Raw genomic sequence first — 231,072 nt, forward strand, 5'->3', positions numbered from 1 at the left:
GTCTTTATGGGTTAATATACAAAAAAAAAAGGAGAACAGCCAAAAAACACTAAAAAAAACTGCACAGATACAAGGGTCTGACCTGTTTCGACTGGAAAACAGTCATTTACAGTTCCAAATTTGTCCTTAGAAATAAAAAATTCAGTAAGAACATAAGCTTTTTGGTTCAGGAAAACAAAGGCGTATTCACTGAATACAAATGATAGCTTTGTTTAGTTCATTACGATGTTTTCCAAGAAATATCAGATTATCTTTAAGATTAAACTGTCCCAAACCATAACTGATCGTATGAAGAATCCACTGGTTTGATTCTACTGATCAATGGCCTTAAAGAGAGTCAGGGATTAATGTTAAATTTTAAGTTACAGATAATTGTAAACTAGATTACACTAAAATGATGTCCTTTTTGGGTAGTTCAGTCAAACCAAGACCAAGATTCAATCTGATCACATCAGACTTCAAGAAATCAGTTGGAAAAAGTAAAAAAAAGAAAGAAAAAATTGCAAAAAAAAAATCCAGAAACAACAATTCAGCCATTGAACTGTGCACTGCTCCTATCCTGGTGGCAAAGAAAATATGGGTCAAATTTGAAAAGAATCGGGTGAATAGTCTTTGAGAAATTAGTTGGACAAAAATGTCAGACAGATGGAATTCCTGGCATTACTTTTTATTTTTTACTTTATAGTGTAAACAACCTATGGGTAATAATGTCCACACTTCTGTTTCCCTTTTTTTTGCATATTGAACAGATGACCTGACTTTGACATGCAAATATTAATATTAGAAATCAGTCTTTTGCTAAGCAGTTGGCAAATGAAAACCAATCAAAAAAGAAAAAATGTAAAAAAAAAAAAAAAAACTAATACAGAAAAGAAAAGACTTCAAACAGTTCACAATTTAATGCCACTGAAAATTTATTGTGATATCTGATAGTTTACATTAGAGTGAAAACAGACATGTGACATGGTTTTACTAAGACAGAATGCAAAGCAATGTAGTCAAATAAAAAGCATATAATATTTTTGTTTTAAATTTAGGAAAAAAAATAATAAAACAGGCACGACATATAGCCATTATAAATACAACATGCTTTAGACCTTAAACTGCGTTGAACAGTCATAAGAAAAGAACTTGTACAGTCTTTTCCCCGTGTACCCATCTGGCCTTTGATCAACATCCTTTCAGGTACGTTTTCTTGACAGTAACAGCTCAAAAAGTAGGTAGCCAGTGTCACGAAAAAACAAAAATAACAATAAAAAGTAAACAGTTTTCAGCAGCAAATATCTACATTTTTCATCCAGGCTGCTTTGACACTGTTAAGTTCAGAGAATCAAAACATTCTAGAGAAAGACAATGTCACAGTTGACAGGATTCCAGCTCCTCCTCCTCCTCTTTAGTTTTGGTATGAGCAGTTGAATCTCCAGGAGACACTGGATCATGATTCACTGGCTTCCTTCCTGCCCCGACACATGACACTGATGCATTCAATAGAACCTGGTTCTTATTTGGTACAAACCGACGGGGACACTGGCAACTGCTTTTTAATTATTCAACTGATCGAAGACAGAGTATAGAGGGTCTGCAGTTGGGGAACTAGTCTCCCAGAAACCACTGGTGGTGCGATCTTAGAGGCCCCCCTTGCTTCAACAACTGGCAAAAGTAAAGGGAAATGCAAAAAAAAAAAAAAATAAATAAATAAATAAAAAAAAAGCTTCTCTAGGTCATTTTGGTCGGCTGTGATAAGGTCATTTTTGTCTAATTATCTACCAGTTGCTGGTCTTTACAACCCTGTTTAAATTCTCAAACAGCTGGCGTTGGCAGCCAAATATGTTATTCCGACCAAGTAGTGAAGGCTGGGCACATAAAAGAGAGTTAAACAACAGAGCTGTAACCTTTGAAGAATGCATTCCTTGTATTAAAAAAAAAAAAAGTCAGTCAAAGCTCCTGAAAGATGAGCTGATTCTCAAATGACGCTGAAACCAACTGAAACAAACGGTGCATTTGGCACTCGGTGTCTAGGGACTGTCAAAGTCAGTCGAGTTCACCACATGGAAAGAAAACCTGTTAACCACGAAATGTTGCACGTTTACCAGGAATTAATGATTGACTGAGTGACGGAAGGTACGTGGTAAGTTCATTGAGGTCATACGATATTTCCAAACTTTACAAACCGTAAAAGACCAGTGGAATATACAGTAAAAATTAACTTTAGGTCAAAATTAGCCAAATAATAGCCTAAAATTACGCTTAAAAGTAGTTCATCAGTCACATTTCCACTCTACGTGTCGTTTGGTTCTGACCCTCTTCAGCTTCTTCTTCCCATGAGTACATCACTACATGATTAGGTTTTGACTTGGTTAGGGTTAGGATGTTGGAATAGAGACAACTTTTAGTTTGAAAGGGGTCGAATTGTATGACGACGATGGTGGAGGCAGTAAAGTTAGGGAGGGAGGGAGGGTTAGATTTTGGCACAACACCGGAACTGTTGTAGCAAAACATTCATTCATATGGTTGGATGTTGGTTTAAACTTACAAAGATTAGCAAATTAAATCTACGGAAGCACGAACAAGCCCTTTTGTTTAGATGTTAGTTTTTGGATGTGATTATACAGATAACATCTGGACTTGTCACTATGTAAACTCCAAAGTAAAAAGTGTTGAAAATCAAGAACTGCTTCAGCTTTTTGGAAAGGGAGGTCAAAATTTAAATACTGTCCTAACAGGTCAAAAGAGTTTTTCAAATATCAGGAAGAAGTAATTTCTGAACATGACGATGTTTTGGGGGAGTAATATGCCAGACTTTGGTCCTCCATAGGTTTGTAATTTCTGGAAAAGGTTGTTTTGATTGAAATGTGGCTCCTGATGGTTGTGGTGGAAACTGGCCAACTCTTACATGAGTCTTTATCACTGCAGCCAGTTAAGACCGACATCAGCCAAAGTCAGAGTTCCTCCTGCTGTTAGGTTCCATTTTTAATGACAGGTGCCCAGTACAGGATGAAATGTGCAAACTGAGGTACAAAAGGCAGCATTTCTAGCACCCTGTGAAATAATGCATACCTTCTTTGACTTTCTAAAGCACATTTTCTCAAGAAATGCATTCATCAAAGGATGCGGCTCCAGAACTCTGGTTAACCTGCCGTTCAACAAGCATAACTAGTCTGAATGCAAAATATCAAATCAGTTCTACCCCATTTCCACATAAAACAAACATGATGCCAGTTCTGGGCTGGTGCTAGTGATGGTCTGAAGTTGGAACTATGTGCACACCTTGTAAGAACTAGCAAGAGAGACGCCACAGAACCACCAGAAAGGGTCTAGATAGTGGACTATTATCAACATGCTGCTTTGCTCATTTGGATCAGGAACAGTAGACGTTACTTGAGCTCTGTCACAGTCTTAGCTAACCTGTTTGATCATTTTAACCCCGCCTCCAGCTTGTTATGCAAGTGGTTCTCAGTTACCTATCGTTACATCAAGCTTAATTTTGGAAAGCTTCCTGTTGGATCCCGGATGAGCCCCCAGTATTACGTTACGGCTGGCTCGTGAACCGTATATAATAATAGACACAAATAGAAATAGACAAAGCAAAGTGTTGGTGTTGCTCTGGAATCAGTATTCCAGGTCTGATAGTTTGTTCTTTGGCCGTTAAGGCGCAAAGAACTGGTTGGAGATAAAGCACCAGCCCCAGAACTGCCTCGATGGTAAAGGGGTATTAGAGATGTAACCGCTACTTTCCAGTGAAGACCAGCGAAGAAATATACTGTATACATTGTCAAATGTTGGCCTGAGATGGTGAAAATAAGTCTCCAAACACAATTACAGCCGGTATTAAGAGTTTGTGAGCTTGGCTCTGGCCACCAGTGGATGTGTTTAATCACCTGAAAGCCCTCTATACAGGACAGACTGACTGTGGTGGTGAAAGGGTCTTGGTAAAGGCTCTCCCTGCGACGTGGTGGGAGATTCCAGCTCGCCCTCAACATCTACATGGCTCAGCAGAGACCTAAACATGGGCCCTCCAATGGGCTCTCACCACACAAGCTAAATAAACACGCTAACAAAAAAAACAAACAAAAGAACATTAACGGGGATATCTCACTCTAAAACAACAAAAAAAAAAAAAAAAGAAAAAAAAGAAAAAAGAAAAACACTGGCTCTTGGCCTTGCAGATCACCGGGAGAGACAGCGAAACCAAACAGCTGCGAAAGAAAAACAGGACAACTAAAACACTTCAAAAGAAAGAGAGGGAAATCAAGAAATAAAACTGTCTGTGGAAAAGAAACTAAACATTCACCTGCATGTGGATGCAAACACGCATGAAGACGACCACGCGTGCATGCACACACACATGTATACAAACACACACATCAGAGGTACAGTGAACAAAAGTGCTTCAAGTTGGGGAAGTAAAAGAACTAACCCAGTAGAAATACGTATAAAACCTTAAATATGTTACTTTATGTACAAAAAGTGTAACACGGGCCAATATCTCAGCTGTTTATGTTTTCAAGTAAGTATCACTGCTAACTATTCAGGGTTTGCATTGTCATTGTTTTAAGATAAAGGTGGTGTGATCTGACTGACCTTGCCGGCAAAGTAATCAATCACTGCTGATTTTTAAATCTGTCCCCTCCCACCCTGCCCCCACCTTAACCTCCTGCTATCTTTATGTCCATCCAATCAAAAGTCAAACAACCAGCCCTGGGCGTCCTGCATATTCCACACCGCTTCCTCTTTTTTACTCTGACAAATAATATACTAAATGTCCATCTGTTTTTTGAAAAATAGAAAATATGTGTTTATGTATATCATTCAGGTTTGAAAAAGTCTCTGTTGTCCAGAAAAACAGGGCAGAGTTCGACAAGGATTTGGTGAGGAACGTTATTTTTGAGGGCCTCTTTGAACCAGAAGGGGGAAGACACATCGGTTCACATGAAGGTTTTTTTTTTCTTTTTTTCTTCTTTTTTTGGAGTTATGCACTGCACAACAGAAAAAAGGGAGGCTGTTCATGTTTTGAAGAGGCACAAGATTCATACAGCTTAGAGGCAAATCACTGGTGACGTCCACAAAGAGCTGGTTCACAAAGCCCAGAGTCGGAGTAAGAGAAGCATAAAGTGCAAAAGACCTACAGGAGCGGGAAGAACTGACCGGGTATCTACCACATAGCAGCGAAGTATCGGAAACTACCGTTTACTGTCCAGAAGGGCTTAGATTTAGCAACAAAAACAAAGGACAAGCCAACATCGTCAATGAGCTTTGCAACAAAATGTAACCACATTATCTAACAGACAGCTGCTACACAATGCAGTTCTAAAAAAAAAAAAAAAACCCCTCAGTGTCCAGCTCAAACTTTCCTTCTGTCTCCAACAACCCATCTGTGAAAAGGCCATTAAAATGCTGAATCCACAAACTTTTTTTTGCCTCCAAACTGAAATGAATCAAAGGCCTCTACAAAGTGCAAATGAAGTAGCGTCGTTCAAGTATGCAACTGTGTAATGCATGACCACACACACGCAATGCATATATACACACATCATATGCATATATACATATGTGCATGACAGCAATATATATATATATATATATATATATATATATATATATATATATATATATATATATATATTCCATGTTCCAATATCTATGTACTACAAACATTTTTCATAGTATTTGTGGATATGTAGCCATAGTTTGTGTTAGATATTCATATGTAGTTGTGTCTCTCATTGTTTCTTTACCAGACAATGGAATAATACATAATACAATCTGCCATAATGTTTTATGACGTGGACACTGATATCAGGTTCCCCAGTCTAGAAACCATTTCTGCGCCTTTTCATGTCTTCACTTATGGTACTGCTGCAAAATGGGACCAGCCACAATCGCATTTAGCCAAACACTACAAATATTTATATATCTATATATTTATATATGTATATTTATGTATAGGTATTTATATATGTATATATATCCATTTATGTCAAACAAATACTAGTTGCTGCTTTCAATGCTTTTTGGGTGCTGAACAGTACCAGAAGGGGAAGAAGTAAAGAAAATTCACGATAAAGAAAAAGAAAAATACAGAAAAATGTATCAGGTATAAAATATCACACTACTGCAATCCCATCCTTCACCATTTCTTTAAAAAAAAAAAAAAGCAAAATGCTGCTACATATTTGTAACTCTAATAAAGTCCCTTTCCCCTCTGCTCCTCACCCATCCCTGATTGCTCATTTGGACATTAGCAAAGAAAAGCATGCTCAGCTATCGGCAGAGATAAAAGCCAGACACAAACAAAAAAACAACATGACAGACTTGACAGGAAAATAAAATGCTAACCAGTAACATCCATCTGCCATCAAACTGAAATCTTACCAAACCCCAAAAGTTAAAACTAGTTCAAATAACATTATCAGAACCAAAGTCGTCCATGTCGCTGGACCGGCAAAATAAAGAAAACAAAGACAAATATCCTCTTAGTGAAGTCCGTCTCCTTTCCCATAGTGGTCACCATTATCACCACAATCATTTGTAAGCGTGGTTTGGTGAGGGGGGGGCGGGGTGACAGTGAGTGGGCGGGGTCAAACCCTAAAGCTCCATAGCTGAAAAGGAGAACACACGATCACCATAATAACGACAGGACTCCCGTGAAGTGAGTTTTCAACAGTTGCTCCTTGTTGTAGTCATTATTAGTTCTGTTCAGGTGATGAGCAGGTGGGTGTGTGCACGTGAAGGACACCGAGGTGGAGGGTTTTTTCTTCTGAACGGTGGAGAAGGTGGGGGGCTGTTAGGGGGAAGAGGGGGGGTGATAGTTGCCGCTCCACGCAGTTCAATAAAGAGCATTCCAAGGTCAGACGAAGACAGGGCATCACTCCCATCCGTTGTCCTTGATCATGTGAGCCAGCTCGATGATGAATTTTCCCTCTTTGTACTTTTGACTACTCTCAAACGCATGCTCCTGGAAAAAAGAAGAGACGCAAAAACTATTAAGATGCACTCAAATTAAGCCATGAATACACATGAATAATATAAATATCTAAGAACAGTACCCGAGGAAAAGAAAATACCCAATGACAAGCCAAAGTCGTGGGTTCAATCATTCGCTGTTTTTATTTCTGTGTATGTGTTGAGGGTCACAACAGAACGCATGCTTTTTGGCTGCAATTAAAAGAGGCCAAAAACAAAGGAATGATTTGTTGAATGTAATTTAAATAAACACACACATACATACTACCAATAAATAGCAACAATAGTCGCTTTTCCATTGACCCTCAAATTGCGCAAATATAACTTCCGCATAAAAATTTACTGAATGGAAAAATGACAATTTCGCCCAAACTCTTGTTTTTCGATTAAAAGTTTTTGCGCTGGCAAGAGGTGGTTTTTTGGGCGTAGTGCAAATGGTATATCGTGCAAAACTGCAATGGAAAAACCTTTTTTTTGCAACTAGAGTCAGGTGAATTAAAAAAACAGACGTCGACGTATGTTACAACAAGTGAAGAAGAAGAAGAAACATGTTGCGGTATGTGTGGACACACCAGGAAACCCGATCATTTTTTAATTTAATATGAGACAGGAGGGTAATATATAACAATAATAATGAATATATCTGTAAATCAACACCATATTTACGTTCGTTGCCATGTTTATGGAATGACTTCTCGTGTCATCTCGTGATAATAAACAAACAAATCATCGCATTTGTGACTTAATGGAAAAACCTACATTACACACTTCTGTTTTTTCGACATTTAGTAAATATCGGTAAAGTTTTGCGCAGATGTCCGATGGAAAAGCGACCATTGACAAAAAGCACTACTTGTGAAGTTGTTCATGTGCGTTATCTAAAACCCCATGACGTTCCAGATTAAGCAGTAGTCTCTGTTTTCCTATAAACACATTTTTTTAATCACTATTCGAAAACAAATATCTGATTAATTGAAATAATTCACTGCCTTGCACAGCTCCACAAACCAAAAGTGACAGTGATGGACATCTGTCACCGAGCTAATGCTATTAACATCTTACTAAATATGTACCTGTTTTTTTGTTTTTTTGTTTTTTACCCGAGGCAATTTCAGTGGAAATGCTCTGAGGTTTTTCAAAGTTCCTGGTAAAATTCCTGCAGTGGAAAAGGGGCTAAAGTGTTCCAACTCTGAACACCATAGAAAATACAGACGTTTTTTTTTTAAAAGTAAGAGTTTCAGGTGCTTAAACTCCAGACAGAAAAATACATAACTGCCAAACAGGCATTCATCATATAAAAAAGGCACAAAATGATGTTATTTTTACTCAAACCTTTCTAAAAATAAGTATCAGGCCAACCACTTATTCCTCATTATTCTGAGAAATACAATATTTTTTTAAACAGATGCACACACAAACCAAATGCTTTTAATAACTCCAGTTTCCTGAAATGACCAAACCTGCCTTTCCAAATATCCACTTTGCAGTTTGACAGTACATGTGTGCTGTCTGATTCCTTCGTACGTCACAGGTTCGTCTGAACTTCATTAGAATCTCGACAGTGACTGTGCCTTTCATTATTTGCTCAGTCTGCTTTGCCTTGTAAAACAGCTCTTCTTTGTCTTGCTCATGGGGCCTCAGTGAAAATCCTTGTTTTTGTCACAGAAGGAGCGACTTTAAGTGAATCCCCATCTTACACTTTGTTCAGTTATTTTACACCCTTCTATAGTCTCTTCAGACAATTACCAGGACAAGCCTCTTCAAAATGGCCTGACATTTAATCACTGTAAACTCTCAGAGGTACCAGTCTGGCTGCCAACCTTCGGCACTGTAATTATCTTTCACACTAGGAGATCACAGAGTCCTCAGACTATGAACATAAATACCAACCTGTAGCAAAAGAAAAAAAAAAGTTCCGATGGCTTTAACACGCTATGCTTTGATGAGAGGAACCTTGTTCACCTGACCTGGGTTAAAATAACGTATCCTACTGGAAGTCCAGTCAGCAAACGGCAACGCCTCAAAAGCCATTAACCCTTTATCGGGCAAGTGACTATTTTTGGTAGTTTCCGCATGCATTACAAGACAGTGACAGCAACAGTTACAGTGAGCACCGATCCGACTTTTTCAGTTTTGATGCCGATACCGATGCTGGGGCCTTGCGTATCGGTCGATACCCGATACCAATCCGATACTATTGTTGATTTAGAGCAGAGGTTCTCAACTGGGGGGGGACACTCTCCCGGGGGAGCGAGCACATGGGGGGGGGGTCGTGAGTGACATCGTCGTGCATGTGTGCGTGCATTGACGACTACTGTTGTACATCACAACAGTATAAATCACTTAGCACATAGTCTCATATATCATCTGCCACACTGTCCCCCCCGGTCGCAAATTTGTTTTTTGGGGGGCAGCAGGTAGTTAATGATAAGGTGAAGGGAGCTTTATCTACAGACCTACATAACCCACCATGTCCTCCACATACAGGTCGGTCACGTTACTTTTAGAACGTGATTGACGGCATGCATGACGTAGCCCATGTCGCAAAAATTTAAAGGGGAAGGATCGGTCTTACGGAACGGTTGCCTTTACTGATCCCCGATCCAGCTAAAATGTTGATTTCAGGGCCAATATCCGATCCTAATATCGGATCAGTGCAATCTTACTGAGGATAGTGAGTCAACAGTCTCAGGTCCAATGCGGTCTACAGGGTCTGTAAGGTCCACCTCTGCGTGAACAGTGAGTGTACCTGCTTTGTTAGGTACCATGAAGTAATGGTACTAATGTAAGTAATGATGTTCAAAGGGATAATGTGGATGTGGACAGGGGTCTGGATCCGCACTTATGTTGGTCTAATGTTCCAAAAGTGATGTTCTAATGTTCTAAAATACATGTTCCTTTCACTTTACATGTGTTTTCCTTGTATTTCTATATATTGTTTTTGGGTTTTTTGTTGTTGTTTTTTTGACACTTCTGGGTAAGGAATCAAATATGGTAACTTCATTAACCTTGATTTTCTACATAACAAAAAAAAATAAAAAATTTGAACATTTTTACAAAAGTAATAAAGTCTTGTTATGCCCTCCAATAACACACTAAGAATCCACAGGTTAAAAGTCAAAGTTTAGGGAGATTTAAGGACTTACATATTTCCAACCCAGGGTGGTTTTACAGTTTTCACAGTAGATGTCAGCCACAGCATGTAAACCTGTGAGGAGAACCCGCTCCTCAGCTGGACCACAGCCGACATTCACCCTGTGGACAAGACAGGAAGTGGACAATACATCACAGAGGTCACGAACCACGAGGACAACCAAGTAGAAACTATCAGAGTTCTGATGTCTAAGCATATGGACGGCACAGAGACATTTAATTTGGATTTTCCATCTGTCATTTTGCTCATACATCCTCTTCCCTATAACTTGTTTATCAAGTGAAAAAGTAGGCGGAGCCTAGTAATACTCCCACCCCTCCTGCTCACATTAATCCCTTCCTAGTCAGGGATTAATGCTGAATTTTAAATAACAGATAATTGTAAACTAGATTAAGCTAAATTCATGTCCTTTTTGGGTAGTTCAGTCAAACCATGACAAAACATTATTCTGCCCAAGTCTTAACTTTCAATCTGATCCCACTTTGTCTGATGAATTGCGTGAATAGTCTGACCTGCGAGAAATTGGTTGGACAAATTTTCTGAGTTAAAATTTTCAAAAAAAAAAAAATCCAAAAAGCCATTAAACTGTGGACTGTATGTCACCTGGTAGTAAAGAAAATGTGTGTCAAATTTGAAAAGAATGGGTGAATAGTCTTCAAGAAAGTTGGACAAAAAAAAAAAAAAAGACAGAATTCCTGGTATTAGCTACTATTTATTTTTATTTTATTTGTCACATACTCATTGAAATGTTGCTTGAGTTGGAGACTTAAGTGTAGCTGTTTAAGAGCTCAGCGTCTTTATTTTAACGTATTCACTGGGTATGCAGAATGACCATTTCTAGAAAATAGCATTACACTCTAGAGCATCTTCTACTCACTTTAATTAGTGAGAACAATGTAATCTGATCTCAGGTGAGTAAAGCAGGTGCACTACGGCAGCCAGAAATGTTTCAGACCTCTTGGGGGGGAAGGGGGCCTCTGTGTGGTTCATTACAGGGAGCCAAGTCCCAAAAACCAACCAACCAAGAAATCAAACTGGGTTTAAAGAAAGAAATGGTTCTTGGGTTTAAAGAGATTGACGTTAACAAGCATCGTCTGCAGAGCCAGAGTTGAACCTGAAAGGAGCACAAGTCCATCGCACTCAGTTTGTAGTGATCAGTAATTTGACATATGGAAGTTTTCTTTTTAAATTAAGTATGAGTTAAATATTAAATTAATGTATTTTAATATTTTGTTCAGATGCAATTTGAGATAAAATATATAAACATTTAAATTTTGCTTAAACATTATTCTATAATCTTGATTTCAGTCAGATGAGAACCTTTGTCTGATGCCTTTTTCCACCAACACCAGCCTGGTTCGGCTGGAACTGGGTCATCTTGAAAACCTTCTTGGACCCAGTTTACTTTCCCAGCAGAAATAGAACTACTTCATAATGCTCATCATACTGGGCTGTTTGTCTGTGAGTCAGTGGTGACATTAGAAGAAACATGCCAACGTTAACTAGTGTTAAACAGCTCTGAACATTAAAAGGAAGCTTTTCCTTCCACTGTCACCAAGTGTTTGGTCCTGCAGGATTCTGGTGGGTGTCTGAATTGTGGCTTAATGAGCGTCTGCTTTAGATCAGCTCTAGATGTAAAGTGTCATGAGATGACTTTTGGTTTGATAAGTTCTGATGTGGCACTATATCAGTGTTTCTCAAACTGTGGGGTGGGCTAGCCAGGGGGGCATGGGATCACTCCTGGGTGTTTTTTTTTCCATAGCAGGTGAAACTAATGTTTTAGCGTTGGAGCACACTGAACTCATTTTAGGGATGTACAACAAACAAATTTACTGCCATGGTGATCTGTGACTAGACAAAGAGTTTAGGTTTAGAGAATGGACAAGGATTGGACTGAAAAAGAAAAATGTGCAATGTTTCTGTTTTTGCACAATTTGCACTTTAATGTTCTGAGATGTGCAACATAAATGGGCTCACTGCAGCCACTGATATTGTTAAAATGTTTATCTTTGTGACCAAAATGTGTTTGTTGTTCTAAAAAACAAGTAACTTTATTGTCATAGTTGTAAGATAATTGCGCATTTCCTATTTTTATTTGGAAAAATATTATCTTAGGGAGCAGACTTGTTGAGTTTATTTGTATTATTCAAGCAAAAAAGTTATTTTTCATTTGTACAACAAATTATTCAAGGAAAAGCAAAAAGTATTGTTACAATATTGATGTTTCTTTCAATAAAAGTTATAACTGCACCACTGTTACAATGTTGTTGGGGTTGAGGGGGGCCTGGAGAATTTTCATCCTCCAAAGGGGGGCCCCACAGATAAAGATTGAGAACCACTGCACTGTATGAATAAAATTTGATTGATTGATTAGCCTTTAGCAAGTGCTAACATGTCTCGTCAACTATCAGTGATGCTTGATGCTCATTGTACTGTCCTTTGCATAACCTTATCACAAATCTTTTTTTTTTTTTTAATTGAACTTTTACCGCATTATGCGGCAGACTCCTGCACCTTCACATCCTTAGTGAAGCTCTGGTTTATTTATTTAATATTGACAGAATACATGCTACTCTAGCTCTGCTTTTAACAAAGTTTTAGATACTAACTGATTGACCTCATCAGTCATGATGTCCCTGACAAGGTTCTTAGTTAAATACCAGCAAATCACTGGTGTCACTGTGAACCAGTTCTGGATGCTTCTTTGTCGATTGAGACACAAAGAAGTGATGCTAGTTCCAGCCTAGTTTTAGTTTTTGAAGTTGGTTCAAACTTTTCAACTAACTATAAAGAGCCACCACAGAGCTACATCATTTTGTCATGGTATAGATTCGTCTAGGTTTGTAGGTGAGGTAGAAGCATGAAGAATCAATGTTCATCGCTATAACTGTACAATTTTTAGTAGATGTGGAGTGCTGCTAGCCGCTCCCATTAGCACATGCTATGTTTGGTTTCCCTTCAAGGCATTGGCTCTGACCAGCCCAGGAAAACAGGTTTATGATGCCAAAATATCTACACACTAGTTACAAAAGTTTAGTCAAAATCTAGTGAACATATTTTGCCAAAAAAATTGCAATATCAATATTTTGTTGTGATCTCATATGAGGTCTTACAGAGTGGAAAAACAATAAAATCTTTGTGATAAACCTTTGATGAATGTAACTCTTTAAATACATCTCACAGAATGCTAAGCTACCATGGCGCTGCACACCTATACTATGTTGTTCACTTCTACTGTGTATATAAATCAACAGAACTCTTTTGCATATGCCGACATCTTCTTCTGGCATCCACAATAAGCAGCTGCACTGTGTTGATAAATGAGCTACTCACGTACACTATGGTTGTAAAATGACTAAACAAATGTTGAAACAGAGGAAACGTGGCTTACGATCATCGTCTGGTGGACTCACGTAAGTTAATCCAAAGTGAACACAGTTTATGACAACAGATAAATGACTTGGGAGTTCACGTTACTCGTCCAAATTCACATGTAGATGACAGTGTTTGATCCCAGACTAACCAAAGAGTAAAATACACGTGTATGAATGTAGGTAGAAGGCTCATACTTACACTGAATTAAACAGATAGGCTCTTCCTTGACTGCCTTGAAATGACTGAAATGAGAAAGTGAGAGAAAAAAAAAATCATGTTAGTTGACAATAAAGAGCTGCACCACATTACTGAGTACAAGAATGTCAGCACCCGGCACCCTGGGGTGTTTTTCACTCCGTAACTGCTGTGTATTCTGGTTCTGCCACCTCGTCAAGGTTCCCACACACAAGTTTGGCTGGAGGTAACAAATAATACGAGGCTTAGAGAGACTCTGAAGTCAGTAAGGAGGATGGAGAACAAACATCAGAGAACGACTCTATCAACACCACGTCAGGTTTAATGATGACAGCGTTTTTCTGGTTTGAGTTCCATTTATGTCCTTGTTACTTAAGGTTACATCAGCACAACTCCTCAAACTCAGTAAATGTCAGCTCAGACTTTCTTCAGACTACTACTTTTTCTCTTAAACATTTACAAGACAATGTAAAACAGAGCTAAATGATAAGTAAAAAAAAACCCTGCAACTATTTCATGTTTGGTTTTTACTGTGACTCTTGATTATTTTCAACTGTTCAGACCCAGTGTAAAACTCAAACAGTTAAAATATGAAGCGGAAACAGAAGAAGAAGATGGATAAATATGTGTCTTAAACAATATTGTGTCTTTGAGATCACACAAAATCATTAGTCTGAGTTTTCTGTCTCTCAAAAAAAGCTTACTTTTGACTACCAGTGTCAGAAATTCTGTATATTTAGTGAGCAACAAAGCGCCTTTTAAAGTAGCATCTGACAGATGATTGCGAGAAAGACTTTAATGCTTCAGCAAAGACTAAGCTTCTTGAATGAATACGAGTCGAGGCACCAAGACGCTGTTTACTTGGATACTTTCAGCTGATCCGTGGACTGTTGTATTGTCTCAAATAAAAATAAGAAATCAAAACAACAATAATCCACTGAAAAAATATACATCTGTTTTATACCTCAGCCCGTATAAAGTAGTATTAACTATGCCTTCTGGGAGACAATAAGCAGTATTCTATACATACACACACATCTGTCACTGGACCAAAGAGCAGCTCCATGTCCACACTGGTGAACTGGTCAAACTGGGTTTAATTTAACCCTTAAAGACGCAAACAAGCACTGGCAACCAAGAGCATCTACTGATCTAAAATGTTTGATTCACTAATCCTATCAATACATGTAAATAATTGGTGTAAAATACAGTTTATCATCTTTTCATGGTCATCAGATTTGGATGTTCAGTGGCTCCATAGTTACTGTGGAAACACCGTCATCTTCTACAGCATTGATTCACCAGTAAAACCCATGGAGTTGGATTAATGACAGTAGATGGAGACACTCAGTTTATGCTTGGTTAATGATAGATTTTGCTAAAATAGTCACTTTTTCTTCTGATGTCTTTGTTTTTGATAAGATAACCCTCAACTTTATTATGAGCTTTCATGAACATTTATATGATCAGTGAATTAAATACGGGAAAATAACTGATTTTCACTGAGAAAGTTAAAAATACAGAGGATAGTGTTATAATAAATCACTAAAGAAAGGTTAAAAAGAGGGAAAAATTAATTTGGGAACAGCCACAAAAGTAACACTGGGTCTTTATGGGTTAAGACGGACAAGGTGGTTAAGGGTGGTTTGTTTAAACTCAGATTTTAGTGGAAATTTGATCAGACACTCCATTTTGATGTCGTCTTTATATTTTTACTATCGCAAGAGGCTTTAATTAAAACAAGAAACCTCTATATAATGCAAATAAAAGGGACAATATGGCGATAAATACAACCTGTGTCATAAATAGCGTGTGTCCCGTGGCTTCATTATATATGAATGTAAACTGTGCAGTAAAGCCGTCACAGTGGGTGATGACGGAGCTGCTCGGCTTCACTCTGCTCCAGCCTCGTCATCCTCGGCCGGCAGACAGGCCCAATCGGCTTTGCTTTTTCCATTGCAAATGAGTGCAGCAGATAAATGTGTGGCTGAGGGCACTGAGCTAATACCGTCTAATAGGAACACCAGCTGCCTCCTCCTCCTCCGACTGCAGCCACAACACGGCGGTCAAACCACAGCGGAGGCTCATGGGAAGGCTGCCCCGCTGTCGGACCTGCTCAAACCTGGGCCAAAGTGGTGCCATAAAGACATGACGACCGTTGTACTGTTTTGTCTTCGTGTCACATGTCTTACCGTTACATTCTCGTGTTCTGCATTTATATTTGAGGTGAAATCTACATAAACTGAGCAGACAAAGACATGCGACCTTTAACTGAGGGAACTAGGTCGGTGCCTGTGGAGTTGACAACCAGTCTTCTACACAGTGTTTAGGGCCGGGGTGGGTGGTGGTGGGTGGGGGGGTGCCAGGGTTACTCCATGTGATTAGAGCAGGGTGTATCTGTGCGTCGCTGTGGCCTTCGCTCAGACACCGACTTAACCAGTGGTTAAAGGGGCTGGCACCGTCGCTGCCTTTATCTGTTTCCAACAGTCTATTCAGTCTATTTTTATTTCGGCAGCAGTTTTCTCTGCTCAACTGCTGCATGTTCTTCACTTACAGAAGCAGGAGGATGTCACTGGAGTCCAACACCAAAAAAAAAAAAAAAACAAAAAACAGTAAAAAGTTTACAATGCAAACTACAACTCTGCATCCTTTTGGCATTGTGTTAAAACTTATCATGACTGCAGACCACCAACCATCAGATATTAGACAATCCACCAGGATCCATCAGAATTACTTCCAAAAGATAAAAGTTCGCCAAGAATCTGACGCACACTGGGAGTACCCACACTTTTTCTTTTGCTTAAAAATATGTGAGTATGGCTACCAGGCTTGTTTTCCTCAGTTGCTGAATTGCACTTGTTTTAAAAAACGTCTGATCCTAAGAAATGAATTCTACAAAGCATAAAAATCCCCGAATCCTCTTGACCACAAGGGAATGAAGGAAACAATACCTCGCAAAGAGAAATCCTCTCCTTTAGCCAAACACACAAAATATAAATCCACCCAGAAACAGCACAGAGGAACCACATTCAGACGTTCAGACAGCCCTGAAGGAAGGCAAACTGCATCTGATTTCACCCAAAAAAAGACACAAAAGAGCACTTCATTTCTTGAAATGTGTGACACAATAAAGCAGCCTAAGTTCTGAAATAAAGATTAACTTGACGCTATTAACAAACCTGCTGAGGTCGACTTTTACCATCTGTCTCAACAGATGCCAACTGTTGTAGGTGAGGGTTCAACTCCAACTTAAATGCATACGATTAAAACCAAAAGCTCCGACCAAATTCATTTCAGTGGAAGCATTTTTAAGAATTTAACATCTGATACGTGCAATCTCCCATTATGTACTTCAGTAGTGCATCTTATTATGTAACAAATGTTATTGGCTTAGATCTAATCTATTTTAAAAGCCCAGGTTTTATCTACGGTTACACAGGGGTCATTAGTATCTTTTAATAGCAACAGAGAGGATTTATCACCCATGTGTAGTTGTGAGCTTGAGCTTCTATTCAACAACTGGTCCATCTTTATACTTTCTGTATTTTAAAAGTATGCAAAAATATTCAGTTCAGTACAATGTCCAGGACAAAGACATTAAATTGCACCTCATACCATAATATTGCAGTGTGTTATGGTGTTACAGTGGCAGATCCAGGGTCGGAGCCCTAGTGGGGGTTCAAGGGGGTGAAGCAAAGCAAAACAAATGCTTCAAATCACATAAAACTATATTTGTTTTATTATCATAAACTAATAAAATGAATACAATTTGACCTCACGAATGTGGAACTAAAGCAAAGCGTTGGCTTTAATAAGGTTGGGCTCGGTGATAATTTAAAATGAGAAATAGCAGGATCTAGTAGAGGTATAGACCTATGTTTGACAACTGTGTATGATTCACTCAATCACTGGCTGTGTTCAAACATATTTAATATTCAGTCTATGCAGTTCTATAGTTCCCACTATATAATAATACATTCCATACCTTCTGTGGCTGTCTGTTTGTTTTTCATGTCGACCCAAATGCTGCTTGAACAGACAGTTGTCTCTTCATGATTAGACTTTAGTCTCGTTTAGATTTAATTCCCTTAACCATATAGACCCTCGTCTATAAATAGTGTGTGTGCAGTAGACCCCCCTCCAATAGACGCCATAAAGGAGCGTTGGGGCAGATACATTTGAGCTTTGAGGCACGTGTGAACGAATAGCTCAGTAGGTAATGCAACAGTTTACGAAGTAAGAGACCTGAATTTGAATCCTGGCAATAGTACTTGTTTTCCTTTTAATGTTTTACATGTTCAAACAAGGGGGGTGGGGTTAGCAGCAGGAGGTAGCATTAGCAATAGCTTGATTTTCACCCCTTCCTCCTCCAAAGCTTCACCTTCTTGTCCAATAATGCTCACTTGCGGCTCCAAAAAGGCTTGCTAATGGATAAAATACCAAAATTGCTACATAAATGGCTACCAACAAACTAATGGGTGACATCACAGTGGGTACGTCCACTTCTTTGACACAGTCTAGAGCACAGGTGTCAAACATGCGGCCCGGGGGCCAAATCCGGCCCACCAAAGGGTCCAATCCGGCCCGTGGGATGAATTTGTGAAATGCAAAAATTATACTGAAGATATTAACGATCAAGGATGTTAAAATCATTTTACGTCAATTCAATCTAAAGTGGGTCAGACCAGTAAAATACTATCATAATAAATTATAAATAATGAAAACTCATTGTATAGTGTAAAAAAAAATAAAAAATAAAAATCACTATATAAATGATAAATTGAGGCATAATATTATTAAAATTGCACTTATTTTTCCTCAAGAAATTTCAAATGTAAATATTTTCATAATTTAATGTTTTTTGTTGGGGTTTTTTTTGCATTTTTTCCTTCAGTTTTCTCTGTTTCTAATATAATAACCCTAAACTTTAATCTGAGCTTTTATAAACATCTACATAATTACTAAATCAAATACAGGAAAATACCTGATTTTCACTGAAAACATGGAAAATACAGAGGATAATAAGAGTCAAGGATGTTGAACTCGTTTTAGTTCAGGTTCCACATTCAGACCAATATTATCTATAGTAAATAAGTAAAATTGCATCAAAATGTTTACATTTACAGACTAGCCTATTATAAAAAATAGGAATAACCTAAACAAATATGAACAACCTGAAATGTCTTATGAGAAGTATGTGGAATTTTAACAATATTCTGCCTGTTATTAAATGTTTTGTGTATTTGTAGATCCACTGTGATCTATAAGTTGTGATTCACAAGTATAAATGATAAACTAAGGTGTAATATTGTTAACATTACACTTAGTTTTCTTAAGTATTTTCAGGTTGTTCATATTTGTTCATGTTATGTTCAATTACAGTTCGTAGATGCAAACATTTTCATTCTAGAATTTTACTTTTTTTCACTCAAAAACAGAGAGAAAACTTCGGCGTTGATACTATTTATAAGTTCTTATCCTATCATTCCTATTATTTATATTACTTTACTTGTCTGGCTCACATTAGATCATATTTGGCTGTATGTGGCCCCCGAACTAAAATGAGTTTGACACCCCTGGTCTAGAGCATAAACTGACCTTAAACATGTACGTTTATTGCATAAACTAAAGTGAAGGAATAGCGAACTGACCAACATGACGTTCCCTGAGCGCCACTCTTAACTCTGATCCTATAAAACAGAAGGAGAGGGAAGTGTAGCATTAAATCAACAGTTCTGTCACAGCCACCACGGCCGCATGCAAAACCATCGGAGTCTTGGAAAACGTCCAGATTAAAAAAGGGGTGAAAGTAACTGCGGCTGCTAATGGTGAGAAATGTTTAAGTGCCATGAATCCATGAGTAGGTCCTGCAGCAGCACGGTGGGCGGGACGAAGCCAAGGGGAGGGGGTGGTGGTGGGGGTGGGGGAATTAAACCTGCAGAGGGAGTCGGTCGTCAGTATTCATGTTGCATCGTCTCAGTCCAGGCCACGTTCACTCTGCAGCCCTTCACTCTCAACAGCTGCTATCTGATTTCAGGATGACGCTGGTATCTTTGTAGGATGTAACCCATATCTGATAAAAATATGAACTGACAGCAGTGTTGGCAGAGACGCAGCGTGTTCGGCGCGACAATAACAAGAGACATCACTTCAGATTTTGTGCATGTTTTGGGTGAAGGTGCTGACTGTAAAGACTTGTCTCTTTGACATCTTATTGTCCGTTGTGTGAACACACACTCCTTCTGGAATGATAAAAAGAACATTTCATTCTCCAAATTACAGCGTATTAAGCTTATTCTATAATTAGGTATATTTTTTAGTCTAAATAGCAAACCTGTAATAAATGTGTATTTCAGACTATGTGGTGGCTGGTGAAATTATTTTTTGATGGGGCGCAGTTTACAGTTTTCACATGCACTTTAACCACATATCAACTCTAGGATATGCTGACACACTTGCACCACTACTTAAAAATTCATTCATCTTCTGCACCTGCTTTATCCTCACTAGGGTCGCGGGGGCGTTGGAGCCTATCTCAGCTAAATATGGGTGAAGACGGGGTACACGGAGTAATTTTTGGTTGACCAATTAACCTATCAGTGCATGTCTTTGGATGGTGGGAGGAAGCAGGAGTATAACCAGAGAGAACCCATGCAAACACAGGGAGACTATTTTTAAATATTAATTAAAATTAAAATAAATTTAAAAAAACCAACAACATTCATTCATTTTCTGAACCTGCTTTATCCTCACTAGGGTCATGGGGGTTGCTTGGAGCCTATCCCAGCTACTTACGGGCAAAGGCAGGGTACATCCTGGACATTTCGCCAGTTCATCATCATCACAGGGTATCAAGGGTGGCTCGTTGGTCTAGTGCAGGGGTGTCAAACTCATTTTGGTTTAGGGGCCATATTTAGCCCAATTTGATCTCAAGTGGGCCAGACCAGTAAAATAATGACTTAATAACCTATAAATAATGACAAATCCAAGTTTTTCTTTTTGTTTTAGTACAAAAAAACCCCAATTAAATTATGGAAATATTTACATTTAACAAAAAAATATGTAAATAACCTGAAAAAACTGGAATTTCATTTGAAAAATTAGTGCAATTTTAACAATGTTATGCCTCAACTTAATATTTATACATGTGCATTACACACAGTGTTACATAACAGGCAGAATATTGTTAAAATTTTGGAGTTTGGAACTTTGGAAGTTGAACAATTTCTACAATATTACATCTCTTATTATTAACACAACTACAGATCACAGTGGATCCATAAATGCACAAAACATTTAGTAACAGGCAGAATATTGTTAAAATTACACATTTCAGGTTGTTCATCTTTGTTTTTATTTATGCATTTATTTGCATTTTATTGTGAAGGAATATTTTTGTAAATGTAAATATTTTCACTGTGTAATGTTATTTTTTCACTTAAATTTTTTTCCATATAATTTTTCACAAAGAAAATTTGTCCTTGTCATGATTTATGGGTTATTGTGTTGTTATTTTTACTGTAGATCGCATTGGTCTGTATGTGGAACCTGAACCAAAATGATTTTGATAACCTTGACTGTTCGGGTTAATTTTTGCACTTTCATCCCGTGGGACGGAATGGAACCTTTGGCGGGCCAGATTTGGCCCCCGGGCCGCATGTCTGACACCTGTGATCTAGGGGTATGATTCTCGCTTTGGGTGTGAGAGGTCCCGGGTTCAAATCCCGGACGAGCTCTCTTGAGATGGATTTGAATGTCAGAAATGTTTCCATTCAGTAGTAGAGGACGTGTTCATGGGGTAAACAAACATTAGAAAAAAAACAAAAAAACAAAGAACATTTCATATGTAAATTTCACCTGTCTACCCTTCAAACGTGCAAATTTCTCCAAGACTCCATTGTTAAAATCAGGCACTAGTGTCTTTTCCACTGATATATGGACAATACATTTAGACAGCAGTGAAGGTCGTGCGATTAGATGGCAAGACATTAGAAACATAGTAGTTAGCTTATGGGCCACGTAAAGTTTTTGTCGTTACCACCCCTGCCAGGATTTGAACCCTGGTCTACAGCATCAAAGGCAGTAGTGTTACCCACTGAGCTATCTAGCTGCTAGCGTATGTCTCAGTAGTATTACATGCTGAGTTGAGCTGATATATATTAATATACAGTGGATGTATGTCATTTTATCTTGGCCATTGTAAAAGTAGGTCAAGTCGAAAAAGTGTGTTCACCCCTAGTTTAGACCATCTTGTGACATTGCATTTCTGAGGAAGGTCTTGATACTTTTCGGGATGTGACGTTTACTCCTGCGGGTGGTGCTTAAGAACAAATTTTTGTGGCCAGATGCTTGCATATCTCTTTTATTGGAGGGGGTCTACTGCACATGCGCGATTTATAATGAGTGCCTTTGGTAAACACAGAGCCTTAGACGCATATTTTTGCACCCCAAACAGCAAACACGTGACTCCACTGCTCACTAAACGACTGAAAACATATTCAAACTGGACTTGAATGCAGATTATACACGGTACTCATGGGCTGCATCACACTGATTTAAATATTCATGTTTTCATAAAATTATTCTGTGTGATTCCTATCTCCGGTTGACGAGCCGCCGCTGTTCAGACTAAACGTATCGGCTTTTTTCCGCTAATTAATGTGCAGTGAGGATATTTTGATTAATAGACGGCAGGACTACAGTTTTGCTTAATATAATTACGGCTATTTGTTTTCCATGTCGGACTACTTATGGACATTTATTAACTACGCACTAATCATACTGTGCTCCTCTGAATTGTTTATGTTTTTAATCGAATAACTGTTTCGTCAGTGACACAGGTCTGCAGCAGTTAACCAGTTTTTTTCATAAATCCTCCATATTTGGTGTCGTGGCAGGGGGGGAAGGGGGCGGGGGCACTGTGCCTGTACTTCCTTTTGGCCTGTGTGTGATCAGGTTAATCCTCTCTTTTTGGCCACTCCATCTGCATCTTTGTCTCCGGCTGTTATGCCTCGAAGACTTGGCACATAAGCTTGTTGGAGGAAAACATTTTTTAATACCTTGCTCAGGTGATTTCCAACACTCGACCTGAAACTACACGAACAACCCCCCCTGTCCCCCCCCCCACCTGCTACACCACTCTGGTTTATCATTACCGTGGCTGTGGTTACTGTGCAGAAACTTGACTGCAGACACAAAACTTTGTACCAGAGCGTGTGGCACTTTCCAAATTTCATATGGGATGAAAGTCCAGCATGGACGGGCCGAGCAGGCCTTGGCAGCGTGCAGTGGAAAACGCCAGACTACGGTGTCATCTTCTCCTAAGTAACATAATCGGCTTAGAAGGGTTGATGCTGGGGCCTGGTGATGCTGCCGTGGGTGTGCGGACACACAGATACCAACAAGGTGTGGACCACAATACTGAGCTTATTAATAAATCTGTAAGCAGCATGTCAACATATTAATGAAGACAGCCTTATCATCCCAAAGCATTATGGGTGTTTAAAAATATCACCACACTAGAGCAGTGATTCCCAAAAGACAAACGTAGTGTCTCACTGGAACGTACAATTACAAAAGAAAAAAATATATAATGAACATCTACAGCTTTAATGACATTTGGTACCAAATTCATCTAATAAATGAGCTAAGGAGGGAACGTCTGAATATCAGTCACAGCTAAAACTGATCAGTAATATTAATAATACCCATGTTCAGTTTTAGCTTCTTTTTTTGGGGAGTTTTTGTCCATTGTAAGAGATATTCAGTATCTCCTGGTGACCCCATTAAAAGCATGTCTGCAGTCCATTTTAGATTCCAATCGGACTTTAAAACACAGTAAAAAAAGTAGTGCAATATTACACTTATTACACTAACTGACAGAAATGCAGTGTCGATTTGTAATTATCAATATACATGTAAAGATCTGTGGCAGAATCATTTTCTTTCTTGTAAATGTTAATTCTTTTGCATAAACTGCACATGAAATGGCATTAAGGTGTTTGATGCAACATGGGCTTCTATGAAAACAAATGTAAAAACTGTTCGGAATAAAACAACTGTGTCTCACTTCTTGTGCTTCTGGTGCCAAGAGCTTCTAAAATAGATAAAACAACATGGGCTTTAAACATATTGTTCTGTGGCCCTTGAATAGTATAAACAAATTCATCTCCATGAAATAGTTCCTACAGGAGAAAGACAGACTGTCCAAGGGAAGAGCCTTTAATTAAATCCAATTATTATTGGAGTGGATTGTTTGGTCTAATGAGGTAATTTGTCTCGAGTTTCCTTATGGTATCAGCCCAGTAAACAAGTCCACCTAACCCAGTCAACAGCAGTGCCGCACATTTACTTCACTTAGCCACAAGGGGTTGGTTTTTCTGACTCTACTTGGACAAACAACCAACTGCAGAGTGGGAGTTCAGTTTGCACACAGGTGAGGAATTTACCAAAACGTCCTTAAAGGTCAAACGAGTGCACACACCAGCCCAGTGCGTTCTAGGAGGAAATAACCACACACTGGTACTGTGTGCTTGGATCTTTGTAAACAGTAAATGGACTGAAATTTATACACCTTCATGGTGCCCATGCAAGGCACTGCCAGACTCTACTGGGAGCAATTTAGGGTTCAGTGTCTTGCCCAAGGACACTTCGACATGTGGACAGTCGGAGCCTGGATTCAAACTGCCAACCCTTTGGTCATTGGATGACCTGCTCTACCACCTGAGCCACAGCTGCAGTCTCTCTTTGTAATACTGAAAATGTGTAGTAAGAGGCAGCTAACAAAACAATAATAAAACTGTTCCAGTAGGACTTAGAGACAGCAGAGTGATATCTAAAGGCAAAGTATCTGTAGTCGCTTTTCCACTGACCCTCAAATTGCGCATAAAAATTTGCCTAGTGGAAAAATGACAATTTCGCCCAAAGTCTCATTTTTCAATAAAAGTTTTTGTGCTGGCAAGAGGTGGTTTTTCGGGCGTAGCGCAAATAGTATATCATGCAAAACTGAAATGGAAAGACCTTTTTTCGCAACTAGAGTCAGGTGAATTAAAAAAACAGATGTTGACGTACATTACAACAAGCGAAGAAGAAGAAGAAACACGTTGCCGTATGTGTGGACACACCAGGAAACCCAATCATTTTTTAATTTAGTATGAGATAGAGGAGTAATATATAATAAAAATGAAGATATCTGTAAATCAACACCATATTTACGTTCATTGCCATGTTTATGGAATGACTTCCCGTGTAATCTCGCGGTGACAAATAAACAAATTATCGCATTTGTGATGTAATGGAAAAACCGACATTATGCACTTCTGTTTTTTCGACATTTAGCCTAGTACATATCAGTAAAGTTTTGCACAGATCTCCAATGGAAAAGCGACTAGTGATACAGAGCCTCAGTGTGATCAACAATCAAATACTAACCATCAGTTTCTCACATTAACCCCAAACATAACACCTCATATTAATAGAAATAATGCACAGAATACAACATATATCTACATCTGTAATAATATATTGATTGCTTTCTTATTTTCTCATTATGTTTTGTACCAGTAATGTTAATGTGCAGAATAACTGAGTCAAACAAATGAAATAAAACTTTTCAAACTGTAGTGCAGTTTGTGTAAAGTACCATAAAATACAACTGCTCTAATAAAAAAAAAAAAAAAACTGTACTTCACAGCTTCAGTGTAGGAAATCTTCCCACCATAAAACATTTCTGTTCATATAAACAGAAGCCACAAGGTGATATTTCTAAAGCTGGAGCCTATTTCAGGACCTGAGGAACTGAATGGATCTGGTTCATCTGTATATTCCAGTTTGAAACTCCTGCCGTTTACTGTTACTGGTTCTCCGACATTCCTGCTGCTGACAAAGTGGCGTGACTCTCCAACAAACACCCTTTAACATTTCCAGCCCCTCCCACTGTAACCCTATGGAGCTCATAAAGGTTATGTGTCACTCGAGAAGTGTTAGAGAGTGCTCGTAAGACACGGAATAAAAAAAAAAGGTACAACTATTAAAGACAGGAGGAGGTCCGCATACGACTGGATCCTACAGAAAACTGCTGCAGTATGGGTTGGATTACAGATACATTAAATATTACTCATCTAACAACCAATGAAATGTTCTAATACCCAAATGACATCATCAGAGATTTGTAACTGGAGCAACTGATGACAACAGCCAAACATGAGAAACCACAGCAGCTGGATGCTGGAAAATAAAATGAAGAAATAATACAATGAATAATAAAAACATGTCTGGCCTATATATTTCCTTATATGTTGCACATATTTCTTTTATCTGTAGAATACAATTGGCTTTTTGTATGTTGCACACTTGTAAAAAGTCACCTACTGCACGCTTGCTACTTCATCATGATTATTATTGCTATTTTTGTCACTTTAGCCACTTTAACAATCTTGTTTATATTTTTTGTCTCTTTATTTTTTCTATTGTATTGGGGTACACTGTCTTGTGCTGTTGTACACACTTGCATTTTTGTACATTTTAGTATTTCTTTGTAGTTTTTTGTATATTAATGATTTTCAGTGTAATTTTGTGATATTTTATACAGTCTCTTTGCACTTGAAGTGTTTTTGCTGCTAAACTGATTTCCATTGTTCCTCTAACAGTGACAATAAAGACCTATTTTGTTGTTTACATCTGATGATTCAGGTAAATGGGGTAAAAGTGCAGTAGTGCATCCAATTATCAGCTAAAAGTAACTAAAATCCTGTATGTGGTACCACCACATATAATGGACCACTACTTCGATCTACAGACAAAGGAGCAGTATGGGTTGTATTACAGGTACATTAAATGTTACTCATCTAACCAGTAATGAAATGTTTTGATGCTTAAATGCTGACATCATCAGAGATTTGTTACCAGAGCAATTGATGACAACAGTCAAACATGAGAAACCACAGCAACTGGATGCTGGAAAATAAAATGAATAAATAATAAAATCATGTCTGGCCTGTACATATCCTTATATGCTGTACATATTTTGTTTATCTGTAGAATAGAGTTGGCTTTTTGTATGTTTTAGTATTTCTTTGTAGTTTTGCATATTGTCAATGTTCTTCGGTATATAGTTTCAGTATAATTTTATAATATTTTTATACAGTCTCTTTGCACTTGAAAGTGTTTTTGCTGCTAAACTGATTTCCATTGTTCCTCTAACAGTGACAATAAAGACCTATTCTGTTGTTTACGTCTGATGATTCAGGTAAATGGGGTAAAAGTGCAGTAGTGCATCCAATTATCAGGTAAAAGTGACTAAAATCCTGTATGTGGTACCACCACATATAATGGACCACTACTTCAATCTACAGACAAAGGAACAGTATGGGTTGTATTACAGGTACATCAATTGTTACTCATCTAACAACCAATGACATCATCAGAGATTGATGACAACAGTCAAACATGAGAAACCACACCAACTGGATGCTGGAAAATAAAATAAAAAAAAAAAGAACGAAATAATAAAATAATGTCTGGCCTGTATATAGCCTTATATGTTGTACATATTTCTAATATCTATATATAATATCTAATATAGACATGGCTTTTTGTATATTTTAGTATTTCTAGATTGTGTATATTGTCAGTGTTTTTCAGTATATAGTTTCAGTATAGTTTTATGATATTTTAATACAGTCTCTTTGCACATGAAGTATTTTTGCTACTAACCTGATTTTCATTGTTCCTGTCACAGTGACAATAAAGACCTATTCTATTCTATTGTTTACATTTGATGATTCAGGTAAATGGTGTAAAAGTGCAGTAGTGCTTACAAGTATCACGTAAAAGGTACCTACAATCCTGTATGTGGTACCAAAACATATGATGGACCACTACTTTAATGTACAGACAAAGGAGCAGCTATGGTTTGGAGACGAGGCTGATGCAGAAATAGTTACACTATTGATCTGGAACAGAGAAAACAAGAAACATACGTTCATGTGCAGGGTGGGGAAGCAAAATTTACAATGAACATTTAGTTGTTTTTTCTCAGCAAGCACTACGTCAATTGTTTTGAAACCAAACACATATTGACGTCATAATCATACCTAACACTATTATCCATACCTTTTCAGAAACTTTTGCCCATATGAGTAATCAGGAAAGCAAACGTCAAAGAGTGTGCGATTTGCTGAATGCACTCGTCACACCAAAGGAGATTTCAAAAATAGTTGGAGTGTCCATAAAGACTGTTTATAATGGAAAGAAGAGAATGACTATGAGCAAAACTATTACCAGAAAGTCTGGAAGATACTATTAAAGAAGAATGGGAGAAGTTGTCACCCGAATATTTGAGGAACACTTGCGCAAGTTTCAGGAAGCGTGTGAAGGCAGTTACTGAGAAAGAAGGAGGACACATAGAATAAAAACATTTTCTATTATGTAAATTTTCTTGTGGCAAATAAATTCTCATGACTTTCAATAAACTAATTGGTCATACACTGTCTTTCAATCCCTGCCTCAAAATATTGTAAATTTTGCTTCCCCACCCTGTGTACGATATTCACATTGTCATCTGTTCACAGTTGTGTCACCACTGGCAGGTGGCAACTTGGACTTCTGGCCAAATATAATCGGTTCATCTGAACTTCTGTGTCCTATCTAAAGACATCTGGCAGTTTAAAACAGAAGGGGAACGGCGATAGAAAAACCCTGAAGATGTATCCTTGGATTTAAATCACAATCTTGAAAAAGGTGAAGTAAGAGTTCATTTGCAAAAGAGTGTTTTCATTTACAATAAAAACTTTAATTAAATTGATTTTATGAATTTTCGAAAGGGAATGGATTGAATAGTGTGGTTGACAGCTAAGTGGAATTTTTTTGAACATTTGACGTTTTCATTCCTAACTTGTGCATTTTTCTCAACATTTCTCTCATGCAAAACATTAGTGTGATTTATGGTTTTAAAGCAATTAAAAGCGCAGACAACATAACTCCAGAATTAGCGTCTAAGGCCCCTGATCCTGCTGAAGGTGTAACCGTCTGGTGTTAGAGCTGTTTACACACTCGTCTTCATGCTTCCACTAACAGGCTGAGAGTTTCCAAGTGTCTGAGCTGCAGGAGGCAAATGGATTTTAACCTGGAGATGGATGGATGGACGGACGGATGGACGCTGCGTGGTGAGAGTGTAATGCACGGGGAACACGCCATCGGTGTCTTTTTATACAACGGACACAGGTCAGACCACAGTGTTAGTGAAAGCACAACCTGGACGCTGTGTGGTTGAAAATGTCAGCAGGGCCCAACTGTTTGGACTTCATTACCCAGAATTCCAACTGTCAGTGAAGTGCCCACAGAGTTCCAAGAGGTGGTGATACTTCACAGCAGAGATCAGTGGATGTAAAAACCCTCTGATCCATTTGTGTTTAACTCCTCGCCGTTCGCAGGCAGTTAAATAACCAGGCCTAGCAGGAAAAACCATTTTGGGTAAACTTTTAACTGTAAAATGAGGGTGTTAATTTTTCGACTAAAATCTTTCCGACAAGAGAAGATAATTATTAAGGACAGGACGCAGTGAAATTTAAGTGTAGGCTGTAAAAAAAACTATAAATAACTGGTGTCGACCTTTGATAAATCCTCCCCTGCAACCTTTTATCTGGGAGTTTTAAAGGGGTTTTTGGAAAAATATCAGAAAAATTCAATGAAATTAACTCTGACCAACTTCCACTTCATACTGCATATTTTTTGAAGGACTTAGAGAAGATGCTAATTAAATAATATCAAAAACTTGTGTATGGTAAAATGAAAACATGCAAGAATGAGATTAACAATTAACCTGATGAAAATACACATAAAGACCTGACATACTGAATTAAAGATTATATTATATAAAAAGCCCTTGTTTTTACCATTCAAGCTGTTAGCTCAACTGGAAGGTAGACTAAAGACTAATTGGACTTGGCTTGCTCAGTTTCTTACTCTTAACAAAATGACAAAGAAAAACACAAAAATTAGCATCTATGACATGACAACAAAAACAAAACAAAGAAACATCGATGTCCAAATGTCATTTTAAATATGGCACAGAGCATCCCAACTTTTCGACCAAAGCTACGAGGATATTTATTAGTATGTTTAAAAAAAAAAAAAAGAGGCTCGAATAAATAAGTGAAAAAAGTGGGTGGGGCTTATTAATACCCCGCCCCTCCTGCTCCATCTTAAATTTAATTTAAAGTTAATTCTAAACTAGATTACACTAAATTACTGTCTTTTTCAGAGTTCAGTCAAACCAAGACAAACATTATACGGCCCAAGTCTTAACTTTTAACCTGATCACACTTTGTCAAATCGGGTGAATAATCTTCAAGAAACTAGTGGGACAAAAATCTCAGACAGACAAACGGATAAAGCATTCCCAGATTATTTCAGGGAATATAAGAAATGGCTAAATCCTGGGTAAATATATTTGAGAGTCGTTCATAACTGATGGGAAAGTAGCAGAAGATTATTCATTTGCATCAGTCATATAAGATGTGTTTTCCATTACTTTGAAAAGGTTCATTTTTCAGTTCAGCATCAGGGTTTCTGAGTGTTCTCTGGTGTCACTTTGAAACATTTTCACAGAATATTTGGTTAAGTAGAATTAAAATTCAGGCCGGGCAGCCTATGACACCTAGAATATAGTGTGATTTGGATTCCCTTCAGGTCACAGTCTTTGCGAGATGACAGCAGTCTGACAGAAACACAGCGCTGAACAACTAAAATGTGTCATTTCTGTGAAATCTGAGGAAGTCATCCCCTGAAATATCTCTGCTCAAGTGGGAAATGCAGGTACTGTGGTCAGACAAGGACTGCCTTTACTGACTTGATTGAATCACACAGGTATGACGCCAACATAAGCCAATTATGACCTCTAAGGCATCCTTAACAACAACAACAACAACAACCTTATTTGTGGTGAATATTCTTGGAATAAACTGCTAAACATCCACAGTGATTGTAGGTTAGGCTACGTCAACGCAACAAATACTGAAACATTCACCTCATTTGTTTAGTTAACTGATAGAAGATCAGTTATAAGATATTTTGATCAATAATGCATCCATTTAAGTAGTAAGTTTATTTATAAAGTGCTTTTCACAGATAAAAATCACAAAGTGCTGAACATAAAATGGGCCCAAGAAAACAACATAAGAATACTAATTTCATAAAATAAATAAAAAGGATAAATCCATCAACCAAAAACTTTCCTAAATAAAAACGTCTTGAGCTGCTCTTTAGAGAGGAGAGAGGTGGCAGAGGCATAGCCGAACACAGGCGCCATCTTACCAGCCTCCCATCAGCCAATTAACTGAAATAAAATGCCATTTTTTCTGAAACTTTCAGACTGTTGTGTCAAGAAGAGATTCCGTTAATGATAAAGAATCGTGTGGAGCTGCAGCCAAATGGCCTCTACAACCTCTCAATACAAACAGTTCATTCTGTCCTGATCTTCATCTCCTCTAAAAGTCTGAGGCAGATTTTACAAAACCCAGAAAAAGCGACCAAATCCAAAATAGCCAAAGCACGCCAACGGTTCTGTTCTGTGTCCCAGTGAAACAGAGTCAGTAATAACAGCAGCAGTGGTCGACATGCAAGCCTTTGAAAAACGACTGTAAGACATAAAATCCAGACAGTAAAGCAGACAGACGAGCTTTGGAGATGGAAAAAGGCAGGTGAGCATTAAATAAAATGGCATCACTGTCAAACCCAAGAACCATTTGACACAACAAACCCCCACGGGACAGATTTAGACGCTCCAAAATATTCCACTGTCAAATTTTAATCATTATCACACATCATGTCATCCCAGTGGTGACTCAAAGGAACCAAGACACATATTTTCATTTCAGTGCGACTGTAAGAACCGATCAGTGTTTGATTTGCAAATAAATGGACAAGGAAAAATTATATATGTGTGTGTTTTATCATATGAGAGCATTATTGTACCATTATGTCTGTATATGTTAAACAGAGAAAAACAACACTATGGTTAATAAAGCTGGCAAGAAATAAGAATTTTCAGAAATCTATTGATGTAGAGCAGCGTTTTTCAACCTTGGGGTCACCTGGAATTCAAATGGATTCACCTGAAATTTCTTGTAATTGATTAAAAACAAAACAAAACAACTACTAATAAAAAATATGTTGTAATGTTTCAATATATATGTCATTATAATTAAAACACCACACACTTTTCCTTATAAAAATTTTGAAAAGGCGCATTATATACATTATATAGCCTAAATGTCCTCTAAAATTAATGTTCAATTGCAACATAGTATAACAAACTATTATATGATCAAAAACAAAATAATTTTAGCTAAAAAAATGTCTCCGTTTTGAACGTCTGGGGTCGCCAGAAATTTGTGACGTTAAAATGGGGTCACGAGCCAAAAAAGGTTGGAAACCACTGATGTAGAGTCAGAATGTTATTAGTGTCTGAGTGGTGGCTGTGTTTATTATTATTACTGTTATTATTACTTTTTTTTTCATTGTGCATTCCTTTGCATTTTTGAGGGCCTGAATTTTACAAGTTTCATAAACATAACTTCAAAAATTGCTCTGTAGCGCCCCCTAAAGACCCCTACTCCCAGCTCCATTCTCCGATCGGAACTAAATTCGGTAAACATATGCATCTCAATGAAATCTACAAAAAAGTCAATGAGGCCTATGGTGTCAGACCAACAGGAAGTCAGCCATTTTTAATTTAGAAGGCATGAAATTGTGAAAATTGTGATTCCACATCCAATCCGCATCAAACTTAACATGTAGAATTAAGAGTCCCACCCTGAACACTGTGGTATCGTTGAACCTGACATATAGCGCCACCTACTGGCAACAGAAAATTAAATTGGGAGGTCAGCATCATGTGACTGACATGGAATTTGACAGGTTGTTCTATGCGTGATAGCCAGTGACATGGCGTGTACTGTGTGACCGTTCAGTAGTGCCACATAATGGACAATGGAAGTCACTTTTTTTTTGCGCTGCTTCATCAAGATATAGTGTATTAAGAAGAGATGCTAATGGTGATTAGCATATTAGCATGCTAACGGTATTAAGATATAACGCTAGTGATACAGCAGTAGGTAATGGAAAAAAAAACAGCTACGTAATGAAATATTTAATCACTTCAGAATAGATCGTTATCCTTGTTGATCTACTTTTGCTCAAAACTGGGATGCATTATACGACTCACTACTCACTCTAGTGGTCTAAAGGGGGATTACAACACCAGCTGGCACAAGGCGAATTGGTCTGGCGTCCACAGTGGCATCTTTGGCACATGTTTGAACTGTTTTTCCTCACGCTCAAACACTAAATATTTTCATTGTCCTTTAGTCTGTTGTTGGATTTTTCACTTCATTGATTGTTTGGTCTAAAACTTGTTTCCCAAAACCCTAGATAACATACTAAACACAATTAGCACTGTTGCTACATTCTGGCATATTTACAGCTGCAATTGTAGATGTTCAATAATATGCACTGTCCCTAATAAATAAATAAATAAATAAAATTCAGTTTACAGTCAAAGATGAGGAAAGAAATGAAAAAATACTTCAAATGTATGAATCTGGAATCAGAGAATTTTCAATTTCATTTCTGTAAAGAGCAGAAAAGTTACAACCAGTATCCTTAGAGTTTAAACACAACTGAACAGACAGAGTCACAGACTAAGTGTATTTGTAGGAAGTTACCTCTTACGTCTAGTTTTACCTGTCCATGTTTTCCCTAATTGACTTTCATCGTCAGTGAATGTAGCTACTGCAAGACGCCTGCATTTCCATAAACACAGACGGAGCAGATGAATGAAACCCTGCAGGGTGGGTTGATGTGAAGGTGACGGAGGAGTGGACTGAGGGTGAACAGGTGTGAACAGGTGTGCGTTTCCTGCCGTACCTTTGAGATGAGCTCGTCGTGGTTGGCCAGGTGCGCCCGGCAGTGGATGCAGCTGTAGGTGCGGTGGCAGGTGGGCAGGTAAGCCTGGAAGGTTTTAGACTTGGTCATCTTCACCATGTCAGTGGGGCAGGGCTCCTCGCTGGTGTCAGGGCTGGCACTGGAAGAGTTGCAGCTCTGCTGGACTTGCTGACAGAAGAAACACTGGAAGATGCAAGCAAAAGCCGTCGTTGTTGTGGAGTGGGTGTGTGGTTCGCTCCACACAGACACCACAGGAGAAAATCAAACCTGCAGGAGAGGAGAGGATGAGGTCAGACACCGGTTCATACAGCCCTATTTTTAACACTCATGATCCTGATTGCATTTCCAATATGAGACGACGATATGAGACGTCACTCATAGCAATCATTTGATTACAATCATCTGTTATGTGATTACCCTCGCACGTTGCTGATGACCAACATGGCTGTGATGTAACTCAATATAAGGACGAATGAAACCAGCTGTTGTTCACTTGAAGTCAAACAGCAAATTTCATTCAATCAAAGCCTATTTCCTTCTTACATGCTACGTATGAGGAGGTCGTCTATTTTTGTTCATACCGACCCAACAGACACATGTTGAGACTGAGAGTGTTGTTTAAGTCCATATCTGAGACAAAAATACACCTGAATCATGCCTTAGACCACAAGTGTCAAACATGCGGCCCAGGGGCCAAATCCGGCCCGCCAAAGGATCCAGTCCGGCCCTTGGGATGAATTCGTGAAATGCAAAAATTACACTGAAGATATTAACAATCCTTTTAGTTCAGGTTCCACATTCAGACCAATTCAATCTCAAGTGGGCAGGACCAGTAAAATACTATCATAATAACAACTCCAGATTTTTCTCTTTGTAAATGTAAATATTTTCATGTATTTACACTAAAACAAAGTATAATTTTTAAAAAAATGTGAATAACCTGAAAAAATATGAACAACCTGAAATATCTTAAGGGAAGTAAGTACATTTTTAACAAAATTCTGCCTGTTATTAAATATTTTGTGTATTTGTAGATCCATTGTGATCTGTAAGTTACAATGTACATGTGTAAATGATAAACTGAGGAAGAATATTGCTAAAATTACACTTATTTTTTCAGTTTGTTCATGTTATTCACATTGTTTAGAAGGATAGTTTGTAGATATAAACCTTTTCATTATGTAAATTTGCTTTTTTTTTTTTGCTCTGAAACATAGAGAAAAGTTTGGAGTTGACATTATTTATATATTATTCTGTTATTATTTTACTGGTTCGGCCCACTGCAGATCTAATTTAGCTGAATGTGGCCCCTGAACTAAAATGAGTTTGACACCCCTGCCTTAGACTGTTAAATATTTCTTAATGTGACTTTAACAACGGTTTTATTTAGCTATAAGTAGGGTTGATTCATGAATTAAATCAGTTTTCTCACCCCTTATGAAAGGCAGACATGTTACGACCAAGCTATAACACGTTTATCTCTAGTTTTGTTTGGTTTCTGGTCTGTATATGATGATAGCAGATAACCTAAATGTTACACAAATACTGCAAGTTAATGCAGATAAACCTGAGCACCTCATTACAGACATTGCTTTTAACCCATAAAGACCCAAACAGCTGCTGGTGACCAAAACCATCTACTGATCTAAACAGTTTAATACCTGTTGATCCACTAATTCTATCAACACATGTAAAGAACTGGTGTAAAATGCAGTTTGTCGTCTTTTCACAGTCATCACATATGACCCATTTAGATGTTCAAAGGCTCCATAGTTACCGTTGAAACACCGTCATCTTCTACAACACTGATTCCCCAGTAAAACCCTTTTTGTGTCCAATTAATGACAAATTTTGTTGAAAGTCACTTTTTTCCCAATTTTTCTGTTGTGATATAAAAACCTTTGAATTTTCTCTAAGCTTTAATGGACATCTATGTGATCAGTGAATTAAATATAGGGACAAATACATGATTTACGCTGAAAAATGCTAAATACAGAGGATAATATTATAATAAATGGTGAAAAATCACTTAAGAAAGGTGAAATAGAGAGAAAAATTCCTTTGGGAAGTGCCATAAAAGTAGCACTGGGTCTTTATGGGTTAAACAGACTGAAACAAACTCACTAGCCTAAGAACTAGGGATGGGAATGGTGAACCAAAAACACAAGGGAATAATATTTCATTTCCTTGGAATCATTAGTCTGTTTGCTTAATGATTCCATTTATTGGTTCTGTGATGTCATCAGATCATTTCCGTATTTTGGTTCAGATTACTCTAAAGTCAGTTTGTATTTGACCAGGAAAGACGACACTAGGGAGATTTACAACAGTTGCAGAGCTTCCATTAGGGCAAAGGGTCAAATTCCTCCAACATGCACTAACATTTAACCACAGCATCCAATTAAACGGCACCAATGGCAACATCTGTGATTGGCTGCTTCGGGAAGGGGGCGGTGACTCTGGAGGCGGAGTCTACAGCAAGCCGTTCCGTCACAGCTGCTAACATTAAATTCCTCCGGTTTCCATTAATACTGTTAATGTTTGCGCCATTTCACTGTGCCAACCTCCTCTACTATTGTTTATGAATAATCTCCATTTCGTATAGTTCCATTTGGATGACGACCAGGCTCAGAGGCTGCGGCAGGTAGCTCTAACGCTCCTTTAACTACACATTTACACCCTATAGGTCCAATCCACTGCTAAATGATAGAGCATATTTAACCTTAACCCTATAACGCCAAATGTATTATATTTGATAAATGAGTTTTGAAGCCCTCTACTTGATCAGTGTGATTTTTTTCCTTGAAAATCCTGATGTATAAAATTAGATACATGCAATACACGGATAATCCACCAGGGGGGAGGAATTCATTCACCAGAGGCCTTTCCAATGACACTACAAGAATGTCATTAATGAGGAAGGAGGAAGAACTTTGCCAATTTTGAAAAGGAATTACCAGTTTCTTAGACATGTTTGTGTTATGCACTGTTCTGCACTGCAACTCTTACTTTAATATGTGCGTGTTTTTAAATTTTTGGGTTTTATGTGTTGTTTTCTTACTTGCTGTTATTAATCACCTTTTACATGTTTCTTTTATATTGTTTTAAATGCGTTTCTTTTTCCCTTGTCATTGTATTTCAATGTCCTGGGTGAAGCACCTTGAATTGCCTTGTTGCTGAAACGTGCCATTCAAATAAACTTGCCTTGCCTTATATTATGTTTTTGTTTGTTCAAAAATAATAATATTTGAGCATTGAGACTTGATGTATCATATACGACACAAAATTGAAACTCCTATATGCAAATTGATATTTGGAAAAAAAAAAAAAGTTTGGGGTTTCAGAAGGACCAATAATGGCTCCAGTTTCAAAGAACTGGAATTTTCTGTCAATGATTTCATGGTTCAGGCTTTACAGGGTTAAAGAGTTAATGCTAAAGAATCAGTTGTACTATAGTTTATTCCCTAATCCAATAAGAATCGAATTGATATGCAATAATGGAATCGGAATTCTCATCCCTAAAGGCAACCTGTGTTAGCAACATTAATACAACAGACCTAGAAATTAGTGCATGTAAATAAAATATAATTACTGTTAAAAAAAAAAAAGTACAATCTGTAAAGTAGTAATATGACAAATTAAAACTGACCCCAATCTTAGATCACTCAGTCCTAACTCCAGTGTATTGATATTTTCTTACACTGCTACTCATGAAGGATGATTTGAAGAACGGTTTGACTGAAGGAAACATTAATATTAATTCAGTGTTTGTTGTTTTCTTGACACCATTTATAGTCAATATTTGCTTTCATTAACACGGTTGATGATAAGCTGGGTTTGATTTACTCAAACTCAGAGAAAAAAATCTTTCTGAAGTTGAAAATGCACAAAATAAATGCATAGGAAAAAAAAGACATACTGCTGACAGGACACGGCAGAAACAAGAGCATAGAGTGTGAACCAGCGTTCAGTAAAAGCCTCTGTGCCGTGGCTTTAACGGGTTCGAATTAGACTGAATGAAGCCGACCTGCAGGAGGCTCAACTCTGCAGAAACAAATGAACAACTGTGACTAGAAAAACCCACGACACAATGCATCCAAGGAACAATGAGTGACCTTTAGAACAGACTCAGATCGACCAAAGCATCACTGTAAACACCATCAAACATCCACCTCATCCAGACAAACGGTTTATAGGCTTTGGTGTAGGAGGGGAATTTCAGGTCCTGTATTATATTTATATATTTTTGTTCATTCTGTTTACTTTTACCCCCCCCCCCCCCCCCCCCCCCCGTGTTTTGATATTTGTTCATTTTATTGATTTTTATTCATTTTTGACTTAATGCTTATTATATTCATTTTGATCTAATGTTGTCAAAGCCCTTTTCAATCTCAGATGTTATTTTTTATTATTATTATTTCTTATGTCTATTTTCAGCAGCTGGAGGCCATTGGAGTGTAGCACAGAGGAGACAAAGTGTATCTGGATTTGAAGACATCATTTTAATTGTCATTTTGCACCATTTTGAAACAATTTATATGGCAAACAACTCATTACACTAATCGACAGGGAAAGTAAGTTTCTGCCCCACAACAAACCTATTTAGAAATCATTTCCTCAACATCAACATTAAAAAACAAATTAATTCACACTGACAAGCAAACAAATGTAGTTCCATTGTTGCCATCCGCTTTCCACTGCCGGCTTTGTCCTGTCCACCAGCTTTTATTTAACTTGTAAATTACATTATCTTTATTTAATATTTTATTTTGTGCCAGTGGTCTGACGTGAACACAAACAAAGGCTCCGTCATAAAAGGGAATATTTCAGAGTTGTGCTGCTCTAAACAATTGTGACTGTTCACAGATGATGCTCAGTGTTGGTAAATAGAGTAGGTTGGTAGGGTAATCCTAATCCTAAAGTAGGTAGAGTAACCTTAACCCTAGGGTAGGTAAGGTAGGTATGGTAACCCTAGCCCTGGAGTTAGGGTAGGTAGGGTAGTTAGGGTAACCATAACCCTAGGGTAGTTAGAGTAACTGTAACCTAGGAGTAGGTAGGGTAACCTTGACCCTTGAGTAGGTAGGGTAGTTAGGGTAGGTAAGATAACCCTAACCCTAGGGTAGTTAGGGTTGGTAGGGTAACCTTGACCCTAGGGTAATTAGGGTTGGTAGGGTAGTTAGAGCAACCTTAACCAAGGGTAGGTAGGGTAACCTTGACACTAGGGTAGTTAGGGTAACCTTGACACTAGGGTAGTTAGGGTAACCTTGACACTAGGGTAGTTAGGGTAACCTTGAGCCAACGATTTCACTCCAGCAGCTTTAACCGTCTGGAGTTTTAGTTTAATGTCATCACCCAACAACTGAGTACAACAAAGAACCAAAGCTACAAATATAATCAACACTCACTCTGCATTACAAAGATGGCACCTTGTTAAAAAACAAAACAAAAACAAAACCAATAACCCTGCATCTCTGGAAGTGAAAACACAATGAAAGCCAACAACAGCAGCTCTAGAAGTTTCCAGTTTCAGCAACAGGAAGATCAGCGCCGACACAAACCAGCAGGCAGACGACAAAACAAAAGAGCTTCCGCAACTCGACAGGAAGCAGCAGTGACGCGAAGCATTTCAGCTCTAACACACACACACGCATATGCACAGTACATACAACCAAAGGGGGGGCGGGGGGGCAACCACCAACCAGGACCCCCCCACACACCCCCCAGTGGCCCCGACCAGCCATATTTACATACATACTGTAGAATCTGCACAGGTGCCTCAGGCTTTAATCCCTGCATGAAAAAGACCAAATCCCTTCTGTGAATTAGCCCAGTTTAACCCCAGAGGTGCACGTGCCACACACACACATGCACACACACACACATACACACACATGCACACACCGTCACAGAAGAGATTTACAAGTGTGTCACACTTCAGCATCATCACCATCAGTGATTAAATCAGCTTTGTGTATCACGTCCCAGGACACACAACAGTACAGTAACAACAACAACAACAACAACACAACCTTCACCTTTAATAAACCACACGTGCACTAATTACAGCTCTAAATAGAGATATGCATGTGAAGTGTTCAGTTGGAAATGCAGTTACCGTGTCTTTCAGCATATTTCAACAGTCTTTTGTTGATTTACTGTAATTTCCTTAACCAGTTTAATAAAACTTTTACCAAAAAAAGCTGTGTTTTCATAAAATGTCAGACAAATGTGAAACAAACTTCTGAAAAACCTCAGAAAAGAACATGTGTTTTCTTGAAACTGGTTTGGAGTGGGAAAAAAAAAAGTATCATGTAGTCAGATGGTGGCGCTGTAGGCGATATTATGCATGGATCTAATAAGCAGAGTATGAGAAACAGAACATTATGAAACAGTTGTATTTTTTTCTGACGTATAAGACAAAGGAATAGTTTGATCTCCAAACCACCTGTTGTTTGCAGAACTTTTTTCTTTAGACTTTGCAAATATATGATCAATCATGTGAATTAAATGCAGTGTTAACATTTCCTGTTCAGGCTCAACATTAAAAAACATTGCAAAACTCACTTCAGGTTTTCTTTTTGCAGAATTCTGAACATTGTCGTGAATGTTGTCATTTGCATAAACCTTTCCTTAAACTGATCTACATTGTTTATTAAAATTAACCAACAGACTGAAAAAGTGAACAAAGCCGATGTGTCGTCACCTGGTGTTTGCGAGTTTGGCTGCTGTCACAAATGACTATATTTGGAGAAAATGAAGGAACTGAAACATTGCAAAGCAATGTAACTTCTAACCCATTAATGCTAACATTAGTGAACAAAGCTAAGCTAAGCTAACAGGTGACTTTAAAGTTCAATGTGTTCTTTTGTGACACAAAGGTTCATCCATTTTAAGTTGATCAAGGAGAATTTTAAACCAAAAACAGACGTATGAGGCTTTGTCTGACACACAAAAACAACACACACACACACACACACATCACAATTTTTGGTAGTAAATCCCACATGAATCCAGGTGAGCGCCACCTTCAGGGTTTTGCTTTCTTTGACCCTTATGAAGTCAAATTTCTGACTCGAGGCCATTTAACAGCACATGCCTTTGTCTGGTTCACTTCTAAAAGGCAACATTAGAGGATTTCCTCCCATTTTCTTCACATAAAAGCTTAGATAGAAACTAAATATGAGCTAGAACCCTACAAATCCCTTCACTGACCATAAAACTCTTACTTCTTTTGTGGAATTACCTGGATAACCGTTCAGAGTTTTTCTTTAAACCAACATCGTTTTGTCAAAGTTACCTGTTCCTTTCTGATATAAATGATTCCATTTAATTTAACAGATTGATGATGTAAAACTGTATGAGCTGGTGATTTGAGGCTTGGTAACGCTGGGGCCCGACTCCCCCCCAACACAATAACACCAACACAATAGCATGCATTTATCTGCATTAAAACGCACACACACGCAGCGACAACAGGATGCTCAAACACCTCACTTTTTAGACAGAAATCCTGCATACAGACAGGTACACAGCGCCTTCACAGCTGTTTGTTTATTGCTCATGAAGCTCCAGGCCATTGACAGCACATTAATTTATTATGTCTCACTTTTAATACAACAGAAAGCTGTGACTGGTCCTAAATTTGACAAATAACCCAAATTATTACAGTTTGTTCTTTTTTGAACTTGTGGGACTTTACTTCAGGACATTGTTTTTAACCGTTTTGCAACTTTTGTTCTTTATTTTTGTTCAAGATTCAACATAAACATTTCTGACATTAGATATGTTGCATGAAATCACTTAATCAGTTGATGATTTTAGGTTCATTAATGGGGTGAGAATGTAAAGATGTCATGTTTCCTGACATGAGGCCTCACAAGGATCAGCCACGTTTCAGGCCCTGACTCCCAAAGACAAAGACAACTGATGCATTTATTAGCATTAAACCCAACAAACACACTTGACAAACCATGACAACACACACTTTGCATTTTAGGTCTAAAATCCCAGACAAATACAAGTACAAAGGGATTTGGACTCTGTTTGTTCCTATTATACTGTGAGCTTATTTGAAGGCACATGCTCATATTTGGGTTCACTTTTAAAGTAAATACTTGAGGATTTTCTCCATTTTACTTCAACACAGCAGCTTAAAAATGCCCTGAATTTGACACACAAACCTAAATATTCACCTCGTCACAACACAACTGTTAGTTCTTTTGTGTTTCTACCAGGTAAGAAGTCGGATTCTTTTTTTTTTAAATATAAAACGACGCAGTTTCGACAAAATGTGCAGAAAAAAATGCAAACTGCAGAGTGTGGACAGGTCAAAGGTGCAGAACAGCTGATATTAAAAGTGAAAACAGAGAAAGAGCTCAGTTTGTCTGTGGTCAAACACCAACAGGAAGAAGAGTCCAGACAAAAGACTTCAGCAACACAACGCAACAAAAAGCACAAGAAACAACACAACACGCTGCGAATCCGATATGACTGCACATTAAAGGACTAAATATGACTTTAAAGGGTCTGAACACCCTTATTCTTCGTCTGTTTGGGTCCTGTTTCTTTTCTAAAACGTGTTTATGTCCAACAAAGAGCTCGACGCCACAGTTCAACAGTGTTTGTGTTGGTTCTGTCCGATGCTCCAGGCGGACAGTGAAAGCACCACCAGCTTTATCTGCTTTTTTGTCTTTATTTTTTAAATCGGGTTTTGACTGATTTTTTTTTTCCTTTCTGTGTCTTTTCACATATAAACACCGTCTGCCTTCTGTACTCACCACCTGGATCAGATCTGAGCAAACGCAGCTCCAGAAAAACTGGAGAAAGGGAAGAGACGTTGTTGTTGTTGTTTGTTTTGTGGAGTTAAATCAGTGATTGTCGTGGTTCCGGTTCCGGCTCTGGTCCTGGTCCTGGTCCATGGGGGACGCTGCCGGGGTCTTATTGTGGTGTCCGTGTCCTGTCGGTGCTGACGGGTCTCATTTTCCCCTGCTCGGGCTTTTGTTGTGTCTTTGTGCGTAATGGACTGGCCTCGTTACTTTGGTAAAGGGGGACGTCACCAGGTGGGCGGGGCTACAGCTGCAAAAGGCAGAAGAGCTGGCCAATGAATAGCCGCGATACCTTCAGGATCCCGTGGAAAATATGGAGACAGTGTGTGGATTCAGTAACAGATTTGCTCCTGTGTATTGTTTATTGCTTAACTTTAATGTATATTTTTTAATTGACTTTTAAAAGAACGTCCTTTTCTTTTTATGTAATTTCTTATTTCATAATCTGAATAAGAAATATTGTCACTGTTCTAAAAGTTAAGTTTAAAAACGATGAAATGCTGTTTTGTCAATTTCAGTAAAAGGCAGAGGGGTAAAAATACAGTTACAATCAAGTTACGATTAAAAAAATGTACACACACACACACACACACACACACACACACACACACACACACACACATATATATATATATATATATATATATATATATATATATATATGTATGTATGTATGTATGTATGTATGTGTATATATATATATATATATATATATATATATATATATATATATATATATATATATATATATATATACACATACATATATATACATATATATATATACACACACACATATATATATATATATATATATATATATATATATATATATATATATATATATATATATATATACACATACATACATACACACACACACACACACACACACACACACACACACACACACACATATATATATATATATATATATATATATATATATATATATACTAATTAACGTGTGCATATTATGCACATGCATGAGTTGGGGGTGGGGGGAGCTCGGTGAATGAGGAAGAACAAATACTGGCACTAAACTATCACAGTTGGATTATTTAGTTTAATATGAAACCGCAGTCACACAACAGTACACATCCAGATCCTGATTCAGTTTCAGAAACTGTGGATCAAACTGAATTATAGCTGAAGTGGATTTAACGGCATGTTTGTACTTTTTAACCCTTTACATGACACCAATACGGCGCTGAACAGTTCGTTATTCTTGTCTCCATTTTCGTCTGTTTTATGTTAACTTATGTTCACCACAGTCCCCTATTTTTGCACTATTTACCTTTGGATTGTTGAATCCTCGAAGTCAGTGTTTTTAAAGTCATTTAGTCTGCTTTGAGAGCACATTTGAGTGTTATTTACTTTAATTTTGGATTTTAAATGTCTGTGTGTGAGCTCTTGTTTTGTTTTGTGCTTCAGTAAAAAGTTCTGTGATTCTGAACTTAATTCTTTAAATCAAACGGTTTCATGTTAGATTTGGACATAAAACTACCACGCATGAACCTCTGTCTGCTGTAAAACATGATCTGAACTGTGTCACAGATGCAGTATCTGCACCTCGCGGTGAAAAGCTTCGGTTTGTTCATCTTCCACGTGGAGCTCAGCCGCAGTAAACAAAGGACAAAAACACTTACTGTCGCGTTATTGCTGGAGGGATGATTTCCCATGCGACTCGAACGCACCACCGACGGGAGGAGGGAGCGCGCGCATCCCCGGATGTGTAAATAAATACAAGATGAGAATATGAATGTGTTTGTACCATTAGACTCATGAACAGTAGGATGATGGTCACATCTACACTCACCTGTTACATGGGACTGATTTTAGTTAATCTATTATCAGATTAAATGATGTTCTGGGTGAAAAGGATCATAAATATATGAGTGTTTTCATACATTCTGCTCTGCTCACCTATTACATGGTTAAAAACAACAATTTGTACTTTCATTTTTCTATACATTGAAGAAATACTATAAAGAGTTCAAATATCAATCTTATTAATCATGTGCATTTTATTGTCTTAGTTTTCAACATACTGATTAGAGTAGACTCAGATCACACATGTATATATAATAGTTTGCAGTCTGATTATATAGTTGACAGGTTAAAGCAATTTTCACAGATACATGTGTTTTTCTTTACCTTTTGCATTTATCGTACCCAAACAAATGTAACTAATACTAGTTATACTTGTTATCCTATTGAATGGGTACTTGTTTTAGTGTCTACTTCAGTTTGGATAAACTGAGCGGTGAGGCTAACTGTTGTGTGAGACCAATGGCACAAGGAACAAAGTGTTGACAAACTGTTGTTTTCATTATTATTTGTGTTTGTAATGAGCCATTACTTAAATGAATGGGTTGGGATTTTCCACCATCAGTGAGGGGACATCTGCCCTTTTTCATTTATATTTAGAGGACACATATAGTCTCTGAACTGAAGCATCTCTGAAGTCATTAACTCAACACATTAAACACCTGTTACTGTTTTGTACTGTTTACACTGTGACACTGTTACATGTGTTCACACTGTTTATATTGTTTACATTACATTTGCACATTTTTATATGACTTTTTATATTTTTAAATGTTAGCCATATTTTTCAATTGCAGTTTTTATATCTTATACTTTTTAAAGACATGTCTGTATGTTATTGTGTTGTTATTGAGATGTAAATGCACTGTCGCTGGCAGAGACCACCTGCAATTTCATTGCACAACTGGTGTAATGACAATAAAGCATATTCTATTCTATTCTATTCTATTCTATTCTATTCTATTCTATTCTATTCTATTCTATTTTGTATATCCTCCTGAGAACCAGGAAAGGAGAAGTTTTGGCTTTTTTTAAAATATTAAATAATTGTCTTGATTGGAAACAACATGATGCAACAGTTTTTTCAGATACATTTTTTAAAAAAGTTAATGGAATATCCTTTGCGGTGGACAGCGTTTTGCTATAAAGCTGCAAAACTCTTGTCCCCTACAGAGGACAAAACTGCATTGCTGAGTCTCAGGAGGATAATATACAATGTTTTTGTGACGGTGGCTCCAGGTGTGATCTACCTCAGTGCAGTTAGCATGTACTGACAAATGCAGCTAATGCAGAATTAGCTTTGACAGAGATTAAAGGACTCCAACTGTCATAAATCACTCCAAACAATAAAAAACAAACAAAACAAAAAACAGTACGATGCATTCTGATCCCAATCATCAACTATCCAGTCAAAGTGAGTGCACAGTCCACACTGACACCATGCACAAACATATGAACTATTAATTATTCAACACACGGCAGTAGTTATTTCTGTGATTGCACCAGAACAGGTCTGGGTCAAGTTTAGAAACAGATCAATATGTTCGTCTGTTGCATCAGTTCATTCAGCTCATGTGAGACCAGACTCATACTGTGCTTTTGTAGATGACAAAAAACAACCAGCAGACCCCCCCCCCCCCCCCCAAGTGCTGCTGCATCATCAGCCCAGGTCTGAAATATCACGCCATCGATGATGATACTAAATATAAAAAGGTCTAAAATTAAACCTCCAGCTGCAACAGTCGGAGGACGAACAGGAGGACGAACATTTACTTTTAATGTTTCCTTTTCAAGACGCAAATAAATAAATAAATAAATAAATAAATAAATAAATAAATGAATGAGAATAATAATAATAATAATAATATAAAAACTGTTGACAACATCATGACGCTGTTGCAATATGTTGAAAGATGTGTCTCTACAACGCACGTGAACACAACACGCATGCACGTAAACACAAAATACATGCACGTAAACACAACACACTGCGGAGACAGGAGGGACACGCAGGCTGTGGTGCGCGTGAGCGTTATGAAATCCATCCTTTTCGCTGTGTTTTTGTCGCCTGTTCACGTGGCACACACACCCTCCTCCTCCTCCGATCCCATCATCCCCACCTCCTCTTCCAAAAAAAAAAAAAAAAAAACCCTAACCGAGATCTGCAGCCAAAACGCGCACATACGGACGTGAACGAATGCTCTTAAACGCAACTCAAGGAACAAAGTGTTTCATTGAAAAAAAAAGGCTGCAGCGCTCATGAACGCAACACGATTAAAAATAAGAATCTCTCCAACATCCGCACGAGACAAGCTAAGACACTGAACCCTGTGAGTCTGGTACCAGAGGAGGTTATAAAGTGACCGGATGTAAAAACATTATGAAGTTTGTCAGGTTACTTGCATCATGTATGTTAGTGCTTGGGCATTCATGTGTAAAACTCTGCAGCCTGATAAATGTGGAAATGCAGATGATGAATGTAACAGGGATGTGTTAATGCTGCAACAACACAAAGTAAAATAATAATAATAATAATAATAATAATAATAATAATAATAATAATAATAATGCAACAAATTAAACCCAACATCTGTTCATTCATGTTAAAGGACATGGAGGCTGATGGTCAGGGGAGTAAACATGCGCGTCCTCCAGCAGGTCATCATGGGATTCACTCACCCTAAACACACACTTGGCCTCCCCCCCTTCGGCAGTGGAAAAAGGACAAATCCACTCCACCACCTTCACCGGCCCGTAAACGCACCACGGCAGTCCAATGCCATTAAAAAGTCTCTTCCCCGGTGGAAATTCATAAAGGCTCCGGACTGAGCTCCAATAAGAGTAATGACAAGACAAAGGAGGACAACGCGTGGATATATGATGTCCGTGCGTGGGTCCGGTCGGAGTGGAGTCCCATCCGCGATGCAGGTCACAGTGTGTGGAGGATGCAGCTGTTTGACGGCTGTTCTAATGTTCTACTGTGGTGGGTGTCCGACAGCAGCGGGACGGGACGAAGCGAGCCGAGCCGAGCTGTCCCGTCTGGGCTTTATTTATACTCAGATTCTTACGAGCTGCGTCGGATGCGCAGAACCTTTAAATAAAACACCAACACAGCCATCATCTGGAGTCGAAGGGAGGGGGGATATTGGGGGGGGGGGGGGGGGGTATAGGCTTTGGACTTTGGTTGATAAATGTGTAACACTGAACTGAAACTTTACAAAAAAAAAAAAAAAAAAAAAGAGTTTTATTTTAGATACCGGTGCTGCTTTCAGGTACTTCGGGAAATGTGAGTGTTCAGTGTCGCGGTCATGTAACGTGGAACATGTCTTAACAAGTTCTACTGTAGTTTTCATAAGATCTCAAAGGAAACAGGCTTTAAACACAGGAAAAAACACAAGCCACTGACGACAGAGGGAAAGTCAATAACACAAAGAAACATGTACATAAACAAGTCAACATCGATAAATGGATAAATCAGATTATATTGGACATTTGTGTTATTTTTTTAAATTGAGAAACCTATTTTCAAGTGTCATAAAGGTACATTTTTTTCTTTTCTTGGTTGTGTGGAGTTCAGCTGGAATTAAAACTAAGAACATAACAGTATAGATTAAAGAAAATAAAGGTAGTTATACTTGATGTCTTGGTTGAATGTTCTTTTTGGGGACTTAAAATCTTTCTAGGTGGAAGACAAAAGCCCCTGTCGCTATGTTCAGTGTTTTCACTCACTAGACAATTCTCCGTTTGCTACTTTTCGAAAGTGTTTGCTGTGGTTTATCTTCATTTTGTTCCTATGAACCCATCTAACCGCAGGTCTACTGCCCCCACAAAGCCCTTAAAATAAAACAGCACCTCGTCACCTGAAAAAAGTATTAAATCTGATCTTCGGGGAGAAACGTGAACGCATCAGTAGCCTAGCTACACCGCCGCTTCTACAAATAGCGTCCAATGAGCGACAAGAACAATATTCTTGTGGCCAATGGGCTGAACGAGGGGGCTGGGTTTAGGAGTTACAGCCAATCAGCACAAGTCCTGACGCGGGAACTGCCGCCGCGCTCGCGTGGTCGTAGGTTGTTGTATTTGTCTGAGCGCGCGGCCCCGACACAGCCGCGTGTCAAGGCGCTAGAAATACGTCAGAACTTCAAGGAGCGCGCGCGCGAGAAGGCTGTGGTAGCACGTGGTCGAAGGAGAGCAAGTAAACAAAACAGTTGAAGAAGAGCGCGCGCGTTCACGGTCACCTCTGTAACATTCATGTGCACGTCAGCGTTTAAAGAACCTTGATCGACAATGTCATACGTTTTAGAAATCACGCGTTTTGCATTTTAGAACCACGTCGGGTGTGTTTTTCTTAAATTATATTAAATGACATTTTCATACGTGGCGTGCTGCTGATATTCAAGACTGTCACGTGCACGTTGGGTTTAACCGACCCCTAAAGTGAATGAAACCATTAATGAACCGGATTGAACAAACGGCTGAAAACAGCTTTGACTGCAGTGCACAGCAACTAATAAAGTAACCTCGCCCTCTACAGGATGTATGACGAAACAGCATTTTACTGCAGTCTGGAAGTTCAAATACAAGGTTCATTTTAATGCTGAAACAATCAGACGGTAGGAAAACATATGAAAACAAAGACACGATAGAGTATGGAAAAATACTATATAAAATTTAAAAAAAACCACAGTATATAATAATAATAAATACTATGTAATAATAAAACACTCTATATAATAATAATAATAATAATAATAATAATGATGGATTGGATTTATATAGCGCTTTTCTAGACACCCAAAGCGCTTTACATTATTGACCCATTATTCATTCGCTCTCACATTCTCACTCTGGTGGTGGTAAACTACATTTGTAGCCACAGCTGGCCTGGGACAGGCAGACAGAAGCGTGGTTGCCAATTTGCGCCTACGGCCCCTCCGACCACCACCAAACATTCATACACCAGTGTGGGTGGCACTGGAGGCAGGGAGGGTGAAGTGTCTTGCCCAAGGACACAACAGACTGACTAGGACAGAGTGGGATTCGAACCGCCAACCCTTTGGTTATTGGACTGTATATAAAATACTGTATATAATATTAATAGACAGTGTATAATGGAAAATCAGTAGGTGAGTTGTTGTTTTTTTTAATCTAAAAGTAAAAATAAACTTTAAAAATGTAAATTCAGTCCAAATGATGATTGGCTGTAGTTTCACAGATACAGTCTATGGTCTAAAACAAAAGCAGAACAAAACACTGTCTGTACATTACAATACATTCACTTTACAGATTCTATATACTGCAATATGTAGAAATCTATCGGATAAATGGACACAAACCAAAATACATGTGGTATCTATCTATCTATCTATCTATCTATCTATCTATCTATCTATCTATCTATCTATCTATCTATCTATCTATCTATCTATCTATGCAGTGTTTTCAGTTAGTATAATAAAGTGCAGGGTGTTTGCCCTTTATCCAAATAAAAATTCCAGACTTTTTCAAAACTGATATTTTTTTCCCCCAGACCTCGTCTTTATGTACTTTTATACTAGAGTACCGACTGTTTTGGTTGAGACTGTACCTGTTGTGTGTAGTGGAAAAGTTAATTTGAATAAAAGTATGAATGGATGAAAGCAAAATTCACAGTAAATTATGTTTTAGTGACCAAAATGTTTCAAAAACATATGAAAATCACAAGAGTGGATATCACACACACACACACACACACACACACACACACACACGCTTCTTTAGAATCATTCCAGTATCGACCGGTTAGTGAAATCAGTTTTTTTTTAATCTGCTTTCCTCCTGTATTTCTTACCTTACAAGATTATGTGCCTTTGAGCAGACTCTAAAATTCAACTGAGAGAAACTTTTTGTCTCCATATTTTATTAAGACTTTCACACAAACATCCATACTTTTAAAGACTTTCAAGACCTGCACAAGCACCCTGAAAGTGTGGTTATGTTTATGAAATAAATGGACTGATGCTTTACCTTCATTGTTTTCTTTATTTCTTTCTCAGTTTTAGAGTAAATGTGACATTTCTCTGCATTTTTTTTCTCCCAAAGCAGAGGCAAGGGGTAATGGTTTTGGTTCGGTTTGTTTAACACTTAAGCAGCAAAACTATTTGTTGAAGTCATACCAAATTGGGTTTATAAATTGCCAGTGACCCAGAATAGATGTGATTACATTTTGGGAAAAGCAGGTCAAAGTTCCAATTTTTTAATGAATTTTTAATATACCCCCCCTCCCCCATCTACTTATAATGGATGAAATTTCACGTCTATAGCAGCAAAATTATTGGTTGAATTCATACCAAATTGGGTTTATAAATTGCCTTTGATCCAGAATAGATGTCAATACAATTTGGGAAAAGTAGGTCAAAGTTCAAATTTTTTAAATGTTTTTTTTTTCTTCCATTTACTTATAATAAGCAAAATTTCATATCTATAAAAACATCCATTTTGTTTCAGTTTACTTCAGACTTGGCACATACATTGAGGCAATTGATATGCTGACATCAGCACACGCATAGACATGATGACATCAGCTGGATCGATGTCAAAATAAACTACGATATGTGCGAGGGGCGGGGTTTGTTGTGCCTAGCACCACTAGTTAACCAAGGTTATTATGGTTAACGAAAACTAATGAAATGACGAAAACTAGAATTGAAAAAAACATTTTCATTAACTGAAATAAATAAAAAATATAATTAAAAGAAAAAAACTATGACTAACTGAAACTGCATTGTGTGTTTACAAAACTAACGAAAACGGATAAAAATTATGGATAGAATTCCCTTCGTTTTCATCTTTGTCAATGTCGGATTGATACGAAATTGATTTATTTTGCTCTAGCAATTTTATCTAGTGTCACCATATGACACTTGACGGTCCATCACTTGTGGTTTACAGTCGTCCTCTGGTCCCCACTCTACCTGGAAACATGGAGACTAAGGTTGGGACAAAGCAGCAGAGTCCTGACTGGGATTTATTTGAATATGACGGAGAAGAAGAGAAAGATATAAAAAAAAACAAACAAAAAATTAAAACTAAACTAAAACTAAGCATTTCGGAAAAAAACGAAAACTAATAAAAACTATCAAACCTGCTCTAAAAACTAATTAAAACTAACTGAATTAGAGAAAAAAAGTCAAAACTAAATAAAACTAAACTGTAATGAAAAATCCAAAACTATTAGAACCTTGCTTGTTACTAATGAGATCACTCAGGAAGTGCAAAATTTGTTCCCTGTCAAGTTTCTTTTGCAGTTGTGTAGATCAGAAAAAGCATAATGTTCATCTTAAATCTTTTTTTATTTTATCCAAAGCCATTAATCATATCCTTAGATTTACAAAGAGAACTCACAGAGATGTCAATGACGGTACAGTGTTTTTAATGAACGTCTATTTAAATGTCATGGCAGAGTTGGAAAAAAAAAAAAAAAAATCCAGGTATTTCAAAGTGGCAGTCAGTTTTTAATAATAGCAAAGAAATGCTTCGTTCAAGTCAAATCCTTCACACGACACCAAAGTACAACTGACTGATCAATTCAAACAATGTCTATGGCAGCTCAAACAAAACCATTAAAATACAACCAAGGAGAGTTTTATCTTTCTGAAATGTTAAGTACACAATTAAAGGTTTATACTGATCAAAACATACAGAGTGAAGTAGTTCCACTGGAGACAACTCAAACAAGATTAGTGTCTGATAGAAACATAACATTCATCTTACAATAAAAATATCTGCACAAAAACATCAAAAAAAGAAAAGAAAAAAGGCTCAAGGAAAAAGGGTAACACAAAAAATATAAATGTTTGCTTTTCATCTTTTCAATACAGTCACAAATCACACAGCTGTGGCAACAAATCTCTTTAAAATTTACAGAAATTAAAAAGGAAGCACCCCCCCTTTCCCCCTCCATGCTTCCTCTTCCCCTCCCCCCACCCCGCCTTGATTGTGTTCATTTTTAAAGAGCGTTTACTGCGATTACAACGGAGTCCCGACTAAACGAAAGCTGCACATCAAACCTTGGATATCAAGACTATCAAAAAAGGCACAAACAGACAGGTTTGCACAAAGAACTCAGCAGAAGCTTATCATACAACTAATCCCAGGTAAGGGGTTCCAGTGCCCTCTATGTTCAAACCCCCCCCCCCCCAAAAAAAAAAAAAAAAAAAAAAAAAAACAAAAACAAAAAACAAAACAAAAAACAAAACCCAGAACCACTCTATCTACAGGCACCTCGGATTAGAGTCCAACTACTGGAGAAGCAAGTGCATCAACAAGAGTCATGAATCATGTGATCATGTGACCAAGCTGTGGGGCGGAGACTAGACAGGCCCCTCCCACTCAACCTGTCACATCTGAAGGTGAAATCTGTGAGTGCAAAAACTGTCATTTATGAAACGTTTTGGTCATATACACAATAGCTTTGAATCATTTTATTTTTTATGTCATCAGATGAGTTAAACCTCAGAGAGAAAAGCCAAAAACAGTTTTAAACAGATTTTATCATTTGGAAACACTTTAAAGCAAGGGGGCACTAATTAGTATTTATTAATGTAATAATAAGCATTAACTAATAGTTAATTTACAGTTAACTGATGTTTGGAGTAACCATTTATCTAAGGTGTTCATGTTAACTAAGACCTTCATTTGTAGAATTAATAACAGCGTAAACATGATCGTTGACTGTTAATTAACTATTAACCTTTAAAACTGCATTAATAGACAATGATGTTAATTATTTATAAATTAACACACGAGTTAGCATGAACACAATTAATAAATGACTATAATATAAAGTTACATTTTCATTAACAAATAGTTGATGCGTATTGTTTCCTTGTTTGGAAACATTGAACAATAGATAAATTAATGTTACTTTAGAATTTCCTAAGTTAATTAAGAGTTAACCAATGTGATATCTTTTGTTAATATTATTAGCAGGGGCAAAAGAAAAGCCATAACCTGAAAATGGATGGACAAAGATCCCCCAACACTTTTGGACTCAACACATTGTGAACAAAATTTATGATGTGGAAAGACTGACCTTTTCATTAAAACTCACTGCTGACAAATGTAAAGAAATATTGGGGAAAAATGGGATGTTTATGTTAATCAAAGAAATCCTTGATGAACTTGTACAATTTTATACTTATGTATGCTTATTTTGTATTTTGCTTATACTGTAAAATTTGTGTACCAATAAAGTATTAAAAAAAAAAGTTAACTAATGATCCTAGGAGTGATTTACGAATGGATTTACTAAAGTCGTCTAAGGTTTTAATTCATTCAGTAAGATGAATATCATCTTACTAAACTACTAAATAATGTATAAATGAATACCTTAGACATGCTAGTTGACTTAATTATAAGACCATATTTCTGATTTTATTAACAGTTTATTCATGTAAACAGTTAAATGTGATGCCATTGGTTACATAATGTTCAGTGATCTGGAAAAAAAAAATGTTTTCAACTAATTATTTCACACATTTCATCATTTTCTCAGAGTAAATAACTTCATTTCCCATGAAAAGCCCAATGCCATGTTTGTGTATGTTCTGTATAAACTAGTCTTGACTTTGACCATAGCTGACTAAAAGCTTTCATCTGATGCAGTTCCACCTATTTAACAAAGAAGTGCTCTCTCATTAATAAACAGTGTTAGAAACTCTGATTATTAGACATTGGTTGAACTTTGATAATTAAAGGTACACTGTCAGATTAAACTAACTGTGGACTTTAAACTATGCAAAAGGCCTTCTGGAAACTAAATAATTTCATTTGATGCTGCATGGATATGCCAGAACAGCAATGGTGGCTCTTTGAAAACATGTCCAAAAAACGTGACAGCACAAAGTTTTTAATGAACTGGTGAATCTGATGGTTGGGAACTGAAGCCAAACACTGCTGTCAAACGTTCTATTGTTCTTTGGCTTTTCTCACTGGGTTTAATTCAACCTTAAGTATTATTAAAATAATAATTAATAATTCTATTATTAAATTTCTTGTTGCAGATGAGCTCGGACACGCCGACACCGCTCAGTTGCTTTTAAACGTCCAAATGCAGATGAGTTTAGAGTCACCACAACGTTTTGACATGGATCATGGATGTGGAAATACTGGACGTTCCTGTTTTTAACTGATCTTCTCAGATTCAATGTAAGTTCTGTAGTTTTAAGTGCTATCAGAAACCGCTTTGGACTGGATCCTGCTTTGAGATAAGATTGGGTTGCTTGTTTCCTTTTGAGGTGGGAGTAATAGTAGTATTATTATAAACCGAGGCAAAGGCTGAACTGAATATTTGAGTCCCACGTTGTAAACTAAACCCAAACATCAGCCATTGGACAGTGAGGATGGTGGAAAAAATGCTGTTTTTACAGACAGAGCCTCAGATCCACATCTAGTCATAAAATTCCTTTTCACGTGAAATAAAATTGAGTTCAACAGTCTTCGATCAGCAGTTACCGACACGTGAATATAAGGTGGTGATTTCTGCTGTTTTCTTTAGTTTTCACAGATCTATGTATATCTGCTGGTATCGACACCACCGACTGGAATCAGCATGAACATGTGCAATTTCAAGCAAAAGAGAAAAGTTGTGTCCAAGTATGGTTTCATCTTCCTCAGGCCTGGATCCTGTTTCTCAGGTGTTTGCGGTTTGAAGGTTGGCGTTAATACAGATATATGGTTATTCTCCTATTGCAACAATAAGACGTGTTAACATGCACCAAAACCAAAAACCAGGAGAAACCGGCATCAAATGTGTAGGAAATAAAGGACAACGCAGATGAAAAATGAAAAAAAGAGACAAAGGGGAAAAAAAAAAAAGCCAAAGCCAAGAAAAGAAAGAGGACGAAAAGCAGCGTGTGATCCATCAGAAGGTGAGAAACACCACAAAAGTAAAACGAAAGAAGAAGAAGCCGGATTGGCGCCGGCTCTGTGTGGCACTTAACATCGTCGTCTTTGTATACAGAGCTTATAACAGTCATGCAAAGGGCACAGTTTTATTCTAACAAGGCGGAAAAGACACAGAAGAGAAAACACACATTAAACAGGAAGAAAAAGGGAGGCACAACCACATTTTCCTCCAAACTGTTCAGAGTTTCCCCCACATTGTTCTGTCCATACATGAAATAAACTGACTTTTCCTTTAGTTTGTCATGGCTCAGAGGACACAAACGTGAAGCCAATGACAAACAAACAGGCCTTTTCTAATCATTAAAAAGGATACAAAGTCTGATTTAGCCTCTATCCACACTCCTGCCATTAAAATATTTAAGACTTTTTTAGGAGATATATATGTATATGTATATCTATATATATGTATATAATTGCATTTGGGCCTTTGAGTGTGATTTAAAATACACCATCTTTGATAAAATATAGAGCTTTAACAGAGCTAATCCTCATGGCTTCTGGCTGATTCTGTCATTTCATTGCATAACATAACTTGATTTCATTTATTTGAAATAGAATGTTATCCCTGTGACAAAGGTTAAAAAAACTCAGACCTTTTGTTCCTTGACGGACGCCGAATCATCTGTGTAATGGAGGCTGAGTTTCAGAACCAAACTGACGAAACACAACAGCTATAGTTTAATCTATGACTGTCATTAATACAGAAACAAGGTCTGGAACAGAACCAAACGGAAACCAAACAGAGACGCAAAAAACAACCGTTGAACTTGGCTTTTAAAACAAAACCACCCCCAGACTGGTACGGCGCGATGAGGCCCCGCCCCCTTCACCTCCAACAAAGAGAGAGAGAGAGAGAGACAGAGAGACAATGAGTGATTGATTCCTGACGCCATTCCTGAGCAAAGTGGACTTGACGAATGAGACCCGAGGAGGAATCCAGGTGATGTGGAAACAGGAGTGGAGGAAAAAATGAAAAGAAAAACCAAGTCGAATCCAAAAATCACAGGAACAGAGTGGAGGTGGTAGAGCAGTGGCAACGCAGAAGCCAGTCCACAGGTGGATGAGACCTGCAGGAGGACACGGACACACTTAATACAGGTTTAAAAAAGGGTCAATACGGGGTTAAAACAGGGTTAATATGGAGCTAAAACAGGGTTAATATGGGGTTAAAACAGTTAATACAGGGTTAAAACAGGGCTAATATGGGGTTAAAACAGAGCTAATACAAGGTCAATACGGGGTTAAAATAGGGTTTAAAAAAGGGCTAATATGGGGTCAAAGTGGGGTAATACAGGTTAAAACAGAGCTAATACAGGGTTAAAACCATGTTTAAAAAAAGGGCTAATACGGGGATAAAAACCAAGTTAAAAAAGGGCTAACACGGGGTTAAAATGCAGTTAAAACAGAGTTGTTGTTTTTTTTAAAAAAAAGGGTTAAAATCACAACAGCGTACATTCATACAACAGCCTTAGAATAAAATTAAAAACCATCATTTAACAAAAATTTATTAAGCAACTTCTGATTTGCTGATTTTTAAGAGACTTAAAAGAATAAAGAAGAAAAATGTGTAAGAAAGTATAAAATAAATAAGAACACTGTAATTTAAGGCAATTACACACTTATACATTTAAAGTCTGTGCATTTTTAAAATAATCCCAGGTTTGCTTTTGAATTGTTCAGGATTTGGCAGCTTTTTGTTTTTTTAAAGTAAAAGGCTGAAATGTTCAACTAGATGTAAAACACATTTTCCGAAGTTAATAATATCAGATTTATGGAATGATTCTTCTGAAATGTCAGAGAGAAGGAGACAGAAAAGAATACAATATGCATTTGAGAGCTAAAAAATGAAGCCAATGCAGTTAAAATGTAATACCACTGATGACCACTAGATGGTAGAAAGGATAAAGAGATTAAGAATGAATTTCTCTCTAATACAAAGTCAGTTTTAAAACCTGTTCATCAAACTAACTATGCTGTGAATGTGAATGAATAACCTGTTTCTATCTTATAATTTAATCATGCTTTTAGATGTAAAGCACTTTGGGCTTCTTTATGTTGATGTAAAGTGCAATATAAATAAACTTTGATTTGATTTTTTTGATTTGTAACTCTCAAATATGGTAACATGCTGTATTTCCCAGAGCTGAACACATGTCCACATATCAGCATGTGATTGAAATAGAATTATTGAAACTCTTTACAACATTTCAAATGTTTTGGTGACTCATTAGAAGAAAACAATGTTCAGACTTCAAGAAAGATAGGAAGAATATTACATGCAAAATATTTTAGCTTCAGCCAGAGACGTGAAAGATGTTCAGACGTTACAGAAGTGTTCAGAGAAAAACATTGTTTTAAAGCCACTAAAACCAAACTATTACATGTGAGAGGAGCTGAGTGATGCTGTTGTTTAAGACATGTCTCTTCAATAAACCTGCATCATCTACTGAAATAATGCAGTGAAAAAGCAATTACAAAAAAGATAATGGATGATAATCCCAAAATGCAAAACTGTATAGTATATATTACTTCAATCTAAATTTATATAAATACCACATTTCTTTTTCTTTTCATATTTCTCACTGTATATTCTCAGCCTGTCTTCCCTGCACTTTATTTTTTTGTATTTGCTCTTGCCAACTGTGAAATTTCCTCATGGTGGGATTGATAAAGTCTTATCTTATCTGACAGTGATGATCACAATAACAGGCCAGACTGTGAACTTCACACAAAAATGTGTGTACTTTACACACAGATGTGTACTTCACATTAGAGGAGTGACAACAGTTTAATACATTCATATGTCTTTGTGCAGGGGTGGCCAGTTAATTTTTCCAAGGAGCCACATGAGAAAGCAGAGTTGTGCCCGAGGGCCAAACCAACAAAAAGTCAAATATAATTCTGCTCAATATTAATTTTCTCCCATTATAAAAAGTATCACATTATATAGTTTTGCACTGCAACTGATAATGAAAATAAGAATATTCTGTAACTTTCTCATAAAAACCTTCACTAAGCTGTACATTTCATGCAGAAAAAGGCCTTTGCACTGTAGTTTGACATTTAGTTCATTCATTAGTGCAGCCACATCAACAGCAAAAACCAAGTCGGCAATCCAGTCTGTATCTGAAAGGGAACGTCATTCCCTTTCTTCACACACAAATCTTGAATCTCTGCTCTCATATCCCATAGTCTTCAGTATTTCATCCAGGCTGTTCCACCTGACAGCTGTATGATAATCAATGTCACCATATTCAGTCACATTTTCCTCCCAAAGTGCAACAAACTGCCCGTGATTCAAAGCTCTTGCCTGTCTATATGTGAACTATAACCAAATAAAAAACAACTGGAGTGATCTGGAAAAAGTCATTTAAAAAAACTCGAGCAGTGATATTGAACTGTACCGCTGACAGAATGAGGACATCGTATTAGTCATCTGGTCATTCTAGTCGACTTAATGTATTAGTTTTTTTTAATTCTAATTGGGTCACATGGGATGTTCAGGGGTATTTTGCTTTGTGTAGAAGTGTTCAGTGACCACATATATTAGAATGGTTATTAAAGCCCCGTTGCAGCTTTATTGTTGTCTTTTTTAAATACACACTCAAGTGAAGTTTCAATCTACAAAGATGACACATTGAACGGGGATCTGCCACATCTTTGAGATCTTAAAACCCAAGTTCCATTTGACTTCTGTATTTTTTGTACGGACTCACCTGTGTGAGATGTTAGGACCTAAAACCAGGCTGGAAACGTGCAGTTTCTTCAAAGATCAACTCCTTGAGTGTCTCTTTGGGAAGGTCATCCAACTCCATGTCAAACTTGAACGGTGCCTCAGCGACAGGCTACGGGACACAACATAAAGGACACATCCATGAAAACAGTCCAAATGAGCCAGCGTTACTCCACCAGGGTCTGACATGGATGTTCACCTCATCTGTGGGGTCGTAGTACTGCTCCAGGTATGGATGGGCCAGGGCCTCCTCCACCTCAATCCTTTTATGAGGGTTAAAGGTCAACATCTTGTCCAACAGGTCCAGAGCTGCACAACAAACCACACACAGACGGACAAGATTTACAGGTTAAGTCCAAACTATTCATCCCTAAAGTGAAATGGAACATTCTTCTAAATCGTTGTCCAACATTAACAGATTTCATAAAATGTTAGTCAAGCACTAATTACTCACAACATTTGAAATAATGTTTATTACTGGTATTTAATTTTGTGAATATTCTTATCATGATAAAGTTTTTGGTCCAATCACAAGATCTTATTTAAGGCCAGACTCAGAGAACTCAACCAACAACCACAGAGAAACAACAGAACCCTTAGATCCAATAAACATCTGACCTCAGTCCCACCCAGCTACCAGACACACTCTGATATTTAAGATAAATGGGTTTGATACCACTGTGCTTTGCATTCTGGGAGGCAGAAGAGCACAAAGTCTGTAGAATCGTGTGGAATAGAAAACATTATGTGGAGAATGTTATTCTTACATTAGTCTGTACTAACAGAACACAAGGCCTTCATTTCTTTGTTGATCCTTTTACAGACTCATCTGAACAATAAGTGGCATCACAACATTTGTGTAGATGCATTTGTATTCAGAAGGATTCTTTTGTGGATACCAAATCCAGGAGGAAATGCTCCAAATTTACAATTTTGACAAGAGGAAACCTGCTGTAGATGAGTCTGGATCTCAGCAATAAGGCAGTGGATGTTCAACTTCGGACAGACATTTATAGCATTTCCTTCTCTTCAATAGCCGTACAGTGTGTTTCCATATTCATATTGATACAGAATAAAACACATTTGTAAAACTAGGCTGTGTCTTCCAGAAGGGTAATTCTTTCTGTGACAAATGTTATATAAATAAACTTTATTATTATTATTATTATTATTATTATTATTATGATCCCAAGCATCCAAGTTCATAGACAACTTTTTGACACATTTTGGAGTGAATTTTTCAAGCCCTAATGTCAAACCTATTGATATTATTTAGCAGGAGTTCATACCCATGTCTGACTATTTATTAGTCATCACTCATTTATATGAAGTAGAACAACTCACTTCTCACCTGTCTGATGATTTTTGATTTCACTCTAGATGTTTTACACTTAAAACATGATGGCTATTATCAGCACCAATAACTAGGTTTGGCCACTAGATGGCACCACGACATCATTTTTGCAGCTTGAATGAATCGTGTGGAGAAATTGCAATATGTTATTTCATTTGACTATTTACCGAAAGCAGATTTTCCTGTTAGATGTTGATAAATACACCTAAAACTGCCTGAAGAGGAAGTTTTTTGTTTTTTTTTAATTCAAATTTTTATTCAAAACAGTCTCACAACATATTACACAGGACATCATTGATACAACGTACACTGTTTTATGTTGCATTTTATTGCCTTTTGTGAAGCACCTTGGGACCTCTCTAGTCTGTGAAAGGTGCTATATAAATAAACTTTGCTTACTTGCTGTTCTCTTTAAAAAAAAAAAAAAAAAAAGAAAAAGGGTGTCAATATTTCTCACAGAAATAAGGGGGAAAAAAGTAATTTGTGAATCTTTGTTGCATGAATATTGTCATATAAATATAGACTTTACAGTGCAATACATAACAGAGGAGCAATTTGTGAAAATCTATGGTTTTCATGGTAATGTTTTTTTTTTTAAGTAAATGTTTCCTACCCTTAGGGTCAGCGTTGGGGAAGAGGCGGTTCCACGGGACTTTGCAGCGCAGCGGAAGTGATAAAAGGTAGTTCCTGGCCTTAATGTTGATGATGCAGTTGAGATCCTCCTGAGAGGGAGAACCCAGGATCCCTGAGAACAAAAGAAAAACACACAAAAATATACAATGGACCTCGGATTTAGTGTCAGACAATGTACAGTTGAAGTTTTCATCTCAGAGAAGTTTTCTTTGAGGAAAAAAAAACTAAATGAAGAGACAGATGGAGGACACAATATGTGGTCTAGCACCAAGACACAAAAAAGTACAAGTCGACAAACACACATTAACAACTATGAATGGAGTGGACTCAGAGCTGCTGATGCTGTGAGTGTCAGTTTCAGTTGAGTTGAGATCGTCTGAAGTTCATGGCTCATCTTAGAGGCAAACGTTAACTAAACAAGCCAACAGTGTAAACACAGATGGACAGTATGAGCTAAATGATCTATAATGTCTCAAACTCATTTGGTTTGTACTTCTGCCCCTCTGCACACATATAACATCAGTTTATTGTTCATTTTAGTCCTGGGGTCCACAATGTCAAAACACAGGTACATATGAACGCAGAGAAATTCAGTTCAGTCCACATTTATTTACAAATCATTTAAAATACGTATACAACTTGTATTTATAATTTTCAGCAAGATATGATTTTGTAAAAAGGGTAATCCCAGAAGCTATCCATAGCTTATAATTAGGGGCCCAAGACATTAAGCAAAACAGTACAATTTATTATGAAAAACAATCCATATTTCTAACTAAGCTAAAATCTAACCCTTGCTCTAAAACCAACCTAAGGTAATTCCAATAAATACAGACAGTATAGAATTTAGTCAGTATCAGTTAGCCTATTTTAGCATTTTCCAACCAACATAAATAATCACGTGCCAGTGCAGACTCAATAAACCATTAAAGACAATAATCCAAACAAATCTGTGGAGTCATACAGATGATGCACATGTATTCTTGTGTCTCTTCTAAGTGACACTGGTGACTGACTCACAATTATGAGGCGGTTTATTCCATTAGGATGATGTCATGAAGATAACTGACCTTTTAGGTAATGCTTACATTACAGTTACATGATAAATGTGGAAAAGAATTTCTAATTTGACATGGATGGTGTAGCTGGTCTATATCACAATCACTTTTGCATCATCCAATCACTTCCTTTTTACAAAGAATAGAATTAGACAGTATAAAAAATAAATAAGAGAGTAGCCATACCCAAAATGTGGTTGAGCTGATCCAAGTAGTGCTTCCCAGGGAAGATGGGCCTGTTGGATAACATCTCAGCCAGGATGCAGCCGACAGACCAGATGTCTATGGACTTGGTATAACCCTGACAGAGGATCAAACACACCATCAGCGCATTATTCCAGCTCTTTAACCATTTAGACATCATCTTTCAGCCCTGAATACGACATTAAAGTCTGCTTGAGGGTTAGGAGTTGTACCTTGGAGTTGAGCATGATCTCTGGTGCTCGGTACCAGCGGGTGGCCACGTACTCTGTTAGGAAACCGGTGTGATCGTGGTCAGGATCGGCAACACGAGCCAAACCAAAGTCACAGATCTGCCCAAACAGGAAACATTATATAGAGATAAGAAGGCAGGTGTCATTTACTGTCAGAGCTTTCAGAGGCCTTCGATTCTGTGTGGGTTTAAAGGGAACATTTTCCATTATTCAAAGGAAATGTTATTTTAAGTGTTTCTGACCATTATCTTCCTTTCCTATATTTTGGTGAGGAACATTGTTTTCAGTCATTTTCAATCATTTTCTCACACTTGTTGTCAAACCTAGTGGTTGTCAATCCATCTTTGTTTCTCCAGACCTACAGCATTCCTGGATGCTGCTTTTACACTAAATCATGATTCCAATCACATCTTCACATCATCTGTTTCATATCAGTGTTATTTCATTATTTGGACTCATTATTGGTCCTAAATTGGTTCTGTTCCAACTTCTTGAATGTGCTACTGTCTAAACTATATTTATTAAAAGTCACTGAACTACTGTATTTTAATTGTTTTTATACTGCTTTTATATTTTTACACTGCTTATATCTCTGACTTCTATTTTGATTGTATATTTGAATCTCTTATGCTTGTACTCTGAGAGACCTCTGCATAATAATTCCTATGTACCAGAATGTGTACAAATGGCAAATAAAACTATCTTTATCTTTAAGTGTGAGGAATGGATGTAAAACCTACAGATGAAATGAAGTGAATTATATTGGTTTTATACTGTGAACAATGAAACAAGAACTATGTTTTAATGTCAGTGGTGGGTTAATAATTTGGGTTTTTTATAGTGTGTTTAGCCACCAAGTCACATAATATACTAATATTTTAGTCAAAGTATTAAGTCAACTAACATAACCTAGTTTGTGACATGATTGTTTGTGCAGTTTCTCTAGGGTGATTGACAGACGAGTTTATCCAGATCCTGGTCATTCCTGTTTGTTGGCATAACTTTCCATTTCAGATCAAACCATATGACTCTTTTCAGTGCACTTGGATTAATGTTCTGTAAAAGCACCTAAGCCTTTTTCATGGTAGAAACCGCTAAACAAATGACGGACTGGAAACAGACTCCTATAACAGGTCTGGACAGTTTGTTCGCTCTTTTCAGTGTAAACAATAACACAAACATGAATCCTTGTCTGTTTTGTCTTTAATAGTGCAGTGTTCCAGCAGATGATGCCAAATACAGCCCCTGAAAAATTATTACACCATCAAAAGTCATCAAAATCAATGGTTATGCAATCAAGTACTAACTCCTGGGTGTATCATGTGACTAAAACAGACAGAAAAGAAAACATGGAATGCCTAAAAGCACTGTTTTTGGTAGTACAATGCTATTAGCTATTGATGTAAGAACTTGAGTGATTTTGGTTATTATCAAGAAAACCATGGAAAATGGATAGATATCAGCTCTTAAATTAAACTCTTATGAGCTATTTTTGTTATCATTATATGTGTCCAAACAAATGTACTTTTACATTTACACATTTGGCAGACGCTTTTTTCCAAAGCGACTTACAGGGGAAAACCAATCAAATCAATCAATCATTTAAATTTTATTTATATAGCACCAAATCATAACAAAGTTATCTCATGACACTTTACATATAGAGTTGGTCAAAACCAGACTCTAAGCCAATTTACAGAAAGTTGTTTAGTTGTACCAGGCATCAAAATGAACAAGAAATTGAAGAAAATAAGGGTTGTCTAATAATTTTTTTCACAACTGTATATGCATATATTTCCCACATGTACCTTGAGATCACAGGTGGTATTGAGCAGGAGGTTGGAGGGTTTCAGGTCACGGTGCAGGACGTTGGCGGAGTGGATGTACTTGAGTCCTCGTAGGATCTGGTACAGGAAGTAACAGATGTGGTCGTTGCTCAGGTGCTGAGTCTTGAGAAGTTTGTACAGGTCTGTTTCCATGAGGTCCTGGACAATATATCTACATCCAACATGTTAAAGACATTCACTGTCAAGAAAATAGAATAAATGGGTTCATTAAATTCTGAAAAAAAGAGGTTTTAAGATGAATCTCTGACCTGCTAGCTACTGGTTTATTTTTATCTATTTGCAGTACATCCAAGCCACATTTAGCTTCTCTCTGTAAAAATCTGTTGAGTTTTTAGCATCTCCTTTTTGTCTAGTTTATGGTAAATGCTGTGATTTGGTAAAGGACTTCTATGCTTCAAAGTAAGAATTCATAAAAGAGATTATGGTGACTATGTAATGTCATTAAATATTTTTGTTGTGAGATAAACACAAATTTTGAACAATAAGTTGTATTGTTTAAAATCTATTTACTAGAAAATGAAGATTATTTCATTTAACATGCATATAATTTTTTTTCTCTGTGTTTGAGACAACTGACTGATTACAGAATGATTCTTTAATAATGGATAACCAATGTATCGTTCAAGTGTTTTGCTGGTTGCAGCTTCTTAAATGTAAGGATCTGATGTGTCTTCGTTGTCTGTGTTCATTTTTACTGATGAGTGTAAAGCAATACCCAGTCACTGTGAACAGTTCCTGAAGGTAACAGCGAGTGTAAAATACACCCAGGACATTATGAAACAAACACTAATGAGCGGTTCAGCAGTCAGCTGCTTCAGCTGCTGGGCTACAGTGAAGAGCATCTCTGCCAAATACACAGAGACAGGTGGCCATTACGTAATAAAACACAAGAAAAACACCCCCGACTACAATTCAACATCAACGCCACATTTGATAAGTGAGTAAACTGGTGACACCTAAAGCTCAAATCAGCTTGAATTAAATCAAAATCAAAGCACAAATTTAACACTGATTTCACAAGAAAGAGGTTATCATCACAGCCAACTGGAGGCACAGACACAGATGAATATATCCATCTATCCATCTATCTATCTATCTATCCATCCATCCATCCATCCAATGTCTGAGCTACGGTGAGTTTTCAGATTTTAAGGATACACATCCTTCATCTGGTCGATGGTCGGTGTGCGGATGATGTCGTTGATTCCGATGATGTTCTCATGTTTGAAGCGCAGCAGGATTTTGATCTCTCTTAGGGTTCGTTGGCAGTACGTTTGGTGTTCAAAAGGGCTGATCTTCTTAATGGCCACACGAATCTTGTTGTCTCGGTCATAGGCAGAGCTGGATTCATTAAAACACAACAAGACAACAGTCTGAATGCATGCAGAAAAAAAAACAATCAATTCAAACCATTGGAGGAATTAGCTAACCCACAGAACCCAGACGTTTACTTTTGTCGCATCTCATTCTTTCTAAAAGTGTGGAAATATCTCAATTCAACAATTCAGGAATCACATATGACACATAATGCCACAGACATTTGATATATGCCATTTACATTATTATTTGGATGGTTGTGTCTGATTGGATTTATAGTAAAAATAATTTATGAAAATTGTCAGAAATCACCTTCACCCCAGAGAAAAACAACTCAGTGTAGAAGCCAACTATTGTTGACTTTATAAATATTGAGCTGAACCTACCTACCTACCTAACAAACCCTAAATTCATAAATCAGTCAATAAAAAAAAAAAATCTGCAAATGAACATTCAACTACTGACAAAAATCTAAACGATTCTTCTCTTGGTTCATTTCTTTTTACTTTGAGTTATTATATAGCTATATTGTATAGTCTGAGGCCTACTATTTTTCATTGGCCACTGCTAAAGCCAGATTCAGTCCATAATGATTAATCGGTCTATCTCTACTTCTTGGACACCTGGTCAACCCTGTGTGTTCAATACTTTGGTGGATTAGGGACAGACACTGGTCCCTGTGCATCTTTCTGTCCAACTTGTACACATACTGTAAATTCCTACCCTGTAATATTTGAAACTACTCTTCTAACACTAAAAGCACTGAAAAATGCTATCATAGTTGACTGTGGAGGACTTATGTACTTGATCAAACAGAAGTCAGATGCAGTTTTCGGGAGCAGTGTATGATATAACAGAATTGATGTGGAGTGGATGGAGTGGCTCGTCTGTTGGATCAAAGTTAGAAGTGGAATGTAGGAGTGGAACCAAAGCACAAAGCATAGAACCTAAGAGTTTGAACAACAGCTACTGAGGCACTGATAGCTGACCTTTAAGAAACTGTTCTCGTCCAGTAATAAACTGAAATGGGAGAATGAAAAAACATGATACACATAGAGAACTCCAAGCCTGTGGCTGTGAAGCAACTACTCCTTTGGTAGTGACTGTACACAACTCCATTTTGCAATAGTGGCATCTGAAAAGCAACCACAGAAGCAAGAGTCAATGTAGGAAATGAGTATGCATGGTTGCATGAAGGGAAGACAGATGCTACCCTAAAGCAGGGTCTGAGGGTCGGTTGGTTAATGCAAAGAGTTTAAGCAGTATATGACGTTCAGAACGGACTGATTCATTCCGACACTTTTTCATGAGTGGACATGTCACACTAAATACATTTTAGCCCAGGGGTGTTTTCTTTCCCTGGATGTTCCACCATTTAGCCACTGCATGAACAAGTATTAACATGTTCAAAGCTCACCAGGATCCTTTACGAAGAGCATGTTGCAGTTTATGGTATGTGCTTGTAATCATTTTTCTGGGATGCAAATCTAATAAGATCTTATTTATACCAGTGCCATTACAAATGCTGCTTATTGATCTGATTCCTCGCCAATTCTCTCATTGAAGTTTTCTTAGCAAAATAAAAAAATGTTTGTCTACATGTTCTTAATGTCATTCTACTTTCAGATATTTCTAGATTGCACCAATCTATCAGCAAGTGTTGGCTTTCGTAAGCGCTATCGGCCCATCAGTAAATGAGATGACATTGACAGACTGCAGTGGTAGATGGTTGTTGTATGATCTTGCTGTTGAATTACAGCTCGACATTCAGCTCAACATCATACTGACTAGTTTAGAATCTGAACAAATGACTTGGAGTCAAGCGTGGTTTAGTCTAATATTGTGAAAATAAAGTACATACAAAAAAAAAAAACATGCAAATTATCACTACAGAACTAGGTCTTTTCACCTTATTAATGGACAGGCTCTTGGTTAGAAGGTAGTGACTCTGTAAAATGTCAAATATATGCGTTTGAGTAACTGATTAAATATGGTTTCAGATCATTTCCAGTGTTTTCAAAAACATGTCTAACGTAGTACTCCAAAATATTTTTAAGAAACATGGCTGGTGTTTTAAATTGTGTAACTCGTGTGTCTCCATGGAAGTAGGTGCTGTGTCTGAGTAAGTAAATACTTTGGTTTCGCAGCGTCAGGATTGTCATCATCCTTCCTTCCTCTATCTGTGCTTGATCACTTTTAAAGTCCTTCTCACTATGTGAAACAACAATGACCTGATATGTAATTACACCCTGAAAAGCACAGGTTTTGACAAAGACACACGTTTGCTCGTGTGCCAGTCCCTTTTGTAGGGATTGTAATCCCACAATGCACTTCTTCATATGCATATGTTCCACCAAAACAGCTTCTGTTCAGCAGCATCCTGATTTGACAGAAACCAACCCGACAACCCTTTGACCCATTGATTCCACAGTGATAGTGGAGGGTTCAGGACATATGTACTGATATCTACAGCTCTGGCACAGTCAACCCAGTAGATCCTGACTGATATGGGATTTTTGGGGCCAATGCCGATATTGGGGGCTAAAAAAAAAGCCAATATGCAAGGGGGAAAAGTGAAACGCTTTACTATTCCTCTAACTCTCTGGGCAGCACAGACACATAGGAGCAGCAAGTGACTGTATCTCCTTGCAGCAAAAAAGTTAATACAATGGTTACATATTGACTGATGTTGATAAATCTCTGATACGCTATAATCGGTGGGCCAATTAATTGGTTGGGCTCTACAACCCAGGCTGGTGATAGATCTGCATATGTGAGACTAATATGACAGTAAGAATTAGTAAAACACACTGGCACAAATAATAATAATACACTATCATTTAGGTCTGCTTGTGCTTTCCTTTCCCTATTGCAGTTCAATTTTAATATGAGAATAAGACAGGGTGATAAATAAACAGGTTCACTGTGATTAAAAGCAAAACCCAACATCAGTCCCATTTGTACATGGGTAAAGTGTCTGAGTGTGTTACAGCCTGCAGACTAATCATACGATTCCGAGTGTAAATCTTGGCCATCCTTGTAAGACGACGACACCTCCTCCACAATATGTGAAACCAGTCCAGGTACAGACATGTCCATCGCTGAATGTCTGGCTCTTTGTGCTTCTTCACACTCACTAAGCCTGAAATATTTTTATCTTCCTACACTACACTCGAGAAAAATGCTTTTTTTTTTTGTCCACGTTTGGGCTCAGAAACTCATTTTTAGTGCTCTTTTCTGTTATTGTATCACAGATTTTAACCCAAAAATGTGATTAAGTCTGGTTTGGACATTGCCTTTAAGAGCTCTGACTAATACATTCATATCATTGTGGGTACTTTTTTAAGCCTTGCATTAAAATTAGAGTCTGGTCTTAAAGTCAACTGGCCATACATCATGCACTGGAACTTATACATTAAACCCAACTGTGCCCAACAAAACACAGCATGTGTAAATAACTGATCATTGCCTTCCAAATGTCAGGATTTCAGAGGCTTCTGACAGCTGTTGATTACAGTGTTTGTACATTTTCAACAGCCCAGCTCTACTTTAAGGTGTCAAATAAGGAAGACTTTCCTGCAGCTTTATCATTTACATTTAGCCAAGAGGGATTTTTATTTCTGCACATTACAAACAAGAGAAATGACTGAACAACACCCACAATACTACGACAAAATAAGAAAATGAGTTGCTATAGCAATGGAGGTGTAGGGACTGACATATAAACACCAGCGTGCAACGTCTGCCAGGGAAATAAGAGTGACCTTCCTTTGCACGAGTGTGAGGAATGTGTGAGTGTTTGTGTGTGTGGGAGGAAACCGTTGTGTGAATCTACACCATCTGATGCATCTACACCATCTGATGTATCTGCACCGTCAGACTATGGGCCTGATTTACTAAAGGTTTGCAAGTGTAAAAACACACGCAAACTTGACTGCGCACGCAAAAACACATTGAAGCTCATCTACCAACAGGACACACCAAGGGTTGCGTCTCTCAAATGGGCAAAATAGCTCGCGCAACCCATTTAGCACATTTGCTTTGATGAATATGCAATATAGGCATTTCTGCTAGAACGCGCAAAATTATTAGGAGGAGTAAATGAAAGTATTTATTTAGTGCACACAATGTGATTTACCAAACATGAAACTGACTGCGGTGGCTGATTTTGAGTCTATATTTAGCACATCTGAAAGGGAGGTTTTAACTAGCACAGTTCCATGCAAAACTGGCTGCAGTTGTTGTGGTGAGGAGGCGGCATAGGCACAACCAAAGGCAATGCAGAAAACCAATATTTTCTGCTTGCCTCAACATTTTTAGAATGACGGAAGAAAAAATAATTGAGACATATGTCCTTCCCACTTTACGGGACTCTTGTAAAAAAGGCTACTTTTCCACTTGATCTGACGATTGTGATTAAAAATACACGCCGACATTAGGCTACAGTATGACAAAATTAGTGTGTCTGACAGTCATTCACTTCAACAACCCACATGGCCCCCTATCTCTAAAATGAATCCAGTGCCACTGTCCAGCAATGCCATTTTATAACTTCCAGGTGAACTAGGGGACAATTTGGGGCCAGTCACAAAGACGAGTCATGCAATACCTTCAATGACAAAACTCCTCGCAACGTTACATTTCCTTGCATCTAGATCATTCCAGTGCACTGTTGCCATTAGTGCTGGTGTATCCCAGAGCAGTTTGTACAGTGTACTGTCTCCATGACGACAACCATTAGTGTACGCAAAATCCTCATTTAAAGAGGGCAGTCTCCAAGACTTTGCACTTGTTGTCATTTGCACAGGAAATCTTAGTTGATCACTCATGACACGCAAACCAATAGCATGCACTTTTTTAGTGCAAGGAAGCAAATTTGTGTACATTATTTGCAATCTTAGTAAATCAGGCCTTATCTATCTGCACTGTCAGACTATGTACCTGCATCGTCAGACTATGTACCTGCACCGTCAGATGTGTATCTGCACCATCAGATGTGTATCTGCACCATCAGATGTGTATCTGCACCACCTGACTATGTATCTGCACCACCTGACTATGTATCTGCACCATCTGACTATGTATCTGCACCATCAGATGTGTATCTACAACATCAGAGACCATAGCATACAGACAGAGGAGCTATGACACTTTTACATCCAAGTTAAAACATCAAATCCAGGCCTTGTGGCAGGGCAGATGTGTCTTAAAAATCATTTAAAAACAGTGGGTGGTGGAAGCTCTAACCAATTTATGACACAGAAAAAACATTTTCATGCATGATAGAAACAGAAGCACATCAGTTAATAATGATTATAATGGTAAATGTTATCTATTTCAAGCGTTTAAAAGCTAATTAGCTGTCTGAAGGTTGTAGAAGACACTTATTGGAAACAAAAACATAAATGACACAACCTACTTCATCATGTTTTCAAAACTTTCCAGTTAGATGCATTTCATTGTTATCTAAAAACTTTAAGGTGGCTTTAGAGCTTTCAACTGAACTATTTGTCTGAATTATATCAGTTTGTGTGAATTGGGACATTTTCTAAAATGCAGTGAGACAATAATCAGTGAGTTGTTGGAACATTTACCTGTACAATGACAGACTCAAGTTCACTTAAAGTAAAGGATGTTCAGTGTGATGACCAACTGACACACTCTAACTGGATTTAGTAAATAATAACGTTTAGATTCTAATAGAACACTCTCCAGAAGTGTTGGTACACAGGTACTGTGCTATATCACCTTCCTTTTGTATTTCTTTTTCTTCTATTTTTTTATCATTTGGGCACAGAGGAAACCAGCAGCTAGACTTCTAGAGGTGAACTGAGATTTCCCTGGACTTCCTCAACCTTTTCATTATACTATGTACTACAGATGGTGAAAGACCTCAATTATTTGCAGTTTTGTGTAGAGAAATAAATCTATTCTTTGTGTAAATCAGCAACAACAAAAAGCCATCACAGCATCCAAGGCCTCCACCTATACACAACCCTGTAGCACCACTATACGTATACATATAGACACTACATGGATAAAGGTATTGGGACACGTTGAATTCAGGTGTTTCTTTTCTAACAGGGCTCTGGGCTACAAAACAATAATGACAGATGCCATAATATAGTTTTATATTGTGAAAAATATCATTGCATTGGTTATACGCTTAGTTCAGTGGATACAAAAAGAAGATGAGTGCAAAAGGCAGTGTTCACTCAGCATTTCAACATGTTTACTGAGGTAAGTCCATCAAGTTCCTCGCCCGTCTGTCTAAGCTGTTAACAGAAGGGATTTTAGAGGAAGTACAAAGTCCACAGACTTTAGGGTGTAGTATCTATACGCTTCACTTATTGTACGATGAAAGTCTTATCATTGCAGGTGGACTTTAATGTGAACGCCACCCTCTGCTTTCAGGTCAACTGAACTTCAAACTATACTTTCATTCACAGTTATGGTTCCGTTGTGAGGTTGGCTGCTGAGTGACAAATGGTGCCACATACATAGTATATGTATAATATTCCATTTCACTGCAAAAACAACCATACAACTGGACGGAAGACATATACTATCAATACAACCAAACTGTCTGGTATTAAATAAAACATCTGTCAGAAGGGTAAACACGTTCTACATGACCAGATTTGTTAAAACCAGAATGAAGGTCACTGAAATCCCTTTACTGACCTTAGATCTGATGTCTTTATTAAAGGAAAAAAACACAAAAGTAAAACACAGTTATTTAGTCAATCTCAATCCTAGTTAGAATATCTTAAGACAAAGTTAGATATTTTCTTCAAATGACACTTTACATATTAAGAACTGGTTTGATATCCTTATTTTCTGGGTATGAAAAAACTAAAAATTGACTAATTTATGGATCCAAGGCTTTTTGGTCTTTGTTGAAATTCTTCTGCTGCACTGTGACTGCACAGCGACCAAACCCTACTACTTGTTTTTACTCATCCAAAGGAAGGATGCAAAATAACCACTGCTTATTGTAGTTAATTTTTTTTTTTTTTTTTAACATAATGTACAGAATGAATCCAAGCCAGAGCTGAAACACCCATAATTCTAGTCTTAACATTTAATAAATGTAGCTATAAAACCATCTATGCATCTTTGCAAATAGATATATTAAGCATATATAATGACGTTGTAGTTTGACTGACTTATAATCTTAAAGATGCTCTAATGCTGAAAGAGCAGTTTCATGTCAGCAGTATTCAGAGCTGCTTTTCCTGTTTCTTCTACTTCTGTAATGTGTCTTGAGCATGCTCAGTGGGCAGGAAGGAGGTGTATGGAGGGGGGCTCTGTTTCCATGGAGACAGGAATACAAGGCCTTACACTGCAGCCGCTGTGTTATGCAACAGGACTGTTACCATGACGATGCCTGAGGGGCTGGACTGAAGGAAGAAGAAGGGGGAGAATTCACAGCTAAAGGCTGCGCCCACCAAGAATGGTCACACCCACCGATAATGGCCACATATGCACATCCACAACCACACCAGAAACTCGAGCCCAGTACTTTAAAGGCAGTACTAATACTCATGGAACTCACCAGACACTAGAGAGCCCAGTATTTTAAAGGCAGTACTAATACACATGGAACACATCCAACACTACAGAGTCCAGTACTTTAAGGCAGTTCTAATACACATGGAACACACCAGACACTACAGAGCACAGTACTTTAAGGATAGTACTAATACACATGGAATACACCAGACACTATAGAGCCCAGTACTACAGAGCCAAGTACTTTAAAGATAGTACTAATACACATGGAACGCACCAGACACTACAGAGTCCAGTACATTAAAGATAGTATTAATACTCATGGAACACACCAAACACTACAGAGTCCAGTACTTTAAAGGCAGTACTAATACACATAAAACACACCCAACACTATACAGTCTGGTACTTTAAAGATAGTACTAATACTCATGGAACAAATCAGCCACTAGAATCCAGTACTTTAATGATAGCATTAATACACATACTATATTTATGGTCATGCTGGATTAAGACTCTTTGAATTCTGAAATTAATCTATAACCGATGAACTATAAACTGTGTGTTTGGTGAAACTAGGACAGAATTTAACTTTCAATATAATAATGGCAGGTGTACCTTTTCCATCTTGAAAATAATTTCTGTTATCTAAATAAAGAGTAAATATGACTCAAAATGAAAGTGTATCAGCTCTAAAAGTCTACAGGCTCCCCCTAACCCTCTGCTGTTAATAAAATAAACTTTACACATTCATCACATATCACTAACCACAGTAAAGTAGATCCTCTGAAGACAACTATTCTGAACATACTCATTCTGAGTCAACAAAAAATATAATTCCAGTTGATAAAATTATTATTCTACATTACTGAAAGCATAATTATGAAACTATTCCACTTCTGCATTATGGATCCTCCAATCTAGACCATTAGTCCATTAGATGCATATACTGTACATCCATCACCTGTTCACATTCAGTCAATCAATACACCCACAAATTTCAAGATTTTCTGTAAGGGCAGAGGTTTCCAATTCCAAGACCTCAGAGTTCTGAGACTTTTTAGATGCAGCATTATAATCCCTTTAGATTTATCCACAAGAAACTATGAAAGATGTAAATGCACTCAAGTTTACTTATCATTACACATTTCTTATTTGTGTATATTTACTTAATATCAATTAATTCAACGGTCACAAAATGTCGAGCATTATTTGGTACAACATAAGCTGTAATTTGTAACAGGTTTTTGTAGTTCTACATAAAAGAAAAAAGGGGATGAAGTAGACTGCAAGTGGTTATTTTAAACCATTTCTTCATGACTTTACAGTGGAATTACTTTTTCATGATAAACATTGTTCATGTGACATTAAGTGACTGTAACAGAAGACTGTCCATATTACCCAGCACCTCCATCAAAACCATGAGAATAACATCCACTCCTGTGAAAAACGCGTCACGGTATTGTTCCATTTCATAAATATGCAAGGTGATTTTAATTTTTCCACTAATTATACAAGGTGATCACATGAATAGTTATGGCAAAGTGGAACAGTTTTATTCCTGGTCCGGGTTCATCTCATCTCCATTCTGTCGCCGACATCAGTTCATGTCTCTGCTCGACTATCTATCATCAAATCAGAAAATACACAAAAATACTAAAATCCATGAGGCCACGTGGATAAAAATGCTTGTAATGTTGCCAGTTTATTCTTAATCTTTATACCATTTCTGCATTTTGGGTTTAGTGCTTTATCATTATACTAGTGTGACATCAGAGTAACTGTACTGCAAGTCTAATTCAGGGTTTCTGCAGGTATCAGCAAATCAAATGTAAGGGTTTTTAATGCCCCTTTTAATGCCACTTTAAACAAATGTAATGCCCATGTCCAACTGCAGATACATATTTATATATACATGATGGTTTACCGTTTACAGGTTTTCACGAGGTTCTGAATAGTTCCTCCTCCAATCAGTTCTGCTGAAACTTGCATTTTCCCATTTTTCTGACATTTGCTAATATTCCCTCTGCTCTTTTGTCACGGTGAGCATGCTCACAGCACGTTGCATTCCAAGCATCCAGTGTTATGACTGTGTATCGGTCATAAACAATGGCCAATTAAAGGGTTCCATCTGTCAATCATCACACTATATTTGTGATCAAAATTATTAGCTAAGTGTTTATATAATCAAAATAAATCGTGAATAACAATACTTTTTTCCCCCATCAAGTGTATTTAATTTTTTAATACCTCTGGACATCAAATTTAATGCTTTTTAATGTCATTTAAGGCCTTAATTTTCACAAAATCTATTTAATGACTTTTAATGCTCTTTAATGACCTGCAGAAACCCTGTAACTACGAACCTTCAACCAGGCTCAGCTGCAAACTTTACAGGACCAGATAATGAATGTAAAGAACAATGGTGGTGTTCACTACAGGACCAGTCTAAGAGTAAAATGTTTTTATGATGATCATTAAAGTCCTCCTGTGCAGACGTACGAAGGTAGTGTGTGTCAACCAGCTCCTTCATTGGTCAATACCAGTGTCAGCATGAATGTAAACACAGGTTTATAGATATGGATGGATACAAACACTGGCATAGCTGAAGTACAACAGTGAGGCCTCCTAACTGCACTCCTCCTCCTTCTCTTTTTTTTTTTTTTTTATTTCTGTGTAAACATGCACCCCTCCCTCGTGGAGGTGTTGTATAACTCCATCTCTGAGGTGCTGACCAAACAATCCAACCTCCCTATCTCTGTTTGAACTTCTTATCAGCAAGGTCGTAGATTCCACCACCGGCCACTTATCGACACTCCAACACATTCAGACAGTGCTGTTTAGGAAATCTGGACAATTAACTGAAGCTCTATGTTTTCCTAAGAGGGAACCAAATAATACAAGCACCAACAGAACAACTTCATCAGTTTTCAACCATAATTTTTTTTGAGAAACATTTCACAAACTGCAAACCCTTTCCACTAGTTTACTCCAACTTTAACATTTAACCTTTACTTATGTTTGGGACTTCTTTTATGATGTATGATCAGTGCCACCAATCAGAAAGTTTCAGCAGCTTTCTTTACAGTTCACGAACGCCACCTGATGCTAGCATGTTATTAATCCACCAATGGTATAGTAAATGTGTGATGGAGCCTTATGTGACTGTACATTGATTCACTAAAGGTGTTGTTTGTCCACTTTAACCTGCAGGAGTTGTGGTACCAGGATTTACTGCCATTGTAGAAATGAAGTCATGCAGACTGAAAGCAGACAATCCTGGCTTTACACAGATGATTTGTAGAAAGACATGTTGGGAATGATTAAGTTATTACAAAAATTCTAAAAATGTGTTTGTAGAACATAAGACAGCCAATAATGGAACCAGAATGCTGCCAGCACTGATGAGATTTATTCCTCAGATTTGGTATCAAATACACAGAATTTTTTCAATACTTGATGGTAATTAAGCAGTTCTGCTGCTATCTTCTGCTTGCCTGGGGGTAGGAAAATGTAATATTAGGCTAGTAAACTAGAAACTCACATGCCCCAATTGGGCAAACTGCAAAGATAACATGACAACCGGTGCAAGTTTGTATATTAGAGCTGGTAATGGAAGTGGTTTTAAGGATGGAGCTGTTCAGTCCTGCACAGTAAAAACACACACATTTTAGTATTTTAATGACTATGGAAAAAGGAGCTTAGTATAGCTGGCTGGTGTTGGAGGATATGGATAAAACTCCCATATGGATTTAGCAAATTTGCCAAAGTTTAAGGTGATGCCTAACAAAAAGTTTCTAAAAACACTGTGAAACTGACATAACAAGAATTGAAAGCATGTTTCTTTATGGCCCTAAAAAACATGACAACTAATAGGTTTAACTGTTATTGTTTATGGTTAACATCCTATACATACAATACAACTGACATTGCTTTCTGGTTTTGCAGTTACATCTTGGTGGTTTTGTTCCTTGTTGGTCTGATGAGTGAGCTGCAGTGTGGAGGCAGGTGGTGCCCAAGTCTGTTGTCGTATAAATGCAATGTTCTTGCTTTGTGACTGTATGAGCAGTTCTCCACTTAAAAGGAGAGTCAAAGCACAGTGCTACTCATCATAGCACTCACTGTTTGTTTCAGTTCAGCCTCTGTAGGAAAACTGATCTAAAAATGACACAAGATAAGCATCAATATGGGCCAACCAGTTCTGCAAACACTGCTTTATGTCTAATTACCACCACTGTTTGTTCCCTCACTCACAAACACAGCAGAGCAATAGCTCCTATTATGACTTGGACTGCATTATGTGCAACTGGTTGTTTTAATCAGAGAAGTGCAGATGCATGATGTGAGCATCCACAGAGCATCAGTATGTTGCATCTGTCGGGTCAGGCTCAAAGTGTGGAAGGTCTGGGTTCTTCTTAACCTACGAGTCATCGTGTTCATCTTGGCAGCTGTGATCACCCAAATTACATTTCCTTGTGAATTGCACAACAGGATTTTCAGAGTGTCAAGGCTCTCATTCTCTCCCTCCCTCTCCCATTGGTTGCTGAGTGCTGGTACTGATGTCAGAGGCAGAGAGGTTGCCATGGAGACGAGCGCCACGGTGGCATTTGAAGAGGACGGCTCATGGCAGAATGAAGCAGAGCATCAGGCGATCGCTGAGGAATCAGACGGGTCGAGGAGTTGGATGAGAAGAGGAGTCACACTCACCAGGACGAACACAGATATTTATGAAGGCTTTAGGTATTAGAGGAAATACTTATACATACGTGTATGTTCAGAACATACACAGGACACAATTAAAGGTGTGTCTTAAGTAAATACGATGCCCCAATAAATATAATCAGTATCAGACATATACATGTACAGATTCGTGTACATATGCAGAATACAAATTTTAGATAAAAGTTAAGTTTTTAGGGCTTTGGAAATGGAAATTCATTAGCTGACACAAAATTGTCAATATTCAATAGTGTGGCTGCTTGAACACAAGACACTTGTTTTCTCAGTTTTCCTGTACTTTATATGAAGCAGTCACACTCAACACTCAATGACACTCAACATGTAACGCACTAAAATATTGGATAGTTGGGTTTAATTTGCCTTCATCATATCTCTGTTTAATTCTGGTTCTGCCCATTGACTCCAATTCTTATCCTTTTTCCACTTCAATTCCAAGAAAAGCGGTGAAATGTCTACATGTCAAAAGTATGTTAACTGAACATCACAAAATAAATAATATTCATTATTTAAGAGCATTTACTGGTGGAATAAAATAAAAATGCATAAACCAGAAACTTGGGCATTAAAGAGCCTGAAATCATAGGTAAAGATCAAAGTACAGTTTAATTAGTTAATTAAATTGCTCTATGATGCATTTGTTTATAGACTACATTCATGTGTATGTGCCTTCAGTATAATCGATGGCCGCCAAGAGAACATCAATGACCAAATAATATGTTTACATGCACACCGATATTTTATTATTATCCCCATTATGACAATATTCTAAAGAGGACGTGTTATATTATACAGCATATTCCATCTGGAGTTTCCTTTTTTTCCCCTAATTTTCCCATTAGGACATGCGATATATCAACGTTACAGCCATTTTAAGAGGATTTTCTGTACACAGCGCAGTAGTGTAGTTGGTTAGGGTTAGCTGGTTGTTTGGTTAGACTGAAACACAAACCACCACGTTTCACCCTGAACAGACAAAGATCATCTGTTGTAAAAGATGGACGCTCCACAGAAAATCCCATGTTTCAGGGATTAAGGAGAAACACATCTAGTATTAAACAAACAGAAGATATCAACAGGTTTTGTTTAACATGTCCACTTACTCCATTTTAAAAGGTAACTTTCACCAAGTGTTTACTGTTAATTATCTGATTGAGTTGCACTGCATTTTAGTTTTGTTTTTTGCCTTTGGAAAAAGGAAACAACACAAAAATTACCCTTGTTTTCCTGTGGTCCATCATTGTCACTTATCATATCAGCCATGCACACCTCGAATCTAAACAGATCAGTGCTGGCCCATCGCTACATATTCAACTCCTACTGAAGTTTCCAAAACATTTAGGAACCCAGGAAAAGATTACTGGTGTAATTTGAAGCTGCGTTTGAGTTCAACTCTATTAAAGCATACTACGATCAGTGATTAAAAAGTGTTGGTGCTGTTCATTATTTGTAAGCTCCAGGCTTCATCTTGGTTTAGTCCTATTGATGACAGAATTGTGGAGCTTCCTCACTGGGATTTCAAATGAGGAAAAAAAACTCCACTAACTCAGCTGTGAAGAGGTTGTCAGGACAACTATGGATCTGAAAACTTGGCTTAGGGACCATTTCTGCAGCTTTGCATGTCTTCTACTTTGTTTGACAACGTTCATACAGACGCACACATAATTGTCAATTTGGTAAATTTTGTAATGAATCTACACCTGCAGGTAACTGACAATAGAAATGGATTTCCACAGAGATGTCATCCCACGTTTATATTTCTTCTGATTTCCTTCGGCTAAAATATGGAATCGGACCATTATTCATGTGTTTCAACATGAAACTTTTCTAAATATAGGCCAGTTGAGCAGTGTTTCCATAATGATCTAAGTGCTCATGTAGGCATTCTGAAACAGTAAAGTGTTTCACAGTGGAGCCTCTGAATCCCATCACAGCCTCGGCCTCATACAGGATCTGGGTCTGCTGGTTGTGTAAGCAGACACTGCTGTGCACAAAGTGAGGTTCATGTTAAGAGGCTCAACGCATCGTCGACCTACGCCGTCGCTGGAAAGCCCTGACATGCAACAGCCTTACAAGAGGCAACAAGAGGCTTTTGAAAACAAAAATAGGCCTATTCTGAAAACGACGCAGACACACCTCACCATCCAATACTGCACACTGCACCAAGTGCGTAACACATCGGCACATAACATGCATTTACAGATACAGCTGTTCCAAATTGACCAAAACTAACAAGGTTTCAACCATCAGTCCCTTCTCTATACCAAATGTTTCACTACAATTCTCAAGTCTAAGACCTATTGAAATGATTGCATAATGGAAAAATGCAGTTTTTTTCTAGGTTAAACTGCTCAAAATTAACACAAATGCTATGAACACCCAGTATCGAGTTTCGTCTTCACTGACAGAACCTGTGTTTAGAGCAGATGCCATGTCAGGGTTTTCCCAAGGCTTTCAAAGGCCCTCAGTGTTTCAGTATTTTCCCTACATTTGTGAAACACTTGGACAGGAGGAGTTAGACGTTGTCTTGCAAGAAAATGTGAAGTTTTTGAATTAAAAAAAAAAAACCAAAACACAATTTCATACCAATGTGGACTATTACCATGTGTATAAAATTGGAAAGGTTAGATGAGATGACAAATCCAAACATCCAAAATTATTAAAATAAAATTGCACTGAGGATGACTTACAACACTTAGTAAAGTTTTGATTCTCTCTACATAGATTTGATTTTCCAGTAATTTGGTTTAGACAGTGTCCAAAATGACCTGGATGCTGGGCAAATGCCTTATAATAATTATTAACCCTGCAATAAACTGAATATACTGGTGATATTTTCATAATGCATTAATACACTTGTTAATTTTTCATTTGCAGGTTGTCATATCTTGTGTCCACACTTTGAATTGTTTTAACAGACAACCCCCGTGAGGCTGAATGGAATAACCCATGGGTAAAAACATAGGGGGATGTTTGGGTTTGGAATGTTTACGTACTGTGGGGTTGACAAGATGCAGCTGTTTTAGGGTTGGTTTGTTTTTTTTTGTTTGTTTGTTTGTTTTTTTATAATTGCTGTCAAAAACATTTACCATGTGCAGTAAAATAGAAAAATAAGGATGCAATACACTGAGGTGAATAGAGAATAGCCCAATGGTGAAGAAAGTCATTAGGTTAGTAAAGATTCACGCCTTAATGTTTGTGTTTTTGTAAGAATCATAATTCAACCCATAAAAGTGAGTCCCTTGCTGGACCTTATGTCATCATCCCTTCTGAATCAATCAGAAATATGTTTGTCAACTGAAAAGAAAACTGCACGTAGAAAAAATGAGCATGGTAAATGGCTGTTCTGTTCTGAAGATGGTTCTGGATGTTCAACATGATCAGAACTGTATTGGTTTGAACTTGTTCTGGATGAATGAGGTGGTCCGTTTGACGTGACTGTTAGAATTATGGTAGTTTTGGTGTTTGGTAACATATAAGACATACAGAGGCAGTCCATGTCACACTAAACTCAATGGTACTTTACTGTCTTTACCACAAACTAAAGCTTCCTAGAGCAGCAAAACCATCTTTAAAATGGATACTAGGCTACTATATATGAAAATGATGGCATAATTCACAACTTCACATAGGATCACAACTCTATTACACATAAGTTATTTATTCCAAAGTCAGGTCCCATGTGCACAGCTGACGGGAATATCCTAGGCTCTACATGAAGCAACTTCATTCAACTTCATTAAAATCTTGTAAACTGTAAATATGGATTTCTTTCCTTTTTTGTTTTAGCTGCTTTATGAACAATTGAGATCTTTTTCTCTTTTTGCTGGAAACGTGTTTAAATGAAATGCATGTTTTTACACAAAATATTAGGTCACAGGTAGTTCTGGTTTTCTAATCCATGCAGTATGCATGGGGGTGCAACGTCTTCCACGAACACCACAGTGACATTTTTAAGCATTTCCGAAGCACAGATGCACATCAAAGCAACACGACCAACTGATTGGAAACCACGGGTCTCAAACAACGCACAGAAACAACAAGATGAAGAAGATGAAGGAGGCCGAGGTTGACGCATCAGCTACTGGAACACAAACACACCTCAAATACAGACAACACTAAAGCAAAGAACTCTGGGAGGATGACAAAAACACTGCACTGCTTCCACGCCTGTTATCAGATACATCTGCATTGATACCAAACAGTAAAGTAGAAATCCATTTGTCCTCTGGTTATTGGGTGACATAGCAACACTGATCACTGAGCTACAGTTTTCTTTGCTCTAAATGATCATCTTCATGGTTTAAGGCACTGAGAGCTTGTAATTTCCTTAAGTAACTCAGTGGACATTCTGAAATTCTTGTTAATCTGTTATTCTGAGAGCTGGTAAAGTCTGGTATCACAATGAGTCAAAACCAACTGTAGTCATTGTAAGGTTAGTCACTGTGGACCTGTATGTACCTGCTGCTGCCATTTGACTCATTGTGTGGATTTAAATCATTGTGTTTATAGTGGTGTCCTCACTCATCACATAATGCATTACTGGTGCTTTGAAAGAGAAACACTGGCAATGTTTACTCAGATTAACACAAAAATGGATTAAAAATCAACAACATCTACATGGTCTACAGAAATAGGCCTGATATTGGAGCAAACTCTCAAATGGGTAGAGCAAATAATCAGCCAGTTGACTTAAGCAATACTGACCATGTTTACACCTCATGCAAAACAGTGCCCACCTAAAACACATGAACATGGATTGGACGCATTTAGTCCTAAAGAGTAAAGGACTAAATTCAAAGATAAAGGACACTTCTTTTGCTCACAGTAGACTTTAGAAAACTACTGATGAAGGAAATTTTCACTTTTAATCTAAAGACAAAAACTATTATTCTTACTAAGACTAGGGCCAGGTACCAAATGTCAAGCTGTCAGTGTCAGTGACTATGTAGATTCTTTAGGGTCCGTGATAGAGCTGCACAATATATCATTTGAGCATCAGCATCGTGATGTACATGTGTGCAATAGTCACATCACAGGTCCTGCAATGTGGGAGGCAAATGAACTCAACATGTTCTCATCTAATTTCAACTTGGGTAGCGGACACACACTGCGCACAGCAATCCACCAATCACAATCCTTCTTAATCAGTTTGCTGAAACAGACCACGCCCCTGCACATGGAGTGAGTCGCTGGTAACAACATTGAAAATAAACAACGAACATGAGAAAATCACCAAAAACGAAGACTTTGTGCCAAAAAGAAAAGCAACGTCAGTTATCTGGAATTATTTTAGCTACAAGATGGATGATACTGAAACACGTGTTCTGTGTCAACAGTGCCTTGTACCTGTTACCACAATGAGAGGTAACACTACTAGCTAATTTGTTTGACCATTTATGTCGGCACCACACAGCTTTTATATCCTCTCGAGTATTTTTTCCTATCGCAATATATATAGTAGGGTGAAAAAAAAATTGCAACGTCAGTTTATTCCAATATCGTGCAGCCCTAGTCTGTGAGCATCAAGTGACCACTTTAACCTGCAGGAGTTTGTGTGGCATTGTTATGCTGCCACTGTAAAGTCACAATGTCGGGTTAAAATGAGTTGCAGTCACATTCAGTGGTAGATATTTGATTCTAGCTCCTGAATGTGGATGTTGGGGGAGCCAAGGTATGGAACCTGTGAAGCACATTTTACCATATTAAGTTGTTCTATGTTCTGCTCCTTTATGTTTTTGTATTTGACTTTATGCTGGATTAGCTGTAATACTGAGAACATAGCCCCAACGTCAGCATAGATATGATGTAATGAAGTGATGCTGTGCTCACAAACTAACGCTCACAAAGACATAGACTGTGTCACGTTATTTCTGATCCAAGTAAATCACCAGTACGTCACCCACCACAGTGTTTTGCTTCATTATGAGATGATATTTGCTAAATACCCGTATAAATATAGATGCAGGAATTTGGCAGAGAAATAAACAACTGACAGAGAATTATGCACAACAGGATAATTATAAATGGGAATATTTTTGTGGATGTTCCAAATAAAAGAAGAATACAACTAAATGCATATGATTGTCTGAAACCAATGGAACAATTACTGGGTCATCATAAACACTGTTACATAAACTGACATTCAGTCTGACTTTGGGTAAATCACCCAACCATTCCAGCAGGATAAACTGCTAATCAATAGAATAAATGTTAATCACAAATGACCAAAGCATTCTCTTTATAAAGTGGATTTTGTGAGGATGTGGGGTCACGGATGTGGGGTCAAGGACATGGGGTCACAGATGTGTGGTCATGTTTTTGTTTTTTGTTTTTTTACATTTTAGAGACCAAAACGTGATCAGGTTTGCAATCTGGTTATGTGTAACAACACTGATAACATAGCTTTACACAACATTGAAAACACATCTATACATAAACAGTACAACGTGCACATCTGAGGTCAACTACACCACCACCAACTACAAAAACAACAACTATTAGTGTATTTAACACATAAACTGACATAAGAAGCACTTCTTCCCACCCATTTTCAGGCATGTAAATGAAACTATTTTGCTGTTCTTCTGTCTAAGATTGTCTTGATTGTTGATTTTTGTATTTTTATTTATGTTTTACTTGTTCACATATATGTTAAATTTAATTGCATGTTCAGAATAAATCACTAAATCAAATCACATAATGAAGTCTGAAATTCATTCAAAATTAAGTTAATCGATTCCTTAGTTTGATGAGTTACTGTAATAAAATGAACCACAACTGGAGCAGTTTAGATAACACACACTGAAATATGGCACAACCTGTGGAGCAGAAATAAATCCAGATATTTGTTTTTTTTTTCTCCCCATCTCCATTCATCCCTGATCACAGATCAGATTACATCTAGGCAATAAAACCTCTCATATCCCCCTGAGACCCAGGAAAGGAAGGGTTTAGGCATTTTTACTGTAATTTACTGTAATAACTGGATTGGAAACAGCATAATGCAACAGTTCATTTAGCCTAACAGTTACCGGGGTTGGGAAATGGATGGAAATGAGGATCCAGTTTACTTTACAAACATGTACGTAAGGTCAGAACTATCAGAACATGGTACATTTAGCTCTATAACTCGGTATGATTTAATATTTAAACAAGATTAGAGGTTGAGGAAACAACCACAGCCCATTACTATGACTCGAACATCCAAGAGAATGAGTGCACACACCCTGTTACAAAAATATTCACGATAAACACCACATCTGATGCGTGGAACTGCTCTGTGTAACGTTGAAGAGTAAAGACAAAATAAAGTCAAAAGTTACATGGAAAGCGACACAACGGATGTTTTTCCCAGAAACTTATACAACTTGGTGGTTAAATGAAACCACACTTCAGTTCCTTTGAGTGTGAGAACAAACACAACATGGAAATTCAGCCTAATTGAACTCCTCATACGATGAAGGTCCATATTAAACCTCATGTTTAAGATAAAACCTTGGACATTTAAGGTGTAAACGCTGTAACTTGTAGATTAAAGATGGAACCGGTGTGTTATGTAAAAGGTTTGATGAGTAAAACACTCACTAGTAGTGCTGGTTAGTATGTGGCAGTACTAGTTAGTACCAGTGTTGACTTACCACACCATCCCGTAGGCTCCCTCACCGATGTAGGACAGGTTACTGTACCGAGGGCCGACGTCGAAGGCCTGCCCGCGGACCAGCTCGGTCCCCGCGCCGGGGCTGGGGCCGCAGCCCGCGGGGGCAGACACCGCAGCGGTCGCCATTACGAGCTCGAGCCTTTTCACAGCGAAACCGAACCGACAAACGCTCTGAATTCAGGGAGATACGAGTCTGTCCGCGTCGGTCCGCCGTCCGTGAATCTGCGGGAGGGTTTACGCGGAGGCCGTCGGTTCTGTGCAGGGTTCTGGTTCCGTTACTATCCGTCCGGACCGAACACACCGGAGCTGTGCTGTCGCAGTCAGGGAGGCGCGCGCACCGAACAGATCTACTGCAGGAAATAACGGAACGGGTCACGTGGTCCGCCGTCTCCGGGTGGGAGGTTGGTTCTTTTTTTTTTCTTTCTTTTTTAATTTAATTTCTGTTTTTTGTAAAAACCAGCTCTACCCTCAGACTCCAAGTCACGTTTAATCACACAAAATTATTTTGGTCATTTTTGAAACAATTTTACACAATCCATCATAAATGCATTACCATCATGTATCAAATATTAATCTGATTCTGGGAAACAGTTTTATAATGTGGCCACATCAACTTAACCTATTGACCTATTCAAAGGAAGGAGAGGCTAATTAACATTTTTACCGTTATAATTAATTAAAATGTCCCTTGGTTTCACTAAAGTTCATCTGTATTTGCTGATTTGCACTTTAGCTGTCAGATTTTAAAACATATATTTAACCCTTTCGTGCATGAATTATGAGAACCTTAGTCAAGATTTTTTTCTTGAGTGTTTTTATTCCTCCTTAGGCATAAAAACACAATGTGATCGAGTTTTTTTTCCTACAGCGTTACAAAAATATCCATACATTTAATTTTTGAAGTAAAAAAAAACGTGTTTAAAACCCAATATCAGAAAGTGATATGAAAACAATGAAATAAAATAATTTTTAATGCTGCTAATCTGATGTCTTCTCACATTTTAACATATTCTAATGCTAGTAATAACTCACTTCATGGAAAAAAAAAACCTTTTTGTCTAACAAATCACAATTGATTCACAATAAAACATGTCACTGCTCATCAGGTTTATCAAGAACAGCAAAGTTACAGTAATGGTATGAATGTCAGGGTATGAGATGGTGTGTAAGTGTCCACTGTGTTTGCTGATATGAAACTAAAACAACAAAAGCCATGAATATACATGAGAACAATTGTAGAATAACTGTCCACTGTAGTGACTTATGCATGAAAGGGTTAATTTCTTGTTTTAACAGTACTGTTTAAAGCATATACAAAACCAGCATAAAGTTAATCTAGGGATCTAGGACCTCGGCTCAAAAATGAAGCCAGTTCCAAAATATATTAAAGGTAATATTAAATATTAAAGGTATATTAAAGATGTAATACCACTGATGAATCTTGGCTCTGCTAGACTTATATCGGACTTCTCCCAAAAATACTCGGTATGTTTTTTCCAGGTTTCATTCTGATCGCATCCATTTCATCTGTGCCCTGTAATCAGTATAATAGGTGTTTCCTCTGTTAATCAGATCTCAGGTCCAACAGAAGATCCTTTGTCTGTCACTGGACAGGTCTGTATATGTTATATCTTCAGACTTTCCCTTACTTTAATAAACTGTATTCTTGACACACAATTTGACTATAGTTGTGGTTCATAGGTTTCACTAAGAGGATTATATAATTACTTAGATTTTGTGTAATGAAATGTGCCATTTAACTAGTCACAGGGTTGGTTCATAGCATTAGTACCCCACTGACCCTTCAGGCTCCTGCAGTTCTACCCCTTTTGTCCTAATATGGTCACTTCTTTTCCAAAAAAAAAAAAAAAATCCAACACAGCAACAAGCGCATCACAAACTACTGGCCTTAGAACTTCAGCTGGTGACCTACAAAATGTAAAATGTCCTGCTGAAGATCACAGATTAATTTGCCAAACTAAGTGATTCGTCTGTCACTAAAAGAGAAGCTCGGAAAGTCGACCTCAACCATCGATCACTCAAAGCAGCCACACCCTAATGTAGAATTAGTATATTATGTTATTATTATTACATTATATTAATACAGTATGATTATTAAGTTTCTATTTCCACATCAGCTGCTCAGCTCCATGTTTTTTTTGTTTTTTGTTAGTTGCTCCACTGACACATTTTCTAGGAATGTTTGATTCATTCAGGCCTGTAGGTGGCAGTGTGATATGAAGAAATAACAAGAAACGAGGGAAACAGAGGAAGTCCACAAGCAAGAATATTAACGTGATTCACACAGAAATAAACAACATAACTTCCGTTACGGCTTAATAGTAAAATTAAAAACTTTGTGTATGTGTGAGAGAAATTCAGATGATTCCTATTATATTATTATGATTATTTTACTCTATGTTTTGTTAAATACGGGAAAAATGCCTTCAGTAAACTCGTTTCTTTAAAATATCAATTTACACACAAAGCTGATCAAAAGTATTTTACAAGGACAACAGAGAGAAATAGAGAAAGCAAATGGAAGTAGTGGTAATAGTTGTAGTTATTATTTTTAGCATTAGTAGTAGTAGTAACTGAACAAATTTCGTGATTTCATTTTTATTTTATAATTTATACTTTCTTAAATGGAAGTAGTGGTAATATTTGTGGTTATTATTTTTTATATTAGTAGTAGTAGTAATTAAACAAATGGAAGTATTGGTAGTATTTCTAGTTATTATTTTTAGCAGTAGTAATAGCTGTAGTAGTAACTGAACATTTCATTTTTATTTTATAATTTATACTTTTTAAAATGGAGGTAGAGGTAGTATTTACAATTATTATTTTAAGTATTATTATTATTAGTAGTAATTAAACAAATTTTGTGATTTCATTTTTCTTTTATAATTTATACTTTCTTAAATGGAAGTAGTGGAAGTATTTGTAATTATTTTTAGCAGTAGTAATGGTAGCAGTAATTGAACATATTTGGTGATTTAATTTTTCTTTTATAATGTATACTTTTATAAATGGAGGTAGTGGTAATACTTGTAATTATTATTTTAAGTATTATTATTATTAGTAGTAGTAACCGAACAAATTTTGTGATTTCATTTTTATTTAATAATTTATACTTTCTTAAATGGAAGTAGTGGTAGTATTTGTAGGTTTTTTTTAGTATTAGTAGTAGTAATTGAACAAATTTCGTGATTTTATTTTTATTTTAGAATTTATACTTTCATTTTGCTACTTGATAAAAGTAGCGTGAATATCAGTGGAATGATGTAAATAGCCTCCACACATGACGAAGCGGTTTTTGCTATTTTATTTTGGAAGGTTCAACCCGGAAGTAGATGTTTATTGTAGGTAACGTGACCAAACAGTTAAAAGTTAAAAGTCTCAAGTCTCTGCCCTTGACTGACGCACGTGCGGTCGGTCTGTGCTTTTACGTCCATGCGAACCTGTCCTCGTGCCGGTTCGGTCCATTCTCCGCCGTTAACCCCATTCGGATACGTGTTTATTCTGTTCAGACAGACTGCGGGTTAATCCGGTTTCCTGTTGACCGATTAAAATGTCCGGAAACGGTAAAGCGCTGTTGTTTTTACTGCAGAGAAGTGTCCGCGCCGCTCAGATTAACACCGGGGTCCGAACCACGGGGACAGCGGTTCTAACCGGGGTCCGAACCACGGGGACATTACCGGTCCGCTTCATTCAGCACAGAACATGGGCATCAGTCGGACCACGGAGCCTGTGTGGGCCTCGGTCCGCCATCCACACCCCCCTGCTCGGCCTCTGTACCAGGGTGAGTATGTGCTTGTAAACATCCCAGACCACAGCTAATCCAGTCTGTTTACTGTGGATAAACTACACACATTCACTTAGAAGTTTCATTTTCACTTTAGGGCGAAGAGAAAACTGCTAAACTTATGTGGAAAATTCCCCCAAATCCGTGGTTTGACAGCAGTTAATGTAACGAAATTAAATCCTGTTTTACAGGAGAACTGTGGTCTGTAAAACCAGTTATTGGCAAGTACAAATTTAACTCCAAATTTGCTTGTATTTCACTGCTACTCCATGACTAATACTACAGAGTTACATGCAGTACAAGAAAAAAGTCTACACATAGATTGAAGCAATCAGTTCAGATCATTCCTTTGGGTAATTAGTGCAGTGATTGTTATGTTTAATCTGTAACAGGTTTTTTTTAATATTGCTCCACATAAGGATCAATATGATCTAAAGTAAAATATTTGCATAATAACCATTAAATAGTGACAACTCCATTTTTCTAAGTTCAGCTGGACTAGTTTTGGTCTTTTGAAGCAAACTAGTCCAGTTGAACCTTGAAGGACTACCAGGAACAGTGACCTGGGCAAATTCATTCATTAATTTCATTTGTTTGTTTATTTCGAGCATTTACAGAATATATGCAAATTCAAACAAACAAAAAAACATTCATCTATACTCGAAAAGGAGTGGGAAGAAGAAAAACTTATTTAATCCCACCCCCATTCTCATCATCAAATAACTTAACATAATAACATTTAAATACTCATTCCTATCCTTTGACTTCAAGCCAGAACAATGAACAAAATAGAACAAAATAGGCCTATACCGAATTAGAATAACCTCATTTGACAGTATTTACATTGCATAAAAAAATGTGTGTAAAAAAAAAAAAAAAATGGAAACAAAGTACATTCCTGGTGGTGTTACCACAGGTAACAGTTAACCGTCAACTTATATAATAATAATTACATACCAACAATGGTAAAAACAAAAAACTGCAATACCACAAGTGGTAAGGAACAGCAATAATTATATACCAACAGTGGTAAGAAAAAAACCCAAAAAACTACAATACCACTAATGGTAAAGGGCAGCACATACCAGCGATGGTAAGAACAATACCAGATGGTAATGGACAACACATACCAACTAGATGAGGAACAACAAGCACACATTAACATTTAAGACAGAATATGGAACATCAGTTTTAAGACCCTCCATCTTTATACTGGGACCAGACCATATTTTTGTATAGCAGTTTTAATTGGTGGATATTTTGGCATTGCTTGTGTTGGATGTCCAGACTGTCCAGACATTCAAAAGAGAAACTGAATGAGAAATTGTTCTTATTTTAGTTCCAAACTCCAAATTTATAACAATATTATGCTTGTTAAAAAATAATATAATAAGTAATTTAATGTGTATTGCACTAAAACAAAGAGAAAAAGTTGTCATTATTTATAGGTTATGATGCTATTACTTTACTGGTCTAGCCCACTTGAGATCCAATTGGGCTGAATGTGGCCCTTGGAAGAAATGAGTTTGACACCCTTGCTGTAGAGTTTTATTACTCCCTACTATTATTCTTATTCTTATATTGCTTATCTTTTGCACTATCTTTATGCTGCACATTTTTCTTGCGCTTTGTTCTGTTTCTGCCTTGACTAGTGAATTTCCCTGTTGTGGGATCAGTAAAGTCTAATCTAATCTATTAAACTTCTCAGGTAAAAACTGCTATGCACATATGATATCATGCAGCAATACAGTACTAGTATACTCCCTAATGCTGGAAGACAACACATTTTACTACTTGTAAATGTTGTTAGTAATAAGAAAAAGTAATTGTCTAATAGATAGCATGTAAATTAGTTTTATGTTTGTATTTCACAGGGCTTTCCCCACATTTCGTTGGCTTCCTGATAAAACCTGCTATGTGACTTTTGGCAAATTTTACAGGAGAAACAAAAAGCTGTTTATATAACAGGAAAGTGAAATATGAGGAAAAAATATGTTCCTTTAATGTTGGTACTTATGATGGAATGTAAACAACTTTCTATAATAGGGGAGATAGCAGGTTTTTATTTCCAACCAAAAATGCCACTTAGCAGGTTTTATCAGGAAGCTGACGATTTATAAAGTATACACTCAGTAGAAACAGAAAAACTGTCCACAGATTCTCTAACAATCTTTAGAGAAAACATACCTGATAAGCCCAGACAGACAGAGGTGTTTATGGAAATTATATTTTTGAATTTAGGATTAATCTGTAGTGAAGTGTGCAGCTATTGTAGTTGAGTTAAAACTGTAACTGTCACTTCTGTGTTCAGACCGAGGCCCCCGTTGCGGATGAATACCCTCCACTGCCCGAGTACCACAGTGAGTCAGAACCACAGAAGAAGGAGGTCTACGTCATCCAGGTCAAAGGTCTGCCCTGGTCCTGCACAGCCCAGGACCTGCTCCAGTTCTTCTCAGGTGAGGCTTTGGAATCTGATGAAAGTGAATGCGAGTTGGGTTTTGAAGTTATTCATGTGACAGCGGTGTTTCCTGACGTGATGTCGATGCCTTTCAGAGTGCAGAGTCCGTGATGGGTTGAAGGGGATCCACCTGACCACTGACAGACGGGGGAGGCCGTCTGGACAAGCCTTCATTGAAATGGGTGATGAGGAGGACATAACCAAAGCTCTGCAGAAACACAGACAGTACCTTGGACCACGATACGTTGAAGGTTCTGCCGTTTGTATCTGAGTGTTCTGTTCTGTAACGGCTGCATGTGTGGAGGCGTATGACTATATGTATAAACTCACACCTGCTGATTGGTTTGTGCCCTTGCAGTTTATGAGATAACGAACAGCGATGCCGAGGCCATCCTGAAGAGGGCGGTGCAGAATCCATCTACAGATGCCGTGGTTCGTCTCCGAGGTCTGCCTTACACCTCCACCGAGGCTGACATCGCACAGTTCTTCTCAGGTACAAGGACAACACTGATCATCACCCTAATGCATTAATTTCCTTTAAATGAAAACTCTTTGTTCTCACTAGTGTTTGGGTAAAGTTTCAGGAACAGTCTCTGAAGATTCCAACATGTCTGAAACACATAACACGTCATAAGGATCACTTATAGTGCTACTTGACCCAGGATCTCAGATGAATTTATTATCATGTTGAATTAACAGCTGCTATCAGAATACACCCATGGACATCCACACATACAAACACAAGGGACTTTTATCGATGCACCATTTTTCCAACTCAGCTTGATAGGAACGCACACGTCAGCAAACATACTGTGTGTTAATGTTGGATTTGTGCTCTACAACAATGATGGATGTAATAACTGAGGTCTTCTCGGTATCCTTCAGGTTTGGACATTATGGACAAAGGGATCATCATTGTGACCGACCGCAGAGGCAGGAACTCTGGAGAGGCTTATGTACAGTTCTGTTCTCAGGAGGCGGCAGATGAAGCTCTGAGCAGAGACCGAGAGATGATCGGAAACAGGTGGGAGGCTGCATACACACCGCTCACCTGCCCCTGCCCCACCCACCTGCTGTTGGTCACCTGTCAAAATCAAATGTTACTGCTGGTCTTGTCGGTTTAATGTTGTACCAATTTTGGATGCTGTGTGAAATATCTCATATCTGTAGCTCATAAGGCTGAGTAAAGTCAGGGTGGGTTTGTGTGTGTTCAGGTTTAGTATTAGGGTTAGAAAGGTTAGGGTTAATGTTGGTAGATATTGCCATAGTCTCTTATTAACCTGCTGGGTTTGGCTTAGGGTTAGTGTTAGTAGATACTGTAGTTGTCTCATATTAACCTGCTGGGTTAGGGTTTGTGTTTGGGTTGGTGTTGGTAGATATTGTTGCTCTCATGTTAACCTGCTGGGTTAGGATTAGTAGGGTTAGTGTTAGTAGATACTGTCGTTGTCTCATATTAACCTGCTGGGTTAGGTTTAGGGTTAGTGTTGGTAGATAATGTTGTCATGTTAATCTACTGGGTTAGTGTTAGGAGATACTATCGTTGTCTCACATTAACCTGCTGGGTTAGGGTTAGTAGAGTTAGTGTTGGTAGATACTGTGGTCTCACATTAACCTGCTGGGTTAGGGTTAGTAGAGTTAGTGTTGGAAGATACTGTGGTCTCATATTAACCTGCTCTTCCTGTTGTGTGTTTGTCATTGTCCAGATATATCGAGGTGTTTCCCAGTGGAAGGGATGAGATTCTTTCCAGCCGGAGGAACTCAGGACCAGTATCGGGTTCACCTCAGACCAGTTCAGTCTCTTCACACCCCAGACCGGTATCTGCCATGCAGACCCCTCGCAGACAAGGTGAGGGGGGTGGGGGTCTAATAGACCACCTTCCACAGTCATACAGCAAAATACAGAAAGTTGCTTCATTACCTCTGCCAAGGAGTTTATGTTTTTACCGGCGTTGGTTTGTCTGTCTGTCCGTGTGCAAGATAACTCAAAAAGTTATGGACGGATTTGGATGAAAATTTTAGGAAATGTTGATACTGGCACAAGTAACAAATGATTAAATTTTGGTGGTGATCAGGGGTGGGGGGCACTGATCTGCCTTGGTGGAGGTCTGCACTCTCTGAGTGCTTTACTACTTTTGTATCTGAATTCAGACAGAAATGGATTTAAATGACCTAGTTCTTCATAAAAACCAAAGAAAAATTATGAAGATAAAGCAGGTAAAAATGTTACAATTTACAGAATTTGGCAGCAATTTGAACTAAATATCAAAATTCGACCTGATTTTTTAACTATATAAAAATTGTAAGTGAACTGTTTGTTGCTGATCAGGACTCAGTGGAAAAAAATAAAGATCTCAGAAATAAATAAAATATAACACAAGTTTACAGTCCATACAAGCCAAGCACTTAAATGTTCGATAACCGAAATGGCAAGTAACAAATGAATCAGTTTTGATTTAAACTGGAACAAAGTGTAAAGCACAATCTAATCCATACTAAAAATCAAATAACCAACAAACAAAACATGTCCAACATCAGCAGTGAGGTTTATGGAATCCAAACTAAAACATATAAACCTGTTTGTGTCTAAATATTATATTAACATTCTGACAGAAGGCTTCAGCAGTGTTAAGAGTTTAAAGGAAGTGTTGGTAGTTAATGTTCAGTATGTTTGAAGATATTCAAGGTTTTTATTTTATGTTAACAAAAATGTGATGTAAACTCTTGAATGCGGTGTCCTTCAGGTTCACATATTGCCTCGGGGTCGCAGCTGCATTATGTCCATATGCGAGGTCTGCCTTTCTCGGTGTCAGGAGAACAGATCGTACAGGTACAGGTGGACCCAGTCATGATGCTGCAGGTGGTTGGGTTTGTGTGAAAACACATGGACATAACCTTCTATTGTTGGTCCTGCTGCAGTTCTTCTCTCCTCTGGTGGTCTCTAAAATCTTGATGGAGTATGGTCGTGACGGTAAATCGAACGGAGAGGCCGACGTTTACTTCAGTTGCCACCAGGAGGCAGTAGCAGCCATGTCCAAAGACAGAATGCACATTGGTGAGTCTGGACTCAGCTGAGGTCTTAAAGGTTTCAAGTGGATCTGAGAGACTGGATAATATCACTTTGGGTTGTTTTCTTTGTCCCATCCCATGTTATTCAGTGGGTTTTACCAGGGAACTAAATAGTTTTTCAACATCAAGCAGATGATGTTTAGTGGTTGGATCAACTCTGCTGTTCACCAGTAGGAGTCACTGAAGCAAACACTTTATTATGGAGATAGATGTAGGTCATAACTCACATTATAATAATATTCCAGTGATTTGACATTAAATGTGGTTAGAGTTAATGTGACTAAACTGATCAGGTTCAGATGATCTAAACAGACCTTATGCTGTTTGATCATTTTACATTTTTATTTTGTTTAAAGGGTGGGGAAGCAAAATTTACAATATTTTGAGGCAGGGATTGAAAGACAGTGTATGACCAATTAGTTTATTGAAAGTCATGAGGATTTATTTACCACAAGAAAATTGACATAATAGAAAATGTTTTTATTCTATGTGTCCTCCTTCTTTCTCAATAACTGCCTTCACACGCTTCCTGAAACTTGCACAAGTGTTCCTCAAATATTCGGGTGACAACTTCTCCCATTCTTCTTTAATAGTATCTTCCAGACTTTCTCGTAATTGTTTTGCTCATAGTCATTCTCTTCTTTCCATTATAAACAGTCTTTATGGACACTCCAACTATTTTTGAAATCTCCTTTGGTGTGACGAGTGCATTCAGCAAATCACACACTCTTTGACGTTTGCTTTCCTGATTACTCATATGGGCAAAAGTTTCTGAAAAGGTATGGATAATAGTGTTAGGTATGATTATGACATCAATATATGTTTGGTTTCAAAACAATTGACATAGTGCCTGCTGAGAAAAAACAACTAAATGTCCATTGTAAATTTTGCTTCCCCACCCTGTATGTGGAGTTTAACTAATGCAGCAAGTGAAGGAGCAGCATTGTCTGTGTTAAGAAGGTCCAGTACTGGTTCATAATATCTGATTTAGTCCAGTAGTGGTTCGTATCCACTGATTTAGTCCAGTACTGGTTTGTATCTACTAATATTTATTACTGCACGTTTATTCATATTTAACTGTTTTTCTGTAGGTGAACGATATATTGAATTATACCTGAACTCTGAACCAGACTCAAAGAAGGTAAGAAGCATCAGTTTTATTTTACTCAGTAACTGAGTTACCTGGTGTAGATGTGGAGACACTGGTTCTTTACACTGTTTAGCACATGAATATATCTCTGAATGGTTAGTTCCAGATCAGAAAAAGGTTTATACTGTTTAGGGTTAGTTGTGAAGGTTTACTTGTTTAGCAAAATTTTATCATGCTTGGAGTTAGAGCAAAAATAAGCAGACATTGGTGAATCCCACAAATCTGTGTACTAACAAAAAAAGAGAATATGTAGGATATGAATAAAAATAAGAGAAAATGAGTTTGTGTATATAGTTTCTTGCACGAGGCCCATTATTTTTGACACTGAAGTCAGGCATGTGTTTATGTCTGTTAACTTTTCATTCGTTCATCTCTGTTGGTGATGGTGTGTTGGTAATTCACTAACATCACCTGTTAGAAGACATTCTAATGAGACTTAGGTTAGGTTACTGCATTCATGGTTAACATTCTGGCACGAAGATGTCTGTTTATATTAAAAAAAAAAAAATTCAGTGTACATTGTGACAGTTGATTTATTTTTGTAAATTTTAACCCAAACCCATGGAGTCATAGAACTAATCCATAGTTTTACACTCAACACAGCACGTTTTGTCTTTTTTTTTTTTTTGTCTTGACCTTTTTTATTTTTTATTTTAAATTACATGGTTAGAAATGAAAACTGATAAATTCAACATCCTGTTTGTGCATGTGATGACTGAACAAGCATCAAGCACTATTTTATTTTAGATGAATAAAATTAACTCACTTTAAGGCTTACAGTAATGGGTCCAGGGAGTAATTCTACGTTTTAATGGAATAAAACCAAACAAAGTTCTGCTTTTTTAAATGATGGCTTTGAATGAGAAAGAGTCTCGAAAGTCCGAGTCTGACTGGACAAACATGAAGTAACTGGGGTTTTTTTTGTGTTTTTTTCCCTTCCAGGTGAACACTGATCCCAATGACGAACACTCACAACGCAGTTATATTTATTTTACAGACTGACCCGGACATTGAACAATAAACATTCCTCATGTCAAAACAAGCCAATGTGTCTTTGTTTCACTGCAGAGAAGTCCATCAGTTCAACAGAGAAAAGCTCATTAACTCTTTCATTCCCACTAGATCAATGACAGTCACCATTTGATATTAAAAACATTAACATTTCTACAATAAAACGTTAGTCGATATACATGTAAGATGCCGTTAGACAGATTAGAATCTCCACAGTTAAGTCTCTAAGTTTATTTTCCAGTATTTCTGAGCAACAAGACATGAGTGAAAGAATCCTCTGGATACAGATTGAAACTAATGGGACTAATATGAGCTCTGGTTGTTTTTTTAAACACATTACAACATTTTCTGAAACCCAAAAGTTATTACATTTAAATGATGTGTCACTGATTAATTTAGTCCTTGTTCTTCAGTTCAAAGCTTTGGAACTTGAAATATATGAGAAAATTAACACACATTGGTGATTTTTCATAAGATGTTTAGTGGAATGTTTTGTTGCTCGATGGGGTTCCACTTCACTCTAATCAGATTTGTAATAATGGAGCAGTTTTCTGCTAGAACGGTTATTGAAATAGCTGCTTTGGTTTAGGAAAGAATCAGGTGTGTTAATGAACAAAAGTGAGAACAAAGAGACGTAAGATTGAATCAAGGTTTATTATATTTCATAATGTGTTAATTAGCGTTGACATTGAAGACTGAAGGCCCCAAAGTTCTAATTCATGTTAATCCAAGTGTTAAAGATGCCCTAATACACTGATCATCTACGCTTCCATCCACAGCTGCGGTTTGATAATGAGATGATAGTTGTGTCTGTTTAATTAATGCCAGTCTTAACTCATACACAGCAGCAACAACAAAGAAATCTATAGAAAATATTCAGCTCTGGAAACTTTACAAAATAAAGAGCTGCTCCATAAATTAGGAGATACAACTGAACATTTGGATTCTCACAACCATATGATAAAGCTTAAATATTTACCTTAAATTCTTCTTTGTAGCTTGTTTTTCTGATCTTATTAAAAAAAGATAGGACCAGTGGCCCTGTAGCTTACCGGCCAAATTAAAAGCTTTGGTAAATGTATCCAGATGCCATTTATTATCACCCAGCTATGTGTATTTATTATATTACAGAAATAGCCCATGTTTTGGTCATATTCCAATCAGATCTGTAAAAATTCAAATTCCAACTTGATATCATTGATACTGATTTATTGTATCAATCCACTTCCTATTTCTTATAATGGGAAAATTTTTCAAAGTCGCACCAAATCCAGAATCAGATCTGGATCGAAATAATTTCAATAACTTGTGTTGACATCATCATGAAGAAGCTGTATACCAAGTTTGAAGTCAATCAGAACTGTAGTTTCGGAGAAGAAGACAATTGAAATGTTTTCCCCATAAGAGCCCATGTTAAATTTTCCGTAAGTTCCCGGATCCAGAAGAAGATCCTGATCAGCATGTGGCCATTATGTTTTGGTCATCTCCCCATCAGGGCTGGACTGGAGAAATTTACACTGGATATCATTTATATTTACTGAGTTATTGCATCGATCCACTTCCTATCTCTTATAATGGGGAAATTTTTCAAAGTCACACCAAATCCAGAATCAGATCCAGATCCAAATAATTTCACTAACTTTTGTTGACATTATAAAGAAGCTGGATACCAAGTTTGAAGTCAATCAGAATTGTAGTTTCGGAGAAGACGACGATTGAAATTTTTGTAACAGACGATGATGCCGATGGACGCCGCATGACAATAGCTTACAGCCTGTCAGCCAGTAAGCTAAAAAGAGTCAAACCAACATTTGAATCAACTATTCATGTACTGATATATTTGACTTTTCCAGTATTTTCCCTGAATCTTGAAGCTAAAATGATGAAACTTCATGCAACATCAAACTTTGACAGCCATCTTTTTATGTGTGGAGTCCAGTTTTGAGTTAAAATACCAAAAAAACCATTGGTAAAGATTAAAATATTGCCTCTCAAACCATAATCACCATTGATCATCCACTTGGTGGACACTATAAAGTCAGTTTTAAATCAATGAGATGCTGTTTTAATACTAGTCTTTTCCAACGGTGTTGTCATTGTACGTTCTCTTAGTTTAACCATGAGTATGTAAAAATGAGCTGCAGGGCGATCAGGAATCATACCTAACCCCAACCCCCCCTAAACCTGCACATTTTTTACTTGTTCCAGTCATGAAGTGACTTTGGTTGGTGGTGTGTGTCAGCATGTGTGTGTTTTCATGTGGGGGTGGAGGCGTACTGTTGCAGTAACTGACAGTAGCAGGCATCACACACATTCTCTGGTTGAATGGATGAAGGTAAAGGCAGCTCGTAGGACACACAGCTCTCACAGAAAACACCACCGCAGTTCTTACACTGTCTCTGCAGAAACAGAAAACACAACGAGCATCAACACGAGGACAGGTCAACCACAGTGTCTGTCTTCCGTCTGTTAGATGTTGAAGGACCTGTTGTGTGTATATGGAACCTATGCTATGTATGTGAATCTACGGGGAAGCAGCAACATTTTACAGAAACAAACAAAAAATATTTCTTATTATAAAGCCACAATACTTTTATCCTTGAGTTTTCCACTAGTTTCTGGGGTCTCGTTGCTGCTGTTGCAGTGTGGAGGTTAGACTGTACTCATGGAACTGACAGTTGCTGCCCCTGATGTTTAACTAACTTAATTTTGAAATATTCAAGTGAAGTTTCCAATAAACAGTTCATGATTTGACATCATTTTGGACCATGATTATGGGCTTATCTATGTGTACAAAGCTAGAGCAGATAAACACCCAACGAGATTATAGACAAAACTAGAAAATATGTGATTGTCAGCTGTAATTATTGGTAAGTGTGCAGATTCTTTTTATTTATTTAACTTTTGTTTTTAACCAGGAAGTTCAAGAAGAGATAAAAATCTCTTCTTGAGGGAGATCTGGCCTAGAGACACATCGGTACAATACAAAAGAGCAGACAGAATAAAAAAAACATACAGCAGCAGTAATTTGACAACGGGCTATAAAATAAGTTACGCTGACAGAATCGCTCGTATTATACATGATCTTTTGAGATAGCTAGCAATGAAAAGTCACTCCAGGCACCCTTTAAATCTGCTGATTCTCCACTTTTTAGAAGAGGGCAGCACATAAGCATTTTTCCATATTTTGAAAATGATGTTTGTTTGAATGCTTAATAAGATGATATAAAACGTCCATTAAAGCTTCTAGTAATGTCACCATTGTCCCTTATTACCCTTGAGTTAACTATGATGCTTTCTGGTAGGTTTGACTTTATGTAGTACAGTACAGTCATGTTCTGACAGACATGACTGTACTAATCGATGCTGTGGCTCCACACAGGATTGGAACAACAGCCCTATAATCCCTTTACTGATTGACATGAATACAGTGAACAGTGTTCCATGTTCGTACCTTAACCTTCATCAGGGAGTCTGGATGTTCACATCTGGTGCAGTGTGAAGGCAGACTGACCTCCACAACCAACTCGTCCTGATCAAATAAATAATGATAGAATTAATTCCAGAAAATCTTTGACAAACTTAGAGCTGACTGTTCCAGCTTTTCCTCAGTTAATAACTGCGTCTGAGTTCAATGTGACCCACGACACAGAAAAATGAAGGCGGTAAAAATGGTCTTTGCATGGTTTAATCTGGAAGAAATTCAGTTAAACCTGCAACAAGCCATGATTGGTCATGTGGGACAGGGTTTGGATTTTTAAAGTGGTCATCAGGTTTGGACCGCTACAGGTTTCATTAATAGAGTTACATATTATTTCCCATCAGTATATTAATGTCTGTAAAACAGCAAAAAACAGACAAAAACCATACTCGATCCAAAATGACAGACTTCCTGTTGGGTTTCGGGTGGTGGTCCTGGAGCTTTTTTCTATATCTGGACCTGATCCTCCCATTAGGTCAATGAAGGTCAAACCTCATCACAGACTTAATTTTGATTTTTGTAGGTGGTGCTACTGAGCAATTTGTAATGAAATATATGCAAATTCTATATTGGTGCACCAAGACCATTTGACACATGTCTACAAATGTGGTGTATGTAGGTGGGGGCTTCATTAAAAACATAATTATTAAGTCATTTTACAACACATGCCCATGGCTCACAAAAGCATACACATTTTCTCCACGTCTGATCTCACAAATAAGATTCTTTTAAAGAGGAAGAAGAAGGAGGAGGATGATGAAGGTAAAGGAGGTGGAGGAGGAAGGATCCCTACAGTTTAAAATCCATCTATGTTTCCACACCCGGTGAAACCTCACCTGTTCATCCTCATGCTGTGACAAAGACCTAAAGAAGACAGAGGAGACATTAGTAAATTATGTTTTTTCCACAGTCTGTAACTAATCAAAGCTGATGCTGAAAAGGACGTACAAACTGGAGCTCAGACTGGATTTGTCCTCCTGTCCCTGGTGGAACTGATCACTGTCCTTCTTCATCAACGGAGACTCTGGGAAACTCTGTTGGAAAAACACCCACAGCTTAAGGACGCAGACATCACAAACTGATGCTGTTTGTCTCAAACTCACATCCATCCATCCATCACTCCATCCATCCATCTGGTTTTCAGTGGCAGCAGCTTATGTAGAGAAGCACAGATTTCCCTCTCCTCAATCACCCCCTCTAGCTCCTCCAGGTGAGTTCCAAGGTATTCCCAGGCCAGTCAAGATATATTCCCTCCAGCATGTCCAGGGTCCATCCCCAGGGCTCAGCCACCAAGGAGTTGTCCAACTACCTTGGACACCTCAGCCTGGGTGATGGACAAACCCGTCCCGGAGTCCCAGGGCTTTGATTCTGCCACAGAGGGCGTGAATGCAGGGTTCAGGAGAATCTTGAAGTAGTCCTTCAACCAAGTGATGATATCCCCAATTGAGGTCAGCATCTCCACTGTACACAGTGTTTGTGGAGCCCTGCTCATCCCCACCCCCCCACTGAAAGTCAAACTCCATGGCCCCACTGAACTCTTCCCACACCCAAGGTTTTGCTTCGGCAACTGCCAAAGCTGCGGCCCTCTTAGCCTGCTGGTACCTGTCAGGTGCCTCGGGAGTCCCAAGTGCCACCCAGGCTCTATGGGGCTCCTTCAGCTTGACGCCACCCCTTATCGTTTTTGTCCACCACTGGGTTCGGGGATTGCTGCCATGACAGGCACCAGCGACTACAACTCAGCACAACTGCACTGGCAATAGAGCTGCTGAACATGGTCCATTCAGATTCCATGTCCCCGGTCTCCCTCGAGATGTGGTCGAAGCTGTTGTGGTGGAAGTTGAAGATCTCAAACTCACACTGTTTTTTCCAAACTGATGCCATTTGTCTGAAACTTACTTTTGCCATATTGTCAGGCTGTTTTGTGTCCCTGCTTGGTGTACTGATTCTTCTCAACTCCTGCTCCAGTTTAGACCTAAAACCACGAAGACAACCTCAATTAAAACCCACAACCACAATCCAACTTTATGATGCTTTACAGAATCATCTTACAGCATCGAACAGGCAGATGATGCTGTCCTATTGTAATGTGTCTGCAGTCTATTCAGTTCTATTCTATTGGTGCAAAAGAGGTTTGACATGGACTGAGGGGGATATTCTAAAGATTTGCAGAAAAAAAAAAACAACAAAGTTTGTTCAGAGAGGAAAAGTATCACCACCGCTACTACACTGATGGGGCAGAAAGTTACTCACAGGCCCTTTCCATGAACAGCTGAGCTGCTGAATAAACCCAGTGGTGATGAGTTTATTTTTTTTTAGAGCATGTTCAGACTTTACCTGTGTTTCCGGAGCTGCTCCACCTCCTCCTGCAGACTGTCGATTTTATCTCCAAACTCCTGTTTAAAGAGGCGGTTGGCCTCTAAAGCCAGATCCTTCTCTTTCTCAACCTGTCTGCATCTGGTTTGGAGGTGGGAGGGTGGGGGTTGTTACACAAACTTATGATAAAACAAAAACTTAATGTAAAGAAACATGGTTAAAAGAATAATGAAAATAATTAAAAAAAAAAAAAAAAAGTCTGAGAGAGTGAAAGACAGTGAAATAAAGATGAAGCAGGCCATGTTGGTTTACTGTTTTATTAGCCTAATGATTACTACAGTTTACACCAAGGTCATGTTCACATACAGTTCAAAATTAATAAATTAATTTTGCCATTTCTGTCCCTCTCCGATCACCGTGCTCCTGTCCAGGCCTTTCTACGCTTTGACTTGAATTAGCAACTGACAACAAAAAAATGTGTGGTATGCGACACTGACCGTCAGTTCAGATTTTCTTTATTCAGTTAAGTCTCTTGTTGAAAAGGTTGACGCACAGTCTGTGGCAGCGGTTTAATTCTTTGGGATAATGTCACAGCAAATCCACTACCTTCGGAATATCCAGGATGTATTTGTTGGCATGTGAAATCAACAGTCCCGTCTAATCTCTGAACTGTCCGCTTGTCTTAACTTTGCCAGAAAAAGCATTGGCTGAAGGAACAACTGAAAGTGTAAATGTGAGAACTCAAGGATTAAGGGCCGCTAAAAGGATGGAAGAGTCCACACTATTCAAAGCTGATGCTGGACAGCCACTGCAGGAGGTTTGTGGGAAGATGTTTTTTTAAACATATTTTTGACAACATAAGGAGCATCGTACAGAAAAAGAGAACCATCCTAGTTTGGTTATGTCTATATTAGGCAGGGCTGGATGTGTTTGTTCATGTTACTGCTGCAGCTGGAGCAGCTTCCCTGCAGCTGAGTTCAGGTTTCTGGCCTGTTTCACCAAATGTTTCTCACTGATTCAGTTCAATGACACAAAGAAGCAGAATTCAAAGAAATAATGAGAATGAAGGTGGAGAGGGGACAGTGACACAGAGGACAATAAAACATGTTTGTAGGTAAGTCATATAGTAGGAAATAAAGACAAATTCAACAGCGTGACCACAGCCTCACACTTTACAGACAAGATCTATAGTATTTTCCATGGCCATTCACAGTTTATATGGAAACTAAACAGCACTTCTCCTCTTCATAATTCAAGGAAAACCACAACATCAGCTCCATTTTTTTATAATTTCTCTTCAGTCTAAACCTGGCAGATGAAACCCAGGGATATAAACTTTTCATGGCAAATGGTGACTTTATGTTCTGATGAACATGCTAATAATACCAGCTTCAAAGATGAGGAATAAAAAGGAAAAACCATAGAATAAATTAATTTCACTGCTTCAGTACTAATTTAATGTCAGTTATTCTAGTGAAGGGGTTTGGGTTTAAACCCATTTGTCAGGATGTATGTGGTGAGAATTTCATAACATTTGGTTAAATTTACACTGCATTTTGTAACCTGAAGTTGAGGAATTTGCATTCTTAAAACATTTAAATTTCAATACATTTCCAAAAAGGTGTGGGAAATGCAAATCACCTTCTTTTTTTCTGACTTTTGCCTGTTTCTCACGACCATGATCCATGTTTGTGCATTGTCACTCACCTGGTCTCCAGCTGTTTTACAGTCCCGGTCATCTGGTTGATTTTCTCCTCCAGGCGGGCAATGACTTCACTCTTCTGTTTAGAACTGGCCTCTGCGCTCTGATGAAACACAGAGCCACGTCAATCACAGTGTCCTCCTTCAACCTCAGAACAGGAGCAGTCGTCTCTGGTCATTTTCAGTCATTTTCTCATTCATTTAAAAGGTACTTAACAGCCCATAACTTCCCCAGTTTTCCCAGAGTCCCCCATTGTTCCTAGTGTCCTTGGTGTACCCAGTTTCCCCAGAGTTCCTAGTGTCCTCAATCTTCCCAGAGTTCCCAGTGTTTCCAGTGTATAAACTACTGAAATATTCTCCTTCCTGTTTTCTGAGCATTCACAGCATAAATAAACACACCAGCCAATCACTTGTATCAAACACATGTCATGTGACAACAATGATGAGGCTGGACCTCCTGATGTCTAGTGTTTCACTGCATTTAATACGAAACACAAATGACAAAGATACTGTAGTGAGTGTGAGTGTGGTATGAATGTGAAACATCATCAACAAACCACTGGACTATCAGGATAAGGAAGAGTTTATGTAACAACAATGTTCAATATATTCTAGTGTTTTCTTGAATAAGAATCACTGCTGTTGCAAAGTCACATGGTTAATTTTAGATATTTTTGGGTGTATATGTGGCTTTTCTGTTTCGATTTGTTGTCTACGTGTCATGCTCCCCCATGTAAAGTCCTTTATTTATCCCATGTTGATGTACAGAATGGAACAGCTGTACATGAGGCCCCCCAGGTCCAAACAGGTCATCACACCTCAGTCCTTTTTAGCACCAGGTGTCTTCTAAACTTACAATGATTAAAATAACATTGTATTACCTTTAATTAGGGATGCTCTGATTGTGAAATTGTGGGCTGATGTTATTTTCTATATAAAATAAACTTAAGTCTTTTCAATCTGTAAGGCTTTCATCTCACTCTTCAACTCTGAATCAGTGCAAATTCAACCATGTAAGTGCATGAAGTGACTTTTAATCAAACACAACAGATAAGCACCAGCCCTTACCATCAGTCAAATGTCAGCTGATGTGTATAAACAGTGATGTTGACAGATGTGGATGGTGATGGTACTGATCTGCTGCAGCCTCCATTACCTGTGTCTTGTGGCTGATCTGCTGATTGATGGCCCTCAGGTCTTCCAGCTGCTGTCGAAGCTCCACCAGAGCATCCTGCTTCTCACAGATGTCCTTCTCCAGCATCTTCATGGACAACTCCATCTCCTGCTTCATCCCAATCTGTACCTCTAGCTCTTTCTCCACGTCCTACACATGCACATCAGAGGTTTGACTGCATTGGACACACACCTCTAACAACTTTAACAAATAAGCTGCAATGACATGATGAAATGTCAAGAATACTGAAAATATATGTATGAGAATAAAAGTTTGTATTTGATGTGTACAGTATTACTGTTGAGCCAACACTTGTCTCAATATATTCTGACTTAATACTTGTACATTTGTACATTTACTCTTGTAATATTCCAACTTTATTCTTGTAAATTCAGTGTTACTCTGTTCAGTTTGTGGTCTACTCTTATGTAAACATGTATATAGCCTGTTGAGTTTTATTACTTACTACTATTATTATTTTTTATATAGTTTGACTTTTGCACCATCTTTATGCACATTTTTTCTTGCACTTTTATCTGTTGCTGTCTTGACCAGAGAATTTCCCCATTGTGGGATCAATAAAGTCTACTCTAATCTAAAATTCTGAAAACATAAACATTATTATTTCAGCATTATTTTTTAAATATTATTTAATTTGATCTAATCCAGCTGTATTCTCAAAATATGTGATGCTACCCCTCACTGCTGCTCTAATAGTCTCCTGTTTATAAATAACATTCATTCATTCATTTTCTCAGCTGTTTAATCCTCAATAGGGTCGTGGAGGTGGAGTTTATCTCGTCAATTAACAGGTGAAGGTGGGTTCACACCTGGAGGAGTCACCAGTTTGTCACAGGGCGACAAATGAAGAACAACAACCATTCACTGTCACATCTACAAGAAAATTAACCTGTTATGGATATGTCTTTGAACGGTGGGAGGAACCCTGAGAATCCACACAGACACAAGGACAACCTACAAACTCCACTCAGAAATGTCCCTCCTCTCTATTGTTGAAATCAAACCCTCGAAGCTCAAGCTATATTTCTCAGGCCACAGTCCTAACCACTGCCCCACCCTGCTGCCCTAAGTAAATAACAAAAACCCCTTTTCCACTGCAGTAACTTTACCGGGAACTTTAACTTTACCAGAACCGTTGAAAAACCTCGCGGCATTTCCACTGAAATTACCCAGTAAAAAACTTTCCCTGATAAAAGTTCCTAGGCAGGGGCGTGGGACTTTTCAGATTCCCCAGAATTCTTGGGGGTAGGGCTGTGTGCTGAACAATGCTGATTGGTGGAACACGCTTGCACACATACATTCACCCACAGTAGTCAGCATGCAGCTACAAACATGTTTATTCCATTTCTACCAGATTTGGAAAATGGAGCAAAAGAAAAGCACCTGTGAGAAGTCCACAACGACAACCATTTGACAAATATATTTGACAAATATGCTCTTTTCTCAATCCTACAAGCGCAACGCAATCATCTGTGTCCATCTGAATAGGCTCTGGATAATAAGCCCAGACCTCATCGAATACCACACCCTCAAAAGAAATTCAGCAAAACTTTGAGTCCGTGACTAGAAACAACTGAGCCTCATTTGAATACATTTCCTCAAACTTTGAGGTGGAAACGCAAACCACACAGATTACCAGGAATTCTTTTACCAGGTAAATAAGTTCCTGGGACAGTGGTGTAGAAGAGTTAATGTAACGTACCAATCGCAGCACAGTTTCCTCTTTGAGCTGCTTGCGTGTTTCTCCCAGCGTCTGTCCATCTGCTGCAGAGTCACTTCTTAAGGCCTGGAGATGACAGGAAACTCTTAAAGTCAAACCAAGCAGAAGACCTTGGTGTCAACTATAAAATTCTACCATCTTCATTTTGAGGAGAAAACATTGTGAAATAAGATGAGTGTTTGTCATTGTTTTGACCTTTCTGGACTCCAGCTGATATGAGCTCTCCTCCTTTACTCTTTCCACATCCTCTTGTAAAGTAATGATCCTGTTATTTGCCACTGCAAGCTGACAAAAGCACAAAAAAAACAATGTAAAAATAAGACTAAAAGATAACCGTGTTAATTTGATAAAACTTTTTTTTAAGATATGGAAACTGAATGAAAAGACAACAATGTAAAACAAAATAAAATATTAGATAAAATCTGCTTTGTTTTCTGGTCATAGTGGACAGTGATAAAATAACTTATAAAAAATAGAAAAAATAGACTTATGCGGAAGTAAAATTCAATGAAATAAAAAAGACTGAAACTATTGAAACGAAAACAAATCTGCTGAAAAACTAAAAGTCCATGTCATTTCAAATGGGACTTACTTCTTCTGTGAGCTTTGTGTTGGACTTTTCCAGAGCGTCGACTTTGGCCTGGAGGTTATTTACCGACGCGCTGTAATAAATACACACAAACATCCCATCAGTCACAGCTCAGAATGCTGCAGACCAAAGCACCGAGTCGGATTCAGTCAGATAACAGAGACAAACCTTAAATGCCTGTTCAGCTCCTCCACATAGTTCTTCTGATCCAGGATCGCTGTGATCTGACCATCCCTGGAAAAACACACATGTTCAACACAGTTGGTTCATTTGCAGTTCAGTCCAATGTAATGTGTGTATTTCAAATGTGGTGTAGAGTCATAGTTAAGAATATCTGCATTTTGTCTGGTAAAGATGTTTTTATAGAACTTGATTCTTGCTATTTTTCTCAGTTAATAGAAAGCTGTTTTTGTGATGGTGTCTGTGTCTTAATCCACAGTGATAAAAAAATACAGTAATTGTTTGAACTCATGTTGTACATTTATGCTTATTCACCTACATGAGTTCTAATAGGTGCTCCAACAACTTCACATCCACTTCTAAACAGTATTTGGATATTGTGAAAGCCTGAAACGATATTAAATGAGTTTAAGGACGAGGACGAAGCAGGACTCACCCCTCTGTACTCTTACTGCTGTGTCCTCCATCTTTCAGGTACATGGAAAAGTCAATCACTCCCACCTGCACAAATTATTTAGAACATACAAATCAATGATAATCCAGAGCACACAGCTGCTCCACTCCACTTCTACACAGATAAACATGACTCAGTACTGACCCCTGAAGGTCACAGCTCATGTACTGAGGACTTGCAGCTGACGTCACTGGTCATGTGATTGTTGTTTACACCGCCATATTGGTAGGCATGCTATCTGGATCCAGAAAGTCAGAACTGTTGCTTTATATCGTGTTTTTCTTTGGACTCGTGTTTGCTTGTTTTGTTATTTGCGAGTATGTCTGCTTGTGATAAAGGCACCATAGATGAGTTTCAATGTTTACTAACAACAGTGATGCGCGGGCAACTTGGAGGCAAAAACACGAGTACCAGCTACCAGCTGGCTCACATCAGCCACGTACACCTCCAGGCTCTCCCCCGGAACTCGTGAACAAGCTGATATGTTAGCTCAAAAATGGTCTATTAACTGTCTCTGTCCAAAAGCCGATCTCATCTTCTCTTTCACGGCTGCATAATTTGACTTGACCGCATCGGGAAAGCTGTCCCATAGTAGAAAAGCAGACTTGCACAGATGGGTGGGGAGTTTTCTCACTAGCTCCCCGCTGAACTCACCGGTGTCGCCCGCTGTAGCTCCAACTGCCACTTCCAGCTGCCTCACCCTCTGGCTGCCATCGCCGGCAAAGGGAGCAGGTAGATCCACAATCACTCTCTCTCTATAGGGTGATAGGCCAGGGGAAGCCCTCCTGGTAGGTTTAAAGGGGTCTTCATCACCATACCACATGATGATAATTCTTTTTTTCCACGCCGCTAAGCACAATAGACACACAGGCTAACTATACTGAGAAGCTACGCTAACCGCGGTAATAACTATGAACAGCGGTCAGCAGAACAGAACCACCGCTGCCACCAATGGAACCGAGCGGTCTTTCTGCCTAATTTATAATTGGTGAAAACTAAGTAATAAACGGCACACAGGAGTTTAGCAGGTCCATCATTTAACACGTTGTACAATCCAAGGAAAGCTTGCCTACCAATATGGCGTCGTAAACAGCAAACCACGTGATCATGTGACGTATGTGCAAAACCTCAATAGATATACCACTGAGATGTTCGGGACAACTGAACGAGTCACATTTGATTAATTTTAAATAAAGAAACCCGTGTCCTGTCTTAGATGTACAGTGTTGTTAGATTACAGGAGGCTTTCTCTGTATTTTCTATGTATAAAACAGAATTACTGCTTAAAATGCTGATAAAGTGGTTGTGTGCCAGTCCTCCCAGTCATTCTGGACCAGTTTCCAGTCTGACAGTGAACAGTGGGTGAAGCACAGATTCCTAAACCAGATGAGAAAGGCTAAGTGTGTGTTCAGTTCTTCTCAGTTCTATGATGAGACCAAACTGAGGTTTGACTGCATTAGAGCTGAAATTTAAATTTAATTTACAGAAACAGATGGCCCAGATCTGTTTTGCATTGACAGATTAAGAAAAAAAGGTTGGGTTCTCAACAACATAAAAACATCGCTGTGCTGCTCTCTGCCCAAATCAGAACAATAAATCTACAGACAGAGGACAAGGTTGTAGAGGATGGATGACATTTACGAGCTTATCTGAAATTTACACGAGTCACAGAGTAGAACAGTGGGGGAACATCTGACTGAATCTGAACTAGTAATCCCATTTGTCATCACATATTTAACCCCCTACCTGTCCGCATGGTGAAATCGCTGCATCACAGGGTATATTTTCTACAACCTTTTTAATTAAAAAAGCTTACAGATTACAGTGAACCTTTGTGGTTTTGTAGGAACACCTCACCTGGGAGTCCAGGTCTTCTCCCTTCATGCACAGATTAGCATCAATGACATTTAGTCCAACGAGCAGCCCAGCAATCACTGCTCCTTCCTCCTCCATCATAAGTGCATTTGGCTCATAAAACTCACTGCACAGACAAACAAATGGTAAAAATATTTAACACAAATATGTATGATACAAAACAAATACATCACAGAGAATTCCACAGCCAGAAATGCCCGTTGTTATTGTATGACTCCGACCTGAGCAGGTCCTTTCTGTTGATGATGGTCTTCATGTAGTCAGACAGCTTCTTCTGCATCAGGGCCAGTCGTAACCAGGCTCTGCCTCTGCCCAGAGGAGTCCTGTCACACAAAACAGGGTTAGTCTACTGCCTTTAACTGTATTTAATAAACTGCATGTGTGTATGATTGCATACATTTAAATGACAAAGCCTCCTAGCTTATTGATAAATGTGTGGTTCTATGGGTGAATTCCTGATCGGTAGGACTTACTTTAGACCTGGCAGGTCTTTTACACTGGCAGTGATCTCTCCTGCTTCAGGCGTCAGCTTCTCCACCAGCTCCAATGCACCCCAGAAGGACTTGTTCTGACCCAGAAAAGTCTTCTTGGCTGACGAATGACAGATGGAATAAGGTGAGAGGCTTCAGATCAGTGACTGTTGTACTGACCATAGAACATACTAAGTGAGGCAGCACCCATGTTCAACATTTTGACTGCAATCAGCCTGACCCCAGCCTGACCCCAACCTAACCCTAGCCCTGATCCCTGCCTTCTTCATCACTGTTCTTTCCCTTACCCTAACCAAAAAAAAAGTTTTCACCTGAGTTGATTCTTTGAATAAAAAATTTTTTTTTAATGGTATTTCAACTTGTAGTTTAGTTTAGTTTGATCAAAAAGTGACCAAAGATATAAAATACATCTATATTTAAATTTGTTTTTAACCTAATCAGGATCAATGGATTCCAAGCTTCAAGTGTAAAGATAAAATATACTAATTTCAGTGATGTTACAACATGCTATTCATTTTAACATGATTTAAGTATCTGTGGTTGTAGGGATGGGTACCAAACCCAGGTTCTAAATGGGCCACAGGGCCAAATTATTAAATACGGGAGTGTCAATATATGTTACTATTATGTTACTGGTTTTCCCAACGGTACTGGAGGAAGAAAAATAGAAAATAAGACAAAGAAAAATTGAAAAGTTGTTTGGCTAACGTTTCTCACCTACTCCATTTCTGACTCAGATGTTTGTGATTCATTTTGGTGATTTTCCAGGATGGGTAATAGACCTGAGTTCAGGTCTCTGGGGGGGTCTGGCAAATCCAGGTGGAGAAATGATGTTTACCTCAAAGCTCATCTGCCCTGTTGACATTTTGTACCATTAATTAAGCTAATGATGATGTTGATGCCGGCTGTTTCACTGTACATCGGTTCATAAATTTAAGGTGAAATGGTCAGAACATCATCTGATCTGACATAGATTCTGAGTGGGAGGAAAACCACCACTGTCAAAATACTGAATGGCCTATCTTTACAGGTTTATACATAAATATGATGAATAAAAGACTATTTTCATCTGCCATAAATAATTATGTATGATATTTATGTCACACTACTATTAACCCATAAAGACCCAGTGCTACTTTTGTGGCAGTCCCCAAAAGATTTTTTCTCCATTTTAAACTTTTCTTAAGTAAATTGATCACCTTTTATTCTAATATTATGGTCAGTATTTTGCATTCTTAAGTGAAAATCAGGTCTTTTCCTACATTTAATTTACTGATCATGATTAATGTGCATAAAAGCTCAAATTACAGTTAAGGGTTATAAATCAAAAAGAGAAAACGGAGGAAAAGGTGACTTTTCCAGTAAAATATATCATTAACTGTACATAAAAACAAGTGTCTCCATCCACTGTCATTGATTAAACTCCATTGGTTTTACTGGTGGATCAGTGTTGTAGAAGATGACGATGTTTCCATGTTCACTACAGAGCCTCTGATCATTGAAATGGGTCATATCTGATGACCATGAAAAGATGACGAACTGCATTTTACACCAATTATTTCCATGTATTGATAAAATCAATGGATCGACGAGTATTTCACTTTTTATATCAGTAAATGATTTTGGTCACCGGTGTATGTTTGGGTCTTTATGGGTTAAACTACTATTTTTTTTTTTTTTTTACCTGAATGTATGAATGTGATTAGTTGAAAACAATGCTTTTTCACTTTCTTATTAAAGAATATTAATTACATATGAATTATACAGGCCTCAGCAGGAAAATAGAGCAAATAATTCTGCTCCAAATTTATACAGCAACTCCAACCTCAAACAGCCTGAAAATAAGAACCGATAAGAATACTGTTACAGCACTGAATCAATAAGAGTAGTAGTGTTGATAACATCTTAACAATAGCCATCCCTGCTCAGCTGGAATATGTGTTTATAGTGACTAAATGTAGACTTAATGTAGTATGTTTTCATGAATGTGTGTTAAATAAAACAGTTTTGGGATTTTAACAGATGTGCTGCTGTCATTCCATTAGATGTGTGACAAGATGCAGGTGTTCAACGCTCACTTTTCAACCCATGTTTCAGACAGTGTTCCATCACCACAAAGAACTGCTGCAGAGGTGCATAGTCAGAATCCAGTGTACGACCCAGGTTCAGAGCGGACTCGATGAGACCTTTAATGCTCAGTTTGGCCATGTTCATCAAGTTAAGCCTCTCAATAGCGATGGGATCCTTGGGATCTGGAAAGAGAGGAAAACAAGAGAAAATGTTTACAGCTGATGATACAGACTTCACAGTATGAACATGTAACATATTTCATATGTCATTTACAAGCTGGACCTGTAGTCAAACAAACAAACAAATAAAGGATCATCCTCAAATCTGGGATGACAAAAAGAAATTTGTGATATAATGTACTGCCTGTTACACACAATGTACTGTAACTTAGTTACTGCTTCATCATAATCCCTGTAAATGTGTGTTAAATTCTACAAAGTGTAGTTTGTAGAAAACGTTTACACAATAAAAACCCTGTTAAGAAATTAATGGTTTCTATCTACTGAAACCCAAGAGTTGAAGCAAGTATATTTTTTACAAATACAAGGATATTGAGACAACAGACTGCACCGTCCGAGTCTGCCAAGTACAGAAGGGCAGTGGTTTTCAAACATCTGACAAAATACTAGGCCAATAACATGAAAGGTCAATTGTTACATCAGTGGCTGGTTTTACTTTTCACATATACTGTGCATGCATTATCTTTTTTTTTTTACAGTGAGGGTATATTGATCTCCACAAGTGGTATGTTAAATGAGAACCTTAACATTTTGGAATTTCCTTGTCATACCTTGTGCATCTGAGGTAAATAAAATAATGACTAATGCATCTATGTTTACTGAAATCCCCAATACCCAATCCCACAAGTCCAATCTTGAGGAATAAACTGATCAAGTGATTTTTCATTAGCCTCAGACCAAATGGAGAAATGAGTTGACTGAATTAACATCAGTCCGCATCCGAATGATGAAGGAAACAGGTCCTAAAACTAATCTATTATTTATTTCACGACATCACACACACACTAAGAGGCTTTTAGCCCTCTTACAATGTTACTGTAGAGCTGCTAATGCATGTTCAGTTATGCAAGGTCTGACTGCACAAATATCTACTATCAATTTAGTTTGAAAATAATTTGACATTTTCTCATCATTATGCTCAAAACTGCCATAGTTTTGAAAGGAACATCCATCAACTATCCAGATTAATAGAAGCATCCATGTTTAGTGGATAAAGGTCATGTGCTCTGATGAGTCCAGGCTGACCCTGTTTCAGAGTGATGGAGTGATTACCCATCATGCCTAGTGTCTACAGTCCAAGCCTGTGGGGGAGTGATTACCCATCATGCCTAGTGTCTACAGTCCAAGCCTGTGGGGGAGTGATTACCCATCATGCCTAGAGTCTACAGTCCAAGCCTGTGGGGCAGTGATTACCCATCATGCCTAGTGTCTACAGTACAGGCCTGTGGGGCAGCGATTACCCATCATGCCTAGTGTCTATAGTACAGGCCTGTGGGGTCAGTGTTCTGATCTGAGGTTGGTTCAGTAACGTCATGTGTCCAAAAATAATGCAAACAAGGGAAAAAGTAAGCAGAGCTCACCAAAACCCCCATCTGGTCGCCCAACACTTTGCCACTGCTGCTCACTGATACCTTGCCTAGTCAGGAATTCATTTTGAGTCTTAACTTTCAATATTTTCAAAAACTTTTCAAAAATGTATAAAAAATGCAAAAATTGAGAGAAAGGCACATGCAAAGAACATGTGTGTGGGATATGAAAAGAATCAAGTGAATAGTGTCAGAGAAATCAGTTGGACAAATTGCATACGTTGAAATGTTCAAAAATATATAAAAAGTCCCAAAATTTAAATTCAGCCATCAAACTGTGCACTGTACCCCTGTAGTGATAAAGACCATGTGTGTCAAATTTGAAAAAAATAAGGTGAATAGAAATCAGCTGGAACAAAATTCTCAGATGGAAGGACAGATGGATATCTAATAATATAATAACAATAAAATTTGTACCACTGTATAGACTTACTGAAATGTATTCTGTAATGACAGGTAAAAGCTAAATAAGGCTAAGGCTAAATATTAGAGCACAACAAATACTGCTACATGAATATTTTCATGTATTGAATATGAATACTAGTTTACCTGTGGATTGGCCAAGGTTAAATGTGAGGATTCAGCTGCAGTTTTGTATCTCAGTGCAGATATGTCAACATCACAACTGTGTAATAGTTCTATTGTTATATTTACATGGTCTCTAATGACACAGCTCATAAAATTTAACAAATTTTACAGTACAATAAGACTACATTAACAATAGTTAATGAAGTACTATGGATTACCTAATACTTGATTATCAGTTAGCTAATGTATCTCATAATTATCACCTAGATTCTAGATCTGCTTAGATGCTACTGTAACAAAATAAAGAGGTAACTACTAGCTATTATTGGAGGAAGGGGAGCTTTTAAATAATCAATGGAAATCAATCCATTGACTGTCATGGGGGGAGTTGAACTGGATAAATGTGGTGAGATATCCCCTAACAGCAGCACAGACTGTATGGTATATACAGGATAAAGGTCATTTAATGTTGGAACACAACCGCAGACAATATGCAGACAGTCTTTAAAATTAACACTGATGTCTGCTTACAAGGCTTTTGTAGAATGTACACATTTATAATAATGCCGACTGCATGAAAAAGCTTTAAAAAGGGTGATTGATAATAATAGACTGGTTGAATGTGATGCATGACACTTTGTAATAGGAAAACTGACATTTACTTTAAAACTTAGGCTAAAACACGTACCTTTGAGAAATGTTGCAAATGGACAGTTTTTTAATCCATATAGATGGGGATTAAAGGAAAATAAGCATTTTTTGTACTGTAATCCCTACGTCACTGACACACACTGACGTTAGAGACTTGCAGATGTTTGCGCCATACATTTTTGTCTAATTTTATTTACTTGTGTTAATACAATGGCTTGAGAGCAAAGCTACACAATGAGAGACTGTACTTGACATCTATTTATCAATAGTAAAAAAATAATTAAACATAAATATGCTCCTAACATTGCTAAATACAAAAGCACAGTAGTAAACTATTAAATATTGCTCATTACCTCATGAGCTACTTGTAATTTTTGCATATTGTGAACTGGTACATTATTGTTATATTTACTATATATATCTTAGGTACATTGAAGTTAAGGATGGCCAGTGTATGGACCACAAATTCACACAAAGTGTAATGGATGAACATGATGTTAATTTTTTTTCCTTTTCACTAACATGAGTTTGAGACAAAACACGACAGAAAAACATGTTTCTTTACCAAAACCATAACCCTCACTTTCAGAAAACACATGCACAAAAGGAATTAGATCTAATTTTTTTGGTAACAAAGCCCTCACAAACAATTTATATTTGTTAAATTGGTTCCACGACACAACACGGAAGAGCTGATTTACCGAGAATGGATTTTTTCCCTTGTCAAGCACATTTTATTTAATATTGGCCTCTTTGTAGTAGAAGTAGGCAGATGATTGGATTATCAAAAGCTAGCATGTCACGGTTGGCAGTGAGCACTTCCTGTTTGTTTTGTGGCCTGGGCCTGTGTTATTTACAAGCAGCGTCATCCTGCTATGTAATATCAGACCGACTCAGCCCAAACCCAAACCCAGGTCCTCAACACCGTCCTCACACAGGGTGAAATGTGTATGGTCTGGGAGGCCACCACGCCCAGACAGACCTCATAAACCTTTCTGGGACTCTGAGCTGTGATTTCTTTACCTTCATGTGCCGGCTCTGGGTCTGGGGTGAGGGAGATGTCGTTGAGCTCGCGCAGACACAGCCATTCGCCATCAACAGACACGCGAAAGTTGCAGAGATAAATGGTCTCGCGGGCAGCCTGGGTGATCTTGTCGGTGGTAGGAGTCGGGGTTTCGCTCTGAGGCGTCAGATCAGACATGATGACTCAGCTGATGCAAAACCAACAACAACCGGAGGAGGGGAAAAGGCGTAGTAGACCTGGATCTGGTTCCGGAAAAGCTGTGAGGCGGCCCAAAAATCCCACTAGGGGGGTGAAGGGAGTCGGAGAGGATGAACTGGCACCAAAACAAAAGGGGAAAGAAAAGGCCACGACAGGGAAAAAGGCCACAGCAGCGTTCAGCAGGTGTTTTCTTCTTCTTTTACGTCTGCATCCTCCTCTCCTCCTTTTCACAACTGAGGGAAATGCGCTTCTGCTGCCGTGTTGAGAAAGACTGCCCTGCCCTCCCCCTCCTCCTCCTCCTCCTCCTGTTCAGCCTCGATGTGGCCCTTTTGTGCAGACAGAGAAGGGGGGGATTTAAAATGCAAAGAGAGCAGCAGCAGGAAAATCAGAGCCGTCCTCCAGTTTGGTCAGCTTAATACTGTGATTGGACTGCACTGTACAGCACTGCAGTCAATGCAACCCGGCGGTGGGTGTCGACCAAGATGGCCGCTCAGCTACAGCAACACCGGTCACGTGAGCAGATGGTGCATGCGTAAAAAAAAATAAATGGAGGGGGGAGGAGGAGGGAGGTAGTGGTGGGGTGTCCCCGGAGCCAATGCTAATGATGCAGCAGAGGACTCATCTGGCTCTCAAGCATCAACTGGCGTCTTCTGTCCTCTGACTTGAAACAAAGGCCGTGGGTCTGAGCGTGGAACTACTGAACAGGACGCATCAGCACTGAACAACACCACCAGTACAAAACAACACCATCAGCACTGAACACCATCAGCACTGAACAACACTGGAAACAAGACCAAAAGTACTGAAAGTAAATGGAAAGATAGTTATTTCGAATATAAATGAAGCCCTGTTAAAAATACAGATGAAACTCGAACAGTCGTATAAACACATCCTATAGGCTGCTGAGTGTTGACCGGAGACAGACACCGATTGGACGGTTTAACAACCAGAGGCACCATTAGAACCTGGACACTGTCACACCTGATGGATAACATTAGAGCTTCACAATATTGGACTTGAACCAATAGTAAATGTTTTAATTGCAGACATCTAGGGAATAAAATAGCCTGATGTTTCATGATTAGTGTGATATAACAGAGGACATCACATTAGATTGAAGAGTATAGATGTTTTACTGTCAGTTCACTACATGTGCAGGACATACAGACAACTGAGACACTGTTTTTGTCTCACCTTCCAATTTAAATACCATGGAATTAAAAAAAGAGGTAAAAATAGAATAAGAATAAATAAAATGGTACAGAATAGGGATGTAAACAATTGATCAACTATCAATTAATTGTCGATAAGAATTTGCTTGATTAAATTACAATAATTGGCGGTTAATTGCCCTTTTCCATGTCGGTATTTGTGGTGTTGATAGTAGGGGGCGCCACTGCCTAAACTAGGCTTCATTGCTGAGGTTGAATATCAAGGGAAGTCACCCTGTCCACACCTGACCGAAGGCTGTCGGCTTGTCCGCGCTGCAACACCGTGACCAGAACAGCGTCATGGCGTTGATGAGTTAGAATGGCTTTAGGGACATGGTGGAGGGAAACACAGACCGGCCCATCTGTTTGTCCCACATGCTGCAGGTTGTCTATTCGTGGGAGCGGTACATCCCTGCCAGCAGGAGGAGGCCCAAATATGTGCACATATGTGGGGTCAGTATCGGTCCAGCCCCGGACAGAGGGGGGGGGGGGGTTTCTTCTAAACTGCCCCTCTTCAGATCCATGTATTTTATTAATTTCTCTGCAGAATTTCTTCAGTTCTACTCCATAAATGTCACTTGCCTGTACTGTATCCCTAATGGTACAATAAAATCAATCATTAAAGGTGCTGGAGACTTTCGTGTCCAATTTTTCAGCAAATCTGTAAAACCTCAGTCATAGCCTAAGTATCACGAATCTCTAAGTCTTTCTGTGATTACTCACCTGAATCTCTTGCATTACGGTGAACAATTTCGAAGTGCCATCCACCACAAACAAAAACCATGTGTTTATATTCAGCGCTGGGAGGTCACTCAGGCATCTTCGGAATTTTTTGTTGCGACGTGCATTGTGGAAACGGAGGCTTGCGCTGCTGCTACAGGGAGGTTTGCGCAGCCGCCTGCAGCAGCAGCGCGAGCCTCCATTTCCCACAATGCACGTCGTGACAAAAAATTCCGAAGATGCCTGAGTGACCTCCCGGTGCTGAATATAAACACATGGTATTTGTTTATGGTGGATGACACTTCGAAATTGTTCACCGTAACGCAAGCGATTCAGGTGTGTAATCACAGAAAGACTCACAGATTCATGATACTTAGGCTATGACTTAGGTTTTACAGATTTGATGAAAAATTGGTCACAAAAGTCTCCAGCACCTTTAAGGAATATGACATGCTTTTTTCATGAAGTATATAAACAATATTTAGCTTTTACTCTGATAGACCCTATTGAAAGAGAACTTTAGGTTCACAGGAAAATCACTGCTAATCAATTAATTGTCAACCAACTAATGATTAATGAATTTATTGATAATTTGCATCCCTGGTATAGAACATAAACTGAAAGAATATAGAAGACATAACTCAAACCTATTTACAATAATGGCAGTAGTGCAATACAGTAACTAACCTGCGGATCTGGATTTTACTGCTGTTAATTTATTATGATGTGTTTCTGTCTGTGCTAAATTGTCCATTACTATGTGGTTTTAATTTGGCTACATTTATAAGAGGTGGGAAGAATGTCATTCAGATAGTGGATTGTAATTCTACCATAGAAGATGTTACTGTTTGGCTACTTAATACAGCGAGAAACTCTATTTGTTATGGTTACGTCACGCTAAGATCAGCAACAATATCATCATTTAAAGTTTCATCTAATCTAATTTATTTAACAGAAAAGTTTTTGTCAAAGCCATAGCTCACGCTCACAAATCCAGTTACATTAATACAACATAACATGCTGTGCAGTAATACCCCTCGACCAGAATGGACAGACAGACAGACAGACAGACAGACAGACAACAAAAGGATTAATAAAAATGATTACAATACCCCTCTGGCCAGAGTTGGCCGAGGGGTAAAATGCAAACAGTCAGTATGTAAGTCAATAAGATATAAGTCAATAAGATATGTCAGTGGGTTAAACATCCAAACAATACATTGGAGAGAGGACAGTAAACAGAAAAAAAGTCAATGGGTTAAGTGATTAAGCTTATAGTAAGGGTGGCTCAAGCTCTTTGCTAATGCTGCTAAAGGCTTAGATAGGCTCCTCCGGTCTGACCTCCTCTCTGCTCCTCCTCCTGACTGACCTCCTCTCTGCTCCTCCTCCTGACTGACCTCTCTCCTCCTCCTGACTGACCTCCTCTGTCCTCCTGCTTATAACTGACCTCCTTTCTCCTCCATCTTCTACTGACCTCCTCTCTGCTCCTCCACCTGGCTGACCTTTCTCCTCCTACTCCTGTCTGACCTCCTCTCTCCTCCTGTCTGATCTGCTCTCTCCTCCTGTTTCTAACTGACCTCCTCTCTGCTGCTCCTCCTGTCTGATCTCCTCTTTCCTCCTCCTCCTGACTGCCCTCCTTTCTGCTCCTCCTCCTCTCTCCTCCCACTTCTAACTGACCTCTCTCCTCCTCCTGTCTGATCTCCTCTCTGCTCCTGCTCTGACCAACTGCATCACTGTGTGGTACAGTGCTTGCACTGCATCCTGCTGAAGGACCCCCTAGAGCATAGTGGGTGCAGCTGAGAACATTGATGTTGCCTCTCTCCCCTCCCTTCAGCACGTTTACAGCTCCCATCTCACCCAAAATTGCAGGTGATCCCACCCACCCGTCTCACAGCTTTTTCAGTCTGCTGCCATCGAGGCCATCACTGTGAAGTCAGGACCAACAGACTGAGGGACAGCGTCATCCACTAGGCCAGGGGTCACCAATCCTGGTCCTCGAGGGCCGGAATCCTGCATGTTTTAGATGTATCCCTCTTCCAGCATACCTGATTCAAATGATAGGCCTATCACCAAGCTCTGCAGAAGCCTGATAATGACTGTCAGGTGTGCTGGAAGAGGGAAACATCTAAAACATGCAGGATACTGGCCCTCGAGGACCAGGATTGGTGACCCCTGCACTAGGCTGTCCAGAAGCTGAACTCCCTCCATGATCTGCGACCTCTTCCCCTTCTACCCCACACACATACAATGATCTCAGGGACTGCTCCAGCCACTACACTGAACCGTCACCTCAAGTTGCACCTTGTCCCTTTAAACTCTATAATTCATCTGACACTTTACTTATGCCACTTTATTGTTTTATCTATTCTCTCCAACCCCTGCTGTTTACAGTCATATTGTAAGTTAATAGTTATAGGTTTATAGGCATATTCTATTTTATTTTTTCTACTATGTTCCTTGTTGCACCATGGGCCTTAGAGGTTTTGTAATTTGAGTTTTCTGTATGTGCATTGCATATGTCAAACACTGACAAATAAAGCTGACTGACTCCTGGATCATCTCTGCTCCTGCTTCTCTCCTGCCTCCATCCTTATTATTCATTTATCTGTATATGATGGTTTCTATCATATAGTTACTGTGAAGGTAGAGGTTTTATTGTTGGTACTAACAGCTGCAGTAGTAGTACATCCACTGTTAGTACTTGGAGTAGTAGTATTAGCAGCCATTACTAGTTAGTGGTATTCATACTAGTAACAGCAGTTCTAGTTTTAACAGTTTTCTGTGCATCCGTGCCCCCCCCACCCCCACCCCCCCTCTTCTCTCTGTCTCTCTCCCCCCTGCCTCTTTCTCTCTTTAACTGGTCATGTCAGATGACCATCCATGAGCCAGGATCTGTTCCAGTTTCTGCCTGTTTAAAGGAAGTGCTTCCTTTCCACTGTCACCAAGTGTCTGCTCCTGGAGGATTCTGTTGGTGTCTGTCAATTGGCTTATTAAGAGTTTGGTTTAGGCCAGTTCTACATGTAAAGTGTCATGAGATAACTTTTGTTATGTGTGTTTTGATTGAGTAAGTAAGTGAGTGAGTGAGTGAGTGAGTGAGTCAGTGTCCAAACACACTGGACAGAGGACAGCCAACAGTGAGGAATGCTCACAAGGCTCATGCATCAGCTAGTTGACATTAGTTTGCTTTAACTCGTATTTAGACACCTTAGATTAAGCCATCATATGATGTAGCACTAGATTTGAGAAAGACACACAACAGTATAACTTATTAAGTTGACTTTGTACGTTGGTTACTTCTATTTCTTTTATTGACAAACAGTAGGTAGTTAGTTTCAGCTGAAGTGATACTCAAAACTACAACAGCCAGCAGCGCCCAAAATATAGCATCAGGACAGACTACGTTAGCTAGTTTGGTACATATGTAGACTTTTCCATGTTTGTTGGTACTTACTTCTGCGCTTTGAGTCGATTCTTTCAATCTTGAAGTCATACCGTCGAAGCGGGCTGGGAGACACAGACTCGGCCGTCCCGAACCTCAGCTGTGAGGAGTTTAAAGCCTCCTTGAAGTAAATCACTGAAGTCGGAGACAGAGTCTCATCGGGACTGTCAACGTGTCCGTTCTCATCAGAGGAATTCCGTCTCCCAGAACTTTCCGAAAGCTCGGAAGATGATTGTAGAGAAAGGTTTCCCGGCGGCTCCGCCATCCTCCCCCTGGTCAAACTCAGTTCATGTGACCCGGTGTCAGCGGCGGTTAGCAGCTAGCTACGCGGTTAGCAGTTAGCTAGGCGGCTAACTGCGGCTATGCGTTCCAGGAGCTAATTAGCAAAACAACCGATTTTGGGTCGCCGTGTCCCCAGACCAGTTCACTGTGAAATCTTTAGTTTTCACTCCTCTCTTCGTGCCATCGTCCACGGCCGTCCCCCACCCGGAAATAGTTACGCATTAACATTTTGATCAAATCTGCTGCTGATTTCGCGAGAGTTTGTACGTTGTAACAGTAATCCGTGTACACTACCAGATAGAGTAGTCCACAGTGAAGATGTATCACTAGTACCAGTCCTGTGACACAGTCAGCACATTCAGCGCTCCCATGAGTCTTTGCAGTAGAGGCTAGTGCCCTATTTTGCGTGCACTGCATACATCTTATACTTTGAAGGTTCTCTGGTGAACTATTTATATCTGTCACAGGACATTTTTAGTATTTCCAAAGAGCAAAATGTCTAAGAAAACACTAAAAATAGCAGGCTGCTTTATTAAAAAATCACGATACAGGATGAAGTCTCGGTAAATTACCAAAACTGACAATGTTTCAAATAGGCTACCAATGAACTCGCATTAAAATCTTAAAAAAGGTCTGATTTTCTTTTCCCATTAGCTGCAGATTTAAGGTAAAATAAGCCAAAGAGAGCATCATTTATCACACTGGTCATTTCACCATATTTCATTCCCTGTGAGTTCTCTAGGGATTCTCTGGCGTCCTCCCACACTGTTCTAAGACAAGCACTAATAGGTTAACTAGTTAATCTTCATCACCCATAGGTGTGAATGTGGGAGTGAATGGTTGTTTCTATGTGTCAGCCCTGCAATGAACCAGTGACACATCCTTCCACCTTTACTAGACATGTGGTGTTGTGCACTGATGTTATGCACGACCTGAAACCTGAGAAAATTAGATTAAAAGTTCTTCAGAAGATTTCAGGAAGATTTGGACCTCCTTCTTAGAGTAATATGAGAGTTTACATGTACATAAAATAAATGAATAACAGCATTATGATGCAGCTGATGAGGCTTATTCAAAACTCTTTATTCTTACAACTCTATGAGGAAAATCTGAATCTGGATGAAGTCCTGCGATTTCTAGCTGATCATAAAAACTACTGTACTATAACTGGTTTAACTTCTGGGCCAAAGGAGGCTGATGGGTAGCACAAGGATAAGGGTGGGTTAAGGTGGAGATGGAAATGTGGGGTTTAAACAGTATACTCATTACAATGTTGATAAATGCTCATATGCTTATAGTCAGTCTTCCATGTAGTGGATGGAAACAAAACAAATGAAATCGACATGGCATTTTGAAGCTGACATGGTACTTGTCAGTTTTATGACTCTTTGACATACCTGCTTGTTGCTCTTTACTGTAACCATGTAAAACAGTTGACTTTGTCCTGTAGAAAACTCTTGTCATGTAATGCCCAGAGTGGACACTGGGAGGAGATGAAGGACTGATGACACAGACATAGAGGACATAAGCACATTCACTGAGTGTACTTACACAGCCTCGCAAACACTGACGAATACTGTGGTAGAGGAAGAATGGTGTGATATACAGATATGATATACAGCAGTTCATTTTATTTTATTTTATTTTTCTAAAAGCCTTACAATCTCACAAACATGTTTATCAGTGCTTTAGGATTTGGCTGAACATTAAACATCATCATCATCATCATCATCATCATTTTGTGCAATATCTGTATGATGTCTTTACTGCTGTGAAGAAAAACATTAAATTCAATTGAAATATGCAATGGACACCTTTTCACTGCACATTTATATGTATTTAAGTGTGTGATGTCTTTTTTAGTAAGTTCTAGAAATACTGAAGCTGACTGAAAAGTACAATAGACCAACACATTAAAAAAAAAAAAAAAAAAAGACCAAAGACTAAAGAAAGAAGACATTGACATAGATTAAGGACTTTTGTTGTCACTGTTGTTTATGTCCTCATTTTTTGTTTAACCCCTCTGTTCTTCCCTTGGCTGCCTGTAGGAGTTTTCTGTCCTATATGGATTTACTCCAAGGTTCAAATATTGTCAAATTGTCCAAACCTATAACTTTCTCTTAATCTTTTTCCCTTTAATTTTACTTCTAAATGCTAACTTCACCCTAGTTGGTACATTTTTTATACCAGGTTTTTAAATTTGAATCTTACGTGTTGGGTTTTTTAAATCAATATTTTTAAAAGACAGAAAGATACTGTGGAGCAGTGGTTAGCACTGTCACCTCACAGCAATGAGGTACTGGATTCGAGTCCAACACAACTCCACCAATTGTGATGAATCTGATCCATTTGGACTCAATGTTCCCAACCTCCCTCTGGGCTGCTTAGGGTTAGAGAGTTGATCTTCCTGGTATTTGATCCAAATTATCACCAGGTGATTATCAGTTCTGCACATCTCTTCACCCAAGACACATGTCTGTTTTCTGATGGAACAACTACTATGTTGATTACTGGTTTGTGGTGCCACTTATGGGCATGAACACCCTCATAGGTGCACTTATGAACACCCTTATGCTCACACATGGTGTTCCTGGGACCAGTTCAATGACAGAAGTCCACTTAAGTTCAGATTGAGCAGGTCATTCCTCCCAGTAAAGCTCTTCCAGGTCTCATTATCAATGCCTATGTCAGTGTTGAAGTCCCCCAGTAGAACAATGAAGTCCACAAGAAGAGCCCCAATCGATAGACAAGTACCTGTACTTGTATTTGTATTTGAACTGCTCTTCAGTGAAATAGTGCACAAAACAGCCAGAGCATTTTCTACACGGTCCCAATTTTTCTTATTTGTAGTTAAAGACGAGCCAATGTGAGAGTTGATGCAATACCAACTGACAAACCGATGCCGTATCTGAACTGCTTGGTTATAAAATCCTATAAATATTTGCACATTTTTATTTCTCATGATGTGTTTTGAAGAGCAGCAAGGAGAAATCTGAGTGGAATTGACTTTTCCTGGACCTACCTTGACTTCAAAGGTTCAAGTTGGCACAAAAGTGAATGGAAAGACAACAGGGATCAAAAACAGCATCCTCAGACAGAACACATTTAAACACCAAAGTACCAACCACCCGGTACAGATACGCCTTTAAACCAGCTTTAAAGTAAAAGTCAAACACATAATATAGGCTCTTTGAAATTTAATGTGAGCTGGAGCTGCAGTCTTATTTTGTCTTTCCATCATGCTGCCTGTTTTTCCATGAATAGAAGTGTTCATACATGGGGGAAAACATGAAAATGCTGACAGGCTTTAAGGCTTGAAAATGTGTAAAACACGCGCTGTTTTGCATTATACACTCACGTATGTGGGACGATCTGCTCTCCCACTAACGCCTGTCAAAAATAGCGTTCTGATGTTAACCTCAACAATATTTTGTGTTATGAATGAAAACATAAAACACTGTTTTGAGAACAAATTTCAACTTGTGGAAAATTGAAGTATAATGAGGGGGAATAGAACATGAGAGTTGCCAGGAAACTCATATTTTTGACCAGAGTATGTTCAAGTTCACGTGTCTCTAGTTGTTGTTCTAAGTCAATGGGTTATGACACTTACAACCAAATACTTTACAGCATTAGTTTCTCTTATACTTATTTTAATATTCACCAACAAAGACTTGCCAGTTCATATATTTTTGTGTTTACAGAGTTCGATATTTTGTCCAGTTCCATCTTGGTCATGTGACCAAACCCACATTAATTTACTCAGACCATACCAATCCACCCTCATGTATAGATAGATAGATAGATAGATAGATAGATAGATAGATAGATATGGTATTTTTAAGTAGTCAGAGATATAGTCATGGTTTCTAATACTAATTCTCTAATACTTGGTTTTGGTCGTCACTGAGGCAGGACATCTGTGGACACTGACTCACACTGAGGTTCTGGTTCAAGCATAAACCTGAGGAAATGCAGGTTTGTGGATCATCTTCGGTGGCCTCAGGTTTCTGCTCAGAGGTTTCAGCTTCATAGAAATGACTCTACACGGGAATAACATATACCAGCTAATTCATCTAGATATCCTAATAATGCCAAATATCTTTTTTTTTTTTTTTTTACAGATTGTCAAATCAGCTTCCTGTTGAACAGGAAGAGACAGATGACATCTATTTCTTTATTTAACCAGGTAAGAACAGTCGAGAGCTGATTCTCAGGTTCAATAACGACGTGGAGATATAGAGACGAACAACCAATCACATTCACATTCACACCTATGGGCAATTTAGATTAACCAGTTAACCTACTAGTGCATGTTTTTGGATGGTGGGAGGAAACCAGAGTACCAGAGAAACACAGGGGAGAACATGCAAACTCCACACAGAAATGTTCCTGATGTTGGAATCAAATTCAAGACCTTCTTGCTGTGAGGTGACAGTGCTAACCACCGTGCTGCCCAAGCTGTCATCACATTTACTTTAGAAACAGCTCCAACTCTCTTACTCTTAGCTCCAACTCTCTTAGATATATAGTCTATCAGACTAGTCTATTAACTTTTTACTAACAAATGGTGCCAGGCACAACAACCCCACCCCTCACCCCACCCTTGTAGCTTATTTTGGCATCAGTCCAGCTGATGTCATCATGTCTATGTATGTGCTGATTTCAGCATAGACATAGACAGCATAGACAAATTTCACCCACTATAAGTAAATGGGAAAAAAAAAAAGATTTTAGAAATTCATTAAAAATTTGAACTTTGACCAAAATGAAATCACATCTATTCTGGGTCACTGGCAACCTATAAACCCAATTTGGTATGAATTCAACCAATAGTTTTGCAGCTAAAGTGTTAACAAACAAACAAACAAAGAAAAAACAAAGACACAAAACAAAACAAAAACTATACCCCTTGCCGCCCCTTTGGGGGCTGGGGTAATTAGATCACTGAAGTATCACGGACACTGGAGCTGTGAGATGTACCATCTCGCTGTGTTGTAATGTTTTACTCTGCAGACTGTAATCAAGAGGTCTGTGTTTGAAAAGCATGAGCTGAGAGTGAATAGGAAAAGGTTACACAGCAACTAAAGTCATGCTGCAGAAAACACAGCCCCTGGTCCAGTAATTGAACATTAATCACATCTGTACAAACTCTCCTGAGGTTTGGTCCCTGGTTCATAACACATGGAATATTCAGGGAACTTGTGCTCAGGTTCTATGTCCATTGACTATGTTTTAGTACTGTGTCAAGGTCATCTATTACTGATGGTGTGTAGCCCAAAGTCACACATCACTCATTTATTTCAAGTGCTTTTACAGTGTGTACAAAATCAAACAGTGTATGTCCTTTAACACCAGGTTTGTATTAGCAAAAATTAAACTTTTTAACAAAGTAAAAACAGGTGGAGACACAGAAAAGAGATTATTGTTCTGGGATGGACTCATACTGTACAAAGAGAAATGAGACACTGGACAGATCTGAGGTCAGTCTCACTTTCCATTGACTCAGTTCATAGTGACAGACCAGTGTTGTCCAACAGATGGCGCTGTTGGCTGGAAATACAACCTGCCGCCACATGAGATAATTCGACAAGAAACTGAAGAGAAAAGTGGGCGAATGATCTACAAAGACAGTTCAAGAAAGCCAATACTTGAACTTGAAAATTAGATTTTAGTAAGAAATAAAAGTCCAGACGTTGCATTAAAATTAAGAAAATGAAAGTGATTCTAGTAAAGAGGAAATATCAGTTATGACTTGAGGAAGATTGGAAGGAAATGCATATCTTTTAAGTAACTTTTGGAGCATAAAGTTAGAAAGGGAAAACATTTTAACATCGGTACAATGGTTTATTTATAGTAATGTCTTTTTTTTTTTTTTTTTTTTTTTTTTTAATCAATACAAATATTTCAAACATATTGGGGGACAAAACGTGCAAAAGTTGACTGCACAGCACATTTTGAAATAATTATACCACCTGTATTTTCCTGTATGTTTTACTTTAACAACCCTAAAACATCATCTGCATTTGTAATATTCTTTGTTTCTGTTCCAAATGTTCTTAATTTATAAACTTGTGTCGATACAAGGGAAAATGAAACTAAGAATATAGTAAGATTATTGCTTTGTTAGTTACATTATGAGACTCCTTTCCACGTGTTTCCCTTGTACAGACTATAAGGAGGAGGGGGGGTTGAGGTTAGAGGAGGAGGCACTGACAGAAAGATCATCCAGACCAGTGCACTATATCCACAGTCCCCCATCGCTGTCAGTTGACCAGTGTAGACCAGTGTAGACCAGTGGACGTGGACCTGTGCCACCGCAGAGCTGAGTCCAGGACCTGACCAGAACCCGGGTAAGTCTGTCTGTCACACACTCATGTGGATCAACATTCATCTGGAACACAAACAAATGCACTTTAAGACTATTTAACTTCATCATTTCCAACACCACCAGTGCGTTTCGTGCGTAAATGCGCAGCTGGAGGTTTTTGTTTCGTTCACTTTGTTTCAAACACTTTAACAGCGTCTGTGCAGCTCAGAAGTGTGTTTACAGAGACTGAAGTGTGATTTATGGTGCTATTTCAGGCACCTGCACTGATTCCTATGAGTTTGGAGTCAGAGCAGCTGTGCCATATTATACTGTAAGTTTATTCATTTTAGTGTCTGATCATGTAAACAGGGACACTTTGGTCATTTTTTGCAACATTTCCAACAGAGTCTATGGTGATCTGTCTACAGTACAGTCCTCTATTTACATTAGTGTTTACATTAGAAGCTATTTAGTGAACACTGGTCTACAATCATTATCTTTTTTTTTTTATTGTCTGCCTCAGAGATTAAATGTGCTAAATGTTACATATTTTAATAAGATTAATTGGAAAACAAATGAAAAAAGTGCTGGTTTACCAATGTTTTCAAGCTACATGATAAAGTGTCATACACATATATATTGATTTATGTACATTTATACAGTAGATTTATAAATCCAAGCTGTAAAGTGAATGTATTGTAATGTGCAGACAGTGTTTTGAAGAAGATCTTGTAGCTCTGACACTACTATTCCTTTAGAGTTAAACCCATTCTCTTGTTAATTCTCAAATTTTACATTTTGACCCAAGACTGTATCTTGGAAACTTCAGCCAACCAGCATTTTTGACTTGATTTTTCTTTATCAGTGACTCACACATGGTAAAATTGTACTACTTTTATTCTAGAAGTATTTTACTTGTAGACCAGTGTTATTTGTGTAGAGAATGTAGTGTAGATTGTTGTCACGGACCAAAGCATTTGTAGTTCAAGCTAATGTTCAATCCCTGTCTATGGTTAAAACTAAACATTATACATGAACACTGCACAAATGCAAACTGAAATAATGCACAGACAAATGGAAAGAGCAATAAAACTGTAAATATATAGAATAGAACCTGGTTTCTTAGTCAGAAGTTCAAGCACTAACACTAGAATTAATAAGTCAAGCTCTGACTGAAAATAATGAAGATGAACTTTATTCACGTGTGAATCAGCTTCGTCCAAACATCATGATGTCTTTTTCTGCAGTTCAGTCTCCATTCACTGTCTAGTCCTGTTGCGTTCTATGTTTTCATTTGGTAAAATTTTTTTCATCATGTTCTTTCCTGTCTTTTATATTGTTTGAATCTTGTTTAATCTTTTAAAACATTGTCATTCTACTGTTCTATGTTTTTTTTTTTTGTTTCATTATGCCTTGTTACATTTTTCATGTCGTTTTCATCTTGTTGTGTCTTTTTTTTGGTATTCTCTTGATCTACTGTTTAGTTATTTTCATCCTGTGTGTGTGTGTGGGTTTTTTGTTGTTTTTTTTTTTTACATAATTTTCATCTTGTTATGTCTTTAGTCATTGTCATCTTGTGTTCTTTCGGCTTTCTGTCTTGTCGTGTCTTTTACATCAGTTTAATCCTGTATCTCATGTTATTTCACCTTCTGTTTTTTTACATAGTTTTCATCATGTTGCATCTCCTTTCGGTCTTTTTGCATCTTCTGGATTGTTTTTGTCTTGTGTCTTCTGTCATTTTGATCGTTTTTGCAGTTTTTGTTGCTTTTGTCGTTTAGCATTTTTGTTATTTTTATGTTACATCTCATGACGTTTTCTTCATATTACATCTTTTTGCATTGTTTTCATCTTGTGTCTTAACATAATTGTCTTCTTGTTCCATCTTTTACATCTTGTTCCGTTTGTTATGAGTGATATTCATAGGGGTGTGTGTGTGTGTGTGTGTGTATTATTTTTTCCATCAGATTTGAGCTTTGTGAAGGCATTCAATGATCATGAATAATAATGAATAATAAATAAGCAACAGCCTGGTTTAGAAGAAGAAACATATTTATGCTTAGTTAATTCCCACCTCTGCTAAGGTTTAGTAGATGTTCAGTTCCAAATTTATTGACTAATTGATTGATTTAGGTATTGGAACCATCTATAATACCTGACTTCATTACTGATGCAGTTACACATTTTCAAAGTGAATCAGTTTCCAACATTGAATTTATTCTTTAGTATTTTTTTTGTATTTTTGACTGATTAATTCACTTTTACCTCATCTGACCTCTGTCTATAAAAACCCACTGTGGGCCAAACTCAGCTCTCTGATGTTCTGATCTCATCCATGGGTTTTCTTCAGTGTGTCATTTGAGATGTGATGTGCTGCCAGTGTGGATTGAGTCCATCATGAGCCGAGCTGTGACCTCTATGTGTTTTCCTGTCAGGTCCGACATCAGCAGCCGCTTCACTGAAGAGCTCAGCTCAGCAGGTTTGCCAGAAGGACGTTCATCACACGCAAATCCACCTGAAGGACGTTCATCTCATGCAAACCCACCTGAAGGACGTTCATCACACGTAAACCCACCTGCAGACATGAGCGCCGCCAAGAAGTAAGTGTCTTATGAGAAGTGACTAAGGTGTGTGAACGAGCGGCTGTTGGTTTAGAGATAGACTGAACGCTGACAGATCAGGTGCACCTGAGGAACAAGTGGGTTCATAATGAATCAGAAAATGCTGGCATAAAAACACACTGTTGTTGACAAAGAGGTGAAACGTGATCCTTTGAATTAGTGCAGGAGGTTGGTGATGTTGAATGAAACTCCCAATCCGGTGCATTACCCACAATAACCACACAGAGATCCTGCACATGCAACATAGACTTAAAAGAATCATCTACGATATATCATAAAACCTGCAGAACTGAAGAAGACAATTAATTCTAAAGGGACAAAAAACATCTATGGTGATTTCACAGAATTTCACAACTGAGATGAAATCTAAAAAACTACAACACATAAAGCCTTAGTGTAGTGTCTCAGTTATACACATTAGATACACTTCCATTAGCATTTAGAAAAACCTTCTCTACTACAGTTGACAAAACAAAAACACATATATATGTAAACACATAGACCTTAAACAGGTTAACTAGTTGATGACATAGCCTTAAAATAGGTTAACTGTTCAATGACATAACCTTTAACAGGTTAACTGGTAGATGACAAAACCCTTAACAGGTTAACTGGTTGATGACGTTACCTTTAACAGGTTAACTGGTCGATGACATAACCTTTAACAGGTTAACTGGTCGATCTAATCCACCCATAGGTGACAGTGACAGTGACTGGTCATTCATCTGCACATGTCAGCCCTGTGATGAACTGGTGACAAGTCCAGGGTGACACCCCCCCCCCCCACACACACACACACACACACACACACACACTGACACCTTAAGGTAGCTGGGATAAACTCTCTAACTCAGTGCACAAACACTGTCAGTTGACTTATATGGAAGAAGCAAACATATGCTGACATGTAGGTAATCTGCAGGAATCAACAGGAGTATATATGGAGGTAGTTTCCTGTCAAAAGTTAACACTAAAGTGATACAAATTGGAAATAACCTGATGATACTTGTCTGTATTTATAAAAATATACCCATCAAAGTAGTTTGTGAGTGAATAACTATGAAAATTTAGGTCAGGAATTGGATCTGTAACTTTTCGGGATACACTGATATGTTGACTTGACATTGGTTTTGGCTAATATTTGCTGATATTAGGAAATATCAGTATTGTGACGTAGTGTATAAGATGTTTTTCCACCAATAGCAGTGTCAGATTGTCAGAGTGTCAGTATTTTACCTGTTGTGATATATTAGTTTTTCATCAACATGTTTATCTTAATCTGTGTTCATTCAAAGATAATGTGATATGGGTTGAAAGACTTTACAATAGGAACTATTTTTATATTATAATGAAGATTACATTGTTAAACAGGATAAATAATAACAAAAATAAACTAGACATAAAGTAACATCGATATTGGCTTTAGCCACCAGCCAAAATGTAATTTTACATGCTGTCACTGGACAAGAATTTTGCAGTCATTGAAACCATCATTATTTTGTTTCAAGTGACTTTCCCACAGAGTCTTCCTTCTTCTATTGCAGGAGTTGATCACCAATCAATTGACTATTTTAATTTTGTTTTGGACCACATTGTTTGTTAGTGAATCACAAACTATTGCTAAATTTATGTATATGTAAAACATGTTTGTTATATTTTGCAGGATCTCTTAGCCTGATTTCATCCTCCTCAAACTGTAACAGATGATGTTCCATCCTCTGGTTACTGATAATCCAACTTTTTCACCTAAAGGTGCCTGGATAAAATACAAACATCTGAGATCTGTGCTAAAATGCTTAAGTAAAGGTCAGATCTGTTTTTGCCATAATAAGTGTTGCACAGATATACAAGACAGCGGAAAAAAATACTGTTTATACAGTTTATCCCGAGGCATTAAATCACCAGTTAAGTCCTGTTTCTTGTTTCCGTGTTCCTCTCTTCATGTTGACTGAACAGTGCAACGTTTTGCAATGATTTGTGTGACAATTCCAGAGAAACAATGCCTTGAATTTCTAACCTTATGCACAATGAAATACCTCTGTCCCAGTAAATCCCACTGTGACTATCGGTTAACAAAAGTGTTGGGATCCTTTTGACGGTGAGCCGAGACCCTTTTGAGGTGCAGCTGAACATGATATCTGACGACATTTCACATGGCCACATGGGACATTTGTCTTTTTGGATGTTAAGCATTGAAGACACAGACTTATTTGTTCTGATGTGATGTGATAATTCTGTCAGATCTGTCATATCTTAACATGGTGCAGGTACCTTCAGAGTGGCTGATATCAGATCAGGTCCAGAGAACACCATCTCCTCCCCAAATAGATAGTGAATGTGGGCTACATGCAGATTATAGTGTGGGCTGTACAAGGACATGGACATTGATATGTTATCTCTAAAGCGTGGTACAGATAGTAGCTCATATACAACACCAGTTCAAAGTAACAGTCTTAAGCAGCAGAGGAAACAAGACAAGAACTAGAAAAGCACTTGGAGAGCGCAGACCTCCGCCGAGGCTGATCAGTGCCACCCCCACCCCCCCACCCCCAATCACCACCAAAATTTAATCATCTGTTCCTTGTGCCAGTATCAACATTTCCCGAACTTTTCATCCAAATCCATCCAGAACTTTTTGAGTTATCTTGTACATGAACAGACAAACAAACAAACCAATGCTGGCAAAAACAGAACTTCCTTGGCGCAGGTAAAAATAGAAATATATACTGAACCTACAGCTGACCCTTGGCTTAGCCCCTCCTTAACAACCACTGTCCAATCCTACGTTAGAAACAGGATGCCTGTCCGCAGTCACAACATATTGTGTCAATGATTGGCACATGCCCTTTATCAGCTGCAACATTTACATCATCATTTTTATGTACAGATCAGCATGTGTGTTCTTCATCAGCAGAACTGGAAAATTATTCAACTGAAATCCCCCCTGAGGATCAATAAAGTTCATTTGTATCTGTACATTACTTCACCAAACTTGATGCTTTTTATCAGAATATGATGCAGTTGTTGTACTGAATTCTACTCCCTGCCGAAAACTGCATCGTGCAGCAGCTGCCGAAAACAGCTCCCTCTTCCTAAGTCAGCCATGAACAGGACAAAGTGCACCAAATTCACCCTGCCACACCAGAATAGCTCTCAAATGTGAGCTGCTAAAGTCATTTCACTCCTCTAGCTTGGCAGGCTTGTTCTGATGCAGGATGCGGTTTTTGGCAGTACCTGGTGCCGAATTCTGCTCCCCGCCAAAAACTGCATCCCCTGCCGCGAGTGATGTAGTTTTTGGCAGTATCTGTTTTTATTGTTATATATTATTCGTGTTGTGTATCTAAGATTTATTTTTTGAAAGTTGTATATACCTTACAGTTTGCTTATGCATATTAAACATAACTGCAATATGGTCCTCTTCATGGCTGACTTAGGAAGGGGGAGCAGTTTTTGGCAGGGAGTAGAATTCGGCACAACAGATGTGGCTCCTTTTGCTGATTAGAAACCTGTGAACCACAAGGGGACAGTAGAATGAATATTTGAACTAATGTTTTTTGAGTTTGCGAAGTAGAATTGGAAAACTATTTGAAACCTGACTGACTCCTCTGGAGGCAAACATAATGAAAATAAGATACCAAATATTACTTTTTTATTTTTGTAGGGGCTGGGGGGGTTATGTTCTAATCTCAGAACGTGATAAAATAAGACTTTATATGATGAAAATGAAAGAGTAGCGCTAACATATTTACCTCACAACAAGAAGGATGAGAGTTTGATTCCGCTGTTGGTTTTGGTTTGAGTTATCGTTGTCGCGTCTGTATAGGGTAAAGGTTATGGTGGTCATATTGGGTTAGGATTATTGCTGTCGTGGTTGTATAGGGCTAGGGTTATTGTTGTAGTAGTTGCATAGAGTTAGTTAGGGATGGGAGTCGATAAGAATTTAGTGATTCCGATTCCATTATCGATTTTGCTTATCGATCTGATTCCTTATTGATTCTCTTATCGATTCTCGTTGGGTGAGGGAATAAAACAGTACAAACGGGTATGTTTGCACGTACTGTCTTTTATATTTCCATCTCTGCACAGGAAATATAACATATGCAGTATGCACAAATAATAATAACAGATGATGCCTCGGTTCGGGAGGGGGGGAAACTTAAGACGCTTTACTAATTCCTCTATTAACCTGTTGCTGTGTACCTAATTTCCTTTCCCCTAACTTTGGAAACTTTTATTTGAGGGGGTAGGGCATTGGTTGCCCACACTGGAACCGTCCTGGTGTTCACTCTGCCGCTACATTCACAAGCGTCACTAAATAGTGTATAAAATACGTGACATTCCTGTAAATGAATCACATGATTTGTGGACAAATGTTTGAGCAGATTGGAGGGATTCCACCCTTTTGAAGAAATGGAAGCTTTGCAAGTGTTACAAGTGGCCCTGTTGTCGTCTTTTTGGACCATTTCTGCCTCAACGCCATGTTGGCTATGTTCTGACCAAAACAATGCAGCGTGCGCGTGACTTCGTCACACATGTGCAAAAAAAGGTGGAATCGGTAAGCAGAATTGTTATGCAGGCAAGCAAACAATTCCAAGAGCTCAAACTACTGGGAACCGGTTCTCAAAAAGAACCGGTTCTCAATTCCCATCCCTAGATAGGGTTATCATTGTGGTCGTATAGGGTTAGGGTTATCACTGTCATTATATAGTGTTAGGGTTATTGTTGTCGTAGTTCTATAGGGCTAGGGTTATCGCTGGAGAGTTTTCCATGTCCTCCTCCATGTCTGCAGGGGTTCTCTCATCATAGGTATTCCAGTTATCACTAGTTAACAGATGACCTTTATTGTGGCCACCATAGCTGATAATGAGGGGGGAATTCATTTGATTGCAAACATTAACTTAAATATTACACGTTCACTGTTTTTAAGCAAAGCCTCATTTTACCTCCCTGTTGTTCAAAGTAGAATCACATTAAATTGTTTAAGCCACATAAATATATAATTACGAAGTGAGTGATTATATAGCATCAGTTGTAATAAAATGGCTTTGTGTGCCAGATTTCCAAGTTAATGTCATAACAATAATATGAGTAGAAATTATGAAACTCTTATTAAAGTGTTAAGTTTTTACCTTCCCCCATATGTGACATAAACTTCATGATTCTATAAGTGACTGGTTCAACTGTCACTGAAGGTGGAGGTGTTCACTGCATGAATCAGATTTATCACTGTTATTGTTTAAGAGCAGCTGCAGAATGTGACCATGAGATAGGACTTACACATAGTTCAGGGTAAGGTGGGTTATTCACTTCAGTAAAAATATTCAATAAGTAGAAGGTTATTATTCTGAGAAACAGTTTTTGGTAAATAAACCCTAACATTGTGGGCAGTAAAAATGTATTTCACAGGTGGATTTATTGTATGTGGGTTAAATTAGGTATTAACGGTTACATTTACGGTAACACTACACTCATCTAATTGGATTACAGCTGTAATGCCACATTCACTTCTGTGCAAAAGTCTTAGGCCACCTCTACGTTTTTGTTTTTGCATAGGCTAGTTGAAATGAGCGTTTACTGTATATATATTTGTCATTATCAAGGAATCTGTGCACAGCCTTTAAAAACACAAAAAACTCAACTAAATATGCTGTAAACATTAAAGTCAGCATCAGATGTGACCTTTGACCCCATGACAAGAAGCAGCACAAACAGTTAGAAACATCTGACATGTGCTGGATGAAACCTGGTATAAAACATCAAAAAATTAGCACAATAAATCTCATATTGTCTGAACCAAAGTGTTAAAGACATGTTAAGTACAAAGGCAGGTCACACTAAATACGACCACTGTGGTTTACAGAAGCTGTTTTTAACCTGAAACTGTAGTTTTTCCTGCTGTTCATGCTTTAGATTCATCCAGATTGGATCTAAATACGGAGACTGACAAACATACATGTGTTGACATTACAATTTATAAAACAATAATAAACCTAATGTTGACCTTGGACCTAAATCTGGAATTCACACTGGAAAAAATTAAAATCTTATCAAGTGTATTTTTCTTATTTCTAGTCAAAATATCTCATCCCACTTAAATACGACATAATCACCTAAAGAGTAACTTTTCAGTGAGATATAAAGAACTTATTTTTAGACAATAGATCTTGAAAATCTTATTTCAAGAAATCTTACCAAGATAATTTTCCCTTCTTCCATTGGCAGATTTTTTTGCTTGAGTTAAGCCAAAAAAAATCTTGAATTAAGCAAAAAATCTGCCAGTGGAAGAAGGGAAAATTATCTTGGTAAGATTTATTGAAATAAGATTTTCAAGATCTATTGTCTAAAAATAAGTTCTTATATCTCACTGAAAAGTTACTCTTTAGGTGATTATGTCTTATTTTAAGTGTGATGAGATATTTTGAATAGAAATGAGAAAAATACACTTGGTAAGATTTTGATTTTTTCCATTGCATAGTTTGTGGTTTGTCAAAAATGATGTAAAAGACACAAGACAAAAATAACATATTGTTGAAATGACACAATAAGGAATAGAAAGACAAAAATATCCCTGTAGTTTCTGATTTCATTTTTATTTTGACTTGTGAAAGCCAGTATATATGGCATTTAATCAAATAAATAAAATTATACAGGAAAATGAAAACTGTATTTCATAATGTAGAAATATATTACCCTGTTTAACACAGAACTCCATGATATTCAGTCCAGATCTCTGCGAATACTTAAAGTTAAACCCAGTGTGTTTGAGTTAATCCAGCTGAAAGTCCAAAAATCTAGTAGAAGAACTAATGAATGAATCATTTACAGAAGCAAACCACAAATTAAACCTCAAACTAAAACAGTTCAGAGAGGAGTTCAGAAAAAGACACATGTAGCAGTATAGATGCTTCTGTATCTACTGGAAAAGGAACTACTGATCCAACATCTAACTGTGACATGTTGGCGTTCTTCCAGACAGGTTTAGTAAAGTGTGTGATTGTTTCCAGAGGAGACGTGCTCGTATCCATCTGAGCTCAGGCGTCACTGCCTGTTATGTCTTGGGTTCTTCCATAGGTGGCAATGAAGGGAGTGGGAAGAGCAGTGTGGAAAAGGCTGCTGATGCCCACACATACAAGAGCACAACTCCAGCTGTGGCCCAGGCTGACATTCATCCTGTTTAAAAGTAATAGAATACTCAGTTACATATTAGTCTCATTTTGCCTTTTTTTTATTTTCATGTAAAATGAAAAAGATTAAGACTAAAGATGAAGATTTTCAGTCACAGTAACAAAACAAAGCGTTAAAATGAAAATGTTAATTCTTAAAAAATAATTAAATGAAATGAAACAGCTAATGTCAGACTGCAGATTTGAACAGCTGTATTTTTAGAGCATTTGCACTTTATTTTAGCATGATGCTAAACGCTGGAGCTGTTATTTGTTTATTGTTTGTTTATTGTCACCACAGTTGGAGTCCAAATTGCAGTCGTTTATTATCACTTTTGCGATATTTTTTGTGATATACATTTTTCATTTTCTATATTTTGACTTAATGTTGAGAATGTCAGTGCGTTCTTGATATATCTTTATCTTTAGGGTAATTTTGGACTTGTTACATCTTTTATGGCATTTTCATTTTGTTTACATTTTTTGTCTTTTACATTCTTTTACAATTTGTCTTGTTGCAAATTACACATTTGCATTATACACTGTTTTTGTCTTATTACATTTTTACGTGATGACAAAATCTAAACTTTTTTTTTTTTTTTAGTTTGACTCAGGACCAAAAATCAGCCTTGAAACTAAAGCTTTAATGATGGATTTGTTTATTCAGGTGACACTTTTGATCGTACCACCCAGACTTTGTACTAACACTGGCTCTTTTGAACACCCTTATTCTTTCTCTTCCATTATCTCATTGTAATTTGGGAAACACACACTGTGATGTGCTTGTATATGACCTGGAGCTCATGGGTCATCTTCTAAATGTTCTTGAGCAGGATGCTGAATGGTAACCATGTATTCAGCAGCTGAACGTTACCTCCTCTGCCCCTCATGTCCAGTGTTTCCACAGACTGGATTAAAAATGCAGTGTGTAGGATGCCCAGACATTTTCATTACAGAGATGGAGTTATAATTATCTCACAATAAAGGCCCCATGATGAGCTAGAACCCAAATTAGTCAAATAGTCTTTAGTCAACTTTATGAATAGGAACATAGAGGGAGCAACTTCAGTCTTTTACCTGACCTAAAAAAATGATCATGGTCAATTTTCAGATTGAATTATTAAATAAATTGATTAAAAAGTACTTTCAAAGCAATGCACCTGTCAGACATGAGTGAGTGAACTGTTCATATGTGTGTCTTTCTCCAAATTCAACCACAACCACCCAGTCCAAGTCCATGGAGCAGACAGTCTGTGTCAGATAACAGGTAGACAGATACACACAGGTACACACACATATACACAGATATACACACAGGTACACACACATATACACAGATACACACAGGTACACACACATATACACAGGTATACACAGGTACACACAGGTATACACAGGTGCACACAGGTACACACAGTTAGACACAGGTACACACAGGTATACACAGGTGCACACAGGTACACACAGTTAGACACAGGTACACACAGGTACACACAGTTAGACACAGGTACACACAGGTATACACAGGTACACACAGGTACACACAGTTAGACACAGGTACACACAGGTATACACAGGTACACACAGGTACACACAGGTATACGCAGTTAGACAGTGGTGCACACAAGTACACACAGGTATACACACGTATACGCAGTTAGACACAGGTACACACAGTTAGACACAGGTACACACAGTTAGACACAGGTACACACAGGTACACACAGACAGACACAGGTACACACAGGTACGCACAGGTATACACAAGTACACACAGCTACACGCTGACATACACAGGTACACACAGATATACATAAGTATACACAGGTACACACAGGTGCACGCAGGTACACACAGCTACACACTGGTATACACAGGTACACGCAGGTACACACAGGTATACACAGGTACATACAGATATACACAGGCACACACAGGTGTACACAAGTACACACAGCTACACACTGGTATACACAGGTACACGCAGGTACACACAGGTACACGCAGGTATATACAGGTATACACAGGTATACACAGAAATAAAATGTGCTGTGGGAGGGGGTTATACCTGTAGTAAATGTGAGGTATGCTGTTGAGGAGGGTTTATACTGATTATACTGATATAATGAATTAAATCTCCTGTTTATGTAAAATAAATAAGCCCATTTTTATTAAAAATGAATCGCCCAGCATTATTAAGTAGCCTGTTTATTTACTCAAAATAGTCCCCCCCCCCTATTTTTAGAAAAAGCGAGTTATTAAACATTACCAACTGACTGAGACTCGCCCCCATGACAACAACAGACAAACCCAAGTTTGCAGCCACATGCTGAATGAAACATTTGTGATCCTTTTTGGTGTTTGTGGGGAAACAGTGCACTGAGTCGAAGGTTCAGATATTGTTCTTGGAGGGCACTGAAGTGTTCATTGCGGCGGCCTCTGTCTCTGTGTGTTGACACTAAAGTAAAGCCGGTGTAATCCTGTAAGGGCGGATGAGTAGACAGACATGTGATGGCCCACTTCTGTCTTAGGTGTGGGGGGGGAGACAGAGGGGGGCTGGCGAGCATTACTGAGCAGATGGACGGGCTTTGGAATGAGTGTGTCAGTGTCTGACACATAATACTAACTTTGACACAAACACAGAACTGTACCTCAGTGGGTGGTAGAGAATACACATTTTGATTTACTGAATTCTATGTAATTTGACTTTATTTATTTAATTATGTTTGTTTGTTTGGCACATGAGCGACAGCTGTCACTCTGGCCCATCACACCCAATTAGCAGCGACTTCCTGTCCTCTCCCTCACCCCACGTTGGCAGATTAAATCCATTATAGCGCACCTATCGGCTGCGCACTTTGCCCTGCTGAAGGACGCCATTCTCACACCCGAGACGGATTGATTTACAGAAAAGCTGATAGTTTAGGGTGACTTCCAGAGCTTTGGGTAGCGTGTCAATGAGTGTTTAGCTGGTGGGGATGGCGGCCACCAGCAGCACCAGACTGACCCCCAGCCCCAACTTCCTGCAAGTCAACGAGCCCAAGCGCTATGGATCCACGCTGTCGCTGGAGGAAAAGTGTGAACAGTCTTTCTTCCTCTTTTACTACTACAGGATGGAGGACGAGGCGGTGCTGGACCGAGGGGCGTCCTTACTCAAGCACATCTGTGACGAGGAGGAGGTCGAAGGTCAGTTTACGTCTAACTTGTTTACTTCTGCTTCAGAGACCATGCGGGGCAAAAAAAATCTAAATAAAACAAATAAACAAAAAAATTCTGTCAGGATAGTGTTGTAGTCGGGACCACTTAAACCAAAACCAAGTCATGACCAAGATCAGTGTTTCAAAACCAAGACAAAAGCAAAAGTCTGAGGGGTTGAGACCCAGTCAAGACCAGAATCAGATACACAGAAGGGTCATTATTGCCAGCATGCTTTTCAAATACTTAATAATATGTGTGGATGATAATAAATACATCAGACAAATCGTAAATAGATCAGTGTACAGGTAGTTCATGATATTTTCCAGGGTGTGGTCTTGTCCACTTGGGGATAGCATCTTTAGACTCTTTGGACTGAGACAAGACCAAGCAAAACACCATCAAGAGTAATCATGAATACTTCATGAATACATGTATACTAGTTTTTGAAAATTTTAAATACGATTTTTTTAAATTTTATTTTGTATTTTCCATAGAAATAGAAGATCTCTATTGTCAATATACAGTGGAATTCCAACTGGGCCAAGCATGTTTATGCAAAACTAAATGCTATTAAAACTACAATATGAAAATATAAAGGTATACATGGATGAAATAGATGATGTAGAGGAATAGGATAAAGTGCTGGCAATGGAACCAAGAGAAGTCAGTATTAACTATTGCACCATTTCTGGCACTTGGAGAAGGCAATATTAAAATATTGTATTTAAAGTCAGGCCACTCATTGAGAGGAAAAGAGCAGGATACCATTCAGACAAATTTCCAACTTTTCCTGCATGAATACTGTGACTTACCTGTTTAGTGACACAGAAAGCATGTGATCCTGTGTTTACCTCATATATCTGCTCAAGCACACGGGACAATAAAGAGGAATGGAATAACTTCCACTGTGCTGACAGGCCTTAAACAAGTTCATATTCATAGAATATAATGATATCCAGTATATTGAGGGTTTGGGTTACAGTTAATTTCAGCATAGAACTGAGGTTAGGGTTCGAGTTCATTAATAGCAAAAGTAAAATAGACTTCTATATGATATTAGGGTCAGACTTTGGGTGGTGTCAAGTACATCAAAACTGCTTCTTCTTGTCACAGGTACATTTAGGGTTGGGGTAAGCTAAAGGTAAAGAAGATTTGATAGATGTTGTAGATAGATATTTATATACACAGCGTAGACAAAAGAAGTCCCGCACTCTTGCACTCTGTTGTCTGGCAAACCTGGAAAAAACAGCTGACAATGACACGTCACAGTAACATCAAGTGACCCTTCTGAGGAAGGTGACAGGTTGTAGCCGAAACATGTCAAGGTAAAAATCTACGTTTTCTATCTGTCTGACAAAAAAGAAAAGGAAATATTTAGTCCCACGCTCCATTATTTCATATTTCGACCTGCTTTAGTTACAGCGTACATTCATCATGGTATAGTTTCAGTAAGTTTATGCAGTGTCACAACATTCATTTCTGTTGTTTTTGGACACATAACGTTGTTTAACCCAAACCTGATCAACTGAACCAACCCCAGATCATAACACTGTAGGTACTAGGCATGATGGGTAATCACTGCCCCCACAGGCTTGGACTGTGGACACTAGGCATGATGGGTAATCACTCCATCACTCTGGAACAGGGTCAGTCTGGACTCATCAGACCACATGACCTTTATCTATTAAACACAGTCCAATCTTTAGCTTCTATCAAACTAGTGGTTTTTAAGGAATGAGAAACTACAGCATCAGTTCAAGGGTTAAAGAACCTGTTGTAGATGAAACATATTAATCACTGTATCCAATGGAAGGATCAGAACCACTGGCTTAGTTAAATCCAGGAGGAAACTTTTTGCTTGGAACAAATTGAATGAAAAACAAAAATTCTAAAAAGATTTGATGGCAAGGTTTCTTCCGTTGAATTGCTGAATTGCCACCTCAGAACTTTTCATGTTACTAATGATTTCCTGAACTCTCTGGAACCCCTACCATTCTGCTTCCTTGGACCCTGAGCAACAAACAAAAGGGACTAATCTGGCAAACCAACATGTCCATTATACAAAAACCTTGTATTTTGTTTGATTCTTTTACTCAACAGTGCCGGTGGGAGCTCTAGCACTAGCCCTCTGTTGGGTTTTTTTGTAAACAAAGCATTGATAGTAAATGTGTCAAACTCAGACAGGGGCAAAACTAAAGCAGGTTCTGAAAGCTTTTATTTTCATGCATTTCTGTTGCAATCCACAACCTATTCCATACACCGGAAAAAATCTAAATCTTACTGAGCGTATTTTTCTAATTTCTAGTCAAAATATCTCATCACATTTAAAATAAGACAAAATCGCCTAAAGAGTAACTTTTCAGTGAGATATAAGAACTTATTTTTAGAAAATAGATCCTGAAAATCTTATTTCAACAAATCTTACCAAGATTATTTTCACTTGTTCCATTGGCAGATTTTTTTTTGCTTGATTCAAGATTTATTTATTTATTTTTTGCTTAATTCAAGATTTTTTTTTTTTTTGTTGCTTAATTCAAGATTTTTTGGCTTAATTCAAGCGAAAAAAAATCTGCCAATAACAACTGCCAAACAACAATCTAAAAATAAGTTCTTATATCTCACTGAAAAGTTACTCTTTAGGTGATTATGTCTTATTTTAAGTGTGATGAGATATTTTGACTAGAAATGAGAAAATACACTTGGTAAGATTTTGATTTTTGCAGTGTAAATTCTATCTCTTTTGACTTAATAAACAATACAAGTATTTGCACACCAAAGTCTCTGTGCACCACTATTCAAATGTCCCCATCTTTGAACTAAATCTGTTTGCTGACAACCCAATTCAAAAACTGAGTTGGATGAGGTAACATGACATTTCCTTCATGGTACAAGATAAAGTTATGTGGAACTTTTCTATCCAGTGGCCCTGCTATCTAATCTAGGCACTGATTAGTCTGGTTTCACCCCAGCATAATATGTAATATCTCTGTTACTGACATTGTTAATGGTAATAGAGTGACGTTGTCAGTCTGTGACCTTTGGGTCAATTGTTTATCGTCTGACACAAATATTAGTATTTTTGAGTTCTTTTCAGGGCACGGTGGTGGCATAAACTTTAAAACAGAAAAGACACCAATGTAATCACTTGTAATTGTTGCCAATTTTAGGTTTCTGAAGGCCATGGATGTTTTTGGGATATGTTTCATATCAGTGCAGTCGTCAATAAAAACAAATAAAGGCCAGGAAATAGGGTAGTTAAACTGCTGGTGCCTGCCGTACAGTGGGCATGACACTTGGCATTTTGCAAATTTTTTTCTATAAATTTGCATATTCATGATGTTTAAAAAAAATCCACAATATAATTCTGAAACTTTCCCCACTGTTGTTCTGGATAATAATAATAATAATAATAATAATAATAATAATAATAATAATAATAATAATAATAATAATAATAATAATACATCACAGTTAAAAAGCGCTTTTTTGGACACTCAAAGACGCTTATTATTATTCATCTTAAGTGACATTGCTTGTCAGTCACTGTGTGCATGTTGCTTCCTCAGCCATTAAAATATGACCTTGTAGAATATGAATATGTGCCATGGAGCAAGTCAGAGGTTTTCTTAACATAAACCATCTTAGCATTATTATGCAAAACATCCATAACTTTCTTCCAATTGATGTAATTAATGGGAAGGTTTTGTGACTGCAGCAAATTCACCCAGTGATAAGGGTTTTGTCCAATCACAGGTAGGGCGTTAAATATGATTGACAGCATTTACTACTAGTCTGTGGGATGGATATACCACATATGAATGTCTCCTACTCCATAATTTTACACAAAAGCAACTTGGCAGCTTTCTTTACAATCATATTTTGGCTTCACTTTTACCAAAACACAGACATCATATCATATGTATTTGTATTTAGTGTTTTAATTTACATAGAGATTAGTGAACTGTAGGAGGAAGGAATTTTAGGCTTTATCATTTCCCCCCTTCATTTCTGGCTCCTGCAGCTTTAGTCAAACACATTGTATCTGTTTACATTTAACAAGTTGCATTTCTCACTTGTGTTTGTAGTAACTTACCATTAGTTTTAGTTTGCTGAGTTTGAATTCTTGCTCTTCCCCAGCTACACGGATTCAAATATGATCGCTTCTGATTCTAAAAAGCCAAGATGGGATTGGCTCAATGCCAAACTTAAGGTTTAAAAACTACAAAAACAGTCCAAACCAGCAGGTGACAAATAAACAGCATGTGTCTAAGCCTACTTTAAATGAACTCATGTCGAGGTAAACAAAGGATCCCCGACCCCATTTCAAGAAATGAATAATGTCATACTTTTAACCTACAAAGACGCAGTTCTACTTTAGTGTCAGTTCCCAAATAAAATTTTCTCTCTATTTAACCTTTTCTAAATGTTTTATCACAATTTGTTTATAGAATAGAATAGAATAGAATAGAATAGACTTTTATTTGCCATTTGCACAGATACATAGCAGTATAGGTATATTGGAATTCCTGTGTGTTTCCCTGAGTCAGAAAAGGAGTCAGAAAAAAAAAGGTAAAGATATGACAAAAAAGACAGATACAAAACATAAACACAGCTAAAACATACAAAAAACAGTTATTGCACATATAAGCTTAAATACACATTTGTAAAATAGAGTATTATAAACAGACGAGTAATAATAATAATAATAATAATAATAATAATAATGATAGTTATTATTATTATTATTATTATTATTATTATTATTATTATTATTATTATTATTATTATTATTATAATGAGAGTACTGAGAGGTAACAACAAGTTATTGCACATTTGAATTAAAAGTACTGGGACATAGAGCGGGTTCCGATATCAACCTCTGTAATTTGCATTTTTCCAGTCAAAATCAGGTATTTTCTTATATTTAGTTCACTGATCATGTAGATGTTCATAAAAGCTCAGAGTAAAGTTGAGGATTATTATATCAGAAACAGGGAAAACTGAAGAAAAAGTGACTTTTTCAGTAAAATTTCTCATTAACTGAACATAAACCAAGTGTCTCCATCCACTGTCATTTATCAAACTTCATGGATTTTACTGATAAATCAATGTTGTAGAAGATGATGGTGTTTCTACATTCACTACGGATCCTCTAAATCAGTGGTTCCCAGCCTTTTTTGGCTCGTGACCCCATTTTAACATCACAAATTTCTAGCAACCCCAGACATTCAAAACTGAGACATTTGTTGTTGTTTTTTTTGCTAAAATGAATTTGTTGTTAATCATGTAATAGTTTGCTATACTATGTTGCAAATAAATGTTAATTTTAGATGACATTTAGGCTATATAATGTATATTATGATGGACGGAGGCAGTAAAGCCAGGTGTAGATTACTGCACAAAGTGAGAATTTTATTTTCCTTGGTCAGGATATGTACAGTCAGTCCAGCTTGGATTTACAACGCTAACAATTAATATTGAACAAACAAGAACTCAAACTATGAATTATGAAAGAGCTGCAGCATCTGAAACTGACCACAATGAACATTTGTCAGATAAACAGAACCACGGTGCTTCAGTTTCAGCTTCACTGTTTGTCATATCTTTTATGGATTGGGATTGTCTCTGTGAACTCACCATATATTTTTTATTAGTAAGTTGTTTTTTTTTTTTTTAATCAATTACTAAAAATTTCAGGTGGCCCCATTTGAATTCCAGGCGACCGCACATGGGGTCCTGATCCCAAGGTTGAAAAACACAGTTCTAAACGTCCAAATGAGTCATATCTGATAGCAATAAAAAAGATTATAAACTGCACCTTACACCAATTATGCACACGTATTGATGTATTTAACAGTTTAGATCAGTAGATGGTTTTGTTCGCCAGTGGCTGTTTGGGTCTTTATGGGTTAAATGGAGCCACAAATAAAAAAAAAAATCTTTGCTTTTAATCCAGCAGTATAGTGCATTTATAAATCTGTTATAAAGTATGATCATTGTGTCAGTGAATGATTCTGTCAATCGTAACCCTAACCCTAACCCCGTGGCCTGATGCCATCCTTCCCATCAATGTGGGCGGGTCTCAGTGGTGCTGTTACCGTGGAAACTGGTGGCAGCGTTGCTTCTCCTCAGAAATCTAGTGAACTAAACAAACCTCCCAACAAACACAAGGATTTCATTTCATTCAGTGTGTGCTTTACAGGCAGCTCCAAAAGAACTCGGTCTTCCACGCAGAAAAAGAGGAGGAAGTCGTTTCACAAAGCTGTTCTGGCAGAGTGCAAATCTTCCTTTCCAACTCCTTGACTCAACTATTTTTTATTCCTTCTCCTCCATCACACTCCCCTCATTCTCTTGCCTCTTTTCTTGTTGTCGTCCAGCCTGTGCAAACATTTTCACGCCCTGCTTTATTGCTCTCAGGCCCAACAGCGCTGTGCTCTTCATTATCGGGCTTTGTTTTATGTCACAGTTTTCTTTCATTTCTTTGCTGTCTAGCCATCTGTTTCTTGGTCACTTACCAGTCTGCTTTAATGTTCCGAATAACAGTGAGCTTTCATTAGTTCATCCAGCTCTACCTACTTTCACTTCTGAGAAAACAAATAATGCCAAAGCAAGAAACAAAAACTAGATATTACAAGTAGTCGACATAAAATCACCCACTAAAAGGAAAAGTCATGACAGTTATATTAACAAATTTAATTAAGGTTAGGGTTTTTAAAAGTTAATTTGAATCTGAATAGGAAACCCAGTCACTGCCAAACACTGTCATGTTAAAGACCACACATTTCAGCTTCTTTGCAAATGTCAATACACACAGTTGTATTTTATATGTGTAGTGTCAGTGTAATGTAGGTTATAAACTCATGATCAGGCCAGCTGCTAGACTGTATATAATACACAGAAGCAAACCTCTGAAACAGCTGAAACATGAAACCAGTTCAGAGGTATCCAAATCTGCAGTAACCCTAACCCTAACCCTAACCCTAACCCCAAACCTTAACCTTAAACCCAAACCTACACTGCAAAAAAGGGTGTCTAAAAACAAGATAAAAACACTAAAAGACACTCAAAACAAGTGAAATATCTGTCCATGCAGTAAGATAATTTCACTTAAGATTTAATTGAATTAAGATTGTTAAATCTAGAGTTAAGCATGTCTACAAATGTATGAACACGTAAAATAAGAAATTAACTCTTAAAACATGATAAATTGTCTAACACTTCTATATCTAAGTTGTTGTTTGTTTGTTTTTTGTCTTGGTAAGAACCAAATCATTTGCAGTATAACCCCAAACCTTAACCCTAAACCCAGACCACTAACCTTAAACTCTAACCCTAACCCTAACTGTAACCCTAACTCTAAACCTAAACCCAGGCCTTAACCCTAAAATTAACTCTGTAACCCTAACCCTTAATTATGAAACTTGGTGTGATTTTACTGTGCTAGCTGATGTTAGTATTAATTAATATTTATTTATATCTTAACGTATTGTCTTCTGTTCTGCTCCAGTCAGTAATTACAAGTTTAAACAGCGTAGGACATTTGAGATTAAAAAAAAAAAATCTGTTGGAATTTGATCAAACAGTTCCACTTTTCTTGTGAATGTCAAATGAACTATCAACAACTGGAAATGTAGTTTTTGGAAAGTATATCACCCCCCCCCCCCCCTTGTGGTTGTGAATGTGGGCTCCAGCTGATTGATGTTATGTTTTCATGTTTTCACATAAACATTACAGACGTGACATTGTTGTTGTTGGTGGTGGGCACCACCTTCACTGTGTATGATGCTGGTTTCAGCTCCATCTGTATGACTGTCTTCTGGACTGTTTGTCTGTTTCACTCTTTTTTCCATCTAAATATTTTCCTCCATCTATCATCTACTTGTCAGTGTTCCTCACTCCTCCCCCTATCCAGTCGTTATGTCAGGTTAATGTTAACAAAAGGTCTGATGTGCTGTTGGTTTATTATAAAGGAAGGTTCAGAATCGTTCCTGTTGTACTGTGTTGTATTTTCTCTTCTAAAGTTGACAACATTAAAAGCAGATATTCAGTACGTGATACTGATTGCAGATAAATTGTCCTGGTCTCTGTGGTCAGTATTTCCTTGGTATTCTGAACCTTTGGTGTCAGTGAATTTAGATGAACCCCTAAAACACAAGGCATTGTGGTACCAGTGAATAATGAGCACTGTTGTGCTTCCACAGAGATCATTGTCTGTTGTTTCGAGGGGTTCAGCTTCTTCCGAGTTGGGTCATGTGCGGTGCTTGGCTCAGCATTACCCGACCTGGACCAAAGCACCATGTCAGACACTGATCATACACAGGCTTTTGTTTCACAGTGACTTCAGATGCAAGTCTGTTGTTTTTTTTCCTCTCCATATCTCTGCTAAACTAGTGTCAAATATGTGTTTGGGGTTAAAGTTTTTATTTGGATTTTTGGAACTTTCAGCTTTGTACTATTTTAAACAGTACAACAAATCATTGATCTCATAAAACAAATTTAAGGATTTGTATTGGTTTGTTCCATAACCTTACCATGAAATATGTATTTTTTTTAAAAACTTTATTGCCATCTTTTTTTTATAACAGGCAATTAAAATCATTAATGAAAAGAGAGAAAAAAAATGTAAATAAAAATAAAACATAGCAATTACTCTGATATTTTAAAAGAAGGTTAGTTTGGTATTTATTGAAAGCTTAGCATCAAAACAGATTCCACAGCCACTCTGAATTTAAATCAACTTTAACGTCACAAAGACATATGATATATAATACAATTTGGAAATGTTCAGGACCAGCTTGTTTATTAAAAATGCTCAAAATAACCAGAATTCCTGTGCACAGTGTAATGGCAGGGAATTGGTATCCATCCTAGATTTTTACTCTAAACCAACCAGCTACATGTCCAAGTGCATGTACTGTTGATATTGTACTATGATGTGAATCTGCATTTCCCCAGTTTTACAGAGTTGACCTCATTATTTCAGATGTGACAGGAGTGTGATGGAGTGTGCCTGGACACAATTAAAAACAACTGTGTCTGAAATAGCTAAGCTCCAGGAAAACAATGGTTTTTAGAGCTGTGATCCAGCTCCATATGATTGGTATGAGTCATAAAACTTCCTCCTCTACCATAAAATAACAGGGAGCATCCTGCACAATGGAATTACAGTCTAGTTTGGAAAGCTGCCCAAATTTAAGGGTGAAAGGTGACTATTTCAGACACAGAACTAGAGGATAATGAGTCCAACAGCATCCAGATCTCACACCATACAGGAGAACAGTATTATTGCTTTGCCAGAAAAAAAGAAAAATTAGATCCCACTGTGAACAACAGCTCATAGCCTCAGGCAGGTCCTACAGAGTCCATTAGTGTAGATTCACCGCATACAGACCCTCCATCATCCCATAGTCCATTGAAGTCACAGACAAACACACCAGGAGTTGACTGTACACTGGAAAAAATTCCCCTCTAAAAACAAGTAAAAAAATTAATACAAGATATTTTTGCTTGAATTAAGCAAAAAAAAAAAAAAAATCTGCCAATGGAACAAGTGAAAATGATCTTGGTAAAATTTCTTAAAATAATTTTCAAGATCTATTGTCTAAAAATTAGTTCTTATATCTCACTGAAAAGTTACTCTTTAGGTGATTATGTCTTATTTTAAGTGTGATGAGATATTTTGACTAGAAATGAGAAAAATACACTTGGTAAGATTTAGATTTTTTCCAGTGTAGCAAGCAGTGACTATGGTTGGTCCTTTTTCTACTTGTTTGTATGGGTAATTTTTTTTCCCCATTACTTCAGAATTCAGAGTGTTTATTGAGTTTTCCTCGTGTTTTCCACATGTGAGATATAAACTTTAGAACACATGCAAAGTCAACTAAACATCCTCCACCTGTTGAAACATCTGTTTAAAACGATGCTTTCTGCACAGTCAGACACTGAGTCGCTGTAGTGAGACAATATGAACTCGCTTCAGTCTTTATTATTTTTTTCAGTGGCAGAAGAACATGTAACTAAACTAAAGGCCAAAAAGAACTCTGCAAAATACTGTATTTACATTGATACTCAGCCCATTTAAAGGAGTGATATTTTCCTTTTTTTATGGAATTATGCATTTTAAAACATTTCCCTGTAGTCTACATAAACTGTGAATGCTATGCTTGGGTCTGAGTTCTTCATTCATTAAACTCCACAACTCTGCCGCCATTTCCAACCCTATTTCTGAGTAATGACACCAGAAAGGTCATTTTGAGCACATGCCCTTTAAATAAAAAAAAAACCACTTCACACCCCACCCCTTCCAGGTTGTTGACCGAGCTGTTCTGTCCCATTCAACCACTTGTGTTCGTTAATACAACCAACAACTGAATATTTTAGGTAATCAGCTCAAAGGTTGGACATATTTTTTAGTTTTTACTACAACCGCTGCTGCTGGCAAACTATTACATTTTACATTTACAGTTACATTTTTGCATTTGGCAGACGCTTTTTTCCAAAGCGACTTACAGGGGAAAGCCAAAAATTAAAAATAACTAAATAACTAAATAACTAACTAAATAAATAAATAAATTTAAAAAAAATACAAGATTAGATTAAAGACATATTATGTTGTACTCGGAGAAATGTTCGTCAGAAGTCTTGACCTTATATGTGCAAATGTTGTGACGTAACTAGTTATAAAACGTAAAAAATTAAGAAGCAGTTGAAATGGATGGTAGAAATCCACTCGATTTTTGCCAGAATGAATGTAAAGGAGGGTTCATATTCAAACTTTTGGAGCTATAAGGGTCCCCAAATACACAAATACATGAACCAAAGACTAATAAAAATGGGTTTAGCAAAATATGACCCCTTTAAAACTAGTCATCTGGTGTATTCACTACCTTAATCAGCCACTCCACATGTGTCGTCAAAGCCCCTTGTATAGGTTTTTATTCTTAATGCAGATGTACTCCATAGAGAATGACCTTCATAACTCTGCAAGTGTTCATTCTTTCTAAATGGAGCTTGTTACGGGCACACATTCCCCACAATAGTTTTCTTTCAGGGTTAGCGTCTTGTCCACAGGTCGTTAGTGGTTATCGGGTGCACCTGCCATGTTTCTCCTCACCTGCCTGTGATTAGTCAGGGCTAGCCTTTAAGAGGAGCTTGACATCCCAGCTCAGTGTGTGCTGTCCTAGTGTAGACATTCATGCTTAGCTTTCTGCTTTCATTTGGCAATTTTTCCATCCCTTTGTCCCCATCCTCACCAGTGACTTCAATTATAAATACTGTTTAAGGCCCACTTTTTCATTTCTGTATCTCTGTGATCGACTCAGACAGATTGCAGATTTTATTTTCAGTCACCTTTTAGAATCCCTAGAAGGGCCCTTTCATGGTTTTACCCCTTTTTCATGTTTTTTTGTGCAGTTTCTTTTGTTATTTTCCCAATTTGTGACCCTGTCCATGAGTTTTTGGATTTTGATTTTGGTGGAAACATAAGCTCAGTTAGTCTTTGTGACAGTTTCTTTACTTTAAGTAAGGCAAGGCAAGGCAGGTTTATTTATATAGCACATTTCCTGTACAAGACAATTCAAAGTGCTTTACATAAAACAATAAAAGCATTACAGCAGGGAAGCAATGAAAAAAACCTCAAAAGAACAGATAAATAGATAAACAGATAAGACAGATAAAAACTTTAAGCTTAATAGAAACAGTGCAGATCTGATCTGGTGAATAAACACTCCATTCAAATGCAGCTGAGAACAGGTGGGTGTTTAACCTGGATTTAAATAAACTGAGTGTTTCAGCTGATCTGAGGCTTTCTGGGGGTTTGTTCCAGACATGTGGAGCATAGAAGCTGAACGCAGCTTCTCTGTGTCTGGTTGTGACTACTACTACTGCAATATATATTGCTGAAACAATTTCTGCAAATCATTTTCCCAGTATAGTGCAACCCAATTGACTGATGTTATTTGTAAGATGTATGTTTTGTGTTTTTGCCAAATGAGTTGGTTTTGTGCAGCATCAGCAGTATATGTCCATAGAAAATGCCCACCTTGGATAATAAAGTCCTATAACAGGGATATAGTCATGCAGGCAGTTTTGGTGTCTTCACTGTTACATGCTACCTTTTTTCTGTCCAAATATTTGTTTTGACAGTGTACTGCAACCTCTATAACCCTGATCTGTTCCCGTGTCTTCAGCCTGTTTTGGGCCACGTGAGAATCTTCCCAGTTTGACTGAATTGTGAAGTGTTCAAAATGAGGTTGCAGCATAAATCTGTATACGTCTAAGCCTCTAATTTTGGCACAAATGTGATGTTCAGGTGTAAATTGTTTGGTCAGGATGTCAGAGACATGTGTGGTGACACTCTTTCTACCCTTTTTCTCTGGCAGGTCACCACACCGTTTACATCGGCGTCCGTGTACCCAAGAGCTACCGGCGTCGGAGGCGTCACCGCCGGAGAACCGGCCACAAGGACAGGAAGGACAGGTTGACGGAGAACACCTCTGACAAGTCGGACACAGAAAACAACGATGAGGCCAGCAACAGCATCCTCAAACCTCTCAGTAAGTTCTGATGGAGTCCACGTCAGGCCAGATTAGGGCTCATGTCTATCTTGGCTGAAGGCTGCTCTCTTTTCCACAAAAACAGCCCTTGTAACTGTGTGTGACCTCAGGGACGTTGCTGAGTCCACTAAAGGGCCTGAAATAGCCCTGCACGTCCTGCTGACTGAGAAGTTGGTTTGGACAGAGCACGGTGAATTTCCATTAGAAGTAATAGTTGCTCAGATACAATTGTGCTGGATGGTGATATAAGTCTCGTGAGTACAGTGTGTAAGTGTGTGCGTTCCTGGGCTTTTGTCCTTGGTTGTTGACAGAAGTGTATTAGTGTGTGCATGTTAGCATCTCCAGTATATGTGTTGGAGCTCAGCCTCTCCTGTCCTTAACAGTGTACAAGTGTAATGTGCTGCCCTTAGGCACAGCTGCTCCAGTCTGGGAGTTCTTGGACAACCCTTGGACAGTCCAACCAGTTAGAGGAGAGACAGGGGGGGCTGGGGGGGGGGGTTATGCTGGGTAACTGCAAATGAAGCTGTCAGTTAAAGTGTTTAAAGTGTGTTTCATTGTGTTGTTAGGCAGTGTTGTGCAAGTTACTTCCAAACTGTAATACATTACCAACATTACTTGTTACTGTTGTTTAGAAGTAATTCCTTACCTTACTTATTCCTTTCCTTACCTTGTCTCAGAATTATAATGCGGTACATGACTCCTGCATTACTTTTCAGTTACATACAGACTCTTCTCATAAATGGTGTGTGACCTTTTTTTTTTTTCATTTGAGCAATGAAATTATGGGTGAGAAGTGTGTTGTAATGTAAGGTCTATGTACAGAGTACTGAAAATTGATTAGTAATGCCTTACTCTACTGCAATACTGCAAAAAGTAATCAGTTACTGTAATGCATTACGTTTGTAACCCGTTAGGTCAGATCATTCACAGTTGTAGCCCAGAATTTGCCCAGCTGTTCACCTTTAAGCCTAATCCTGAATGTTTTTACCCTGAAGAAAGCGGAGTGTTTATAGCAAAACAAATGACAGATTGTGACAAAGTATCTGAACCTGTCCCAAATTGGAAAATATGAAGATTAAAAAAACTGCAACAAATCCTGCTTCTTGGCTTCTTTTAATTCGGTAAACATTTAGTATGATTAGTACCAAACATGTCAAATCATGGTAATATTTAAAAGTTATTGACTTGTCAATCCAATCTAAATAGCGCTTATATTATAGGCTTTAATTAGGCTTGGGCAGGAATGGCAGCCAAGTCTCTCTCAGTTCATTTCACCACATTTCAGTTTTGACCTGAAAATAATTGCAAATAATAATGAAAAACACTGCTGTTACAAAATATTGTCTGCATGCATAGGCTACTTAGGAATAAAAAAGGCTGTTTTCCACACATAGCATATAGCAATGGTGTTACTCAACCTTTATATTATTTCCCTCAGAACTGTCTATGAAATATAACCTTGTGTCACTGAAATCAGACATCAAAACATTAATGTGAACAGCTTTAAATCCCAATAATAGTAGAAAGACCAAATAAATTCAACCTGCAGTTATTTCACTGAGAGCCAGAGAATAGGGGGCACAAGAGGATGCTTGTCCAATGAGCTTCTAGTCAAATCCAATAATGAGGCAGCCTGCTGTCATTTCTAGAGAATGACGTAATATTACACATGCCTGCTTAAGCACAATGTGACAAGAGCACCAAAATGCTCCAGAACTGGATTTTATCATGTGCATGCGTGTGGGGATGGAGGATTTTTGTCAGGACTTAAATCCAATCACAGAATAGATTGCAGCCTGTACATCTGGTTGTTGCCACACAGTTTGCCGCATCACATACTGAGCAAAAATTCAGTTTTAGTGATTTTGCAGCCAGTTAGGAACATGCACTATTAACACTACTGATGGATGGGTTGGTCAAAGGTAGATAAAAGATTAATGGTATCACTCAGTTTTCATGTTGTCATATGTTTGGAAGCAGCAGAAATTGTAAATATTTCATCTTGTCAGATTTGAGATAAATACTTAGCTTAGCTGGAGACTGTCGACATTTTCCAGTCTATGCATATGTGCCTCGTAGCTGTAATTCTTTCATTCTTCTAACCTGCTCAAAATATTCTTTCTTAATACCCTATCAGTTGGCTTGGATGGGCCATACACACCTTGTTTTGTTTATAACAACACTGGTAATTATCTGCTCATGGAAAATGCAACTCTAGTGGCATCAGAATGTGGGCTTTGACGTTGTGTTGACAGTCGATACTGGGGTAGTCTGCTGGTTCATATGGGTGAAATAGTGCTGTTAATGTTACGTAAAATTCTGTCATGGAATGTGTTGGCAGTTTGCACCGTGAGAGCAATAACACACAAACAGTGTAACTGGTATTATTATACTATCGATACTATTTCCATCATGGGTTGTGAAAGATATATTTTATATTGTATTTTATATGACCCACTGCCCATCAATAGATTCAGTATTCTCTAAATAATTATAGATTTTTTGTTTGAAATAAAAAAAATGTCTGTTTCATGAACTGAAGAATACATATCTTTTCCCTATGGATTGATAAATTTAACCTTAATCTGAATCATCCACAAAAACACTCTTCTGAATGGCCCTGACAGACACACTTGCGTATTATCTCCCACCATTAAAAACAGTTACATATGGGTTCAGTCTCCAGTTGGTGTCCCTGACCATGATGTTGATGAAGATCTAGAGTGAGATATACATATATATATATATATATATATATATATATATATATATATATATAGATAGATAGATAGATAGATAGATAGATAGATAGATAGATAGATATAGATATAGATATGTTTAAATCTTCTAGTTTGAAATACAGTTGACAGGTAGTAATATTTTGACACATGCTAAAAAATAACTGTTTACGGTACAGACAGTGACAGGTTTATGAGTCTGTAGTTGTTTTTTAGGATTAAGACATTTTAGCTTGTCTACTGAAAGTCAAAAACCTTGAATGGCTTGGTTATTATTCATTAACATGTTGGAGTGGTGACAACATTAAGTCTATAACCGAGAAACAAAAAGGAATCAGTGGTGGTAAAACAATAGAGTAATTTATTTAGCATAAAACCAATCCTAACTGAAGGAGAAATACATTAGGAAATAGGAGCAAAAGGCCTTTTATTTATACAAAATAAACCATTCATAATAATAAAACAGGAACTAATGTTAATTCCATTGTTTTCATCTTTTCATTGAATTGTTTATTTGTATCTGCATATGTTCGTGACTTGAGCAACCCCACTGTGGAGAAATGATTGCATGAGTACAGTCAGTCTGCAGGCATCTGTCAGGCATGCAGTATACCTAATGTCCTGCTGTTATTTCCCGGCCTCCTCTGGGATACTGTCTCTGGGAAACATGGCTGCCCTCAGGGGAAGGCTGTTGTCTGTTGTCCAGACTGAAATCCTCTTGTTTGGTCAGATGGATGCTGCAGGGAGTCCACTGCAGCCCAGGGTTAGGGTTCGGGTTCGGGTTAGGGTCGGGGATAGGGAAGGGTCAGATGTGTCTGCTGATCATTTTCATCAACATAATTTTTTTACTAAGCTTTTTTTTCTCTTCTTTTTTACTACAATCAAATTCTCTCTCAAACTGGATTACAAAGATTATTACCTCACCCCCCCCCAAAAGGGAGGCAAGGGGTATTGTTTTTGGTTCGGTTTGTTTGTTTCTTTGTTAACACTTTAGCAGCAAAATTATTTGTTAACTTCATACCTAATTGGGTTTATAGATTGCCAGTGACCCAGAATAGAAGTCATTACAGTTTGGGAAAGGTAGGTCAAAGTTCAAATTTGTTACAATTTTTAAAAAAAATTCTTCCCATTGATTTATTGTTTTGCCTGGTACCACTTGTTTAGGAATGTGGTTCTTACAAGTTTCATTCTTCAAAAACAAATTAAACAAACCATAGCTGTAATGAAGTCACCCATGATTTATTTTTTAATTTTTTTCATAGATTTGAGAAGCCAAAATAGATTAGAGAAGGAAAGTTAGTTCATTTTTTTCCATGGCAACAGGTGTCTAAAGCTGAAAACACACCACAACCACAATATGGCACATGATGTACATGAAGTGCTGGTACTAGTGCCAGTAGGAAGTGTTGCAAAAAGACCAAACATGATAAGCATTAAACAACGCTTGACCCTAGAATGGATTCACCAGATCCAATCTGTGCTCTGTTATGATTGGTGGAACACAACATGAGTCATTGGTGGGGTTGAGTTCGGGTTATCTGGTAGGCTGCCAAGAGTGAGCATTAGTTTCAACTATGTGTCCTATCTGATGACATTTTTTATTTTTACTTTTATGGTCAGGAAACAGTGGAAAAAGAAAAGGAACAATCCCAGTTTTTGGTGTAAGATTCGTGAACCCCATAACCCATTGGATGCTTATTGCAGAGTGATATCATATTCTGAGAAGCCGCTGTTCTGTTCTGGATCATGTGTTTTACCAGTTGCTTCTGTTAGACTGTCTATGTCTGTTCTCATTGTGAGATATTTTTCAGAAAATTGCCAGTGCCTCAGAGGACAAAAAGTTGATATCAGAGTAAAGGTCTATGGGTATTGATTGGATAAACTGTTTAAATGTTTAGAACACCAATGCATTTCATTTGACTTTTGTAGTATTGGGGTGCGTAGGGTGGATTAATGTTCATTGGTTGACACTTGACCCCTCTCCATCACATCCACAGTCCTGGAGTGTTCTAGATGCCTGAAGATGTAGGTCTTTTAGTGGCTCTTAAATCCATTCGTCCTCTTGCCAAACAGTCGGGAAGGAGCACTATTAAAAAGCCTTTGTTTACCAGACACGCTTTCCTCACAGCCACATGAAAAATCCCAGTGGCTTTTTGACTTAATTTTATGATATGTTTGTGTTTTTCACAACAAGACACTGTTAAAAAACAGCTTTTCTTTTGTGATCACTTGACCTCAGTGTCATTACCACTACACTGCCAAACTTCATTTCCTCTGCTCGATGCTTCTACTACAACCTCTCATGAACATGTTTTTGGCATCTTATCAAAAAAGCTAATTAAATGAGAAGTGGTGCACATGGCAACTCGTGTTCAGGTTGGAGGTGTCATTCTGAAGTGGGGTTAGCCCCATGTTCTCTAATACCTATGTTCCCCAAGGCCTATGTAGGGTTAGGGTTAACATGGGGGAACATGGGGGAACATGGGTACGCTCCCCCTGAAGCATCCTTCACTACCTTAAATTGGTTCTATTTCTCTGATTACAAAACAAATAGTCTCCTTACATTTCTGTTCAGAGGTATCCCTCAAGTCTTAATCCTGGGAACACTTAATTTTCTCTTAAAGGTGCGGGAGACTTTCGTGACCAATTTTTCATCAGATCTGTAAAACTCCAGTCATATCCTTAGTGTCATAAATCTGTAAGTCTGTCTGTCATTACTCACCTGAATCTCTTGCATTACGGTGAACAGTTTCTTAGTTCCATCCACCAGAAACAAACCATGTGTTTACAATCAGAGCCGGGAGGGAACTCGGGCATTTTCAGAATTTTGTCGCGACGTGCACTGGGGGAAACAGAGGCTCGCACAGCCGCCTGACAGCGGCAGCTAGAACAGACACCTCATGAAAACGGCAGGAGCTCCCTTCATTCTATGCATATTCCTCAAGCCGTTCCACGTTTCAGCCGTTTCCGCGTCGTGTTTGTTTCATCCATATAATATCATATGGTTGTGCTGCCGCTGCAGGCAGCTGTGCGAACCTCCCTTTCCCACAATGCACATTGCGACAAAATTCTAAAGATGCACGAGTTACCTCCTGGCTCGTTTGTAAACACATGGTTTGTTTCTGGTGGATGGCACTAAGAAACTGTTCACCATAATGCAAGAGATTCAGGTGAGTAATGACAGACAGACTTACAGATTCATGATACTGAGGATATGACTGAGGTTTGACAGATTTGATGAAAAATTGGTCACGAAAGTCTCCCGCACCTTTAACATATGGAATGGATAAATGTTACATATAGTTTCTTGTATTGCATTCTCCATATCAATCATATTAAAACATTTCATAGTGTGTATATGCAGCCCTATGTTGAACTGTATGATTAATTGATTGATATTTATTAATCTGTCAGATTATTTTGCCATTAAACCAGTCACCTGCATATGGTGAAAAATGCCCATCACAAATCCCAGAGCCCAGAGTAAGGGATATTTTTCCCTACAGTAGATAATAAGATTATCCTCATTGCCGAAGGATTGAATGACTCACAAAAATGTTTGTAATGTTGCTGCTCCTTGTGGACACAGGGGTTTATGAAGCTGTTCTGTAATGTGTCTATCAACTTGACCTTTTGAGTTTACAGTAAAGCGCTTTTACATTGTCTGTAGAGGCTCATATGCCAGTGGGCATTTCATATGATAGTCGCCCCCCCCCCAGATGGTATTTGTTACATTTTCATCACAACCTGCCCACCTCAGCTATCACAACAACATACCAGAGCTAGTTGGTTGGTCTGGTTCTAAATACTGAGCTCTGAATGAAGCCCCCTCAGGGCTTCACTCTGCATTCAACCCCAGCCCTTTTCACTCCGTGTGCACTAGCTGCCCTGCATACTGAACGTCAAACTTTGTGGCATGGAAAACATTTCCTGTACTCGGTGATCCTGGCTCAGCTTTGAATGAGATGATGCCAAGATATATTGTCATCACATGTACAGTCACAAACAATGAACTTGCTATTAGATCCCATGTAGCCTTTTTACTGAGTGTTTTTCATAAAGGTCAGATGAGATGGAAGGTATTTGTGTAGGATGCATGTCAAGAGTGGGACTAAACAGGCCTTTAGTGGCAGTCACACTAAGCCTTCTGCCGGGCAGCGGGCATTCTTCCTCCATCCCGTATCCCATGAGCCTCTGCTGCTGGGACAAAGTCTTCTTTGTATGCCCATGGCTCTTGGCTAGAGCACACAGAGCATTGAAATTGCGTTTGAACGATGGGATTTTCATTTCTATCCCTCTTTTTCGTGCTTGCTCTCACCCCTCTTCGCTTTCACTGCCCCCCCACCCCCCCACCCCCACCTCCCCATTTCCACCACCTTTCTCTTAGCAACAACTCCAGTGGGACAGTATTGCATTGATACCAACACTGTGCCTGTAAGCAGCTTTGGGTTTGTGCTGGATAATATGGATGGACAGTATTGGGTTTCTATGGATATCTGTCATAATCATCATTAAAATTTCAGTTTGGATTGAAATCTTCTTCAGTCCACCAGGAATGTATATGTAATATATATTACTAAAATAAAAATGCCGTCATAAAAAGCTGTCAGGTATGAACAATTTAATAAAATAAGGTCAGCATTTTCAATATTTCTAATATTTTCAAACCAATAAAAGTAAGAAATTTAGTTGGGCTCATAATCAGCCCTTTAATTCAACAAAATAAAACAAATTAAGCAATAGTTCAATTTATCTATAGGTCCTATTACATTAATACTGCTAGGTATAAGATACTTACTGCTGGCCAATAATTGGTACTACAGCAACATGATTGCTATAATGCTGTTAGTTGAAAAAACAATTAAAGGATCACTTGCAATATTTTTAAATCAGTTAAAGTCGAATTGTTGAAGAATTCATTCATACTAATACTAGTCCAACACCAATTATATTTAACATGAAAATTTAAGGTGGACTTTCTAAATGTATATAATTTCGTGGCTTCAATTCCTTGAACAAGTTTGTATTTTGTGAAGGTTTTTCCCAAGAATCAGACGACCTCTGTGATGATCTTTAACATCTTATGTATACTAACAAATAATGAGCTGAGATCTAAAATTAACAAATGGTGGTTTTGTTAGACCATTGGCTTCTTGACATCTACAGTCTGTCATGTAACTGTACACACAGGCACTTTTACCTGTCATTAACCAAACATGTCACTAACCTCAGAAATCTGGCCCAGACCACAAGACACACTGAACAGAAGTGATGCCAGAACTGAAGCTGAGCTACAGGTCAGCAGTTCCATTTTTATCAGGTAGTTTCTAGCTATGATATGACTATAAAAAACCAGTTAACTGGTCTAGTAAAGTGATAATAATACGTTTCATTTGGTGTGCTGTTGTGTTATTGAGGTAGATAATGGTGTAGGTGACGTTCTTCACAAATGTATTAAAATAAGCATTAATTTTAACCAATAAAGACCCAGTGCTACTTTTGTGGTGATTTTTTTCACTATGTTTAACATTTCTGAAGTGATTTGTCACCATTTATTATAAAATAATCATCTATTTTTGCATTTTTTCAGTAAAGATCTGGAATTTTCAAATATTTAATGTACTGATGTAGATGTTCAAAAAAGCTCAAATTAAACTTGAGGGTTATTACGTCAAAAACAGAGAAAATAAAACAAAAGACATTTTCATCAAAATATATCATTAAATGAATATAAATAAAAAATAAATAAATAAAGTGTTTCTGTCCACTGTCACTGATCCAACTCGTGAATCAATGTTGTAGAAGATGACTGTATTTCCACATTCACTGAACGTCCAAATGGGTCATATCTGATGACCATGAAAAGGTGACAAACTGTATTTCACACCAAGTATTTACATGTATTGATAAGATTAATGGATCAACAGGTATTAAACAGTTTAGATCAGTAGATGATTTTGGTCACAGGTGGATGTTTGGGTCTTTATGGGATGATCAGTGAGATTTTTTTTATCTGTTTACACTGCTCACACCTCAGTTGCAGCATTAATAACTTATTTATGTTATTTATATATATATATATATATATATATATATATATATATATATATATATATATATATATATATATATATATTATATATATTTTTTTTTTTTTTAATTGATCTTTTTTAGTGGTTTTAAGTTTTTTTTTCTTTGGCTTTAAATTCCAAGAGAATTCCAATGTGCCTGGGTTGTTCATGCTCAAATGGCAAATAAAAATCTTGAATCTTTATGTATTTAGCTTTATTCAACCAGGAAGTCCATTGAGATTATAAATCTCTTTTGCAAGTGAGATCTGACCAAGGTAGCAACCATACCAAATATATATATATATATATATATATATATATATATATATATATATATATATATATATATATATATATATATATATATATATATATATATATAAAAAACATATATGATAATGAACAATAAAATGAAATAAAACAGAATAATGATTACATAACCATAATGGCCTTTTTAGAAAAACAGTGACATTCATCTAGACTAGACTCTAGACTACTGAGACTGAAATATTAGATACTGTAATGTTTTTAAATGCTCAGTTTGAGGTAACTTTTGTGTCCTTTTGTTAACGTCTTTCTGCTAAAATGATCCTTTACCTTGATTTTAACACCAGGAAGAAAATGATGATGCAATAATATGGTTTAATTCCACATTTTGAAAAGTAAACATTGTCGTCGTACTATTTTACCTGTGTTAAGGAACAAAACACTTGTATATGTATTTTTACCTCCACCAGGAGGTATTGTGATCACTTTGCTTTGTGTGTTTGTTTGTTTGCATATGTGTTTGTTTATTTGTTTGTTCGCAACTTTACGGGAAAACTATTCCAACCATCTTTACCAAATTGTACCCACAGATAGGCCTTGACCCTGGGACCAACCCATTAAATTTTGGGCCAAGTAGGCCAAAGTTCAAGGTTACAGCAAGGTCACAAAATCTACAATTTTTCTATCTCTCATCAATGAGCAATTTTCGAAAATTCATAAAATTCAAAACGACTCTGATTAGCCTCTAATTCGATACACCCATAGCTTAGAACAACATCTTGTATCTGGCACAAAATTGTCCACATCCACTGTGGAATGTGGACTCTGTGGACATTTCAATTCAACACTGAAAATCCCATTTACCTCACATTTTTCATTATAACTCAACAAATATGGATTGGAATTTAATATAATTTGACATACACATGACTGGTACCAAGCTTCGACTTTTTCTGCTGTATGGAACAACCTGGAAACTGTTTAATTTAAAAAGAAATAGTCGATCCACACATGCACACCGCTCAGGGTGCTTGGTGGAGGTTTGCGTTCTCTGAACACTTGTTTCTTCACTACGTCTTCTTCTAAACCCAGATGTTATAAATGCAGCCTGAGGTGCATTCACTTTGACCCATTCCTTGGCTCACTTGCTATTGTTTGCAGGTCTTTTTGGCCATCTAGGTATTTTAAGCGTGTTTTAAGTGTTTACTGTAATCAGTGTAAATCGCTCTGGATAAGAGTGTCAGCTGAATGTGTAAAATGTACGTGTAAATTATTCCACCTGAGGTATTATTAGGCAGGTTGTGGTGGCTGTGTGTGTGTGCGAATGCCAGCAGACGCTTTATGCCCCACCTAGTAATCTTCTAACCCCGTGTCTGGCTCAAACCTCCTGCTGCTGTTGGTCGTGTGCCACAGAAAATGCAATACTTTGTACTGCTGACTGAATAGATGAATGAGGAATGGTAAAAATGTATATCCGTCTGGGTGGAAAACTGACTTATGATGCTCATTTTTTTCTCTTCTCCATCTGTTTTGCCTTGTTTTTTCATATCTGTCTAAATAATACAAGATATATCTTCTGTTCCACCAAACTAAACTCTGGGTTAGATTGTGATCCAGTATTAACATACTTGCGGCCTATGTAATGACTTTTTGTTTAAAAGCTCCAGTCCTTTGTCTGGAATGTTCAAATAATTTGTCTAATAAGTATTTTTTTTAGCAGAATGCGTAGTATTTTTCCACCTCTGAGTGAAAATAACTATTTAGATTGATGACATCAATGCAACTATGGTTTTTAAGCAATAATTCAGCTGTTTCTCCTGCAGTTTTATTAGGACATTTGTTTCATTTATTTATTTGTTTTTTAGTATTGTTGTTACCTCCGCCAAGGAGGTTATGTTTTTGCCAGGGTTTGTTTGTCTGTTTGTTTGTTTGTTTGTCTGTCCGTTAGTGTGCAACATAACTCAAAAAGTTATGGACAGATTTGGATGAAATTTTCAGGGTTTGTTGGAAATGGGATAAGGAAGAAATGATGAAATTTTGGTGGTGATCGGGGGTGGTGGGGCCCACGGGGGGGGGGCACTGATCAGCCTTGGCGGAGGTCTGCGCTCTCTGAGTGCTTCTACTTTTATTTATTTATTTTTAATTTACCTAAAAAAGCTTTGCTACATTCCTCATTTAGGTCTATATCAGTATGGCTGAATTTACTAAACTGACTAGATATTTACAGTGGAACAAAGATCTGTTATTTTAAATCAAATCAAATGAATATTATAATTTGAAATAATTTGTAATTAACATTAGAATTATATGAAAATGAATTGGTAGAAATTGTTCCATCTTACATAGTCCATCTTACATTTTATTATATCAGAGGTTCTTGGCTGTTTCATTACTTTGGATTTCAGTGATTCTGTTTTCACATTGTTTTCAACTTGACAAGATGGAGATCAGAGGGCACTTTATTTACAAAATACACAAATGAGATCTCATTTACATACACAGAATGTCTCCCATTAACACCCTGATGTCACAGTATTGGCATCTACAATCTGTTATGTAATCAGATCAGGAGGCTTTGTTATTATCACCCACAGTCACACATGTACTCATACGTATGCTCATGTGTGTACTACTGAACACATGTACTCATATGTGTACTCGTGTGTACTACTCAACACATGCACTCATTTGTGTACTCATATTTGTACTACTGAATACATGTATTCATATGTGTACTTATGTGTGTACTACTCAACATATGTACCCATATTTGTACTACTGAAGACATATCCTCATATGTGTACTCTTGTGTGTACATGTACTCATGTGTGTACTACTGAATACATGTACTCATATTTATACTACTGAATCCATGCACTCATATGTGTACTTGTGTGTACTACTGAAAACATGTACGCATATTTGTACTACTGAATACATGTACCCATATTTGTACTACTGAATAGATGTACTCATATTTGTACTACTGAACACATGTACTCATAGTTATACTACTGAATGCAGGTACTCATATTTGTACTACTGAACACATGTACTCATATTTGTACTACTGAATGCAGGTACTCATATTTGTACTACTGAATACATGTACTCATATTTGTACTACTGAATACATATACTCATATGTCTACTTGTGTAGCACTGAACACATGTCCTCATTTGTCCAGTCATGTGTGTACTATTAAACACATGTACTTGTATGTGTGATGGAACACATGTACTCACGTGCGTGCTAATGAACACGAACATTCCCGAGCTCTGCTCTCAGCCTTCAAAACTCTATTACATGTCATATAAAAATCCAAACTATAAAATTCTTAACACTTTTGAAAACTGGTCCAAATGTCTTTTAAAGCCTGATTGATTTTCAATTGGAGACACTGATAACTACATTTGTCTGCTGTTACAAAAACTGGACCTGACATAGTACAATAGCAGTTCATAATAAATAATACACCATGGGCTCATCCTATGTGGCTGCTTTGTGTTTGTGTACTGTTTTCTTCACGCACGGGCCTGCTTCCATGGAGAGGGGGTAGTAATTATTTGTAAGCTCTCACTGGAAGTTCAAATAGAGTTTGCACTTGTTAGAGTGAGCTATGAAGGTGGTGATCATTTGCTACATGTTTGAATACTCCTGAAAAGTATTATTTATATATGAGTCCTTTGAAAGTTTTCTTTGGCTCTTTTTGTGTTGCTCACTAAATATTCAAATGAGAACACAAGGGGAAGGAAAGCCAAGCCTCGGGCAAAGAATAGACCAGTTTGTGAACCATTTCCTAATGGTTAATGAGGGGGCTCCAGGGCACTTTGCCAAGGCTGGAGGGCCAATGGTGAGTGCCTGTTTAAACAGGGAAGGGGGGGTCAGAGAAGGGGCTAGATATGGGGACACTGTCACTAAGGGGGACCCTCTAAACCCCTTTACCCCCCTCCTACCTGGTTCACAAAGTGCCGAAGTAGGCAACTGAGAACTGCTGTCACTTCCACCCGAGACTTTAATAAGAGTCTAACTAGTGGTTTGGACTTTTCGTCGACCACTATATGAGGAGCTAAACCTTGGGTCAGCTGATTTGGAGAGTAAAAGGAGTTTTTTTTAGGATGTCCAATAACAACAACAACCAAGAAGAGAAGGAGGACAAGGAGGAGAAAGAAGAGGATATGGAGCAGAAAGAGGAGGAGGTCATGGTGACAATCCCACCACCTCCTGAGGTCAACGGAAAGCCTCCATCTGAGGATGGGCAGCCCCAGACCAAAGAGCTGGCCAACGGGCATCAGTGCCAGCCTGTGAACCGAAGTATTTTCCCTCTCTCCACAGTCTCACCCGCAGCCGAGAGGATCCGCTACATCCTTGGGGAGGAGGACGATGGACCTGCACCTCCACAACTCTTCACCGAGCTGGATGAGCTGCTGTCGGTGGATGGACAGGAGATGGAGTGGAAGGAGACGGCCAGGTACCAACATTAGTTATACTAGTATAAGGGTCATATAAGGGTCCAGAGTGTAGACTTCAGCATTAAAGTTAAGTAATGTTTGAAACAATAGGACTTTCACATGCAATTAGAGTTACAATGTATTTCTGGACTCTTTTTTTTCTTTCTGTGCTGACATCCTCCCAAGTTCCCAAGAACATAATGGTTGGTTAGTTGTAATCAAGGGTGTTGAGCAGTGTTGAGAAGAGTTCCTCTGCAAATCATTTAAATAACAGACAACCAAAAAGTAATCTACTGTATACTCTGTACAGTTTGTCAGGAGTTAGGCTGGTAAAGTTACTCACTAAGAAGTTCCAACAGCCACCCACAGATCCTAAGTCCCACTGAGAGTTTCCCTCATACAACATTAATGAAGTGTAAACATTCATCCCCTGTACATCCCCATTCCACAAGTGGGCCATATGTCAGAAACCTGCCCATGTTCATTTCAGTGGTCTCCAAATGTATCTTTATTTAATTTCGACTTAGCTGAAGACACCTTTTTTTAGTGTCAAATTTTTTATCTTTATTCTTATCTTTGGCTGCAAACAGTTGAAATCAATTCATTAACATTCATGTAGAGAATGTCTCCATTAGGTTGTGTATTTTTGGAACAAATGTTACGCCACCTACTTCGTCCAATGCTTATCCTATGACAAACCCTACCCCCTAACATTATCCCCAAGTATATAATATTTTGTCAACAGGGCAAATTCTACCAGTTTGGTTAGAAAGAAAACTTATAATAGGCCCAATGCTATGAAACACATAAGTATCACATAAAAAAAGTATCAGAAATCAGTACAAGATGAAGATCAAGCTTAAAATGGTTATAAAATGAATTTAATCAACCTGAATGTCAATTGTCAGACCTATTATTTAGTAACGACAAAGACTAATGCTTGATGCAATGTGTCGCCAAGTGCACTCCTAAGACTCAGAATGAATAAAAGATCTTACAAGTGCTAGGTAGCGCTGGCTGTCAGCCAAGTACAGCTTTGTCGGCCAAACTAGATGAATAAAACCCTGGTACAGAAACAAATGCTCAGCACCAGTTCAGTTTCTCAGCCCCTTTGGTTTAAAATGAGAAGGGAGGGTAGGTCATTAAAGAAATACATGAAGAAAATAAAAATTAATGACCATATTAAAGTTATTTAGTACCTTGTGTATAATTAATTACACCTTCAAATACGCAATTATCAAAGATTAAGCCTAAACATGATAACAGTGACTAATTTGTCTAAGTGGTTATGTTCTTCTGTCCTGTTTTGACATGAATATTCTTGATTTATTCTTTGATTTTGATTCTGCCTAGGTGGATAAAGTTTGAGGAGAAAGTAGAGAAAGGTGGTGAGCGCTGGAGTAAACCCCACGTGGCCACGCTGTCCTTGCACAGCCTGTTTGAACTGAGGACATGCATCGAGAAAGGCACCATCATGCTGGACATGGAAGCTTCCACTCTGCCACAGGTTGTTGGTAAGTTTCCTTCTTCAACTATTAGCTTGGGTATTTTGGGAGGAAATGTAAATTTACAGACTTTGTGTTCATAGGTAAAGTTCAGTGCAGGTGTTGGGTAAAACATTGGCTGCAGCAGTGAAAGGATATAGGCAGTAAAATGTATAATAATGACTATTTTTTATTGGCAAAGAGGGAGAAGTGGGATCAGTTTCCAGTATCATTATCTTGTACCTCCACTAGTACATCCATTGGCATATCAGGTGTGCCTTTCACGGTTTTGCTGCTACACACAGGGACTGAAAATAATAATAATAATAATAATAATAATAATAATAATAATAATAATAATAATAATAATAATAATAAAAGACTTTTCTTCGCATGCAGAAGTGTGAATTACATTTATCTTTTTTCCATTGATGGAAGAAAAAAAATAATCTGGTCCTGTGGGAATAAAGGTTAACAACATGCATGAATTAGTGAAGAAAATAAAACAATGTTGCTTTTGTTAGTTAAAAAAAAAAGGTTATAAATAGGCCTTAAGATAATAGGTTAAAGTCAGCCTAGTTCACCTTTCCAACAGTTAACCAAGACCATAATAATGTAATAATTTTATCCAAATGATGAGGTTACCAAACCACTGAAGGAGCATTAACTAAACTACATTCATCTGTCCCATTCACTTAAACATCACATCTTAGGAACTCTTCATTTCTTTCCTCCATTTCTCCGAGTTTGGCACAAATGTTGACTTGGACTCCAGGTTTCACTGATTAGAGTTTGGTGGCCAAAAGCCAAACTTGCTATGACATCACTAAACTCCTTGTGGGTAAAAACTCAAGACTTTAGTTAGTATTCACAACAGAGTTTCACAATTATTTGTATAAAACATTAACATGACTTCACAACTTTCTGCTAAAGACACTTTTCTAGACATTAGTCACTATTAGAGCTGAGGAACACACTTGGAGATTTGCACACATGCGTCACATTTGGTTGGATCCTTCAAAGTATGCTGATTGTATAAATGAAGGGTGAAGATGTGTGCGAAAAGTCCACATTTCGGAATAAGTCGGTTTTTTTTGCAGCAATATGTGAACGACAGAGACTTCCCCATTAGGCAGTAGTTCTACTGAGGTAATTCTTTTTATTTATCAGGTCACATAATGTCTAGTAGCCTAAAGGGCACCATCTTCGGCTCTCATGAGGTACAATTTTGTCACTGCCCTATGATGTACAATTGATGGACAGCTGGAGTTCAGTGATGCGTGCAAATTTATGGATTGATGCACATCATACACAACACTCAGAGCTTTTCTTCCCTTGTGTCCTTTGTTTAAAGACTTGAGGTCAGGACCAGGCTCTACTGTACTTTAAAAGAGATCACTGTCAACCTCAAACGGCCATGCAAAAAGTTCCTAATTTGAGGACAGCCAGCCCTCCACCTCTACTTTGAGATGATCGTCCCCTATATCATGCCACCACCCCAATGTTTTTGTCTGCATGAGGGAGCAGGAGGAAGCGTTACCACTTGGACTGATTAATGTGAAGTAATTGACTGTGCTGCTTGGGCTGCACAGGCTCAGATAGATGGGCCCCTTTGCTTTGAGCCGGGCAGACTTGACTGATGGGCCATTAACAGCACTATACCCTTCCACAAGAAGAGGAACTCCCTGAGGCTGCTATCTGCCAGCATTCAGGCTCCTGACCCTCTTTTTAAAAATAGACTAGACCTTTTGATTGAACCATTTTATGATGCAATGTATTTTACAGGGTAGCATCTCAGTCTGGGAAGCACTAATTAAGTTCATAAAAGTGTGAAAACACTTTATGGTCATTTGCCTCAAGTGTAGCTGTTACTAGACTGTGTCTTCCTGATTGAATTATGTGAATGGAGATCGAAAAAAAACTGAGCCATAATGAACTATTATTGAAACTCAGGACTAACTCTTGGCCAGGTCAAGAACATAACTATTTATGATTTGTTTGACGCATGAAATTTTCTTATTAATTTACTTCATAAGGTGAGCAATTTACATGCCAGTTTTATTAAAAAAAACAAAACAAACAAACATAATAATAATAGGGTAATAGTTTCATAATAAAGGGGAAATAACACTATTAACCATGCAAGTGGAAAACTAATAACTAATATCCTTGAATTGACAATGGTTTATCTATATCTAAATGTCATTATACCTATTAAAGAAATCACCAGGTAATAACTTGGCATTACAATAGTGATAATACCATTATTCTAATTATTGTGTAAATACCATTGAAATCATCAGGTGTTAGCTTTGTGTACTGCAATGTAAAGACAATTTTGTTGGGTGTGGACTCCAGGAAGAATAGCAATGGTCTAAGGCACAGGAGTCAAATATGCGGCCCGGGGGTCAAATCCAGCCCACCAAAGGGCCCAGTCTGGCCCCTTTGGATGAATTTGTAAAATACAAAAATTACACTAAGATATGAACAATCCTTTTAGTTCAGGTTCCACATTCAGACTAATTCAATCTCAAGTGGCCAGGACCAGTAAAATACTATCATCAGAACATAGAAATAATGACAACTCCAAATTTTTCTCTTTGTAAATGTAAATATTTTCATGTATTTACACTAAAACAAAGTATAATTTTGCAAAAAATGTGAATAACCTGAAACATCTTAAGAGAAGTAAGTACAATTTTAACAAGATTCTGCCCGTCATTAAATGTTTTGTGTATCTGTAGATCCACTGTGATCTGTAAGTTATAATGTACATGTGTAAATGATAAACTGAGACAAAATATTGTTAAAATTACACTTATTTTTTCAGTTTGTTCATGTTATTCACATTGTTTGAAAGGATAGTTTGTAGATGTAAACCTTTTCATAATGTAAATTTGCTTTTTTTGCTCTAAAGCATAGAGAAAAGTTTGGAGTTGACATTATTTATATATTATTATGTTATATTGTTATATATGATGTATTATTTTACTGGTTCGGCCCAATACAGATCAAATTTAGCTGAATGTGGCTGAATGTGGGAAAATAGTGTTTAATATTAAATATGTAATATTTTGGAAATTATATAAAAATTTTGTAACTATAAAAGGGTTACATCAGGGTAACATTTGGATAAAAATATGGTGAAATTCATGGGATAATAACCTAATAATATAGAGGTAATATAGGTTTTAGGCTACTGTTATTGGCCAATCATAAAATATTTATAAGTCAATATTGATAATAATCATTTTTATAGCAGTACTTCTTTATGTTCCCAACATTCTTTAATATGGCTGTGAATTGTGACTCCTGTCAAAAATAACAATAAAATGCAAAATACCGTCTGTTTCTATTTGAATGTCATGTTTTGTTTTTATTTGCTTTTAATTTTAATTTTAGACAGCAGGGAAGGGAGCAGGAAAGATTAAGAACTTGGTGGAGATGACAAAGTATCATGCAAAGCAATCCGTACTTTAGTTTAATATTAGCCAAATATACCCATTGTAAATATGAATCTGGTTATTACATGGTAATTTCAATGTTCCTCTTATAAGCTATTACCTATATGTACCTGTACTATTCTTTGTTATCTATTATACCATATTAACTATGTAATTACCAAGAATTCTGTTGAAATGGTTTATTAAAAATGTTCTCCATAATATTTTTTGTGTTTAAAAAAGTTGATGAGCATGAATCTGTATTGGTTAGTTTTAGCTTTACTGGTCATGAAACCTATCATTGTCTCTCGTCAGAGTTGATCACCGACAACCAGATTGAGAACGGCCAGCTGAAAGCAGATCTGAAGGATAAAGTGATGTACACGTTGCTACGGAAACATCGCCACCAGACCAAGAAGTCCAACCTGCGATCTTTAGCCGACATCGGCAAGACGGTCTCCAGTGCAAGTAGGCTGTTTTCCAACCAGGAAACCGGTAATACTGATGCCAGTTTGGTGCAGTCTTTGTTTTTTGTTTTTAAATCTTTTCAAGCAAAAACATCACTTTCAATTTGAATCCTACATTACAGGGTGGAAACCCCCATAAAGTAAATAGTGAGGGTTTTTTTGTCAGTGAGAAACTCCTCAGTGTAGGTTATAAGGACCCTCCACTGCATGAACCCACAAAAACACTCAAAATAGTATTCTTCATAACTCACAGAAATGAAAAAACAGTGAATTGGTGTGATCACTTTACCATCACTGTTAAATTACCGCTAAATGCATGAAGAATGGGTCACTGACTTCATAAGAGCAGGTGGAGCTTACTTTAAATTGAATTCAGCAGTGAATTTCAACACTGAATAATTGATTTCACATATAAATTTATGGCACTAGTGACAAAAGTCCAAGGTATTTGGATCTATAACTTATGCAGAAATCTGAATCTAAAATCTTCAAAATTCATTCTTTAAGATCAAATAATCCTCACTGCAGTACCATTAATTCATTAACATTAAAAATTGTTATTTCTTTTGTAGTCAGATGTGATTTTTATTTTCATCAGTTCAGTCGTGGCCAAAGGTTTTTTGACATGAGTTAATTCTTTGCTTAAATATGATTTGTTTGACACCTACATGTATATAATGCTTCTAATTGTTCTTCAGTGTAACTTAGAAATGTGGAAAAATTTTTGGCCATGACTGTAAGGGCTGTCACTTTGAGTAGAGAGACGACTGATAGAGTACAGTCAAACCTCGAATTTACAAAAATGATAGAACTTAATGGGTTCATCAGTGACCCTGAGCGTATGTGAATTATGCGCATGTCTATTATCATTATATAATAGTATCATTTCAAAATGCATACCATTAGCTTCTGCAGCTCTTTTTTGTCTTTCAAAAGACTAAACATGACCATGTGATACTGTCGTGGAAAATGTGCAGCTAAAATATAATGTTTATCGGAGCTGAGTGTTGTATCTGACACAAAGTGAACCTTAATTCATGAGTCAATCCTGAGAAATATCATGGTCCCATCATCATTCCATACAACCTGTTATACTGTGAGCCATGTTTTAGTGGTTTGTGAAATCTATCTGATAAGATACTCCAGGTAAATGTTGGAATTTATTACAATTTATCATAAAAGAAGTTTCCATTTCCCTTAACGCTGCAGTGTGTAACACTTTATTCCACAATAAACTTTAAGCGTATTATAATTATTGTGGTCTCAAAGGACATGAAACGTTTGCATCCGTGCCTTCCCTGTGTTATAAGGCTGTGGAAAATCTATCCAATGACTCCTTAATTTTGTGTAATCACAGGCATTTTCCGCACATTTAAGGAGATTAAACAAATGATTGACAGTTGGAATAGCTGATCACTCAATAGATTCCTCCTGTTTTCTCCTCCTGAGTTCAGCTCCTGCAGATTTAACCTATTATCTGTTTTCAGAAAAGGGGAAAACTAATGAAAACTTCAGAAATTGAGTCCATTTTGTCAGATTTTGACATTTCCATAAACATGTGAATTTAAGAAAAAATGTATAGAAACACAGCTAATAACAGTTGTTTATGGAATGAGAAGGGTTTGAATGAAATCCCTCCAGCTGTCATCGACGTCACTGCAGTACATTTGTTTAATCCTGTTGACAGAAAAACCAACAAACAGGCCTGAGTGAAGCAGAACCTGCATGGCCTCATGTTTTTTTTAAACTATAATTACAGTCACGGAAAAAATAATTAGGCCACTTCTTGTTTTCTTCAATTTCTTGTTCATTTTAATGCCTGGTACAACTAAAGGTACATTTGTTTGGACAAATATAATGATAATAACAAAAATAGCTCATAAGAGTTTAATTTCAGAGCTGATATCTATCCATTTTCCATGTTTTCTTGAAAATAACCAAAATCACTTCAGTTCTTACATCAATATCTATGGCATTGTACTGACAAAAACAGTGCTTTTAGGCATTCCATGTTTTCTTTTCTGCCTGTTTTAGTCACATGATACACACAGGAGTTAGTACTTGATTGGATACACAACAAAAATCCAAATCTTACCAAGTGTATTTTTCTCATTTCGAGCCAAAATATCTCATCACACTTAAAATAAGACATAATCACCTAAAGAGTAACTTTTCATTGAGATATAATATTAGATAACAGATCTTGAAAATCTTATGTCAAGAAATCTTTCCAAGATAATTTTCACTTGTTCCGTTGGCAGATTTTTTGCTTACTTAAAGATTTTTTTTTTTTGCTTAATTCAAGCAAAAAAAAAAAAAAAATCTGCCAATGGAACAAGTGAAAATTATCTTGGAAAGATTTCTTGAAATAAGATTTTCAAGCTCTATTGTCTAAAAATAAGTTCTTGTATCTTACTGGAAAGTTACTCTTTAGGTGATTATGTGTTATTTTAAGTGTGATGAGATATTTTAGCTCGAAATGAGAAAAATACACTTGGTAAGATTTAGATTTTTTCCAGTGTAACCATTGTTTTTGATGACTTTTGATGGTCTAATAATTTTTTTTCCGCGACTGGAATTGCACTATATCTGCAATTTGTGATCAGACAACCTCAGCCTCCATAGTACACCCATTTACATGTAATTCTGTTCTTAAAATCCTCTGTTAATGACAAAGAAATGCTCATTTAACTTGCAGATTAAACATTATTTTCAATTCAGTCCATTTGAACCATGAAAAAGTGACAGCCCTACTACACACTTCATCTAATAGACTTTAGCCACACATCTATGCCAGTTCATTCAAACATATAACTAAGTGCTTCACTCTGTTGACAATGTTATTAATCTGTTACCAGCCATGAGTCATTGGAAAAAGAAGCTATTTATGAGCTGCAATCAAATTTATGATTCTATCAAAACAAAAGCTTCCTCTGTTTCACTACATAAAAGCCTGAGCCTCTTACTAAGATCACAGTACTGAGATAAGAGGATTACTGATAACTATTACTGACTGCAATGCTGTGATAAGGTATATCCTCCACTTTATTAGGACTCATTTTGTATTCTGTCCAATGACTCATGATCTCCTGGTTTAATGATCATCTTGCATGAATCCTAGTCCCCACAGTCTGTCAGAATGTAGCTCCATCATGTTTGTCCATGCTGATCTGTTTTTGTCTGCCTAACACCACTTGCTTTGGGTCTGTGGGGGTTAACTATCAACACTTCTATCATCTTTTCCTCCCATCTCTTTTCTTTCCTTTCTGCTTACCTGGATTGGTTTTTGATAACCTACTGCTACCACTAAAAGCCCGTAGTCCTCTTGACAACTCTGTGACTTGCCTGTCGGCTCGCATATCGATGGAGGACTTGAACACCCAAAGGAGTACCAGCATGGACTGGCTTAGTAAGTCTGCTAGATCCGGTCTGTGTTCACACTGCAGACCACTGTTCACATAAGAAGCACTGGAACTGAGGTATTGTTTACAAACTAAATAAGCAGTTTATTTACTTATAACGGACATAAATCTGATATTGGGTTGTACCAGCTACACATAAATTCACCTGTAGGATATTGTAGCTTTAATGTAATTAGATGAAACGTAACGAAGGACAGAGTTTACTTGTAACATCGTAAGTTGTCAATACAAAGGACTCATATCCTTGTATGCTGTTAAGACTTGGTTGTTTGTTGACATTAGCTAACTCCATTTTTAAGCTAATGGCCTTTTCAAGGTTCAAGGTTCCAGGTTACTTTATTTGTACCCGTGGGTAGATTTGTTTTGCAGTCGAGGTGATTGCTTTGGCATTACAACAAGACATACATTGAACATGTGAGACAGGTACTTGATCGAGCTTGCAGACAGGACAAAAAGACAGGATTAAAAAGTGCTCAGTGTTCCACCATTCATCAGTATAGCAGCATGGATAAGTAAAAGAATAAAATAAATAAATAAGATCAAATAAATAAAAACAAGATGCAATAAAACATGATAAAAACCAGAGAAGATGAAAACAGTCTGGGATAAAAACCAGGATAAGAACATAAAAGTTAAAAATTTGAACTCACAATAATAACCAATAGAGCAAAGAAATAGAATAAATAACTAAAATAAGTTAATAAAGTGCAATGTCGTTTTTTCCTATTGAGCTCAGTGACAGCGACAGGAACAAAGCTGTTTTTATAACGCTGTGTCCTGCACCTTGGGACTAAGAACCTCCGTCCAGAGGAAAGGAGCTGAAATTCACCTCATAAAGGATGGGAGTCATTATTAAGAATTGATGAAGCCATCCTCTGTACCTGTTTAGTGTACAGGGAGGCGGGACAAGACTGGGACTCCCCAATCAGGCGACTGGACCATCTAACTATTTGATTCACTGAGTTTCTCTCTGCAACTGAGGTCTGACTGAACCACGCCACCAGGCAAAAAGATAAAACGGACTCAATAAAGGAACGATAAAACAAAGTTACTCCATCCAGTTTACTACATCCTTAATAACAGCTTTTACACTGATTTTCTGTAGAGGGCTGAGTCAATTTGCTCCTTTAAAGTCCCATGTTTGTTCCGGAGTTCATGAACCTCTCATGTGCTCCTCTACAGCAGCAACACTGGACCAAAGAGTATAGAAGCACAGAGGTCCAACAATGCCAGTTTAAAATGCCCCCAAAATGTCACTTTTTATTAGTACAAATAGTTTGATAGTAGTAAGACCTGTACAAAAACAAGAAAATTAAACTCATATTGAGGTTAAAATGTTTTTTTTTTTTTTTCAAGTAAAATTATCTGCCAGAGCAGTAAGAAAATTGCACGTATCAAGTTTTCTTAAAATATGAAAACATTTTCTAAGGATTGTAGAATGCTAAAATTGTTATTTTAAGCAGAATATACTTGTTTCAAGTGTTCATAGTAAGATTTTTTTTGTATCTATGGTATATACAGGGTGGGGAAGCAAAATTTACAATATTTTGAGGCAGGGATTGAAAGACAGTGTATGACCAATTAGTTTATTGAAAGTCATGAGAATTTAAATCTTCAAATCATATTTTACGTCATTTCTAACGGTCTTGTTGTGTACCTCAAGTTCAATTGCCATTTTTCTCATGGATTTGGTTGGATCCTTTAGGATTTTGGATTTGAGAGCTTTAATAAAAGCTTTGGTACGTTTTTTGTTGCTTTCTCCACTTCCAGACTTTCTCGTAATAGTTTTGCTCATAGTCATTCTCTTCTTTCCATTATAAACAGTCTTTATGGACACTCCAACTATTTTTGAAATCTCCTTTGGTGTGACGAGTGCATTCAGCAAATCACACACTCTTTGACGTTTGCTTTCCTGATTACTCATATGGGCAAAAGTTTCTGAAAAGGTATGGATAATAGTGTTAGGTATGATTATGACATCAATATGTGTTTGGTTTCAAAACAATTGACGTAGTGCCTGCTGAGAAAAAACAACTAAATGTTCATTGTAAATTTTGCTTCCCCACCCTGTATACTGTATATATATGGTCTTATGAAGAAGTAATGTCTCAATAGATATGTATTTTGATTTCTATAGCGCTTTTCAAGGTACCCAAAGCACTTTACAACACAGGGCAAACAGTTACTGTGTCCACTGTACTCATCCCCCAACAATAGAACTTGTTTTGATATAAATATTGCTTAAAATTATTTGTAATATCTAAGTGGGGTAGCTCAAGATGAAAATTCTTGGAACAAGTCAAATAATCCTAACAACATTAAGTCTCACTAAGTAAATAAATCTAAAAAATGATCTTTCAAGATAAATATTCAACATTCAAGTCAGTTTATCTAAGTCAGATTTTCGTCTTTTTTTGCAGTGTAAAGAGTGTAGACACAGGGATTAGAGGAAAAAGCCCTTTTGTTGCAGTGGAATCATATATTGGGTTTCTGTACCTGATGATCTAAGTTCTTTGACTAGCTACCATTAGCTTAGAATTGGAGTTGGCCAACACTGAAACTACTCAGCCTGAACAGAGACGTCACATACTATTAAGTGCTGCACTAAATTCAGCTACAAGTATAAAGTCATCCAAAAAAACAAAAAAAACAAACAGAAATGAGATAAATTGGATGGTGAGGAGGAGCAACTTATACTAGCTGTTCTACATCAGCACATAGTTAGAAAACATTCTTTTTGTTCAGACATGCCCAAATCCCTTTAATAATACAACTGGCTGCATCATACTGACAAGCGTGTTATTACCCACAATGCTCAGGGGCAGAGGTGTGAAAGTGTACAGTGGCACCAGTTTTTGCGCTCATTGGCATTTGTGCTTCTCTGGACCCGTCTCTTATATGAGACAGATGCTGGACTGAAGGGAGGGCGTGTTCTGATGTCAGAGATCTGATGCTTAAAAGAAGGCAGTGAGTGTGTCAAAGCCTGTAGTCTGTCAGTGCATGTGACACAACAAAGCATTTACACATGGTTTTTTATGTGGGATGCACACTAAGATTGGATATTGCTGTAGAGATCTTCATTATTATAGAATTATTATGATATGATATGTACCAGTCTATACATATAAAATGTCGTTTTACACTGACCTGTTAATGGTCTGTGCAAGCAAACTGTAAAACACGAGTAATGTGCTAGAAGTATGTATATACAGGGTGAGTCAGAAAAAACTCTCTTTTCATTTAAAGAAATTGTACCACTGAAATGGAAATGCTTATTTTTCTTTTGATTATACAGTCATATTGATGTGGTTATTGAGCATGTCTGGCGATTGAATCATTGATTTATGGCATAGCATAACAAAGGGAATGTCCATTGTTTATTGTGCACCGAAATATCTGCCAACACAGTTTATGCCACCGTGAATGAAATTGAAATTGTCAACCATTACAGCATGTTTACTCGCCATCAAAATGTTTTGTCTCAACGAAGTCGTCCGGCACGACCTTCAACCTGACTACCATTCAGACTGATGCAAATCTGTGCTCATTGTCGCGTCTCTAACACAGCTCTTCTCGCCATTCGTGTTCGTCGTAGGGCTTGGATTTCAGCCGTGATGCGATTTCGGAGTTCCTGAAGAGTTTGTGGAACAGTCTGATACACACGGTTTTTAAGATACCCCCACAAGAAAAAATCAAGGGGGGTCAAGTCCGGGGATCTAGGTGGCCACTCTCTCTCCTGACCCAAACAGACAACTCGATGAGGAAATAATACCTGCAATCGCTGTGGTCTTGCCATGATGAAAACTCCCTGGGCACTGTCATGTAGGCCTATGTCCTGAGTGTGAAAGCAAAGCCCCGACTCCTGTAATTGTTGTCAATTTAAAGTTTGTTCACTGTGGCATACATTGTGTTAGCAGGTATTTCAGTGCCCAATAAACAATGGACCTTCTCTCTCTTATGCAATGCAATAAATCTATGACTACATCACCAGACATGCTCAATAACCACATCAATATGACTGTATGGTCAAAAGAAAAATCAGTGTTTCTGTTTTAGTAGTACAATTTCTTTAAATGGAAAGAGTGTTTTTTCTGACTCACCCTGTATAGGCCCAATCCCAATTCACCCTTTAGCCCTAACCTTTACCCCTACCCCTATCCCTTGGTTCTTGCACTTGGCGCTACTCCTTGATACGAAGCTGCAAGGAGTAGGGGTTGAAATATTGCCCTATGAAATGGGACAACCCTTTAAAACCTGTTACGTCATCAACAGTCATTGATGCCACTATTAACAGATGCGACAACTTTGTTTCTAAAAGTATTCCCCATGCTGTCAGCAGCTGTAACTATCTCTGTCCCATGGGCTTTGGTCATCTTTTTGCGGCTATCAACTATAAACCGCAGAAATGCGATCTATAACACACTGAAACAGCATTAAACGGTCGATCAAATGATTAAGTTGTTTATGAAGAAAATACATACATTTGTGTGTTTCTTTCATCACTGTTGCACTTTTTGGCTGTGTTTACCTCCATCTTGCCAACGATTCAAACAGAATTATGGGAAATTTCTCCTACCCCTCCGTTCGTAGTGTAGTCCTGAAAAATCTCTGTTTCGAGAGCTATACAGCCCTCCGCCTTAGCCATTCCGCTCTTTCTAATTGAGAATCAGGACAACGCTACCCCTTCACGCAAAAACGAGGGATAGGGGTAAGGGGGAGGGGCAAATTAGGATTCAGCCATACAGTACATTACATTAGTCTTGACCTAAGTTGACTTTAGAAGCAGATAGTATAGATCTACTGTATCTACTTAGTCTGCCTTTCAGGTTAGAGAGGTTTACAAGGAAAGAGGCTGTAGGCTTTTATTAATGCTTTGGTGCAGTATATGTTGAGGTTTTAAAAGTCTCTGAACATCGCTGCGGTCTCTGCTGTTTTCTGGGGTTGCATGTGGAGCAAAGTGTCTGGGCCACTGTGTTTTTCTGGGTCTCTGCCTTTGTCCTTTCTTTGTCCACTCCCATTCTCCATGATGCTGTGATTGATGCTGGTCTAACTCCTCAGCGTTGATGTGTTTTAACAGATAGTCCGACCACAACGCATCGGAACTTGACCTCCAGCAGCATGAACGACATCTCTGACAAACCAGAAAAAGACCAGGTTAGTCAGCCTGTTATTGTTGTATGTTTGAAAAAATTATTTCATTTATAGCAGCATTTTTTATGTCTTTTTTTTCTTACCCTAATCACTGTCTTTTGGATGGAGATGCTGATTGGTCTGTGTAGGTCATGGTCGTTCACGGTGTTTTATTAGTATTTTTATTTGTACATTTATTTTTATTATTGCTGCTGTTATTATTATTATTATTATTATTATTATTATTATTATTATTATTATTATTATTATTATTATCATTATCATTATTATTATTATTATTATTGTTATATAGCTTTTGAGTCAAAAGTTGAATCATAATTTAAAGTTAAGTTGACTTTTCACTTTAGGAGTCTAGAAAATTGATTGGAGTTACTGACAATCATTTCCTATTATCCCAAAACTGAATATACTCACTATCTTCTTGCTTGCTGTTGCATAAAATACATTTGTTTATTTAGGATGATTTCACTAAAATTTGAGATTTTCCCAGTCTGGGTGTATTCACAACTTTTTAAAATAAAAATGGGAACAAAACATCTTATTTTTTACATTACTATAGTCTTCAGCAAGTTGTCCTTCCAATTCCAGGTGACCTTTCTGTTTGTTGGTCATTTTCTTCATTGAGTACAGTGTATTGATTCTTACAGTAGAACAGACTAATTCACAGTCATAATTTATTCACACAGTCTCATCCCAGTTTCATTCCACTGAGGAATTAGGTCAGTGTGACCCAGGAAGACCTGCTGTTGGACAGATAGAGTAGGAAAGACAGGAAACACACTCACACTCACTCTATAAATATCTGCTGTGGGATTTGGACCCGTCACTTCCTCTGTGATTTCAAGTGTAATGAATGTTTCCACGTAACTATAGATCTGACATGTTGGGGGTTAAGAATGAAGATAAGATGGAGAGTGTGATCAAAGGAAACATTTCATTAGCCTCATAGCATAATTGCCTAAGTCATACACTTTATGGACAAAAGTATTGGGACACATTCAATTCAGGTTTTTCTTTTCTAACATGGGGTCTGGGATACAAAACAAATGTCAAATATAGTTTTATATTGTGATAAATATCATTACATTGCATTGGTTAGCTATGTTTAAATTGTTATTTTTGCTTCCAAAATGCCCCAGAGATGGTTTTTACTTAATTTGTCTCAACACTAATTTTTTCTATTTTTAAATCTTTTTTATCCATGACTATGATTTTAATGTTCTATTTCTAAAATATTTCTTATGCTCTAACTGTAAATCATAATTTTCTACCACAACTAACCATCCACTTTCTTCACATCTCACTTAGGAAGAAAAATTTCCCATTAAACTTTATGGAAATATTGATGTTTATAAACTACATGGACAAAAACATTGGGACACATCATGGCTACAGCTGTAAGATGTTCTGTTTAATGCTTATTTCAGATATAAACATCAATATTAATAATTAATATGATATTTATCCAAATAGAAAACTATATTATGACATTTATCCTTATTGTTTTGTATCCCAGACTCCTGTTAGAAAAAGAACTCCTAAATTCAACATGTCCCAATACTTTTGTCCACATAGTGTAGAGTTGGACAATAATTCTTTGAGGCTAACGATATACCTATTGGAAATGGGGATGCATGAAGGTGCAGAACAGGAACATGGATTAAAACCTTTGTTTATATTGAAATGTTGGACTTTCCAGTGCATCTAAATGACAACATGTGCAAAGATAGATGGTGGATCTGACACAACAGATTATTTCACTGTGTGCTGTCAAACATAGACTGTATAAAAGAAGTGGACATAACCTCCGGGAGTCCAGGCATTGCTTTTTGGACTACTGTTTTGAACCCCCAAGTCTGACATTTTTTCAAAGCCAGTTTGTCTTTTTGGAGTAAAGTGTGACCATCTTTAGCTAATTGCATTGTGCCAGGAAAGCACAGCAGGGGATGGGTGAGGTAACAATACCAATAACCTATTGACGTGGTAAAATGGTAAATTCCACACATTTACATATGTAAAACAAAATGCTTTGACAATACATAATAGTTACAGTAAGAGATCCTGTTATGTTTTTGTAGCAATCTGAACCTCGGAGATTCCAACCTAATAGGAGAATGAGATGTCAAAATAAGCCCATAAATCTAATTTCCAACTTTTTTTTTTTAATTAGTGGGCAAAAATGACCTTTTGAGAAAATACTGACACAAATTACTTTTTGGAGCCAGTATCTAGTGACTTTTAATAGTACTGGGGTCAGTTTCAAAGTGCGGTTGTTGCTTCTTTGTTTGAATGAAAAAAATTGTTGGAACACTGAAAAATCTGAAGAAAAAGCCAGGACATGCATCATGGTGAAATAAACACTGTCACATCTCACTTCAGATGAACTGTTTTAGAAGCATCTTTTTTGATTTTCTGGTCATAAACACTGAGATAATATAATTGTTATAATTAAATTTGATCACATAACCGGTAGATACTTCTAGATCAGGTTCATTCTTGGGTTAGGGTTACATTGACTCTAATCTTATTAAAACTGGCATGGAGGTTTTTTACATTATCCTGCTGACAGACATAAATAGTAAGTAAAACCATGGTGACGGGAAAGAGGCAGCATTTCATAATGTCTCGTAAGCCTTTTATTTCTGTGGTTTACAAAATAAACAACCCAGAGAATCTCCAAATTGACTGGCTCAGGTAGATTAGGGTATAGTTGGGTAGTGTTGTGTGGTTGACCTGAGTGAATTCAGGTCAGGGTGTGCGGTTACACAGGTTAACCTCTCAACTCAATCATTTACAGATAGATTCTCTGCCAAGACGGCTCAACAGCCCTGATTGGATCTGTTTGGATGTTGCCATTGAAAGGTCACAGGTCTGAGGGATTTCAGCCCTCACAGTCGATGGCAGCAATCCTGCCAGTGCATGACATGGACATGGAGGGCATTGTACAGATTTAGTTTTCATTTAATTTTACTTTCCTTTGTCAGATTGGGTCATTTTTAGTACTTTAGTAGTAGCTGTCCTTTGTTAATCATTTTACAGAGTACAGATGCTGTAAAAAGGAACCAAAAGTGGGCTGAACAGATAAAAACAGAGCAGTGTTTATTTGTCGTCTATTACACACAGTCTTAAATATTTCATGTTTTGTCTGGTCTGCTTCATCTGATTTGTTAATATACATCCATTCCTGCCATTCAGGCTGCAACACATTCCAAAAAATATTGGATCACAACCTTGAAGCCAATCTCAAAGTACAGTATGTTAAAGTGTAATACCCCTGACAGCTTCTAGATGCTGACTCTCACATAACTGCACTGAATTTCTGTCTAGAAATAATTCTCTGTCAGTCAATTATTTACTTTCAGGAATCATTCTGTCTCATTCTTTTTTCAACATTAAAAAGATTTCAGGTCCAAATTAAAGGCCTTGTTGTCTGCTGTGTCACGCTTTGATTCGAGGTGTGGTTGATAAGTTGTTTATCTATTGAGTCAGACTTTCAGAGCTTCTATTTATTCAGTAATATTTGATTCTTTTTATTTCTTTTTTTTATTTGCCTACATCCTGGTAAATGTGCCCGGTCTGTGCAGCCTTAAAGTTAATATGTGACAGTGTGGTGCTCTATGGTCACCTTATCTAAATGTTTATGATTGACTGTCTTTGAACTTACATTAATGATTCCAACTGAACCATAAATAAGTCCCTTTTTTTAATATCACAGGGATCATCTGAAACATACCTGAGTGTGGCCATCATTAGTAGCCTTGGATAAAGGTGTGCAATAACACAATTGGACTTTGTCAGAGGTGTAAATGAATAGCACTGATCTAAGGCTATGATCACCGCCTCTGAAAGCAGGATGTTTTTTTGTTAGTGACCAAAACCACAGACCAGCAGCTACATCAGCAATAAAAGCACAATAAGCTAATATACAAATCAATCATTCTGATAACATGGTGTACAGAATAAATGCTATAAACTCATAATTGAGCCACATCATGTGATTTATTGGCCTCAGAGGTGTCCAGTGGCTCCATAGTTTATGCAATATCTATTCAAAACTGGATGTTGCTTTTTGTTTAAGTATGATTCTGTGCATTGTAGACGTATACTCACAGATGGTGCTGATTGTACAATCAGGTTATAGTTATAGTTTCTTTTGTGTCCCATTAGAGCAGATAGTTCTTTTGTTATTACCATTTTTGTTGCTGTCCTGTTTGTTTTATGTGCTTAGGGGAGGTTTTTTTTGTTTCGTGATGTATCTCATGTCTGTTCTTAAAATTAAAAAAAAAAAAAAAAAAAGTATGATTCTGTGCCAGAAAAATATTAAAATAAAAAAGGGTCCAATCAGAAACTCATGTCATCATGTATTCTAAGATAAATGTCACTTGCACAGGCAGTGTGATGTAAAAATCATTCTTACCCTAAAATATGTTGTTTTGTTTTGCATGACCATCAAGTAACTACTTTATCTTGTGACACCATTGGGCGTCAGGATCCTCAGGTTAAGAAACATGAGTATATTGATGCCTTGGTAGTCATTGCTTCAGAAACTGATCAGCCTCAGTTAAGTTAAAGTTCTCAGATATGCATCTACTATCCTCTTATCATAAAATGTTCATGTAGTTCTCTCATTTACAAGCAGTGTTGTGCAAGTTACTTCCAAACCGTAATACGTTACAGATTACTTGTTACTGATATTTTCTAAGTAATTCCTTACCTTATAATATTACTGCCTCAGAACTGTAATGCATTACATGACTCCTGTATTACTTTTGAGTTACAAACAGACTCTCGTCATAACTGGTGCATGCATAGTAGAAACCCCGCCCAATACACGTGATAGTAGAGCCTTGGGACGCATAAATTTGCACCCTAAAGTACATGTGGTCAGATAGCTCAGTAAGTAACGCAATGGTCTATGATGTTTGAATCCCAGCAGGAATGCTTGCATTTTTTTCCAACATTTTCCATGTTCATACAGGGGGTGTGGCACCCAGGACGCTGGTAGATAAATCTGCAATTGATAAAGAATTCTAACTAGTCATAGAAACGTTAGCTTACCTTGTCATTGCTGATCAGAGGATCATGCTAACTGGCTTCTGTAAAGCAGGGTTAGGGTTAGTAATGAGCATACGTCCATGTGGACAATGGACTGTCTTCTGCCGTCTTCACCCATTGGCTGAACACCAGCAGGAAATAGAACTGTACAGATGCATTTTTGATTCCTTAAGGTCTTTCTGTTGTTTGTTTTTTCATTTGAGCAATTAAATTATGGATGAAAAGTGTGTTGTAATGCAAGCGCTACTTAAATATTACTGAAAATTGATTAGTAATGCCTTACACTACTGCGTTACAGGAAAAAGTAATCTGTTTCGGCGTCACTTCTGTAACGCTTTACTCCCAACACTGTTTACAAGTGACACAAAATAAGTAAGACACGTTTAGTTTATTTAATTAGCAGCTTTTATTTGCTCTGGTGTGGTCTGGTTTGACCACTTAATCCTAATCAGTTTGTTCTCAAGTCCAAGTGAAGATTTTTGCCAAATTGAAGGAAATTAAAGAAATTCTTCTGATTAGAATTTACAGATAGGAGGCCAGTTAAGTTGATATTTCATCACCAAAAGTATGTTTACTTAAAGGGGTCATATTTTGCTAAACCCACTTTTATTAGTCTTTGGTTCATTTATTTATGTATTTGGACCCTAATAGTTCAAAAAAGTTTAAATTTGAACCCTCCAGGTGCTGCAAAGCTGTCTTTATATTCATTTTGGCAAAAATCAAGTGGATTTCTGCAACCCGTTTTAATTCCTTCTTAATTTATTATGTCTATAACTAGTTACGTTACGACATTTGCACATATAAGGTCAAGACTTCTGACGAACATTTCTCCGAGTATGACATAATTGTTTATCAGCAGCAGCGGTTTTAGTCCATACTGAAAATATGTCCAAACTTCGAGCCAGTTACCTAAAATGTTCAGTTGTTGGTTGAACAGGACAGAGCAGCACAGCCAACAACCTGGAGGGGGTGGGGTATGAAGTGGCTCATTTGCATTTAGAGGGCCAGCACTCAAAACGACCTTTCTTGTGTCATTACTCAGAAATAGGGTTGAAGATGGACCTGTGGAGTTGAATTAATGAAGAATTAATGAAAGTAGACCAAATATGTGGTCTACAGTTTATGTAGACCACAGGGAAATGTTTTAAAATGTATAATTCCATTTAAAAAAGCCAAATTTGACATCATTTTATCAAGCGGTTCCTGAGAGTAGAATTGAATTTCCACCTTTAATTGTCCTGGATCCACCCCCATACACTTACAGTGATTATGCATAAGTTAAAGAAAAGGAGAAACTTTTGAAGCAGTTTTCTGGTCTGTTAGTGAAGATGAACCATTGAACCTGTGGACCTCAGCAGTCATTCCCACCAGCCCACAGTGGAAATAAATACGTACAGGCCTAGTCTTACTACTTATTATGAAGCCAAGTCAAGAGTGTCATGGTTTGGTATTTAAACCAAATGGGATTGTTCACTTTGATATAGGTCTTCTCATTTACAAAGCCCTGTAATGAGGCAGCTTGCTGGTGTGAACATAGCATTTAATGTCACCTCATGTTCATTTCTTTTGTATTTTCAGCTGAGGAACAAGTTCATGAAGAAGTTGCCCAGAGACGCAGAGGCCTCCAATGTGCTGGTGGGGGAGGTGGACTTCTTAGACGCACCATTTGTGGCGTTTGTTCGTCTGCAACAAGCTGTGATGCTGGGAGCTCTGACGGAGGTTCCTGTTCCCACAAGGCAAGATTCATGTCCTCTTAGAGTTTGCAAATTGGAGCTAAAGTTTAATGTCAAAACAGGCATCGGGGTAGATCCCTGTGGGGGGAGTCGTATATATGTCAGTACAGCTCTTACTGTATGTCACAACACCACTATAAGTCCTTCTGGTCCAGCACTTTCTCAACTATTAAAGAAAGATGGTAAAAGTTCTTATAGGGTCCGATCAAGCGAAAGTGAACATCAACATGAAAAAGTAAATTTGCATACATCATTTATCAATTAGGCTCATTTTTTAGCTAAAGATCTTATTTTATGCAACTGTTATCCTTTTAAAAATACCACTTACATGTTGCACTGCAAACGTCAAAATCTTACCAAGTGTATTTTTCTCATTTCTGGTCAAAATATCTCATCACACTTAAAATAAGACATAATCATCTAAAGAGTAACAGATATAAGAACTTATTTTAGACAATAGATCTTGAAAATCTTATTTCAGGAAATCTTACCAAGATGATTTTTACTTGTTCCATTGGCAGATTTTTTTGCTTGAATTAAGCCAAAAAAGATCTTGAATTAAACAAAAAAAAAAATCTTGAATTAAGCAAAAAAATCTGCCAATGGAACAAGTGAAAATTATTTTGGTAAGATTTCTTGAAATAAGATTTTCCAGATCTACTGTCCAAAAGTAGGTTCTTATATCTCACAAAAAAGTTACTCTTAAGGTGATTATGTCTTATTTTAAGTGTGATGAAATATTTTGACGAGAAATGAGAAAAACACACTTGGTAAGATTGATATTTTTGCAGTGTACAGGAGAAGTTCCATACCTTCTGCTAGGCTGCATTAAATTAACAAAAAGACATGCAAAGGACTGTCTATTACTTTGAGAAATTAAAATTCTAAATGATGAAGTTTGTGAATTCATACACTGGTCACATTTAAAACGACTACCTCTGAACTGTTACAGAGAAATTACTTTTTATTTGTAATTTACCTATATCAGTATGGACCACCACAAGTTGTAAATAACACTGTGTTTGTATTAAATACATTAAATAAAGCATTGTGATTATATCTGGCTTGTTTTAAAAAATAAGTCAACATTTTGGGTGATGCATACAATGCTAAAGAGTTGTCCACGTGTTACTATAGCAACATGTCTGCGTGTTACCACATTCTCATGTCAATACAACAGAGACTTTTCAATGTTTTACTCCAAAATTTATTTTCATCAGAGTTGAACATAATATCTAAAAGGTTTTGTCCTACTTGATATCAATTTGTGTTGAGAGCTGCATGTTTGGAATGTTTGTGTAAAGCTTAAAAAATTGATGTCCACGTGATCAAGTCCACGTGTTACCGAGCAGTAATTTGACATTTTTCAGCTAAAAATTGTATCTCCTCAAATTTTGTTATGCATAATATTAAAGCACTTTTAAATACCTGCTCAAATGTGTATAATACATGCATATAAATTACTCTGCTTACATGACAGAGACTGATGAACACGAAATGTGTCTGTGTTACCGCTTGATTGGACCCTATCGTGAGATACTGAGCTGTAAGATGTAAAGTTCAAACCCAGTAAATAAAAAGACAACATATGTAACTGGAAAGCTTTAGCTATTGTAAGCAGATGTATTGGTGTGGAAGTTATCTATGTGCTTTTCATCCACAGATTTTTATTCATCCTACTTGGACCAAAAGGCAAAGCCAAGTCGTACCATGAGATTGGCCGAGCGATCGCCACATTGATGTCTGATGAGGTTAGTTTAGCATTTACCTACGTTAGAATGCATTTTAGCAATAATCAGGAATATCTGAGACACATGTAACAATCACATAACAACTGGTTTTCCCCATAAACAGTACCAGTTTACTTTGTTCCTGTAAAGCACTACAGAGAATAACACCAGTTCCAAACCATTAAAGAAACATCATACTTTAGGGATGAAATGTATTCACAAAATTTTTCTTTATCTGTTTAAAATTAAAAAATTTGCTATTTGGTCAATCACTTACAATCTCATAATCAGCTGATCAACACATTTATGTATACTTTGTTACATATACACAGTATATTGCTCTTTTCATCACTGAAACAAATACATGATTCAATCAAATTTTATTTATTTCATTTTCATTTCATTTTATTTGTTTATGTAGATAGGGACAATGTACAATATACATTAACCTTAAAAAGGATAGATGTAGTGTGCCAGGTTGTAGCACTCGTGTTAATTTCCACCTGTAGTCCCTGGGCAGGCTGATGTTATCATTAAAAAACATTAATAAAAACTAAAACATACAAAAAGCAGTAAAAATGCATTTCTAGAACTCAATCTATTTAAAAAAAATTCATTCACATCCAACCATGCACTCTTATTCGTCCCACTGCAGCCTGTCCCACACACTCTAAGCATGTTTACATTACATTACATTGTGGCTACAGGTTTGGTTAGAGAGTATGCAGCACTAAATCATAGCAAAAGTTATCTCATGACACTTTACATATAGAGCTGATGGAAACCAGACTCTTAAGCCAATTTACAGAAACCCAACAGAACCCGCCAGGTGCAAAAACTTGGTGTCAGTGTCGAGGAAAAACTTCCTTGTTATTGTGATTGTGGATCTGAACATATTTATTGAATCAGTCATTCACACTTTTAACAAACATAATCATAAATCAATGATAATTTCCTGTTATAGTGTTTCTGGTATATTATCCTCAAATGGCTGTAATTTTGCCAAAGGAGTAAGGTAACCCCGCCCCCAATTTAAGATTTTAAACTGATAAAAGATTAACTAGATGATTAGATGGCTGTTTAGTTCAACTGTTATTCAGTTTGTAATGACATAGTTGGGTGGACTATCGCCTTCTGGCATAAGGTTCCCAGTTTAATTCCCAGTTGGATGGCGCCCCTTATGGGTGGAGTTTGCATGTTCTGCCCATGCTGTGCAGGGTTTCTACCAGGTTCTCCAGTTTACCAGCCTTAGAAACATGAATGCCAGGTTAAATCTCCTGCCAGTGCCCTTGCCCAAAGCACTGACGTAGATCTGGAGTAGTGCCTCCACTGGGAGCTCTTTGCTGTATTTACTGATTCTATGAGACAATAAAAGTGAACTTCAATTTCAGACATGCATAATATTTTTTAGGAAGGGTTGATATAAAGAGATAAAATCTACTATAAAAATACAATACAAATCTGAGGTGTAGTTTGCAAGTATGTATTATTTTTTGGTCCTTATTTTCCTCATATGTTCATCTTAACCCATAAAGACCCAGTACTACTTTTATGGCAGTTCCCAAATGAATTTTTCTCCAGATTGAACCTTTCTTAAGTCATTTATCACCATTTATTGCAATATTATCCTCTTTAGTTTGAGTTTTTTCAGTAAAAATCAGGTATTTTTCTGAAATTAATTCACTGATCATGTAGATGTTCATAAAAGCTCAGAGTAAATTTAAAGGTTATATATCAAAACAGAGAAAACTTAATAAATAGTGACATTATCAGCAAATCTATCATTAACTGAGCATAAACCCAGTGTGTCCATTCACTGTCATTGATCCAACTCCATGGGTTTTACTGGTGAATCAATGTTGTAGAAGATGATGGTGTTTCCATGGTAACTACGGAGCCTCTGAATATCCAAATGGGTCATATCTGATGACCATGAAAAGATGACAAACTATATATATATATATATATATATATATATATATATATATATATATTTATTTATTTATTTATTTATTTTTTTTACATTTTCAAGAACAAACATAAGTTATATCACAGAACAGAAAAAGCGAGAAAAAGAAATCCATCCCCTCCCTCCTCCCCCCACCCTTTAGCAAATAAAACAAATAGGATGGCAACAAAAGTGATAATAACAGAAGAGTTATCTGCTCTAATGGGATACAAAAGAAAAATATAACAGTACAATCAGCACCATCTGTGAGTATATGTCTACAATGATTTTCAGTCCAGTCTAAAAACAAAAAAAAAAGACAAATTATGAGAGTAAGTATACAGTAAACATACTTAATACAATGTGGTAGGTGCAAATATGTAGATATATTAGAATGTTTTCAGGGTTGTTTTGACTAATAAGATAGGAATGGTTGCAACAAACTGCATTTTACACCAATTATTTCCATGTCTTGATCAGATTAGTGGATCAACAGATTTTAAACATTTTTTATCAGTACATGATTTTGGTCAGCAGTGGATGTTTGGGTCTTTATGGGTTAAATTGGTTTGTTGGCCTTGCTGCAGTGACATTGCATGCATTGAAGTTTGTCTTTCACACTCAAATGCTTCTGCTCGCTGCGTTTGTGTTGCAGATTTTTCACGACATTGCATACAAAGCCAAGGACAGACAGGACCTGCTGGCTGGTATTGACGAGTTTCTAGATGAAGTGATTGTGCTTCCTCCTGGAGAATGGGACCCCTACCATCCGGATAGAACCCCCCAAGTCTCTACCCTCCTCTGATAAAAGGTCACTGCTGCTTTAAGAGTGGATCTGCTGTCCAGGAAACTCTGCTGTTGTTGTTGTTACTAGAACCAGGAGCAGGCTTTGTCCATATTTCAGATGTTTAAGGTCTACAGGTCAGCTGTTTCATGCGCGTTTCCCTCCCTGTTAATGGACGTCCTTGTTGTGATCTTATCTGAAATCACAAGCGTCCGCTGATCCTACAAGGACCTCCGGCTGTAAATTAGTCTGCAGGTTGTTTATTAAGCTAATTTCTCTACTTGCGCTGCAAACACAATACAAACACACACATACTTTAGTGAGTCCTAACATTCCAGTGCAACAGACTAGAACAGGGGGGTCAAACTCATTTTAGTTTAGGGGCCACGTCTAGCACAATATGATCTGAAGTGGTCCGGACCAGGAAAATAATAACATAATATTAATTTAAAAAATGTCAACTTCAAACTTTTCGCTATGATTTAAGGTGAAAAAAGTAAAATTACATCAAGACAATGTTTGCATCTAGAAACTATCCTGTAAAAAAATGTGAGTAACACAAGCAGCCAAGAACAAACTAAAATTTATTAAGAAAAATATGTGCAATTTTAACAAAATTATACCTCAGTTTATCGCTTACAGATGTGCATTACAACTAACAGATCACAGCGGATCCACAAATACACAAAACATTTAGTAAAACACACAATATTATAAAAATTGCTCTTACTTCTTTTAGGACATCTCAGGTTATTCATATTTGTTCAGGTTATTTTTCATTTTTTTCCACACTAAAACACAGAGAAAAAAATTGGAGTTTTCATCATTTATAGGTTATAACGATAGTATCTGACCCATTTGAGATTGAATTGGGTTCCTGAACTAAAAGGATTTTTCATATCTTAAGTGAAATTTTCTTTTTCTTTTCATAAATAAATAAAAATGACCAAAAAAATAAAAAATAAAAAGAAAGAAACAATCTGTATAGGATAAATGTCCCTAACCTAAAACTGCCATGAGAATAGTCTGTATTAATAACATGTTTTCCATATCCATTGAATTGAATTCTCTCCGTTAACATCATGATCCTAACTATTAAATATTCACTGGTTTGCAGAATGTTTGCCTTTTCAAATACCCAATTTGGAGATGCTGGGTTTTTAAAAGTAAGGTTCTGTAAATCATGATGATGAGGGGAAAAAAGTGTGCAGGTGCATCTAACATTAAATATGAATGGGTACCTGCTCAGACTGCTGCGTGTGCGTGATATATTGAAAAGTGCTGCAAAATCCCTGAGGTGCATTCAGGTTCATTCACCTTGTTCAATTATGAAAAGACAGCACTGCAGCTATAAATAAATATGAGGCTGTAATGTAAAGGTGGTAACTAGTTTCTGCTGCTCATTCTAACTCAAACTGGTCGGATGTGCTATTTAGATGTTACCAAAGCTATCACAGAATGTACAGTGTATTTTTTATTATTTGGTTGATCTTGTTATTTTTCTTACTGTTGTTTTTTTTTTCTCCAGTAAGTGTCCATGCAGGAAAAACTGTGCATCATAAAGTGCGAATGCTTGTACTAATGCATAAAGAAAGAAAGAAAGAAAGAAAGAAAGAAAGAAATCAGTGATCTCAATATGTTACTATAATCACTTTATAATTTCACAATTATCTCAGTTAGACTCAGAGTTAAAATTCTCTCTTCATTTTAACCTCTTTATTTATCCGGTTTGATGTAATTCTTTTATGGCGTCTCCACACCATAGCTCAGTGGGAAAGTGTTTGACCTTGATTAAAGGTCAAGTTTGTCATCTCTGTCTTTGTCTTACTTAAAATACTTCTAATGGAAAGCCCTGGCGGTCTTCAACATTCAATCCCGGTATTGTTGTTGTTTGGACCCATTCATTGCCCTTGAAACTATATTTTTCATTTTTAGTAGCAGTAGTAGTTGTCTCATGATATCGGTTTTAATATGAGTACATATATATATATATATATATATATATATATATATATATATATATATATATATATATATATATATGTATATATGTATGAATTAACCATTAACCATTGCATTAGCAGATGTAATTTTTGTTTGAGGAATTTGCTACTTTTAATTGACTTTTTCTTTGGTGCTAATTTGAGTTTTAATGATTTAACTTATAGTAAATAGAAAAGGTCAAATGAAAGAATGAATAACACCAAATATGATTTATAGTGGCGATTGTTTATTGTTATGCAAAGACATTTTATTTATGAGTACCATTAACAGTGGGACAAAACAAAGCTGCCTTTACCAGCACTTCTACACACTTTTATAGTTTTCATTCAGTTTTTGTGTTATGGAAAACTACTTTTATTTCATTTAACAGTTCTTTTTTTCCCCCCACAGTTGGATTTAGTGTTTTAAATAACTGTAACTACCCTGGGTATTATTGATCACCATAAGCTCATTAAGAGGAGAGAAAATGTTATCTTTAGAAGCTGAGATTAAAATAGAACATTGAGGCCGAAAATAAATAGCTGTATTAATGATCACACTTTTAGACATAAGCCGTACTTTGTTTTATCGGACCCTTTTGTAGGACATTATTCTAGAAACTGAATGTAACATCACTTGTCCAAAATTTGCTTATTAGTTACTTCTTCAACACATTATTCCATATTCACATTAGCACCTGTTTGATAGATTTAAACATGAACTGTGGATTCAGAGACATTAGATCTATCAGACTCAGTAAAACTGTGTGTTTTTGTGTGTTTTAGGAAAAACATGTATTCAGGAGGAGACTCCCAGATGAATGGAGACATGCCTCATGACGGAGGACATGGAGGAGGAGGAGGACACGCTGTAGGAGATGAGCTTAAAAAGACCGGAAGGTACAGGGTCACACAGAGTCCACCGTGATCTGACACCGCCGTGGCCTTTTGTGGAGACATTTTTAATCTGTCATCATCATAGTCAGAGAAATGGGCTCAAAGTAGGATCAATACGATTTTGAACTGAGATAGATAGATAGATAGATAGATAGATAGATAGATAGATAGATAGATAGATAGATAGATAGATAGATAGATAGATAGATAGATAGATAGATAGATAGATAGATAGATAGATAGATAGATAGATAGATAGATTGATTGATTCAGGAGTAAAGACAGTTACTGCAGTTTTTTTTTTTTTTTTTTTACAAATATGAGGGACAGTCACAAAGTTCACTGGGGATGAAACTTGGATGTACCAGTTTGACCCAGAGACCCCCAATCTGTGTCTCATGGTGCAGTTCTCTACACTTTGATGATGAAAAAACAGTGTTAAAGGATGGATGGTAGTAGAGGAAGTTCCAAAAACTTCATTGATGAACAAATATTTCTGAGTTTGTGTGTAAACTTGGTTGTGGATCAGTCACACTTTTATGGTTGACAGGTTAAACTTACTTTTGAATGTATGTGCATGAAAAAAGTTTAATAACAGTATGAAAATGTTTACATCTACAAATGATCCTTTAAAAAATGTGAATCACTTGAACAACTATGAACAAATTGAAATCTATTAGGAAAAATAACTGCAATTTCAACAATTTAATGCCTCTGTTTATCATTTACGCAGGTGTATAAAAACCTGCAGATCACAGTGGATCTACAAATACCCAAAACATTCCCAAACAGGCAGAATATTGGCAAAATTGCACTTTTTCTTAAGACATTTCAGATTATTCACATATTTTGTGATGGATAGTTTTGAAATGTCAAAGTTTTGATATTTTTTTACACTAAAATGAAGAGAAGAGATTGGAGTTGTCAGTATTTTTAGGTTATTATGAAGGTATTTTACAGGTCTGACCCACTTGAGATTAAATTGAGCTCCTGAACTAAAATGATTGTTAATTTCTTCAGACTAATTTTTGCATTTCACAGATTTATCCCACAGATTGGACCCTTTGACACTGGTGCACTGGTGTATAGGATTCCATCACAGTGACTTAATGCTGTGTTTGCAGGTTTTGTGGAGGTCTCATACTTGACATCAAAAGAAAAGCGCCTTTCTTCATCAGTGACTTCACAGATGCGCTTCACATCCAGGCGCTGTCGGCCATTTTGTTCATTTATTTGGGCACCGTGACCAACGCCATCACCTTTGGGGGTCTGCTGGGTGACGCTACGGAAAACATGCAGGTCAGAGCCTTTATCACTGAGCCTGTTTACATGACCATAAAAGTCTGAAAACAGATCATTGTGATAATGAGATCTAACATGTTTACATGCGCTTAACCCTCATTCTCAGGGTGTGTTGGAGAGTTTCCTGGGCACTGCAATTGCCGGTGGGGTCTTCTGCCTGCTGGCGGGTCAACCTCTCACCATCCTCAGCAGCACCGGACCGGTACTGGTTTTTGAACGGCTGCTCTTCAACTTCAGCAGGTAAGCTTAGACCTAGACAAATTTTATTGATCCACAAGGAAAGTAAGTGTGAAGAGAGAAAAACAATAAATAATATAAATAGAATACACTAATAAAGCAGAACAAAATACAAGATTTGCATATGTACTAATCTACAGGAAATGGTCAGTTGGAAAGTAAATATACACCAGAGGCGATTTCTCACAGACTGCAAGGGAAGCTCGGCTTCCCCTAAAATTATGAAAATTAAATGGTTATATACGTGTTAACATTTCATTGACTACAAATGTGTTAGAACACGTTCATCTCACAGACGAGTTCGTGCAGAATCAGCTTTATCACAAATCAACAGATTCGATGTTGTTCACTTGTCATACATGGATAAATGCCACAATGTTGTCCCGCCCCCGGACACTCGGCGTCTCTGGGGGTGAATGGAGCTGTGGGCGGAGCTCAGCTGGGCTGGACTCCAGGCTTCCATGTGCTGATTGGAGGATCAGTCGAAAGGCTGAATCCCATTTGACTGACAGCTATTTTGAGATCTACTCCTTCACTGACAGAGTTCAGTTTAATACCAGAATCAATACAATAAAAATGAGTATTAAAAAAAAAAAAGAAAAAAAAAAAAAGAAAACAGAATATGCTAATAAAGCGGAAAAAATACAAGATTTGCATATGTACAAATCTACAGGAAATGGAAGTAAATATACACTATAAACATAAAAGTGTGAAGCAAGGTTATTATCATTAATGAAAACTAATGAAATAATGAAAACTAGAATTGAAAAAACATTTTCGTTTACTGAAATAAATAAAAACTGCAATTAAAAGAAAAAATGAAAACTGAAACTGTATTGTGTGCTTACAAAACTAACTAAAACGTATAAAAAATATGGACAAAATTCCCTTCGTTTTCATCTTTGTCAATGTTGGATTAATACAAAATCAATTTATTTTAGCTGGGTTAGGGTTAGCACCATATGGCACTTTACAGTCTATCATTTTTTGACACTTGTTGTTTAGAGTCAGCTTCTCGTCCCCACTCTACCTGGCAACATGGAGACTAAAGTTGGGATTTCTTCGACTACGACAGCGAGGAAGATGAAAGATATGAAAAAACTAAACTAAAACTAGGCATTTAGAAAAAAACAAAAACTAATCAAAACTAGCAAATCTTCTCTAAAAACTAATTAAAACTAATGGAATTAGAAAAAAAAAAGCCAAAAACGAAATAAAACTAAACTATAATGAAAAATCCAAAACTCTTCTAACCTTGGTGTGAAGGTGACTAAAGTGCAGTAATGTGAACAGCTCAGATTCCTCTTAAAAGGAAATCTGATACAGTCGATCCACGTTGATTGTTGTTGCTGACATGATGATTGACCGTCCTCTGCAGAGACAACAACTTCGACTACCTGGAGTTCCGTCTGTGGATCGGCCTGTGGTCCGCCTTCCTCTGTCTGGTGCTTGTTGCCACGGACGCCAGCTTCTTGGTTCAGTATTTCACCCGCTTCACAGAGGAGGGCTTCTCCTGTCTCATCAGCTTCATCTTCATCTACGACGCCTTCAAGAAGATGATCAAGTTAGCGCACCACTACCCCATCAACTCAGACTTTAAGATGGACTACGTGACGCAGTACGACTGCCTCTGCATGGCCCCCGCCGTCCTAGGTCAGATCACTGTCTTCACCCTCAGATGTTTAGATTACATTAGCTTTTATTGTAGCAGATTGGAGTCATTGTACATACCAGAAATGTAAGTGGTGTGAAATTTAAGGAAAAAAGATGAACCCCCTGAGACCCAGGAAAGTACAAGTTTCTGTGTTTTTGCATTAAGTGAAAGCAGGAAAATTAAACAGTGTTTTTCAGATACATTTTAATTACTTTTTTAAATGAATGTCCTTTGCAGTTGACAGCTTTTTATTTATTTATTTAGGCCAAAAAAAGGATAGCTCGGTCTGAGGAGGTTAACATGATGTATATTATTACATTTTCAGTTATTTTTTTAATGACATTCATTTATGACTAATATTATATGTTACTTTTTCAGAGAATATGCCAATTATTGGAATCTCAGAGAATATCCAGATAATTTCTTTTTTTGTTGTTGTAAATTTGTGATTTTTTTTTTTTTTTTTTTTTTTTTAGAAATTTACTTTAGTCTCAGAGAATCTATTTTTTTTTTGCAAATATATGACTTATTTCAAATCTTAGCTATACTCTATTTTAACATGTTTCTTTTTTTGTCCTGTTTTTGTTGTACATTTACAACAGCAACCTTAGAGAATGTCTGATTTTTATTTTATTTTTTTTGCAACTTGAATTCATGATTTAAACATCTCTGGGATGTTCCTATAAAATGACATGTTTTTTCTTGTAGAATTAGAATTATCCATAGTTATTTCATGTAAATTGCAACTTTTTCAAGTAAGCTTACAATTTTAATCTTAGAGAATTTCTGCTCATCACAGTATAGACGATATCCAAGTGTTTTTCTCAGAAATGACAGAGTTTGTTGTGTTTCAAATACAATATCGCAAGAACAGTTTGATTGAATATTGGGTGCAAGGATCAGCCATAGGTCAAAGGTCACTGTAACATCATGTCTGTTTCTGCTGAAGAGCATAAGTTCTCAGGAATTTGATCCTATTGAGAAAATTAGTTAATTTGGAGGGATGAATCAGGGTCAGAGTCAGTTTTGTCCATAACTGCTGGTAATAGAAAGAACTGTAATTGACAGATATGATGAAAATTATGAAATTATGTAAACTAGAGTCAAACTCTCTTTTCAGTGACTTTTCTTCTATTTTGTTGTGATTTTGTGCTGCTGATGAGACTTAAAATCAGTGCAGAATCGATCTGTGTTTTCTGCGGATGATGGGAAAAGCTGTCGCATTCTTTAATACACACAAAAAAGAGCAGCTTCACATTAAGAGAAAGGGCAACAACAGGTGCTTCCTTATAACAACCAGTTGACATGTGGTGTGTTTAAAACATTAGTTATTAACTCAGCTCAGGTGAGTCAGACAAAGTCCAACTCACACACATTCACTTCAATTAAAGGTTGATAGTCATCAAAGGCCAAAGGTCAAAGTTACTGTGACCCTACAAAACCCATTTATGGCCACAACTGAAGAATTGATACGAATTATGACAACATTTCACACTATTCATTCTACTCCTTTAACAACAGGAGAGTTATTACTTTAATAATAATATGCTTTTCTTTGTTTTTGCAGAAAATACGACAGATGTCCAAGCTGATCCTTTAGATGCGACATCAGTCTGGATCTGGAATGGCACTGATTTGGTAAGAGTTAGAGTTAGAAGGTTTGGCTTACATCAAGTGTTCACAATATTATTCAGAGAAATCCAGAGGAAATGCCATACTGTCTCTTTAAATCTTTATTATTACCTCTGCATACTGGTCAATGCTATGGCAGTTCTTTAAAAAAAAAAAAAAAAATTGTAATTGGGTCAAAGATTTTTGTACTTTGATGAAAAGATGACAGAATTGTGTTGCACCAGCCATTCCCTTCTGGTCAGAGGGTTAGATGAGGTTTTTATGGGAGTCTGGGTAAATTAATGAGTATGGGCATACATGGAGAAAGTCCTGATGGCATCATTTATGCCTCATGCAGCAACGTTCTCTTAAATGTGTCTTATATTTATATATTTTTTCTCTGTTTTGATGTAATAACCTTTTAATTTACTCTGAGCTTTTATGAAAATCTACAGTATCAATATTTTATTTTATTTTTTTTTTAATTGGAAAAGGAGCAAGATATCGCTGCATTAACATTCATACATACAATATCTATTAGAGTCCTTTTTGTTTTTCTTATTTTATACATACAACAGTGTCAAACAAAAAAAACATAAAAACATATGAACTAAGTGCTTACAGTTTTGGTACTTCTCACTTAAAAAAAAGACAATCACACTTTTCAATACCTTTGGGTTCTTTAAACATTACACATGTTTATGCAAAAGTAAAATATTCGCAAAGAATAAAGACAGGGAGATTTTAAAGAAGAAATTCTTAGAGGAGTGATACAAATTCTGGGTGGCTAGAGGATACAAACTTAATCCATTTGTCCCAAATATGGTAAAATGTATCCCTCTGGATTCTGATAGAGTAAGTTAATTTTTCCATTTTGAAAATTTCAAGACGGTCTCGTACCAGTCTTCTAATGTTGGTGGAGTTGGCTTTAACCACCTTCTTGTAATCGATTTCTTGCCGGCTGCTAAAAGCGTCTGTAATAATTTTGTATCCTCCCTCCGTTCTAGTACTGAGACATCACCAAAATATAGATTTACAAAGTTATAGGTAACATGAACCTTGAAGACCGATATTAAAGTCCCATGAATATCCCTCCAATATTGGTGCATCATGGGGCAGTCCCAGAACACATGATAATGATTGGCCTCCTTTGATCCACACTGTCTCCAACACTCAGAAGAACCATCTCTGTATTTACCCTGATGGGGTGTCTTAAAAAATCTAACCACATTTTTCCAACAATGCTCTCTCCATTCTAACAAATTTGTAGAAGACCACTGAAACTGACAGGTTTCTTCCCATTTCTCATCCGAAATTCTTATTCCAGAATCAATAAATTTAACTCTTTCAGTGCCATGGGCCGATTAAATCGGCTTTACGAATACAACCTTTAAAGTGCCACGGGCCGATCAGATCGGCTTTGGAGAACACGCCATATTTGTGTACAAACAAACCATCCACCCCCATTTCTTTCTCACATTTCGATGATGTTCTTTCAAATCTTCTTGCAAATTACGATCAATAATGAATCGGCTGCGTCCGGTGCGTTTTGAATCAAAGTAGCAATCGGTTGGATGTTACCGAGCGGTTTTTGACCAAGGAAGAGCTCGCGTTTCGTTTTCTGCTTGGGAAAATTTATGAATGAATTTATGAATGAAATCATATGCAAATTAGATGGCCATTTTGTAGTAATATCGTAAACACAGCGATCTGTCAAAACAGTCCCATCTGCTAGAAAATGAGTTCTGATGACGATTCAGACTTCGATTATAAAAACGACGCGAAATACTTAAAAACGGCCAAATTCTGTGGCACTTTTAAGGCTTATTAGCCCCTTAACTGTCTGGCACCGAAAGAGTTAATATAAGAAAATACCTGATTTTCACTGAAACAAATGCAAAATGCAGAGGATAATATTGTAATAAATGAAGATAAATCATTTAAGAAAGGTTCAGTTGAGAGAAAAATCATCTGGGAACTGCCACAAAATTAGCACTGGGTCTTTATGGGTTAAAAAGGACAAAAAAAAAAGTTGTGTCTATTACTTAAGTTATTTTAATCTGAAATAAGACTTGATAGTGCTCATGTTGAAAAGGCCCAACCCCCTACAGAACTCTAGGGCCGGGCTCTAAAATGACCAGCAGCATGTCACTAATACACATTTTATTATGACTGTAGCAGCTGAAGGATGGTCATTTGTGACTTTTCATACTGTGTTTGTTGTGGTCAGCCCATGAACGCCACCTGGTCGTCCCTCACACGTACAGAGTGTTTGAAGTACAAAGGAGAGCTTGTGGGAAAATCCTGTGACTTCGTCCCCGACATCACCCTCATGTCCTTCATCCTGTTCTTTGGTACTTACACCTGTTCTATGTGTCTGAAGAAGTTCAAGACCAGCCCGTTCTTTCCCACCACTGTGAGTAAACCTCCTGAGTAAACACTGACGCACACACTGAGTGGATCTGAACCATCACTAAGCTCTGAAACGTTCCCAGGTGAGGAAGCTCATCAGTGATTTCGCCATCATCCTGGCCATCCTCATCTTCTGTGGAGTCGACATGCTCGTAGGAGTGGATACTCCCAAACTCATTGTGCCAAGTGAATTTAAGGTGAGCTTGAAAGTGACTCGATAGCCGTTTGTACACTATTGGCCCGTTGTATGATTCTCTTTAAGTGGAAGGATCCTCTGCCACCCACATTTGTGCAATGGGTGCATGATTTACTTTTGTTTTAAAGTTGGAAAAGATTAAGTTTTCTGTTCGTGGACAAATTAATTTGTTTTATCAACAATGGAATCCTTTTTTCTCTACTGTCAACAAGAGTGTCCTGCTGTCTCCTATGTCCTCACGATGGAGAATGTTTTTATTAGTATACATTATATTAACTCTAAATCAGCCCTGAGCATTGTAAAGAGGAGTTGATAATATTATTTATTTTGTTGTTGTTTTTTGGGTTTTTTGGGGTTTAATAGGCCTGTAGATTTGTTGTATAATTTTTTTTTTTTTTATTGTGTCTTTGTAGTCCCTTATGTCTGAGTACATGTTTATGTTTATGTAAATGTAGATATTAAAAAAAAGGTGAGCTTTAAAGTGCATTTCAATGGAAATACACACCTAGTTCATTCAAATTATTTTGTGTGACTTTGCGTTGTATTTAGGGGGCTATATGTGGCCTGGGTTGTTTTATGTAAAATCTGATTTTATGACATGAAATGTTACGATTGGAAAAATGTCTTCTTATATTCGGAACTTTTGTACAAACAATAATTAAACTATAAAAGACAAAAAACAAAAAACAAAAAACAATTTCACAGGGAGCTACTGGTATTAGACAAATCAGAAGTGCTCATGAAGAGGGCATGAACAATAGAAAAAAGAGAAAAATCCAAGCACTCACTTGGTTGCAAAAATTAGAAATTGTAAAAAGCCTTTTCAAGTTCTAATTCTGCTTTTTACAATTTCTAATTTTTCCAACTAAACTAAAAGCTTTCAAGTTTCAAATGGGAACAATCACATGAAACATTACAGGATAACAGATGAAAAATAAAAAGCAGGCTGACTGTAGTCAAACTAGCTATAAGAAAAAACTCACATTTTATTTTAAAGCATAACAAAAGAAATAAAGCATTCCTTTCTGTGGTGTGATTTGGATACGTTTCATTTGAAAGAGACTGAAACTAAAGTTTCCAGTGTACTGATGTAACTCCAGCTTCAATACACACATTTTACTAACATTAACATGCAAAGTAGAGCCAATATCAGACAAGAATTGCAAGTAGGACTGTTGTCATCATGACATTTTAGTTAAAAATTAGCAGTCAGGGCCTTTGAATAACATGATAAAAGAAGGTTGACTGGCTGTTGATTCTCTCCCATAGCCAACAAGCCCTAAACGAGGCTGGTTCGTGCCCCCGTTTGGAGGAAACCCCTGGTGGGTTTACCTGGCGTCTGCTTTGCCCGCCCTGCTGGTGACCATCCTGATCTTCATGGACCAGCAGATCACCGCCGTCATCGTCAACAGGAAAGAGCACAAGCTCAAGGTATACATGAGTGGACAAGGGCTGTAAATAAGCTCAAAAAGGACCAGTGTTGTGCAAGTTCCTTCCAAACTGTAATCCATTACAGATTATTTGTTACTGTTATTTAAAAGTTATTCCTTACCTCATAATATTACATCATAATTGTAATGTGTTCCATGACTCCGGTATTACTTTTGAGTCATATACAGATTCTTGTCAACTTGTCGTAAACCAGAACCCAACCCCCCCAATACAAAAGATAGTAGAGCCTTAGGACGCATAAATTTGCGCCCCAAAGTACATGTGGTCGGATAGCTCAGTAAGTAATGCAACAGTCTACGATGTTTGAATCCCAGCAGGAACGCTTACATTTTTTTCAACATTTTACATGTTCAAACAGGGGGTGTGGCACCGAGGACGCTGGTAGATAAATCCACAATCGATAAAGAATTCTAATTCTTCTAGTCACAGAAGCGTTATCTTACCTTGTCATTGCTGGTCACATGGATCATGCTAACTAGCTTCTTAAAGCAGGGTTAGGGTTAGTAATGAGCATACATCCATGTGGACAATGGACTGTCTTCTGCCGTCTGCACCCATTGGCTGAACACCAACAGGAAATAGAACTGTACAGACGCATTTTTGATTCGTTAAAGTCTTGTGGTCTTGCAATTTTTTTTTTTTTAATTTGAACAATTAAATTATGGGTGAAAAGTGTATTGTAACGCAAGCGCTATTGAACATGTACCAAGAAAAATTTTACCGAAAATTGATTAGTAATACCTTACACTACTGCGTTACAGCAAAAAGTAATCTGTTACTGTAATGCATTACTTTTGTAAGGCATTACTCCCAACACTGAAAAGGACTGATGGATTTTCTCTATAAGAATGATTTCTTGTCTAAATTCCATTCCTGGCTTCTGTTTCTTTCCATTTTTTTTAACCTGACTGATCTGAAACAGGGATGTTCATGTGTTTCCTCCAGCACATGTTAGTACAGGACACAGGCTACCTTCACACTGAAGTTAAATATGGTTGTCATTCTTCTCATGAGAGTGAGAGATGTTTCATGGGAGTGACCTAACATAAATCAGTAAAAAAAAGCAAGTACTTGAAATGTTCAGGCAGTCAGTGCTGAAGCTGAGGAATGATTGACCGTTGTCTGTAAGAAATGCAGACACAGATCCAAGTGCAGATGTACATGTGCAGCCATGATGATGTAAATATGTAAATAATATACAATTTTTAATTCAAATTCTTCATTTATAAAAATATTTATATAAAGGATGGGGGTGGGACCTTTCTGTGTAGAGTTTGCATGTTCTCCCCGTGTCTGCGTGGGTTCTCTCAGTGTACTCCAGCTTCCTCTCACCATCCAAACACATGCACTGATAGGTTAACTGGTTAATCTAAATTGCCCATAGGTGTGAATGTGAGAGTGATTGTCTCTATATGTCAGCCCTGAACTGGAATGAACTGGAAAAATGTCCAGGGTGTGACCCCCCCCCCCTTCACCTAGTAGCTGGGATTGGCTCCAGTGACTCCCATGACCCTAATGAAGGTAAAGCAGGTTCAGAAAATGAATGAATGAATGAACGAGTGCATTTATATAAATACCAAATTTCTTATTTTTCTCTTTATATTTTCATTGTCACTCATTTGTGGTTTTTCCACCTGTCTTATCGTATCGCATCGTATCGCATCTTGTATCGTATTCCTCAACTCTATATAAGAGGACTAATAATGACTAACAACAACAATAATAATAGTAGTAGTAGTAATAATAATAATAACGACAATTATAACAACATTAACCCTTTCATGCATAGTGGTCACTACAGTGGACAGCTGTTCAGAGGTGTCCACTGGATTTTGTTGGTTTATTTCCATATCAGCCAACACAGTGCACGCTTATGCATCATCCCATACACTGTAATTCACACCATTACTGTAAATTTGCTGTTCTAGATAAACCTGATCTGCAGTTTCATGTTTGAGTGTAAAAATTTGCTAATTGTTATAGACTGTAATTAACAAAAAGTTTTGGAGTTTTTTTTTTTTTTTTTGCATATTATTTCCATGCAAGTATGTTAAAATGTGAGAAAGCATCAGATTAGCAGCATTAAACATGCTTTTTATTTCATAGTTTTCACGCAGTATATAAGTAAATACATGTTTCTTTGTTTGTAATATTAAACGCATGGTGTCCAGCTGCGTGCATATTTTTGTAACTCCATGAAAATAGGTTCATAAAAAAAATTCAATCACATTGTTGTTTTGTTTTTTGTTTTTTTTTTGGTTTTTTTTATGCTTACAGAGGAATTAAAAACACACAGGAAAAAAGTAATCTTGATTAAGCTTCTCATAATTCATGCAAGAAAGGGTTAATAATAACAATTCTGATCATTACCATCATAACAGTTCGGTTGCAGCAATTTAACATCACTATAACGTGATGACACAGGGCTTTACTCCACCTATTCTCCTGAACTGTCACTAGATTTATATAGCGCTTTTTTGGTCGCTCAAAGCGCTTTACATTATTGACCCATTATTCATTCGCTCTCACATTCTCCCTCTGGTAGTGGTAAACTACATATGTAGTATCCACAGCTGCCCTGGGGCAGACTGACAGAAGCATGGCCTTCCGACCACCACCGAATATTCATACGCATTCATACACCAGTGTGAGTGGCACTGGAGGCAAGGAGCGTGAAGTGTCTTGCCCAAGGACACAACGGACTGACTAGGACAGAGCGGGATTCGAACTGCCGACCCTTTGGTTATAGGCTCTACTACCTGACCCATGGCCGCCCATTTAAGTCGGGAGAATTTAATGTTAGACAAGGATTTTCAAGTTAAGTCATTTTTACCCTGGGCCACACTGGGTATTGTCATCAGTTGGCCGTCCGTCTGTCTGCCCGTCTGTCTAAAAACTTTAGCATGCACTGATAAATCAGACTGAGGGTTTTCAAGTGCGCACACATTGTGTTTAACTTGTATTTCTGTGTTATTGTAAGTCTAGTAAGCAGTTGTTGTTCTAACACAGAATAATATGTTAGCACAACAAATGGGTCAAATTCTATTTTACAGTGTAGTATCAATGTGTTATGTTAAAGTCATGTAGCTTTCCTTGAGTGTGTAGCAGTTGTGTGAACACTGGTCGTGCCTGAGCATACACGACCTCTGACCTGGTGTGCGTTTGTTGTTTCAGAAAGGGGCAGGTTACCATCTGGATCTGTTCTGGGTGGCTGTTCTGATGGTGATTTGCTCATTCATGGGTCTGCCATGGTATGTGGCTGCAACAGTGATATCTATCGCTCACATTGACAGTCTGAAGATGGAAACGGAAACATCAGCTCCAGGGGAACAGCCCAAATTTCTGGGTGTGAGGTAAAACTGGAACAATGTGTTGGATCAACAGTAACACTCAGGGTTCAAAAGCTGTAGAATATGTGAGTTTGGACCAAACGCACACACTAACTCTGTTATTAGAGGGAATTAAGTGGAGTAATAAACTGATTGGGGCCTCGAGTTACATTTGAGGTCTTAATACAATTTAAAGGGATGAGTTGAATAGAAATGAACTCCTGTATATTGTCATTAACAGGGAAATTGTCTTCAGAATTCTATTTTTTTTTTTTTTTTTTTTTTTTTTGTAATCTTGCCATAAAGATTAAATTTTCCACATGGGGTCTTATGGGGTTTGAATTGTTGACCTCCAGTGGACAGGTGAGGAACTGCAGGTTTTGGCACTTCCATGTTTGCTGAAGTTTTCAGTCCTAGAGGTTGCTGCTTGCATTACATCATTTGTTTTAAATTTACACTGTACTCATTTTCCGATATATTAATTGGATTTAAGAGAAACAACAGTTCTTTTCTTCTTTACTTAAACATTTTTCCTTCTTGCTGCATAAATACCTGACAGCATGTGTTGATGTTTCCTTTTCTTTGATGTTAAAAATATTCAATTAGAGCTTTCACTTCCTGTTTTTAGTGCGAGCCTCTTGTTTTACTTGTGTGCTCGGTGACATCGTCCACAGCCTCCTGATGTGTCAGCTGTAAGCTGAACTAACAAACCCCAACACACTGAAGCAGTGAAACCCCAGCTTTTGAACTTTGTACACATGGAAAATAAGTGTACAGCTCATGAAATCACACCAAACAGGCATTAGATTTATTATTGACTAAATAATTATCTTTCCTGTTTTTTTTCCAGAGAGCAGAGGGTCACTGGTGTTACTGTGTTCATCCTGACTGGACTGTCTGTGTTTATGTCGCCCATTTTAAAGGTAATGAATCACACATGGAAGATTTCACCTTACTAGTCACTTTTCCATTGGACATCTGCACAAAACTTTACAGATATTTACTAAATGTTGAAAAAACAGAAGTGCGTAATGACTTTTTTTCCATTAAATCACAAATGCGATGATTTGTTTATTTATTATCGCGAGATGACACGAGAAGTCATTCCACAAACATGGTGATGAACATAAATATAGTGTTGATTTACAGATATATTCATTATTATTATATATTACCCCTTTATCCTGTACTAAATTCAAAAATGATTCGGTTTCCTGGTGTGTCCACACATACCGCACCATGTTTCCTTTAAAACTCTTCTTCTTTGCTTGTTGTAACATCCGTCAGCATCCATTTTTTAAAAATTCACGTGACTCTAGTTGCAGAAAAAGGTTTTTACATTGCAGTTTTGAAGGATATACCATTTGCACTATGCCTGAAAAACCGCCTCTTGCCAGCGCAAAAACTTTTAATTAAAAAATGAGAGTTTTGGCAAAATTGTCATTTTTCCATTTGGTAAATTTTTATGCGCAAGTTATATTTGCGCAATTTGAGGGTCAATGGAAAAGCAACTACTGAAATCTGTCATTAGCATTTGCATATTTTTATGTGTAACCATTTTAAAATTAAACTCAAATTGACAAACAAACATGTAACAAACAATAAATTAGAATAAATTACAGTACAGAACATTTACAACAATGCAAAGTGCCCAAAGTGCTGTACAAGGATATAGGTAAAAATACAAGATACAGAAAAACAGTAAAGAAATATATATCCTCCCAAGACCCAGGAAAATGAAAGTTTTAGCTTTTTTACATTAAACAATTGTCTTGATTGGAAACTGCATACTGCAACAGTTTTTTCTGATACATTTTTAAAATTATTTGAATGAATGATTTAATTTTTTAATGGAATGTCCTTTGAAATGGACAGCATTTTTTAAGTAAAACTGTGGAACTTTTGTCCCCTACAAAGGACAAAAATGCATTGCTGGGTCTCAGGAGGGAAAGATATACTAAAAGTGATAAAACATGTCTACAAAGGTATTCTTTTTTTGCTCTTCCCTAGTTCATCCCCATGCCTGTGCTGTACGGTGTCTTCCTGTACATGGGAGTGGCTTCTCTCAATGGAGTTCAGGTAAGTGTCACCTTAAAAAAAATAGTAATAGTGAATGTCTTGGTTAGCTGTCACTGATGTCCATATTGTCTTTTACACTTCTGTCCTTCTGTAGTTTATGGACCGTATCAAGCTGCTTCTGATGCCAGCGAAGCATCAACCAGACCTGATTTACCTGCGGCACGTTCCCCTCAGGAAAGTCCACCTGTTCACCTTCATCCAGGTCCTGTGCTTGGCTCTGCTCTGGATCCTCAAGTCCACCGTGGCGGCCATTATTTTCCCTGTCATGGTAAGACACATTCATATCAGCATGGATTCATGTGTTCACCATCTGTTCTACAAGTTCAAGTATCAAATCCCACAATTTTAGAAAACGAAAGCTACAGTTGGAAACATTTCTACTTTAAAAGATTAAAAAAAAATAACCAGCATTGTAATGGGAGTGTTGGAGAAACAACAGTTTTTTGTGTTAAAATGTCTGTATTATTTTGCTGTTTTATTTTAATTGAACCCTTTCATACGTGAATTTTACGAACCTTAATCAAGATTTTTTTTCCTGAGTGTTTTTTTTCCTCTTTAGGCATGAAAAACAAAACAATGTGATTGAAATTTTTTTTTAATGAACTTTTTTTCATGGGGTTGTAAAAAAATGTCCACTCAGCTGGACTCCATGCATTTAATATTTGAAGTAAAGAAACATGTATTCACTGATATACTGTGTGAAACTATGAGATACATTTTTTTAGTACTGCTAATCTGATGTTTTGTCACAGTTTAACATACTCTAATATTAGTTATTACTCACTTTGTGGAGATAAGATGCAAAAAAAAAACAACAACCTTTTGTTTAAGAAAAACTGTTAATTACAGACTAATATCAACAACAAGCAATTGATTTACACTCAAACATGTTACTGTAGATCAGGTTTATCAAGAACAGCAAAGTTACAGTAATGGTATGAATCGCAGTGTATTATGGGATGATGCATAGGTGTCCACTGTGTTGGCTGATATAGAACTTAAACAATAAAATCCATGAATATACAAGAGAACAGCTGGAGAATAACTGTCTACTGTAGTGACCAGTATGCATGAAAGGGTTAAAATAAAACTGGATAAAATATGAACAGATGCAATTTACAGTATTAACAGTGTAAATTTTCAACCTCTGCTTATAACTGTTGAATTTATCTGAATGCTTTATGATCTTTTTTGACAATAAAACACTTATAACCCCAGTTTTGAAACTGCTTTGTAAAGGCAGTTACTTAATTACAGGAAAGTTAGTTGGGAAAGTTAGTGTATTTTTAGAATGTTATGTATTTGGCTGAAGCCGTTCAATCTGAGCAGACTTACCTATATCTATCATGTTTAACCGTTTTCTTCCAGTATATCAGGACTTTGTAATCTAAGTGATGTTTGTTATGTTCGTTGTTTGTCCAGGACATCACATGGAAATTAGCTTCTCTGCTAAATCTGGTGCATGCATCTTGTTCTTTGTAACTAATGCCAATGCACACTGTCCTGTAACTAAATAAATAAATACAAATACAAAATACAGGGGAAAAAAATGCATGTTATAAGATTATACTGGTTGTATTTTATTAGAATAATTAATGAAGTAGGATATTTTGAAGCAACTAATAATTTATTTATTCAACTTAAAACCTTAAAATTGCAGGACGTTGTATATATTAAAATACTAGAGATTTATAAAGTAAAAAATAATAGTGTTCTAAATCTAAATATCATTCAAGAATTCTTTAAATTAAAAGAGAGTAATTATAATTTAAGAGGTCTTTATATTTTTGAATGTATCAAAGTGAGGACAAATGTGAAGTCTAGATGTATTTTGGTTGTGGGTGTGAAATTATGGGATGGACTTGATGATGAATTTAAGTTGTTCACTTCTCGGACAAAGTTTAAAAAATGTCTTAAGTATAAGATCATTCAGGAATATTAAGTTGAGATGGCAGATGTGTTTTTGTTACCTCTGCCAAGGAGGTTATATTTTTGCCGGCGTTGGTTTGTCTGTTAGTCTGTGTGCAAGATAACTCAAAAAGTTATGGACGGATTTGGATGAAAATTTCAGGAAATGTTGATACTGACACAAGGAACAAATGATAAAATTTTGGTGGTGATCGGGGGTGGGGGAAATGGAGATTCACTGATCTGCCTTGGCGGAGGTCTGCGCTCTCCGAGTGTTTTTCTAGTTATTGTTGATTTGTTTGTTATAAAGAGAATGCTTGATGATGGACACATTTAATTTAATGTAAGCGGTGTGTCAGGTGAAAAGGAGAGGTCAAAAATAAGCTTTTGCTTCTGGCCTATTCCTTTTTTTGGTTTTTGTGTTTATTGTGGTTGTTGTACAGTGTGCGGTAATTACTGTACAAACCCAAAATAAACCATTCATTCATTCATTCATTCATTCATTATATAATATATGAAGTCAAAAGCCACACAACAAGTAAGTCAAATAATGCGTCACTGGTTTCTTTGTGCAGATTCTGGCCCTGGTCGCCGTCAGAAAAGCGATGGACTATGTGTTTACTCAGCATGACCTCAGCTTCCTGGATGATGTCATCCCAGAGAAGGACAAGAAGAAGAAAGAAGATGAGAAGAAGAAAAAGAAGAAGCGGGGCAGTATAGACAGCGATGCTGAAGACGTAAGTGTTTTTTCTTTAGACTACAGGTATCAAACATGCGGCCCGGAGGCCAAATCCGGCCCTCCAAAGGGTCCAGTCCGGCCCGTGGGCTGAATTTGTGAAATGCAAAAATTGCACTTTAGATATTAACAATCAATGGTCTCAAAATCCTTTTAATTCAGGTTCCACATACAGTCCAATTAGATTTCAGGTGGGTCAGACCAGGAAAATATTATCATAATAACCTAGAAATAATGACAACCCCAAATTTTCTTGGTTTTTTAGTGTAAAAAAAGGAACATTACATGGAAATGTTTGCATTAACAAACTATACTTTTACAAAAAATGTGAATAACCTGAAAAAATATGTACAAATGGAAATGTGAATATTGTTAAAATTGCACTTGTTTTTCTTAAGACAATTCAAGATGTTCATGTTATTCAGATTTTTAAGGAAACTTTGTAGATGTAAACCTGATCAGAATATAATTTTACTTTTTTTTACTGTTATTATTTTACTGGTCCGGCCCACTTGAGATCAAATTTGGCTGGAAGTGGCCCCTGAACTAAAATGAGTTTGACACCCCTGTTCTAACGGGTCCAGATACGGTTTTACTACATTACATCACATTATTAGACTGTTTGTGTGAAATTAAATGGAGTCTGTGATAGTGCAGTTGAGAGAATGAAACAGAACAAATGAAGATGATAAAGAGAAAAATGGAATGGCAATGTGATATCGTGACTCACGTAAATATACACGCCACTTTTAATTAGCATGTTATCTGGATGCATTATAAGCAACACACCTGATTCAAATGATAAACCTATCATCAAGCTCTGCAGAGGCCTGATAACGACCGTCAGGTGTGCAGGAAGAGGGAAACATCTAAAACATGCAGGATACCGGCCCTCGAGGGCCAGGATTGGACACGCCTGCAGTGAATACTTACAGCTTGACCAACTTAATAATGAATATACACTACAAACAAAAAGTTATGGATATTTCTTTTTTTTTTTTTTGTCATTTTTTATGTCATTTTTGTCATTTGTAAATAAAACTATGTCTGGTCATTAAAAAAAATGTGTTTCAATTCAATTCACACACAAAAAAGTGAAAAGCGCTGTGCAAGAATCCCAACTGAAAGAAATAGCCCAAAAATTAAAAAATATCCTTAACTTTTTGCTTGTAGTGTAGATATATATAATTGTAAAAACTACATTGTGATCCTGCGATGCATGCTAATTAGCCATGTGGAAATGAGCTTTATTTATTTATTTAAAATAGCTGAACCAGTTGATAAAAACAGTTTAATATTCTGACTAAAGCTTTGCAATTTGTGATTATTATTCAACTCATTTTATACACAGCAACATAATTTAACTCCAAATTTGCATACACCAGAACAGACATGTGGCTTATTAGCATTTCAATGCTAGGTCACAAATAGTGTCTTTAGGAATGAAATTACACTTATTTTGTACAGTTACACCAGGAAAAAAACTCTGGATAATTATATTTAGCATGAAGACTGTTAATAGTAACAATGAACGCCCAATAAACACAAAGAATTAAATAAGAGTTAAATAAAATAACACTGTAATTAATCCATTCTGTTCATTTTGTTACTTTCCAGTCCATAATATGGAAAACAGTATTTCATATCCTCTTTAAGGTGTAATAATAATTCAAACAGAACATTAAATAATAAATACATTGAATGTTACTGTGACTGCTATAGCAGGTACATAATAATCAAAGTTTAACCAAGTACAAACAGAAGTGCTGATTAGGGGTGTAAGAAAATATCAGTTCTGCAACATATCATGAAATTTCATTTGACAATACCGTATCGATATTAAAAAGTACTGTATTGATATTTTTAGGTATTTATTCAAATGCAGATATTGTGGAGGCTCTTTTTTTTCTTATATTTTATTTATTCTTATTTATCACTCTTTTATTAAATAATGTTAGTTCCTTTGTTGGGATTGAACAAAAATAATGTTCTGATGTTAGTTCTGAACTAATAGAATATGAACATTTGAACAGGATCTTAAACTAATGTCTGTAAAACAGAATTTAGGTTTTAACAGGAAAATTTTGTGATATAGCATTAGATCCTGTTGTGATCAAATAAAAATGTGTTTAGTATTTGTGCAGATTTCGGGTGTAATTCGATTCTTCAAGGAAATAATCATTTTTTTAAAAAAAGAAACAAACAAAAAATTGCCTTTTAACAGTATCATGATATATTGTGATGTATTGTATTGTGATCCTAGTATCGTGATTTGTATCGTATTGCCAGATTCTTGCCAATACACAGCCCTAGTGCTGATGTGGTGCAGTTTACATCCAGACACAGATCATTATGACCGTATGTAGGAGGTCCCATCTCAGGTTGTGTGTCGTCTCTCCTACAGTCTGACTACCCTTACAATGACAATGTCCCCAGCATTAAAATCCCCATGGACATGATGGAGCAGGAGCCCTTCTTAGGTGATAAGGCCTCTGACAGTGAGTAAACATCCTGCAGCACTGGAGGGGAAAAATACAAGAAACTTTCTGCTTTATCAACTTTTGGATTCCTCTGCTTTCCTGTCCAGCCTCTAATAACTTGACCTCTGCTGGGTGTTTATTTCTCCCTTAATGACATATTTTTTTTCTTTTTCTTGTCTCTTTTTCTTGTTCTAAGAGATTCATGCAACTAACACTTCCTCTCTCCTTTTGTACTTTTCTCTAATCACCACCATTGATGTTTTGCACAAATGTTGATTTCAGTCGTCTTTCTCTTTATCTGCATGCTTGATCTAACCCCCTTTTCTTTCAGTTTTTACAGTAATGTTGCTGCTTAAATTTCTTTTTGATTCCATATTGTTGGGAAGTACACACTTCTTGTGCTTGTATTAATTTCTATTCTAAATTGTTATTTGTGTTCATTGAAGGCATGGAATATAATAACTGTTAGTGAAGCATTAGATTAAGAACATTGTGTCTGTCTACACATGTGACATAGTTGAAGATCAGATCATATTAACCCATAAAGACCCAAACAGCCATTGGTGACCAAAAGCATCTACTGATCTAAACTGTTTAACACCTGTTAATTCTATCAATCCGTGTAAATAGTTGGTTTAAAATACAGTTTGTCATCTTCTCATGGTCATCAGGTATGACCCATTTGGACGTTCAGAGGCTCCGTAGTGAACGTAGAAACACTGTCATCTTCTACAACATTGATTCACCAGTAAAACCCATGGAGTTGGATCAGTGACAGCAAATGGAGATGCTTGTTTTATGTCGATTAATTATATATTTTGTGGAAAAAGTCACCTTTTCCTCAGTTTTCTCTTTTTTGGATATAGCCAAACGACTTTAATCTGAGCTTTTATGAACATCTACATGATCAGAAAATTAAATATAGGAAAATACATGAGTTATACTGGGAAAAAAAAACAAAATACATAGGATAATATTATAATAAATGGTGATAAATTAATTAAGAATGATTAAATAGATAGAAACATTCATTTGGAAACTGCCACAGAAGAAGGACTGGGTCTTTATGGGTTAAATTATCACTTTCAAAGGGTTCAGATGCTTTTGTAAGATGGGCCCTTGGATGTCATTAACAGCTTTGAGTCATAGAGTTATTATAGCAGCTAGTGTTACAGGCTAAATCATGTAACACATTAAAGTAAAGTCAGGAGGATGTATGGTAAAGTATTAACAGAGCAGTGTGGACACTAATGGCTCATGTCTCGTTAACAGGAGAGAAGTCCCCTTCGTTCCTTGAGCGACACACGACGTGCTGAGCAGCTCCGCTACTACAAGGGCAACTACTTATCCAGGTGAGACCCAGGGCTAACCCCGGGGGAACACCTGGGGTCAGGGGAACACCTGGGGCCAGGGAAACACCTGGGGGAACACCTGGGGGAACACAAGGCTCTTTTCCACTGAATTGGTTCCAAGGCTAGTTTACAGCCAGTGTCTAAACTGGACCTAGTTTTTCCTGTTTCCTCCATCAAACATCTGGCTCAGAAAAGCTAGTTCTAAAGAGGCACCAACTCTTTGCTGGAATACAACAGGGCTGTAACAAAGAACCAATATGTCAGTTGCTGGGGTTGACACTATTGTGACCAAAAGACTAACTAAAACTTTGACACAACCATATTTAAAACAGAACTAAAATGCAGACTATAGTGTCTAGTCTTTCAGATCCTCCTAAATAAGAAGAAAAAAGCTTTATAATAGAAGTTGAAACCGTAAGCCAAGGACTTACTGTAATAAATTTGTTTTCAGTGTGATGCCAACATTGCCAATCACTCAGTTATATCTACAGTAACAGATCAACACTTAATGAAAAAAAAAAAACAGTGTATTTCAAGTTCCCTCTCTCTCTGCCCTTATATGCATAAACATACATTTTAATAGACTGGATCTCTCACACATCTACACACTTATTTACACTGCAAAAATCAAAATCTTACCAGGTGCATTTTTCTCATTCCTAGTCAAAATATCTCATCACACTTAAAATAAGACATAATCACCTAAAGAGTAACTTTTCAGTGAGACAGAAGAACTTATTTTTAGAAAATAGATCTTGAAAATCTTATTTCAAGAAATCTTACCAAGATAATTTTCACTTGCTCCACTGGCAGATTTTTTTGCTTGAATTAAGCAAAAAAAAAAAAAAAAAAAAAAAAATCTTGAATTAAGCAAAAAAAATCTGCCAATGGAATAAATGAAAATTATCTTAGTAAGATTTCTTGAAATAAGATTTTCAAGATCTATTGTCTAAAAATAAGTTCTTTATATCTCACTTCAAAGTTAGTCTTTAGGTGATTATGTCTTATTTTAAGTGTGATGAGATATTTTGATAAGAAATTAGAAAAATACATTCGGTAAGATTTTGATTTTTACAGTGTATATTTATTTGATACTATTCTTCAACCCATTACTGTCCTTATTCCTAGTGGAATGTTTGTTTATATTAGGTCTATGTTTGAGTGCGTTTGTGTTTATGTTGAAATTGAATGACGTGAGCTAAAAAAACACGAAGCCAAATTCCTTGTATGTGTTCACATACTTGGCCAATAAAGCTGATTCTGATTCTGATAACTAGACACCTTCTAGTAACAGTTAAATGGACAACTACAGCTTTACTATTACAAATACTTTGTCTTTGGTCCACTGATTTGGGCTTTAGACCAGATAACCAGTCCAAAAGGGCAGAGGGAATTTTTGTTTTTTCTTCTTTTTTTTGTAGTTTTTGGATAAATATTTAGCTCCATGATTATGAAGGCCAAGAAGCAATTAGGTTTAGGTTTTAGGTTTAGGTTAGTTTATTTCAGACACAGGCATAATACAAAACCTATGGAAGAAAAATGAAAATAATAATAATAATAAACAATACACAAATAAAAAATCAAACAATAGAAAAATAATAAATATATTCCTCTATCATGCACTCACAACCTCTGCAGTGGTCCAGGATCTACAGGTCATGTGCACAGGGTCACATGCTGTTCCTGTATCAGCTCATCTGCTACAATAGTCAGTACAGAGCTGATGAAAATGCCATTTTTGGCGGATTAGCATCAGGGACTGTGTGAAAAACAGCTGTGATCACACAACATCTGTGATGTCAACAAACCACTGACAAGATTGAATTTCTTAGTTCTATTTGGTCTTTGGCTCCAGAGGTCACACTCTACTCAGTTTTTGGTTAAATAATATCATTATATCTGTGTAAACCCAGAACACCTGTACAGATGGTGTGAATGTCAAGTCCCTGCTCCTTTTTATTTTAATTTTATTATTATTTTTTATTTCTTTTTTTTTCTGATGTGATTTATTATTGATTTTTTTTTCCTTTTTATTTTAATTGTATGTTATGTTTGACAGATTCTTACAAAGAACTAGTGCTGAAAATACAAAACAACTGAAAATGCAGATATGGGATAATATTAACTAAATGATGAAGATGCTTTGTTTTGGGTTCGTGTCCATTAGAGCCAATGACATTAGACTGAACCTGAATAAATGGAATGCTGTTCTGCTGATGACATTATGATGCCCCTACCTCTAAATTCTAATCCTGTCCCACTAAGACTGCAGCTGAATTGCTTTGTAATCAGATGACTTCAAATCATCAAACCCTGACAGACCTCAATACAGTAATGTGATGACTGTAGACATCTTAAAGGTCCAACGTGTAAGATTTAGGGGGATTATGTTTTCATTTGTGTAGAATCACCTTAAAGTACGTGCGTTTACGTCACCTGAGCTATTTCAGTCTACAGAGGGATAGGATTGCAGTTTAAAGTCTGTTGGTGCTAGAGTAGCTCAGACTCGACTTTAAGTCAGTTTTTATCCCAGTTTTTAAATAGGTGACATCCAGAATTGATATAAATAAATTTACATACCCTTAAGTAAAATAAATTAATAAATAAATAAGCATTGGCTCTAATGAGGGTCTAATGCAGTGTTTTTCAACCCTGGGGTCGCGATCCCACATGGGGTTGCCTGAAATTTCTAGTAATTCATAAAAATAAAAAAAGAATTATTAATAATTTTTTCCAATGATTCAATATATATTTCATTATAATTAAAACACCACATATTTTTCCTTATAAAAATCAAGCTGAAATAAAATGCAGGATATAGTATCTGAGTGGGCATATCTTGATTGACCCGATCATGTATGTGGTACTACGCTTCAACCTGCCTGGACACAGTCGCAGTCAGAAAACTGGACCGAACAGAGAATGGAAAGATTTCTTCTCGTGCCTGGCCTTGCTAAGACATTGCCAAAAGAGAAACTGAGAAGCAGACACCAAAAAGATGCATTATATACATTATATAGCCTAAAATTAACGTTTATTTGGAACGTAGTATAGCAAACTATTACATGATCAAAAACAAATTAACTTTAGCAAAAAAAAAAAAAAATCTCCATTTTGAATGTCTGGGGTCACCAGAAATGTGCAGTGTTAAAGTGGGGTCACAAGCCAAAAATGGTTGGGAACCACTGGTCTAATGAGTGGCTACTGTAGGTCATTGTGTAGGTGAGGACATGGAATAGCAGTGGAATCTGCATAGATTAGTATTCACCACTAGATACCACTAAATACCTCACATTCAACCTGTAATAGCAACTGCAAAACAGAAACAATATAGTTAATAAACAAACCAAAAAACAAACCAAAAAATAATACAATAGGAATTTAGGTTGGCTCATGCAAACTACAACCTACTTTGTGATAATTGTATAATAGCTTGTTTGAGGACTGATATTCCACTGTTATGATGAGGGTTAGGTTTAGGGTTGTGCATTCACTCCTGACAATATGAAAATGTGTCTCCACAAATGTGTCAAGTGATCGTTTCTGATTTGATGGAGCTTCCTCACTTAATATACAAATAAACAAGTTCACCTAAAAGTCAAGTCAAAAAGTCAAAGTCAGCTTTGTTGTCAGTTTTGCCATATGCACATCGCATACAGCAGGGGTGTCCAATCCTGGTCCTTAGGGCCAGTATCCTCCATGTTTTAGATATTTCCCTGTTCCATCACACCTGACGGTCTTTATCAGGTTTCTGTAGAGCTTGATGATAGGCTTATCATTTGAATCAGGTGGATTGGAAGAGGGATACATCTAAAACATGCAGGATACCAGCCCTGGAGGACCAGGACTGGACACCCCTGGCATACAGGAAACTGAAATTAAAAAGCATTAAAGGCTCCACGGTGCAAAATGAACATAGTAGAAAAAAAATCCCCAAAAATAGAATAGAATTTAACTAGAAACAGCAGGGGGTTTAGGAGACAATTGAACTGAATTGAACTGAAATGAATTGAATTGAAAAATCTTTAATGTTCACCAAGGGCAATTTGATTTGCAACAGAAGTGTACATATCTCACATATCACCAAAACAATCTCCCATAATACAATAAATACAATACATTCAGTAAATAAGTCATCATAGACGATAAAGGTGTAACAGTGGAGTTAAATAGATGAGGTATTGGTAATAGAAGAGTTATTCAGTTAAAGCACAGGTGGCAAACATGCGGCCCGGGGACTAAATCTGGCCCGCCAAAGGGTCCATTCCGGCCCTGCAGGATGAAAGTGCAAAAATTAACCTGAACTGTCCAGGTTGTCCAAATCCTTTTGGTTCAGGTTCCACATACAGACCACTGTGATCTACAGTAAAAATAACAACACAATAACCCATAAATAATGACAACCACAAATTTTCTTTGTGAAAAATTATGTGGAAATAATTTAAGTGAAAAAAAAAACATTACACTGTGAAAATATTTACATTTACAAAACTATTCTTTCACAATAAAATGCAAATAAATACATAAATAAAAACAAAGATGAACAACCCGAAATGTGCAATTTGAACAATATTCTATCTGTTACTAAATGTTTGGTGCATTTATGGATCCACTGTGATCTGTAGTTGTGTTAATAATAATAAGAGATGGAATATTGAAGAAATTGTTCAAATTTTAGTTCCAAACTCCAAAATTTTAACAATATTCTGCCTGTTACCAAATGTTTATGTAACATTGTGTGTTACGTACATGTATAAATAATAAGTCCAGGCATAATATTGTTAAAATTGCACAAATTTTTCAAATGAAATTTCTGTTTTTTTCATGTTATTCACATCTTTTTTGTAAAATGTAAATATTTTCATAATTTAATTAGAGTTTTTTTGTACTAAAACAAAAAGAAAAACTTGAATTTGTCATTATTTATAGGTTATTAAGTCATTATTTTACTGGTTTGGTCCACTTGAGATCAAATTGGGCTAAATATGGCCCCTGAACTAAAATGAGTTTGACAGCCCTGAGTTAAAGTGACATCAGCGATTTGTGCGATATGCAATAAAGTGACAAGTGGCTGAAACATGAGGCACATTCTCTTGTTCCAAATGTAATTCACTGTTCAGACCTTCAATCCATCCCAGCAATCAGTCCTGTTCCCATTGTTCTGAGACTGTGGACATGTGTGACAGAGCACCTCTGAAAGGGTAGAACAGATTGGATGTGAATGTGTCTTCAGTGTGTCAGACCTGTCCACATGTGATCAGATTCACCATGACACATGTTCGCACTAGGTCAGTGTGAGCTCAGACAGCTTTCACCACAAACAAACTTCCACTAAAGCAGTGGTTCTCAACTGGTCTGGCTTCAGGACCTACTATCACCCCTCAATGATAAGCCAAGACCCAAATTGATCTTAAATATATTTAATGAATAGATGATGTATTTTGAAGCTGAGATAATACAGAATATCACAAAATGAAAACACAGAAGACAAGTTTAACAAGTGGTTCCAGGCACAACAAACCCGTATGCACGTATTGTAATTTATTTTGTTATCGATCCAGCTGATGTCATCATGTTTAGGCATGTGGTGATGTCAATTGCCTCTATATATGTGCCGAGTTTGAAGTAAATTGAAACAAAATTGATGTTTTTAGAGACATTTGATATATCGCCCATTATAAGTAAATGGGAGGAAGAAAAAGGGGAAAAAAATCATAAAAAATTTAAACTTGGACCTATTTTTCCCAAAATGTAACAACATCTATTCTGGGTCACTGGCAATGTATAAACCTAATTTGGTATGAATTCAACCAATCGTTTTTCTGCTAGAGCCTCAAACAAACAAACAAACAAACAAACAAACAAACAATACCCCTTGACAAACCCTTCGAGGGGGGGGGGGGGGTAATGATAAAACAAAATGACCAGCAGGTGGTGATGCTAAAGAGGGAAATATTCCCTTTAACACTAAATTAGGTGCATTTTAACCAAAACTAAAAAGTGTGCTCAGTTAAAAATGAAAAATGCATTCAGTCGCTTATTCAAACATTGTTTATGTTTATGTTTATGTTTACGCATTTGGCAGACGCTTTTTCCAAAGCGACTTACAGGGGAAAACCAATTAAATCACTCAATCAATCAAATTTTATTTATATAGCGCCAGATCACAAAAAAGTTATCTCTTGACATTTTATATATAGAGTTGGTCAAAACCAGACTCTAAGTCAATTTACAGAAACCCAACAGAATCCTCCAGGAGCAAACACTTGTGACTGGTGACAGTGGCGAGGAAAAACTTCCCTTTAACAGCAGAAACCTGGAGCAGACCCAGACTCCTGGAGGATGGCCGTCTGCCTTGACCAGTTGGGGTTAAAGAGAGAGAGTAGAGAAGGAGAAAAAGAGAGAGCGATAGAGATAGAGACTGGGGGAGAAGGGGGGAGTAGGGGGAGACACATGGAGGCGGTTGAGGATAAGTGAGTGGTGATGATGAGGGCAGGGAAGAGGCCGGACCACCGCAGCAGGTCCAGAGATAATCGTGAAAGAATCTGTGGTTATCCTGGGAAAAACCTTATTAGAATATTTAAAATGGAATGTTTGAAAGTGCTAGGACAGGAGGTGCTCTCGGAAGAGCTGGGTCTTCAGGAGCTTCTTGAAGATAGGCAGGGATGACTCTGTTCTTGTAGCACTTGGTAGAGCGTTCCACCAACGTGGAACGACCCATGAAAAGAGCCTGGATTGTCTTGTACAAGGTCTGGGGACCACCAGACTACGTTCCCCAGATGAGCGGAGTGGTCGTGGGACGACATAAGCTTTTATTAGTGCACCTAAGTAGACAGGAGCAGACCCACGGAGAATTTTGTAGGCTAGGATTAAAGATTTGAATTTGATGCGGGCAGCTATGGGTAGCCAGTGTAACTCAATGAGTAAGGGGGTGACATGTGCCCTTTTAGGCTGATTGAAGACCAGACGCGCTGCTGCATTCTGGACCATTTGTAGTGGTTTGACAGCACAAGCTGGGAGGCCCGTTAGAAGAGCATTGCAGTAGTCAAGACGGGAGATAACCATAGTCTGCACCAGGAGCTGGGTGGCCTGTTCGGTTAGGTATGGCCTGATCTTTCTTAGGTTGAACAGAGTGAAACGGCATGATCGGGTGACAGAGGCAACGTGATCCGTGAAGGTCAACTGATTATCAATCATGACTCCCAAGTTACGTACTACACTGGTAGGAGCCAGAGGTATGGAGTCAATAGTGATGGAGATGTCCTGCTGTATGGTTGGCTTAGCTGGGAAGACCAGCAGTTCAGTTTTGGACAGGTTCAGCTGAAGGTGATGGGCTTTCATCCATGCAGATATGTCAGAGAGACAATCTGAGATCCGCACTGAGACTGTGGAGTCATCAGGTGGGAATGACAGATAGAGCTGGGTATCATCAGCATAGCAATGATATGAGAAGCCGTGTGAGTGGATGATCTGACTGAGTGAGGTGGTGTATATGGCAAAAAGGAGGGGGCCCAACACAGAGCCTTGGGGGACCCCCGTGGTGAGGCGGTGAACTGCTGATGTGTGCCCTAGCCAGGACACACTGAAGGACCGACCAGTAAGGTAAGATTGAAACCAGGAGTGTGCGTGGCCTGTGATGCCCATGTTCCAGAGTATGGATAACAGGATATCATGATTGACAGTGTCAAATGCTGCTGATAAGTCCAGTAGAATGAGTACTGAAGACTTGGCTGCTGCTCTAGCCTCTTTCAAGGCTTCTGTCACAGACAACAGAGCCGTTTCAGTGGAGTGGCCGATTTTGAAGCCAGATTGGTTGATGTCAAGGAGGTTATTTTGGGAGAGGAATTCTGTGACCTGTTTGAAGACCGCCCTTTCGATGAGCTTAGAAAGGTATGGGAGGAGTGAGACTGGTCGATAATTAAACACTCTGACGTTTTTGTCCAATGTAGGTAAAACTATATCTGATGTAGTTGTTGTCATAACTGAGCTTGCCATGGTTTGAATAGAAACTTTTGAGTCTTCTTTTATGCTGTGAAATGTCTGGTGTTAATTAGCATTACAGCACATTACCACCAAGGTTATTATTGTTAACTAACTGAAACTGTATTGTGTGTTTACAAAACTATCTAAAACGTATAAAAATTATGGACAAAATTCCCTTCGTTTTCGTCTTTGTCAATGTCGGATTGATATGAAATTGATTTATTTCCCTCAACCAATTATAGCTGCATGCATCATATGATATTTAAGGGTCCGTCACTTCTCGTCACTTGTCGTTTAGGCGTCTTCTCGTCCCCACTCTACCTGGAAACATGGAGACTAAAGTTGGGAGAAAGCAGAAGAGTCCTGTATGAGATTTATTTGAATTCGACGGCAAAGAAGATAAAAGATATAATATTTATAATATAGATATTATTACAATTTGAGAAATTTATTACAAAATGCACTTGACTCATTTTTAATTTCAGGAAAATGTAACGTGCTAAATTAATCTTTTAACTGTGTGGTTAAAGTTCTGATTACATTACCTGTAGCTCCTGTGACTAATTTCTTCTAAATTGCTCGGAAATTATATTAATTTGGATTGTTATTACATCATGAACCATGTTATTACATTTTTTTTTTTTTAAATAAAAATGTGTCAAGTGCATTTTTTAATAAACTTCTCAAACTGTAATAACTTACTACATAATGTGAAAAAATTTACTATATAATGTGTTGACGTAGTTTATAACAAAATGCGTCAGTTTATTACATTATGCGGCTTTATTACAAGATGACGTGACATTCTTACTACATTTTGAGCTTTTATTACATAATGGGAATTTATTACATAATGTGGCTCAGCAGACCCTTTGGCGGGCCGGTTTTGGCCCCCGAGCCGCATGTTTGACACCACTGCTCTAAAGTGTTTTTTTCAGCTTCACTGTGTCTACATATGTCAATAAGCTAATTCTCCTCTCGTTTATGTTTCAGCCCTGAGATGAGTCCGCTGAAGTCTGTGCCTCAGATTAGAATAGACATGGACCCAGATGATGACAATTCATTGTACTGGAGGAGCAGAGGATCGGAAACGTCTCTGTAGAGCGACTCAGCTGTAGCAGCCACAACACAACATCCTCTGTCTGTTTAGTTTTCCTTTCAGTGAAACTCCCAAATCCACCGTTCTAAGACTTCAAAGAAGAGTGGGTGAACAGAGCACATAGACTTTGGGCTCTCGATTAATGACGTTCTGTTTAAACTACTCACTCCTTCCTTCACTGTTATTTTTTTTTCTGTCTGTTCTGCTGTAAACATCTGACTCATTGACACACTGACCATTGATCTGAGTTTTTACTACTTGTCTATGCAACTCCTCCCACATACAGCTAATGGAACACGCTGCAGCTCTCTGACCATGCATGGAGTACCGTCCCTGCTCTTTTTATATCAATCTATATAAATATAATCTGTCTGAATTTTTATATCAGTTGAAATACTCTAATAACATTTTCCTGTAGCAGGAAAGTGATGTTTTTATAGCTCTACCTCTTGTTTAGATCAAATGCTTACTATGAACAAATGCAACATGTTGATTTTTGATGCAGCATGGGGGTTTTGATATTTTCTTTCTTTCCTCTTGTAGAGTTGATTCAAAGAGATTTCTGTACTATAGTTCGTGAAGGAAACGTGTGCAAATAGATATTTAATTAACAATGAATTAACACTGCATATTTGTATATGCAGATAAAGTAAATATTTTTATCATCACTTTTTGATGCAGTTTTGATTGTTTCACCTTCTCTTTCTAATTTCTTTCTATCACATTCAAAGCTTTTGTTACTTGTTTAAATTAAGTCTTACATTTCTTTATCTTTTTTAATGATGTGTTTGTTTTCTCGTAACCTTTTTTTTAAAATATATTTCTTTCTTTTTTTTTCCTTGTTCTTTTTTGTCTTTAAGATTAGGAAACAGTTCTGTGAGATGTAATCATCTAATTTTCTTCAGCCAAACTTAATCTCAAAGTAGGAATGCATATCATAATGGCTTGTGCTGCACAAACTACTTTACCTAAGTGGCTTATCAGAGATCAAATTCAATTCATCTTGTAATGATGATGACAAGATAAGAAGGGAATAAATGGAAGTGGGATGTGTCCGTGTAGTTGGACAGTTTCCATTTGTTTGTGTATTAGCTGCTTTCCATTTGCTGAAATCTGAAGATGGGGTCATATTGAGATTTTTGTTTTCTATTATTAAAGCTCCACAGTTGTTTCAAGGAGTTATTCTGCTAATATGAAGCTTAAGTGGGTAATGCTGGGATGAAACTGTGAGGGGTATCGATTAATAACGGTTTAAAAGATGGAAACTGACTTGACTGCTCTTTTATGTAGAGCTAAACTTAAATAAATTATACTTGCTGTGTGAAAGAGCACTCTGTCCACAACCTGGGAAACCTTTGGAGCAATTTTTCTGCCAATACCAAACAAATAAAACCTGTTTTACAAATGCCCTGAAATTCACTGATAAGCAGATTGTCATTTGTAAATACAAACCACAATTCAACTATTGTGTTTGTTTAAAAAATACAAATAGTGAAAACAGTAAATACAAAATGTACTCGAAAATAAATTGACAACATATTTATATGTTTTTACTCACAGATGCTGCATGTCTTCCAAGTTCATATATCCTAATGAGATAAAAAAAAATTTTGACCATGTTTATGTTGACAATGTTCTTACAAATGTCCTGAGAAATTAAGTGCACATGTTACCTACACAGGCCATATCCTATTAGAAAATTACTAATTACATTTGCAAAAAAAACTTCCTTAATGTTGCAGTAAATGTCTATTATTTGTGCTATTTTTTAAAGAGTATGTATACTTGTACATAGTATGTTTTTTCCTAACTAAACACTAAGGTAAAAGGTTCTGTTAAGACCATTAGAAATTGTATGGCTTTTTTTTTCTTTGTGAAACATGCAAAAAATTATTATAATCACATTTATGTCAGTCATTTGTAATAAATAAATAAACAATGTTGCATTTAAGTTTAGGCACAAAATTAGCTCTATAAATTTAACTGAAATTTTATAAATAAACATGTCTTCCCCTGATAGACAGCTGTGTTGATGCTACAACAGTCTTATACACGCTACAGTTATTACTGTTGTCTAAGAAGAAAAAGAAAGAAGAGAAACCTGTAAGCATTTGAAAATCTACTTGATGTAATATCAACCATTAAAATAGATTATCATGTCAACATGCCAAAGATCATGCAACAATCACGACTGACTCTACGTTTTTATCTACCAGATGCAGATCAACAGTGGTTCATGGTTGAAATAATTCATACATGATCAAACTGCAGATTTTGGCAGTAGTTTGACCACTTTTGATATGTTTTTTCTGACAAAGCTTAAAATCCTCTCACTGTTTATTAGAATTATATAAAATTAAGTACACTTCCTGTCCATCTGCAGGGAGGTATAACTTCAGTGGTCAGCTTTACTTTGACTAACTGTTAAATCCCAGTATTACCTGTCTTTATACATTCCAATTTATACTAAATATCTCTCTACTGTGGTGCCAAATCTGGGTCCCCCCCCAAAAAATGGAGGAAAAAAAATCAACTAAAATTTGAAACTGATATTTCTCACAGAAGTCCTACAGTGTATTCAACATGAAAGTATAGAAAAAGTAAAATAGTGTGAATATGTATTTGTCATTTATATTTTGATATTGAAATTGTTAGTTTTTAAATTGCATATGTATTCTGTTATATTCTATACCATGGTTTAATTCTTTGTCCAAATGTATTTTGAAGTTTCAAATGGAAAAAAGGGGGGGGAAATTGGATTTGCAATTGAAATTGTTTTAAAAAATAAATAAATGTAATGACCAAAAAATACACATATTTAAAATATTTAGAGAACTGAATAAAAACTACATTTAAAGTAAACAAAAGTAATTTTTTTGTTTAATATAGCTCAAATTTCAAATCTACAGGTTGGCAAAGCAGTATTAAATTTAATCAAGCACATGTTATTTGCTATTGGACTAAACTTTTGGCCCAGATTTGGCTCCACATATTTGGTGGAAGCAGCCAATCACAAACAGCAGAGTGATGTGAACTTGACTTCTATTGGCCAGTACAGCACAGAACACACCCACTTTCACTTCTAAAGGACACACTGAAGCACTTTCTCAGCTGGATTTGACAGTACTGTGGAAGCTTTTGTTTTTTATTTTAATGTAAAACCATAGACACAAAGCTAAACTGTATGATGTCTGAGCCGCCTTGTTCTTCTGTAAATCATGTACATAAAGGCACGTTGGCTCAAACCAAAACCAACCCTCTCTTTGTACCATCTGGGTCGCTGTGTTTTATTTGTTTATGTCCATTTTGTTTGTTTCACCAAAACTAATTGTCATCTACACCACACAGCAGTGTTTAAAGCAACAACAAAAAATTGGAAATGAGTGAATATGATGTCTGGAACTGATCATTATGACAACTCAAAGCATGTCAGACACAAATCTACGATATGAATATCAACACTTAAGGTGTTCAATTTAACAGACAAGTACTGATACTTTTTTGATTAACTTTTTGTGACTTTCTAGATGAGGTGAAATGGTTTATTTTAGAATTTATATTTTTCAAATGAAATGTATATTGAAAATAAACGGAATCATTGAACAGTGGTGGCTTGTTGTATTTTATTATGGGTGACAAAATTATTAAAAACCAACAATCCTCATTAGAAAATATGGAGTAAAAGATTATGGACATTACATACATATATATATATATATATATATATATATATATATATATATATATATATATATATATATATATATATATATATATATATATATATATATATATATATATGTGTGTGTGTGTGTGTGTGTGTATATATGTATATATAAATACCAAAAAGTTGTAAAATTGCAACATAAAAAAAACTAAGTGAAAATAGAATGTGAAGATGCTTATTTGAAAAGATTTTTGTGTTAACAATTAAATTTAGCAATAGTTTTTACAGGAAGAGTATGTCCACCAAACCAGATTTGTATGTAGAAATTATCTATTTCTATTGTTCTGAGAAAACAGTGTGGTGCCGTTTATATTGCAAGACCACAATGTTGAAATAAACGCCTATTTGCTTTTTTTTTTTTTTTTTTTTAAAAAAGTAATTAAAAAAAAGTAAACATTTAACAATTTAACATTTTAAACTTGTCAATTAGTGGTTAGCTGTGGCTCAGTTGGTAGAGCAGTACGCCTAATGACCAAAGGATTGGTGATCCAAATCCTGGCTCAGGTTGTCCACATGTCAAAGTGTCCTTCCAAGACACTGAACCCTAAATTGCTCCCAGTAGGGTCTGGTGGCTTTATAAAGCACTTTGGGCACCATGAAAGTATATAAAATGTGCTATATAAGTGCTGTCCATTTACCAGTCAAATTTACATGTTTAAAATGTTAAATCTACATGATCCACTGAAAAAGTATTGGAGACTGTCAAATGGAATTACCCAGTGTGGAATAAATCTGTCTATATATTTATGATTTAATGCAGTGGTTCTCAGTCTTTTTCTGTCGGGCCCCCCTATCGAGGATGAAACATTTGCAGGCCCCCCTCACCCCCAACAACATTGCAATGGTGGCACTATTATAACTTTTATTGAAAGAAACATTAATATCGCAACAGCACTTTTTGCTTTTCCTTGAATAATTTGTTGAGCAAATTAAAAATATTTTAGATTTTTGCATGAGCAATACAAATAAACTCAACAAGATTGCCCCCTGAGAGAATATTTTTCCAAATATAAATAGGAAATGTGCAATTATCTTACAACTATGACAATAAAGTTACTTTTTTTTAGAACAACAAACACATTTTGGTAACAAAGATGAACCTTTTAACAACATCAGTGGCTGCAATGAGCCAGTTTCCATTGCACATCTCAGAACATTAAATTGCAAAATGTACAAACTGTGCAGAAATAGAAACTTTGCACATTCATCTTTTCCAGTCAAACCCTTGTCTGTTCTAAAAACCTAAACTCTTTGTATAATCTAGAGACAAATCACCATGGCAGTAGATTTGTTTGTTGTATGTCCCTAA

The 231,072-nt window shown here is 37.3% G+C and overlaps 5 protein-coding genes across 9 annotated transcripts; 2 read left to right on the top strand and 3 right to left on the bottom strand.

Moving 5' to 3' along the window:
• Positions 1-889: 889 nt before the first annotated feature.
• On the bottom strand, positions 890-47,348 carry ypel1 (yippee-like 1). 2 transcript variants are annotated; one of them, XM_030143628.1, is made up of 5 exons: positions 46,966-47,348; positions 33,614-33,898; positions 13,691-13,734; positions 10,110-10,218; positions 890-6,955 (listed from the first exon to the last, which is right to left on the bottom strand). In XM_030143628.1, the coding sequence occupies exons 2-5, from the start codon at positions 33,728-33,730 to the stop codon at positions 6,866-6,868; spliced, it is 360 nt and encodes a 119-aa protein (XP_029999488.1). In that variant the 5' UTR covers positions 33,731-33,898; positions 46,966-47,348; the 3' UTR covers positions 890-6,865. The 2 variants fall into 2 exon arrangements, with proteins under 2 accessions (XP_029999488.1, XP_029999487.1); XM_030143627.1 differs by lacking the exon at positions 46,966-47,348 and adding an exon at positions 42,409-42,679.
• A 4,250-nt stretch (positions 47,349-51,598) lies between these two features.
• On the bottom strand, positions 51,599-85,866 carry mapk1 (mitogen-activated protein kinase 1). The gene is made up of 9 exons (XM_030143626.1): positions 85,502-85,866; positions 65,451-65,633; positions 64,254-64,443; positions 62,428-62,544; positions 62,198-62,312; positions 60,934-61,065; positions 59,166-59,275; positions 58,950-59,078; positions 51,599-56,300 (listed from the first exon to the last, which is right to left on the bottom strand). Exons 1-8 carry the CDS (start codon positions 85,645-85,647, stop codon positions 58,962-58,964), a joined length of 1,110 nt encoding a protein of 369 aa, XP_029999486.1. The 5' UTR covers positions 85,648-85,866; the 3' UTR covers positions 51,599-56,300; positions 58,950-58,961.
• A 3,031-nt stretch (positions 85,867-88,897) lies between these two features.
• grsf1 (G-rich RNA sequence binding factor 1) lies at positions 88,898-98,048 on the top strand. Of its 2 annotated transcripts, none has more exons than XM_030143625.1 (10): positions 88,898-89,323; positions 91,638-91,782; positions 91,880-92,035; positions 92,143-92,277; positions 92,670-92,808; positions 93,488-93,630; positions 94,526-94,611; positions 94,701-94,836; positions 95,942-95,987; positions 96,937-98,048. In XM_030143625.1, exons 1-10 carry the CDS (start codon positions 89,093-89,095, stop codon positions 96,944-96,946), a joined length of 1,227 nt encoding a protein of 408 aa, XP_029999485.1. In that variant the 5' UTR covers positions 88,898-89,092; the 3' UTR covers positions 96,947-98,048. The 2 variants fall into 2 exon arrangements, with proteins under 2 accessions (XP_029999485.1, XP_029999484.1); XM_030143624.1 differs by having other exon boundaries at positions 95,942-95,991; positions 96,943-97,042.
• Positions 98,049-98,807: 759 nt separating this feature from the next.
• rufy3 (RUN and FYVE domain containing 3) lies at positions 98,808-123,047 on the bottom strand. Of its 3 annotated transcripts, none has more exons than XM_030143621.1 (18): positions 122,470-123,047; positions 113,089-113,262; positions 110,993-111,110; positions 110,741-110,842; positions 110,502-110,625; positions 108,627-108,691; positions 108,179-108,244; positions 108,014-108,083; positions 107,617-107,706; positions 107,404-107,487; positions 105,663-105,830; positions 104,513-104,610; positions 102,827-102,946; positions 102,389-102,464; positions 101,441-101,526; positions 101,329-101,356; positions 100,466-100,543; positions 98,808-99,410 (listed from the first exon to the last, which is right to left on the bottom strand). In XM_030143621.1, the coding sequence occupies exons 1-18, from the start codon at positions 122,720-122,722 to the stop codon at positions 99,267-99,269; spliced, it is 1,944 nt and encodes a 647-aa protein (XP_029999481.1). In that variant the 5' UTR covers positions 122,723-123,047; the 3' UTR covers positions 98,808-99,266. The 3 variants fall into 3 exon arrangements, with proteins under 3 accessions (XP_029999481.1, XP_029999480.1, XP_029999483.1); XM_030143620.1 differs by having other exon boundaries at positions 101,314-101,356; XM_030143623.1 differs by lacking the exon at positions 122,470-123,047 and adding an exon at positions 116,889-117,573 and having other exon boundaries at positions 101,314-101,356.
• Positions 123,048-141,541: 18,494 nt separating this feature from the next.
• On the top strand, positions 141,542-229,644 carry LOC115425263 (electrogenic sodium bicarbonate cotransporter 1). Its single transcript, XM_030142665.1, is given in 26 exon segments — positions 141,542-142,016; positions 154,409-154,582; positions 167,995-168,130; positions 169,464-169,624; positions 173,353-173,532; positions 176,818-176,913; positions 182,004-182,080; positions 188,711-188,868; positions 190,529-190,616; positions 193,199-193,303; positions 193,305-193,354; positions 196,096-196,209; positions 197,331-197,505; positions 197,615-197,748; positions 199,124-199,398; positions 200,967-201,037; positions 203,241-203,426; positions 203,506-203,619; positions 204,888-205,049; positions 208,245-208,423; positions 209,250-209,322; positions 210,410-210,478; positions 210,573-210,746; positions 212,962-213,123; positions 216,875-216,954; positions 225,931-229,644. Coding segments are annotated over 26 exon segments (3,510 nt in total). The 5' UTR covers positions 141,542-141,808; the 3' UTR covers positions 226,040-229,644.
• The last annotated feature ends 1,428 nt before the right edge of the window (positions 229,645-231,072 follow it).

Source organism: Sphaeramia orbicularis, chromosome 9 (assembly GCF_902148855.1).
Source record: "Sphaeramia orbicularis chromosome 9, fSphaOr1.1, whole genome shotgun sequence".
In the NCBI taxonomy this organism is placed as follows: Eukaryota; Metazoa; Chordata; class Actinopteri; order Kurtiformes; family Apogonidae; genus Sphaeramia; species Sphaeramia orbicularis.

What these genes read in the sequence shown, in the direction of transcription:
- ypel1 (XM_030143628.1), bottom strand. Translation starts at nt 33,730, where the DNA reads ATGGTGAAGATGACCAAGTCTAAAACCTTCCAGGCTTACCTGCCCACC. An exon ending in GCCTATCTGTTTAATTCAGT is followed by an intron (nt 10,219 to 13,690) that starts GTAAGTATGAGC and finishes TCTTGTCCACAG; the next exon opens with GGTGAATGTCGGCTGTGGTC. An exon ending in CCACCCTGGGTTGGAAATAT is followed by an intron (nt 6,956 to 10,109) that starts GTAAGTCCTTAA and finishes TCTTTTTTCCAG; the next exon opens with GAGCATGCGTTTGAGAGTAG.
- mapk1 (XM_030143626.1), bottom strand. Translation starts at nt 85,647, where the DNA reads ATGGCGACCGCTGCGGTGTCTGCCCCCGCGGGCTGCGGCCCCAGCCCC. An exon ending in TCAGCTCAACCACATTTTGG is followed by an intron (nt 61,066 to 62,197) that starts GTATGGCTACTC and finishes TTTTGTTCTCAG; the next exon opens with GGATCCTGGGTTCTCCCTCT. An exon ending in ACTACGACCCCACAGATGAG is followed by an intron (nt 59,079 to 59,165) that starts GTGAACATCCAT and finishes TGTGTCCCGTAG; the next exon opens with CCTGTCGCTGAGGCACCGTT.
- grsf1 (XM_030143624.1), top strand. Translation starts at nt 89,093, where the DNA reads ATGTCCGGAAACGGTAAAGCGCTGTTGTTTTTACTGCAGAGAAGTGTC. An exon ending in CCTGCTCCAGTTCTTCTCAG is followed by an intron (nt 91,783 to 91,879) that starts GTGAGGCTTTGG and finishes GATGCCTTTCAG; the next exon opens with AGTGCAGAGTCCGTGATGGG. An exon ending in GCAGACCCCTCGCAGACAAG is followed by an intron (nt 93,631 to 94,525) that starts GTGAGGGGGGTG and finishes GGTGTCCTTCAG; the next exon opens with GTTCACATATTGCCTCGGGG.
- rufy3 (XM_030143620.1), bottom strand. Translation starts at nt 122,722, where the DNA reads ATGGCGGAGCCGCCGGGAAACCTTTCTCTACAATCATCTTCCGAGCTT. An exon ending in GAGCTGAACAGGCATTTAAG is followed by an intron (nt 108,084 to 108,178) that starts GTTTGTCTCTGT and finishes TATTTATTACAG; the next exon opens with CGCGTCGGTAAATAACCTCC. An exon ending in TCCAGTCTGAGCTCCAGTTT is followed by an intron (nt 101,357 to 101,440) that starts GTACGTCCTTTT and finishes TGTCTTCTTTAG; the next exon opens with GTCTTTGTCACAGCATGAGG.